The sequence below is a fragment of the Moschus berezovskii genome, chromosome 2 (assembly GCF_049115385.1).
Source record: "Moschus berezovskii isolate FMDL1 chromosome 2, NW_MosBer_1.0, whole genome shotgun sequence".
NCBI classification, from domain to species: domain Eukaryota; kingdom Metazoa; phylum Chordata; class Mammalia; order Artiodactyla; family Moschidae; genus Moschus; species Moschus berezovskii.
Window position 1 is genome coordinate 47,230,153 of NC_142461.1, and position 259,526 is coordinate 47,489,678.

Consider the following 259,526-nt stretch of genomic DNA (forward strand, 5'->3'; position numbering starts at 1 on the left):
TATTTTCCTAACCAGGAATTGAACCCTGGCTACAGCAGTGAAAGCACCAAGTCCTAACCACTGGACTGCCAGGGAATTCCACCCCTGCCCCCTGCCATTTTTTTCTTTTTTTAAAGAAAGTAATGCAATTGGAAAGGGTACTCTCTAGCTCACAGAGTTGAAAGCTGGGGTGAAGAAGCCAGCCTTCAGATATGTAGGAATAGGGGCCCATCTGAGGATCTCAGCAGCGGAGCTTGTGTGCTCTATGTGGCCCAGGGCCATGAGATCCTTTCACCCTTCTTTAACTCACTCCAGAGTCTGATTCTCATCGGAGAGACTCTTGACCCAGCTTATCCTGGTGCCTTTCCCAGCAGCCCTCATGGTGGAGGACAGGTGACTTTCCAAAGGAGAAGACCCCCAGCAGATAAAAACGACAGATGACTACTCTGCCAATGTTTGGATAGTCCTTTTTGGAAGAAGAAACTCTCCTGTTGCATGCTACTCATTTAGCCAGGGAGCGTGGATGGTTACAGATATTGAGAAAGATTATCCTGGCAGCTCTGTGCCAAATGGTTTGGAGCAAGATCAGCAGTGACATCGGCCAGTGTGGAGTTAAGAGAGGGTGGAGGCATCTGTCCTGCTACGGTGACTCTGCCAGGGAAAGAGCACTCTTGTTTTGCAATCTGTGGTTTCTTAATATTGACTCATTCAGCCTGAGTAGGGGGACAGAAGATGCCTTTATTTTCTCTCTCCAACTATTGCTGCCTTTTTTTTTTTTTTACTTTTTGGTATCTTGAAAATCAGAAGGCATACTTTTTGCTACTTGTCTACCCAGTTATGTGAGACTGATTAAGTGTTTTTCACAGTTCCAGGGGTAGAACTGGGAGCAGACTATTTTTTCATTTACATGAGAGAAAACCCACCCAGAGAACCCAGGCTCTGAAGGCAAATATACAAACGCCTCCTGTGTACCCAAGACCCCGGGGGAAGAACTAGGAGGGTTCATAGAGTCCAGATGAGTGTCAAGGGTTACAGTTTCTCACTGTTATGGGCACCAGGTTCTTACATGGAAAAGGGGGTGGAATTGTCTAGACAGAGAAAGGGAACAGCATCTCGCTCAGTGGGTCCAGCAAGTATAATGGGCATGAGTGACAGGGTATTGTGGGACCAGCTATTTCTGAAGGAGGCAAAAAAGTGAAAAGTATCTAACAAAAGTGGTTGACACTCTGCACTTGTGTAAAAACTGTCTGGATGGATGGTGATACTAGAATAAATCTTTGCCTTGCACACCTTTGCATATATCTTTTTAACTGTGTGAATGTATTACTCATCCAAAAATTCTAAAGTTTTATCCTTTACCAAGGCTTATAGAGCTCAAGGAACTGGTTTTTAGGATGTGGCTTCAAATATGTCTTTTTTTAAAAAGTACTTATATCTGTGCCATTCAGATTTTAGTGCATCAACTTACATGAATAATTTTTATTCAGATCCCTCTGTTCTTGGTGCTTTAGAGTTTTCAACCATGACAAATGAAAAATCCTTAGCCCTAATAGGCCAAATTTTAAAAAAATTATGTTTATCATCATTTAAAATGACACAAATGATAAAAACACACACATTTCTCACATTCATATTAGATTACACAGTTAAAGATTTTATTTTCAAGAGCCAAAACATTTTTTCTTCATTACTTTCAACTTATTTCACCCTGGCTGCTCCCACTAAGTTCCCAGCTCTCCTGCTCCAGTGCGCAAGAGTCTTGTATCATTTACGCCCTGCCCATGACCCTTCTGCTCCTGTCTCCTTCCTCCCTTGGGCTCCTGTGGCCCAGTGGAGCCTCCCACCACTGGACAGGCCTGTGGACAGCCACGTCCCAGTCCCTTCAATCAGACATGCTCATGACCTTCAACTACCCTCAGAATAGACTAAATGCTCAACCTCTGCCTTCTTTCCCCAGTGACCCAGCGCTCTCAGTTCAGCCTCACCTCCTTCATTCATTCCAGGAGTCACTGCAGATGACTGGTGAGCCTGATGGTATGACTTCTGGTTGACAGAGCATCATTTTACCCTGTGACTTTTTGGTCAAATGAGGCCTAATTCATATGCTGGTTTCTCCTTCTCTGAAGGCCCCTAAAATGCAGTGGAATTTGATGGATTCTGCATGTTTTAACTACAGCATAAAGGTGATTACAATTCAGGATTCTTTTGCTCCACGTTGTTGTCGTTGTAGTTCAGTCACCCAGTCATGTCCGAATCTTTGCAACCCCATGGAGTGTAGCACACCAGGCCTCCCTGTCCATCCCATCTGGAAGTTTGCCCAAGTTCATGTCCAGTGCATCGGTGATGCCATCCAGTCATCTCATTCTCTGTCACCCACCTCTCTTTCTGCCCTCAATCTTTCCCAGCATCCAGGACTTTTCCAAGGAGTCGTCTGTTTGCATCAGATGAGCAAAATACTGGAGCTTCAGCTTCAGCATCAGTCCTTCCAATGAGTATTCATGGTTGATTTCTCTTAAGATTGATTGGTTTGATCTCCTTACTGTCCAAGGGGCTTTCAAGAGTCTTCTACAGCACCACAGTTCAAAGGCATCAATTCTTTGGCATTCTACCTTCTTTACGGTCCAGCTCCATGGCACCTACTTCTATATGTGGAAAACTGAGCAATTAAGCGTTTCTGAAACTGATAACAGAGTAGATACTTTTTCATAACCAAGTTAAAAAAAAAAGGGTTTTGTGATAATATATTTAAAATGTTTTTACATTGCTTTTCCCCTCCAAATTCCAAAAGAATATTAACCAGTTGCATAGCTGACCTACATGAAGGAAATATTCCTTTGCTGTCCAATGCACATATACAGACCCATAGCTACTCCACAGTAAAAACAAAATGATACAAAACCTTTAGAACTTTCATGGTGTCCTTACAACTGAATCAAACACATCTCTGGGAAGACTAATCACATGTTCATTTGCTGAGAAGTATCTTTCATTGTAGAACTGTAACCTGGATTACTAGTTTAGTTAGATTGGACGAGTACACAAAGGGAAATTTTGCTTTACAGCAATATTTACATGATATCTTCAGAAAAAATCAACGTTATGCTCCTTGCTGTGACAAGTGCAGTGTTTGATTGATGGCCTTTAGGCTAGAAAGTCTAAGTCAACAATTTGGAAGTAATGATTCATCTTTTTAATATAATAAAATCTGAATAATATTTCTAAATTTTGTGTCTTCCACCCCCACACAACAATACAATAATATCAGTTTGGAGTCCAGTTAGCATTAACAAACCGTCTTTTCACTTGTGAAAAACTGAAACTCCTGGGAAAAAAGAAAAGATAATAATTATAACGGGGTACAAATCTCAACTTTTGTATGTGAAGAGAACAATGAGTAGTTGACAAAATGAACTGTAAGCTTCACAGATTTGAATAAGTACGTTTAAGTAGTTACTTATTCTCTCTTGCCCTCCATGTCTTCATTTATAAAAATAAGAATCAGAGAGATCATATAAAATGAGATCAGAGGTTTTTTAAAAAAGATTATCTATTTATTTTTGGCTGTGCTGGATCTTCATGGCTGCTCTGGCTTTCTCTAGTTGCGAAAAGTTGGGGTTACTCTTTAATTGTGCTCAGGCTTCTCACTGCAGTGGCCCCTCTTGTTGTGGAATGTGGGCTCCAAGGCAGCAGGGCTTCAGTAGTTGTGGCTCCCCGGCTCTAGAGCACAGGCTCAGTAGTTGTGACACACGGGCTTAGTTGGTCCAAGGCTGTGGGAGCTTCCCTGACCAGAGATTAAACTCATGTTCCCTGCATTGGCAGGCGGATTCTTTACCACTGAGCCATCAAGGAAATCCAGTTTTGACACATTTTTAGCAGAGATTTAAAATGTTACGGAGAACACACACACATATATGATTTTAGTATGGAATAAATTTAGTAAGGTCAATGTTCAGCACATAAAGCAAATACATAAGAAAGTTATGCTACTCTGAAGAGTGCAAAATTTGAAATTGCAGGTAAAGGAAGATAGTTAAAGACTCAGGGACTTCCCTGGTGGATCAGTGGCTAAGACTCCATGCTCCCAGTGCAGGAGGCCCAGGATCAATCCCTGGTCAGGGAACTAGATCTTGAATGCCACAATTAAAAGATTCTGCATGTTGATGCTAAGACCCAGTGCAGCCAAATAAATAAATAAATAAATATTGAAAATATTGGATAAGATTAAAAAAGAAACAACTATACTCCAATAAAGATTAATTTTTAAAAAAAGGTTTAAAAAGGAAACTTGATTTATACACTTGTGCAATCCTAAGATATCACAGAACACAACTTGAAAACCACTGGACTAGCTGATCTTGTCATTTTGAGTAATTCTCTTTCAACTTATTGATCTTACCTTTAAGGCAATGACAGCAGTGTTATGCTACAGTGATAGACCAGGGTTTAAATGTCTTAGGATCATCTCTTGGGATCTAAGAAAGAAAGTAAATTAAATACTAAACATCATAATACCTTTGTAATATTTCACCAGGAAAATGATATCAAATCTGTAGGTTTTGAAAGATGTTTCTAATGGGAAGCAGCAGGATTTTCCTGGGGAATGGGATTGTACCATTCCTTTCAAATGACAACTCTGAAAAGATAGGGGGTCAATGCTGTCATCTCTGCTAGCCATTACACTGCTAATTAAGAGGGTGCACTCTGGTGGCTCAGATAGTAAAGAATCTGCCTGCAAGCCGGAGACCTCAGTTTGATCCCTGGATTGAGAAGATCTCCTGGAGAAGGGAATGGCTATCCACTCCAGTATTCTTGCCTGGAGAATTCTATGGACGGAAGAGCCTGGCCTGGTCACAAAGAGTTGCACGTGACTGAGTGACTGACACTTTGACTTTTTGGATTTTTTTACCTATCTTCTCTGCCTCTCAGATGTGAATCCCCAAAAGAATTATAAATCCAATGAAAATCTTTGTGGGAGGATGGGAAAGGCAAAGTGGTTAGGCTGACAGTTGCTTGCAGTTTACAGACCCAGACTCCTCTGCAGGGATCTGAGAAGAGCCCTATCTACATGCCTAGCCAAATGATTTGACTCCAGTTAAACTCGGAGAAGGCAATGGCAAGCCACTCCAGTACTATTGCCTAGAAAATCCCATGGATGGAGGAGCCTGGTAGGCTGCAGTCCGTGGGGTCGCTATGGGTCAGACACGACTGAGCGACTTCACTTCCACACATTGGAGAAGGAAATGGCAACCCACTCCAGTGTTCTTGCCTGGAGAATCCCAGGGACAGGGGAGCCTGGTGGGCTTCCGTCTATGGGGTCACACAGAGTCGGACACGAATGAAGTGACTTAGCAGCAGCAGCAAACTCCGGCCCTTTTCTCTATTCTGGGCTAGAAGTCCCAAGAATTTAACCCATTTGTCCTTATTCCTTCTGGCCCGCAGCTCCCATCTGTGGAATTCTCTCTGCTGGGTTTGCCCCAAAGCAGAATAAGCAGAATGTACATTCCCACCTCCTCTGCTGTCATGTTTTTCTTTGAAGAGTTGACTTTTAGTTACAAAAGTGTTAAAAACATAAAAAACTTTCTGTAAATAATGAAAAGTTATGAAAATTTCAGAAAGCCTGTCTCCTGATATTTATTTCACACACACAAAAAACCAAAACACAAAAAGAGGACAGAAAACTACAAAAACACAGCCCAACTCCTAATTTGTCAGGATATCTTTACGAGTCCCATTCTTACTGTTTGCTCTCAATCTGTATTGAAATGTAAATAGAGGGCTAGTTTGCCCTCCTAAGAGGGACTTCCCTGATTCTCTAACCTAACTGCTGCACTAGGATTTACTTGGCTGTCTTATTTAGGGTCAGCCTGTTCCACCTGGACTGGACTGGATGCAGGACAAAGCTCCTCAGTCTCATCTGAGGTAGATTCAGGTCAACTCTTCTGTTAATTTTAGTTTCTCCAAAAACCTGTTTCCTATTCTTGTCAAAAGACCTGGGTTCCTTGGGTACTCTTCTACTTTGGGACTCAGATCAATACTCATTCTCTTGCTACCTCAGCCTTCTTGGGTCTCCCCAACTCCCTAGATTCTTGAGCAAGAACCCAATTTCCCTTTTTCCCTCAAGAATCCCAGCTCTGGGATGTAAACAGATCTTCACTGGCCTTTCATGATCTTCTCTTTCACTTCTCCCTTGTTTAGGGCCATCATTCCCTTTCTCCCTCCTCCTCTTTCTCACTGTTGGTTCTTGATAGCTGTGATTAAGGCAATATATTGACTTTGGTGGTCATGGCTGATTCCACTTATAGCTAAACCTTCTGAAGTATATCTCTGCCCCGTCTCACTGGTTTCAATGCCTAGTGTCATCAATCCAGGATTGTTCATCATCATTGTATACAGCATCATTGTGCAGTAAAAGGTGAACTCAGGAGGCCTCCACTGTCCAAACTCTGCACATTCCAAAGAAACCAACTCCTGGGAGGAACACCCTGACCCTTGGAATATCCTGCCTTGTAAGAGTGCCTTTGTTTACCTAAGGTCTTAATAATATCACTTGACTTCTGGAAGGGCTGGACACTGCGTGACTAAGGTCAGCTTTGCACACAACCTGTGCCTATGTGACTGATCCCTAATAAAACTCCTGGACACCAGGGCTCAGCCGAGCTTCCCTGGCTGGCGATACTTCATGTATCTTCTTCCCCATTGTCGCTGGGGAGAGTAGGTGGCTCTCTGTGTGACTCCACTGGAAGCAGACACCTGAAAGCCTCATCTGGTCTCTCCTGGGCTTTGCCCGTGTGCCTTTGCCTTTGATGATGTTAATCTATATTCTTTCACTGTAATGAGCCGTTACCATGAATAACGGCTTTCTGAGTTCTGTGAGTCCATCGCTGAAGCACCAAAACTGAAGACAGCCCTGGGGACTTCTGACCCAGTCATCACCATCATCAATGTGTGTTGACCATTTACTACGTGTGACAGCTGCTAAATGCTTTTCATGTGTTTTATTCAAACCTTTTAATAACGCTATAAGGAAACCAGAGTTATTCTTTCCATGAACATTTCCTGCCATTTTGTAAAGAAATTAAATTATCAGAGTGGTTAAATGCATCACCAAAAGTAGGGTTGGATGGCTGATTCATGTTGATGTATGGCAGAAATCAACACAGTGTTGTCGAGCAATTACCCTTCAATTAAAAACAATTTAAAAAAAAAAATTAGGGCTGGGATCACAACCCCAGTGCCTTTGACTCCAGGGCCATATCTTAATCACAAAGCTAAGAAAGTGTGTCATAACTCCTTTCCCTGACTGGATAAGATGGCTTCCTTTTTCCTTTTTCCCATTCTGCATCCCTTATTCCCTCTCTTAATCTGAGAGGTGCCTCCAGTTTTGTCAGACTAAAGGAGCAACCTTCCAGAGACCAGGTAGGAGAATTTTTAGATGCAAAAATACATATTCACTAACAGTATCAGATCATCCCCTTCAGTAGTAAGAAAGGTCACTGTATGTCACCACATGTTGCCTCCTGGAACAAGCATGTTCAATGTGGAACCACTTTCATCACAAAACCTCTTCCAAGACAGCATGAGAGGCAGGGAGGAGGAGGAGGTGGTGAAGAATGGGCCAATTCATGCCTGTCTGAATGTGTGAAGGTGTGTGTGTGTGTGTCCCGCCTGTCTGACTGTGGGTGCCTCTCATGGGAGCAGGACCACAGGCTCGGTGTTCTGGGGAAGCCGTTGCAGTAGCCCAAGTTGTGCGATCTGTATCTGTGCCCTGTATCACAGAATCCATGTGACTGAGGCATGTCTGTGCTGCCGATCGTCTGTGGCTCAGCGTCTGGCAGAACAGGCTAGAGACTGCATGTTTCCCCACGTTGCTGGAGTAGGTTCCAAAACCATAAGGAAAGGGCATGCAGGCTGGTAGGACTGGCAGTATACCTCCCGCTGCTCTGAGGAATGCAAGACTGTGTGTGGGTAGGATATGGGGTCGAGGACTAGCATTTGGAGGCAAACCAGCTGAGAACAGTGCAGGTAAAGTAGGCCTGTCACAGCACAGGAAATGCTCACATGCCTTTCCTCTTTCATCTGTCAGGAAGGGCTTCCTTTACTGAGCTAAACAGGTGGCACTTTTAATGTTGCCAACTCTCACAGACTAGAAATGCAAAAGCAGCAGGGAGGGAAAATGAGACATGGGTCCCAATGAGGTAGAGGGAGGAGAGTAGGTACAAGGAGGCTGTTTTAGGGTTTTTTTTTTTCCAGTTTTTTTCAAATCAAAGTATAAGTTGATTGACAATATTTTATTAGTTTCATGTGTGCAACATAGTGATTCAACATTTTTATAGATTATACTCCATTTAAAGTTATTACAGAATAGTGACTATATTTCCCTGTGCTGTACAATAATTCTTGTTGCTGATTTATTTTATATTGGGTTGTTATTATGGGAAAACCCAAATGAACTTTTTGGCCAACCCATAACTTGTATCTTTAAAAAAAATTTTTTTTTGACTGTACCATACAGCATGTGGGATCTTTATTCCCTGACCAGGGATTAAACCCACACCTCCTGCATTTAGGATTGTGGAGTCTTAATCACTGGACCCCCAGGGAAGTCCAGTAGTATTTTTGTATCTTTTAATCTTAATGCTCCTCCCTCCTGCCCTCTCCGAACTGGTTATGTTTTAGGTTTTCAAAGTGGAGAAGGTAAAAGTCTTCAGAAAAAAGACATTCGCCAACTTTACAGAATTACAGGGCAGGACAAATTCTAGAAAGCAGTATTTTTCTAATTTTTAAGATTGTGGATTTCTTCACGTCTCTGAATCATAAAGTTGTTTTTTTAATGAAATAATTGTTTCTAAGGAAAGTCCTAATTTGAAAGTGTTGATTAGGCATTTATTGTATACCTTTAAAGGAAATTTCCTCTTTTTTTCCTTGTCGTATTTTAAATGACTTTACAAAATACATTTCCCAAGAATTACAATTTTTTCTCTCCCATCACTAAAAAGGAAATTTTGTATAGAAATGATATTTCTGGTGGTATCTGCTTGAGCCAGGCTGCTCTGTTGGGCTCAGAGCAGAAACTAACACCAGCAACACTGTTCTGACCAGGCGGGAACCACCTGAGAAAGGGCCCATGGATAAAAGCAACAATTAACAACTGTAATCAAGTAACCATACTGGTCAAAAAAAATTTTCATACGATTATTCAAGTTGTAGAGCTTTTTACAACAAAAATGCTCCAGGGATTTCCCCGGTGGTCCAGTGGTTAAGACTCCATGCTACCAATGCAGAGGGCACGGGTTTGATTCCTGGTCCAGGAACCAAGGTCCCTTTAGGCTGCTGGGTGCAGCTGAAAGATTTGAAAAGAAAAGCTCCAGGCTTCTTACCAATGCCCGCTTCTCACTGATGCTTAAAGCCAGTTATCCGTGAAAGTGGCTGCTAAGTGTTTAAGGGCTGTTTTTTTAATCCTGCCCTCAGCAGGTCAGCTTGATTTAATGTGGAAAGTCTTTTTAAGCCTCTGGGAGAGGCATATTTTGAAAAAAGGTCATTAGCAGTTATGGATATTTGGTGGAGACCAGAACTGTAATATTTATGTAGTGACTTGTATTCACACAGTATTTTTACATGCGTTATTTTACTTAATTCCAAAGTAAAAATACTGAATGTTTAACCATCATTTCTGTTAAAGAAGTAGCTATACACTGGTTTTTATTTACTTTATGGTTATAAGAAAGTTATTAAAAGAAGAGATCTGGGACTTTCCAATGCTCATGTTCTAGTATACAGACCTTCTGACCGTCTCACCTTCTTACTTGTCAGAACAAATTGTCTTTGGACAAAATCATTCACAGACCAAATACAAAGAGTATCAGTATCTGTTTCTAAAAAAAAATTGTTTTCATAGTACAGTGTTGTATGCCAGTGTGAATCCTTACATATCTCAACTAAAAAGCTACATTGTAGTTGGAGCAAGTGTATTGGGTTGTCCAAAAATTTCACTTGGTAACATGTCACAGAAAAACCCAAACTTTCTGAAAAACCTGAAGAAACTTTTGGGCCACCTCAATAAATTCTAATGCAGGTTCAAATTTTCTCTAATACGCCAAAAACCTGGTCAAGAGCCAGGCTATAAGAATTTTAGGAGGCCTGCTGTGTGAATGAATGACAGTTTCTAAAGATCTGAAGCAGTAGATCTGCATTGTGATAGAGCTGCTGCTGCTGCTGCTGCCAAGTCACTTCAGTTGTGTCCGACTCTGTGTGACCCCAGAGACGGCAGCCCACCAGGCTCCCCTGTCCCTGGGATTCTCCAAGCAAGAACACTGGAGTGGGTTGCCATTTCCTTCTCCAATACATGAGAGTAAAAAGTGAATGTGAAATCGCTCAGTCGTCCGACTCTTAGCGACCCCATGGACTGCAGCCTACCAGGCTCCTCTGTCCATGGGATTTTCCAGGCAACAGTACTAGTTGCTAGCAAACTGCTGCCTGGATAACAACTATTCAGGTTTCACCCTGAAGATGTGAAGATCGAGTGGCTTGACCACATATTTCTATTTCTTTTATCTCTTTGCCATGGAAAAACAACAACTGTAGCCTTTCTGTTTTAAGTTTTTTTCTACCAGGGAGGCAAGATCAGAGATTTATGAAGAAGGCCATTTTGAGGGCTACTTTGAATCCATTGAAACTGCCCCAGGGCATTTGCACTGGCTATTCTCTGCCTGGAATACACGCTTAACAGCTTCATGCTTGTTCCTCCACTTCATTTAGGGCTCAGATCAAACATGAATACTCCAGAGAAAACTCCTTTAATAATCTAAAATAATCTATCACATGCTAGCCGCCTACTCTTCTGTTTTATGTCACAATATTTATCACCACCTGAAATTATATTGTGTATTTCTTTACTTGTTGACTGTCTGGTTTTCCCAATAGAATGTAGGATCCATTTGGCAGAGATTGACTATCTCAGTGTTTTTTTAGTTCCCAGCAGTGCCTGGCACATGGAAAGGACTGAGTAAGTATGCTAGATGAATGAATGGATTGTAGGATGAATGAGCAAAGCTGGGCCTCATTTCTTACCCCTTTGACTGTAAGAAAAGGTTAAGGCTAAGTTACAAAAGTTTGTCCCATTGACACTCAGGGATAACCCAGAGTTGGGCAAGCACTTATACTTTACAGCAACTGTCTTCCCCCTCTGCTGTGCTGTAAACAGCTAGAGAGAAGGTGCCTGTGAGTCTAGTTCACCACTATACTCCTGAACCTCAAACTATGGAAGAAGGGAAATATCATTTAATTTCTTGAATTTGAATAAGACATGAAAGGTGAGCAGGGGGATTAGCTGAGTGAGGAAAAGCAAGAAGATGATTCCAAGCAGCAGGAAGAGCTGGTGGAGGCCTCTGTCCTTGACATGTGGAACAGACAGATGAAAGCAAGTGTAGCTGGGGTGGAGAGACAAGGCAAGTTAAGGTACCTCGTGCGCCTGGAGAAGTGGGGGAGTGCTGGCCAGGTTGAACTCTGCAGGTTTATAGGCATGGCAGGGCAACATAAACAGTTTTATCTTTATCCTAAGAGTGATGGGAAATTTTTTACCTTGTGTACGTGCTAGGACACGATCACATTTGTCATACCACACATCTCTGGTTGCAGTGGATGTAGGGAGACCAGTTACAAGGCTGCTTTGACCCAGGCTAGAGAAATGGGAGTTGGATTTAGAGTCTCTAGAAAGTAAGCTTCTTAAAGGTAGAGATCACTGTTTGATTCACTGCTGTATTCTCAGCACCTAGATTAATGCCAGGCAAGTGTTAGATCCTCAATAAATGTTTGTTTAATGCATGAATGACATAGTGGTTAGACATGGAGTCAACAGAAATGGAGGAAAATAAACTGACCTCACGTATACTTGAATCAATGAGAAGACAGCCTTCTTCAAATCCTTGACAAGACTTGGGTGATCCAACAGTTTCTCTGTTCTAGCCCACAGACCAGTTATGAGGTCTGTAACTGGTCTGTACCCTATAAACCTGCAGAGTCCAGGGTGCAAAGCATTGACTCATCAGAAAAGACCCTGATGCTGGGAAAGATTGAGGGCAAGAGGAAAAGGGAGTGACACAGGATGAGATGGTTGGATGGCAGCTGATGGCAACTGACTCAATGGACATGAGTTTGAGCAAACTCAGGGAGAAAGAGAAGGACAGGGAGGCCTGGCATGCTGCAGTTCAAGGGGCCACAAAAAGTTGGACATTATTTAGTGACTGAACAACAACAACAGGAACATGACTGGTGGAAGAGATTGTTAGGGGTTCAAATTGACAGGGTGTGATGAGGGACTAGCTACTGAGTATGAGAAAGAGAGATGCTGGGCCAAGTCCAAGGTTTCCGGTTTGTGTTATTATATGGATGGAGGAATACTGACATTTCCTGGGACAGGAAGTGACAGTAGAATCTATATTCGTCTGTTTCTGGTTCTCTTTGTTAAACTGAGAATCAGGACTTCCTCCTCTCTGTCTCTTTCAGGAGGCCCCGCTCAAGGCTGGCTCTAATTGTTCTCTCTCTGCTGACGTACAGTTGAGGAGGTTTGTAGGCTAGAAGAGAGAAACCATTGGGTCATCCAAGTCTTGTCCAGAATTTGAAGAAGGCTGTATTCTCATTGATTCAGATATATGTGAGGTCAGTGGAATTGCTTGGAATATTGTGGGTTGGGATATGAATGAAAGATAAATGGTCTTTCTCAACGTGTTCTAAGTAGCCTTAATAATAGGAGGGTTGGTATTAAGAAGTTAAAACTTCTGCCCTGATCCTGCCTCTAAAACTTGTTCCAGTGGCTATAAATAAAGATTATAAGTTTGGGGGATAAACAATTTTGGCCAGATATTTTCTCTTTGGGTTTAAGCAACTATATTTTTTGAGTGCCATTGAATGGGAAAATGACCTTCTCAATCCAGATTTCCTGTGAATGCAGGCTCACCCGAGTCACTCCCCATTATACTATTCAAATCTTTTAAAATATTTACATTAGGGATATCTCAATTTTGTGAAATGAGTATATAAATAGGATATATTATATATATAAACCTATATGAATATGTAGATATATAACACTCACTTTGCTATACAGCAGAAACTGACACAACATTGTAAGCAAACTACAATAAAACTTTAAATAAATAAAACAAAAAACCCTATATGAATTAAAATGTAGTTAAAAGTGTGCATATGTATTTATAAAGATATATACACATAAATATATATACACATAACCCAAAATGGTAATGGTTACTATGGTTATGTTTGGTTAGTGGGATTAGGGCTGATTTTAACTTTCATCTTATTCTTTTCAGCATTTTCTAGTTTTTCCATAATGGACATGTGTGACTTTTATGAAGATAAAAATACTTGTTGTGCAAATGAGGTTTGTAATATGAAATATAGATTATAATATGAGGTGATATTTAGAATGTATCCATTTATGAGTATTTTAGAAAATGGGAGGTTACTCTCACATTGACTCTGATCATTTAGTTGATGGGTGTACAAATCAGTACATGCTTTATATCCATGAAGACATTTATTAATTTTACCATGAAACCATCAGATTTGGGAGAAAATGTGGCCTCCTTACATGGACGAGGAAGCTGACAGGCTGGGTTTCAAATGGTGAATTGAAATTAAAGTGATTCACATTTTATCACTACATGTGACGGTGACTGCCAGACAATTGGACTATTAAAAGCAGCCTGAAGTTTTGGAAATGAAGAAATTCATTTTCTAAAAGCTGGGTCATTTGAAAGCTGAACATGTTCAACCAGGCAAGAAAGGAAGATCAGTATCTTCTGCTGTGTTTTTTTGGTTACCTGAATCTGCCCCATTCCAGAAAATGATATTTATTACTGCAAAAGGTGATGGAGAACTTCTGTTTAAAGGTCAGAAATGCTTGTGCTTTGGGGAGTGGAGGTCACATGATTCTGCAGTTTCATGTCATTGGTGCTGTTGCAAATGGGCAGACATGGCTCTCCAGGCCAGATCAGCCCAGAGGAGTTCCTGAAGTGAAGAAGGCAGGGTTTCTGGCCTTGACCATCTGAGCAGGGACTGGCCCGAGGCAGATGTTTGGAATTCTTTCTGTGGACATTGCAATTGGCTGAGGGTCAGCCTGAAGGGCAGAACCATCTCTGGGAGACGGAGGGAAGTCCAGGATGGTCAGTATTATTGGAGTCCAAGAAATGCTGAGTCAGATTTGGAGATGGGGAGAGGACTGGATCACACAGGGGAAGGAAATGAATAGTTATGACACATCCCTTTAAGTAATATTCCTAAATCCTGGGTCTCTTTGTTCTTTCACTCTATGGCTGGCTGTTTTGAGGAGGTCAGTTAAATATTTGGGTTTCTTTTAACATAGTTATGAAAACACACATTTCTTTTAAGAAGTAGAGAATCAGTTCTTTTCTCTCTAGGAGACAGTTATTACTTCTTTGGAGCCAGATGGTCTGGGCTTGAATCTTGACCTTGGGTAAATTACTATACCTCAGTTTCCTCAATAGTAAAATGAAGAAAATCATGGTAGTTACCTGACAGAGTTGTAGGAATGAGTAGTGAGATAATCTGAAAAATATTTTGTCAGTGTGAACTACCGTTACCGTTGACGTAAGGCAGCTGTGATGAAATCAGTGCAGGGTGGAACCAATGACCCACCCAATATCGCGTGTCTGCCCCAGTCAGCAGGCTGGCATTGCTGTATACATGTGTGCATAGCAGATGGCTCCCAAATCCTCACCCCTGGGCTGGGAGGCACTGCTATGAAATAAAATGAAGTGGAAAAGCATCAGCGGGACACGAGACCACATGTTTCCTGAACAAAGGACAGACTAGGTGTACTCCGTGTTTGTACAGGGGACATGGAAAGTGACATTATCAAATACTTCTCCATGACCTGGGTTATTTTTTGTGTGTTTGTTTTTGTTGAAGAATTGGATAGATTAGGTAGGATGCTGCTGCTGCTGCTGCTAAGTCACTTCAGTCGTGTCCGACTCTGTGTGACCCCATAGACGGAAGCCCACCAGGCTCCCCCGTCCCTGGGATTCTCCAGGCAAGAACACTGGAGTGGGTTGCCATTTCCTTCTCCAATGTGTGAAAGTGAAAAGTGAAAGTGAAGTCGCTCAGTCGTATCCGACCCCCAGCGACCCCATGGACTGCAGCCTACCAGGCTCCTCCATCCATGGGATTTTCTAGGCAAGAGTACTGGAGTGGCTTGCCATTGCCTTCTCCGATTAGGTAGGATAGAGGGAGGGAATACTTAGAATGGTTTGGTGAAAACAGTCCATTGTTTCACATTTGGCTATTTGTTTCTGAAGCACCATAAATTATCCTACTTGAAGATTGCCCAGATGATTAAGTTACGTAACAGATGGGGAAATGCTTTTCATAAAGTTTAAATTACTACATGTACTAAAAGGTATTTGCGTGATTATTTTGATCATCTTATACTTGATGAGCTTGTATCTTATAATGTGCTCTTCTAATTTGATTATAATTTACCTGAGTATATATAATTTATAGTATAAGATATATATTTTGTATCTTATAAATTTTTTATAATTTATATATAAGATTTATATATAATCTTATAATTTACCTGAGTAGTCTAAGACGCAAGATATATAAAAATCACCTTTTAGGAAAATAAACAGTAATTCCATACCATCTCTGTGAACCGATCTGCACAGGCCATTCGAACCCATTCTGGAGTTGCTGGGCTCTTCACTGTGAAGTCCTCAGCTATGTCTCTTTCTTTGCGAGCTGCAGCCACAGCATCAGTGATGGCAAAGAACACGGATGACCCCAGGAACATCCCAGACTCCCCCAGGCCCTGCAAGGAAGCGCATTTGTTTTAGAGGCTTCTACACTAGACCATCAGCCACTGTAGGTGAGGGGCAGGTCTTTTTTAGCACTGTATCCCCAACTCCTAGCACAGCACCTTACATACAATTATTTTCAATAATTATTTGTTGACTGACTGACTGAGTGAAGCTTGTGTACCCTTAGAAATCCTAGTATCACTTGAAATTAAAAAATCCTGTGTGGGTTAAATAGTTGTTCTACAGGAAAGGTAGTGTGTGTATTTTTAAAAGTACATTGTGTAGTTGTAGGTTTGAATGCTTACCTTGGATGAGTAGATGGTTAGTGGAGTTTGTGATGATGGCAACAAGGAGACATTAAACTCCTCTGGGACATCGCTGATGGTTGGAATTTTGTACTCATCTGGGCCTCGAGAGTACAGGACACCTTCTGGGGAATATTTCAGCTCTTCAGTGGTATAAAGGCCCATTCCCTGAATAAAAGCACCTTCAATCTGAAGAGGGAAAATGTCAAGCTCTGTGATACCGTTTGCTTTTCAGAAGGCCTTTACCGACCCTACAATGACTCTCAAAAAGAGGCATCCACCCAGGTGGGGCAGCACCTACCTGCCCAATATCGATGGCCGGATTTAGACTGCAGCAGGCATCCATGACGATGTCCGTTCTGATTTTCTGCCAAAATTAAAATTACCCGACCGTAAAAACTTGAATTAAAAATACTATTTTAGGGTTTATTCAAACGGTCCCAATTTATTCCAGGACTCTTGCTGGTTGATTAGTGCTACATGGAACCCCATCAGCATTAGAGGTGGTAAGACATCTACTAAGCTCTTCAAATTTAGTGCTAGGAGGACTGTTGATGAACCCAGAAGGTCTTCTGCATTCATAGTTTTGGTTTATCTTAAATGACTTCAAAGTCCATGATATGTGGATGCATCTGGGTATCACTTAGAAAATAAATAAGCCCGATTTTTCATCTGATTCTGAACCTGGATTTGTGATTCTATTAAAATCATGAGCTCATCTAATCTTCATAATGGTTTGCTGTAGGTGGTATTATTGCCATTTTACTGAGGAAATCATGTAGCCACAGTGGCATGTATGAATTTGGGGATTTGTAAGATCTTGGGTATATTAAGGGTGAGTGTTGAGACCAATTTACTTCCTTCCCTGAGAAACATCACACTAAATTGGCCCTTATGTTATGTTACTGGGCACGTGCATACAGGTTGTGGAGAAGCCACAGCCTTGCGTGCCTGTGATCAATCTCAGGAATATCTCTGGTACAACTGATCTCAGTACTACCTTTGGGATAATTGACTTCGGGGAGATATCACATCACAATATGCTTTTAAAGCATTTACTCAAGACAGTTTACTAAATTACCTGGTCAGATAGATAACTTAATATCAACAACCTCAGATATACAGATGACACCACCCTTATGGCAGAAAGCAAAAAGGAACTAAAGAGCCTCTTGATGAAAGTGAAAGAGGAGAGTGAAAAAACTGGCTTAAAACTCAACATTCAAAAAACGAAATCATGACATCCAGTCCCATCACTTCATGGCAAATAGATGTGAAGACAATGCAAACAGTGATGGACTTAATGTTTTTGACCTCCAAAATCACTGCAGATGGTGACTGCAGCCATGAAATTAAAAGATGCTTGCTCCTTGAAAGAAAAGCTATGACCAACCTAGACAGCATATTAAAAAGCAGAGACATTACTTTGTCAACAAAGGTCCATCTAGTCAAAGCTATGGTTTTTCCAGTAGTTGTGTATGGATGTGAGAGTTGGACTATAAAGAAAGCTGAGTGCCAAAGAACTGATGCTTTTGAACTGTGGTGTTGGAGAAGACTCTTGAGAGTCCCTTGGACTGTAAGGAAATCCAACCAGTCTATCCTAAAGAAAATCAGTCCTGAATATTCATTGGAAGGACTGATGCTGAAACTGAAACTCCAATAATTTGGCCACCTGATGTGAAAAACTGAGTCCTTGGAAAAGACCCTGATGCTGGGAAAGAGTGAAGGCAGGAGGCAAAAGGGATGACTGAGGATGAGATGGTTGGATGGCATCACTGACTCAATGGACATGAGATTGGGCAAGCTCTGGGAGTTGGTGATGGACCGGGAAGCCTGGAGTGCTGCAGTCCATGGGGTTGCAAAGAGTCGGACATGACTGAGCGACTAAACTGAACTGAGATAGATAACTTGACCTTCCTTTAGGAATAGATCCTTTTCTTGAAAGAAAAAAAAAAAATCCCCAAACCCCACAAAACTTTGGAATGTAATTTTGTCTGAAATAGAATAAAAAATTTAATGCATTTTAGGCTGTTGTGAGCAATGCTTTCTCGACTACCTCTCTCTGAGTGGAAATTTAGGATAAAGCTGAATCTCTTGACATTCCAATGGAATTGAAAGAATCTTGTTCTAGTATTACATAACGAAAGGGGGCTATTAATGTAAACACATTTTGTTGTTGTTCTAACTTGCCAAGAGGAAAACTGTCAAATGACTTACTTTGTAAGCTCCTGTCAGGCAGTCAATTTCAACCTCAGAACAGGCTGCTCCATAGACATAGTAGGGGAAAGGGTCTCCCTCTCCCTTCTCCCAGTCCATGAAGGCCTTGTAGCCCCTGATGGAAGAAGTAAAGTCCTTTAACTTGGAAGTGGGGTGCAAACAATATTGATTTGTTTTAAAAGTTACCAAAATTTTCATTAGCGTTTATTTGATTGATGTTGATTGTGACCACCTTTTAAGCTCAATTAAACTGCGACCTATGTTTGCAATCTAGCTTGTTACGGCAACCCTAACATTTGCCTCCATTTTTAAAGACGAAATGCTTTGTGCTCAAGTTAGGATGCCAAAAAGGAGAAACCAACAAACTATTTCACTTGCTCCGGACCTCACAGGGTGTCTGTATCTTGAGGAATAAGATTTGAGTTTTAGATCTGCACACTGAAAACCTCAATTGATTTTTATTAGGGTTCCCAGAATCCAGGAAGTGACTGCTACTGCTGCTAGTTTGCTTCGGTCATGTCTCTTTGTGAGGGACACTAGATTGTGCTAATTGAACTCATAAGGGACTGATGGTAATACAGGGCTGGTGAAAAAGGGCCAGTAATTCGATGTGTTGTTAATGGAGGATGGGCCCAGCTAGAGGGCTGATCTGCCCTTTTGTTGGGTAGATGAACTCAGGAATTTGAAACTCATTTTGTACAGGGCATTGGGCTGGCTGTTACCTCCTTTCTTCATGAGATTTTCTGTGTGTATGTGTAGTTTGTTGGTTTGTTTCATTTGATTATAAAACTAATGTCAGTACTTCCTGCATTTGACAGTCAGCTATCCTCTTTGTGGGTGCTTCCCTGGTGGCTCAGCAGTAAAGAATCTGCCTGCAATGCAGGAGACCCAGGAGATGCTGGTTCGATTCCTGGGTTGGAAAGACCTCCAGGAGGAGGGCATGGCAACCCACTTCAGCATTCTTGCCTGGAGAATTCCATGGACTGAGAAACCTGGTGGGCTACCGTCCATAGGATTGCAAAGAGTTATACATGACTGAAGTGACTGAGCATGCACACATGCTCCTTTTTGTGTTTCATTTAATTAACATGCATCTACTGAGGGCCTTCACTGCCAGGAACTGTACCAGTGATGAGTGGTGATGACCATCCTATCCATCTCTCCATCTCTCTTGCTTTGTTACCAATAATAGAGCCCATTCAAAATTTCTTCTCAGCTGATACACTAACAGTTTCCTTCTGATTGAGTTCAGAAGTCAAATTAAGCATCTTATCCATCTCTTTTGCTCAGAAAAGAGCTTCAAAATAGAAAGGTTTTATGATAAAAGGAGGGAGACTTGTAAATCTGAATTGCAACTTATTTCTAATGATTTCTTCTTAGTACTCATAGTAAATAATAGTAAATAATGATTAGATGTTGCAATTCATATTTATTTTTACAAATTAGGGGTATTTTTATTATTTACTGTTTCTTTGAACATAGCTCAAAGGCCTATGTGAAATCGTGGAGTTTGGGGCCTAGAAGGAACCTTAAGGACCACAAAATAAAAATTTATTTTACAAATGAGGGAACTGAGGCCCAGAGTGATTTGATGGCCTCATATTTTCTTAGCCAGGTCAAGGCATTATTGTAATTTTTACCTGAAGTATCCAGTAGCTGAAAGACTGATTCTTTGTTCAAAAGCAGCTTCTATCTGCAGAATGGGCATATTTAGTCAGAATAAGATAAACATACCATCTGAGAGGGGAAAATGAAAATATTCTATATACCAAAATTGACATTTGACAATTGTTACTGATGCTTTGTTACCAATAATAAGATCTATCCTAATATTTTTGCTCCTCAGCTGGTATCTAACAATCTCCTTCTGACTGAGTTCAGGAATCTAAATGAAGCAAATAAAATAGAATCTTGCTGCACATCGTGATATAGGGGCTTAGTTCACAAGGTATTTACAGCTTCATTTCTAAGTTTTAGAACTCTGGCCAATGTGTGTGCCAGTGCGAGATTATTGTTTTAATGAAATAAGATATAGGACATTGTAAAGTTGGATGAAACAAGTCATTTCCCTTGAGGCATATTCACAGTTAGGCTTTTTAGTTTTCTTCCTCCCTACTTAAAGCGTCACATTTTTATGGCTTAGGAAGGCTCAGTCTTTTCCTCTTTCTTATTTGGGCAGAGAGGGTACGTTTCTGGTAATTCTTTGCACACTTCTGTTCCTCCTTCTAGTGATGCAGTTCCCTGGGTTCTTACTCCACTAACACCTGGGATATTTCATAAAGCAGCCATCTCAGCCTGGTAATCCCGCCCTCTCCCACAGCCACCTGCTCCTAGGACTGAGTCTACGTGGTGCGACTATGCACTACCATAGCACTCTCAGCACTCGTGTGGACTACTTTCTCATTTGAAGTTACAGACAGAGTGGAACACTTACCCATTCTTCCCAGGTACCTTCTGGATTTTTCTTAATGATGGGCTCAAGGCGTTTCAGAAGGATCTGACAAGCATTCTTAAAGGAGTAAAGAAGTGAATGCTCATTAGAGAAGACAGTGGTGGTTAGGACTTGAAAGCATATTGAAAGAATTTGAAGATAATTTGAAAGAATATTGGTGGATAATCGATCAGTTCAGTGAATGCTTATGAGGTGCCTGACACTGATACAGTGGGAACTCAGCTCACCACTCCTGACCTTGAGCAGAGTATCTGTTATAGAGAGTGTTTTCTCTTCCTTGTTCATTTCCTGTGAAAATATGGGCTCAGTTGAATTTCTACTTTCAGATCCCCTTTCTAAGAATATTCACGTTCTTAATTCAGTTCAGTTAAGTGTCTGATGCTAGGAGGGATTGGGGGTGGGAGGAGACGGGGACAACAGAGAATGAGATGGCTGGATGGCATCACAGACTCGCTGGACATGAGTTTGAGTGAACTCCGGGAGTTGGTGATGGACAGGGAGGTCTGGCGTGCTGTGATTCGTGGGGTCACAAAGAATCGGACACGACTGAGCGACTGAACTTCTCCCTTTTTTTCTAACCCTAACCTTCTTTCATATTTTTTAGCCATTACTATCAGTAGAACAAAATTATTTTCATTCAAATTTGTGCTTTTCAGTCTATAACAATGATATGCCAGTATCCCTCTGGGTCTGAAATATTGTTCGATTCTCTGTCTGTCCTTTTATTTTTCTGTCTGTTCATCCATCCACCATCAAACTACTGCAGTTAGGGCATTGGCTTTGAGTGTGAAGTGAGAAAATAAATTTGTTTTTGTAATAAGCTAGATTGACAAAGTTTCTGATTCTTGATACAGAAACCTAAAACCCTAGAAGACAGACTAATGCATGGTTTGGGCTGACAACCACCATAAACACTAAGCAGTTCTTGCTTTGTGTTTGATTCTACCTAAAATTGGATCTCATGAATTTGAGGTTTCCCAACTTGTTCTGAGCAAAATGAGTCTATTTTTTGAGTCCCTTGGAGATGTCTCCACAATGATAAGATGGATTTGAAAGTGGTCTCTCTTGGTAGCATAATTGCAGTGTCCTGGGAGTAAGGACATATGTCTCCCCCTCAATGTCCCAGTGGAAAAAGTGGACAGTTTATAACAGAAACATGAAAAATAGATATTACTTCAAAAATACATGCAGTAAGATCTTTGAATTAAGAAATATGAAGTCATCATTCTATTCTGAATTAGTGAAGATTTATCTTTTTTATACATCATTTAGAAAAATAAGTACAAAGAAAAAGGAAGTACTCAAGTAGAATTCTTACTGATGTAGAAACTTTAATTGCACCATGTCTACCTGGCTGGGCTTCTGCTTGCCTGCCTGCCTGTAAGAACTTGCTTGTGTCAGTGGAAACTTGCACAGGTCTGCATTATGCGGTACCCAGATTTCTCCTTTCTGTATCTCCCAGGGATAGAGACTGACTGACTGCCAATATTTCCTCCTGCATGGAGCTGGGCCTATGGTTTCCCACTGCTCTGAGTTTCCCCAGCCTCCCTTGTTGTTGGACACTGCCTGAGGCTGTTCTGCTAATGCATGCTGAGGGGAAGTGACTTGTATTCCTCCCAGGTCTTCCCCCATGCTCTTTCCCTTCTCTGGCTCACTCAGGTGATGACGCTCTGGGCAACCTTGAAAGCCACATGTTGAAGATGGAGGAACTGCCATCAGTCTGGGTACTCAAACGACCAAACATTCCTTCTGCAGTATTATAGGCACAAAAAAAGAACTTTTGTTGTGTTGGAGTCATTATATTCTGGGTCTATTTGTCACTTCAGTTTAGGTCCAACTAACACACTCTCCAGGCATTTTGGTGATCCCAAGCCTATGTTCTGTGACACAGATGACTTCTCTGAAGCCAACCACTGTGCCTGTATCCAATTACAAAAACCAGAGATATGGAGAAAGCACCCAGGGAAAGACAGACAGGAGGAAGCACCTGCACGGCTCTGCCATTGATATCTGCTCCGATGGACGCTGCTGTGGCGATGGTATTAGGCACCGTGGCTGTACTTGTTTCACAGATGTGCAAGTAAGACATGGGTATTTTTAATTCACGGCTGGCCACCTATGAGAAAAAGAAATAATTTCAAGTCTGGTAAGATCTTCTTTGAAGACTTGAGTCATTCTTTTTCTTAATTAAAAATTTATTTTTATTACATCCACAATATCCTCTAAAGCCTAAAATAATGCATCTTACAGCAATTAAAACCACTTTTTTGTAAGACCTCATAGCTAGTTTTTGAATCGTTTTCTTGGTAATATTCCACAGCAGTTCTTCGATTCAAATTTAGTGTACCTAGGATGTTAAGGATTTCCTATTTTCTAAATTTTGCATGTGTAGAGAATAGGCCAAGTTGAGATTATTCAGATTTACTTGGTGACAGTGGCAGGAAGAGAGATAGAAATTAAATTGACTGATTCAGAGTTAGGTCCTAAGTCTGTTGGTACTGGTATCAGATGAACTTGGAAGGACTATGAGGGCCTGTTTTATTTCTTGCCCTAGTTCCCACCTTAATTTTGCTTTTAAAAAATATTTATTATTTAGTTGTGGCACATCAGACCTTTAGTTGCAGCATGCAAACTCTTAGTTGCAGCATGTGGGATCTAGTTCTCTGACCAGAGATTGAATCCAGACCCCCTGCATTGAAAACACGGGGTCTTAGCCACTGGACCACCAGGGAAGTGCCCCCAACTTAACTTTAGCTTCCTCCTTCTTTTCTTCTGGGGCTCCCCAGGTGGTGCAGGGGTGAAGAATTCATCTGTTAATGCAGGAGGCACAATTCTTGGGTTGGGAAGATCCTCTGGAGGAGGAAATAGCAACCCACTCCAATATTCTTGCCTAGGAAATCCCATGGACAGAGGAGCCTGGTGGGCTACAGTCCATGGGGTCACAGACAGTCAGACAAGACTGAGCATATAGGTCATGTCACTCTTTTCTTCTATTTGTTTCCACTTGATTAGACTCCTCTAGTACGTGCTGTTCACTTTTCCTTTTCTGTTATTTTCGTTCTAGCGGACACATATGGCAATGAAGATGCTTAACCAAGAAGAAATGAGAAAGAAAGGTAAGGAAGAAAAAACCATTATTTTGGTTGATATTATTTTTTAGTTTTTGCAAAAACGCTTTTTCTAGATGTCTGCAGGTATGAACCTATTCATACTTGCTAATCTTCAAACTAATATTATTCAGTGAATGAATTTTTCCAGAAAGATGCAAAATGAGAAAAAAAGAGGACAATTTGGTTAATTCTTGGTGATGAAAATCCAAAAGGAATTTATTGGTTCGCACACCCGGGAAGGATGGAGGAGTTGGTGTCATGTACATCTGTATCTAGGGGCTTTGTGGTCTCATTCAGTTCCTCGCACCGTCTTTCACAGTCTTTCTATGATAATGGCCATGTTATTTCCAATCGTAGACGAGTTTTATCTTTGGCACAGAATTGTCCCTGACAACTCCTGGCCTATAGCACAGTGGCTAAGCAACCACAAGGGAAAAATAGTTCCTTTCTCCTGGCATCTACACAGCACCCCAGGAAAGGATGCTGATTAGATTTGCTTGGCCATGTCTTTTTCCCAGACTGATCTCTGCAGCCAGCAGGGTTCAGGAACCATGCCTGGCCAGACCAGGGGCCTGTGTCTGTATCTGTGGCAGGTGTTGAGGCAAGGAGGGGGATGAGGTTAAAAGGAACCAGCATTGAGGTGTCCTTCAAAACTACATAGAGTGTGGGAGAGGTATTCCAAAGGAGCTGAGGGACTGAATGGTCAAAAGTTGCAGATGTGCACTATAACAATCTAGTAAATTATACATAAATCCCTATTAGCTCAGGTGGTAAAGCATCCACCTGCAATGCAAGAGACCCTAGTTCGATCCCTAGGTTAGAAAGATCCCCTAGAGAAAGGATAGGCTACCCATTCTAGTATTCTTGGGCTTCCCTGGTGACTCAGACAGTAAAGAATCTGCCTGCAATGCGGGACACCTGGGTTCTGAGTTCGATCCCTGGATAGGGATGATCCCGTGGAGAAGGGAACAGCTAACCACTCCAGTATTCTTGCCTAGAAAATTCCCATGGACAGAGGAGCCTGGCATGCCACAGTCCATGGGATCGTGAAGAGTCTGAGACATGACTGACTGACTTACAGTTTCACAGTTAAATATATTCAATTTAAAGGATTATTCTTTCTTTCTTTTGGGACTATGTCTTCCTACTTTGTATATATGTGTGTGTGTTAAAAATATCTTTTAAAAATTATAGGATGATGACAGTTGATGAACTATTTGTCCTTGATGGTCAAAACAATATATTAGCCACCCAACATTATTGTCCAGACTTTAAAAATTATACATACTAGTCTCAAAATAGAAAAGTTGAGAAACCCCCTACTCTGGATAAACCTGCATGTGTACCCACAACAGTGTTCTGTCAATTCAGTTCAGTCACTCAGTCGTGTCCAACTCTTTGCGACTCCATGGACTGCAGTGCGCCAGGCCTCCCTGTCCATCACCAACTCCTGGAGCTTGGTCAAACTCATGTCCATCGAGTCGGTGATGCCATCCAACCAGCTCATCCTCAGTCATCCCCTTCTCCTCCTGCCATCAATCTTTCCCAGCATCAGGGTCTTTTCCAATGAGTCAGTTCTTCACATCAGGTAGCCAAAGTATTGAGTGCTATGCAGGCCCACCAATGGTGTTTTCACTAAGAACCACCTCCGTCCATAAACCCTGGCCAAAATCCAGGAATGTTTGCACATGTGTGGATTTCTACCACCTCTGCCATTCTAGCTGATATGTAAGTTTTTCAACTTAATAGTCAAGATCTTAGGGTGCACATACAGGGGGTTGTCATTAACTCTAAAATTAGTGCCAAACGTCAGTCATGTCAACAGTGTATAGAGAGATGAATTTTATTTCTCTCACCTGTAGCATTTTGGTGTGAATACCTTGTCCCAGTTCGTTGCCTCCATGTGTGACCAATACAGACCCATCAGTGTAAATATGAACCAGCGCAGCTGCCTAGAGAAACAAAACAGAAGGCACAACTTAGTGCAAGTCAGCGTTTAGGGAGGTTCAGGGTCAGAACTGAGGTGGTGAAACGCCAAGCTCACGGAGTGGCGAGGGTCAGAGAGATAGCTTTCCTGGTAGGACACTGAAGTGCTAAAGGTGTCCATAAAGAACATTTCTACTGAGCCTGGTTTCAGTGGGAGCCCCTTTGGATACCTTGGGAGTTGTGAGTATTGGTTCCAACTATTTGAAAGCCTCTTCTCCGCTTCAATTCTCTGGCTGACCACTCAACCAGCTTCTGAAACATTGCAGGTTGCCCAGGTTACATGCCAACCTGTGCTCAGCTCGGTGTGTAGAGATGAATAAGATGTGGTTCTTCCTCAAATAGCTCACAGTGTAGTGGGAGGACAGGCTGGAGAGTGAGTCATTATTGTGAGCAATGTTCTGTGAGATAATGGACATGGCAGAGGGGCCCTGGGAGAGCAGATCCAGATGCTTCTGTGGAGCCTGGGAATGTGCTGTGCTCATGCTCAGTCACTCAGTTGCGACCCTATGGACTGTAGCCTGCCAGGCTCCTCTGTCCATGGGGTTCTCCAGGCAAGAATACTGGAGTGAGTTGCTATGCCCTCTTCCAGGGCCTCTTCCCCACCCAAGGATCTAACCTGCATCTTCTGTGGCTTCTGCATTGACAGGCAGATTCTTTACCACTGAGGCTGGGAAGGGTGCCCCTAAATGACCACTGAATGGAATCAGAGGGAAGAGGGGTTCACCACTGGGTAAGGTGGGCAAAAGCTCCCCACTGTCTGTCAGGGAAAACTGGCTCCTGACTACAATATGAGGACCTTTGGGATTTGGTCTCTAGAACTTTCCCGGATTCAGCTCTGTCTTTTCCCTCCTTTTTTCCAAGCCTGCGCTCCTTGCCGACCTGTGCTCTTGCTGATGTGGTTCTCTCTTCCTGGCCTCTTCCCTGGCCTTCAGACCTCCACTCTGTTCTGTGAAAATGTCCCTGGACCCTTCTTATTCCCCCTGGGAAGGATCAGTCACCCCTCCTTGGCACTTCCTCTTATGGGGGTGCACTGGGTTGAATAGTGTCCAAGCCTATACCCCAAATTCATGTCCACCTGGAACCTCAGAATATAACATTGTTTGGAAACAGAGTCTATAAAGGTATAATTAGTCAAGATGAGGTCATACTGGATTAGAAAGTGAAAAAAATGTGAAAGTGTTAGTCACTCAGTTGTGTCCAACTCTGCAACTCCATGGACTGTAGCCTGCCAGGCCCCTCTGTCCATGGAATTCTCCAGGCAAGAATACTGGAGTGGGTAGCCATTCCCTTCTCCAGGGGATCTTCCCCACCCAGGGACTGAAATCGAGCCTCCCACATTGCAGGCAGGTTCTTTACTGTCTGAGCCACTAGAGATACCCATACTGGATGAGGGTGGACCCTACATTCATTGACTAGCGTCCTCATAAGAAGGTCACGTGAAGATGGAGGCAGAGACTGGAGTTCTGCAGCCACAAGCCAAGAAACTCCAGGAACCCCCAGAAGCTGGAGGAGGCAAGAAAGGAGTCTTCCCTGGAGCCTTCAGAAGGCCTTGCTGACACCTGGAGTTTGAAGTTCTAGCCCCTAGAACTGAGAGAACAAGTGTGTCATTTTAAGCCACCAAGCTCAAGGTGCTTTGTTACAGCAACCATGGGAAATGAACACTAGCATGACAGGCTGTTCTCTGAGTGTCTCTTAGAGGAGGCGGCCCTGGTCTGGCTCATCTCCAAGTGCTGTAGAGAACTCTGAGCAGGTCTGAATCACAGAGACACTAAATACATATTTGTTAAATTGGACGAATGGAAATGTGGCATTTTTGTTTCCAGGAGGAGGAGGAATTGGGACTTTAATCTGTTCGTGTCTGGAGATACCCAGAGGCCCAGGGTGGCTTGGAGAAGCTCCAGAGCATCAAGGCTTGTGGGTGCTAATAATAGTACTTATTCACTGTGGGCCCATTGACTCTCTGAGGACAGTGCTTCTCTTACCTAATTGAGAGAGTGAATGTTCCAGCTTTGTGAGTCATGAGCTGACCTGGAATAACACACTTCAACTCCCAGGCAGATGATTCTTGGGTGCCTCAATTTAGAACTCTGTGGGGAAGTTAGAGGCCTTTCAAATGCAGACAAAGTCAGTGCTTGACTGAAAGCTGTTTTTTTTTGTACTTAGATGAGAAATTTACTCCCAGGGATGATGGTAGAGAGTAGGATATGGGAGCCGTACAAGTGAGGGGAGATCTGGTATAATAAAAATAAATATGAAGCACAAGGATATATTATATAATATGGGGAATATAGCCAATATTTTATACTAACTGTAAATGGAATGTAACCTTTCATATTGTGAATCATTAAACTGTATACCTGTTAAGGATTGTGCAGCAACTATGCTTCAACAAAAAATAATAATCCCCCTCGCCACAAAGATGTAGTCTTTGGCCCTGGTTCTTGGTACAGAACTTTTAAAACCCTTGGAATTTATTGTCTTCTGTATGCTCATGGGATGGTTCATGGAGGGAATCTAAAAAATTTCAGAATGCGTGCTCATTACTACAAAAATCAACCACGCACAGTCAGAGGGTGCCGTCTCTCAGCCTTGTCTCCCAGTCTCCAGGGAGGGGAGAGAAACTGGGGATTGAGTTCAGCCACCAATGGTCAGTAATATAATCAACCGTACCTATGTAATGAATCCATTACCCTTCCTTGTCAAATGTCAGGGTTCTGGGAGCTTCCGGGTTGGTGAACATATCCACAAGCTGGAGGGGGCATGCTTGGACAGAGAGAGTATGTACACTTGGCCCTTGATCTTTGGGGTCTGTGCTAACTCTGGTTAGTTAGTGCCAGAACTGAATTGCTGGACACCCAGTTAGTGTCAGGGAATTGATGGAGAAAAGACAACACTTGGTGTCAAAGAAAAAAACCATACTGGGAGCTATCTAGGATCATTTATGCTCCATTGATTTGATTCAGTCCAGACTTGTAGATGTAACAGTTAGCCTCCTTCTGCCTCCTTGGACCTTGTGGGCTCCTGTACCCCTTTAAAAAAGTTATTATTATTTATTTTTTGGCTGCTGGGCATATGGTATCTTAGTTCCCCCACCAGGGATCAAACCTGGACCCCCTGCATTGGAAGCACGGAGTATTAACCACCAGATCACAGGAATCACTTAACCACAGAAGTTCCTACTCCTGTTTCCTATTTGAACAGTGGGGGTTCAGTGGGAGTTCAGTTGGGCCAGTGCCCCATCTCGGCAGTTTTGCTGCAGTGGCTCTCATGCTTGCGGATGCTGTTTTCTGCCATTGAGGTATTTTTCTACTGTACTGTGTTGAAAGCGCTTGCAGGTGGGGGACTGCTCAGTTCTCCCAGGTGCTGGGGGAGGGGCTCAGTGACCCCGGGAAATGTGACACTCTCCCCAAGTCAGAGCCAAGTGTGTCCTACAGGAGGGTTACCACCCACACATTCAGGCTTTACCTGATGATAGCTTGTTGAAGCAAAGCCGACTGAAAATTTCATGGGAATCACCGCAATGCCTCTTTTCTTCCAGTAATTCTTCTTATTGAACTCTTCCACTTGCATTCTTCTGTTGTGAAAGGAAGACGTGTCCAGACATTCATTCCAACATCTTATCAGGCTCTCAGGGTTGAACGCTTGTTTGTAGATGGTTTTATCAACTGTTCGGTACATGTTTTTCTCCCTAATCTGAAGTGAGTGAGAAATGGAATCACTAGTTAAGATAAGACAGAAAGTGATTGCGAAATAGAGATTTGAAAAGCCTCCCTACTAAAGCATACACTTCAGTGGGGGAGAAGACAGGGATTTTGTTTCTTTTTCTTTGAGCTCAGTCTTTGTTTTTATAGAAATAATGCAGTATGATTTCTTTTCTTCAAGGTACCAGTCAGGGTTCTGCCTCCTTAAAGTGGAGAGTAGAGGTAGTGACTGAACTGTGAAGGGCAGTGGGATGAAGCGGCTGAAGGAGGAAGAGTATCTTTTTTTTTCCTACATGGTTCAAAAGGTGGAGCAGAGTTAGTAGACAGTATGTTAAAGCAAGGATTTATTGTCATAACGAAGGCTTGTTTTGCTAGAGAGGGAGAGCAATGCACCTACTGACAAATAGCAGATCTTCTCTAAGCCTTCCAATTGCCTTTGGAATGTGTGGTCAAGTCTTTAAAAAATGTATTTAAATACGGGTGTGTCATGTCCTAGAAACTTGCAACATCTGACAAAGAAGCAGGGGAGCCCACTGAGATATGGTCAGGGTTTTTCATCATCCCCAATCACTCTAATGATAAAGGAGTTACGATTAATAGCAGTTATACTGGAATACTACTGGTTTATGGAAACAAATATTTTCCTGAATGCTAACTCATTTAATTCTTGTGGGAACTCTGTGAGGTGAGTCATATTGTCCTCATTTTGCAGATAAAGAAATGGAGCCACAATGAAGCTGCCTATCATTGTTCAAGCGTTCCACTGGCCCAGATGACCTTTCATTCTCTGTGCTATTATTCTTCAAGGCCACCTCAGTGTCATCTTCTCCAGGAAGTGCTGCTCCATATCCCTCCACCAAGCCAGTGTGACGTTTGTCTCCTTTGTATCCACAGAACACTTTATGTGACTTCTCTTGGGATAACCATCATCTTCCTTGTTCAATATTTAGGCATTCCCCTGTGCACAAGAAGTACCCTCAACAATTACAATTCACAGACCTGGTGGTCCTCCCTGTTGAATTTAAAGACAGAGGTTCAAAGACACGGAGAGTCTTGCTGCAGCAGAGGGTCTCTATTGGGGCAAACAGGGGATAGAAGTGGAAAAAGTAGGCTGGGATTTGCTTGGAATGAGTGACGAGTTGGAAAAGTATTATCGACAATTATCTCACTTGTCAGTGGCTGCCTCTCTTTGGTCTGGCATATTGTACATATTATGAACACTTTAGGATCTTGCACAAAATGATATTTTTGGAGGGCATTCTTTTGGCAGTATCTCTCAAAAGTTTTCAAGTGCACCAGCAATTCCACTTCCGTAAGTTTATTGTACAGATATACACAACAAGGCAAAGATATAATCTTGGTACATTTGTACCAATACCAATTAAATAGCAAAAAATGGTTAACAAACTGAACATGCATCAATAGTGCAGTGTCTAAATTTATTTAGACACATAATAGTACTATTCAGTCATGAAAATGAATGAAGTAGTTCATTCCACTAGCGTGGGAAGATGGCCAGGCATACAGTCAAGTAGAAAAGGTAAGGGGCAGAATTACGTGTTTATTATAGTCTCATTTTGAAAATAAGCATATAAGTGCACCTATCCATCATATGTTCATATGTTAATGTTTATGTATGTGGAAATACAGATGGGTGGGTAAACAGAGAAAGAGCTAGAACAATAAACATAGAACTGTTAACAATGGTTGACTTCAACCAATAGGGATGGGGATATAAAAGAAAGATGTTTACTTTTTACTTTAATAACTTCAATATGGTTTGAATTTTAAAAAGAGTAATTCCTTTTGTACAAATTAAAACAAGAAAGGAAGAAAATAAGTTGTTGCTAAAAGAGGAAAGCCAAGATGTGGAGATGAATTCTTTTAGATAGCCCTTAATTTATCTTGAGTTCTGAGCCAGGTCCAATTTGTGTGGCTCTTCCAGGGTATTTCCTTGGGTAGCTGGTTTCCTACCTCATCTGAGTCTTCAGTAGCCTTGGTTATGACTTTAATTTCTACCTTACCTTTTCTGGCGGAAGGCCACATTTGGCTGCCACAGCCGTGATGCATGATTCTGTCACCAGGGTTCCTTGGGGGAAGCCAAATCCTCGAAAGGCCGTGTTGGATGGTAAATTTGTCAGGCATGCACGGCCCCGGAACCTGAGGTTGCGGATTTTATATGCATTTTCCAGCTTCAGGATAAGAAATTCTGTTACCTAAAGTAAAAGGAGATATTTACATATACTGGACAACATTTTTTTTTCTTTTAAAAGTCAATTTTTTTTTCTTTCTAAAAGTCAATTACAGTGTTGAACTGCTTGTGGAACGAGGTAAGTATTTGAAGAAACTGCTCCACAAAGACTCATATAGAAGTTCTGCATTCTGTTCACAAACCAGGACAGTACCGGTTTCTGACACACATACCAGCTCTGAGTCATCCAACGTGCACCCTCCGTTAATGAAGCACTCGATGTCAAGAGCTTTGATTCGCCCGTTGTTCATGAATCCCACCTGTCACCAAATGATGGACATTTTACAATATGTTTGGAATTTAATGCTAAGTTTTAGCCATAGCTGAAACTTCAGCTCCTCCATGGGCAGGACTGAAGACAGACCACTCCCATTTGCTCTGTGGTGGACTACGTCTGGATAGCCCCTTGTTTCTCAGTGCTTGGCAGACAAAGAGCTCCTCTGACCTGAATTTTGCTGAGCCCTTTTCTTTCAACATGTAATTTTCTGGTTTCACAGTCAGTATGGAATTCTAAAATCCTTGCTTGTCTCCCAGCATTTAATTGCTACCCCCTTCTTCCTCGTTCTTGGAAGATTCTCTTCACTTTTTACTGATTTTCCTTCTAATTTAGTCCTTGGTTTTCTGCCTTGTGGAAATGTCTCTGGGATTCCAGAGTGTGTCGGAAGGAACAGAAGTGCCTCTTGTTATGAGAAGGCCTTGGAGATTGGGGAATGGACACAGGAATGACTGCCCTCATCTTACTGTGCTAGTGAAGCTCTTTGTCACTCTTGAAAGATGGCATGAATGTGAGCTGCTGTTACTACCAGGACTCACTGAGTGCACCTAGTATTTTTCTGAAGTTGCCACTCCCTTCCTCCCACCTAGACCATTTTGTTTGCACAGCCCAGAATGAAAAGAAAAATTACCACTAACTCCAATACTTTGGCCACCTCATGCGACGAGTTGACTCACTGGAAAAGACTCTGATGCTGGGAGGGATTGGGGGTGGGAGGAGACGGGGACGACAGAGAATGAGATGGCTGGATGGCATTACCAGCTCAATGGACTTGAGTGTGAGTGAACTCCAGGAGTTCGTGATGGACTGGGAGGCCTGGCGTGCTGTGATTCAAGGGGTCGCAAAGAGTCGGACACGACTGAGCAACTGAACTGAACTGAACTGAACTGAGTGTAGTTCCACCAGGAAAGAATTGGCCCTGGTTCCTTTGCCTTTTTGAAAACAGGGATGAATACATTGATGGAACCATTTACCTATGTGGGGCCACTTACATATTCATACTACAAGGGAAATTTTGGATAATGGATCAGAGAAGTTAGGAAATGGAGCAAACTATACAAGTTCAGAATTTATGGTAATTTTGATAAATGCTAGGCTGAAGTTTTCATGAAGAAAGGATTGCTAAGCAAAACAGTACCATAAGTGAGGGAGCAAAGGGATTCTTAAACTGTTCAATATAAACTTTTCAAGGATTTTGGAAGGGCCTATGCACACATAAACATCTATTATGCTAGTCTATGAATAGTTCTGAATAACCAAGCAAAACTTTGAGGATACATACACATACACATTATAATACTGGAAGTAAAATTATATTTAAAAATGAAACTTTTTTCAAAAAGTCTATTTGTTTTTTAAAATTATATTTTGTATTACTATAATTACCAAAATATTTATAGTCTCAGTTCAGTTCAATTCAGTTCAGTTGCTCAGTCGTGTCCGACTCTTTGCGACCCCATGAACCACAGCACGCCAGGCCTCCCTGTCCATCACCAACTCCCGGAGTTCACTCAAACTCATGTCCATCGAGTCGGTGATGCCATCCAACCATCTCATTCTCTGTCGTCCCCATCTCCTCCTACCCCCAATCCCTCCCAGCATCAGACTCTTTTCCAGTGAGTCAACTCGTCGCATGAGGTGGCCAAAGTATTGCAGTTTCAGCTTTAGCATCAGTCCTTCCAATGAACACCCAGGATTGTTCTCCTCTAGAACGGACTGGTTGGATCTCCTTGCAGTCCAAGGGACTCTCAAGAGTCTTCTCCAGCACCACAATTCAAAAGCATCAATTCTTCGGCGATCAGCTTTCTTCACAGTCCAACTCTCACATCCATACATGACCATGGGAAAAATCATAGCCTTGACTAGATGGACCTTTGTTGGCAAAGTAATGTCTCTGCTTTTTAATATGCTATCTAGGCTGGTCATAAATTTCCTTCCAAGGAGTAAGCGTCTTTTAATTTCATGGCTGCAATCAGCATCCGCAGTGATTTTGGAGCCCCAAAAAATAAAGTCTGACACTGTTTCCACTGTTGCCCCATCTATTTCCCATGAAGTGATGGGACCAGATGCCATGATCTTTGTTTTCTAGTCTAGAACCCTCTTAATAAGTACTAAAACAGTCTCATAACTATGGTATAATTGAAGCCTGATTTATAATCTAGCTCAAACTAAAGAACTCAACAGCTACCATAACACCAACTCCCACAATCCCGGAGGGTGCCTTCACATTGCTCTTGGGCCTATAGGATAATAAGAGTTGTGAGTATCATTTATTTTTTATTTGAAGGTGAAAAAGGAGGTTTTACGGTCAACTATGGTCTTTTATGGGGTCGCAGAGTCAGACACGACTGAGCGACTGAACTGAACTGATGGTCTTTTCCTCTCTAATTATAAAAATTACTAATATCAGTGGAAGAAATAAAATTGTGCTGTGCTATGGAAAGCTGTGGTTTAGTTACAGGGAATAGAATAGTAATATAAAGCAACAACAGCATCAGACAGAAAATCTAGCTATGTGTATGCTATGTGTGCTAAGTTGCTTCAGTTGTGCCCAACTCTTTGTGAAACTACAGACTGTAGCCTGCCAGACTCCTCTGTTCATGGGATTCTCCAGGCAAGAATACTGGAATGGTTTGCCATGCCCTCTTTCAGGGGATCTTCCTGACCCAGGAATTGAACCCATGTCTCCTTTGTCTCCTGCAATGGCAGGTGGGTTCTTCACCACTAGCACCATCTGGGAAGCCCATGTATATGCCATAAGTACTTCCCAAATAAAGCATATTTGATATGGGAAAAAAATTACATTAGATCTGTCCTAACAACCCAGCCACAAATTTGAAGTATTGTTGTCAACAAGATTCCAGCAACTATTTATCATAGTGTGTATGCTATAGTTGAACAAAAATACAAAGGATGTAACTTGAGACAATTTTAAATTATTTCACTAGTTAGTGGATTCTTTTTCTTATTTGAAAAGAGCTTTTTGTGACACTCATAACCATTTGGTGGGAACACTTGTAAAAAATGATTTTGCAGTTAAATTGGTCAAATCATTTCCAAACATCTGTATTGTGAAATAATATTTTTATCATCAAGAAGCTTTGGTATAACAAATGTCTGAAGTTTCTTTTTTTTTTTGCCTTTGAGGAATCACTAACATAAATCCTGTTCCTTAAATAGTGTTTTTATCATTATTGGAAACTGTATTTTTTATCATTTAGCTTCTTCATAATTTTACAGTAGATTTACTAAAATTTCCTCACAAAATGTTATGAGTATCCAAACACACATTTTAATATTGTAGATGTTAAGATGATTGTTTTTTGAATTTGGCAAAATAAAAATAATAGAAAAGGGTAAAACCATTCAAATAAAATGAGGTACTTTAGTATTTTCCTCTTTAATACTTACTTTATATTTTCCAAATAATGGGTGTCTTCCCCCAGTTATTAACATATCGTCTTCACGATCAAGAACAAGACGAATGGGGTGACCAGTTCTAAAGAAAACAAATTTTAGATTCTTTGTCCATCCCAACCATCCATTCATCCATCTACTCATCTACCATCCAGCTACATATTTATCCATTCTCTCATTTAACTATCTACCCTCCCATCTGTCCATCCACCGTCCACCCTCCCACTCATACGGACAAGCATTCATCCAAGCACCCACCCATCACTTATATATTCACTGAGTGCACACAGTGTGCTAGGTACTGACATGAACTGATGTATGACCAAATCACTATTACCTCTATGTTCTAGAACTCGTGTTTGGAGATCTAGCCAAAAGAGATTAACGTCACATGTCAGTTAACTTGTGTTCTTATGCTTCAAATGTGACCCTCACCCAGATCCATTCCTTTTGCATATCCCTGCCACTAGTTACAAAGGAGAAAGAGTGTGAACAGGGAGATCAAACTTAACAATGCGACTGGAAAAACAAGAAGCACACAGCCTAGGAAGTCTGGGTTAAAGTCTTCATTTTCAGCCATGAATCCTACTGTGTTGGCTAATTTGGGTTCTTGGGTAGCTAGGGGCTTCAGGCTTTCTGTTTACCTCGGGCAGAGGTTCCAGATTTTGAAGTGCAGAAGAATCATCTGGAGTGCCGGTGGAATGCAGATTCCTGGGCCTTAGCACTAGGATTCTGGTGGGAGGGGCTCTAGAATCTACATCTTTCTCAGTGATTCTGATGCAGGGGTCTTCAGGTACATGTTGAAAACCCACGATTCTACCAGAATTTCCTTTTTCCTTTAATGGTGAGGACCACCTGGAGCAGCAGTGCAATGTAGTTTTCAGTCCATCCCCTGGTCATCCTGATTCACTGGATCTGGGGTGCAGAGGCAGGACTTTCTATGAACTTGGGAGACTCTTATTATCAACAGGTTGGGAACACTACTCTGGGAACTACTTAATGCACTGGTTCTCATACTTGGATGCACAGTGGAATTACTGGGGGATTTTTAAAATAGACTGATGCTGGCCAGGGTCAATGAGGGGCAGCCTAGGTATTGGGATTTAAATGCTCCCTAGATGATTCTAATGTACAGTCATGTTTGAGAAGCCTTAAATGCACAAAGCCTGGTGGGAATACGATGAGTTAATTATTCCTTGCTGAGTCCTTGGTGGGTGTGAATAGAGTTTCATTATGAAAAAACTGGGGATGCAATTCAGATTCTGCCTTCTCCCCACCTGTCACTGCAAAATGAGACATGTGTCTGAGTGCTTTGGGACCTCTGAATTACATGAAAACTGTCAGGGGAAGTAGGACCTTTGAAATCTGCAGGACAGTTGGGGCTTTGACATAGTAACAAAACAAGACAAAACGGCCATAAAAATGAACAAGGAATAGAAAAGTCAGCACGTGAACAGCATGAACAGTGCAGGAGCAAGACATCTGGTTGGGGTTAGACCAGGAGCTCTGTTTGAGGATGTCTTGTGTCCACTGAATATCAATTGAAAAGCCAGCCCTTCCCAGGAGCAGAGAGACTTTTCTTTCTCACTCCACTTTGTCTTCAGCTGGTGGTAGAAAGGAAAAGTGGGGGAGCAGCCTCTCCCTTGGCACTCCACTTGGGCAGGTGACTTGTCCCCCCCCCCCAAAATGGGTCACCGTCCATGAAGCTCAAGGATGGGGCAGTGTCAGCTCTGGAGGTGTTCAACTAATAATACCATTTTTTCTTTATAGAGCAAATTAGCCTATTCAAACTTCTACGTGCATCTGACTTTTCCAATAACTTTAGAGGGTGGGTAAAAGAGACAAGAGGCTGAGGTGCCCAGGGATACTCAGATGGTGATGACAGCAGCCCAAGTGACCCTCAGGTCGCTGATATGCCCTCAGCTCTGTGCATTTTATGCCCTCCCGTGTCCTTAGGTGCACTTACTTGAGAGCACCCACAGCTGCAATAGCCCCGAAGACAGCCGGTCTTCCTATCTTCCCACCAAAACCTCCACCCACTCGCTTTACGTGACAGGTGATCCTGTTGATGGGGATGTTTAAAGTAGAGGACACTGTTTTCTGTAAAAGGTAGGTAATGGGAAAGTTTTATAAGGGTGAAGTAAAGAAGGTTTTTGCTTCCTAAAACACAACGTAACAGCAAAATTCATCCACACCTACTGTTAGGAAAAACAAAGAAATAAACAACTGAGACAGTCTGAATCTTTCAGAGTTCTACTGAGTTCATAAACGTTGATAATCTCCATAAAACATACTTTCCAGCAGAAAAGTGGTCTTTTCCAAAAGGGAAACTGTCAGAGTCCTGAATTCCTGTTAAAACTTGGATCCTAGCCAAATGCTTACACCTAAAGTCCCAGTAAGGTGAAAACCAGCAAACTCCTGACAATCTATTAAAGAGGAAGAAATGTTTGCAGCTAAAACCCAGAGCACTTTATGACTGGGGAAATGATAATGTGTTATGAAGTGCTGTGTTTACTCCAAAGGTTGCCTGTAGTGATTATTTTAGGGAAAAATCAAGTACAGAAATAATTGTGTCATCCAATCACTGTCACATTTAAGCATGAGGCCAATGAATGTTCACTTTAAATTGAAAATGGTTGTGGCTGTTCTTTCATTTACTTGACAAGACCAGAAAGCATAAAAAATGGTTCCAGGGTCTTAGTTGCTCTGCTGATGTATAATACTTAGATTCTAAGATTCTGCAGGTAAAATGGCAGCTGTGCGAGGCTGTGGAGGCTGAAGGCCATGAGGGAATTGGGAAGTTGGGGAGGTGGAGGGGGAGATACTGGACCTCACCTGCACGTGGGCTGGATCCTGTGTTGACACATAAATGTTCAGTTCTTTGTCCTCTGTCTTTGGAATAACAAGCACTCTCTGTGTTTCCATGTAAAAGTGCTCCTGTCCTCCGACATGGACCTCTCCTGTTAAGGGCGAGTACGGGAAAGTGCCTGAAGGTGTGTGCTGGTTGGGGAATTCAAAAGCAAATGAGACATGAACTGGCTGGCTGGATTTGTCCTGATTGAGAAACTGATGGATCAGGTGTTCTGTCCTGTGACAACCGAGGTCATCTGTTTCAGAGACTGCGGTTCTGGATAAGAAGTTGAAAACCTCTGCTTTTGTTCTTCATTCTGTCCTTGACTAATCAAAGTCTTAGGAATTTTCTATTTATTCTATTGCTCCCTACCCGCCCCCCTCCCCAACCCCAAGCAACACATGCACAATTTGAAAGGAAGCGAGAGAGGAGAACTTTGGCAAAATGCCACGACTTTAGGGGGTGGTCTTTCTGAGAGGAAATCACATGCTCTTCTGTCTGTTTCAGAAGAGAATTGCACAAATATTCTAGGAAACACCCTGAGTCACTCACCTTCAACAATTTGATCGACTTTTTCAAATGCCTCCTTGATGTTTCCTTGTTCAAGTTTTTTTTCAGGGCACAGGAATGAGTTGTGTTTTATGGCATCCTGAGTGACAGGAAGAAAAAAAAGCTAATTCTTTTTGTTGTTTCCTTCTACTGGCAAATTTTTCTTACTCAAAAGCCGGCAAACTCTGACAATTGCCATCTGCTAGGACACGTGAAAGGAGTCAGGCCAGCAAGGGAGCGTGTCCTTGAGTAGCAGACTCCCTGCAGAGCCGAGATGCCATAGAAAATGCCTTCTCAGTTGCAGAGAAAACCAGCAAGGGTTAGAGAGATGTTACAATTTGAGATGGGGATACTATGATGGCCCAGGATGGTAATTACTCATTTCTCCATTTCAGTGTGGATCTCCAGAGCACAGGTGATAGATCCAAATGCAGTAAGAGTGAGGCTCAGGGCCCTCCCCTTTTCCCCGCTTCATGAATAAAAATATCTGTGTCAGACTTCATGTTCAAGGGGAGGAATCAAGTCCTAACGCACCTCTGGGGCAAGAAAATCCAACAGAGATATGGTAGGCAGTTTGTTCATTTCTCTGTATATTTGGCATATCTCATAAGGGCTTGCTAGCCCTTTATGCTAGGGTTTTTTTTGGCAACAATATTATGAACTGACTGACACATGAATACTGGAAACCATCATGTCCTGATGGTCTGTGGATTGATCTGTAACAGTTGATTCTTGCTTAACCTTTATTTCTTTCCTTTTTTTTAAAAATTTAATTTACTTTATTCAACGTAAGCACAAATATGTCTATTTGTCAAGAGTATAGTGTTGAAGATCGACCCCCCACTAAAGAAACAAAATGCAAAGCAACTTCTCCCCCCTCCAGAAAACAATTTTCCTCATATCACTCACTAATTTAATAACAGAATTTTCCAAATGTTAAGAAATCTAGGATTATTACCCTGTAATGATAATGCCTAATAACCTTTAGATACAGGTGTTTTCCATATTTCACAAGGGCACCTGACTCTTGTGTTCTTACTCCCTAATGATCTCAGGTCCATGACCTTTTTTGTTAATGACAATGCGAATAGTGAAAGCAGCTAATATTTGTTGAGTGCATGTTTTGTGTCAAACACTGTACAATAGACAGTGTATTTACATGTATTCTCACATGAATTCTATTATTCTCTCTACTTTCCAGATGAAGAAACTGGGCTTAAGGAGGTTAAAATAACTTTCCCAAAGTCATGCTTCAAATAAGTGATGGAGGCAGTTTTCAAGCCTGGCTTAATTTTCAGAAACATCTTGCCTAATAATAAATGCTTGATTTCTCAGAGCAGCAGAAAATGAAGACTAGAGCTGAAGTTTTCATTTTTTTGCTATACTAAGATCTCAATATGTCAATCTATTATGTGTGGAAGTATGTTTATTGTCATCTGTAAATATGTCCAAAGTTAGTATAATCTTATTATAATATTTGCTATATTTATACATAATATATGCTATAACTAGGTGCTAGCCACTGTTCTACATGCTTTCTGTATATTAACTCATTTAGTCTTACAACCTGATGAGGCAGGTTTTATTACTGTTCTTTTCATTTTACAAAGGAGGAAACTATGGCACAGATATGTTAAGAAACTTGTCCAAGGTCACATAGCTAAGAAGTGGTGCAGCCAAGATTCAAACCTGGCAGTTTGGTTCTAGAACCAGTGCTTTTAAACAGAATTCTATATTGCTTCTTATATATATAGTCATGTGAATGAATGAATGGATGAATGAGTATTGGTATACACGACTGTTCTTTTACCTACTTTTCTTCACAGAAGAACTCTTTTTACTGATGGTGGAGAGTCCTATTCTGAGGGAACCCTAGATCTCTAAGCATTCCGAGTCCCAAGATATTTTGTGAGGATATCCTTTGGGTGCCATTTCCCCCCTTGAAGAAATAGGATTGGAATTGATATTTCAAAAACCCTTGTTAGGATCCTAGTACAACTCTAGAAAGGGGTGTGAGCCAAGAACAATGGCCTGAACTTCTTGCAAACTTGACAAAATGGGAATTTGGAATAGAGTTGATTTAATTGCACTCATGTCACACGCTAGTAAAGTCATGCTCAAAATTCTCCAAGCCAGGCTTCAACAATATGTGAACCATGAACTCCCAGATGTTCAAGCAGGTTTTAGAAAAGGCAGAGGCACCAGAGATCAAATTGCCAACATCTGCTGGATCATGGAGAAAGCAAGAGAGTTCCAGAAAACCATCTATTTCTGCTTCATTGACTATGCCAAAGCCTTTGACTGTGTGGATCACAATAAACTGTGGAAAATTCTGAAAGAGATGGGAATACCAGACCACCTGACCTGCCTCTTGAGAAACCTGTATGCAGGTCAGGAAGCAACAGTCAGAACTGGACATGGAACAACAGCCTGGTTCCAAATAGGAAAAGGAGTACGTTAAGGTTGTATATTGTCACCCTGCTTATTTAACTTATATGCAGAGTACATCATGAGGAACGCTGGGCTGGAAGAAGCACAAGCTGGAATCAAGATTGCTGGGAGAAATATCAGTAACCTCAGATATGCAGATGACACCACCCTTCTGGCAGAAAGTGAAGAGGAACTAAAAAGCCTCTTGATGAAAGTGAAAGAGGAGAGTGAAAAGGTTGGCTTGAAGCTCAACATTCAGAAAACGAAGATCATGGCATCTGGTCCCATCACTTCATGGGAAATAGATGGAAAAACAGTGGAGACAGTGTCAGACTTTATGTTTTTGGGCTCCAAAATCACTGCAGATGCTGATTGCAGCCAGGAAATGAAAAGACACTTACTCCTTGGAAGGAAAGTTATGACCAACCTAGATAGCATATTAAAAAGCAGAGACATTACTTTGCCAACCAAGGTCTGTCTAGTCAAGGCTATGGTTTTTCCCGTGGTCATGTATGGATGTGAGAGTTGGACTACGAAGAAGGCTGATAGTCAAAGAATTGATGCTTTTGAACTGTGGTGCTGGAGAAGACTCTTGAGAGTCCCTTGGACTGCAAGGAGATCCAACCAGTCCATTCTAGAGGAGATCAATCCTGGGCGTTCATTGGAGGGACTGATGCTAAAGCTGAAACTGCAATACTTTGGACACCTCATGCGATGAGTTGACTCACTGGAAAAGACTCTGATGCTGGGAAAGGTTGGGGGCGGGAGGAGAAGGGGACGACAGAGAATGAGATGGCTGGATGGCATCACCGACTCTGTGGACATGAGTTTGAGTGAGCTCCGGGAGTTGGTGATGGACAGGGAGGCCTGGCGTGCTGTGATTCATGGGGTCGCGGAGAGTCGGACATGACTGAGCGACTGAACTGAACTGAACTGAATTTAGAAAGAACTAGAAACATTACTTTTTTAAACACTGAATATTGAGCAAGTTGTACCTTTTAGGGACATTTTTAAAATGTTCAAATGGTTCACTAGGGCCTTTGAAAAGATTTTATTTATTTCACAAGCAAAAATTAAGTACTCTCTTTTTTCAACTTAAGTGATATGAACTTATCTTTCATTAAATTTAGAGCACGCAAATGCCATAAATCTACATCTGATTTTTCTAATCTAAATTCATTATTTTTGCTGGAAGTTGCATTTGTATTCCATCATCTAGACCCAGAAGCAAGAATGGAAATTTCTATGGAATTCCATCATGAAAGTCCCACTGCTTTTGGGCTCCATCTTGAAAAAATTATTGCTCCCAATATCCAGTCCCACCATTTTCCTCAAGTAATAGAACCCCTAGTTTCTAGTGAATACCTGGCCACCTAGAATAAAATGTATGTTTCCCAGACCCCCTTTCTAGGTGTATTGGTGTGGTACACGACTAGGTTCTAACCAAGGAGAGGTAGAAAAGTTATGTGCAGCTTCTGGAAAGTGTCTTTAAGGGGAGGGGATATTCTCTTCATCATTGCCTCATTCTCTCTGCTGACTGAAGTGTGGACTCAAAGGTCAGTGTTCAATAGCTGTTGTGGACTGAAGTGTGATCTAGAGAATGGAAACCATGCAGGACAGAGCAACTGTTAATAGATATAAGGAGCCCAGACCCTGACACTTAGAGCCACATGCAAGTTTGAAACTGACCATTTCTAGACTTTTTTGAATGTGCAGGAGAAAGAAACTTCTATTTTTTTCCTATTTTTTTGGAACCAAAGTTAATTTTAATTCATGCAAGTAATACCTTCCAGAAAAAGTTGATTTTTCCAGAGTAAACCAGTGACGAGAAAGAAATAGAGCCCTGAATAAGTCTCTCATTAAGAAGTTTACAAGGGACTTTTGATTCTACAAACTTAGAGGAGAGCCCAAGCACTCTGCTTACCTCAATGGTGAAGATTATGGGCTCCAGCTCTTCGTAAGTTATCTTTATCTTTTCAATAGCACGTTTTGCCTGTACATCTGTTTCTGCAACCACAGCACAGATGATCTGGCCCACGCAGAGTACCTGCAAAAAGTATAGGCATGAAGCAGGGGGAAAATTCTGGGTAAAAGTACTATCAGTGCAAACTTACCAATGGCTGGTGCCTTAGTTATCATTATTGACCAGTAATAACCAGACTGGAGTCACATCATGTGCTTGGCTAAAAAAACATTCTTTAAACTTTTCATTTAAAAGTTAACTTAAATCATACATATGGTTTCATTAGCCATTTTACTCAATTGAATGTAAACCCCAGAGTGGATGTGAATTTGGCTTGGACCGGAATCTGCTATGTCCTCTGTCGAGGGTGATTCATTCAAGTGTGATGCCTTCATGGAGTCATTTTAAAGATAAGGAGAGTATATTTTGTACACTATAACTCCTGTGCCTCCCTCCACAGCCCCCAAACTGAAGCACTGACTCCCAATGGGACTGTATTTGTAGATAAGGCCTTCAAAGAGGTAACGAAGGTGAAATGAGGTCCTAAGGTTGGAGCTCTAATTCAGTATGACTGGTGTCCTTATAAGAAGACATAGGGGGAAAAAAGGGAATTCCCTCATGGTCCAATGACTAGGACTTCACGCTTCCACTGCAGGGTCACAGGTTCCATCCCTGGTAGGGGAACTAAAATCCTGGATGCCATGAGGCATGGCCAAATAAAAAGAGGTAGGAACACCAGGGAGGCTTATACACAGGAAAAAGGCCATCTCCTATGAGGACACAGGAGAAGGAAGCCATCTGCAAACCGGCAAGAGTGACCTCAGGAGAAACCTGCCAACACCTTGATCTTAGACTTCTAGCCTCTAGAATTGTGAGAAAATACATTTTTGCTTTATAAGCTACCCATTCTGTGGTATTTTGTTTTAGCAGCCTGAGAAGATAACATAGCTCCTAAGCAGTAGCCAACCTCCTCATCTGGAGTTCAACTGAAAGAACAGTGGTTTATTTCATGGCTGGGGGAGAAACAGCCTGAGCTGTGACAACAGTAGCTAACATCTACTGAGAGCCTTCACATGCCAAGCATTGCTGTAAACACTTCACGTGTATCAGCTCATTTAAATTGCATAACAACACAATGAGTTGGGTTCCTCTGATTATTCCCATTTTACAGGTGACGATATTTTACAGGCGTCAAGACACCATTTCACAGGTGATGATACAGAGCTAGTGAGTGGCAGAGCGAGACCATGAACCAAGACAGTTTGGCTCCAAAAGCAAATGCCCAGTGAATGATGGTAGAATTGAATTAAAGGTCAGGAATGATATGATCAACTTTATTAAAAATGGAATATGTGAAGGTCAGTGGGAGGTGGTAGGGAGAGGGTTGGTCCAGGAAGGAAGAGAGTTCAGTTTAAATAATGGAGAGTGGCTGTATATTGTATTCTCCTTTCTAGATTTTTTTCAAGGATTTTCCATCCTGATACACGCCACTTAACTAATTCTTCAAATAAGAGTAAACTGACTCAACAGTACACAGTGGGAAAATGAGTATTTGTTGTTTTTCTGTAATAAATTTCCTTTTTGCAGTGTTATTTCCTGATTAAAGACGAGTAGATCTATAAAGGCATTGAAAAGTGAAAGCGTGTCTGCTTAATTGTGTCTGACTCTTTGTGACCAGGTCTATAGCCTGTAAGGCTCCTCTGTCCATGGGATTTTCCAGGCACGAATACTGGAGTAGGTAGTCATTCCCTTCTCCAGGGGATCTTCCCAATCCAGGAACAGAACCCAGGTCTCCCTCATTGCAGGCGGATTCTTTACCCTCTGAGCCACCAGAGAAGCCCCACACAGAAGCATTAGAAGAGAGAGAGAAGCATTAGAGAGAAGCTGGAAGAACCAGCACGACTGGCCCCTAGTGGCAGAGAGGGCTGGGAGGGGCTGGAAAGCTGCCTGGAGGTGGTACGTTGGTGATCATCTGCACCAAGTCGCATGAGACAGCACGTTCTGTACCTCACCTCATCGACGGCCAACAGCTTGTCATCTTTGGTGCCATTGGTGCCTGGAATGTCCTTCGCTGTTATCACATCAACCACCCCAGGTAATTCAAGGGCCTCGGACAAATCAATAGATCTGAAAAAAGAGATATATTGGAGAAGTAGAAATCAGCAAGCTTGGAGGGAGGGAGGGATAGAGCATGGATGAAAGTCAAAATATATGACAACTGGACCATAGGCCCTGACCAATCAGAGCTGACCTGCCAGAGAGCAGGGTCCAGGAGCCTCCCTGCTGGGCCAGGGATAACATTGTAGTTGTTGGAAGGGGAGAGGCGGAGGGTGGCCGTCGTGGCTGCGGCAAGGGGCATCCTAAGGAAGTTTAGGACAGTGGCCATTGACCATTCAGCAATAACCTAGTTCAGGGTTTTATCACCAGCTGAATATTAGCCCTACTCAGAGTTACTCCTCTGAGCCATGCCTGAGGCTGCAGCAGGAGATGAAAGCAAGGGCCCATAATTGCGATTTTTTTTCCTCCCTTTCATGATAATCATTTCTAGTGACATTTCTTTCCTCCTCCTGGGGCTCGTGACCTTTAAAACATTCTTTCCATTAGGTTCTTTGGGTTTACCACATTTCAAAAGAACGGTCACATTGCTTCAGGGAATCCCCAAGTGTGCTTTAGAAAGAGTTTTTTGAAAGGTTTTCATTTACTTACAAGATTTTTGCATGGGCTCTGGTACTGGTCACTAAAGCCATGCAGAGTTCTTTATCCACCACGGGGATGTCATCACAAAACTCGGCCTCCCCGGTGGCGTGTTTGAGACCCGATAGGTGCATGACGGGGCGTCCGACTGGATCTTGGAGGGGCTGGCGAGAATCCACACTCTACAGAGAAAGACAAGAGCTTCCCTGGGAAACTTCCATCTTCAGAAGTGGCCTGGCCAATTGCCAACACTCCTGATTCAGGGTTGAGAAATCGGACAGTCACCCTCAGTCAACAAACACTGGAGTGGGTCAGATGAACATGAGAGTTTAATGATGTAACTTGATTGGGGAGCTGTCATTTCAACTCTGTGGCAATGCTTTAGATGGGCCAATGTTTTAGCAAAATTGTGAAGTCAGTGAAGGAGCACTCTGGCTTCTCCTTTTGGCATCTTCTTTTCCTGAGTGGTGGCCCATATCCCTGTCTTCTGGAATTCAGGGGTCTCCCTGTCCTGCTTTCTTACCTTTCTAAGGATCAGCCTGTTTACACATAAAGCCATTATGATGATGAGGCTTGGAGTGATATAATTCCTGAGAGTGGGGCTCCAAAATCTAAGCCAAAAGCCTGCTTATTGACTGGAGCAGGGCTTCTGGTGGGCGGGCTGGGGAGGGGCCAATGGCAGTGGAGCCCATCCAGATCTGGTCTAAGCTGCCTTGTCTGCCCTTGTGAGTGGCAACAAAATATCTCTGGGCGTGTAATAAGTAGAGGAAGTATTTATTCTGGAACTCTTCTACTGGAAGATATGTATGGAATGAGTGTGGAGATCAGGTGGTGGGAGGGCTTGTGCTCCAGTGGAAAATTATAGATACTTTCTCAATTGTCCTTCTAGAGAAGGGATTCAGTTGCTTGCAGGCTCTCATTTTGCTGACTGGAGGTTAAACATTTGCAATCAGGGGTTGGAGACTGACCCTTGCTACTGTCCTGCTCTGTCCTTCCCCCAAGCCCAGCCAAGCTACTCTTCAAACATTTGCCCAAAGAACGGCAGTTGGAAGAGACTCTCAGGTATTCGTTGGATGGTCAAGCTGCTTCAGGTGATTTTGGCCTGAGAGCATCCAGTTTCAGTAGCTCGGGTCTGATCTTAGATCCAGGCTCTCCCTGCGTAGTCCTGAAACAAAGGGCCAATGTCCTGGCAAAACTCAGAAAGTCAGAAGGGAAATATGCAACTCTGAAGTGCTTGCTTGTTCACACAGCTATTACTGTCTCTTAGTTTCTTGGTTTCCATTGGATTAAACTCACTGACCTGGTACCTTTGGACTCCCTGGGGAACCGTACCCGGGAAGTCTTCTAGAGCGCTCAGGAATCGGTCTGAAATTTCAGGATAACGGCGGCTGTTCTGAGAGATGATTCAAAACAATAAAGATAAGCTGATTAGTCTATGATTCAACTGGGCTCTGATTTACGTGAAAAGGATTTGGCTAAGGTCACCGAGAGACCATGAGTTCAGGTAGCAGGGATGATGCAAATCACAATGCCTCCCAGACTCTCGCTTTGGCAAATATTCCTTGCCCGCCCTCCCTTTCCACACTAGGAAGACCTGGACAGACTGGTTGAATCTGATCCTCGAGCCAAGCTAGCCCAAGAAGGGAGAGGCCCTCTGGCAGCGAGCTGGGCAGAGGCAGAGGTGAATCAAGAAAACTGGGGGCTGGGGGAGCCATTCGAGAATGAGCTGGGGTGGTTCACTGCCCACAAACGAACCCAAATCTTAATTATTTTCCTCAGCTTTTCTGGGAGAGCAGGAAGACTGGAAGGCTCTTTGGGTGTCACTGAAACATATCTAGTGTCTTGATTCGGAAATTCAAGGATGGCAAGAGTTATTCGAGTAAATGTGGTTTGTGAGGGTCTTTTTTTTTCTTTGGTTCCCCAACCAGGGATTGAACCCATGTGCCCTGCAGAGGAAGTGTGGAGTCTTAGCTATTGGGTCACCAGGGAAGTCCTGTGAGGGTCTTCATCTGAATGAATAAAAACCAGCCAGTTTAGTAACATGGGGCTGTTGGGGTGGGGTGTGGTTGGGAACATGGGTGCAAAGCAGGGTGAGAATTGCAGTCATAGTCTGGGGAGGAAAGATAGACCAAGGAGGGAAGATAGAGAGAGAAAAAATGTTTTGTTTTGGTAACTTACTCTCGAAGTTTCTAATCAGAAATTCTGAGAAGAAGCTACTTATATATTAGCATACAGGTGGTGCTAATGGTAAAGAACCCACCTGCCAACGGAGGAGAGAAAAGAGACAGGGGTTCAATCCCTGGATCAGGAAGATCCCTTGGAGGAGGGCATGGCAACCCACTCCAGTATTCTTGCTATGGACAGAGAAGCCTGAAGGGCTACGGTCCATGGGGTTGCAAAGAGTCAGACGTGACTGAGGCAACTTAGCACAGACACAGAATTGTTTTAATTTTTTGAAAAATAAAATTTTATTAATGTTTCATACTGAATATAAAATTCCAGAATAGGCAAAACTAATCTATAGTGTCATTAAGCAGATCAGGGTTGCCTGGGGGCAGGGATGAGAGTGTTGAGAGCAGAGGGGCAAAAGGGCACTTTTGGGGGTGATGGAAATACTTTTGTTTGAAGCGGTGGCTGCACTGGTTTACACATTTGTCAAAATTCTCTGAGTTTAAATAATAGGTGCATTTTGTTCTGTCTAATTATACTTCAACAGAGTTGATTTTAAAGGAAAAACAATTGCACACCGGAGGCAGGGGCCCCAACATGTTTCCCTGCTCAGGGCACTCAGTAAACATCTGTGCACCAAAGACAGTCTGGCATCCTGATCCTTACCCCGCAGTATCCCTGAAAGGCTGAACCCTGGAAGAAGGAAAAGCTGGAACTGACTGTTTGCAAAAGGAGCGGGGAAGGTAGGAGCTCATGCTGCCAGGAGCCCAGAAAAGCCAGAGCACTTACAGGCACAGGGAACGGCTTTATGAGCTTCTTCAGTTCTTGCAGAACTTGTAGGTAGAACTTGAAGAAGAAGCTGACTACCAGAGTCCTCTTGAATTCCACCCTCCCACCTGGAGCCCAGCCTGGGAGGGAAACTTCATCCAGGAGCCGCCTGCAAGCTTCATCCAGCATCAGCTCATCCCAGTGCCTGGGAGGGTTGAGGGCAGGAAGGAACCAGTAAGAAAAGGCAGTCTCCATCACCAGAGGTCTCTGTGACTTAGAGGTCTGCGCTAGATGGTTCAGAGACGCCCAGGGTCTCATTTTATGAGTTGGATGGAAACTTAGAAGTCACTTAAATAAGCTGTTCAGGGAAACCGAGGCCTGGGAGGCTGCACTAAGTAGCCCAGACATGCTAGAACCCAGGCATTAAACAAAGAGACCACTATGGCCAATTCCGTAGTGAACTGGACAGGACTTAGACTTGGGCACTGCCTTTGCTGAGAAGGAAACAGAGTGCCCCTGAGCAGCAGGAGTGATGGGGGGGCGCTTGAATGCTGCCTGGTGTGGGTTTGCCAGAGCATTGATGAGCACAAAAGCACTGGGGCTGAACGCTTTCCTGGGCCATTTTCATTGTACACCTCACCCAAAGGGTGGTGCCTTATTAATCAAAGTCAAATTAGGTTAGAGTCATTGAGCAAAATTACAGAAAGAACAAGCAACGATTCTGCATATAGGAGTTTCCATCTTTCCACTTTTTTTTTTTTTTTTGATGTCAAGCTTCACCATCAGGGTACAGGGTTTGTTGCTTACCTCCCTAGGAGCTGCTGGCAGGACTCATGTGCACTGACTGTGGCAGCCCCGACCCCTCCGTAGGTGATGCCCAGGTCCTCGATGATGTCTGTGCCCTCTTTGAAGAGGACTCGCATGCCGGCATTCACGTCGGGCAAGGCATTTTGCTGGCACTGAGCCTGTCGGAAGGCTGACACGAATTCCCACTGTGGAGACAAAGACCATTTGGAGATATTTGATATGTCAGAACTAAGAGCGAGTTTTCTGCTTCTTGGTGCCACTAATTAATCACCTCGACTCAATTGAAAGGGACACAAAGGACACTTGGCACAATTTGAGGACAATTTGGCTGCCTCTTTGTTCAAAGTGATGTCCTCCCAAAGGTCCATCTTCAACACCCCATACTCTCAATTAACAGGGTCATTGTGCACTTTCCCTCTGGGGCCGGGATGTCTCTGCAAGGGATCCCTGCAACATTTCCAAGTACTCTTATTTCCAGGTGCCACTAAGGCTAGTCTCCAGACCCTTTGTCCTTCATGAGGATGGAGTATCCCTCCAACACAGGTGTTTTGAAGGTGATTTGCTTAAAGTGTGAAAGAGATCCCTCGGTTTCTTGCTTTGTAGATACTATCCCTTTTGCATTTTGTAAATTTCATAAAGGTGCTGAATAGAGCTTTCCAACAGTGGACTAGGGAATTTTCTACCAGGGACAAGAGTCAGAAGGGTGATGGCTCCCCCCATGATCCTCGGCACCAGGACCACTGGTGTTGTGACAAAGTTAACAGAGATGGCCGCTGCCTTGCATGTGTTTCCACGTTTTTGGCCACCGGGGGCACTGTGTTTGGGTCAGCCTGTTTTTCTGTCTGGGTCTCCTACTCTGACCCACACTGGACTGGGTACACATTTCAGAGTTTCCAGTCCCAAGGGAAAAATAAATGAAGATCATACTTGGCTGAAAGCGTGACTTAATATAAGACTTCCTGCATGACCCTCTGGCTTTGGACTTCTCTGTGGGTCTGTTGTCTTGCCCCTCTTGGGAAGACTGAGACTCGGGTACATTTTAGGGGAGAAGCACCGGGAACGGGGAGTGAGGACAGAGGGTCCCCTCTGTAGCCGGCTGGGTGGCCACGTCTCCCCCAGGGATCATGTGTTAGGCGCTCCTGGTCTTCTGAACTGTTGGGGGTCAGCTCGAGTGGGCAGTGGGGAGGCCTAGCCCCAGCCTCCATCTCCCTGTGGGTCAGGCAGAGAAGCTCATTCCACAGCCAGAGAACTTTAATTTCCGCCTCCCAGATCTTGGACATGAGGGGGTGTGTGAGCATGACTGCAGGCTGGGCAGGCCCCACCCCACAGCTGAAACAACAACCCCAGTTCCACGCTGCCCAGAGCTGCTGGCCTGAGGGCGGCTGCGGGCCTTGGTGTTGCGCCAGGCCATGAAGGACAGGAAACAGGTTTTCGGGGCTGACTTATTTTCCTTCCATCTGTTTTGAAACATCTAAAGATGACTGGATTCAGTTATAGAAAGAGAAAAACAACTCTCAAGTCTTACCTTTTGAGAGTGAGGAATATACACAGACTCCAAAATTTCCTCTGGCTTCAGGTCTCCACTTGCCAACCCAGCAAGAAAATGTTCACTTAGAGGAATCTGCCGTGTGCCTTCTGTTGAAGAAAATGACATTTCTGCACAGTTGCAACAGGGAATGCGAGATTATTCTATACTTTAAATGTCAGCAGTGGAGAAGAAAAGGTCACCTTCCTCGCATGGAGCAGAGTGGGGATCTGAGTGTGGTGGACCAGCTCCCTACCCGTCCTCACAGGGAAGGGTGGTGGCAGTTTCATGACATTTACTGTTTTTTTCCGGTCACTCCGTGGATCTTGTGGGATCTTAGTTCCCTTACCAGGGCTTAAACCCAGACCCCAGCACTGGAAGCACCACGTCCTAACCAATGGACTGCTAGGGAGTCCCCATGACATTCACTCTTGTTAGCACACATGCTATGTGAACTGGGCCTCTTCCTGTCCCCAAGGCCTTCCAGACCTGTTTTCATCTTTCAGCAGAGACTGTTGAACTAAATCTAGCTTGTTCAATACTATGATCAAGGTCAGGGCATAGCTTAAGCTAAGAAAGGGTTTGTTTCCACTCTTAACAGAGCTCAGATTATTGGATTTGCTTTTTGTTCTTGCTGCTCCTGTTGGCTTCTAAACTGGATTATTGTTATTTTGTTGCCAAGCCATGTCCAACTCTTCTGCAACCCTGTGGACTGTAGCCCGGGCTCCTCTGGTAGCTCAGCTGGCAAAGAATCTGCCTGCAATGCAGGAGATCTGGGTTTGATCCCTGGGGTGGGAAGATCCTTTGGAGGAGGCCTTGGCAATCCACTCCAATATTCTTGCCTGGAGAAACCCCATGGATAGAGGAGCCTTGCAGGCTACAGTCCATGGGGTCACAAAGAGTTGGATACAACTCAGCGGTTAAGCACAGTGCAGGACTGTAAGCCTGACAGGCTCCTCTGTCCATAGGATTTCCCAGGCAAGAATACTGGAATGGGTTGCCATTTTCTCCTTCAGGGTATCTTCCCAACCCAGGGACGGAACCAAGTCCTCTGCATTGGCAGGTTGATTCTTTACCACTGAACTGCTGGGAAGCTCTCTAAGCTGGAAACCCATATCTTTAAAGCAATGTGAACAATTTACAAAACCTCCTTTCAGTCCCATTGTCACCACATGATGGTGCTTAGAGCAGTCCCCTCTGGCTTTAAAAAGTGGTCATGGCTCCATGGGGAATGTGTGAGGAGATTGCAGCCCAGCAAATCTGACGTGCGTTCAGGTCCAGGAACAGCAGTGAGATGCTGACTGGAAGGTAGGTGTGGCCGAGACAGAAGAAGGTGGACTCCAGAGGGGCCCTTGTGGACCTGTACTCCCTCCTGGGGCGCCAGCTAGCTACTGACCTCATTGGAGCTGGGCTGAGTGCAGACTGGAGGTGGCTTTGGCCGAGCTGGGAAAACCGAGACCTTGAGCCAAAGGTGATGACCAGCATACCAGCAGAGGAACACAGCTAGCACCGCTAGTCCTAAAGTAGAAGGCCCTGCATGGGGCTGGGCCGTCTTTGCTCTCCTTATGCCCCAGAGCCTTGGCTTCCTCTCCCTTAGTCTTCAGGGTTTGAGATGGGGTCATCCTGGACTACAGGCCTGGTGAACCCAGCAAAACAGCTGATGGGGCCCTTCGGGGCTGAGGGATTTCCTCTCCTGGGCCCCACATGAAGCTGAATAGGAGTATAAGGGCTTTTCCTTCGCCAGCAGGGCCCTCCCAACACTTCTCAGTTCCCACCCATCAGGGACCAGACTGTGTCAGCCAACAATCCCCTGGGGAGGCTTATGATGCTGGTGAGATAATTCCTGGTTGGCCACACCCTGGAGTTCACATAGGGCAGTGTGACTGCTCCCTTGCGCTCCAGTTCCCGGGGTCCAACTCAGCCCATGTGAGGGTATTTGATGGGGTGTGGGGAGTGGGGGGAGCGATGGAAAGTGGGGAGTTAGAAGACCTGGGGAGATGGCTGATGGTGAAGAGGCGAGCATGCCCGTTGGGAAATCAAGGCAGACTGGGTTCCCATCCCTCACCTGCCTCTGCAAGCGACCTCAGCCGGGGGGTTGGACAAATTAGATGTGTTGTGTAAGGTATCCAGCAGAGCCTGGCACACTCAGCGCACACTGGATGGGAGTGTCAGCCTCTTTGGAGCAGCTGGAGCCAGTGTGAGGGCTGAGCATCTCGGGGAGACAAGGGTGGAATACCCTGGAGCAGCCCTCAAGGACCGCCCTTCTCAGCCAGCATGTAAAATGTTGCTAGCCTTCCTCCTGTCCTCAGGGGGCCCACAGTGTCCCCAGTGTGTCCTCACTAGACTTATGACTTCTTACACGGCAACTGGAGAAGGGGCATGAGGAGGAGGAGGAGGAGGAGGAGGGAAGTGGTCCTCTGGTCACACAGAGGCTTCAAGTGGGCCTCGGTACACAGCCCTGGCTGCCACGGGCTGGCTGAGCTGTGGATGGGGCTGGGTATCGTGTATATGTGGCAGGTGGTGCAGAAGGTGCCATCCCCTGTGTGAAGAGACTTCTGCCAGGACCCTGAGCTCCCCATGGTGGCTTGAGAGCCAGAGACCTGGGCTCTGACATAGCACACCTCCTAAAACAGAGATAGAAACGCTTCAGGTGCTGTTCAGAGGGTTCTGGGTAGCTTACCTTCTGATGTCAGATTGAGGGTAGCGTTGCCCACAGCCAGAATTGGGTTCAGATCTGAGTAGCTATGCCGGCTTATAATATGACCCCCTAAGGACTAAGGAGAGAGAGTTACAGCCTCGGTCATTCAATCCCTCAAATTTGCGCCCCCCGCCCCTCCCGGCACCTGCCCATGGTCCTCCCTGGTAGGTGACAGGGTTGAGAGGAGTCTCGGCCTCCTCTGCAGAAGAGACTCAGTTCAGGTGCTGTGCGAGGTCCCCACCCCCCACGACCTTGGAACGGATGGTGACGAGCACTGAGTGGCGAGTGCTGTGCTTCGCCTGATGTCTTGCTCCTTCACGCACATCTACTCACTCGGTCCTCACAACAACTCAGTGAGATGAGGCCGCTGTCCCCCTTTACCAGATGAAGACACGGGGGCACAGAGGAACTGTTAAACTTGATTAGATCTCCCGGTGAAGAAGGGGCGGAAGGGGAATGCAAACCCAGGCACTGAGGTGCAGCGGCCAATTCTCAGCCGCCCCTACTCAGGTGGCGCAGATGTCCATGGCGCTGGCTACAAAAGGCTGCCTTGGGATCTCAGCCTTATCTCATGGCCTCTTGAATTGCTGGACTTCCCGGGGGCCATGTTTAGGTGCTGGGCATCTATCATTGAGTCTCCCTTTGCCTCTTCTTGAGAGACTCCTCTTGGATCTGGTTAAGCTTATAGCATCTCAGAACATGTCAGGGAAATGACCAGCCATTCAGCTCAGTATTCTCAGACTCTACAGTGACCACCCAGGTTGCGGGTGATCTGGGCTGGAACACGGAACTCCCATTCCTCTAAGAACAGCTTAATTTTAAAGCTCTTGTTTCCACTGAGCTGAAATCTGCACCCCTGGATTCTCACTTCTCAGTCATACTTCTACCCTTGGTGATCATATGAAATATATCACACCTCTTTTGAGGAGGCTAGAAATATCTGAAGGCGGCTTTCATGATGCCCCACCACTCCTCTCTCTGCTGTGGTTTCCAACCTCTCACTCTCCTGTCACCATCTCCTCCCCAGGCTCCAGGGTGTCAGACAGAACCCATGACAGGCAATCATTTGGAATCAACTGAAGAGTTTTTTCAATAGAAACCTGTTCTCCTTCCATTCCCCGTATCCTAAGAATTTCTAATACATCATTCAAGGGTATGTAAGGGAAGGGGTCATGTGTATTTTGAAGATCTACATCTGCATTCATCTGAGGTTAAATCAACCAGACCCTGAAGTCTGCCTCCCTGTTCTGAGCATTATTGTCTAGCAGTGGTCGGAACAGTCTGGAGTAGGGGAGGCTACCCTCCTTATTTTAGGTGTTATACTTCTGCAGTCCATGGGGTTGCAAACACTTGACTTAGCAACAACAATGCAGCCTAAAATTACATTAGTTTCTTTGAAGGTCTTACCATGAAATTAGTGAAACCACGATTCTTTTCCCACTTATGTTGCTACTGAGCTATGCTACGGAACTTGACTCAGAGTCTTCTTTTAAATGTGTTATTGAGTAACGTTTGCTATATTAAATATTTATTGTGCTGCCCTTTCAATCTGCTGAGACCCATGCGCACACTGATTCTGCCAGTGCCTATCTCAACATCTTGCTGAGATTATGAGATGGGTGTAGCAGGCCTCGTGACGGGCCCAGAGGACGTACGGCCATGTGCCGGATCTGCTGGCTGGCCAGATTCTTCAGGTGCTTTAGCAGCGCTCGGTACGTCTGGGTCTTCTCCTCCGGGAGCTCGGAGACTCTCTCAGCCAAGATGTCCTTGACCTGGGCCAGACTGCAGCCAGCACCTATTGTCAGTCCTAGAAAGCAGAAATAACAGTAGCAACTAGCAGGAGGCAGACTCTACTAGAATTTTCCATGCCCCCTTCCTGACTGACCACAGTGAAGCTATGCCAAGCTGTTTTGTGATTAAGGAGGATAAAACTGATAGCATTAAAAAAGTCAAAGGTCTTTCAATTGCCAAGGTCATTATGTAAATCAACAATGCTTCCACTGCTGATTTGCCCCTCTCTAGGTGGCTTTGATATTCAAAATCTTCCACACCAGTTCTAAGAGGGGCACCAGCCAATCAGAATGAATACAGTCCATTCAAGGAGCTGCCTCAGGTATTGCTTTGGGTGTTGTTGAGTGTGGGAGAGTGGGGTTCCCAGGGAGGGGCTAGGGAGTCAGGAGAAATGGGAGAGCATCCTAGTATCAGGGCGATACTACTTGCTAGCCCCTGCAATAAAGCCTTTTCTTTTCTCTCTGCAAAACAAAATGAAAAAAACAAAACAAACAAAAGAAACTACTATTGGCTAGCTGGCAAGGAAATAACTCAGAATTTAAAAACTGTTGCAGGCTTTCCCTGCAACAGTGTATAAGAATCTGCCTGCCATTGCAGGGGACATGGGTTCCATCCCTGATCTGGAAAGATTCCACATGCTGTGGAGCAGCTAAGCCCCTGTGCCACAACTACCGAGCCCATGCTCTAGAGCCCTCATGCCTAGAGCCGTGCTCGACAACAAGAAAAGTTGCTGCGATAAGAAGCCCGTGCACTGCAACTAGAGAGTAGCCCCTACTCGTCACAACTAGAGAAAAGCCTGTGCACACAATGAACACCTAGTGCAGTCAAAAAGAAAAAAAAAAAAATATATAAAGAGAATAGCAAATATTTATATATAAAAAGAACTGTTGCAGTCAAACTTGTGAGTATTGCTATTGATAGTCGCATGGGCTCTGGGTTTCTCTATAGTAGGGACATAAAGGATTCAGCTCAATCTTTGAAAATGAAGAAGTCACCCAAACCATCAGGAGATGACTTAGTTGGCTTTGAAAAATTAATCTTTAACTTCCCCTGGGGTTTGTGGAATGAGGCACTAACACATAGGGTATGATGTGATCACTTCCAGGGCTGGATTCTAACTGCTGTTAGTCTGTTTTGTTTTGTTTTTTTGCAGGCTGCAGACTGGGCTTTGATTTTTCTCTTGTGGATTAGCCTTGGAGAAGATTTCACTCTCCCACATAACTTTATTTTCATTAATATTAAAAATGATCTCTGTTCATTTCAAAGGCAAACCATTCAATATCACAGTAATCCAAGTCTATGCCCCAACCAGTAATGCTGAAGAAGAAGCTGAATGGTTCTCTGAAGACCTACAAGACCTTCTAAAACTAACACCCCAAAAAGATGTCCTTTTCATTATAGGGGACTGGAATGCAAAAGTAGGAAGTGAAGGGATACCTGGAGTAACAGGCAAATTTGGTCTTGCAGTACAAAATGAAGCAGGACAAAGGCTAACAGAGTTTTGCCAAGAGAACGCACTGCTCATAGCAAACATCCTCTTCCAACAACACAAGAGAAGACCCTACACAGGGACATCACCTCACCCTGTTTCTGCATCAGTGTCTCATAAAAGGCACACATGCTTTTCGGAGTTTGTGGGTCTATGGGTTTAAGATGCACTGACTTCCTGTAGCACTTACTGTACTAAAGATTTTTTTGGGTGGGTGGAGTATTTCCAGTCAAACAAGTAGATGACATGGATTAGCACACAGTTCAGTTCAGTTCAGTTCAGTCGCTCAGATTAGCACACAAAGTGTATACAAATGCAAGCTGTCACAATATTTCTTTCCTGGGGTTGCTGCTGGTGGTGGTGGGGCACAGCTGCTCCAGTGTCAGTTCAGTTCAGTTCAGTTGCTCAGTCGTGTCTGACTCTCTGCGACCCCATGAATCACAGCACACTAGGCCTCCCTGTCAATCACCAACTCCCGGAGTTCACTCAAACTCAAGTCCATTGAGTCGGTGATGCCATCCAGCCATCTCATTCTCGGTCGTCCCCTTCTCCTCCCGCCCCCAATCCCTCCCAGCGTCAGAGTCTTTTTCAGTGAGTCAACTTGTCTCATGAGGTGGCCAAAGTATTGGAGTTTCAGCTTTAGCATCAGTCCTTCCAATGAACACCCAGGACTGATCTCCTTTAGAATGGACTGGTTGGATTTCCTTGCAGTCCAAGGGACTCTCAAGAGTCTTCTCCAACACCACAGTTCAAAAGCATCAATTCTTCGGCCCTCAGCTTTCTTCACAGTCCAACTCTCACATCCATACATGACCACTGGAAAAACCATAGCCTTGACTAGATGGACCTTTGTTGGCAAAGTAATGTCTCTGCTTTTTAATAAGCTATCAAGGTTGGTCATAACTTTCCTTCCAAGGAGTAAGCATCTTTTAATTTCATGGTTGCAGTCGGCATCCGCAGTGATTTTGGAGCTCAAAAAAATAAAGTCTGACAGTGTTTCCGCTGTTTCCCCATCTATTTCCCATGAAGTGATGGGACCAGATGCCATGATCTTTGTTTTCTGAATGTTGAGCTTCAAGCCAAACTTTTCACTCTCCTCTTTCACTTTCATCAAGAGGCTTTTGAGATCCTCTTCACTTTCTGCCATAAGAGCGGTGTCATCTGCATATCTGAGGTTATTGATATTTCTCCTGGCAATCTTGATTCCAGCTTGTGCTTCTTCCAGTCCAGTGTTCCTCATAATGTACTCTGCATACAAGTTAAATAAGCAGGGTGACAATATACAACCTTGACGTACTCCTTTTCCTATTTGGAACCAGGCTGTTGTTCCATGTAGAGTTCTAACTGGTACTTCCTGACCTGCATACGGGTTTCTCAAGAGGCAGGTCAGGTGGTCTGGTATTCCCATCTCTTTCAGAATTTTCCACAGTTTATTGTGATCCACACAGTCAAAGGCTTTGGCATAGTCAATGAAGTAGAAATAGATGTTTTTCTGAAACTCTCTTGCTTTCTCCATGATCCAGCGGATGTTGGCAATTTGATCTCTGGTGCCTCTGCCTTTTCTAAAACCTGCTTGAACATCTGGGAGTTCACGGTTCACATATTGCTGAAGCCTGGCTTGGAGAATTATGAGAATGACTTTACTAGCGTGTGAGATGAGTGCAATTGTGCGGTAGTTTGAGCATTCTTTGGCATTGCCTTTCTTTGGGATTGGAATGAAGACTGACCTTTTCCAGTCCTGTGGCCACTGCTGAGTTTTCCAAATTTGCTGGCATATTGAGTGCAGCACTTTCACAGCATCATCTTTCAGGATTTGAAATAGCTCAATTGGAATTCCATCACCTCCACTAGCTTTGTTCGTCGTGATGCTCTCTAAGGCCCACTTGACTTCACATTCCAAGATGTCTGGCTCTAGGTCAGTGATCACATCATCATGATTATCTTGGTCATGAAGATCTTTTTTGTACAGTTCTTCTCTGTATTCTTGCCACCTCTTCTTAAAATCTTCTGTTTCTCTTAAGTCCATACCATTTCTGTCCTTTATCGAGCCCATCTTTGCATGAAATGTTCCCTTAGTATCTCTAATTTTCTTGAAGAGATATCTTGTTTATCCTATTCTGTTGTTTTCCTCTATTTCTTTACATTGATTGCTGAGGAAGGCTTTCTTATCTCTCCTTGCTATTCTTTGGAACTCTGCATTCAGATGCTTATATCTTTCCTTATCTCCTTTGCTTTTCACTTCTCTCCTCTTCACAGCTATTTGTAAGGCCTCCTCAGATAGCCATTTTGCCTTTTTGCATTTCTTTTCCATGGGGATGGTCTTGGTCCCTGTCTCCTGTACAATGTCATGAACCTCCGTCCAGAGTTCATCAGGCACTCTATCAGATCTAGTCCCTTAAATCTATTTCTCACTTCCACTGTATAATCATAAGGGATTTGATTTAGGTCATATCTGAATGGTCTAGTGGTTTTCCCTACTTTCTTCAATTTAAGTCTGAATTTGGCAATAAGGAGTTCATGATCTGAGCCACAGTCAGCTCCTGGTCTTGTTTTTGCTAACTGGATAGAGCTTTCCATCTTTGGCTGCAAAGAATATAATCAATCTGATTTTGGTGTTGACCATCTGGTGATGTCCATGTGTAGAGTCTTCTCTTGTGTTGTTGGAAGAGGGTGTTTGCTATGACCAGTGTATTCTCTTGGCAAAACTCTATTAGCCTTTGCCCTGCTTCATTCTGTGCTCTAAGGCCAAATTTGCCTGTTACTCCAGGTGTTTCTTGACTTCCTACTTTTGCATTCCAGTCCCCTATAATGAAAAGGACATCTTTTTTGGGTGTTAGTTCTAAAAGGTCTTGTAAGTCTTATAGAACTGTTCAACTTCAGCTTCTGTTCAACTTCAGGTTGGTGCATAGGCTTGGATTACTGTAATATTGAATGGTTTGCCTTGGAAACGAACAGAAATCATTCTGTCGTTTTTGAGATTGCATCCAAGTACTGTATTTCGGACTCGTTTGTTGACCATGATGGCTACTCCATTTCTTCTAAGGGATTCCTGCCCACAGTAGATATAATGGTCATCTGAGTTAAATTCACCCATTCCAGTCCATTTTAATTCACTGATTCCTAGAATGTCTACATTCACTCTTTCCATCTCCTGTTTGACCACTTCCAATTTGCCTTGATTCATGGACCTAACATTCCAGGTTCCTATGCAATATTGCTCTTTACAGCATCGGACCTTGCTTCTATCACCAGTCACATCCACAACTGGGTATTGGTTTTGCTTTGGCTCCATCCCTTCATTCTTCCTGGAGTTATTTCTCCACTGATCTCCAGCAGCATACTGGGCACCTACCGACCTGGGGAATTCCTCATTCAGTATCCTATCATTTTTCAGTGTAACCCCCCCCACAAGTGTCCTTCACTCCTCTGGGCCTCAGGAAAAGCTTGGGCATCCTGAGAAATGTCCCTGGAGGTTCTAGAGGTGACTCACACTTAAAGTTTAAGAGGCCCCAAGGAAAACACATGGTTAAGATTTTAGAATCTGCCTCTATCTTGCCTGCTGAGTCTAAACTGACAAAGAGTCATTGAAGAGACAGTGGTTTGGGCCTGGGGGGACAGGAAATGGCAGTAACGATGGGAGTTCTGGATTGGACATGGGAGATGTGTGCCTTGGTGACTGGCCACCAGCCAGTTTGCAGACCTTGGGCCAGGTCTCTTTCCTTTTGTCCTGTTGGAAGAAATATATGGGGCTTTGTGGGATGGAGAAAGTCTTCGCCCTCCTTCAAACAGAGGAGCATATTTTCATCTATAAGGATTTGCCTGAGGACTGAGTTGTGATGCTAAAACAAGCTTGAAAATCATGGACTAAACCATGGGCCTGGGGTGAAGATGAGGAAGAGGGTTGTCCTGTCTTGACTATCTGCTTAAACTATTTGACAGACTTCGTTGGTGGTCCAGTGGCTAAGAATGCTCTGCCAAAGCACGGGGCCTGGGTTTGATCCCTGGTCAGGGAACTAGATCCCATAGGCCACAGTGATAACTGAAGATCCTGCGAGTTGTTACTAAGACCTGGTACAGTCAAATAAATAAATGTTTTTTAAAAAAGGCTACTTGACTATACCCCCAAACCACCCATTTTACTCTTCTCTCTTCTTCTTTCCAACCCCAAGATTTCAAGATATATCTAAGCACGCTTCCCTCATTTTCTGAGTGGTCCCAAGGCTGAAACTGAGAAGCTGTAGTGCAAAGCCAGGAGGGGTCCCTTTCCTTGCAAATGGGTGGGTCGGGGTCAGGGAAGGCAGGCTTGCTGGTCCGCAGCACAGTCTAAGTTTGACTGATGATGGTTGAGGCAGGGAAGGTAGGACTCCGGGATGGCAGTGATACTGCCAAGGTGGGTCCCTTCTCCTGCCCACCATGGATCTCCAAAAACATATGACGGCCTACAAGTCAGTCTGGACTAAAGCTTTCAGTTCAGCCAAGCTCCTTGTTGCCCGAGTTAAGAAAATCATTATTACTACTGCATTCCAAATTCAAGTTCCTGGCCCATTCATTCATTTAGTCTTTTTTTCTTTCCATTAAGTCATTTAGTATATATGTGCATGTACCTTAGATAAGCACATGTATGGTAAGAGATCTGCTGGATGAAGGAAGGAGTAAAATAAAATTCCTTTTGTTAATAGGGTTGCTGTGCATCTTGAAGGCAAAGTCTTGGATGTTTCTTTCCTACTCTGTGGTGCCACCTTGCCTGATGAAGAGTCTGCACATAGTGAGCCCTTAAGGATGTTGTAAATGACTGGGAGTGCTTCCCTGGGCAGGTTTCTGTTTTACTTGGCCTTTTGCCATTGCCCCTAAGAGACAAGTAGCATCTGAATGCCAGACACTAAATTAAATACTTCCTGCAAACCTGCCTCCCTCCCTGGAACTGACCATCCAAGTGATAGACAGTACTTCTCTCTTCCTGTCTTCACATTAAACTGACACTGCAAGTTTATTGCCTTGGTGTCACCATGCCTTTTTTTCTTTTTTTTTTTTACCACACCAAGAGGCAGACATGTGGGATCTTAGGTCCCAGGCCAGGGATCAAACCTGCGTTTCCTGCATTAGAAGCATGGTCTTAATCACTGGACCACCAAGGAAGTTCCATCATGGCTTTTTATAGGCAAGAATCCTACAGGTGACTACAAGATCTTGAATGACATCATCCGAATACCCCATATTCTGTACAAAGCTTTTGATAGTAAATTTTCATGGTGGGGATATAATATCACATCAGAAAAATGTCAAAGAGTTGGAAAGAAGCCAGACGAGATAAATGTATGATGAAGTTCTAAAATATTTAGTGTTTAGTTTAGTGCAAGTGTTTAGTGCAGGGATTGGTTCATGGATATTTTACAAAGAAAACCTGGAACTCACCATCATTTGTTTTAGATACCACATTCAGCTCAGAAATCCTAGCAGGAGAGAGGAGAATTGGGTGAAAATGTCCTTTAGATCTCATGGCAGCTCCTGAAAGTAAATGCAGTATATATCTCAGAGAGTTAGGAAAAAGAAAAATGCAACTTTTTGGCATTGAAAGTTTCTCATTAAGATATTCAGATGCTAATTTTAAACACTGGCAATAAAGGTATATATATGTGACAACAGTGGCCATACACCCTGCCAAATAATTTTATAGCACATGCGCTTCCAGTAAAGGTATTTATTTATACTCATTATGTGAATATAAAAATAGGAAATAAAATGGATGAGAGATTCTTAAAAGACTCTAAGGAGATGTGTATAGAGGTATCTGAAAGAACCAAGACTTGGAAAACACGCCATGGCCTTGAGCAATAGAATGGAGGTGTGAGCTGTGCCCTGGACACAGGATGGAGTCAGCACACTTATGTGCAACCGAGTGGGCAAGTCCCAGCTCAAGAATGTTAAATGCACAAAACGAACTGTGGAAGAGTAATACAGTGTCCATCTATTTAAGTGAAGTTCAAAAATATGCAAAACTAAGCAACACATTGCTTAAGAACTCAAATATATGGGTATAACATGTAAACAACAGAGAAGAGATGGACCAACACCATATTCAGTCTAGTAAGCACCCCTGAGAGGAAGTGGAGGGGAGGGACTATGGTTTGGGGGGGCTCATGGGGCAAACTTCTTGGTAAAACTCTGGTTCTCAAAGTGAGTGTGGTGATAACTGGGTGTAGATTGTTAATATATCCACCATATTTCATAAAATTCTATTTTATTTACTCAAAGCCTAATGGAAACAAAACTTAAAAGGACAAGGTAAATTAAATGATTAACAGTCCTTTAATACTGCTGCACACCTCAAGGGGTTACACTGCATACTCCCAGGGTCTGTGTATATTGAATTTTGGAGGCTATTTTATTATATGATAATACTATCATATTTGTATTATACTTTTAATATTATTTATATAATGGGAGTTGGTGATGGACAGGGAGACCTGGCGTGCTGTGATTCATGGGTTGCAAAGAGTCGGATGTGACTGAGCGACTGAACTGAATTGAACTGAACATATATAAAAGTATATGCAGTATATTATGTTTTTTGCTTAGTTGTGTCTGACTGTTTGAGACCCCATGGATTGTAGCCCTCAAGGCTCTTCTGTCCATGGGCTTTTCCCGGCAAGAATACTGGAGTGGGTTGCTATGCCCTCCTCCAGGGAATCTTCCTGACCCAGGTATCGAACCTGGGTCTCCTTCATTGCAGGCAGATTCCTTACCATCTGAGACACCAGGGAATATATACTCTTGCCTAGAAAATCCCATGGACGGAGGAGCCTGGTAGGCTGCAGTCCATGGGGTCGCTACGAGTCAGACATGACTGAGCGACTTCACTTTCACTTTTCACTTTCACACATTGGAGAAGGAAATGGCAACCCACTTCAGTGTTCTTGCCTGGAGAATCCCAGGGACGGGGGAGCCTGGTGGGTTGCTGTCTGTGGGGTCACACAGAGTCAGACATGACTTAGCAGCAGCAGTATTTATGTACAGTATATATAAAAGGTAATGTATAAATAATTATTATATAATATGCATTATAAGAGTACATTTTATAATACACTATTGTACTATAACATTTTTATTAAAAGTGATGATGTCTTTATCTTTAAAAATTAGTTTTTGTAGACTAGGAGACAGGAAGTCCAGTTCAGCACTAAGGCCCTGATGGTGGTATGAGAACCATTGTAATCACTCACCCAGGGATGTGTTGCCCAGGATGAGCGGGGCTTCTGGGTGTTTTGCTTTCAGCTCCAGGAGGTCTTTGAAGGTCCCAGGGGAGATCCAAGTAACCCTCTCTCCATGAAAGGTCAGGGTTCGTTTTTCTGGGTTCTCTGCCAATCTCTAAGTGCAAATGACAAAGGTGCGTGCATGTGGGCACATCTGTATTCCTGGGTTATGATAGACTCCGGGTGGAGGTATGTTTCTCTAGAGAGATTTCAGAAGTTCTGGGTTCCCCCGACCAAAAAGATACTCAGTATACCATGGGCTAATGCTTGAATTTCCATAATTAGATATTTACTCCTTTAGCTTAAGACTTGTTCATGTGTAGTGCTTTGGAGGAAAGTGACAGTATGAGCTGGCATCTGTCATTGACCCTCCAGTATAGATTAACTTAGCATAATTTAGTATCATGGTCTTAAAAAATCATAATTATACTGATACTTCTAAATTAGAATCTTCAGTTTTACCTCTGAAATCCAAGCTCACATACCTGAATGAGTGCTCAGTGTCTCTTCTTAGATGTGTAATAGGCATCTCAAATTTAACATGTCCAAAACTGAGTTCTTCATACCCCATCCTCCTCCAAGCCCCCTCAGAAAGGATTTCCTAAAGGAAAAATCCCCGGCTCCTCCAGAGGTCTTCCCCTTCTCAATAAATGGCCACTTCTCTTTCCAGCTGCCCAAAGCCCTGGAGTCAGCCTTGACTCCTTTCTCTCCCCACACACCATATCACATTTATCAGGAAATCTTGCTGGCTCTTCCAAAAGTGTATCCAGAATCCACTGGCTCCTCACTATGGGCATGCTGGCTGCCTGGTGCAGCACCACCATCCTCAGGAGGGCACAGCTGCCCTAGCGGGCTCACTGATCCTTCTCTCACCCATCTCCAGGATATTCCTGTCCCAGCAGCCCAAACCACCCCAGATCCCATCCATTACAAAGTTAACAGGAGCGTACCCCTCCTATGTCCAACCTTTCTGATAGCTTCTCATCTGATGCAGAGTAAAAGCCAAGCAGTCTAAGTCCAGGATGGTCTGCCCCAAGCCCTGCAGCTTTCTGACTTCTCTGGTTCCCTGAGTTCCTGCCAGGCTGGCTCGTGCTCTGTCCTTAATCAGGACAGGAATTCTTCTCTCCTTGGTATCTCTGCACTTGCTGTCCCACTGCCTGGATTGCTCTTCCCCACCATGACCAGTTCCCTCACCTACTTCAGCACTTTCATCAAATACTACCTTTTCAGAGATGTCTTCTCTGGCCAGATATTGAAAATTGCAACCCCCTGCGTCCTATCCCTCTTCACTGTTTTATTTTGTTCTTATCACTTGCTAACACACTATATAACTTATCTATTATCTATATATCTATGTAAACTTTTTATTTTATATTAGAGTATAGCCAATTAACAATGTTGATAGTTTCAGGTGCATGGCAGAGCGACTCAGCCATACATATACATGTATCCACCCCCCCCCCCAAACTCCCCTCCCATCCAGGCTGCTACATAACACTGAGCAGAGTTCCCTGTGCTATACAGTAGGTCCTTATTGATTATTCATTTAAAATAAGTAGTGTGTACATGTCCATCCCAAACTCCCTAACTATCCCTTTTCCATACACTTCCCCACTGGTAACTGTAAGTTCCTTCTCTAAGTCTGTGAGTCTGTTTCTGTATTATAAATAAATTCATTTGTATCATTTTTTAAGATTATTCATATAAAGGATATCATCTATTATCTTGTCCATTATGTGTCTCTCCCGTCAGATTACAGTCTCCTTGGGGGCAGGTCTTTGGGTGAGTTTTGTTCCCTGTTGTGTATTCGGTACCTAGAACAGTGCCTGTCATATTCCTGAATGATTAATATTTGTTGAATGTATGAATAAACAAATCAGAACCCCTTCAGAAATACATATGTTATCGAATGGAAAAACTGGATGTTAGAGAGGAAAGATAGAAATGCTGACAGAGGGAAGACTGAAGAACTGGGAGACCCTGGAAGTGCTACTTGAGGTCAATATCTGGGAAGGGCTGGAAAGACCGAGTTAGAAGTTGAGAAAAACTGGATTGATTGGGACAGTCAATAGGGATACATTGCAGATGACGATGATGGAAGTAATGACAAAAATGGTTAAAATATAGCCTCAGTTGAGGCTTTGGGGAATGTGTACAGGGCATTAGCCAGGGCTGGGTGAGCCAGGCAGGGACAAGCATTCTGATTTGATCAAGAATTTCTACAATTTAATAATTTCACAGGATGGAAAAGGTGGTTTTTTGAGCTTATAACCAGTGACATTTCAATAAGCACATAAAACACCCAACCCCTCTTACCAAGAGTTCTGGGGGAAATATGAGCTCCTGGGTAGGGTCCAAGGGCTGGAACTCCTCTTTCACAAATAACTCTGTGCAAATCTTTATAAAGGGCAGAAGAAGATTGTTCCATCAATCGGGTTCAGTTAAGAACAGCATCATAATTCTTTACATTAATTAGGCAAAATGAACACAGTATAGCTCCGACTCTCCTTGTATGGGAAAATAGTTCAAACCAAATAGTTTTAAATAAGAATTGTGTTGACACTAAAGAAAAGAATATCTTATGAACCAGTTCAAATAGTATCCCGCAAAATACAAAGACCGTCTATGAAAAACAATCAGAGGTCAATTAGTTTGGGAAATCCTCTCACTGTGCCCCAGCCACTACCCCCTCATCTGTCAAGTTAAGATTCAAAATGCAAAAAGCTCTGAGAAGTCCTGTAATTTAAGTAAAACATGATTCTGAACATATATGCTCTTGTGTAAGCACACACACACACCCCACTTGCTTTAATAACACTAGTTAGCATTTATGGAGTGCTTACATTCCATGTGCTTTCTATACATGTTAATAATCTACTTAATCCTCCCAAGAATTGTACAAGGAAAGTAAATTGCCATCTCTATTTCATCTATTAGGAAACTAAAGCACAATGAAAAGTTACCCAAACTGCAATCCTCTCTAAATTAAATATGTTTTAGTTTTGGAAACACTTATTCTCAAGAAGTTTCCTAAAGAGTAAGACAAATCAGGAGAGAACTATGGGATGTGGGGCTGGAAGGATATATAACGGGGAAACCCATGGAAGGTGGGCTGGCCGAGCACGGCGGGGGAGGCAGATTTGAGTTCATTATCAGCTCTGCCACAACTTGACTCTCTGACCCTCTCAATAGAAATGTACTTAATCTCTCTAAAGATTAAATAGAAATAATACCTATTTTAAAAAACTGAAGTATAGTTGATTTACAATGTTATACCAATCTCTGCTGTATAGCAAAGTGACTCAGTTTTACACATATTTACATTCTTTTTAAAACATTCTTTTCCATTACGGTTTATCCTAGGGGATTAGATATAGTTCCCTGTGCTATACAGTGGGACCTTGTTGTCCATGCATTCTAAATGTAAGTCTGTAAATACCAACCCCAAATTCCCAGTGAAATAATGACTATTTTGAAGGGCAATTGTGACGTATAGATGAAATGACCTGACATTTGTCCCACACTCCCTTGCTTTTCCCTCTGTCTCTGTAAGGTCTTCCCAGATTCTGGAGGGAAAACTTGCATTATTCCTTGTGTAGGACCTTAGTAGGATCCTAGACTGAGGCACACCTGCCAGCATCTGAAGGACCAGTTTTTGCCTTAGCTGGAATTGGAAGTGTAGGCAGTACCTGGAGGCAATAATGTGGTGTATATCTATAACCTAGAAGTAAGACAGTGTCTGAGAATTAAAATGGAAAATGATGAGCTGAGGAATTAAAATTCGCCTAAACAGGAGCTAGGCCAAGCCTTCACAGTTACCCCATGGAAGACAGTAACACAGCTTCAAGAGACGGGAATGTCATGGGCAGACATGTGCCATCTAGTAGGTCTACCCAATGGGTGGAGAGGGGTCTTCTGTGGTGTTACCCTTATGATTATCAATGGCTCTGCAGCCATGCTCACCAAGCAATCTTCCCCTTACGTTGTGACGGCCTGTGTGTGCTTTCCTACAGGAAAGGATGTGGCTCAGTGACCACCTTAAAATTGTGTTTCTCTTTATAAGTGAATACTGCGGCACAGTCCAGTTTAAGTATGTTCTTTTGAGTTTGGTTAAAGTGATTCAGGTGGTTGCCAGAGCCCAATCACGTGTGCTGCGTGCTTAGTCACTCAGTTGTGTCTGACTCTGTGATCCCATGGACTGTAGCCCACCAGGCTCCTCTGTCCATGGGGATTGTCCAGGTAAGAATACTGGTGTGGGTTGCCATGCCCTCCTCCAGGGAATCTTCCCAACCCAGGGATCGAACCCAGATCTCGCATATTGCAGGCAGATTCTTTACCACTGTGCTACCAGGGACAGATTGAATTTTGGAGGCTACAAAACCCAGACTTTAGAATATTTTTAGCCCTCCAGGGGGCACTGATCCTCTGTGAAGTGGTTGTCCAGGGTGTAGCCTGCCTTCCTGGGGAACACCCCTCTCTTCCATTGCACAGCTTCCCCAGACAGAAATAAAGTGACGGGGGAGGCCGAGAATGGAAATAAGGTGGGTGTTAAGGGTAAAAACAGAACCAGCAGGGAATGACGGGCTGTTTTGTGTAAGGGCAGCTCTGTTCGCTTAACTTTCCATGTCTACAGGGAGCAGACTCTCTTTTTCCTGTCTTCTCACTAGGAATTTTCTCTAAATAATTCCTGTAAGAACTTGGCAGTGGATCTTTTTTGGGAAACTAGCATCTCTCAGAGAGCAAAGCCAGAGACAGGGGTGTTTCAGTCTGGATGGCCCAGCTGTGGGGGCCGTGAACTCGCCGAGTATGGATGGGCTCCCCAGCCTCCCTGAGGCTGCAGTGCCCTCTCTCTGCAGAGGGGGAGACTGTGCGAGAGGACAGGGCGGCCGGAGTTGGGTCAGGCAAGGACAGGACTCGCATAGCTGGGGCAGGTCTTTGTTCTCTGACCTAAACCAGCTTATGTTTTATTGTTTCAGCCTTCCAGAGAGTGAAGGGGGAAATCAGAGCGCGAGCTTTCAATCACCTCTTTACCCTGCTCCCACATGAAAAGTGCTTTATTCGTGCCTCCACTTTGGACGTTTGCAAAAGCAGAGAATGACCATCAGAATGCACAAGTACAGTTTCAGCATTGTTGGTGTTAAGTGATACTCTTGGGGAGAAGACAAAGCAAAGGGACTCACGTCACTTTTCCTGCCAAGCGAGGAAGAATCATTTTCTCCGAGATCCAGGCAGCATTTTCCTGTTCCTTTCTGTTGACAGCCATTTGACTCCTAGGACAGTGAAATGCCTTGAGATGAAAAACTTAAAAAAAAAAATCTATTTTAAAAAAATTACTAAAAAAATTTTTGAGTATACTTGCTTTTTGGAGTATAATTATGTTAGCTTGTGCTATACAACAACATGAATCAACTCAATTATACATATACATATATCTCCTCCCTCTTGAGCCTCCCTCTCACCACCTGCCTCTCCTATGAAAAACTTTCTGACATGTAAATCGGTGTGTGCCTTAAAGGGTTTGGCAATTTAAATCAGGCTCCAAGCTTTTTAAGTCACTTTCTGTGGTTTCTATTGGAATAGGTATAATCAGAAGATCTTTCCTTTTTACTTTATTTTAAAAATATGATTCAGATACAGAATATATAATATAGATAGAATATATAATACATTCACAATATGTAATAAATAGCATAAACAATAATAAATAACATGAAGAAATGTAAAAGAAATAAACTATCATTACTGATAAACATTTTTATATAATATATATTTGTACTATATTTATAGTTAGTACAATATACCTTTTATTTTGACTTTTTGTTCATTTATTTGCCTGTCATTAAAGTCTTTAAAATATATTTTTGTTGATGGCATATTAATCTATCTTCTGGCTATTCCATAAATATATTTATAAAATTTGCCATTGATGTATACTTAATTTTTTCCCTATATTTTATAACTACAAATAACATGAACACTTCTGTTCATTGCAGGTATAGTTTTGTGTACATCTCTGAATTTTTTTTAGGTGAATTCCTAGTCATAGAATCACTTGATAAGATGTTTTTCAGAGCAATAACAATTGCTAGTATCCATTCTCTGAAAGATTTGACAACATTGACTATTATCATTTATATAGGGACCTAATAAAGAGAAAATAAAAAGAAAGACAAAGAAAGAAAGCAGTTTTGGAGCCAAAACTCCCCACCATTTGCAATCTGTATGGCACTGACTGGGAATGAAAGGACAATCAATGAATTTTAAAGCCAGTTTCCATTTGCTGGTTCTTTTATTTCCCATTTCTCCAACCTTACTTCTTGTATTTTATTCCTCAAATAGTCTCTCCTAAGTCTCTAATAAAATACTTTCTTCCAGATACTTGAATTCTCTGTCTTTGCACAAAATGTCTCAGGCTGGCAGCTTCCTAGTTCTGCCCAAGAAGCAAAATCAGCTGAGCCAAGCCAGTAGCACTTCCTCTCACTCAAAACTCTGAGCTCTCACGACAGACCATGAGTGAGTGTTAACAGAAGAGGCCAGTCTCCTCTTGCCTAGCAGATAAGAGCCTTGGGTGTTTCTGCTTTGGGGCTTGCTTCCTTTCACCCGTTAAGGTTCCTGGGGCCTGTTGGCTGCACGGTGGTTCTCTGACTACAATTTTTCCTTTACCCCCAGAGGCTGTGCCTAGACAGGTGGATAACATCCATGTTCCAGAGGGAGAGAGGTTGCCTTTAACTTCCTGCATTTGTATTTCACAAGTGTTTTTCCGTTTACACTGGTAATTTGATGGTTTTACAAGCCATACATTTTATTTCTCAGCTTGTCAACCGCTGGCTCCCCCGTGTGGCAATAGAAGATGGGACACGCACGGGGGATGGGCCTGGCTCTGGGTAGTGGGACACATCTGCTGGTCCATTTCTAGGCGCTTGTCCACTCTTCATGGAGCTGAGGCAAGAGTACAGATGGAGGCCCTGGCCTGTGGCCTGCTGCTCTTCCCTCCTCACCCTGGCCCTGGGGCTGTACTGGGAGGGTCCTCACACACCTGTGAACCAGCCTGCAAATCCAAATTCTGTCTACTTCTTCCCCAAATAGCCAGTGTTTGGCTTCTGGGGCACCAGCTGGCTGTTATGATCTTCTCAGGGAAGATGGACTGGGGGAATAGGTCTGTTCCTGGGAATGGGGTCAAGACCATGTCTGGAGCATGGTCCAGGAAAGGGTGAAGACTTGAAGTGAACAAGTCACTTTGGCCCTGTGGCCTCCTAAGATTGGCCGTAGGGGGACCAGCGAGGGGTTCTCTGAAGTTTGGGATCCCCCTTGCTTGGGTCTAAGGGTAGTACTGCCTATGTCCATCCTGCCCTCTGCAGAGGGTGATCAGATGTGTTTGTCTGGTCTCCCTGGCAAACACTATTTATAGTGTTGATGACATCCTCGATACAGCAGTAAATATTTGTTGAGTTCTAACTGGAAAGGAGTCTGATGCTAGGAGGGATTGGGGGTGGGAGGAGACGGGGATGACAGAGAATGAGATGGCTGGATGGCATCACCGACTCGATGGACATGAGTTTGAGTGAACCCCGGGAGTTGGTGATGGACAGGGAGGCCTGGCATGCTGTGGTTCATGGGGTCGTAAAAAGTTGGACACGACTGAGCGACTGAACTGAACTGAAGTGCTAAGAAAGACTTTGCTACATGCCTGCAATTTCTCATTTGATTTTCACAGCAGCCCAGTGAGATGTCACTGTTTGGTGGGGGAATCTCTGTGCACTCTGGTACTTGGGGTGAATTTTGGATTCTACTATGACGAGTTGACTCACTGAAAAAGACTCTGATGCTGGGAAGGATTGGGGGCGGAAGGAGAAGGGGACAACAGAGAATGAGATGGCTGGATGGCATCACCGACTCTATGGACATGAGTTTAAGTGAACTCCGGGAGTTGGTGATGGACAGGGAGGCCTGGCGTGCTGTGATTCATGGGGTCGCAAAGAGTCAGACACGACTTAGTGACTGAGCTGAACTGATGCCTTTTTGGCTTCTTTATTTGCTCACACTTTCCCAGCTGGTCTGGATTCTTGGCACTAACCTTGTCTCCCCGAGGCAAACTCCGTGTCTTTGCTTGTCTCCTTGGGTTTGCTGGAGACCTCCCCCCTGTCCTGTCCCGATAACTTGCTGAAATCGTCATGGAAGATGTCTAGCTGGCTGGCTAGATCACCTGGCTTTCCGGTGGCGTGATGTCGAGGATGAAAAGTAGTATAACACCCACCCTTCCCTCAACAAAGAGCTGAGACTCCTGTGAGTTAGATAGAGCTATTGATAACTCAATCAGTCTTCCTTACAATCTATTTGCAAGGTCTAAAAAACTCAACTCCTGTGTTCCCAACCTAGACCATCTGTCACTGTCATTCTTGCTCTGTGGATGCCCCCACAGACCCCTACTCACCAAACAAAAGGTCTGTCCGCTTGCGAGAATTGGCCGATACCCAGTGCAGCGGCACAGGTTACCTAATCAGAGGAAAAGCAAAGTTATCAGTATGTTTTATTTTTAGTGATTTTTACTTTATTTTTCTTTAGAAAGTTGAAATGAAGACAGGTGTTTTGTTTTTGAGAATATTTGAATATCTGCTAGGCTGTTCACTGGTTTTTCCTTCCTCTTAGATAATACCCTTTCTATCACCTCAATTCTAGTTTTATCCTCTGTTCGAAAGAAGACGATAGTCTATCTGGTGAGCTCAGTTGCATCCATCTATTAAATTATTCATTCATTCAAAGTGTATCTATTGACAACAACTATATTTCAGATACTATGTAAGATGTAAGTGATCCTAAAACAGGAAAATATGCGTTGTTTCTAAGGCTCTATATGAGTGAAGTATCATGCCTTGACAGCTTGTTAGTAGAGCCCCTCAGTGGACATTAGGTCATTGCTTCAGAATTTCCTAGGGTATTTGTTTAAAATGTGGGATCTCTGGCCTTTCTCCAATTCTAAATCAGAATGTCTGGGGACAAGCTCAGGAATCTGCATTTCAAAGGTCTGTGGTGAGTCTATTGCATGGGAAAGTATGAGAGTCTCAGGTTTCCAAAGGATGAAGGCATGGGGGAGGGCGGGGTGGAGGAAGGCTAGTGTGGAATCGAGGTCATCTGGAGAGGCCTCACAAAGAAGCTCATGCTGAAGGAAGAGAAAGAAATGGACTGATGGAGGGCACGGGAGGGGCACTCCGGGTTCACAGAGCAGCGCAGGCAGAAGTGGAGACGTGCAGAGGATGGAGGGCTGAGAGGAGACTGGCCAGTGGGCAGTCACATAGCTGAGGAGGAAGAATGAGTTTGGGAGGCCAGCTGTTGGACTTCTCTGAATGCCGGATGAAGGAGGGTAGGTGTGGCCATGTGAGGGGTGAGGAGTTGTTGAAGGACCTCACGTAGTGGAAGGACCTAAGGACGGCAGGATTTTAGATGACTTGATTGAATGTCCTGTAACGGAGCAGAGAGTAAAGGAAGTCTACTATAACTGGAAGACTAGGAGAGTGTGTGGGGCTTACCCTTCAGGCCTCAATCTAAGGATTTGTGTATCTAACAGATGACTTGTTTAGTGATGGTTGATGACTCAATGTGAGGTTTGTTGAGAGGAAGCAGAAGATGCTGCGTACATGCATGCGTGCGTGCAAAGTCATGTCCAACTCTTTGTGACCCCATAGACTGTAGCCCTCCAGGCTTCTTTGTCCATGGAATTTTCCAGGAAAGAATATTGGAGTGGGTTGCCATTTCCTACCCCAAGGGATCTTCCCGACCTCAGGATCAAACCCGTGTCTCTTGCATTGGCAGGTGGGTATTTACCACTAGCGCCACCTGGGAAACCCATGAGGTTTACTGTTCCTGCAAAAAGGATATGTCTATGAACTCATCTTTAGTAACTTAAACCCATTGTAAATTTCAAAAGATCCTTTCAGTATGTGAAGGGCTGTGTTATGGGTTGAATCATGTCCCAAAAGATGTGCTGAGATTCCAAACTTTGGAACCTGGGGATGTGACCTTATTTGAAATTCTGCAGAGCTGCCGATGTAATCAGGTGAAGAGGAAGTCCTACTCATCTTAGGGAAGGCCTTAATCCAGTGACTGGACTAGAAAAAGAGGGAACTCTGGACACAGATACACAGGGGAGAAGGCCATAAGTAGATGGAGGAAGAGATTGGAGCAATGAATCTCTAAATCAAGGAGGGCCAGGACTGCTGTCAGCCACTAGAAGCTGGAAAGAGGCAAGGAAGGGTCTCTTCTAGGGCCTTGATTTCAGACTCTGCCTCCAGAACCGTGAGAGAAGAAATTCCTGTTGTTTTCTTTTCCCAAGTTTGTGGTGCTTTGTTATGACAGTCCAAATGAAGGAAGCCAGGTAAAGCCACTGGGTAGGGAAGAGAAAGTGGGGTGGTAAGATGGGTATGGACCAGTTATTTGGGCAGCAAGTGCTCTGATGATCAGCTGCTAAGCTTGACATTCTCTGCTCCTGGTAAAAGCGGCCACTTCAGAAACAATCGAGGGGGTCCCTGAGTGGGGCTGGGGTGGCATGGTAGGGGTCAACGCAGCCTGACACAAGCCCCCGCCTGGCCTCGGGTCAGACCTACCCCCCAGAGCTTCCAGCAATTGCTCCTCAGAGGGCTGTGGGTAGTTCCTCAGCAGCGTGTACATGGACATCACCATCCCAGGGGTGCAGAAGCCACACTGGGTACCATGGCTCTTGGCAATCCTCTCCTGGAAGGACACAGGCATGGTCACAGGCCCTGACTTCCCAGTGCCACCTCCTCCCACCAAGGTCCACGTCAAGCGTCTCCCTTGCCACAGTGGAACCTCCTCCCTGAGCAGTGCACCCTCACCTCGGATAGAGCCAGCCAGCACCCGCTTTCCTTGGCTGTTCCCAGGAGAGGTGACCTGGGAGCCGTGTCCTAGCTTTGCAGTTGCTTCTCAAGCTAAGATGTCCAGATCCCTCTAATAGGGAATTGTCGGTGCACAACCTCTATCCCCAGAGTGAGAATTCTCCAGAAATCAGTAATGACAAGGAATGTGTGTGTAATTTCAAAAACAGTTTCATCAAGCACCTCCACGTCTTTCCCAGCTTGGTTCTGAGCAAAGGTCACCTCTTTCTGAGTAACTGAGAGACTCTCCACTATGGACCTTACATTACTCTCTTCTCTAAATTCTTCTGTGTGGATCAAAAGGAGCTCTACTTTCAAAGGCCCAAGATTTTGGTCTGTGTTCTAGATCCTGGCTATTTAAAGTGCAGCAAATGGCAACCCACTCCAGTGTTCTTGCCTGGAGAATCCCAGGGAAGGGGGAGCCTGGTGGGCTTCCATCTATGGGGTCACACAGAGTCAGACACGACTGAAGTGACTTAGTAGCAGTAGCAGTAGCAGCTGTGGACTGGCAGTGTTGTTGGTCCCACCTGTGTTCTTGTAGGAAATGTGGAACCTCAGGTCTCTGTTTTAAACCTTCTGAATCAGGATTTGCATTTTTAGAAAGCTCCTGGCTGACTGATTTTTAGGCACATTAAAGCTTGAAAAGGCTTGCTCTGGATGCAGACCATAGTGTAATCCTAGGATTTGGGCTTATCGGTCTTGGGGTAAGCATCCTCTCTGACATTCTCAGAGACTCTAGTAAACTCTGCTGGGTCTTTTGCCTTTGCTGACATTCCTGGAATTGATTCTTATGTGGTTAAATCCAGATGACTCCTGCCTGGTAGTACTTGCAGCATTAGTGTGTCTGGATGTATGACTTGCCAAATCCCTGTGCCGATGGCTGAGAGATTGGTATGTTTCTGCCCACACGTGTCACAGTACTCTTAAAACTCCATGCCACAGGGAATAAACCTAAATTTTACCCTGTCATCCTCGAGATGTTTTATTCTATGCATAATACCCTCTGTGTAATATTTATTCTGCATTACAGTCTAATATGCATTAATTAATACTTTGATCATGCTGTTACCATTCAAGCCGACAAAATAAGAAGAAAGATGATCAGCTAATGAAATATGGATGTATTTCTAGCTTTCTTTTAAGTCATTTAACAGATATTATTATCTGGATCAATGTGTATCTACAACTTCTACTTTCTGGACCACAACCTAGAAGTCCTAGGAGGCACAGTCAACACAGCCTTGATCACAAAGATAGGGTTAAGAAGTGAGAAAATTGGGATGTGCTCTTACCTGCACGGGATGAAGCCTGGTTTTGATGCTTCCAACACCTTCCACAGTAGTGACAGCGGCCCCATACAGAGAGCAGATGGGCACCAGGCAGGCGGTGACAGAGAAGTGTCTTTATATGAGAAGCACAGGGAAAATCAACAGGAGTAACACAGTCTGCCTGGTGGGAATGTGGGAACAAAGAAGAGTAGCAGAACCCCCTCCCTTCAACCAGCCTGTCATTCAGCCTAGAGGCTGGGGAACTGGAGGGGTGACCAGGAGGGAGAATTTAGAGTCCTCTTTGCTGACTCTGTATCATCTGTAATAATTGGGGTTCTTAGGGGGAATATGGGCATTCTGAACCTCAGAAACACTTTCCAAGCCCAGAACAGAACTAGCTGGATCTGGATTCAATGGGAATGGACTTGTTTCATCAGGAATAAGATGGACGTCAATTATTACTCATTACAGCATTGATCCCATAACAGGTAAAAGGAACACCTTGTCTTTTAACCATATTTGAGAAATTTTTTTTTTGCCTGTTTACTTTAAACTCTGTATATGGTTATTCAGCCGAGTTGGAAGGCCTGTGTCCTGAGGCCATTTCTTGCAATCTTGGGCCAGCGGATTTGGGAGCAGTCCAAGTACTGGAATCTGGCCCTTAATGAAATGCTGAAATCATGGCCTAGGTTCAGTCCAACAGCAAAAACAGCCAGAAAATGTGGGCTTGAGTTCTTGTTCTATGGCTTACTAATTGTTATGACTGAAGAAGTCACTTCATCTTTCTGAGCCTCAGTTTCCTCATCTGTCAAATTAATGTTTGGCCAAAATTGGAGTTTCCTTTTTTTGCCACACCACACAGGACACAGGATCTGCAGCATGCCGGATCTTCTTCCAACAGGGATCAAACCTGTGTCCCTTGCAGTGGAAACACAGAGTCTTAACTGCTGGATTACCAGGGAGGTCCCTAAGTTGGGGTTTCTTAACTGGGCTGCATCAATGGGCCTTGGGAGATCCAAGGCCCCCTGAAAACTGTGTAAAACATTATTAGTTTCTTTTTGTGATTAATTTTTATTGGAGTATAGTTGCTTTACAGTGTTGTGCATTACTAATTTTTGCAAAAGCACAAGCTTTTATCAGATTTTCAGAGAGGTCTAAGACCTAGAGAGGGTTAGAATCACAAAGCTGGAAGGCCTTTGAGATCGTCCTCAGCTGTGAGAGGAGAATGCAAGCCTGACCTCCGGGCACCTGGGTGGATACCTTATCTCCCGGGACGTGGGGTCTCGCTTAGACACCATCACGGTGCAGGCACCGCAGCCTCCTCTTCCGCAGGCGTACTTGGTTCCGGTGAGGCGCACTGGGAGGGCTGGTCAAGGAAAGACTCCTGGCAGACATGTCGCCTCCATTAGAGCTTCCTCCCTAGGGTGTTGCTAGTGAGGAAAGTCTCCTTTGTGGAGTGAGGTGCAGGTCTGAGAAGACACTCCCCTGCCTCCAAGCCTCAGTTAAGACCACTCTGTGTCTTACTAGAAGAATTCCAAGGATGAGGTAGAGGAAAGCACAGGTCCTATCTTAGATGCTGTAAGACCTGGAGACAGACAGACAGATACAAACATACACACACACTCCTAATAGAGAACAGCTTTAAGGTAAACAACCACAGGGACTGTTTATGGTTTCATGAGAGGTAAAATGCAATGAAACTCAAAACCAGAAATGAATAAAAATAATCTACTGGTTTATATGTTTATAGTCAGGTAAGTTCTCTCTCTCTCTGATACAGCATTCCCCAAATACACAAATACCTATTAATCTTTCTATTTATCACTTAAGTAAGCAACTAGAGAACACTCTGTTCAGCTACAAGGCTTGATCAAGCCCCAGTTTGTTGCCAAAGTTTGGGTGATCAAGAGTTGAAAAAATATACCAAGTGTTTTGGAGTGTCATATCAAGAAGGAATGTCGGCTAAAATAATGTGTCTGACATACTCCCTAAATTTAACATTTGGAATAACCTGCATTTTCTATCTCCTGGCTCCAAGGTAAGCTAATTTTTTTTTTTTTGGACACCTGTGAGACCTCCCAGTTGAACTGCCATGAGACCTGGCAGCTGACAGAAAAGTATCAGGCACTATTTAGACTGTCCCAGGAGCCTGAGGCTCGGGTCAGCCGGTCACCCACCTTGCGGTGCTGGCTCTCAGCAGCAGCCAGTTGTGACAGCACGCACACCTGCATGTTCTTGCACTGTTTTATCACCACCTTAAGAACTGAGAGCGAGTTCGTGCACACTGGCTGCTTCTTGCCATCATTCTTCTCTTTCAGGGTTTCAAAGTCTCTCTAGCTCTGTGACACTGCACACACAAACCTCTCCCTACCTGTTTTCTCACTAGCAATGAGGGAAAAGCAGTATCTACTTGATCTTCACAGGCTTATCATAAGCATCTTGTCAGATAACAGAAGTAAAAGCTCTTAGAAAAGTCCTATTTCATTACACGTATTCTTCTGGTTCCAATGAGCTGGTTCCAATCATGTAATTGAAAGAGAAGCACTTATTTTTAGCAGGTTAATGTATTGCTAATCTTTCTCAGTTATTTGTATTGCATTTGAAACTCAGTCAGAGAGCCTTCAGAGAAAACGCCCACCCTTTATTTTTGTATCCCACCTGGAATACCTCTCTGCTCCCTCTTGGTCCAGGTCCAATCCCAAGGTCCACCCTCTGCTCCTCTCTTTAGTCATCTTTCTCCCTGATTGTGGTCCATTTCCACACAGTTTGTGGATTGGATAAACTAATAATTAACTAGACTGGCGAAGAAGACTTTGGAATCTCTGGCTTTTTTAAAAAGCCATATGGCTTGTTCATCTAAATTAAGTCATAACCATAAATGCTTATCAGAGAGTATGCGAATGAGCTGAAGTGGGCTGAGTGTACCTGGAGAGCTTGGGCCCCCTTTTAGATGGAGGATGAGAGACAGGCCGCACTCAGCTCTAAGCAAGATTGCTGCCAGGTAAGAATGACTGTATTCCTATTTTTCATGAGAAATTCCTATTTATTTTTTTAATGAGATTTCCTAATTTTCAAACATTGACAGTGAATGATAAACCATGTGGGCTTTTAAACAAAACTTGTAATTTCTCTCTTTTTCAAAATTTGGCTTCTTCGAAAGATCCACTAGATTTATCAATTAAAATGTTAGCCATTATGAAAATCTAAATTTCAGAATATAGAATGTTTAGGGAAAACCTGTTGTGAGAAAATAGATGTTGAGAAAGGTAATCTTCTCCTATGACACGTGCTCTTCCTAAATCTGGAGAATTTGGTTTTCCTCCAGGGCAAGGTACATGCAAAACAAACCTCTCTTATATAACCACCCTCTTGGGGTGCTGGAAGGCCCTTAAAGGAATAATTAGTGCTAGAGGAAAGAGCTTAGCTTCTATTTCATGACTATTAAATCAAGATATAAGAAACTCTGGGGAAACTTCATCCTCTGCAAATAGCTCAATTAACTTAGTATCCTTAGAACCATTGTCAAGAGCAAAAAGAGAGTGGGGGCCAAGGGGCCTGGCTGTTTGCAGAAAGAGAAGTTTGATTACTTTTCATAATCACAGCTAGCCTAAGCTTTAAGGCAAACACAGACCTGGCCAAGACTCTGACCAAAAGGATCCAGTTCTTTCTTAGGAAGCTCAGCAGAGTGACTTCTGGGTCCACATTCCTTTCAATCACCTGCATTGGAAACAGAGAGGAGACTATTACGGGGATTGAATGGGTGACCCAGTGAAATGCAGGAGACGTAGAGACAAAAACTTGATTTCTGGGTTGGGAAGATCCCCTGAAGGAGGGCATGGCAATCCACTCCATTATTCTTGCCTGGAGAATCCCATGGACAGAGGAGACTGGTGGGCTACAGTCCAAGGGCTCACAAAGAGTCAGACACGATTGAAGCAACCTAGCACACTTGCACATATCAACTAATTCTGTATAATGGAAAATGAACAGAAAAATCAAGTTTATAAACAGAAAAATAAAGAATGCTCCATGTCCTATTCTCCTGAGTTTGAGAATCAAAATACATTGCTAGAATAGAGTGCTTCTGGTGTATTGGACCCAGCTCTGAGGGCCTCTATAAGCATTTAAGAGGTTTCTAATAAATGAAAGAAGCATCTCTCTTTTGATCTCTACAATAGTCATAAAGATGGGCACCCTGAGACTCAGGGAAGTGAAGTGACTCGTAGAAGGTTATGCAGTAAACAGTGGAGCTGGATTGGAACCCAGGCCGTGTGACACGAGGCACGTGTCTTTACCCACAGTGCTTTATCACCACCCCCACTCCCTGGTGCAGTGTAGAACAGGCCAAAGTAGACTGGTTCCCAGTCTCTGGTTTCTTGTCCCTGATTGGAGGGGGTCTCAACCCAAACAGGCCACACTTGCTCCCCGCAAGCTAGAAGTTTCCTGCTGACTTTGCAACCTGTGGTGGTGACACCCAACACTTACCTTCCTCCCATTCACAAAGAAAACCAGCTCATCCGATCTCGATGGGCAAGGCATTGCACCTGGAGATGAAGTTTCCCCTTACAGCTCTAGGGGGAGTGCTCTCCGGAGCCAGCCGTAGAAATGAGCAGACAGGATTTAGGTCCAAGCAACTGAAATCTCTCCTGGCGTGGAAGCAGACAGCGTGGAGCCCCAGGAAGCAGAGCAAGGGGGTGGAGACTACCTGGCTTCATGGCCTTTTAAGTCAGGGGCATCTGTGTGGCCCGGCCTCCCAACTCTGCCTCACTTGGCATTCCACCAATCCTGGCTTCCAGGCTTGCTTGTGGCCAGCCCACACCTCTTCTTGCATCCTCGGAAGTTGGAGGGCTTCACTGTGAAAACTATAAACAACTGTCTAAACTCAAAGCCCCTCTGCACACTAACTCAGCTCCAGGAACAAGTCCTGGATGGATTTTCTCCTTCTCTGAGAGAGCTAGCAGTAGGCTTTCTGAGATCTTCCACTTTCCCCAACCTTTTTCTAATTCTAGCTGCAGAAACATCTCCTCATAGGGAATCATGTGGACCAGTCCTGTCTGTGCCCTGACATGGAGGTGTGGGATGTCTCATCCACTTAGCTCCTTGACGCCCTTCCTCTCCACCTACAGGATTATTCCACTGGAAAAGAGTGTCTAGTTTAGTCAGCCACTCGACAGATAAATAAACTGGGACCCAGATAGGTATGGGCATTCCCTGGTGGCTCAGATGGTAAAGAATCTATCTGCCTGCAATGCAGGAGACCTGAGTTCGATCCCTGGGTTGGGAAGATCCCCTGGTAAAGGGAATGGCTACCCACTCCAGTTGGAGAAGGCAATGGCAAGCCACTCCAGTACTCTTGCCTAGAAAATCCCATGGATGGAGGAGCCTGGTAGGCTGCAGTCCGTGGGGTCGCTAAGGGTCAGACACGACTGAGCGACTTCACTTTCACATATTGGAGAAGGAAATGGCAACCCACTCCAGTGTTCTTGCCTGGAGAATCCCAGGGACGGGGGAGCCTGGTGGGCTTCCGTCTGTGGGGTCACACAGAGTTGGACACGACTGACGTGACTTAGCAGAGCAGAGAGACCCACTCCAGTATTCTTGCCTGGAGAATTCCACAAACAGAGGAGCCTGGTAGGCTATAGTCGATGGGGTTGCAAAGAGTTGGACATGACCAAGCGACTGAACACAGGTGACATCAGTAACTCAGGGTCATGCAGAGAGTAAGTGGCAAAATGAGAACTAAAACCAAGCTCTCTGGCTTAAAACATCTAACAGATTCATTACTTAAAAAAAAAATATCATTTTTGATCTGTTTGAAGAACTCTGTGGATAAAATCAAGCAGGTCTTCTTCTTTCAGTGAAATGAATGCCCAGGGTTGGCCTCATGGATGGATGAAGCAGGTCCTTCATGCCTGTGTGGTCTGGTTTCAGGAGAGAAGGCAAGACCTCTCTGTTCACTAGCCCTTCCTGGCTCACCGATGTTATCAACCCCTTGTCTTAAGGTGAACTCACTGTGTGGCGATGCCTCAGGCCAGGGAGAGCAAAGACCTGGCAACCTCCTGACCTGGCTGATGGAGGAAGATCCTCTTTCCCACTTCCTGGTGGCTCAGCGGTAGAGTCTGCCTGCCATGCAGGAGCTGCAGGAAACTAAGGTTTGATCCCTGGGTCAGGAAGATCCCCTGGAGGAGGGCACGGCAACCCACTCCAGTATTCTTGCCTGGAGAATCCCATGGACAGGGGAGCCTGGTGGGCTACAGTCCCTGGGGTCACAAAGAGTTGGACACAACTGAAAAGACTTAGCACCCACACATGCTCTTTCCCAGTTCATCTGGATGTGGCTTCAGATTCTTCCCAGCAGGGCTAGTCCAGAAAACACTTCCTGGTTGAAGGGAGCTGACAGCTTCCAACTGTCTTCGCAGCTCTAATTCTTTTGTCCCAGGCATACCTGTTTCATATGCCCATGGAGACAAGTGTTTACACCCATGTGCACGTGTGTGGGCGTGTATGTGGTGTTTCACACGTTTTAGAAAGTTGTTGAATAAATGCACAACAGGGCCATGGGAGAAGTTGGAGATCACACTGCGAATTAGGTAAGACCTTCAGGTCAGCCCTTTTAAAAAATAATTTTATTTATTGATTTATTTTGACTGCACTGAATCTTTGTTGCCATGAGGGCTTTTTTGTGGGCTACTCTCTAGTTGGGGTGCTCAGGCTTCTTATTGCAGTGACTTCTCTTGTTGTGGGGTATGCACTCTAGGGAGTTCAGCCTTCAGTAACTGCAGCATGTGGGCTCAGTGGCTGGGGCTCCCGGGGTCTAGAGCACAGACTCAGTAACTGTGGTGCACGGGCTTAGTTGCTCCACGGCATGTGGGATCTTCCCGGATCAGGGATCGAACCCTTGTCTCCTGCATTGGCAGGTGACTTCTTTACCACTGAGCCACCAAGGAAGCCCCCAGGTCAACCTTTTTGATCCTGACATTTTCTGCTCCAGCCCTCTGAGGCCTGGAGCCTATGGAGCATAAGGTCCAAACTCCTCAGCCTAGTGTCCAAAGCCTTCTATCATCTGTCCTTGTTTCAGACTCTCATTCCTTCAGAGAAGTCTCCTGCTCCAGCCAAACTATCCCCTCATCATCATTCCTCTGCTTAACGGCATTTCTCTCCTGGGAACCTTCCAGTGGTCCCCACTGCACTTAGCAAAACCTCACAGGCTTTCTGAGGAGGCCTGTGGGATGGGCCATACCCTCTGAGACCAGCTTCACCGCTTCCTCCCTTGGTTTTCGTCTCTGCTACACTGGCCGTCCCCTGCTTCTTGAAAGCACCGAGTTCTTTCCTGTCCTACGCTTCGGCGCATGTGGCCCTTTCCACCTCGACTCCTCTTCTCTCTGATGCTGGCCTGGCGGTGCCTTCTTGCTACTTGGGTCTGAGCTCTAACCTGGCCTCCTCGTCTGAGCTCTAACCTGGCCCCCTCGTCTGAGCTCTAACCTGGCCCCCTCGTCTGAGCTCTAACCTGGCCTCCTCGTCTGAGCTCTAACCTGGCCTCCTCGTCTGAGCTCTAACCTGACCTCCTCGTCTGAGCTCTAACCTGGCCTCCTCGTCTGAGCTCTAACCTGGCCCCCTCGTCTGAAGCTCTCTCCTAGCCGCTGCTTCATTTTCTTCATGGTACTTTATCCACTAACGTGGATGCCTCTTTACCTGTTATTTGCTTTCTCCACTGGAAGGTGAGCTCCCTGAGGGCTCCACTGTCTCTTGGGCCTGGGATGGTGCTGACCACAGAGTAATTGCCTGTTGAACAACTGTTGAGTGACTGAATAAGGCACTTCTTCAGTCCCTTCCCCGTCTGTAGGGACAGCAACCCTGCTCATGTCTCCCTATGGTTGTTTGTCATCCTACCCTCCCCTTTCTCTGTTTATTATCAAGAGGAGAAGCAAACCTCCCTTCTCTCCTTTCTCTCAATTCCTTTAAAAGCATCTGCATATCCAACCGACTGCTTCTTTACTTTCCACTGAATAAACTGGGACCCAGGAAACTAGTCTCTAATCTGTTACTAATAGTTGGTTGTATTATCAGTGTCTGTGTCTCATTTTTCCAATTAGATAATACTCTCCTGGAGGTTAAAGAGCTGGCTGTGTTCCCCACCATACTCAGCATGGATGATGACTTGTTCATTGCAGGGCTTCATCAGTGCCTGACTGATTACTCCAAATACTTTAACGGAAGGAGGCATCAGTGATCATGCATTCATTTGCTCAGTTATTATTGGGTTGGTCAAAAAGTTCGTTTGGGTTTTTCATAACATCTATGGAAAATCCCAAACAAAGTTTTTGGCCAACCCAGTATTAAGCACAGTGGGGAACAAGATCTACTGGTTTTCTTTCTCCAGAGACTTTATGGTTCATATGAGAGACAGTTTACATGTAACTGAATATCAACCATTGTGAGAAGCATAGAACAGAGAGATTAGCTTTGTTTGGGGAGAGGAATCAGAGAAGGCCTCCCTGAGGAAGGGACTAGGAGTTGATTCCATGAGAACTGGGAATGGAGCGGGAGCAAAGAGAGGGAAAGGGGCATGTGGATACTGAAGCCCTTCCTCCGGCTGCTTCCACTGAGGGCAGGACTGACACAGGCATTGTTATGGGTCCACAGTGTATTCACAGTATGCTGTCATTTGTCATTTTTTGGCCTGGACTCCTAGCAGTAGAAGCATGGAGTCCTAATCATCGCATTGTTAGGGAATTCCCTTACTCTGCTCTTTAAAACAGGGTAGCCAGTGCTTGCAAAAAGCACATGGTTCCCATTTACAGGAGCATGGCCACTGCCAACAAAAAGCATGTTGTTTCAAAATATTTACAGGAAGGCTTCCTTGGTGGTCCAGTGGCTAAGACTCTGCACATCCAATGCAGGGGGCCAGGATTCAATCCCTGGTCGGGGAACTAGATCCCATATGCTGCAACTAAGAGTTTGCATGCTGCAACTAAAGATCCTGCATGCCACATGAATCAATAAATAATTTTAAAAAGAAACAAGTATTCATAAAAAATATTTATAGGAATAACTCCCTCAGTATCAACAGAAGGTACAAGCATTAACTGGAGAAGATCAGTGTTAGAATACTGAAGTCAGATTATAATATTAGAGTTGGAAGGTGTAAGTTCTTTGGATTAGGCAACCAAATTCATTAATTGCTGGGAATCTGGAAACCTGTCTTGAAATGCTTTAGAGAAGTGTTTTCCAAACATGTTTCAGCCAGGGGAAGTTTTGTTTGAATGCTATCCTGTGAAGTGTAAACAAATTTTAAAAAGTCACTGTGTAGCCTGGAGAGCTAGGGGTGAGGCCTAAAGTCCTCACATTTTCTCTCCTTCAGAAGCTCTTGGGGCTCTGGGGAGCTGAGTCAAAAGATCACTCAGGGCAGAGTGACCAAAGGCTGATTGTAGAAAGGTAAGAGAATGTCTCTGCCAAGTTTTTCTGATTCTCAGATCTTATTCAAAACAATGGGAAAAAAGCAGCCACTGCTTTTTTTTTTAATTTAATGAAAGGGTGAGATTGAATTTCATTACTTTAAAATAGATTGTCCTTGTGAGTGAGAGAAGTGCCACATCTATTGACCCTGGTGCTTGTTTGTTTGTTATAAAAAAAAGTCTTAGAAATTAACATCAAAGAATTCCTGTTACCCAATGAAAGGATTACTATTGGAAATGATACTGCCCTACCCAACAATTCAAACACACCTGTTTCTGGGGGAAAAGCTGTAACAAGTGTTGCCTGCTGATGTAAATGGGAAAGTACTGGCCACTACTTTTGGGGTGTCCCTTCTGTGTGAGCTCTTTGAAACCCAGAGATGGAACACGGGCAAGCAGACTGACAGTGGGCACTTTGAAGACCCCCTAGGCTGGTCATTAAATGACCTTGGGTTGGTCATTACACGCCCATATTCCAGACCCCCCACTCTCAGCCTCTTTGGCTATGAGAACCCTTCCCTGCCGCTCCCAGCTGGGCTTATGGGAAATAAGACCTTGGGCTGTGTGGGGGAGGAGTGCTAGGCTGGGGAAGAACCTGGAAAACTTTACCTTGAAGACTGTGAATCTGGAGGACAGCTGGTCCTCTGGGTTGTGGGTGAGGCGTGGAGAGGATGTTTGACTTTGGTGTGAACAGGAGGTCAGGGGCCACATGGGCTGTCTGAGCCCTTGCTTCCCATGTGTCTGGGCAATTATGAGGGGAATCAAGGAGCTATTGGGCTGTGTGGCCACCTCCAGTCTCCTAAGCAGGGCACTGGCCCTGTTTCTGTCCTGCCAGCCCAGGGGGTGGATCAGGAACATGTTGGCTTCTATAATCTGTTGCCTCTTAGGTATCCCAGTAGCTAGGTGGGAGCCCAGTGAGCTGACAAATAAAATTTTAAGGAGGCCGGTTGGGGACTGAACTGCATGCATTTCCCAGTGTGATCTTATTTGGAAACTGGGTCTTCACAGATGTAATCAAATGAAGATGGGTCACACCGGATTAGGGTGGGCCCTTAATCCACTGACTGGTGTCCTTATAAGGAGAGGAAGATTTGGAGACAAACATACAGGGAGGGAAACAGACATTTGAGGATGAAGGCAGAGATTGATGTGTCCTTAGGCCAGAACACCAAGGACTGCAGGCAACCACCACAACCTAGGGAGAGGCAAGAAAGACTTTCTCTCAGCATGCAGAGGAATAATGACCCTTTTGACATTGTGATTTCAGACTTATAGCCTTCAGAACAGTGAGAAGATAAATATCTGTTGTTTTAAGCCAGCCAGTGTATGGTATTTTGTTAGAGCAGGCCTTGGGAATTCATGCATACCCAAGAGTTAGAGAGACGATCATTCAAAACAGAACATACTATTGTCATCTCCAGTGGACTAACACAACCCCTGCCCTCAAGAGTTTCTCAAGGAAAAAAAAAACCAACCAACCAACTAATAAACAATTCAGTCCATGGAGGCAGATTGGAGTGATGTATCTACAAGCCAGCGAACACCAAGGAATGCCAACAGCCACCACAAGCTTGGGAGAGACAAGGAAACCCATATTAGTGACTTGGAAAACAAAGTGCAATACATAAACCTGAGCACAGAGTAAAGACATTCAGAAGAAGCAATCATAAAGAAGCAATAAGAGACCTGGAGCCTAGATGCGAGAGATAAAGCCTGAAGAACAGGACAGCTAACGGAGTAAAAGGAAGAGGTGAAGGAGAAGCAACCATGAACACTTGAAGACCCTTTCTGTGAGCTGAGAGAGATCTGAGTCTAGAGATTGGACGTTCTCCTCAAGTTCCACGCTAGATTAAAGAAAAAGACACACCTCTGACATCTGCTGACAGCATCTTGGAACTCTGAGGATAAAAAGAATTTCTTCCAAGGTATTAGGTTGAAAGAAATCAGTTGATAAAGAATCTGCCTGCAGTGCAGCAGACCCTGGTTCAATTCCTGGGTTGGGAAGATCCCCTGGAGAAAGGAACGACTACTAACTCCAGTATTCTGGCCTGGAGAATTCCACGGACTGTATAGTCCATGGGGTCACGAAGAGTCAGACACGACGGAGCGACTTTCACTGCACTTCAGGTTGAAAGATCAAGTTTTCTATGAAGAAAAAAGTCTGGCATCAAAGTGCTTGCTGCCCCACTGGACGCTAGAGGGCAGGAGACTAGCAGCTGTAGGTTGGTTTCTGAGAGGAGAGAAGGGCACTGGAGACCCTGTTGGTGGAACGAAGTATTCCTGCCTGGGTAACAAGCACCTTACCTGAGGAGAAGGATCACACAAAAAACAACCCTGATAAGAAAGGTGAAGAGGGACTCTCGCTGTGGCCGCTGCCGACGCCGCCGCCTCGCCCCGCGTTGGCTCACCAGGAATCAACACCTGCAGAAAGAGCGGGCCGGCGCCAGCTTCAACCGGGAGCTGCTCACGAATGTCCTGGAAGGCAGCCCCGAGAACACTCAGTGCTGCCGAGAGATCGAGAACCTCATTCTGAAAGACCCAGGCTTCCAGCATGAGAACTTGAATTTCCTCAGCCGTAGCTAGCGTTACGAGGTGGCTGTTAGGAAGAGTGCCACCATGGTGGAGAAGATGAGGAAGTTTGGCATCGCAGATCCTGATGAAATCATGTGGTTTAGAAAACTACATTTGGTCAATTTTGTGGAACCTGTGGGCCTCAATTACTCCATGTTTATTCCTACCGTGCTGAATCAGGGCACCACTGCTCAGCAAGAGAAATGGCTGCATGCATCCAAAGGACTTGAGATAATTGGCACCTACGCCCAGACGGAAGTGGGCAACAGGTTAGTCCACATTTGAGGGTCAGTGGGTAGCCCAGTCAGTTAACAAATGACTCCAGGCATTTGACTTTTTTTCCCCCTCTTGCTACATGTTTGGAATTTTATTATTAAATTGATAAATCTTAAAAAAAAAGGTGAAGAGGAGTGCAAGTCTGAATAATAAAAACATATGACATTAATTATATAACTTGTTATTTATTATATGTATAAATAAATAGCAAAATTGAACACTTCAAACAATTATAAGGCACAAATGAAATGGATTACCACTTAAAAATGATGACTAGAAATTCAATGAGAAAAATTACCCCAAACCTAGTATATACTATTTATATGCTCATAGGACGTATATTTGGCTTCCCTGGTGGCTCAGAGGTTAAAGCGTCTGCCTCCAATGAGGGAGACCCGGGTTCTATCCCTGGGTCGGGAAGATCCCCTGGAGAAGGAGATGGTAACCCACTCCAGTATTCTTGCCTGGAGAATCCCATGGATGGAGAAGCCTGGTAGGCTACAGTCCACGGGGTCGCAAAGAGTCAGACACGACTGAGCGACTGAACGGAACGGAACAACATGTACATGTATACATATATATATACACTAAGATATATATATAGGTCTACAGGGCTTCCAAAGTGGCACTCGTAGTAAAGAACCTGCCTGCCAATACAGGAGACATAAGAGATACAGTTTTGATCCCTGGGCTGGGCAGATCCCCTGGAGAAGGGAATGACAACCTACTCCAGTATTCTTGCTTGGAGAATCCCCATGAACAGAGGAGCCTGGCAGGCTACATACAGTCCATGAAGTTGCAAAGACTCAGACATAACTGAAGTGACTTAGCATGCATACATGTATATATATGTATGTATTTATATATGTGCATCAGAGAAGGCAATGGCACCCCACTCCAGTACTCTTGCCTGGAAAATCCCATGGACGGAGGAGCCTGGTAGGCTGCAGTCCATGGGGTTGTGAAAAGTCGGACATGACTTCACTTTCACTTTTCACTTTCATGTATTGGAGAAGGAAATGGCAACCCACTCCAGTGTTCTTACCTGGAGAATCCCAGGGACGGGGGAGCCTGATGGGCTACCATCTATGGGGTCTCACAGAGTCAGACATGACTGAAGAGACTTAGCAGCAGCAGCAGCATATATGTGTATAAGTGTGTGTACTAAGAAACATGTTTAAAGTGAAAAAGAAAAGGATTAAATATAGATGGGTGAAAGACATATCAGGCAAATGTTAACAACAAAGTTTGTGTTGTTTTTCTATTAATATAATGCTTCTTCTGCTCTTACACCTGTCAACCAGGGCTGAGAGTTATAGAGCTCTGTAGGAAGTCGTACCTTCTTGAACACTTCTACCTAGTCATTTACTTATTCAGAGCAAATTAATTTTTTGACCGAGTATCAATTTCCAGATAATAAAATTTAGGTAAGAGTTTTAAAAAGGATTCCCTGTGGCTCAGCGGTAAAGAATTCACCTGCAATGCAGGAGACCCGGGTTCAATCCCTGGGTTCAGAAGATCCCCTGGAGAAGGAAATGGCAACTCACTCCAATATTCTTGCTTGGAAAATCCCATGGACAGAGGAGCCTGGTGGGCTATAATGGGGTGGCAATAGAAGCAGACAAGACTTAGTGGTTACACAACAACAATGAGTTTTAAAACCTCGTATTTTTTCCCCTGAGGTTTTATTTGTAATTAATAACATCATCTGGTACAGTGTGATAATAACTGAGTTTAATCAAATTCAACTGAATAAGTAAGGAAATCATATAGCAAACAAATAATATGAAATTTCTGGGGCAAGTACTGACAAAATATCAAAATGTTATATATACATAAATTGTGTATTTCTTTGAGTGTAGAATTCAGTTCAGTTCAGTCGCTCAGTCATGTCTGACTCTTTGTGACCCCGTGAACTGCAGCACGCCAGGTTTCTCTGGCCATCTCCAACTCCTGGAGTCTAGTCAAACTCATGTCCATCGCGTAGGTGATGCCATCCACCCATCTCATCCTCTGTTGTCCCCTTCTCCTCCCATCTTCAATCTTCCCAGAATCAGGGTCTTTTCCAATGAGTTGGTTCTTCACATTAGGTGGCCAAAGTATTGGAGTTTCAGCTTCAGCATCCGTCTTTCCAATGAATATTCAGGACTGATTTCCTTTAGGATGGACTGGTTGGATCGCCTTGCAGTCCAAGGGACTCTCAAGAGTCTTCTCCAATACCACAGTTTAAAAGCATCAGAATTATTCTCTTTTATAAAGGCAATTAATCCAATGTATAACTAAGTGTCAATTACAACTTATACCTATGTAGAATTTGCATGTTAATAAACTCACGAATCAGGGAGGATCACTTTGGGAGATGTGTGTGGTAGACTGGAGGCGAGCTTCTCAGTTCCCCTTCCTGGAAGGACCTGCTACCTGGCTGTAGGGAGTGTTGTTGGAGTGTCGTCTCCAGCTGTCAGTGCCCTCAAGGTCTCCCTTAGAGAGAGAAGTTTCTTTGTTCAAGGTTAATCTTTTCCAGAGCAGGCCTGTAGTCAGTGAACCAGTCACTTGGAGATACACAGGCCTGTCCATTTCAGCCTGAGCAGGACTGCTCCATGGGTCAATGCTCGATCCAGGGCTCTCTGCTAGGGTCCTGATGCTTAGAGGGACCTGTATCAGTTTGACTTCTCTCTCTGCCCAATTCTGCTTCCTCAGCCTTTCCTTCTCAGGTTGTTGTTCAGTCGCTCAGTCGTGTTTGACTCTTTGTGACCCCATGGACTGCAGCCCGTCAGGCCTCCCTGTCCTTCACCATCTCCCGGAGCTTAACACTCTGATAGTGTTAAGAATATGGCTAATTTACATCATAGAAAGTATCAAGTGAGGAGGAGTTAAAGATTTTCCCTTGAAAGAAACAATGTAGATAGCCAAGCATTCTTGTCCCATTTGATCTCTCCCTCTTTTTGACCTCTCCCATTTCTAAAAGCCAAGATCATGCCGGGTGCTGCAGGGTCAAGATACTGAACTGAAATCAAATCCCTCCCAGCCACTATTCACTCAACTCCATTTCTCTAGTATCTTGTAAGGTTGCACAAAACTGTTCTATCATAAACTTTTGATTCAGGAGAAGACATATAGTTGGGCCCTGTGTGTCCTTTAAGTTGAAAGGAAAAAGGCAGCAAGCGTAGTACCTGCCACGTAATATTATTTCTCTTCTGACAAACTTTTATTGAGCTTACAGTTCCGTTCCGTTCCGTCGCTCAGTCGTGTCCGACTCTATGCGACCCCGTGGACTGTAGCCTACCAGGCTTCTCCGTCCATGGGATTCTCCAGACAAGAATACTGGAGTGGGTTACCGTTTCCTTCTCCAGGGGATCTTCCCAACCCAGGGATCGAACCCGGGTCTCCCGCATTGGAGGCAGACGCTTTAACCTCTGAGCCACCAATAGTAAAGGTAAGTTTCTATAAGTGACAAGCACTGGCAGTTTTGCCCAGAATTAATAATGATCATGTGCTCTGTCACTCAAAGTATGCTTGACTGTTTACTGAGTCCTCAGGCTGAAAATCTTGTATTTTATACTTCTCGTACAACTATCACTGCAATAACATCTAAAATTAGACACACAATAACAGATATTTATCTAAATTAGTAATATAGTTTATTAGATAATATAAATTGTCAAATTTTAAAGGCATTAATATAGCAATCTTATATTTGAAACTTGCTATCCTTTAAACTGTACTATTTTTATAAATTCTTCCTCCCCAACTCCAATTCTTATACTTAACTAAACACTACTGAAGTAATCAGATTTTGTAAAAATCCAGTTTCTGTTATCAGAAGTCTTGTTCACACAGTCTAAGAAGCATAATACTCTTAAACTTATGTTTGTGATGAATGTGTCTTCCTATTTTACTGCTGGAAAAATATATCAGCTACCTTATTTTTACTGTTCTGTCTGGGACAATGAGTTTTTGTAGGCTGGGTTCCAGGTAATTTAGATTACCGGGTGAATTAAAAGACACTTAAAAACACATACACACACACACACACACACCCCTACTCATCACAGAATAAGAGGCTGACTGGTGAGCCTTTCCTTTCTATTTGCCAACCTTCTCTTCTTCCAGTCTCATTTTGCACACAAACAATTGCTACAAGCTTAATCTTCCACCACAAAATTACTGTTAATAAATGCAGAGCTTTTTTAAAAAAACTGAAATATAATTGTTTTACAGTGTTGTGTTTGTTTTCTGTTGTACAGCAAGGTGAACCAGCTGTATGTACACATATATCCTGTACCTCTTGAGCCTCCCTCCCACCACCCCCATCCCACCCCTCCAGGTCACCATAGAGCACTGAGCTGAGCTCCCTGTGCTAAACAGCTACTAGCTAGCTATTTCACACATGATATTGTACACATGCCAATGCTACTGTCTCCATTCATCCCAGCCTCTCCTTCCCTTCATGTCCATCCTCCACGTAAACGCAGAGCTTTAATACCTAGTGCACAGATCCCAACAAATGATTTAGTTTATTCGTGTTTTCAAACTTCACGGGAGACTGAACATCTTCTCTGGCATAAGACTACATTTCCTCAGGAAAATGCAATGTAAAATAGCTAAGAAATAACTGAAAGAGAACCTTGAAGATTTTGTGGCCCTTTGACGGCAAAGGGAAAGGGGCTCTGATTTCACCTTTTAGACACTAAGCCAAAAGAAGAGACACCAGGGTGATCTGAGACAGCCGTTTTAGTCTGTGTTGTTTCCCAAGTAAGGAAGACATGGTACCATGTTCGTGGCTCATGGCAGATGAGGACCAGCTGGAGGCTCCGGATAGTTTGCCTCTCTAAGCCCCATCTAAATGGGCTGTGTGGGAGGAACGGCAGGAACCAAGGATTATCCTGGGCTTTCAAGTTGGAGATCATGAGCAGGTTTCAAGCATCTCTTCCAACTCTGCCTTCAGAAACCTCTTGTCTGTGGTTTGGAGTTGGCCAATGTGGGGTATTTACAACATGGAAATTGGCAAAATAAAGCAAATCATTGATTTTTTGAGAGGAACTGGCTACTACCAGCACACCACTGGCTTCGGGGAATCCCAAGAGTTTTGGGGGTGAATGATTTCGGGGGTGAGCAGACTTGTGCAGAACATAGTAGGAGCAGTCTCTATTGAGTTGTTGGGTAATGAAAACTCCAACACTGTTGAAAATTCTGATGCTGTGGATATTTATGATAATACAAATGAAAAGAAGAATTTTTGATTCTAAACCGCCTTACACATTTTGGTGAAAATGTGAATCCTAAAACAGAATCACACAGTGGCCTAAACCACACAGAATAATGAAAAGATGCTAAAATTACCCTCGACAACTGGGGGCCAACCTACATTTTGCTTGGGTTTGAAAATTTTAAGGTCAAACATGTATTCTTGCAATTTTTGAGGAAAACACATTTTCTGAGGATTAAGACACGTGGATGGACCAAGGTGTAAATGTTGATGGATCATCTCTGGGAATCTAAAGAAGATCAAAAGAAAAAATTATTAATAAAATATTGTTATATGAAATAAGTTGTAATTCAGAAGACAAAAATTTTTTAAAAAAGAAAAGTCAATATCCATTTTATTCTTATCAAAATTAGATAATTTTCATATTTCTTTCAATCCTTGAGTTTTAAATCTCCTTATTCTCATATACTACTTATGTTTTGGATAAGATGCATCTTATTCAGAAGCCCCGGAGAAGGCAATGGCAAGCCACTCCAGTACTCTTGCCTAGAAAATCCCATGGATGGAGGAGCCTGATAGGCTGCAGTCCATGGGGTCGCTAAGGGTCAGACACGACTGAGCGACTTCACTTCCACACATTGGAGAAGGAAATGGCAACCCACTCCAGTGTTCTTGCCTGGAGAATCCCAGGGAAGGGGGAGCCTGGTGGGCTTCCGTCTATGGGGTCACACAGAGTCGGACACGACTGAAGTGACTTAGCAGCAGCAGCAGCAGCATTCAGAAGCTCTGTAATTTCAAAGGCATAAAGTGCAATCTAATTCTTAAAAAGTTTTTAATTGGAGGATAATTGCTTTACAATGTTGTGTTGGTTTCTGCTGTATAGCAACATGAATCAGCTATAAGTACGCATGTATCTCCTCCCTGTTGAGGCGATGTAATTTTACACCAGAGACTCATTTAGGGCTGCAGTAAGCAGTTCAGTAGAGAAACAATCTCTGATGGTAGTTCTAGGTTGTATTTTCAGCAGCTGTAAAGTGGGCCCATGATCTATTAGTGTGTGATTACAGGGCATATCAAAGTGTTCCCAGTGACTTGATGTGTGTGCGTGCATGCTAAGTCACTTCAGTCGTGTCTGACTCTTTGCGACCCTATGGACTGTAACCCACTAGCCTCCCCTGTCCATGGGATTCTCCAGGCAAGAATACTGGAGTGTTGCCATGCCCTCCTCCAGGGGATCTTCCCAACCCAGGGATTGAACCCGTGTCTCTTGTGTCTCTTGCACTGGCAAGCAGGTTCTTCACCACTAGTGCCACCTGGGAAGCCCTGTGACTTGATAGTTTCATTTAAATTATTTTTATTAGTTTACTTAACAAATCTTTTCAGAATAATTGACCAGATCTGATGTCTATTTAATCTAGTTTAGGTATTGAGGTAATGAAAATAGCACATCAATTTCATTTTATAAAATGTTTAAAGTAACCTAGCATGTCCATTTGATATGAGCACTGGGTCAGTTGTGTGTTTTCATTTGGGGTCTAAAACTTTAAACCATCATTTGAAGAGGGTCGCTCACTTTGCAGCTGTATTTGCAGTTTGAAGCATATAAGAAGTAGTAAGTGAAGCCAGAATGAGAATTTTCAATGGAAAAGATGAACGTGCCTTGTAATTTTTTCATGGTTGTCAGATCCATACCAAGAACCTGAAAGTTCACATAAGGGGTGATTCTAACAGGGAGCTCTCCTCACCACCCTTACCATGTCAGTGAACTGATCCACACAAGTCATTCTAATCAACTCAGGGGTTGCTGGGCTGCTCAGGGTGAAAGTCTTGGTCAGCCCCCTCTCTCTTCGGGCAGCAGCCACGGCATCATATATGGCGAACAACACGGAGGATCCCAGGAACATTCCAGCCTCACCTAACCCCTGAGAAGGAGGGCAAAAGCCTGTCAGAATTGCATGGTTCTTTTAGGACTAATTTGTACACACACACACACACACTCACTCCTCCTGACTTTACAACCCTCTGAATGTATTGCATCAGAATTGCCAGAATCGAATTCCCACCCTACCCGCCTGCTTCCCACCCTCCCCACTTCTCCATCACTCCCCCGCCTGCTGATTTGTGTGTGTGAGGTCCTCCTCAGAGTGGCCCAGGGAAATGTCCCAGGGGCATCAGGACAGTGGGCAGCTAAAATATGTCTCTCCCTGCCCACCCACCGCACCTCCCCCCTCCCAGGTAAAGTTCTGGAGACAGAAGCTCCCAGGGCCCTCTAGGATACTCCAACTGCAGTTCCAGACTATTTTCATTGAACTCAAGACCACAACAAAAGAACAATAATCTTTGTAGCTGAGCTTGAAAGACAGTGAGATGGTTGCCCCTGGAGGGTGGACTGTGGATGTCTTTGTATGTGTTAACTTCCTTGACTGTGTGTTGGGTGCTTTTGAATGAACAATGTGGTGGCATTCAGTTCAGTTCAGTTCAGTCGCTCAGTCGTGTCCGACTCTCTGTAACCTCATGAATCACAGCACGCCGGGCCTCCCTGTCCATCACCAACTCCCGGAGTTCACTCAAACTCATGTCCACAGAGTCAGTGATGCCATCCAGCCATCTCATTCTCGGTTGTCCCCTTCTCCTCCCGCCCCCAACCTTTCCCAACATCAGAGTCTTTTCCAGTGAGTCAACTCGTCGCATGAGGTGGCCAAAGTATTGCAGTTTCAGCTTTAGCATCAGTCCCTCCAATGAACACCCAGGATTGATCTCCTTTAGAATGGACTGGTTAGATCTCCTTGCAGTACAAGGGACTCTCAAGAGTCTTCTCCAACACCACATTTCAAAAGCATCAATTCTTCGGCGATCAGCTTTCTTCACAGTCCAACTCTCACATCCATACATGACCACAGGAAAAACCATAGCCTTGACTAGACAGACCTTGGTTGGCAAAGTAATGTCTCTGCTTTTTAATATACTATCAAGGTTGGTCATAACTTTCCTTCCAAGCAGTAAGCGTCTTTTAATTTCATGGCTGCAATCAGCATCTGCAGTGATTTTGGAGCCCAAAAAAATAAAGTCTGACACTGTTTCCACTGTTTTTCCATCTATTTCCCATGAAGTGATGGGACCAGATGCCATGATCTTTGTTTTCTGAATGTTGAGCTTCAAGCCAACCTTTTCACTCTCCTCTTTCACTTTCATCAAGAGGCTTTTGAGTTCCTCTTCACTTTCTGCCATAAGGGTAGTGTCATCTGCATATCTGAGGTTATTGATATTTCTCCTGGCAATCTTGATTCCAGCTTGTGCTTCTTCCAGCCCAATTACATGCTGAATAATTCAGCAATGCTTCTTTTTACTAATTTTTCTTCTTTCTTTCTTCTTGGTCTGTGTCCAGGGCCTTAGTGGAGAGATGGGTCCAAGGGCCCAAGCAGATAAAAGCTATCCCAGCCCGTGGTGTTCTCTCTGAAGCAAATGTGGGGAGAGGGGGAGAGGAGGAGCTGGCAAAAGGAGAGTTTTCCTCTGAGGAGAGGGGAGGCGGGGCAGAGAGGTGGCTAGGTCCTGAGGGCCAGGGCTGTGCCCTGTGTCAGGACGGTCTTTAGCGATGACCCTGGTCGATGTCTGGTGAAGTGGAGGTAGAGACCATTTGGACAGGAAGTCTCACCTTCCTCCCAACCTGAGCTACTCCTAATAAAGAGAGGGAATTCTCTGAAAGCCTGAGGTTAAAGTTGCCATCTGTCTGGCCAGATGTGGGCCTAGAACAGAACTTCAGTTGGAGAAGTTGTGTGTTTTCCACACGTGTTTGAGGACCTTGCCCTAAGGCTTTACGAGCCAGTGAGAGCTCATTGGCTCTATGGAGCCTGGGGTCAACACCTCCTGTATTTGTGGCATTAACACCTCAGAGTAAACTGTCAGTGAGAAGCTTGTGTGAAAGTTTATCCTAACTTGGGGAGAGTGAGGGGAGAGGCAGTGTAGATAAGCAAGACTTGAGACTGGAGGGCATGGGAAGGTTGCAGCAAAGAAGGTCCAGGGCCAGTGAAATATGCCTACTTCAGTTTAGTCTCATGGTGGCACTTAGCCTAATGACCCAAGATGTCTGCCTACTGCTTGGCCCTTCTTGTCTGATTCAAACTCATTTCATAATCTCTCCTGAGAGCAACTGAACAACAACCCAAGAGTGAAGACTCTAGTTGGGCTTCTGAAGTCAGTGAATGTTTGCTTTTTTTCCTTCTTCTTTTGGGATTTGCAATTGCAAGGGTTAAGTGAATTCATGGGGCTGCTTATATTTCTTTTTCTAAAAAAATTATTTTTAATTATTTGGCTGTGCTGGACCTTAGTTGTGGTACACAGGATCTTTAGTTGTAGCATGTGATCCTCCCAGTTGCTGCATGGGGGATCTGGTTCCCTGACCAGGGGTCAAACCCTGACCCCCTGCATTGGGAGCACTGAGTCTTGGCCACTGGACCACCAAGGAAGTCCCCGTTTTACTATTTATTGACAGAGTAGGTTGTTATGGGATGAATTGTGCCTCCTCAAATTCAGATGCTGAAGTCTTAACCCTGACTACCTCAGACTGTGACCATATTTGGAGATAAGGTTTCTTTAGAGAGATAATTAAGTTGAAGATAATTAAATTTAAGATAATTAAGGAATGAGGTTTTTAGGGTAGACCCCAATCCAGTATGACTGGTGTCCTTTGAAGGAAAAGAATGTTATGACACAGAGACACATTTAGTATATGATAAACCCATGATCATATAAAGGCACAGGGAGAAGGTGTACATCTGCCAGCCAAAGAGAGGCTTCAAAAGAAATCACATCTTCATCTTAGACCCCAACATCCGGAACTGTGAGAAAATGTATCTCCATTGTTTAAGCGACCCAGTCTGTAGTGTTTTGTTAAGGCAGCCCTAACAAACTCACATAGAGGTCTCGGGCTCTTACCTTGGACGAGTAGATGGCGATGGGATTTTGGGAACGCACCAAAGTGACATTGAACTCTTCAGGTATTTCAGTGACGGTGGGGATTTTGTAGTCATCTGGACCCCGAGAGTAAAGCACGCCTTCTGGGGAGTATTTCAGCTCTTCTATGGTATAGAATCCCATGCCTTGGACAAATGCTCCTTCAATCTACCGGCAAAAATTCCAGTTCATAAGTATGTGATATTGGTTGAATAAGTGTTCCAATGTGACTGAAAATGGAGCTCTGCACTATAGTAAGCCACTCTTGAAGGCACTGTGGTGACTTTATGAATTGTCCCTAGGATCTGGAGCCTACCATCCAGAGGTAGCCTGGTCTCATCCCCAGCTCTTTTCACCAGAGACCCCACCCTCCAGGGACCTGACACTTCTCAAATTCTGGGTAATGTGACAAATCCACCAGATTCATTCAGATCTCCAAGTCTTCATTTTTCTTTTTTTTTGTATTTTTTTTGCCACGCCCATGAGGCTTTGGGATCTTAGTTTCCCAACCAGGAATTGAACCCAGGTCAGGGCAGTTAAAGCAAAGAGTCCTAACCACTGGACCACCAGGAATTCCCAGGACCTCCAAGTCTTTGTAAAGCAGCTTACTCTCTTCATTGTTCACCACTCAGCTTGTCCACCTGGCAAATGCCTATTCATCCTCCAAGTCCAGTCAAAGAATAACTGCCTCTTTGGAGACTTTTTGGTCCTCCAACCATCCAAGTCCATCCTGGGTGGACTTAGGAACTGCCTCATCCAGGTTCACGGCATCTTGAACAAGTTGCCCTATCACCGTGGGATCAGAGGGCATTTTCCCTGTGTATTCTCTGTTCTCTTCTTGCTCTTGCTTCACTCTCATGAGCTTCTAAGTACGCTGAGGCCTGACCTTCCTGTATTCTGTTCTTATTCATGGCACCTGGTACATGGATTCTCAATAAATGTCTGTTGAATTAGTTGTAAAAGAAGCTGCTCTCTTAATTTGTCCCACCTTCTCCTTCGCCTGTTGTGTCCACCAGTCTGTTCTCTATGTCTGCCTCTCTATTCCTGCCCTGCAAAGAGTTCATCAGTACCATTTTTCTAGATTCCATATATATGGGTGAATATATGATATTTGTTTTTCTCTTTCTGACTTACTTCACTCTGTATAACAGACTACTCTAGGTTCAGTGAACTGAGAGAGGAGCATTGAAACAGACATTCCCATATGTAAAACAGATAGCTAAAGGGAAGTTGTTGTATAACACAGAACCCCCAACCTGATATTCTGTGACAACCTAGAGGGGTGGGATGGGGTGGGGGTGGAAGGGAGGCTCAAGAGGGATGGGGATATATGTATACTTATGGCTGATTCACCTTGTTGTGTGGCAGAAACCAACACAACTTTGTAGAGCAATTATCCTCCAATTAAAAAAAGCAGTTAAAAGCAATCTAAAAAAATAAAGAAGCTAACATTAAAGGAACATGAACTAGAATAAATGGAACCATGAACCTGTATTTATTATAATTTCTGCATTTCATTATTTCTCTTTATAAATTAGTATGGAGAGTAGATCAGTGTTAAACAAGGTGGGTCAGAAGAAATATTTTTATTAAATTAAATATTTTAAAATTAAAGCCATGCTGTGTTCTATTTACAAATGATTGTGTTCTTAGGAAAAGGAAGGTCTTGTTTAAAAGGGGTACCTTCCTGGAGGTTAAAAATTGAAGTAGAGTTTGCATTTTATTAAAACGTAAAATTACAGAATAAGGTAAACAAATTTAAACACTAAATATGAGTATTTCCAAATGCTTATCCCTAAGGAAAAGATCAAATTCCAAGAGTTGCATTCTAACCCACTTGTGGTTTTCTTTCCTTTTCCAATGGAAAAAATGCAAGATTTTCCTGATCATGACCTCTCCCTTTATGCCTCTGCTTAAGCAATAAAGAGGCAGGAATGAGCTTGGAGGAAGGGGAAGAAAAGGGAATGGGAGGTAAGGCTTGTGGTTCCTAAGCCTTACCCACTTCCAGTGAATTTCAGGTTAAAAGTGCTTTTGTACAATGAAGTAAACTATAAGCAAGGTGAAAAGACAGCCTTCAGAATGGGAGAAAATAATAGCAAATGAAGTCACTGACAAAGAATTAATCTCAAAGATATACAAACAGCTCATGCAGCTCAATTCCAGAAAAATAAACGACCCAATCAAAAAATGGGCCAAAAAACTAAACAGACACTTCTCCAAAGAAGACATACAGATGGCTAACAAACACATGAAAAGATGCACAACATCACTCATAATCAGAGAAATGCAAATCAAAACCACAGTGAGGTACCATCTCACGCCAGTCAGAATGGCTGCTATCAAAAAGTCTACAAACAATAAATGCTGGAGAGGGTGCGGAGAAAAGGGAACCCTCTTACACTGTTGGTGGGAATGCAAACTAGTACAGCCACTATGAAGAACAGTGTGGAGATTCCTTATGCCGAATGAACTGCCATAATGACCCAGCAATCCCACTGCTGGATGTACACACTGAGGAAACCAGAATTGAAAGAGTTGCATGTACCCCAATGCTCACTGCAGCACTGTTTACAATAGCCAGGACATGGAAGCAACCTAGATGTCCATGGACAGATGAACGGGTAAGAAAGTTGTGGTACATATACACAATGGAATATTACTCTGCTATTAAAAAGAACACATTTGAATCGGTTCTAATGAGGTGGATGAAACTGGAGCCTATTATACAAAGTGAAGTAAGTCAGAAAGAGAAACACCAATACAGTATATTAATGCATACATATGGTATTTAGAAAGATGATAACGACAACTCTATATGTAAGACAGTAAAAAAGATACAGTTATAAAGAACAGACTTTTGGACTCTGTGGAAGAAGGCGAGGGTGGGATGATTTGAGAGAATAGCACTGAAACATGTATATTACCATATGTGAAATAGATGACCAGTCCAAGTTCGATGCATGAAACTAGGCAGTCAAAGCCGGTGCACTGGGACAAGCCAGAGGGATGGGATGGGGAGGGGAGTGGGAGGGGGGTTTGGGATGGGGACACATGTACAAAAGTGGCTGATTCATGTCAATGTATGGCAGAAACCACCACAATATTATAAAGTAATTAGCCTCCAATTACAATAAATAATTAAAAAAAAAAGTGGGGAATCCAGTCCCAGCCTAGCAAGGTTATGATGGAGCTAGTCTGGGCCTGGGTGGGCCAGGGATCCTCATTTCAAATAAACTCTACAGGTCTTATGTTGCAGACTCTGAGGATCACATTTTGAGAAATACCCAGTGGCCCATCTGTTCCTTATAAAGTACATCAATCTAGATAAACCAGTCTCCTAGGACTTAGGACAGTGGGAAGCTGTTTGCATATGAAAGCACCACAGGTTTGTTGGGTGTGAAGTCAAGCTGCTCAGCCTGTGTAGACTGTTCCTCAGGTGTGGAATGGCACTAGCTGACTCTCTATCACCTGGGGCTGATCGGTAGGTTTGGGGTCGGCTGATGCTGTTGGTTTGTGGGAACCCACTGTGAGTAACAGGCTAGAAAAAAAGCAAAGCTATGCCAACAGCTGAAAAGGTTTTAACTCTAAATTTAAAAAGCCTTTGGTCATGTTCATTTTATTTGTGAGATAAAAATCAGAAATTCAGCAAGAGGGGAAAAACTTTAAGCATTTCCTTTTTCCTTATATTTTGCTACATTGTGGTCTACTTAAAACCAATATTAATATGAATACTGTTGTAACTTTCTATTAGGTATTTATATAATGTTCCATAATTATGAACATATTAATGTCCACTGAGGACTGTGACTCTGTGACTCAGATCATGAACTCCATATTGCAAAATTCAGACTTAAATTGAAGAAAGTAGCGAAAACCACTAGATCATTCAGGTGTGACCTAAATCAAATCCCTTACGATTACACAGTGGAAGGGACAAATAGATTCAACGGATTAGATCTGATAGACTGCCCGAAGAACTACAGACGGAGGTTCATAACATTGTACAGGAGACGGTGATCAAAACTATCCCCAAGAAAAAGAAATGCAAAGGCAAAGTGGTTGTCAGAGGAGGCCTTACAAATAGTTGAGAAAAAAAGAGAAGCTAAAGGCAAAGGAGAAAAGGAAAGATATACCCATCTGAGTGCAGATTTCCAAAGAATAGCAAGGAGAGATAAGAAAGTCTTCTTAAGTGATCAATGCAAATAAATAGAAGAAAATAACAGAATGGGAAATACTAGAGATCTCTTCAGAGAAGGCAGTGGCACCCCAGTCCAGTACTCTTGCCTGAAAACTCCCATGGATGGAGAAGCCTGGTAGGCTGCAGTCCATGGGGTCGCTAAAGTCGGACATGACTGAGCTACTTCACTTTCACTTTTCACTTTCACGCATTGGAGAAGGAAATGGTAACCCACTCCAGTATTCTTGCCTGGAGAATTCCGTGGACAGAGGAGCCTGGTGGGCTGCCATCTGTGGGGTCGCACAGAGTCAGACACGACTGAGGTGACTTAGCAGCAGCAGCAGCAGCGATCTCTTCAAGAAAATTAGAGTTACCAAGGGAACATTTCATGCAAAGATGGGCACAATTAAGGACAGAAACAGTATGGACCTAACAGAAGCAGAAGATATTAAGAAGAGGTGGCAAGAATACACAGAAGTACTATACAAAAAAGATCTTAATGACCCAGATAACCATGATGGTGTGATCACTCACCTAGAACCAGACATCCTGGAATGTGAAGTCAAGTGAGCCTCAGGAAGCATCACTATGAACAAAGCTAGTGGAGATAATGGAATTCCAACTGAGCTGTTTCAAATCCTAAAAGATGATGCTGTGAAAGTGCTGCACTCAATATGCCAGCAAATTTGGAAAACTCAGCAGTGGCCATAGGACTGGAAAAGGTCAGTTTTCATTCCAATCCCAAAGAAAGGCAATGCAAAAGAATGTTTAAACTACCGCACAATTGTACTCATCTCACATGCTAGCAAAGTAATGCTCAAAATTCTCCAAGCTAGGCTGCAACAGTACATGAACCGAAAACTTCTAGATGTTCAAGCTGGATTTAGAAAAGGCAGAGAAATCAGAGCTCAAATTGCCAACATCCGTTGGATCATCAAAAAAGCAAGAGAATTCCGGAAAAACATTTACTTCTGCTTCATTGACTATGCTAAAGCCTTGGACTGTGTGGATCACAACAAACTGTGGAAAATTCTTCAAAAGATGGGAATACCACATCACCTTACCTACCTTGAGAAATATCTGTGCAGATCAAGAAGCAACAGTTAAAATTGGATATGGAACAATGGACTGGTTCCAAATTGGGAAAGAAGTACGTTTACGTTAAGGCTGTATACTGTACCTTGCTTATTTAAATTATATGCAGACTACATCATGCGAAATGCCAGGCTGGATGAAGCACAAGCTGGAATCAAGATTGTTGGGAGAAATATCAATAACCTCAGATATGCAGATGACACCACCTTTAGGATAGAAAGTGAAGAGGAACTAAAGAGCCTCTTGATGAAAGTGAAAGAGGAGAGTGAAAAAGCTGGCTTAAAACTCAACATTCAAAAAGTAAAGATCATGGCATCTGGTCCCATCACTTCATGGAAACAATGGAAACAGTGACAGGCTCTATTTTCTTGGGCTCCAAAATCATTGCAGATGGTGACTGCAGCCATGAAATTAAAAGACACTTTCTCCTTGGAAGAAAAGCTATGACCAACCTAAATAGCATATTAAAAAGCAGAGATACTACTTTGCTAACAAAGGTCCATATAATCAAAGCTATGGTTTTTCTAGTAGTCATGTATGGATGTTGAGGACTGGACCGTAAAGAAAGCTGAGGGTCGAAGAATTGATGCTTTTGAACTGTGATGATGGAGAAGAGAGTCTCTTGAGAGTCCCTTGGACTGCAAGGAGATAAAGCCACTCTATCCTAAAGGAAATCTGTCCTGAATATTCATCAGAAGGACTGATGCTGAAGCTGAAACTCCAATACACTGGCCACCTGATGTGAAAAACAGCCTTGTTTGAAAAGACCCTGATGCTGGGAAAGATTGAAGACAGGAGGAGAAGGGGATGACAGAGGATGAGATGGTTGGATGGCATCACCAACTTGATGGACATGAGTTTGAGCAAGCTCCGGGAGTTGGTGATGGATGGGAAAGCTTGGTGTGCTGCAGTCCATGGGGTCGCAAAGAGTCAGACACAACTGAGCGACTGAACAAAAGGAACTGAGGCTAAATTCAGTTTAGTTCAGTTGCTCAGTCGTGTCCGACTCTTTGCGACCCCATGAATCACAGCACGCCAGGTCTCCCTGTCCATCACCAACTCCCGAATTTCACTCAGACTCATGTCCATCGAGTCGGTGATGCCATCCAGCCAACTCATTCTCTGTCGTCCCCTTCTCCTCCCGCCTCCAATCCCTCCCAGCATCAGAGTCTTTTCCAGTGAGTCAACTCGTCGCATGAGGTGGCCAAAGTATTGCATTTTCAGCTTTAGCATCAGTCCTTCCAATGAACACCCAGGACTGATCTCCTCTAGAATGGACTGGTTGGATCTCCTTGCAGTCCAAGGGATTCTCAAGAGTCTTCTCCAGCACCACAGTTCAAAAGCATCAATTCTTCAGCGATCAGCTTTCTTCACAGTCCAACTCTCACATCCATACATGACCACGGGAAAAAACATAGCCTTGACTAGACGGAACTTTGTTGGCAAAGTAATGTCTCTGCTTTTTAATATGCTATCTAGGTTAGTCATAACTTTCCTTCCAAGGAGCAAGCGTCTTTTAATTTCATGGCTGCAATCAGCATCTGCAGTGATTTTGGAGCCCCCAAAAATAAAGTCTGACACTGTTTCCACTGTTTCCCTATCTATTTCCCATGAAGTGATGGGACCAGATGCCATGAAATTAGTTTTCTGATTGTTGAGCTTCAGACCAACCTTTTCACTCTCCTCTTTCACTTTCATCAAGAGGCTTTTGAGTTCCTCTTCACTTTCTGCCATAAGGGTGCTGTCATCTGCATATCTGAGATTATTGATATTTCTCCTGGCAATCTTGATTCCAGCTTGTGCTTCTTCCAGCCCTGCGTTCCCCATGATGTACTCTGCATATAAGTTAAATAAGCAGGGTGACAGTATACAACCTTGACGTACTCCTTTTCCTATTTGGAACCAGTCTGTTGTTCCATGTCCAGTTCTAACTGTTGCTTCCTGACCTGCATACAGGTTTCTCAAGAGGCAGGTCAGGTGGTCTGGTATTCCCATCTCTTGCAGAATGTTCCACAGTTTATTGTGATCCACACAGTCAAAGGCTTTGGCATAGTCAATAAAGCAGAAATAGATGTTTTTCTGGAACTCTCTTGCTTTCTCCATGATCCAGAGGATGTTGGCAATTTGATCTCTGGTTCCTCTGCCTTTTCTAAAACCTGCTTGAACATCTGGAATCTACTATTGTGGGCAGGAATCCCTTAGAAGAAATGGAGTAGCCATCATGATCAACAAAAGAGTCTGAAATGCAGTACTTGGATGCAATCTTAAAAACGACAGAATGATTTCTCTTCTTTTCCAAGGCAAACCATTCAATATTACAGTAATCCAACCCTATGCCCCAACCAGTAACGCTGAAGAAGCCGAAGTTGAATGATTCTATGAAGACCTACAAGACCTTTTAAAACTAACACCCAAAAAAGATGTCCTTTTCATTATAGGGGACTGGAATGCAAAAGTAGGAAGTCAAGAAACACCTGGAGTAACTGGCAAATTTGGCCTTGGAGCACAAAATGAAGCAGGGCAAAGGCTAATAGAGTTTTGCCAAGAGAACGCACTGGTCATAGCAAACTCCTCTTCCAACAACACAAGAGAAGACTCTACACACGGACATCACCAGATGGTCAACACCAAAATCAGATTGATTATATTCTTTGCAGCCAAAGATGGAGAAGCTCTATCCAGTTAGCAAAAACAAGACCAGGAGCTGACTGTGGCTCAGATCATGAACTCCTTATTGCCAAATTCAGACTTAAATTGAAGAAAGTAGGGAAAACCACTAGACCATTCAGATATGACCTAAATCAAATCCCTTATGATTATACAGTGGAAGTGAGAAATAGATTTAAGGGACCAGATCTGATAGAGTGCCTGATGAACTCTGGACGGAGGTTCGTGACATTGTACAGGAGACAGGGACCAAGACCATCCCCATGGAAAAGAAATGCAAAAAAGCAAAATGGCTGTCTGAGGAGGCCTTACAAATAGCTGTGAAAAGAAGAGAAGTGAAAAGCAAAGGAGATAAGGAAAGATATAAGCATCTGAATGCAGAGTTCCAAAGAATAGCAAGGAGAGATAAGAAAGCCTTCCTCAGCGATCAATGCAAAGAAATAGAGGAAAACAACAGAATAGGAAAAACAAGAGATCTCTTCAAGAAAATTAGAGATTCCAAGGGAATATTTCATGCAAAGATGGGCTCAATAAAGGACAGAAATGGTATGGACCTAACAGAAGCAGAAGATATTAAGAAGAGGTGGCAAGAATACACAGAAGAACTGTACAAAAAGGATCTTCACGACCAAGATAATCATGATGGCGAGATCACTCACCTGGAGCCAGACATCTTGGAATGTGAAGTCAAGTGGGCCTTAGAGAGCATCACTACGAACAAAGCTAGTGGAGGTGATGGAATTCCAATTGAGCTATTTCAAATCCTGAAAGATGATGCTGTGAAAGTGCTGCACTCAATATGCCAGCAAATTTGGAAAACTCAGCGGTGGCCACAGGACTGGAAAAGGTCAGTCTTCATTCCAATCCCAAAGAAAGGCAATTCCAAAGAATGCTCAAACTACTGCACAATTGCACTCATCTCACACGCTAGTAAAGCCATGCTCAAAATTCTCCAAGCCAGGCTTTAGCAATCTGAACTGAGGCTAAATTAGAAATCATACATATTCCTGCCATAAAGGCAACCACTGAAGAAAAAACACCTTTTCTTGAATATTCTGCCAATATCTTACCTATTCGTGTGTGCAGTGTATACTATATTTTGTAGAATACTTGCATCAGGCATAAACAACATTTAGAGGACTCTGGGAAAGAATTTTCTAAAGGGAACTGACCAAAAGCCCCTGTGGCAGCGGTTCTGGTATCACGCACCTGTCCAATGTCCACAGCTGGGTTTATGCTGAAAGCAGCATCCATGAAGATGTCAGTCCTAAGGAGCTGAAAACACATTAGAGAAAAAGCACAATGGGAAACACTGTTTACTTTAAACAGATCTGGACTCAAATTATATATCTGTCCCTGGTTCTCCCACTGCGAGAATCTTTACAGCACAGAAAACAATGTTTGTGAAGATGGTGAACATAAACGTCTCTCTTTACCTTATGAGCCCCTGTAAGACAGTCGACTTCAACCTCGGAACAGGATGCTCCATAAACAAAATATGGGAAAGCGTCACCTTCCCCCTTCTTCCAGTCCATATTTGTCTGGTAGCCTCTGAGAAGAGAAGTCAGGAATAAAAAGGAAAGGCATTTTACCCACTAGTGGACTGAACGCCCGCTGAGCTCTGGGTCCTGGAGATGAAGAGAGCACCCACCCTGTGGCTGATGCCTCTCTTCCCATTTCCTGAGAGCGGGGTGGTAGTGATCAGAGTTGCAAGAGAACCACCGCAGACGTGGGGAGAAGGTCCACTGGTGTCCCACCCCTGCCCTCCAGCGCACAGTTGCTGGGATGGTCAGAGCGGTTCATAGGGAGCTATGGTGTCCCTTCTGGTTGGTTAACAGCATGGCGGCCCCTGGGAGTCTTTGGCCCTCCCCCACCTCCCTTCTCACCCCATGACCCAGGGCTGAGGGTTGACAAGGGGCCCAGAAGAGCTCCAGGGTTCTCGGGGCACTTGGTCAGATAGCTGAGTGCACACCATCCTTGCCTAAGTGTAATCTAAGCCAAAACAAGAATGTCCTTTACTTGAAATATCCAGTAGTGGAGAGATTGATGGATTCTTCGTAGGCTTCCGAAATCTGGAAGAGATGATTGGTTACAAAGAAATTAAAGTTTGGGGAAAGCAACGAGACAGGCCTTCCATGAGGGGCTTGCTTCCTCTAGTTTGCACTGAGCTCTCTATCTGTGTTCCCCTGGAGTGAGACTCACGCCCATACAAGCCACAGTTCAGGCTTTCCAAGGGAGGTGCATAAAGGCAGCTGCTGGCTGTACTCTGGGACTCTCTATTTTTTTGAGATTGTAGTATGAAGTTTATTATTTTTTCACCCTTTTTGGCTTTTTAAATTAGAAAACGGGCTAGCCCGCATTCATGCACTTATGTACATTAGGTATGCACACAGGAATGTATATCTGTATTTACACACACATACATGTATATGCGTATATGCGTGTATGTATTCTTACCCTGACTTTTTCCCAAATAATTTGAATACCTGTCTCGGTGTATTATGTCAGCTTCCCTGCTGGAATAAACTGGGTAGGTCTGGGAATAATACTTCTAATGGCTATAATAATAAAAACAAAATAATTAATCATTATATTAATTAAATATAGCTTATGATATATTTAATTATATATCAGTTCTAATGAGGTGGATGAAATTGGAGCCTATTATACAGAGTGAAGTAAGCCAGAAAGAAAAACATCAATACAGTATACTAACGCATATATATGGAATTTAGAAAGATGGTAACCTTAACCCTGTATATGAGACTGCAAAAGAGACATAGGTATATAGAACAGTCTTTGGGACTCTGTGGGAGAGGGTGAAGGTGGGATGATTTGGGAGAATGGCATTGTAGCATGTATATTATCATATGTGAAATGAATCACCAGTCCAGGTTTGATGCATGATACAGGATGCTTGGGGCTGGTGCACGGGGATGACCTGGAGGGAGGATATGGGGAAGAGGGAGGTTCAAGAAAGGGAACACATGTACACCCGGCGCGGATTCGTGTCAATGTATGGCAAAACCAACCAATATATTGATGTAAGGTAATTTGCCTCCAATAAAATAAAAAAAAAAAAAGAGAAAAAAATAAAAAAATAAATTAGAAAACGGGCTAGCCCGCATTCATGCACTTATGTACATTAGGTATGCACACAGGAATGTATATCTATATTTATACACACATATATGTATATGCGTATATGCGTGTATGTATTCTTACCCTAACTTTTTCCCAAATAATTTGAATGCCTGTCTCGGTGTATTATGTCAGCTTCCCTGCTGGAATAAACTGAGTAGGGCTGGGAATAATACTTCTAATGGCTATAATAATAAAAACAAAATAATTAATCATTATGTTAATTAAATATAGCTTATGATATTTAATATAATTATATTAATTACTTATTATAAAGTTATTAGAGTAATCTTTTGATATTAGGACTGCTATTATTTCTGTTGCTCTGTGAGAAAACCGAGGCCTTGAAGCACCAGGGGACAGGCCTAGGGAGCCTGGGCAGTGACAGGGCAGGGCAGCAATACCAGGTGTGTTTCAGTTTAGACCCTATGCTGTCATCAGGGCTTCCTTGGTGGCTCAGATGGTAAACAATCTGACTGCAAGGCAGGAAACCTGGGTTCGATCTCTGGGTAGGGAAGATCCCTTGGAGAAGGAAATAGCAACTCACTCCAGTATTCTGACCTAGAGAATTCCATGGACAGAGGAGCCTGGTGGGCTACAGCCCATGGGGTTACAAAGAGACATGACTGAGTGACTAACACTTATTACTTATGCTGTCATCATGCTCTGTGAGAGACTGGGCTCCGAAATAAAGTCACATTGCAGTGAACACAGACATCTCTCTTACTCTTTTGGAAAAGCAGAAGTAATGTTAAGAAATGTTTTGTTCTTGAAAGGGCACCACAAATTGGTCCGTGCACGCAGGATTTGACCCACCTGGGTGTATTTGCCCTTTTCCGGGCAAGCAAGGGTGATAAAGAGAACACTCACCCACTCCTCCCACGTTCCCTTAGGGTTTTTCCTGATGACTGGCTGAAGACGGGCCTTAAGAATTTGGCAGGCATTCTAAAAAGAAATATTTGAAATATCAGAAATGAAGGCCTCAGGGAACAGCAAAATACTTAAATCAATTCAAATGTAGACGATCAGTTTTGTGAACCTGCGTCCTAGTCCTCTGGGCAGGGCTTCTTAAATGTGAGTCATGGATGGAACCCCTCTGAGGGAGACAGACATCCTTGTGGCTCCTGCGGTGTTGACTGAAAATTATTTTTATTATCATCTTGTTTAAATATGTGTTAACGATGAGTTGACTCACTGGAAAAGACTGATGCTGGGAGGGATTGGGGGCAGGAGGAGAAGGGGACGACAGAGAATGAGATGGCTGGATGGCATCACCGACTCGATGGACATGAGTTTGAGTGAACTCCGGGAGTTGGTGATGGACAGGGAGGCCTGGCGTGCTGTGATTCATGGGGTCGCAAAGAGTCGGACACGACTGAGCAACTGAACTAACAAAATGTTACATAGAGTCTGTTTATAGTTATAGCTCTTTGATGACTCTAAAGCAAAAATAAAACGACAAAGCATACAAACCAATCTATAGACCAATACAATTCAGAATAACATTAATTTAGTGGGTTGCTGATGCTGTTTTTCTGAAGCTAAACTGATGCTTGGAATGAAGAAAGGTCTGGAGTGATGAGGCATACGTACTTTGGAGTTCATGTGCCTAGTGCGTGCCAATTGACGGATCAATTTTCTCTCATTTAAATTGCTATGGATTTTTATTTTGCACTTCATACTTTGCCATCATTTGCTATTCACTGGGCAAGGAAACATCATTCACATATCAAGTCCATCTCTGCTATTGTTACCTTGACACAAAGTATACTTCTTGGTCCCAAATGTGGACAAAGAGATCTCATGGCAACCCTCCACTTATAAAGTGGTCATTCTGATGAGGCTAAACATGCTTGCTTTAATTTTTCAAAGATTTTCATTGAAATGAAAATAAAAATTATTGAGATGAAACTCAGACCCTTAAGATTACCCCCACTGATCCCCAGGTGTCCATGGGCCTCAGCTTGGCTTCCACTCAATTCAAATGCAAATCTATTTACTTGTCTACCCTTAGTTACTCCTCTCAAACTCAGCCCTGCTCACACCTTCTCTTGGTTTCTATTTCTTCCGTTCTGTCTTTGGGAAATGGCCTCTGGCTTCTCGTGTATCAGGGAGATCCCTGTTTTCATAAATCCGCCTTTGCTGGCTCATTCAGTTTTCAATACTGACCTCAGTACCAACAGATACCTTCAAGACAAACTTGAGTCACAGAGTTCCCGCCTGTCTGAAGCTCAGCTGTTCTTCCCCTTACCCTGACCACATGCTCCTATGGAAAGCTTTACACTCAACAGTGCGAGGGGCTCCTGAGGTAAGTTTTCCCTTAAGAAAGTGAGATGTTGTAGAGAATTTTGCCATTCTTTCATAACCTCCTGAATGCCTTTTCCTCCTACATAGAATTCTCTCACTTTATGTTCTCTGATAAAGTCACCTCTTCCTATTGAAGCTCCCAATGCCAGATACTAATGTTTCTGGCTTCCTTTGCATTGTAGAAAAATTTGAAATACATCGAAGTAGGGAGGGTAGTACAATATTCTCCGCTTATAGCCTTATCCAGCTTTGACAGTGAGCAGGTACAGCCCGCCTCAGCCCTCACTTCTCTGTCTCACCTCTCCTGCCTGCCTCCTACTCTGCTTCCCTCCTGGCTGTTCAGGTACCAGGCTCAGGGGCAGCACCTGCCTGATTTCCCTGCTGCCTAAGATGGCACCCTCAACACTTCTACTTGCTCTTTTCATAACTTCTTTTGATTCATGACACCTGGCATTGCATTTCTTTTTTCTGTCTTTATTATATTTAATAATTTGTTGTTTACTGACAGGATGTTAAAAGGCTTTGCTAACTCATTTTAGGCCAGGGACCCACAAGAATGAGACCAGTAGCTGACAAACAGCCCCTCATTCCAAATCAAGGTGGCCTACCTCCTATGCAGGTCGTGCAGAGAAAGGGTGGCTGCACACACACTCCCTCACCCACCTCAGCGGGATCAGAGGGCTGAAGCCAGGACACTAGAAACTTGGAATGAGGGAGAGGGTGTCACAAGGAGAAGGATGTTGGTGCGCTGTGGTCTCCATCTCTTCAGGGAGGAGGGGCAGGCAGAGCTTTCCCCATGCTGAGCCCAGGGAGAGGTGCTTCAGAGTTACTCCGAGACCTTGATATGCATTCCCCAGAGCTGGGGTCCGTGCAAAAACAGAATCTGCTTCTGAATCAAGTCTGTAGATAAGAGGCTACCCGCAGCAGGCGTGGGCCCTGGAGGGCCATCTCTGGGAGGGGCCATCTCTGGGAGGCACCATCCTCCCATTCACCAACAGTCCCCAGAGGTACACATGTTCTGGGTGATGTCTGTGTTGTGGATGCCGCCCTGGGTGATATTTTTTCTAATTAATAGAATGGTTAATAGTATTTAACCATTCCATTTTAAGACAAAATTCAGAAGACAAAACCAAAATGAAAGCAGTCTTCTCCACTTGCTGCTTTCTATGCTTTGTGGTATTTAATATTTAGTCAATCTCTTCTTCTGTAGGCCTAAATGTACTAATGTGTATTGATTTACCTCATCCTCTTACTGCTGCTTTTAATTTGAAAATTTTCTGGACTTTTCTGCAAGGCATTTTTTCTTTTTTTATAGCTATTTCCTATATTTTACTCCCATATAAATGACTTGAGATTTAAAAAAGAATTCTGGGGTTCTGAAATTAACAACTTCACTTTCCTCAGCCAACGGACAGCCTATTTACACCAGGGCTAGAGCCACTGTCTCCTTTGTAGCCAATGAAGCCCCAGCTTCTGCTCCACGTGGTTCTTTTGAAAATCTGACATGATGATTGGCTGACAAAGAGTCTAGAGCCTTGGGAAGCTGTGAACCTCGAAAGTTCTTCATAATCAACCCACCATGGAAGGCCACTGCAAAGCTGTAGGAGGCCTGATGGCAACTGGGTGACAAACTGCCCCTCCTTTCCTCCCAAGCAGCTATCTCCGGATCTGCTGGACACAGCTCTGTCCAAACCAGAAAGTGGACGCCAGTGTGTGGGAAGGCTTCGTTTTGAGATCTCCTACATTTTTAGACTTCAGATGAAGAATTTTATTTTGTCTCAAAGGTGGCCCAGCAATATCCACATAGTTCTATTAATAAACGAAGTTTTCATGTTGTAAGCTATACTTTACCCACTGATTTTGAAAGCAATTTTATTCTTGTATGTATTTTTTTGTGACTCTGTAACTGTCATGAAGTAATTTCTGTTGCCCTGCCTCCCAGCTCTGGCTAACCTCTAATCTCTAGATTTAAAAGGACCCCTTGTATCAGAGCTTCCCTTGTGGCTCAGCTAGTAAAGAATTCGTCTGCAGTGCGGGAGACCGGGGTTTGATCCCTGGGTTGGGAAGATCCCCTGGAGAAGGGAAAGGCTACCCACTGTAGTATTCTGGCCTGGAGAATTCCATGGACTGTACAGGCCATGGGGTTGCAAAGAGTCAGACACGACTGAGTGACTTTCACTTTTACTTTCCTGTATCAGAGCTTCCTGAAAGTGGGGAGGTCCCTCAGTAGAAAGAGGAGGCAGCTGGCCTGGGGCTCAGGTGGGGCTGGGGCAGGTCACAAGTGGCTAAAGCCATAGAGAGGCACGGCCCAGGTCAAAGCTTCCTGGAAGGGGCCCTCTAGGGAGCTCACGATGGCACCCACGAGGGGAGGAATCAGATGTAGCACACTCAGATTACACTGATGCCAGCCAAGTAAGACCCATTCTGCCTCTCACCTCTGTGCTCGCTCTTCCTTGGACTTTATAAGGGTCTGAAACGTAGGTGAGGAGGATGGTGGCAGGGGGAGAAAGGGTAGGGAGAGAAATGGAGAGGAGCCATGCCTGTCCCTTTCCGCCTACAGGCCCAAGCTGGAAAGTAGCAAAGACAGTGGAATTTGAAGTACATTTTGGAATTTTGGATTGGACATTTAAATTACTGAAATGAGATAGTTTCTGCTAATAAAAGAGACCAATGGGGGACTTCCTGGTGGTCCAGTGGTTAGGACTCTGCGCTTCCACTGCAGGGTGTATGGGTTGAATCCCTAGTTGAACTAAGATCTTGAATGCCTTGTGTCAGAAAAAGAAAAAAGAAAGTGAAGTCGCTCAGTCAGTCGTCTCCGACTCTTTGCGACCCTATGAACTGTAGCCTACCAGGCTTCTCCATGCATGGGATTCTCCAGGCAAGGATACCGGAGTGGGTTACCATTTCCTTCTCCAGGGGATCTTCCCGACCCAGGGATTAAACCTGGGTCTCCCGCGTTGGAGGCAGACGCTTTAACCTCTGAGCCACCAGGGAAACCCTTGTGTCAAGGCCCCCTAAAATGGATTTTAAGTGATCTTAGAGTTATTAGAACAAGTAGAGATAGACTTTATTCAAGGGAGAGGAGAGAAGCCCACAGAGGGAGCTGGAACAACTTGGAGTCTTGGTTTTGCCAGTGACTAGCTAAGAGATCTAGAACCAGCTGCTTGACCCCTCTTGGCCTCAGTTTCACGTTCCATAAAAGAAGGGATGGGACAAGGTCCCCTCCAGCATGGTCACCTGGGTGACTGAGAAATGAAAAAAAGTCACCTGCACGGCCTTCCCGTTAATGTCTGCCCCCATTGAGCCAGCTGTGAAGGTTGCATTGGGAACTGTGGTTGTGTTCGTCTCAGACAGGTGTATATATGACTCAGGGATGTTCAGCTCACGACTCGCCACCTGCCAGGAGCAGAAGAAAAATACTGTTTATTTCATTGACTTTAATTCTCCCTCCCCACAAGTTAAAAACCTTTTAATTCTTTTTTGAACTGAGTGTAAAACCTGGCTCCCCTGTACTGATGAACATTTAAGGGAACATTGGGGACTTTATATGTTGATTACATAAGTCAGAAGATTTTAAATGGCACTGTGAAGCATACACTGTTTTCTTTGTGGCCAACCAAAGAATCTTTTTGTGTTTTCTTTTATACCTCTTTCATAGTAGCTATGCAGCAGTATAGTCACTCTGGGACATCTAGCTTAGGACAACACAGGCAGACAAGGTTGAGGTCCAGTGATACTCTTCCACAATGGAGAAAAGGAATACATATCTCACCTGGATCATTTTGGTGTGAAGGCCTTGTCCCAGTTCACAGCCACCATGACTCACCAAGACAGAGCCATCAAGATAGATGTGGACAAGAGCAGCAGCCTGGGAATAATAATTATAAAACCAGATATGGCCAAATGTTGCCATGAGTTTAGCTGAGGCTACCCAATGAATGGTTTTGCTTCAATGAGCCACCCTCTCATTGTTTACATTGGAGAGGAAAGCCTTTTACAGATAGCAACAGACAAGCCCTGTCAATAAGCCCCAGACTTGTAAACACTAGTGCAGAGGCATGAAGTGTGGCTCAGCCACATTCCCACATGTGTCCTGCCCTCTGGAGGCATTGTGTGGTTGGTTTGTGCATTGCCTCTCCAAAGCCCCAACCTGCACAAAACTCTATTGTTTGTTCCTCACTAAACATGAAGATTATTTTTAAAACAAATGGAACTTGGGCAAGTCAATTTCCAGGCACAACCTGCCCTGGATACTAGAGGAGCTGGAAGAAAGTCGGGATATTGTAATAATTTCCAAATGCTGTTGACCTTAAGAATCATGGTGGGGGCGGGGTGTGGGCCCCATTATGAAAATTCCAATTCAGTATAAGGTTGAACTTGGAGTTCAAATACCAATTTTTAAAAAAAACTCCCAGGTGATTTGGATGATTGGCCATGTTTGGGATACAAAACGCCTCATGCAGTGGCAGCAGAGCCATCATCATTTTGCAAGTGAGGATTTAATTTAGAAAAGCAACATAATTTACCACATTAAGTTAATGTTACTATTTTGAACATTACTGGCATTTATCAGTACTATTTTTACTTATTTTCCAAATTTGTGTTTTATAAAGGCATAAGAGCTGTAAGAAGCTTATTCTTTGTTCTGTGGTTACACACAGTTAAAAATATTTAAAAAAATAAGCAACCATTGTCAGTCCACAAGAATACTTTTGTTTTCCTTTAAAGGAAGATCTGTTATTCTGGCTTGAGAAATACTACCTGGGGGAAAGACTGAACATATGCTCCAAACCCTCCTGACCTTCCCTCCCTCCTTCTTACTTGCCTTTCTACCTTGTTAGTAGACTCAGAGGAAAAGCATATATTAAAGGTAGTTTTAATAAAAGACAGCTTGGCCAAAACTCATTCACACCAGTAAGGGCACCTGTCTTTGTATGGATTTGGTTATGAGAATATTTCAGAGATTGATGGGAATAGAAGCAAAAATAAAAAATCAGAAATAAGAACTCTATGAAAAACTGTTTAAGATGGAATTAAAAAGGAGGCATATAGTCACTGAGCCTAAATATATGAATTCCAAGTTCTGTATGGATAGGAGAGCTCTATTCTCACGTGCTTTTGAAATCTCTTACTTTCAAATGACTATGGTCACTGAGAAATTAGAAAAGAGAGGAAAGGATCCATATTTTCCCCAATTCTCTCGTGGATTTGAGATTTGATGCCAAACTCTAATATTCACTTTTGGGGCCCAGTCCAAGGCCTAACCCCTTGAGCTGGACTTTATCCATTGGTTGTTTCTAAGGTCCCTGGGACTGCATTGCCACAGGTCTGCTCCAATACCTATAGTTTCCAATGCTTGCCTAAATCCACTGTGTTTCCTGCTATAGGAAAGTGCCCCATTTCTTTTTCTCCCTTGAGGGGACCATCCCTCCTCACACATGATTGAGAGAGACAATCATGTCTCTCTGCCAGAGACACCCGTCTTGACCTCACCTGATTGTAGAAGGTTGTGGGCATCCCAACTGTAAATTTCATGGGGACCACAGCAAGCCCCCTCTTCTTCCAGTAGTTCTTTTTGTTAAATTCCTCGGCAGCCAGTTTCCTAGCAGAGAAGGAAGATTTCTCCAGACATTCTTTCCAGCATCTTCTCAAGGGCTCAGGATTAAATATCTGCTTATGGGCTGTTCTGCTAGTTCTCTTATACATGTTTATTTCTTTAACCTGAAAGACAGGGAAATAAAGTGAATTTCAAGGCTATATGATTATTGTCTACATGAGGCAAGCATTTTTGCTATATACCTGATATGAAGAAAGTCTTTCTGAAAAACAAAACAATTACTGAAATGGCTTTGGATATGTAAGTATAAACATACATGTATAAACATAATGATAATAATGATAGAAACCACTATTGAACACTTCATATGCTCCAGGTTGTAGGTTAAGTGCATTTCCTCAGTTAACTTTACCACTCTGAGCAATGGTAGGTACTGTTATTACTAACTCTGTCCCAAGATTTGTTAGTGCTGAGACAAAATTCTCCTGATCCCACAGCCTTTTACTCATACACAGTTTTTCCTTATTCTTAGTCATTCTCAGATTAATTCCTCAAAATCTTGCACTATGCTAGAATGCTTGTATACACGGCCGTAATATTCCACTTTCTCTATTCATGCCCTTGGATGCTTCATACCAACTCTGGGATTGGCCATGAGACTTGTTTGGCCAATGGGACAATATAGGCAGAGACTTGAAAAGTGTTTGTGCATTAGGGCTTGCCACACTCTTGCTACTCATTCTCTGAGCCACCTTGAGAACTGATCTGGGCTAGCCTTCTCAAGGGTGAGAAACTGCGTGAATCAGAGACAGCCTTCCCAGATGAGACATCCCCTAGACTAATCAGCCCAAGGACCACCAGACATGCTAGCTTAGACTGTCTTTTAGACTATAAAACTCTAGTTGAGCTGGTCTAGGCCAGAAGAGCTATCCAACTGATCCACAAAATCAGAAGTGTTATTTGTTGTTTTGGTTAATCAGTTTTATGATTGACTTGGTACACAGAAATGAAACCATGTCTCCTGCACTGGCAGGTGGGTTCTTTAGCACCAGACACCTCAAGACTAGAAGCTGACATCATCTATTAATATACATAGATAGTCAACATATATTTGAACCAACGATGTCAGAATTTTGTTAGGGTGTTCTGACTGATGACTTACCTGTTCAGGGGTTAAGTTACACTGAGAAGCCACAGCAGTTATATAAGCTTCACTGACCACTATGCCCTGGGGGAAGCCAAATCCTCGGAAAGCAGTGTTGGATGGCAAATTTGTTTTGCAAGGTCTACCCCGACACCGGAAATTAGGAATATAATATGCATTTTCACATCTCAGCACTATGAACTCCATCACCTGAGTTAAAGCAGAACAACACAAAACTTCACATCTATCAAGTATTCAGATCCACTTATCTAAATGTTATCTCTAACTCAAATGCTTCACAGAATTTGTATAATTTGTATGATGATTATTCATACGAAGAACAGTGCAATGGTAACTTATAGGAAAGGTATATTTCTTATTTACCAACTCAGACTCATCAGGAGTGCATCCGCCATTGATATAATATTCAATATCAGCAGCTTTGATCACACCATTGTTCATGAATCCAATCTGAAAAGTGATAGAACAAGTAAGCCGTTTTCTCAATAGTCCTTTACAACCAGACCATGCTGTCCACAAGCACGTCTGATCACAGCAGCCGATCTATACCCAGCTTATGCACATGGTTTGATGTGACTCACCAGAGGAACACTGAGGATGGTGCCCAAGTAGACCATGAACTCAACAGGAAGTTCTGATAAGTTTTAAGCAGCATCCCAATGTCCCTTTCAAGTGGCACAGAACTTAGTAAATTGTCTGTACTATAGGTTGGTTATCACTGGACAGTGTCTTAAGCAGTTCCCTGAAATTGTTGCTGTCACTCACTTTGTATTTTCCGAGCAGTGGGTGGCGGCCAGCAGTTATCAACATGTCATCACCACGTTCCAGAATGAACCGTATTGGGCGGCCAGTCCTGTAGGAGATGACTTCTGTTAACCTGCTGGATGCTTCATGATGGGGGAGATGCATTGAAATAAAGAAAGAAGCCTTAAGATAACCCAGTTTTGTGGTTTCTCAACGCAGGGTTGGGGGTAGTTGCAGGCCTTAACATTTTGAAAATTTGTGGGGGTATTAAAATGTGGAAAAAGAACCCCTATTACTGTAATCATTTTGGTTTAGTCACATCTGAGAATTCAGATACTGAAATAACATATTATTTGGTTTACTTTCCTTCCTTTTTATTTCTTTTTATATTACATCAAGGAATTGTATGATTATTTTGCAATTATACGTGTAAGCAGGTTATGCTATTATGAATTTCATCTGGGGACATTAAAAGGGGAATAATATATTTGTTATAAGTGGGATGTGGAGGCTGAAAGGGTTGAGAACCAATTGTTTGTCAACCTCCCCTGGCTGCATTCAGACTCTTCCTTCTTAAAGTGCCTAGTGAACATTCCTGCCGCTTCTGCCAGAGTGCTCCCAAGGCCTACACACCTGTACTTACTGGATAGTCTTCTCTATTGTTGTAAAGTGCCAAAGAGCTGGAACATTCATAGTCTTTCTTTTTGGAGCAGTAACCAGAGGTATGTTAGGTTTGTCCTGAATATACTTAGTGAAATTTAGTAGTTACAAGGTTAATTCACAGAAGTCGTGGTTATTCCTGGAGTCTGGTTATTCCATCCGGAACATGCAGAGGCTAAGAGAACATTCCCAGGCAGCAACAGACCTGATTTATTTCATGAAAAAACATGCCCCTCATAAGGTTGGGATTTTGACCCTCCCTCCACTCAGCCAACCTCAGCTTGATTTATTTTAATGATTTGAAACATAAACATTTAAACGAGTGAAAGTCAATGCAACTCATAAAAGTAACCCCTAGTTACATCTGTGCAGTGAGTCAAAATTGATGGTGATTACATTTATTTCACACAACCACCTTGGGAAACAGGTAGCTATTACTTTCGCCACTTTACTGGTGAGGAAACCAAGGTGACTTGCCCAAGGTGACCCTGTGAATGAGTGGCAGAGCAGGGCTTATACCCAGGCCCTCTGGCTCTAGGTCCAGTGTTTCTTCACCCACATGTTAACCATACCCTTCGGAAATGAAGGGCTATGATCAGTGGGATGAAAGTTGGGGTGTGGTGCTGGGGGGACATAGGTGGCATCTGCCCTGCGGCCACTGTAACTCTTACTTGTTGGCAGCCACAGCACTGACAGCTCCTAGCAGAGCAGGTTTGCTCACTTTCCCCCCAAATGCTCCTCCAGCTCTTTTTGTGTGACAGGCGATTCTGTTCCTTGGGATGTTTAGTGCTGCAGCCACGTATTCCTGAAAGAGGTAAGTCCCCAAAGTCACATAAGTGCAATTTACTGGTTTATTTCCTCACTCATGTACTTCCTCTCTACCTAGTAAGAGAAATTCGGTAATTGAGCAAAAACAACATTCACATAATTATGCAACCATCTTTGTAATCTAATTTTAGAATATTTTAAGCATCTCCAAAGAACACTTATATCTATTAAGCAGTCACTCCTAATGAAAATATTTGTTGTCATTTAGTTGCTAAGTCATGTCTGACTCTTTCGTGACCTCATGGATTATAGCCAGCCAGGCTCCTCTGTCCCTGGAAAATTTTCCAGGCAAGCATACTGGAATGGGTTGCCATTTCCTTCTCCAGAGGATCTTCCTGGCCCAGGGATCAAACCCGCATCTCCTGCATTGGCAGGTGGGTTCTTTATCACTGAGCCACCTGGGAAGTCCACCTTGGACAGATACCTAGCTGTGAAATTGCTGCATTATATGATCACTCTATCTTTAACATCTTGAGAAACTGCCAAGCTGTTTCCAAAGTGGCTCTGCCATTTTTCATGCTCTGTTGTTGGGAATAAATGTTCTAATTTCTCCACATTCTCACTTGTTACTGTTTGTCCTTTGTTTGTCTAGTGAACTGCTATTATTGTGTTTTTCATTTGCATTTTTCTAGTGGGCTTCCCTGGTGGCTCAGATAGTAAAAAATTTGCCTGCAATGCAGAAGACCTGGGTTCAATCCCTGGGTCGGGAAGATCCCCTGGAGAAGGGTGTGAAAAACCATTCCAGTATTCTTGCCTGGAGAATCCCCATGGACAGAGACTTGTGAGTTTCATCTCATAAGTTCGCAAAGAGTTGGACATGATTGAAGTGACTTACACACACACATACACACATACATGAGGCTTATGGGATCTTAGTTTCCCAACCAGGAATTGAACCCAAGGAGCCTGGTGGGTTGCAGTCCATAGGGTTGCACAGAGTTGGACATGACTGAAGTGACTTAATATTTGGGCATGCATGAGCATATTTTCATGTGCTTATTAGTCATTCATAGACTTTCTTTGGAGAAATATCTATTCAAATTCTTTACTGGGCCTGCCTTTGATGCTGCCCAGGTTATGGGCAGTATATGAATTGGGCTGTGAGTACCCAGTACCCCCATTATCCCTGGGAAATGCCTGCTGTCATGACTGATTGCACCTCAGAAGGTGTTGATGGGAAATAACTATGGACCTTGGGACATACATATTACTCCTCTGGACCGCAGAGTCACATACGGTCTCCCAAAAGAGATCTCAGGGGTGATCTTCATCAAATTCCTCAATTTACAAAAGATATTGATGTCCAGCTGCTTGTCAGAGATCATGTAGCTGCTTAGAGTCAAAGCCTATATTTCCATCTCTGTCCATTTCAAAATTTGCAACAGTGGAGGCCACAGCTATATCCCAGCTCAGCATCAGCATCTTCTCAAGGGCTCTGGATTAAATATCTGCTGATAGGCTGTTTTGCTAGTTCTGTTATACATGTTTATTTCTTTGAATGGCAGCTGGGAGCTTCCTCTACCTACTGAGGCTCGCCATCCTTCAGGACCTCAAGCTACCAACTCACTGTGCTCCACCAGGAAGCCCCCAGGTCTTTCCTTCAGTGAGATTGTCATTATTCCCCCTCGCAGAAGAACTGGCCAAGTATCCCCTGTGCCTGCCACTACTTTAGGACCTACAGCTCCACATTCCAGAGGGGAATGTCAGAGGATTTTCTTTACTTGCCTCGGTGAGGTTAAATCTCAACCACCAGAACAGGATTGGAATTCACATGCTGCTGCGCTGGGCTGAAAATGCCTTGAAGATGCAATCACTTTACCCATATGCCACCGATTTATAAAAACATTCACACAGGGATGCAACTCAGAAGAACCATAAAAGGGAAATGTAAATGCAATATTAAGGCTTTAACCTCCCTGAGACTAAGTTTTACACTGTAAGGTGTTAGAAGGGAAAGATGGGCTCTGCTCTGTATTTTGGGAAGGCAGCACAATTTTCAGATCTCTAAAAGGTCTGCCCTTTTAGGGAAATATCTGCCCCATTTCCTTCATTCTGGACTTCAGCCAATGGCAAGTGTGCAGGGAGTGCAGGCATCAAAAGACCCCTAGAGTGGAAAGCCTGGTTGTAAGGGCCTCTGTCACACAGACATTTGGAGTCTCATTTTCCAAAAATACTGTTACCTGCACATGGGTCTGAAACTGTGTTCCAAGGTGTAACACCATTTCTTTATCTTCCTCTTGGGGGATAGCCAGGATAGTTTGTGTTTCCATGTAGAAATGTTCCTGTCCTTCCACATGGACCTCACCTAGAAAGCATAAACACAGGACAAGTTGAAAGTTCCAACTTGGGGACTGTTGGTGGTATTTACTTTGTAAAGAGCAAGTTGCTTCAGTTTATAGCGTTTGACTCTGCATCATTTGGTTCAACCACTTTTTCTCATTAAGCTTCATTGTGCCTCACCAGCTGCCTGACTCTGGCTGGCTCACGCCCCTCCCTTGGCCTGTCCAGTGGGCGGTGAGATCTGTGATGTGCTGGCCTTGAGTACACAGGCCAACACGACCACATGTCCTAGCTTTGTGATATCCTTGCTCAGTGAGTTTGGCCAAGTTAGTAAATCCTTATTTCCTTATCTGGAAAATTGGAGGTAATAATAGTATGTACCCTAATTAGGTGATGTCAGGATTATTGGGTCACGAAGAGGGTAAGCAGGTTGATTCCTACCTTAAAACTAGTCTGCTCTTGTTGATTTAGCTGAGATTTTTGGCTTGTTCAGTACATCTTTATTATTATTATTTTTAAACCTTTTATTTCATATTGGAGATAGCCAATTAACAATGTTGTGATGGTTTCAGGTGAACAGCAAAGGGACTCAGCCATACATACGCATGCATCCATTCTCCCCCAAACTCTCCTCCCATCCAGGCTGCCACATAACACTGAGGAGACTTTCCTGTGCTATACCATAGGTCCTTGTTGGTTATCCATTTTAAATACAGCAGTGTGTACATGTCCATCTCAAACTCCCTAACTATCCCTTCTTCCCATCCTTCCCTCTTGGCAACCATGTTTGTTTTCTAAGTTTGTGAATCTGTATCTGTTTTGTAAATAAGTTCTTCATCCTTATTATTTTGTAGGATGTACTAGAGACACAGGGTGTACAAGAACTAAACTAAAAAGACTGATGATAATAAACAAACAATGGAACTTTTACAATTGTTATTAGGAATAAAATAGGAAAAACATTTTTGGCATTAACTAAAAACATTTTTGGCATAATGTTTGGCATTAACTAAAAGTAAAACATATTAAAACTATTATTTGGCATTTCTACTACTAAGTATATTCTATTGAAAATGAGTGCTTACATTCACCACGAGACATGTATAATAACAGTGTTTACAGGAACTAGTCGTAAAAGCCCCAAGTTGAAAAAACTCAAATGCATATTAATGGTAGAATAGATAAATAAATTATGGGTATAATTACAGATATAATGCATATATAAATATTTATACCATGAAATACTCCTGAAAAATGAAAAAGAATTATGGATATATGCAACAACATGGATGAACCCTCCATACACAATAGTGAATAAAAGAAGTAGGCACAAAAGAACTTATACTATAAGGTTCCATTTATATGAAGTTCAAAAGAGGTAAAACTAATCTACAGTGGTAAAGGTTAGAATAAAATCTTTGGGGACTTTCTTGGTGGTCCAGTGGTTAAGAATCTACCTGCCAATGCAGGGGGCACTGGTTTGATCTCTGGTTTGGGAAGATTCCATGTGCTGAGGGGCCCATATGCCACAACTACTGAGGGCTGAGAGCCCTAGAACCCATGCTCTTCAATAAGAGAAGCCTGCACACTCCACTAGAGAAAGCCCTTGCACAACAACAAAGACTCAGCACAGCCAAATAAGTAAAACCAAAACAAAAATCTTTGGGAGGTTTACTAACTGAGGAGGGGCACAAGGGAGCTTTCAGGGTGCTGGAAATATTCTGTATCTTGGTGTGGGTAGTATTTACATAGACCTATTATTGTTCTTATTTGGTCGCTAAGTTGTGTCCAATTCTTTGCGACCCCATGGACTGCAGCATGCCAGGCTTCCCTGTCCTTCACTATCTCCCGGAGTTTGCTCAGATTCATGTCCATTGAGTTGGTGATGTTGTCTAACCATCCCATCCATAGACTTATACATATGTAAAATTTCATCAAGCTTAGTAAATTTATTATTTGTGCATTTAAAATTGTGATTCAAAAATCACACCAGGGTTGAGAAACTCTTCCTGAGAGCTCTAGTATTTCTCAAGCCAGATGACTGAATTAAGTCTTCAACTGGAGAGGCTTTACCTTTTTGGCTCAAGATCACTTACCTTCAATGATTTGGTCAACGTGTTTAAAGGCTTGCTCCACATTTCCTTGCTCAATTTTTTTCTCAGCAGAAAGAAATGAATTGTGCTCTAGGGCTTGCTGCAGGGGACATAACAAACCAAAACAAACACGAAAAAGGTGTTGTGTTTTTAAAAGCATTCTAATAAGCCATTTGGGCTTCCCTGGCGGCTCAGAGGTTAAAGCGTCTGCCTCCAATGCGGGAGACCCGGGTTCGATCACTGGGTCAGGAAGATCCCCTGGAGAAGGAAATGGTAACCCACTCCAGTATATTCTTGCCTGGAGAATCCCATGGACAGAGAAGCCTGGTAGGCTACAGTCCACGGGGTCGCATAGAGTCGGACACGACTGAGCGACGGAACTGAACAGAACGGAATAAGCCATTCACCCACCATCAAAACCCCAAGCTCCTGCTCAATCAGATCTTCACACACCAAGACAGTCCAAGTAGTAAGGAGAGACAACAGATGTTGGGTTGAAATGGATTACAGGCATTGGTATTGCCTTAGTTTTGTTCAGGGCTCTGAGGAAGAGCTGAGAGGGGAGACAAGGATAGATATATACAATACGGTCCTGCCCTAGACAGCAGAGTGAGGGCCTGAGGCAGTTTGGTGTTAAGGTGCCAACTTTGTGGTGAGGGGGGCAAATAACAGAGTAAAGAGAGGACAAGAGGAGGAGTTTGGCGGGGCCAGGAATGCTCAAGGGTGACCTCGTGTAGGTGATGCAAGTTAGGTGCTGAATTGAATGGGATCAGTCCATTCTAAAGGAGATAAATCCTGGGTGTTCATTGGAAGGACTGATGCTGAAGCTGAAACTCCAATACTTTGGCCACCTCATGTGATGAGTTGACTCACTGGAAGAGAGTCTGATGCTGGGAGGGATTGGGGCTGGAGGAGATGGGGACGACAGAGAATGAGATGGCTGGATGGCATCACCGACTCGATGGACATGAGTTTGAGTGAACTCCGGGAGTTGGTGATGGACAGGGAGGCCTGGTGTGCTGTGATTCATGGGGTTGCGGAGAGTCAGACACGACTGAGCAACTGAACTGAACTGAACTGAGGACAGCTAGAGAAGAGAGGGAGAATCATTTACAGTCAAAAGCGCCTAATAAAGCAATAGTTTGAGTTTGAAACCAAGCTGAAGGGCCAAAATGAGAACAAGCCAATTGGAAGGGTGGAGATTTTCTATCAAGAAACAGTAGGTTGGGCTAGAAAAGTGCCTTGAGGTTGGATTAAGAAAGATCCTGAGGACTTACCTGGTGGTTCAGTGGTTGGGAGACTGCCTGCCAATGCAGGGGACGTGGATTCAATCCCTGATCTGGGCAGATTCCACATGCCACAGGGCCACTGAGCCCATGCACCATAACTACTAAGCCCACATGTCGCAACGACTGAGCCCATGCACTGCAGCTCCTGCAGCCTGCGTGCCCTAGAGCCCGTGCTCTGCAACAAGAGTAGCCCCTACTCACCACAACTAGAGAAAGCTTGTGCACAGCAATGAAGACCCAAAGAGCCCCCCACAAAAAGATCCTGAGTTCCACACTAAGAACCTCATCTAAGGGGATGTTGCTATGTGGAAGAAGTGATCTGATGAACTTTGAGGTTTAGAAAGTTAGTGTGATGGACAGATAGGTTGAAATAGAGTACAAAACTCCTTTTAAAGCAGTTATGATAATTGATCTGACAACAGGTGATGAGGATCTGGCCGAACCGTGAGATGGGAGACAAAATGAGAATAGAAAGGAAGGGACAGAATTCAGAGGCATTCAGAGGATAATTGGGAAATACTTGACCTTGGTAACCACTGGGAAGAAGAGAGGAGAATCACAGAAAATGGTGAAGATGGCATCCCATTGGCTGGGATTCACATTGCTATAGACTCATCTATCCTTCCACCACACACGTTGATTGAGCACCTACTATGAGTTTAGTGCTTCACTAGGTGCTGGGGTTGGAAAGCACTGAGAATATGTTCTTGACCTCATTCACGAAAACAGCTAAAACAAAATGACAGCTAACATTTATTGAATGGGTTCCATGTCCCAAGTGCTGTTCCAGGCATTTGAATTCTTCCATTTAAACCTCACAGTGACCTTTTGGTGTAGGTACTTTGATGGTTCCCATTTTACAGTTGAGGAAACTGAGGTATGAGGAGTTGAAACAACTTGTCAAAGCTTTCATCGCTATTAAGGTCTCACTAGACAACAGACCCCATGAATCACAGCACGCCAGGCCTCTGTCCATCACCAGCTCCCGGAGTTCACTCAAACTCATGTCCATCGAGTCGGTGATGCCATCCAGCCATCTCATTCTCTGTCGTCCCCTTCTCCTCCTGCTCCCAATCCCTCCCAGCATCAGTCTTTTCTAGTGAGTCAACACTTCGCAAGAGGTGGCCAAAGTATTGGAGTTTCAGCAAAGAGTCGGACATGACTGAGCAATTGAACTGAACTGAACTGAGACAACAGTGTCAGACTGTGAGTCAGAGTACTATCTCCAGGGCTTGCATTTAAGCAGGAAGTGGGCAGGGAGACAGAGGACCCAAGCTGTAATTTAGTAAATGTTATAACTGTTCTGAGTTTCACACACTCTGGGTTTCCCCACTGCCTAGTTTTGTATGTGAGGGCACAGAACATCCCCCTGGTATCCCTTATCTGTATTCTGTGGCCATGTCTTAGAAAGAGATAAGGGAGAGGAAATGGACACAAGAAGGGAGGGAGCTCCAGGCAGGAAAATTCTCAGTATTATGTTTTGAGGTGCAGACTGCTGGAGCCTTCTCTCTGAAACTATGGACAACTCTAAACCCTGTATAGGTGAGCCCTATAGTGTTTTATGACCCCATGGGTTGAATTCTGTCAAAATTATACCACCCTAGTCATTCTAAAAGACATGGAATGGCCTGCATACCTCTATTGTTATAATCCTGGGCTCTAGGTCTTCATAAACAATCCTCACTTTTTTAGCAGCTTCTTTTGCGTGAGCATAGGTATCAGCAGCCACAGTACAGACGATCTGACCCACGCAAATTACCTGCCGAAAAGCCACATGTTATATTATTTTCAACCTGTGAGAATAAATCTAAAACATTAACTTGAGTGGGGTTCAGGGAATATATAGGTTGGAGGAAGAATTTAAGGACCTGGCCTGTGACTGTCTTCAGCCACATTCCTTCCCACTTCCATATCACAGCCAGTAATCCAGTTGTCCTGAAATAATGTTGGTTCCTTTAATGTCCTATGTTCTGTATTGCTTCTACCACTTGATGGTTTTTTTTTTAAGAAGCCTTCCCTGAGAAGGCTTACGGCTTTTAACAGAATCTCAAAAGGGTCCACCATTCAAGAGAGAATTTGAGGGGGAGTCACTGGTTCCCTGCAGGTCTTTGTGATGTGAACATGGATCCATAACCAATAATCATTTTGGCATTTCCAGCAAAGCACTTGAATGATAAGCAGTGCACAAATCACACACCTCATTTTGTGCGTAGAAAATCTCTCCCTGATAGTTATTATCTCCTGGAACATCCTCTGCTGTTATCACATCAGCAACACCAGGAAGGGCCAGGGCTTCTGAAGTATCAATTAATCTAAAAAGGAAATTTTGAAAGCACACCACTGAAGTTACAGAGGTAAGTTCAGGGTAATATAAATGATTCCTCAAACACCAGGAAAAATTGACGACCATATAACAAGTGAAAAGTGAAAAGTGAAAAGTGCCAGCAGTTAGTAGGTGTTCTTACTTTTGGCCATAGATTTTTTTTTTCTTAACTATGTTTAAAAAATGACTGATTCCCATCCAGAAGAGGAAATTATTCTTAATTGACCCAAATATATAATAAATTCTCAATTCAAATATGAAATTGTGAATGCGTTCCAGTAACATATAGGAATATTTTATTTTCTTACATGATCTTTGCATGAGCTCTGGTGCTGGTGACTACAGCCAGGAAGAGTTCTTGGGAGATGGGGGGTATGTCATCAACAAACACAGCTTCCCCTGTGGTGTGTTTAATGGCTGACTGGTGCATGACTGGGTGGCCAACTGGATCTTGTGGGGGTTGGTAGGGATCCACGCACTGTTCATGAACAAAGCAAGTTATTTTATTGCCAGCTGTCCTCAAGCACTGAAACTTGGGTCTGATATATCTTGGCTTACCCCAAAGTCAAGAAAAACTATAGGCAATTGGGTGTCCATATCTGTGAGTCAACATTAATAAAGATCCATACGGTAAAGGATAAATTCTGATTACAACCACTCCCTCACCCCCCAAAAGGAAGACTTTTTTTATTTGCCCTCATAGACTCTACAACCTTGTTGAAGTATCAGAATACACAGTAACACATTAACATAATGTGATCAACTTTGTATAGTAATAAAGAATAGTTGACATCAACTAATTTGGTGCAAGAAATATACTCAAGTTTCTGGGAGATTTAGGGTGATTATAAGAAATCAGGGGCTTCCCTCATAACTCAGTTGGTAAAGAGTTTGCTGAAGTGCAGGAGACCCCTGTTTGATTCCTGGGATGGGAAGCTCCTTTGGAAAAGGGATAGGCTACCCACTCCAGTATTCTTGGGCTTCCTGTGTGGCTCAGCTGATAAAGAATCCACCTGCAATGCAGGAGACCTGGATTTGATCCCTGGGTTGGGAAGATCATCTGGACAAGGGAAAGGCTACCCACTCCAGTACTCTGGCCTGGAGAATTCCATGGACTGTATAGTCCATGGGGACACAAAGAGTCGGACAGGACTGAGAAAATTTCAATTATAAGAAAGCTGGGAAGTCTCTATAGAAACAGTAAATGTTAAGTCAGATTTTAAAGAAAGGACAGACATTGGCCAAGAAAGGGAGGAAATTTTAAGCAGCAAAACTGAAAATAGTAGGGAAAGGTGATACAGAATCTAATTCTTTGTGTAGCCTTTAGTAAAAGCATAGAAGCTAAACCAAGAAAGCCACGCGTGGGTGACAATGGGTAACATCAACTGGCTTTAGCAGACTGTCTGTACAAGTAATAAAAATAAGTTATTGAAAAGAAGGAAGATATATGCATAATGGCATACACTTACATGCACAGACAGATTAAAAAGCAAAACACCCCAGCCACTAACCTGGAACATCTGAATTCCTTGGGGTGTCTCTATAGGGAAATCTTCTAGAGCACTCACGAACCTTTCTGGGATATCAGGAAACTTGTGGGGATCCTGAAAAGAAGATTTTTTCACATCTAATTTTACAATCTGAGTGGCTAGCTTGGAAAAACACATGTCAGAAATAGGTTATCCTATTTATTCTTCCAGACATCAGATACCAGTTCTGCTGGGAGAGAGCTCTGAGCTTTGAATTCCCTGGGCTAGCATTGTTGTTTGAAGAAGTACATAATAAAATACTAATAATGGTTATGTAGAGGCTATGGGATTATAGATGATTTTCTCTTCCTTTTTGCCTTATTCATATTTTTAAAATATTAAAATAGGTCTTATTTTAAGGAAAAGATTATGATTTACTCACTGAAGGCTCTTCACTATTATAAATCAACTTTACACTGAATATTAGCATCTGTCATACAAATTATAAGGCAAATGGAACAACAAGGTCATCCATCCCCTTCTCAGCTCAGGAGTGAAGGAGGGTGAGGGAAAGAGAAACAAGAAGGGCCAGGAGGAAGCTGTTGGAGGCGGGGAAGCGCCACCTGAAGGCCCCACCCTTGACACCCTCTGTGTACTATTAAAACCAGGCCGTGGAGGCCCTTCATGTGCAGGCTCATGTCCAGAAGGCCAAGGGGCCCAGAGACCCAGAGAAGTAGTCCTTACCATTTTACTCAGTCCTCGCCTCACTTTGAGGTAGAATTTGAAGAGCAGGCTGATGATGAGGGTTCGCCTATACTCTACCATGCCACCCTCAGCGTCTGGAGGGATGTAAATCTCATCCAGGACCAGTCGGCAAGCATCACTCAGCATCTGGTCGTTCCACTGCCTAGTAGGAAAGAGTGAACATTTCACAGAAGAGGCAGAGACAGACACGAGTCCAGCAGAGTACCAAAAGATGGAGAGCAATATGTATCCGTCTTTGAAGTCTACACAAAATACTCTCAAATACCTCACTAGCTTTCTTTAGCATCCAAGGCAGTGGCTCCCAAATTTTCTTACAAAGTCCTCCTTCCAAAAATATTATGGAAAAAATTTTAATTTTTAATTGAGGTGTAATTGAAATGACATTATGTTAGTTTCAGGGGTACAATATAATGATTTGATACTTGTATATATTGTGAAATTATCACAATAAGTCTAGTTAATACTCATCACCATACATTGTTACAAATTTTTTTTCTTGGGACAAGAACTTTTAAGATCTAGTTTTGTTTTTAACAATTTTCAAATATGCAATATAGTATTATTAAGTATAGTCACCATGCTGTACATTACATTACAATGACATTTATTTTATAGCTAGAAGTGTGTACTTTTTTATGTATATTACATGATAATATAATATTTTTTACTTTACGTTATTGTATTGGTTTTGCTATACATTGACATGAATCTGCCCTGGGTGTACATGTGTTCCCCATCTTGAACCCCCCTCCCACCTCCCTCCTCATCCCATCCCTCTGGTTGATCCCAGTACACCAGCCCTGAGCATCCTGTATCATGCATCGAATGTGGACTGGTGATTCGTTTCACATACGATAATATACATGGTTACTTTTTTAACCCCCTCCATCCATTTTGCACTCCATCCTCCACCCCACCGCATCCATGCAGCCACCAAACTATTCTCTGTATCCACAAGCTCAGTTTTTGCTTTGTTTTAGATTCCACATATAAGATCATACAGTATTTGTTTTTCTCTGCATCATACTTAGCATAATGCCCTCAAGGTCCATCTATGTAGCCACAGATGGCAAGGTTTCCTTCTTTTATTATGGCTGAATAATATTGTAATAATATAATATCCTTTATACATTGATCATCAATGACTACTTAGGTTGCTGCCATTATCTCAGATATTGTAAATACTGCTGCAAGCCACATGGAATTGCCTATGTCTTTTGAGTAGATCTTTCCTTCTTCCTTGTAGGATCATATGGTAGTCCTATTTTTAATTTTTTGAGGAACCTCTATACTGTTTTCTACAGTGGCTGCACCAATTTGTATTCCTACCAACAGTGCAAAAGGGTTTCCTATTCTCCACTCCTGTTATTTCTTGTCTTTCATATAATACGCATTCTAACATGTGAGATGATAGCTCATGGTGGCTTTGACTTGCACTGTGATTAGTGATGTGGAGTATCTTTTCATACGCTTGTTGGCCATCTGTATATTTCTTTGGAAAAATATCAATTCAAATCCTCCGCCTATTTTTTAATCAGATTGTTTTTATTAATTTTTAATGTCATGGCCTGGGAATGTTGACTCACCTCAAATAGCTTGGATGAAAAATGTACTCAAATCAAGCTTCCCAGAATCTGGGACTTTGTTTTGCTCATGGCTGTGTCTCCAACAATGACACCACACCCATGCATGCTCAGTTGCTCAGTCATGTTTGACTCTTTGTGACACCATGGACTATAGTCCACAAGCTCAAACGTGTGAGATGATAGCTCATGGTGGGTTTGACTTGCATTGTGATTAGTGATGTTGAGTATCTTTTTATGCGCTTGTTGGCCATCTGTATGTCTTTTTTGGAAAAATGTCAATTCAAATCCTCCGCCTATTTTTTAATCAGATTGTTCTTATTATTTTTAATGTCATGGCCTGGACTGTTGATTTACCTCAAATAGCTTGGATGAAAAAAGTACTCAAATCAAGCTTCCCAGAATCTGGGACTTTGTTTTATTCATGGCTATGTCTCCAACAACGACACCACACCTGGCACAGGTGCATGCATGCTCAGTTGTGTTTGACTCTTTGTGATGACATGGACTGTAGCCCACAAGATCCTCTGTCCACAGAATTTTCCAGACAAGAATACTGGAGTGGGTTGCCATTTCCTCTTCTAGGGGAGCTTCCAGACTAACGACTAGTAAATGACTCAATTGACTGAAAGTTTCTATATAAATGCTTTGAGAACACTTATTTTAGTTATTTCAGTATCAGAAAAAACTTGCATTAAGTTCTAATTGTTGACAAAAAACATGATGGGTGGATGAAAATTACTGTAAAATTACTGGTTAGAAGAACTTCAAAAACTTGCTGCCCAAATGCTAGAAATAATGCAAATGACAGGAGGAAGGCCAATTCACCTTTTGGTCTATTTCATCTTCTTTAAGCTCTTTAAGGACATTTTCCGTTGTCTTAGGACACAGTATTAGAAACATTTACTTATTTTTCAGGTTAATTCGTAGTGGAATTTTGGAGACACTATCTACTTAGATTATCTTAGATTAATTTGTGAATTATTATTATAGAAACTACAACAAAAGAATCATTGTATCTTAAAGGTGGTTGGTTTTTGGGTGATTTTTATTTTCTTTGTATTTTTCTGCAGTGATTAAATTTTCAACACACTATATGCATGTGTATGTATATATATATACATGTATATTATAATCAGAAAAAATTTTCCGAATGCTATTTTCATTAAAATATTAAAATGGCAAGGCTTGGGTTTCATGTTTCAGATGTGTTATGACATACCTCCCAGTAAGCTGCTGGCAGGTTTTGCTTGCGGAGACAACAGTAGGGCCAACACTTCCGTAGAACATCTGAAGTTCCTTGATGGTGTCTGTGCCATCCTCAAACTTCACACTCATCCCAGCATTGACAATGGCAAAGGCATTTTCCTGACGCTGGGCTATCCGGAGTCCTGACACAAAGTGCCACTAGAAACAGAAAAACAACATAAGTAGTGCTTATCTTCACTGTCTGATCAACAGCAACAACATTCGGTATTGATAATGAAAAAGATCTTGTGAATGATATAAGTTCTCACACAGGTGTGGTTATGGAGTATAGAACTGACGGTGGCGTATGTACTGCCCGTGTGCTTTGTATCTACTGTTATGTATTACATTATGTGTTAATTATTATGTATTAATATTTAATCCTTACGACAACTCTGCTCATGTCCAATTTCCTGATGAGGAAACTGAGAGGCTGAGTCGCCTGCGCAAGTTCACACAGGAAGTGGCAGTGCCGGCTCTGGGGTCTACACTCATCTACCCTCCACTGTGAATCTATGTGTGGCCTTGGGCAGGGGACTTAAACTGTTCTAGTCTTAATTTTCTTGAAAATGATAAGGTTTAATTTGATCAGATGGCACCTTGGTGACTGCTGAGAGGGTTGAGCGGAAGATGAGGAGGTGGGGTGCCTGTCACAGTGAACTTCCTCACGTCCACTTGTAGCAGTTTTAGTTTGGTGTTCTATGTAAATCTCATTTGAATAAAGAATTCTACCGTTGAAAAAAACCTTGGAAACCACAGGACAAATGGTCTTCAAAGTGCTTGCCAAGTTTAAATCTGTCATTCTAGGTTGAGTTTCATTATTAGTTTGAAACATTGGAGCCACAATGTGTGAAAGCCTCTTTGCGTGGCCAGCATCTTGGTAGGGGGCAGGAGAGAGATTAGACCCTACCATCATGGACCCTGACAGGGAGCAAACATTTTTGATCTAGAAAGCAAGGAGATAAAGAAGTGTTTGAGAGACACTGGTTGTTCCTGCTCTACCGCACTGACTGCTGGGGACTTGCCTCTCATTCCTTATCACCTTCCTTTTCCTGAACTATTGCGTTAGCCTCCTAACAGGCCATTTGACTTTTAGGCTATCCTCCAACCAATTTATCCTCTATCTTTCTAGTGATCAATATTTCTAAAAAGCGACTTTTGTTAAGATTGGATCTTCTTTAAAGCCTTCAGAGGTGGCTGTTTGCTAGACCCATACAGACTCCTTAATAGAGCAATAGATATGCTTGCTATATAGAGATGGAGCCCCAACCTCCCTTCCAGACTCATCTCACAGGTTGCTCCACACAACCTGCTTGGCCATCTGGCCTTCAGCCTGTCATGCCCGCCAGCCCCCATCCCCATGAGACTATTAACTCTTTGACTATTTGTTTTATAGAATTAAAAAAAACAAACAAATGAACGATTATGTGGCAGCCTGGATGGGAGGGGAGTTTGGGTGAGAATGGATATATGTTTATGTGTGGCTGAGTCCCTTTACTGTTCACCTGAAACTATCACAACATTGTTGATTGGTTATACCCCAGTAAAAAACTGAAAAAAAAAAAAAAATTTAAATTGAATGAAAATCCTGGAAAGACCACCCCCTTCTCTACACTGATCTGTGCTGATATCAACTACCTTCCTTCATGGTTAACAACACCAGGGTAGGGCTCTCCCCCTCACCGAAACTACCTCAATTCTTTGTCCACTCATTTCCTGTCTGAGATTAGTTTTTTCCTATTTCAAGCCCTTCCTCATAGGTGTAGAGACCTTAAAGACTGAACACTGTGTCTTGTAGTCTTGGAGTTTAACACTGTGCCAGGCATGTAGAGTAGTAGGTAGTTAATAAATAGAAAATTGTACTTAAAATATCTGGTTAATAAATATCTGGTTGACTTGGTAGTACATTTATGGTAAAGAACTTTCAGTTTACCAGAAACCTGCTGTAGTCAACAGACTATATAGTTTTATCCAATCTTGGCTAAGTTGCATCTTTGTCTGAAATTCCCAATTCAACTCTTCACACAAAGGGCTCTCCTTTTTACAGGGCTAATGTTCCCTGCAGGCAGAGAGATAAGGCTCATGGAAATGTTTCTATTTCTTTTAAAATCAAAAGGATAAATGAATATAATGATAATGAATATATAACACTGAAGGCAGCCTGAATCATATTTATCTTTACACTGACACAGTCATATATATTTTTTACTTTATCTTTTATGGAGGAAAAGACTGACAGAAGGCAAAGCACCCAGGGCCCCTGAGTTCATACCATGACTCTGATAAGAAAGCAAATCTGATGGTCACTTAGGAATGCACCCCTCCTGTGAGCAGCCCCAAAGGCACCCTGTATCAGCTGGTTGGAAAGAAGACATCTCTCCCTCGGAAGCCCATATGTGGCCCGCTGCTCAGGGCGAAGCTGGGCTTCCCTGGGGTGGGCGGCGGGTCAGGGAGCCCTTACCCGAGTCGAGTGTGGAACATACACAGATAGCACAGTCTCTTCTGACTTGAGGTTGGCTTCAGGTGACTTCTCGAGGAAACGGCCATCTAAGGGAATCTGCCGTTTTCCCTCTATTAGAGAAAATGACCTTGATTAGGATGAAGTTATCAAATTGGAGAATATGCCCAAAGGGACAGATGTGACGCACTGGTGGAAAGAGAGAGTGCATCTGGGAGCCAGAGATGTGGGTTCTTCGTCCAACTCCCAGGCTGGGTTGGCTGAGGCAGGTCCTGGAACCTTGGGCTTCTGGTTTCTCATGCATAATGGCGGGGTTGGACCCAGGACACTAATATGTCCTTTCTTGTTCTTATTGCCCATTGTACACCACTCACAGCATTTGGGATTTGAAGAACTTTAAAGCTATTTGGAAACTACCTAGTACGAAGGAGGTTCACAAATGGGTAATGGGTACACTGGTTACGGTGTGTTTCATAGATGGGAAAACTGAGGCCCTGAGCCGAGAAAGGATAGACAACCTGTTCAAAGAGATAGAGATGGGATGAATGGCAGGGGCGGGATGCCTGAAATATACTTTTCCTCCTTAAACAGTTTACCATACTCTCTTGCTCCACCACAGTTTTAAAAATCTCATTTTAATCAAAGACCTGTGAATAACACACCATTGTCTTTATTTTTATTTCTTTAAGTTTAAATCATTTTCCCTTGGCAAAGTTTAAGCTATCTTTGACTAAAGAGAGAAGTAATGAGCAATATGCCCTATAAATTTGATTTTGTCTAAAATGAAAAGTACTATGAGGAAAAATTTTACCTTTATGAAACTCTGAAATAAAATATGCCATAAAACTTTAAACTCACATATATACACCTCATTAAATTTTCCTTTATCTGCCTTGATACTACAATTTGGACTATGCATAAATATAGCCAATTAGTTCAGAAAAACTGTCAGGTGCAGTAACTTATGTGATCTACAAGATATAGAACATATGGAAAACAAGGTGATTGATCTCAGTTTCATCCTTATGTTTGAGGTAATGTAGATACAGTCAGATATATTTGGTGAGTCTAAGTGAGATATATTTGGGTTCCTTGCTCACAGTTTGCAAAGCAGCTATGTAACTGATGTGATAATTATAAAATCAAATGCCTAAAGCTTGGTCTCTTACCTTTAGATATCAGATTGATGGTAGCATTTCCTGCTGCTAAAATGGGATTCAGGTCAGAATAGTTAGGCCTGCTCACCACATGCCCACCTAAAGTCTAGATAAAAAAGAAAAGATGGCATTTTTAAAGTTACACTCAGTCATTTGAAAAATAAGGAATTAGGTATACAGGGATCTTGTGTAAGCTTTAAAAATTCTCTTCTTTGTTTCATAGAAAGATCTGACAGACTTGGGGGGGGCGTGCAGCTAAATATAGTCAGACAACACAGTGTGCAAGATTCCCACCCCTCTGATGCCAATTTGAACTTATAGCTTGACAAAATATTGCTTTTCCATGTGCAATGAGGAAAAAACCTCTTTCAGAACTGACCCTAGCACATGTCCAATAACTGGAGCCTGAGGAAACTCTAAATTCAGATATGTGCTGTGCTGCTGTCAATACAATTCTCAGTGTCCCCAAACCGTCTCTAAAGCTGCTCTGGCACAGTCTTATTTCATATGATGCTAGAGAACATACCGCCATGTTCCTAATCTGGGCTCCAGCAAGTGTTCTCAGGTGCTTCAGGAGAGCATGGTAGGTCTTGGTCTTCTCCTTTGGTTGTTCAGAAACAATAAAATGTAAGGCATCATTCAACTGCGCCAAGCTGTATCCTGCGCCTATCGTCACCCCTGAAAGTAAGGTATGGAATTTAAACTTAAAGTGGAAGGTAACAAGATGCATGGGCTGCTTGGAAACACTCTTTCAAATATATCTTCTCTTTTCATATAAACTTAGAAGGACAGAAACAAAGATAAAGATATTTTGGCAATTGGCTTTATTCTCAAATATTAAGTACCAAAGATTTTTCTCATTCATGTACAGTTATATCTGCCTTACACTTTAGGACACCTCAACCATAGATATCTGAAATTCATTACTTTGTTTATTCCCAGGGTAGTGCTGTCCTGAATAAACAGATCAAATGTGAAATTTTCAGCCGAGATCCTGTAAGATTTTTAGAAGATCATTATGCTTGAGTGGAAGTTGACTTCCAAATCTGCATTGCCCATTTGCCCCTTTTCCAAGCCATCTCTTCCTGTTGTTCCTTTATCATAACAAGAAGAGACACCTGCCTGAAACTTGGCTTAGTTCTATTTGCCTGTGAGCTCACAGGGAGTATTTTGAGTAGTGATGTCCTCTAGTTCATGTGTTCTCAATGGGGGCAATACTGCCACCAAGGCAGTAAAAACATCTTATTCTTTTTATTTATAAAGCCCTGATACCAATATAGATATACGGTCTATATGTGATGCTAAAATTTTATGGAGGATGATGAGAGAAAAAATGTCTATCACTCCTTAGAGTGAGAAATGATGAAAAGGTTGAGAAATACTGACCTAATTTTACAGGTTCTACAACCCAGTCCCTCCATCTCTACCCTACCCTAACCACGTCCCTTCCTTCTAGCCCTTCCCCATACAGCCTGACCTTTCCTTGCTCCATCTCCTTCTGTGGGTCCATTAATATGGACTTTCCAACAAGCAAAAAAATAAGAAAAGAATGAGCAGACTAAGATGGGAAGATCAGAGGGAAAGCAGATAATTCTCCATTTGACTTCTGTTTACGTATCTGAGATTTACTCAGATGTATGATATTTATCAAGACCATCCCCAAGAAAAAGAAATGCAAAAAAGCAAAATGGCTGTCTGAGGAGGCCTTACAAATAGCTGTGAAAAGAAGAGAAGTGAAAAGCCAGGGAGAAAAGGAAAGATATGCAGAGTTCCAAAGAGAGCAAGGAGAGATAAGAAAGCCTTCCTCAGCGATCAATGCAAAGAAATAGAGGAAAACAATAGAATGGAAAAGACTAGAGATCTCTTCAAGAAAATTAGAGATGCCAAGGGAATATTTCATGTGAAGATGGGTTCAATAAAGGACAGAAGTGGTAGGGACCTAACAGAAGCAGAAGATATTAAGAAGAGGTGGCAAGAATACATAGAAGCACTGTACAAAAAAGATCTTCAAGACCCAGATAATCACGATGGTGTGATCACTCACCTAGAGCCAGATATCCTGGAATGTGAAGTCAAGTGGGCCTTAGGAAGCATCACTACGAACAAAGCTAGTGGAGGTGATGGAATTCCAGTTGAGCTATTTCAAATCCAAAAAGATGATGCTGTGAAAGTGCTGCACACAATATGTCAGCAAATTTGGAAAACTCAGCAGTGGCCACAGGACTGGAAAAGGTCAGTATTCATTCCAGTCCCAAAGAAAGGCAATGCCAAAGAATGCTCAAACTACCGCACAATTGCACTCATCTCACACGCTAGTAAAGTCATGCTCAAAGTTCTCCAAGCCAGGCTTCAGCAATATGTGAACCGTGAACCTCCAGATGTTCAAGCTGGTTTTAGAAAAGGCAGAGGAACGAGAGATCAAATTGCCAACATCCATTGGATCATCGAAAAAGCAAGGGAGTTCCAAAAAACATCTATTTCTGCTTTATTGACTATGCCAAAGCCTTTGACTGTGTGGATCACAATAAACTGTGGAAAATTCTGAAAGAGATGGGAATACCAGACCACCTGACCTGCCTCTTGAGAAACCTGTATGCAGGTCAGGAAGCAACAGTTAGAACTGAACATGGAACAACAGACTGGTTCCAAATAGGAAAAGGAGTATGTCAAGGCTGTATATTGTCACCCTGGTTATTTAATTTATATGCAGAGTCCATCCTGAGAAATGCTGGGCTGGAGGAAGCACAAGCTGGAATCAAGATTGCTGGGAGAAATATCAATAACCTCAGATATGCAGATGGCACCCCCCTTATGGCCGAAAGTGAAGAGGAACTACAGACCCTCTTGATGAAAGTGAAAGAGGAGAGTGAAAAGTTTGGCTTAAAGCTCAACATTCAGGAAACTAAGATCGTGGCATCCAGTCCCATCACTTCATGGCAAATAGATGGGGAAACAGTGGAAACAGTGGCTGACTTTATTCTTCTGGGCTCCAAAATCACTGTAGATGGTGATTGCAGCCATGAAATTAAAAGATGCTTACTCCTTGGAAAGAAAGTTATGACCAACCTAGACAGCATATTAAAAAGCAGAGACATTACTTTGCCAACAAAGGTCCATCTAGTCAAAGCTATGGTTTTTCCAGTAGTCACGTATGGATGTGAGAACTGGGCCATAAAGAAAGCTGAGGGCTGCAGAATTGATGCTTTTGAACTGTGGTGTTGGAGAAGACTCTTGAGAGTCCCTTGGACTGCAAGGAGATCCAACCAGTCCATTCTAAAGGAGATCAGTCCTGGGTGTTCATTGGAAGGACTGCTGCTAAAGCTGAAACTGCAATACTTTGACCACCTGATGCAAAGAGCTGACTCGTTTGATAAGACCCTGATGCTGGGAAAGATTGAGGGCAGGAGGCGAAGGGAACGACAGAGGATGAGATGGTTGGATGACATCACCAACTCAATGGACATGGGTTTAGGTAGACTCCGGGAGCTGGGATGGACAGGGAGGCCTGGCGTGCTGTGGTTCATGGAGTCACAAAAAGTTGGACACGACTGAGAGACTGAACTGAACTGATGATTTTTATCAATTCACGTGCTGAGTTTGGGTAGCAGACAGTGGTACACTCAGATAGCCTCATTTGGTGCATGATGAAGAAGGAATACTTGACTTGGAGTTAGAAGACTTAGGATCTCATCCTCACTTGACCATGTGTTAGGTGTGTGAAGTTCAGCAGTTACTTAAGCCTTTTGATTCTGTATGTTCTTATTAGAATGGGGATTTCAAGACTACCTGCTATGTCTACCTCCCAGGGTTGTCGTGAGGATCAAAACAAATAAGAGATGTGAGAACCCTTAGTAAATTGTGAAGACTATAAAAATAAATAAGGTTGTTGTTTACAGCTAAATTTTCAAATCTTTTATCCCAGATCTTTTCTCTTTTTGGTGAATATGTGTGTATATAGGATAAGCCTCAAGCAAATTTGTGAATCAGGAAGTAATATCAGGCAAGAACCTTTCCTACTGGCCAAATAATGTCTTAAGTCTTCTTATTCAGTTACTCTCTCTATACTTGACTGAGTTGTGTGCCATCCTCCTGCCATTATGGCTTCTATCACAATGCAGTCCATGGTGACACAGCCGGGTGGGCAGTTTGATAAAGCTCATAGAAGACTCACATAGGTGCTCAATAATTGTTTCTGAAAGAGTAAATGAGGTCAGCTGTTCTATGAAGATCTCAAATTCATCCAGTTTTTGTAATTGATTAATAGCCCACTAGCACCCAATGGTTACATCTTATTTGAAAAAAAAGGTACGTACCATCATCTGTGCTATCCACAAAATATAGTTCTTGGAGCCCAAGTGGAGATATAAAAACTGGATGGAATTCATCTCTGAATTTAATGCTGGGTCCTTAAGGAGAAAAACATGTAAAGCAATTAGAAAAGAAAGACAGTGGATACTAATATACGTGGTTTGCTGATAACTCAAAGTGAAAATTACACAGCAACTCACTTGCAAAAGAAAACAACACAACTTTCTAAAGGATCATGCTGCTGCTGCTAAGTCGCTTCAGTCGTGTCCAACTCTGTGCGACCCCATGGACTGCAGCCCAAGAGGCTCCTGCATCCGTGGGATTTTCCAGGCAAGAAAGAGTACTGGAGTGGGGTGCCATTGCCTTCTCCACTAAAGGATCACAGGTACTCACTAATAAAAGTGAATCACATTTATGCAGAGTTTTAAAAGAGACACATATTTGAATTACCCCAAATCTAGATTAAAAAGCATGCCCCTAGACCACCTACCCACTGCAGTGTTCCCCATGATGATGGGGGCTTCAGGGAAATTGGTTTTCAGCTCCAGAAGGTCATTCAAGTTTACAGGAGCGATCCAGGTGGTCCTCTTCCCTCTGAACGTCAGCCTTCTTTTGTTCGGGTCTTCTGCCATTCTCTATAGGGAAGCAAAGCCAATAGACATCCAAGTAATGCTCTGGGTGTCTAGGTAGCCTGATGGTCATTTTAGCTTTTTGAGACAACCTAACTTCTAGGTATCAGGAGAGGGTGGCCTTGCTTGAAGCTACTTAGATTGAGAAGATGTGTATTAGCACCACTGAATAACTCTCAAAATAGGTGTCTGTCCATCAACAGCTGCACATAGAGTAGAGCAAACTCTACATTTGTGAAGTGACTACACAGAGAGGAGGCAGCATGGCAGCTTGAAGGTATCCTAGCCTGGAATTAAAGGGCTAGGATTCTTGCTCTAATTCTGCCATAATGGGGACTCAGAGGGGCCACTCCTTTGGAGATTAGATTCTTCAGTAGGACAGAAATTGCTTATTAGCAATATTATCTTTGGGGGAAAAAATCCCTTAAATCATTCATCTGGTAGAGTATAAATGGATACTTTTACAACTTTGTACATATATATAATATTAAAATATATATCAAATATACTAATATATTTAAAATATTTATCTTTATCTACATATCTACATCTACAAATAACCCTTAACTATGAGGTATGTCCAGGTTTTCATGCTCTGAGGGGTGTGTATGTGAGACAGGCGGGGACCTGGGGCCTTTTGCTGGAATGCTGGAATGCTTGCACCTGGATCTCTCCTTGAGTAACAAAATACAAGGAAACTGTATGGGTCAAAAAATAACTGTGTGCATGAGCAACTGAGGCAAATTCTGAACAAATAATACAAAGAGACCAAAAAACCCAGCTGCCGCTTTTGAAGAGCCCAGAGAAAAAGCAGGGCACTGCCCACAACCCCCTGAACACGACATCACCTAAGGGGTGGGCAAACCATTTAAGCCATCCCTTCGGGTTGACCCCTGGACACACCCCTACCCTCACCCCATATAAGGAACAAGCTCACCCCCGACCTCAGGGAGCAAGCAAGCAGAGAGGGAACCTGTTGTGTGTTTGACTCCCCCATGCTGCATCAGGGACCCTAGTAAAGGTTTACCTGAATTTCTTGCCTGGCCTCTGATAGATTTCTACTGATTAAGGAGGCCAAGAACCCTTGTTGGTAACATAGGGACTGAAGCCTTCTGAGAAGCCGGTAGAATCATAGCCCTCACCTCATGCTTTCTCCAGGACAGAGCCACGGAATAGAATGATGGGCGTACCACACTATTTGTGTTATTCTGTCTTTCTCCCCACTGAGTTGAGAACACAGAGGTTAAGAGTAGGAATAATGAAATTCCATTATAATAAGTATCATCTGATTTTTACTTGACTAGTTTTACAAAATGCCTTTGACGCATCTCACTGTGTAGCTGTGTGATCTTGGTTAAGTCACCTACACTCTCTAAGCTCAGGATCTTCAATGGAGGGGTAGACCCAAGCACCCTTGTGGCCCTGGTAGCACTGCCTTCCTAAGCTGTCTGTTTTATATTATTCACAGTAGAGCTGAACATGTTTCTAAAAATGGGTTATCGTGTTGGACACACTCCCAGCTTTTAGGATCTAAAACTCAGTAGTCTCATAGTGTAAGGTAAAATGCTTAAACCACATCATGTTATAAGACAACAAAAGTAAAGTGTCTTACTATCAGTTCAGGAGGGAATATAGGTTCCTGGCTTGGATCGAAGGGCTGGAATTCATCTTCGTTGTACAGTTTGGTACACATCTCAACAAAACAAAACACAAATGGAACTTCAGAGATGCTGAGAGATGTATAGGAGTCTCTCAGTGTGAAACTTCAGAGTCAGAGCCTGCATCTGACATTCTGTATATAAAATAGAAGCTCCAGAGCCACAGGCAGCCCTGGCAGAATTCTTCCCACCCTCAGAGGACACTGATGGTTTCCCTGGCAGATCTGCTAGGCCCTGGGCTTTCTCTTTTGGTGTCAGGAATTGGATTTTAAGCTTCTGTCTGGGTCTCAGGCATCACTGGCAGGTGTTTATTTGCCATAGGCATGACGTGTCCCTGCTTTCATCCCTTGTAGTGCTTGTTGGGGGGTGACAGAGGGGGTAAGCCCAGATTAAGGCACAGAAATCTGTAGTGCTTCTGAAGGAAAATAGTCTTCTGTGGTGACTAGCCTCATGAAAGTCTGTGCACGTGTGCTCAGTAATGTCTGACTCTGTGTGACCCCATAGACTGTAGCCCACCAGGTTCCTCTGTCCATGGAATTTTCTAGGCAAGAATACTGGAGAGGGTTGCCATTTCCTCCTCCAGGGGATCTTCCCGACCCAGGGACTGAACCCATATCTCTTACATCTCCTGCATTGCAGGCGGATTCTTTTACCACTGTGCCACCTGGGAAGCCCCTCATGAAAGTCATGGGCTTGCTAATCTGGGGGGCTTTTAAAGGCTGTTTATGCCTTGAATTCACTAACTTTACATTTTATTCACAGAAAAGAATAGAATATAAATTTGGATTGATGTGGGCATTTTTCAGTCAGTTCCAACTTAATTAGAATAATAGATACTTACTTTTTCCTGTCTACTTGTGAAAGACTTCTCTTCTTGATCCATGCAACATTTTCCTGATCCTTTCATTTGACAAACAGCTGATTCCTTAGGAAGTAATACAGTTTATAACAAATGCACGGGTTGATTTTTAAACACTAACCTGAGCACCCGGCAGTGCCCAGGCCCCAGAGGAGCTATGGAAGAAGTAACAGAGCTCATCCTGGCCCTCAGTGAAGCCAAAGTTACTCAGTCCTGTCCGACTCTTTGTGAACCTATGGACTGTAGTCCACAGAATTCTCCAGGCCAGAATATTGGAGTGGGTAGCTCTTCCCTTCTTTAGGGGATCTTCCCAAACCAGGGATTGAATCCAGGTCTTCCACATTGCAGGCAGATTCTTTACCAGCTGAGTCACAAGGGAAGCCCAAAAATACTGGAGTAGGTAGCCTATCCCTTCTCCAGGGGATAAGGGGATCTTCCCAACCCAGGAATTGAACTGGGGTCTCCTACATTGTAGGCAGAGTCTTTACCAGCTTAACTACCAGGGAAGCTCAGGGACTCTGTAATAGGGTGGGACAGAGTATAAGCTATTCCATCACTGAAGGATCAGAGAAAATGCAGGGAGCGTGCAACCATGTTTCTAGGCAAGAGTACTGGAGTGGCTTGCCATTGCCTTCTCCGATGTTCCTGCTAGGGTCTTATAAATGGTTCCGCTTGAGTTTCAGGGGACGATGAAGGGGGTTAGAGGAAGGTGGGTCAGTCAGCTAAGGCTTCCTACTGGAAGTGAGGTCAAAGGAGTATAGTTACCAGGTGGTAATTCAAAGACAGATAGCTGGCTTTTCATCAGAAGGGTGATGCATGGTAATTTTTTAGGGAGGAGGATGCATGTGTATTTTTTAATAAAGTCCTGGGAGGACAAACTGCCTTTAAGACGTCCTGTATACAAATATAAATAGACTGAAAAACCTGAGTTTCTTTGAATGTTTTTGGAGCTATTCCAAAGTATTTGGAGAACACAAGTCCCAAAACATTTTGCCTTAATTTTCAGGACATTTCATGTGGACCCAAAGTAGTGTTTTTGGCTTGAATTCACTGGTCAGTTCCTGCAACTCTCAGACAAACCATCATTCCTGTTTGCTGTTTTCACATGCAGACACAGCCTAAGGGTCTGTGGTGGTCTGGAGACCTATGGTTTGGCTTTATATGTGGAGTCAAAGAGACGTAGGTTCTAGTACCTGCTTTAACACATACTAGCTGGATTGAGTGGAGAAGGCAATGGCACCCCACTCCAGTACTCTTGCTTGGAAAATCCCATGGATGGAGGAGCCTGGTAGGCTGCAGTCCATGGGTCGCGAAGAGTCGGACACAACTGAGCGCCTTCACTTTCACTTTTCACTTTCATGCATTGGAGAATGAAATGGCAACCCACTCCAGTGTTCTTGCCTGGAGAATCCCAGGGACGGGGGAGCCTGGTGGGCTGCCATCTATGGGGTCGCACAGAGTCGGACATGACTGAAGTGACTTAGCAGCAGCAGCAGCAGCTGGATTGAGTTTGTTAAATTAGGAAAATAAAACCCATCCCAAAAGGCTTGTCAGATTTAAATATGTGACAGGTGTGCATAGTATCGGACACATAGGAAGCACTGCAGGAATGGTGGTGGGTATTTTCACTCATAAGTTAACTGTCCAGAGTTAAGAAGGGATTTGGACTTTGTGACAACAGCATGCACGATAAAGGGACCAACTAGAGGCTGAATGTGGAGACCCTGAGTGAGTGTGACAAAATGTCTACCTTTGTATGTATTTTGCCTCCAGGAAAACAGTAATAGATTGAATCATATGAATTTGTTCTCGTGAGTCAAAATGGCCACACATATAGCACAACATAAAAAATATCTAATTCAGGATTTAAAATAAACTAGCCTGTAGTTTGGAAATCTTTTTGAAATTCTTCGTTTCTGGTCTAAACAAAGATTTCTTTCAGACATTTTAGTGTTTGGAATGAACTTGCACCCTTTGAATTGGTTTTGGTCAATCAAAATTATTTAAAAATAATTTTTACCATAAAAATGGGTGATGAAAAACACAACTGAATACTCATCATGATGTCTAGTCTTGATATTAACTTTATGAAAACTAAATCGATCTCAAGACATCACCCCGCTCCAGGCTATATACTGAATCATTCTTTTACAACTTCCTTCAACCTATTTGATTCCTTAATCTCTCGGTTTGGAAGCTGATTTGTATTTCTTTCTCACTGCCTCCTTTATCATCTAGAGGTTATGATTCTGGCACTCCTCTTCCTGAAACTTATCATTTGGGCCCATATCCACCACACTGGCTTAGGTCCTCATTCCCTCACGTGTGGGCTGTTGCACTAGTCCATGCCCTCATCCCCATCCTCTCTTTCCAGGCTTATTCTTCTTATAGACAGGTGCCAAGAATTTCAAAATATTGTTCTTCTGTGACTTCTAGCTTGAGAATAAAAAGTGACTATCGAGTAGGTATCAGCTTTGAGCCTAAATTCCTTAATGCTTCAGCCATGTCAATTTCTTAGTTGAACTTTGGACATCTTTCTTTTTTCTACTTCCAAACATTTTCTGAGTGGAAATTTTCTAATGGCCTCTCTTTACCCATCCATTAATATCACTTCCTTTAAGACCTGGCTCATAACTCTCCTTCTCCAATAAGTCTCCTCTGTATCTTCCCTCCCAACTCATGGATTCTGTTTAATCCGTATTCCTCTAAAACTTTTTTACAAGGTAGAGAGGCTATGCTGTTGTGCTGTGCTTTGCTCAGTCGTGTCTGACTCTGTGACTCAATGGACTATAGCACACCAGGCTCCTCTGTCCATGGGATTTTCCATTTTTTACTCCAGGGGGTCTTCCAAACCTAGGGATGGAGCCCAAGTCTCCTAAATCTCCTGCACTGGTAGGCAGATACTTTACCACTGTGCCACCTGGGAAGCCCACTAGAGAGGATATATTGAGCTTTTAATATCTTGCTTTTCAACTATGTATTTATTGTTTTTTAATCTATATATTTCATTTTCTTCTATAGGCTTTGTATTTCTTGAAGTCGTGGACCACATACTTCTAAAGACAGTGCCTAATTTAGGGCTGTAAACAAGATAGATATTAAAGATAGATATTTATTTTTAAAAACAACAATAGTGGCATTTAATAACTTTCAGTGGATAGAAAGCACAGCATTTTAGAGATAACTGAATGCAGTAGACAGTTTTACACAAAGGTTTCTTAATATGTTAAATCAACTGAAAAAATATTTTTTATCATAACTTACCGCACAGAAAGTTTTTCCACTTTCTACAATTGGTCGGTATCCAGTACAGCGGCACAAATTACCTGAAGAAGACATTGATGTTTAAGGAATGATAGATATATTGCATAGTTGTGTTTTTTTCAGTGGAATAGCTATATTAGTAGTTTTTCAGTTTTTACTTTTTGCTTCTCAAACCAACAAAATGGCTCTTTGAAACAGAAATGCCCTTCAAAAATAGAATATACTTGTGATTACAGTTTTATCCTGAAATATCACAGAGATCTCTATAGTTTTTTCCCTTCCTACCTTATTTCCCACCCCTGCCCTAACTCATGTCACATGTGACCCTCTTCCCCCATAACATCTCACATAGGCCCCTTTGTTAAGCTTCTCTTATGTAGTCTCTTCTGCCTCAAATGTCCTCTTGGGGAGAGTGTGTCCATTTATCAGGGCCACGGCCCCCCTCCTCCATGGAGCCTGCTCTAACAACCCAGCTAGAGATTGTCTGGATCCTTCTCCAGGTCTATCGTTGACCATGTTGGAGAAGGGTCATTTATGTGCATGCTTCTTTTCCTTCATTGGCTCTTAAGCATGGAGAAAGCAAAGACAGTCTTAGATGTTCTCGAATCCTCCCAGTACAGCAATAAGTACCAGTAAGTATCAATAAGTACCTGGTATTGTTTTAATTAGTTATTTCAAAATATAGTAGAAACGGTGATGAAACCACTGTCCTTTGAAAAAGTATTCAAATTTTGAAACCAGTATAAGTGATATTTATAAAGAGGTTTTAGTAATATGGGAAAATTCTTATGTTGTATAGTTAAAAATTGTATATGAAATATGCAATTGCATACACAGTAGTCACAAGTATTTAAAATAAGCCTACAAAAACTATGCACAGAAGAGACTGGAAGAGAAGCATCTGGACTGTGGTTGTCTTCTAGTTGCAGAAATATGAATGAGTTTTTCCCTTATCTTTTCATTTTTTTCATTTTTCACAATAGAAATACATCATTTTTGTGTTAAAAATAAATTTAAGATTATTATGTTCAAATATAGTTTAAAAATTTCAGAAGCAATGTATATATGTGAACTGGGCAGTTTTAGTTAGCTAGAAGCAAAGTGTTGTTTGGAAACTTGTTGCCAGTAGGTCATGTGGAAAAACTAGATAATAGGTTTACTCCTCTTCTTTTATTTGAGCAAGAATTGTTTAGAAAGAAACTACATGCACAAGGATGGATTTAGATTCCATATTTTATCTTTCCTTTTGCTAAGAAGAAAGAATACAGAAGTTTGTGAATTACAAACCTCTTTTTGGTATATAAAAAAGGAGGTGAAATACCTAGAACATAGCTATAGGGCATGCAATTGAACTATTTAAGAGGCAAAGGACAATTTCTCATTGATAAACAGTGAGAAAGCATTAAAAGCTAGAGAGAGCTATTATCAAACCTTTTAGTTTTGTTTGCCACATAATCAGAAGCGCTAGTAAAAGCCCACCAAAGGAAACTAATAGCACCCATTACAGAAAATTTTCTGATTCTAAGGGAGAAAAATATGGAAATTCAAAAATTTTCTTTTCTTAGTCTTGAAGAAAAAAACAAGATTAAATGAAGTGGTCATTTGTATCAGCTGATCATTATAGAAGGTAATGTGTCATGTCTAATTGCATTCCTTTTGAGTTTTTATTTGATCAGTTTTCTTAAAATATGAACATAAAGGTTATCAGTATACCTAGCATTTATAATTCTAGAAAGAGATCAAATAAATGAAGTGTGAAACAAAATATACTCGCGAAGTCATCCACACCTAGAATAAAGTTATTTTTATAATTTAGCCAAACTTTACAATGCCGTCTCCCAGTGGTTAAGTGAGTTATAAGCATAGAATCTGGGAGGAAATAATTCATGTTTATAAGACTGTCTGTGCATATTCAAAGAAACATACCAAATGTAAGGCAAATCACAAGACCTTTACTTTTCAAAGCTCCAAATATCTCATTCGTGTGGGTTATTTTATAAAACAAAGATTATCTGTTATCCAAATTTATTCAGGTTTAGTTAAAATTATAATTGAAACCATTGGCCAAAATTCTTATAATACTTAATGAGAAACTAAAAAATGTTGAATGTAGAAGTTGATGAGAGATAAGGGAAAATATTAGTGAATATTTGTATTCTAGTTACCATACAACTGAAGTTGAAATTTTACTATGTTTGAGTCTGTATCTTTTCATCATAAAACTGAATTTTTGTGTAGGTTTGTTTACTGGAAGGGACAAAGAGTTTTCTTACAATGTTTAGAGGTTTGCTCCCACAGCTTTCTTCAAAGAACTAGTAACTGGTTACCTTGAACCTAGTATGTTTATTGAAGGAAATGTTTATTGATAAAATGTTTTTTTTTGGTAGTAAATCGTGTTTGTTCACTTAAATTCAATAGCTGTTTTGTCATAGGAGATTGAGTTGCTCATCAAACTTATCTGTGATAACTAATTCCTGTTTATGGGCTTCTCGATCTTGTAATGAACCCAACCAGAAAAGAAAAAGGTATTTTCTGAAATCTATTCTCTTTGTAAAATTGATTTTAGTAAGTAGAGTTAATGAATGATTCTAACAGATTGATTTAAAAATAAACCAAAAATTCTCATCCTTGTACACTATCCAGATTTCCACATTTGGAAACTATTGTATTAAAAATGTTAGAAACAGCCTATTTGAATGCTTTTGCAGAGTGACTACAGGCTCCATTAAAGGAGAAAGGTTTGAAATGAAACAATATTGCCCCAATTCTTGGCACCAATGCTGACCAATGAAGGCGGCCCTTCCTAGAGAGAACTGAGGTCAAGGTGAGGGCTTACGAGGCCTACTTGTTGACCAGGTGCCTGGAACCCCACAGCTGCACTACAGCTTCACTCCACCAGCTGGGGCCTTTTTCCGTCCTTCCTTGGTCACCTCCCACTGGACGTCCTGCCTGCTGAGGGCAAAAAGCCTCACCTCCAAGGGCTTCGGTTATCTGCTCAGGGGTGGGCTCCGGGTGGTTCCTCAGCAGTGTATAGATGGACATCACCATTCCTGGGCTGCAGAAGCCACACTGTGTCCCATGACATTTGGCAAGTCTTTCCTGGGGGAAAAATGGTACATTACTTCTACTTTAAACCTCATATTTCTCTCCCGTGTATACTAGATAGGAGCAAAGCTTAAATATTTAACTTTCTAGAGATAACTGCAGGGTGAAAAATGTCATTTTGGAAGAATATTTGTATTTCTTGAAATCATATGTTTCGCCCTACCCACTCAAGAAAAACCTATTGGCATGCATTAAGTTATTTTACTCTCTAGACTCTCTGGTTTCTTTACCTGTGAAATAAGAATATAGTTTAAGTAATGAGTAAAATGCTTTGATGTCATGTTCATGTGGGTTTTGGTCCTTCCTGTATTCATTAATTGTGGGTCCCTGGATGATTTACTTGACTTTCTTCCTTTCTTCATCTTTTTCACTTCCTTTTAAAAAGACTTTTTTTTTTTTTTTTTAAATTGGAGTATTATTGCTTTTGGGGCTTTCTTGGTGGCTCAGTGGTAAAGACTTTGCCTGTCAATGCAGGAGATGCATTTCGATCCTTGGGTCAGGAAGATTCCCTGGAGAAGGAAATGGCAACCCACTTCAGTATCCTTGGCTGGGAAATCCCATGGACAGAGGAGCCTGGGATGCTGCAGTCCATGGGGTAGCAAAAGAGTTGGACACGGCTTAGTGACTAAACAACAACAATATACTGCTTTACAATGTTGTGTTATTAACAGTTTGTACTGTGCAACAACGTGAATCAGTATACATATGTCCCCTCCCTCTCGAGCCTTTCTCCCAACCCACCCCGCACCCCATCCCTCTAGGTCACCACTGAGACCCAGCTGAGCTCCCTGTGTTATACAGCAGCTTCCCAATAACTAGCTACTTTACACATTGTGGTCGTTTTGGTTGCTAAGTCATGTCCAACTCTTTTGTAATCCAATGGACAGAGGAGCCTGCAGGCTCCACATTGTAGTGTATATAGGTCAATAATATTCTCTCAATTCACCCTACCCTCTCCTTCCCACCTTGTGTCCACAAGTTATTCCCATGTTTAAAATTAGAATAATAATGGTGTCTATGGCACGAGATAACTGAGAATAAATGAATGAGTATATACAAATCATTTAACAATCTCTGGCAAGTAAATTTTATCTTCTTCTTCATTTATCTTCTATGATGTTTTATGGATTAATTGACAATCTATATAAATGCTTTGAACATTATGAAGTATAATTTAGTAGTGTTGTGCCATTTATATACTTAATTTGTGCACTTTCAACTTTATGCATTTAAATACAACAAAACAATAAAAAAAAAGAGAGTCAGAAAGAGAATGAGAAATGACAATTTACTTTGTCCATTCTGTACAAAGACCCAATCCATGAATGGATGGGAAACATGACTCTGTGAATCCCACTGTGTGTCTCTGTCCCATGTCTTTTTCAATGAGTTGAGGATACTCAGTTCTCTGGCCTGAATGTGATTCAAATGTTTTAAAATAAACATTTTTCAAACAGCATGACCCTTAAGATGGAAGCCAAATACTTCATCTATGGTTCAACTGAAAGGAAAGACATTGTTCTAGTGCTAGAGGAAAATATGGCTGTGTTGGGTTTACTGCTAGAAGGGAAGTTGTTTCAGATATGTCATATAGACAGACACAGCACATGTGCTGGTAAATATTTAACAACTGGATCTCTGGGAAGACAGTCCTTATTTGTAGCTTCTACTATTTTTGGTAATATAAATATTTCCATGGAGGCTGAGGTTAAACATCTGATGTTATGTCATTGAATGTGGAAATATTTACAAGGTACTTCCACTGTGTAGCTACAATAGACAAAAATGGCCTCAAATGCATAGGTGATAGAAAAATGTAGTAAAATGTTTGGGATACGGTAAAAGTTGCTATTTATTAGCTTTGTTTTTAATATCATTTACCTACTTTTAAGTTTGTACAGTTTAGTTTTTAGTAACAGCTGTGCTTAAAGCCTGGCTCACAAAATCCCTAACATTTAACAAGTCTCTGTTCAGTTCAGTTCAGTCACTCAGTCGTGTCCGACTCTTTGCGACCCCATGAACCGTAGCATGCCAGGCTTCCTTGTCCACCACCAACTCCCGGAGTTTACCCAAACTCATGTCCATTGAGTTAGTGATGCCATGCAACCATCTCATCCTCTGTCGTCTCCTTCTCCTCCTGCCCTCAATCTTTGCCTGCAGTAATCCAAGTCTATGCCCCAACCAGTAACGCTAAAGAAGCTGAAGTTGAACAGTTCTATGAAGACCTCCAAGACCTTTTAGAACTAACACCCAAAAAAGATGTCCTTTTCATTAGAGGGGACTGGAATGCAAAAGTAGGAAGTCAAGAAACACCTGGAGTAACAGGCAAATTTGGCCTTGGAGTACAGAATGAAGCAGGGCAAAGGCTAATAGAGTTTTGCCAAGAGAACGCACTGGTCATAGCAAATACCCTCTTCCAATAACACAAGAGAAGCAGCTCTCACATGCCAGTAAAAGCCTGTTCTGGACACTACTGAACTATCAAGTGTTGTCAGAATTTGGGAGGAAGAAATCTGATAAACTGCAGCATTAGGTTGCTTCCATAACTGTTAAGATGGTGATCCAAGTGTGGAATAAGAGCTTAATAAGATCAAAAAGTCATTAAGTTTACAGTTGAAAGACAAGCATTACCAAAGTGCTCATGAGTGCAACACATCAACAGAGGAAGCTCTGAGCCTCCATGTTCTAACACAACCTTCTAGGGAAGAAATTTCCAAGGAGATTATGGCAATCCATAATTTTCTTTCTACACCCTGCTTTTAAAACTTAACCTCCAAAGAAACTCTTGTTCAATAGTACATAAAAGTAATATTGCAATTTCTTTTAAAAAGTCCTCTGAAAATTAGTGTCAATAAATACTTTGTCATTTTAGTTGTGTTTTATTGTAGTATGGTGTTCAGCTTCTCATGAGACATTTGGGGGGCATTTGGGGAGTATTTGTATACAAGATTAGCTTCTTATTCACAATTCAGTAATTTTGAAATGTGGTAGACAAGTAGTATCTTCTATAAACTTCTAGTTTCCTATCTCATTTTCTTCTCTTGTCAGACTGGGTTGGTCTTGTTTCAGTTTAGGACAAGGATGAGACTGAGAAGTTAGATATATTAAAATTATGAAGATGAAGAAATCTTGGTTAATACACAAATCTCTCTCTTTTTTAAAAATTTTATTTTATTTTTGGCATATGGGATCTTAGTTCCCCCACCAGGGATGGAACCTGTGCCCCCTGCAGTGGAAGAGTACAAAATCTTAACCACTGGCCCACCAAGGAAGTCCCTATACACCCAGCTCTGAAAAGATCCCTAGCTACGAAGCACTAAATCCCACAAAATGAGAATTTAAAAGCACACAAAAAATCTCAAAATTGATGACCTAACTGGAGTCCATTAGATTATGGAGGGTGCCGATACCAGCACTGGGTCCCCACCACATTGTAGTCTTACCTGCACGGGGTGAATCCTGGTTTTAATGCTTCCTACACCTTCCACAGTGGTAACAGCAGCCCCATACAGAGAGCAGATGGGCACCAGGCACGCTGTAACTGGATAATGGCTGTGATGGGATTTTGTAAAGAGAACACATTGGAATCACACAGAGCGGGTAACATAATTCAGGGAGTTATTTCTAGAAAGGGACTTGAGACTATATTTCCCAGAGAACACAGAGAACACTAGATAAAAAACCATAACTTTTGGAAGTGTTCAAGAAAGGACTTAACATATGGCTGGAGTAGAATGGTAGAGAGAAATGGAAAAAAAGAAAGATGAGTTTTGTGTAGAACCTCCAAGAGACCCTCATTCTCTGTTTATTTTTCTCATTCAGAGAAAAAAGACTTTTTCTCATCATAAAATGATATATTGACTCATGTAAACCATGGGATAATTTACCCCAGTGATTCTCAACTGTGGGAAGTTTCTGAAAATACAAAAAATCTGGTTGCATGCTAGCCTAATTATTATTTTAAAAATTATTATTAATTTTATTATTATTATAAATTTATTATTATTAATTTTTGGTCATGCCACACAGTATGTGGGATCTTAGCTCCCTGACTAGGGATCGAACCCAGGCCCACTACATTGGAAGCACAGAGTCTTAACCACTGGACTGCCAGGGAAGTCCAAGGCTAGTCCAGTTAAACCAGAATCTTTGGGATGCAATCACTCCATCACTTTTCAAAACTCCTCAGCTGATTCCAGTGTATGGGCAAGTATGTAAGCCATGAATTCATGCCCCTGTCTTGACCATCTCTTTCACACTAAATTCTGTATTATTGATACAGTAGGTGAGGTTACATCAGATTCTCATCTCACTGGTTGGGAATGGGGTCTAGGCTTTATTAGTCCAGTTTAGTCTCTCAGAAGAGTGCTTGGTGTACAGAGCAAAAGTGAACCTTGGGTTATTATGCATTTTTGCATTGTGTTTTTGTCCTCCAGCTGCCCCTCCATTAAGTTTACTTTCTGTTAATGTTATCTCCCTCTTCCTTTTCTCTCAACTTTCCCAGGGCTCATTGCTTTCCTGTTTTAGTCTTATGGAAGCTATAGGGGGAAATATTCTCCTGTCACTGCGCAGCCCACTCCTACTCATCTCTAGCTGCAGTCAGCCTCACCCCCAGTCCAGGCCTGGAAGGTGAGGACACCCCACTCCTCCCCTGTGCTCTGAATCCCTTCTATTCTTGTCTTCCCAAGGACTTGCTTCATTATCAATTGCCCTTCTAACCTCTTCCTTTCTGGAGTCTCATTTCTCTAAATTCCCTTGAATTTAGAAGTTCAGGTGTTTTTTTGTGCTAAAAATAAATCCCCAGGCCAATGTCTCTCTCCAGCCCATTTTTCTCCCCTTCTTAGTCAAGTTTCTTCAAAAGCTGTCCATGCCTTCCTGGCCCTCCAGTCACTCCTGCGTATCTGTACCTCATCTTCCAGCCCCACAAGTCTGCTGACAGTGTTCTGGGAGCAATCTAATGGCTCTGAGCCATGTCCTGGTGTTTCATACCTTTGCACTTCTACCACCTTGGAACTCTCTCTTCTGGATGCTCCTCCTTCATCCCTGGCTACTCCTTTTTGGTCTCCTTTGTGGGGTGTCTTTCTTTGCCCATCTCCCTGTCTCTTGTTCTGCAGTGTCCTGAGCTTGGAAGCTCTCCTGTGATTCCCACTACCTTCTAAATGACCAGGGTTGAAAACTTGCTTTTACAACTAACTGGCCCTCATAACCTTGACAAGTTAGTTAACCCTCTTTTCCTCCATTTCCTCTTTTTTCAATATGAGTGACAGTCGAGCCTATCTCAAAGTTGTTTTGGGGACTGAATACAATAACATGATGTAAACTATTTTGAACAGTGCCTAGCATTCAGTAAACATTAGCTATTTCTATTGTCATTGTTAGTATCTATGTTGATAACTTCCAATAAACTAGTTCCAGATGAGACCCCTCTTCTGAGTAATAGGCCTGTCTATGTAGATACCTGTGGACAGTCCCTCTTACATGTCCCATAGTAATTGCAATGCGATTCATCCAAAGCCAAACTCACCCCTTTCCTTTCCTTTGCTTCTCCTCTTCCTAATTTGTGAACAGCATAACCCAGAGACTTCAGACAAAAAACTTTGGAATCATGCTTGACAACTCTCCTACCACATGCAATCAGTGAGCAAATTTACATTTTAGGTCAAGGTGACATTGGCTCAGTCACAAAGCATGATGGGAGGTCTCACTCAGCCCTTCAGGGGAATAACTCTTCTAGTGTATGTTGACCTAAACCTTCTGCCAGGACAATGCATCACTTCTTTGTGTGTAAACCCATTCTTGCCTGGCCCTCAGTCTGAGATCTGCTCAAAGGCAAAGCAAATATCTGTACAGCAAGAGACAGAGTAGCCCTGAGAGACTGGAATGCAGGACAGATATACCCTGGTGGGAAGAAAGTCCATAGGAAAGATCTGGAGCCTGGGAAGTCACAGGAGAGCAGGTCCAGAGGCCATGTGAGTGCAATGGCCTCCTGGAGAGAGAGAGAGGGAAAGGAAGTGGAGGTTCTGCATTCTTTCCAGAAGTGCTTGGGCCAATGCAAAGGATACTGGATCTTCTTGGTCTTGGGGTCATATCTGGACACCATGACAGTGCAGGCACCGCAGCCTCCACTTCCACAGCTGTACTTGGTGCCGGTGAGGTGGACTGGAAGGAACGGGGTCAAGGAAAAGAGGGACCCAGGCTGCTCTGCTTTCTATACTTTTCTTCCTCAGATACTGATAACAAGTGAGTCATTTTCTGGAGTCTCCCAAGATTTCCTGCTTAAGAGAGCTGTTCTACTTTTTGCACATAAGTGAGCTAATTGGTGAAAGGTGAGAAGATATCCCTACATACCCACACCAAACAGCTTTATCTGAAATCCCCGATGCATTTGTGAATGTGACATTTTCTGGATTTTAGGAAGACAGTATGGTAGCTCTCCAGTGGGGCGAGGGCAGCACCTTGTAATCAAAAGCTCATGCTTCTACAGTGAGTCCTCTGGATATTCACACTGAGTAGGACACGTGAAGACTACAAAGAGCCTCATGCCAGTTAGATCAGAGTCTGCATCCACATGAATAGGGAAAAGCCTGTTGAATTCAGGGTTGGGGACAATGGATTCTACACTCGTGTTATGTTATTGCTGTGGGGGTGCTAGGAGGTGGTGCATATATAAAACTTAGAAACCCCCACAAGGAAGTTTAACTTTTCCTGGTTCAGCAATGTAATGCTTTTATTTTCTTATAGGATTACAGGATTAGAGAATATAAATTGGTAACTTGGTTCCTGAACCAGTAATATCAACAAACTCTTGCTTACCTCTTACCTGTAAGACACTGGCATATTTCCACAAAGAAAGAACAAATAATATATGTAATCCCTTTGCTTCAGGTGCTATTAGAGTCTACTGGAATTTGCTTGGGACCTCTCTGGGTGAGGTTTAGGAAAGATTTCATGGGTGCGGATTATAATTGGCTTGGGTGAAGGCTGAGAATATCATCTTAGAAATTGCTGTCCATGAATAGGTAATAACAGGTTAGGACACCGAAGAGCAGGAAGCTGAGGTTCTCTGCAGAGGTTCGGAGGGGGTGGCATCCCACTTCCTCTGTTCCCTTGTTTGAACCCATTCAGGCAAGTCAAACTTTCTGTCTTCAGGCAGAGTCATGTGGGTGATGCCTTAGTGAGAGTGTACCATTGACCTGAATGGAAAAGTCAGAGAAACCCCTTCTCCTTGCCTTTGGTGACCTGACATTTTCAAGCAAACGAATCCAGGAGCTGTCTGACTCAAAGAAGGGTCAAATTTTGACTTTTCACTCTGTCAGACCTTAAAGCAGCTCTATGCTTCTTGTTTTAACATTGCCTTGAGTGAAAAGTGACAGTTTGATTCAATCAGCTGCTTTGCCATCTGGTTACCAGACAAGTAGTTTGATGCCTCCTTCCTCCAGTCCCACCAGAAATGCCAGTTTCTTCTATGTTCTGTTGACTCATCCTAAAGTTCTTTGCTAGGTAGGGTGACCAGACAAAATATAGGACACCCAGTTAGATCTGAATGTCAGATAAAAAATGAACTATATTTTAGTGTAAGTATGTCCCATGCATTCAAATTCAAATTTACCTGGGCATACTGTATTTCTATATGCTAAAGCTGACAACCCGACATAAGTTAAATACAAACGATAATATATCAGAAGTTTATTTTTTGGTCCTTTAAGAAAAGAGCTTTCTCAGGGCCCCAAGATACACAACTCTATGGGCATATACAGAAGTTGCCCTGAGACTAAATGCTCATGGCCAGCGTATGCAGTTGACCCTGGAATTTCCACTGACCTCTGGTCGTTCATCAGTGAGTGATTGTGTCTTGCATGCCAAACTTGACTCTTTGCCTCAAGGATCTCACTCCTCATTCATCTCTTGCTATACCCTCCCACCCCCACCCCACAAAGCTTTACATCCATCGGAATAAACTGCTTTCATTTCCTCTAAAGCAATATATTCTCTTGCCTCTGCACTCCCCCACCCCCCCACACACCACCAACAAGAATACCCTTTTCCCCAAGAATTCCCCTTTCCCAAAACTCCTACACAACCCTTCTCTCTCCCTTCCTTCCCCAAGCCTGGTGAGAGTGCCCTGTCCATGTTCCCACAACACGGCACTCATCACACCCGCTGTCTGTCTCTTCATTCACTAGACTGAGGGCAGAGGCTGTGTCTTCTAGCTTACTTCTGCACATGTGGTGCTTGGTAAAATTCATCTACTGAATGAAGAGTTGTTTCGAGAACTGCAAGAAGTGATAGGGCTGGGTGTGTGAAGGGTGTGGGAAAATGAGGACAAGTGTTTAGGATGTCTCTGACCCATCCCGTTTCTCCAGTTTTATCCTAGAGCCAGGATCTCACAGTTGCATTAAAGCAACTCCCTAATGACACATTCTCTTTAATACATGTAGCTGTGAGACATCAACTCTTGCTGGTGCAGTATCTTTTTTTTATAGGTCAGATTGCTCAATAGCAGGCCAGGATCTGTCATGTAGAAGGAGAGGTAACATGAGGTTGCACCCCAGCAGGTCTGGGCCGTGTAGGTGGGTTGCCAGTTTCTTCTCCAGGGGATCTTCCCGACTCAGGGATCAAACCCAAGTCTCCTGCACTGCAAGCAGACTCTTTACTGGGTGAGCCACCAGGGGAATGGGAGGCTGGGGCTGATTCTGTCTAGGGCTCTACCAGCCTTGCTTACCTGGGAGCCCATGAATTTTCAGCTTGTTCTTAATATAGAGTTTCTTCACTTTGGGAGTCTAGAGAAAGCATGGGAAAGTGTGGCACAGATGTAGAAAGGTAACAAAAGGGAAGTGACAGGGTATGCTGACTAACACAGATTTTAAAGTTGGGTAAATGGGAGGTGGCAAAACCAAGGAGGAAGGATTTGGCCTGTTTGGTTTTTTTGTTTTGTTTCAACTGTAATCCCAATTCCCTGAATAGTGAGTGCAACGGGGACATTGGGGGGAAGTACTGGCTAGAGTAGTAGAATAATGGGGGTAGGAAACCAGATTGAAATGTTAAATAGTGAGAGATGGAGTCAGCAGAGAAATGAGACATTAGGTACACACAGTTATTAGAAAAGTCTGGCAAGGAAAGGACAGGGAGAAAGGAAGTCACGCTTCATGTTTTTAGATGTGCATGTTGGGAGGCCAAGAGCCAGAAGCAGAAGGAAATGAAAATTCTAGAGAGAGGATTGTCTAGCACACCACCGATTCTTCAGAGCTTAATACAGTGCCTGGTTCTTAGTAGACACTGAATAAGTATATTTATTTTTAACTTGTTATTTGTTGATTTATCTATTGGCCATGTGGCTTGCAGGATCTCAGTTCCATGACCAGGGATTGAACCCAGGTTATGTCAGTGAAAGCCTGGAATCCTAACCACTAGGCACCAGGAAGCTCCCCCCCAAAATCTCCAAATTATTTTGAAACAATTGTAGTCTCATAAGAAGTTGCAAAAATAGTACAGACTGCCCTATGGACCTGTTCCCTAGTTTCCCCCAATGCTGACATCCCATAGAACTACAGTGCAACACCAAAACCAGGAAACTGACATAGGTATCATACCGAAAACAGATAACCAGAGGCTAGAGTTTCTTCAGATTTTACCACTTATGCGTGCACTCGTACTGTGTGGTACACTCAGCTCCATGCAATTGTATCTCATAGATCTGTGTAACCACTGCCACAGTCACTCTCTCGTGCTAGCCCTTTACAGTTACACTCAAGCCCAAGAAATTCTTTTTGAATATTTACTGAAGGTGCAGGAGGAGTGAGATGTGAAAAAGGGTCCAGATCATAAGTGAAGAGCTGGAGTGCATTAGTTATACAATGGAATTTTGAAATATGCTTATAAAACCTTATTTTCTCTGATAAGGATTGTCAAAAGGCATAGATGACAAGTCAATGAAATGCCCTTGTGGGAAGGTACACACATTGTCATTGTCAGTGACATGTACCCTTGAGCAAGTGGCTGGACATATTTAATCTTTTGTTTGGCCTGCCATGTTGAATCTTAATTCCCCAACCAGGGACTGGACCCGTGCCCCCAGACATGGAAGTCTTAATCACTGGACCACTGCGGAAGCCCATGGCTGGACATTTTCACATTCACACTGCTGAATATAAAACCATCATCAAGGTGACCATGGGGCTCAAAAGTCAAAAAGTTATTTCCAAAGTCGGCACACTCATGGTTCACTGGATGGTCATTTTGGTTTTGCCCAGGCAAAAAATACAACAAATATAGCACATATCTGTCACTTTTAAATGCATTCTCTGAACTCCAACTAGACTGTGCAGATTGAACACAAGTTTATTTACCTAGAGCAAATACAAAAGGAAGAATGACTTCCTTTAGAAGTCTTAGCATGTTTTCTTTTTACCACCAAAGCCAGATTAATTACAGTAAAATAAAAGGATACGGATTTTCCTCAAGTATAATAGTAGATTTACTTCAGGATCAGCATTCTTCTCTATGACCTACATTGTGAAATAAGAAGGGATTTTAGGAAGATAATACTAGCATGTTATGGCAATCCTATCTGTTGTTTTGGGAGCATGTTTTTGAAAGGTGCTGGCTTCACAAGGACCAAAAACAAAAAAATAAGTCTTTTCTAACACTGGAACTAGAATTCTGGAGAAATAATGGAAGGCTGTTTCAATGTCTCTGAACTTTCTCATATATGTGACAACTATAAATTCTGGATTATTTTTTCCTTAGAGTTACTCAGAAAGGATCTAGATGGGGAAACAGATTCCAAAATCGACTCAAGATAACTCAGCCACATGAAGTCATGAAAAAGCTTAGCCAGAGAAGATTCTCTAAGGGAGTCATAGGAGAGTGTGTTATAAGGGAGCCTCTTCTGTCCCCACCAGCTTCCCTTGCCCACTGAAACAGAGGTGCCTGGGTGAAGGAAGAGCTTAAGGGAACAGGAATCTCCCCTCTGCCTGTCATGTGGCGCTCCAGGCTGCTACTCCCAATAGATCGAAGCCTGCACATGAAATAAAGTTATCTGTCCTCCCTGACTCAGGCAGCATCTCTGCTGGGTACAGTCAGGCAAGATTATAGAGGAGAATTGGAGCAAAACCCATCAGGAAGGGGCGCAACACTGAAACTAGAGACACAGGACCTTATTCCACTAGAAGTGTTTTTGATCACCCCAGAAAAAGTAACAAACCACATTATTTTTCATAACTGCCTCCTATTTTCAAGTCTCCTTTTGAGTCCTCAGAAGATTCACTCAGCCAGAGATGAGCTCAGTGCTCCCCACTCGGAATCTCAGCGTGCAGAGCAGGCTGAGCAAAATGTCATCGCAGAAGCAAAGCATTACACCTAAACTGCTTTAACACCCTAACTATGTGGCTAGGGAAGTTATTTCCAAAGTGGAAGCAAGATGGGGGTCGGGAGTGATGGCCTGCAAGCCAGGACCACTGTCCCTTCCTCCTGTGTGCCCCTACATTGAGGGGACACAGCCTGCTGACACTATTCTGTGCTATAAAGACATTGATGTTCCTGATGCAACATTTCAGGTCAATGTTTCTCAACCATTCTAATTACTGGATCATCGCTACACTTGATTTAGTGTTGTCTTCAATCACAGTATTGCTCTAGGCCCAAAGTAGCAGGCCAGGATGCTTTAGCCTCAAGGTTCATCAATCAGCCTGAAAGTATTTATTAGGGCAAAATAAAATCCTCCTTTGCTATTGTTATCCTCAATGTCATATACTCCTTCTATTAAAACAGTGTTGTTGGGAGAGGACTGGATGTGCCCGGCCCCCAGCCCACCATGACCGTGCTGTTCCACATGCTGAAAGAACACCAGGCCAAGCAGAATGAACGCAAAAAGCTGCAGCAGAAGAGGCGAGAGGCCATCACTTCAGCCACCTGCCTGACAGAAGTTTTGGTGGATCACCTCAATGTGGGTGTGGCCCAGGCCAACAGGAGCCAGAGAAAGCTGGACCACAAGGTGAAGACCCTACAGATTCACGCTGCCCAGTCTGCCAAGCAGACAGGTCAGTGGATCGGGATGGTGCAGAACTTCAACCAGGCACTCAAGGAAGTCGGGGATGTGCAGAACCGGGCTCAGAAAATCGAGCTGGACGTGTGCACCATCGCCACCGCGCTGGAGTACATCTACAAAGGGCAGCGGCAGTCGGCCCCCTCCTAGCCCAGTTGCCCTCCCTTCCCTCACTCCTCCTACCTGCCTCAGGTGGGCAGGAGGGAAGCCGATAGCCCATGAATAAAACACAAGCTTCCAAAGTAAAAAAATAAGTAAAATAAAATAGCATTGCTAAATTCAAGCAGAGCTAACATCCATGTAATGGGAGAATGACATCGTTTTTAATGCCTGGGTCAGAATTCACTACCATTGTAATTTAACAAATAAAAATGAGAGTTCCTTATTGATTCCAAAGAAAAGTACAAACTAACGCTCCCAAGCTTTAATAATTTTGCACAAAACCCTAAACTAACGACCCATAGTCAAGTTCATACTACTACATATGACTTGAAAAAGACAGAAAAAGGAGTTTAAATAAATAAGAAACAGTATCAGTGAGAGAAAATCAGCTTGGTTTTTATCTCTGACATAGGAAAATTCATATTATTCATATAATAAACTTACCTTTCTTCCATTCACAAAAAAAATCAACTCATCAGAATTGGAAAGAGAAGGCATTATGCCAGAAAAATACCTCCACCAGGATAGAGGGTTATTTTTTTCTTGGAGAGCAGATATGTTAGGGCAAAAACCTGGATGCTTATCAGCCTTGGGGAAGCCCAAGCTGCCAAAGCAGGAAGAGAAGAGGTGACTTATAGCCACCCTGGCAGATGTGAAGCACCAACCAGAGCTCCCGGCCCGCCCAGCCCACGAGCGCGCCCTTCTCCTCCCTTCCCATGTCAGTAAAGTCAGTGATTTTGCCAGTCCCCTTTGAAATCCAAGACTGGTTTTACTGGGGGAAGGTGTTTAACATCAGGAATGAAAAAAATAGGGGAGGGAGGTGGGAGGGGGGTTCAAGATGGGGAACATATGTACACCTGGAGCGGATTCATGTCAATGTATGGCAAAACCAATACAATATTGTAAAGTAATTAGCCTCCAATTAAAATTTTAAAAAAAAAGAACAAAAATAAATAAATAAATAAATAAAACATCAGGGTCATCAAAAAAAAAAAAGAAATGAAAAAAATAAGAGTTTTAAATAGACTATTAATGTTTTTTTTAACTAACCAAGCCATCAATTCATTCAATGCTATTAAAACTCATGACACTTTCTTAGGTTTTTCTACAGTTAAAGGGCAAAGGGAGATTTCACTATGTACATACCGTCATAACTTCTTTATAGAGACTTCATAAAAATGTGTCCATTGCATTAAGCAAACTGCAAGTATATTCTCTTAATCTTTTTCTCATACTCACTTTCTTCTCTGAATTTAAGGGTTAAGACATTGAACTACTTAAAACCAGAAACATGTACAGAAGCTTTCTGTGGGCTGGAGACCCTTTTCAGGACTCCCTTAGTCCTATAGCAGCTTGATAAAGTGTTGTCATCTTCTCTTTAGAGATGTAGAAACCGCAGCACAGAGATGTCAGGCAATTTGTCCAATGTCACACAGGCAATGATGGCAGAGTTGCTCCAGAGCCCATGTCTTTGACCTCCTTCCTGTGCTCTAAATGGAAACATGGTAGGAAATGAGGCTGGAGGGGTGGCCAGCGGCCAGAGCATGGAGGGAGGCCTGACAGGCATGATGATGGTTTTGCTGAGCTGTCTAAATATGATGGGAAGCCACTGGAAGGCTTTTAGTAGGGGTGACAGGGTCTAGGTTTTAAAAAGATTGCTAGGCTGTTTGCAGAGAATGAAGGTTAGGGACAAAGGGAGAGAGAAGAGAGATAATTAGAAGTTATGATAGTGGCTCAGCCAAGGGATGATGACGCTTGGTCTAGGGTGCCAGTGGGGGGCAGCAGTAAGAAGGGCCCAGATGTGCTGACAGATTGGATGTGAGGTGTGTGTGTGTGTGTTTGTTGTATGTGTGAGGGGTGGAGTCAAAAATGTCTCTGCAGCTTTTAGGCTGAGCAGGTGCCTGGGGCTATCTTACATGTCAAGTTCTATTTGGATAGTAAAAGTTTGGGAACCTAAAAAGACATGCAAATGGAGATGGTGAGTAGGTTGTTGAATATTCAACGTCCCCCAACCCCTTGCTTCCTGTCTTGAGGAAGGGAAGGCTCCAGGTTTGGGGCAGAATTTCCCTACAGAGACTCCAGTCTTCCTTCAAGCCCCAAGTTCTTACCTTACCAACTGGGCAGCAGGCTGCCTACTCCCCTGCCTTTTCACCTCCATGGTTCCTATTCGCATCCCTCTGCAGGCTGCTTATCAAACAGGGATTTGAAGGGTGAATAGAAGAACATATAAAGGACATTTCAGCAGAGGGAGCCGCTGTGGAAAGTCAAGGAAGTTTGAAATTATTATGTTTCAGAGATTTACAAGTAGTTTATTTTATTCTTGTGTATGAATTGCATGAGAATGAGTGAGAGGAATATGAGTATCAAATAAGATGATTCATTTATTAAAAAATATTTGTGTGCCTGACAAGATCACTGTTCTCCTGGATCTCAAATGTGTGTGTGTGAACTGTAAAGTACTAGATAAAATGCCATGTATTTCTAATATGATGGGATAACAAACAACTAGAGAAATAAGTTAACTCCAAGAAATGAATGGTAAGCAATATGATAAAGACAGGGGGATGATACAAATGGACTTAAAAGACTAGCTTTAGTTTTTGGTAGTTAGCACTAGGTTGCCTTCTTGAATTGAGTCCAAAAAGCCAACCCACTGAGAGAAGGCACAAGAAAAAGAGTCCCACGTGACCTCAAGGAAGAAATGAACTTGTCATGTTGAAAAGCAGAAAGAAGGCCAGCATGGGTGTGTGCAGAGAGCAGGAGAAGGATGGCATGAGAGAAGGTCAGAAAGATGACATGGCCAGGGGGAGGAGTTAGAACGTTTCTATGTGGGAAGGGATACCATGGAGAGTTTTGAGCTGGGATATAATATGGTTTATATTAGATCATTCCACTGTATAGAGAAATGAGGTATTACTGCTGAGAGGGTGGCATGGAGACCAGATCTGAAGCTATTGATGGGGCTGATGGAGGATCAGACTAGGGTGTAGGGTGATGGCATCAGAGATGGAGAGACAAGGACAGAACTGGTATGAATTCTGGAGGCAGAATCCACTGGATAGATGAGATATGGGTAGGGTAAAGGAAAGCGTGGTCTCAAGGATCAGTCCTAGGTTTCTGGCTTGAGCAGCTGGGTGAACCATGGGGTCATTTGCAGAGATAGCAGAACTGGGTTTGTGACACTGGGGAGGAGGGCAAGGGAGCCAAGAGTCTTTTCTTGGGTCTGTTCAATGTGAGTTGTTTATTTGACTTTCAAGTGCGCATGTCCATTGGGTACAGAAATCTAGAAGTCAGAGGAATCATCCAGACTGGAGACCATCAGCTCATAGATGATAAGCGCAAGCTACATGGGAACTGTAGGGTATTTCTCTTGCGGCGGGAAATATTAGCTGATGTGCTTCCCCCTTGCCACTCCTTTTCCCACTTTCAGGTGTTGGGGAAGCCATGCCACACTCCTAGGCTTCAGAGTGGGGTTCTTATGTCAGGAAGCAAAGACAAATGCAGAAATGCCAGGAATAAAGACAGGGATGTCAAGGCAAGTGTCCTTTCCTAATGCCACTGGCCCAAACCTCCTACAGGGACATTGTACTGCTGTGTTTCCTCTCTGCGGGACTGAGTTTTTGCTGCCAGCTGGAACAGTGCTTAAGATAGAATTTAAATATATATATATATATATATGTATTTTTTTAGAAAATGAGTATATAAAGTATATTACAGTTGTGTAATAGCTAACCTTTTATTCAGTATTCGAGTATGTGCTGAGTGAAAAGCTTCCCTGTATTAGTTCATTTAATCTTTGTGATAAACTTTGAGGTAGGAATAGAGTCTCCATTTTACACATGAGGATCTGAGGCACCCAGAGAAAGATAGTTAACACACTTTGTACAAGTGAGTCTGTGCCCTATGAAATTTCTCCTTGTAATTTCACATGCTTGTTTCCTCAACTTCCTATGAGACACAGAATAAGTTTTGGTTTCCCTGGAAGGCTGGTACCACATTACCCTAACAGACTAATAAAGTTTTCACTGCCTGTGAAATAGAAACTACTGCAGCTCTTAAATGCCAGGGCAATTTACCCCTAGCTTTTATCCATCAAAATTTTAAGAACTGTAAGGGCATCTGACTGCAGGTGCTTTCCAGCCCCTGGCTGGGTTGGCTTAGTTTCACCAATGATGGAGCATGCTTGGTAGGAAGACCCAGGCCCAGCCTCCTGAGACGTATTGGCAAGTCCAGGTCCAGGCTATTCTGCCATCTTTTTCAAGCAAACGGAGCTGCAGTGTCTGCCTGGTGAGTAGAAATGTGTATATATAGAACACCAACTGTTCTTAAAGCTTCAATAGCACAGAGTTCCTCCCAGAGCCTATTTAAGCTTGTAATAATACAGAGATGTGGTTTCTCCCACCATGTGTAAACAGGCAGTTACACCTTGGAGTTAGTTATTTCTTAAGCTCTTGCCTTCTCAGTAGGCGTGGATCTTGTTTAGTCAAAGATGTAAGACTATGGCCTTCTTATCCTCCCTGGAAATTTAGGTCATGTTGGGAGCTGGGCTGCATCACAGGCCTGGAAACTTCATCATGGAGCCCCTCTCTGGAGTTTGAAAGCACCAGCTGTTGAAACACACATGTGCTGCTTGTCCATGTGTAACAACTCACACACCCAGACAGAAACTGGTAAGCCAGACTAGGGTCAGATAGGTGGGTTTGCTGTTAAGGGCAGTCAGTTGCAGGGCTTGACAGAATTAGGAAGAAACAGTCTTTCTGTGTGTGTTGTGATGAGTTATAGATTTTAATTAGCATTTTCCAAGAGACACAAAGACTGGAAAACACACTATTTTTGGCTACTAGACTATTTTTATTTCTTGGCCACACAGCACACGACATGCAGAATCTTAGATCCTCTACCAGGGATCAAACTTGCGCCCCCTGCATTGGAAGTGTGGTCTTAATGACTGGACTAGCGCTAGGGAACTCCCAAAACTGTATTTAATGCCACTTGGTATGTGGAACTAAGGGAACTGGAAACTGCTGGTACACAAATTTGGTCACCCAGGACCAGAACATGTCTTTGGACCCTAGTGTAGTTTGTTGGAGGGACAACCAGTCATGTTCCACGGGCAGATCCCATGAGGGTTAGCACTGTCCATCATGGGCACTTTCAACTGAAGTCCCCTTTCCTGCATCTCAGAACCAATGTACCTGCAACACCGGGATTCTGCCCTCTGCTGGGCTGATGCATCCCGTTTTAGAGGGCCACAAAAAAGTTTTTTCTTTTAAAATCAGAAGAAAAAATGAATATAAACCACATTGGCTTATAGTTCTGTACCAATGCAGCTATAAAATATAATTTCTAATGCTTGCTTATGGAAGGAGCCCACAAAAGGCTAAAGTTCCCAAACAGGCTCTATCCTGCACCTCCTCCCTAAGTTACAGGGCACACTCTGAGAGGCAGGCTGAATTTAGAAGTGAAAATTTTGCAACATGGCTTGCCCATAGACCTAAGCCAAATTCTTCAACTCTGCTTTTAATAAAACTGGTAGAGTAATTTGATCTTCATCTGTCTAATTTCTCTTGTTGTTCAGCTGCTCTGAATCCAGGCAGCCTCTTCAAAACCCCAGCATGTTGGCTAATCATTTCAGTCTCACATTCCCAGCTACTTATTTTGCTGGGTCAAACCCATTATTTTCATGAACTTCTATATGGCTAAGTGTTATTCTTGACACTTTCTGATTCAACTAAATTTACCCAAATAACAGTTTCACTGTGATCACCTGGACTCTTCTGGTTTGGGTGTCTCTCCAGCACATGGAGCATCCAGACAGGTATGAGCCTTTTGGGGTCCGATTCAGTAAAGGGGTCTTTGTGTTTGGTTGTGCTCACCATAACCTTGGCTCTAATGGCCAGGTTGCAAGTCTCCTAAAATGGGCTTCTCTTTTCCATTCTAGTCCCTCAAACTCCTTTCCACACTGCAGTTGGAAGGATCCATTGAAAACACAAATCTAAATATGTCACCATCAACTGTGTGTGCCTAAACCCTTCAATTGCCTGCCCTGTATTTGGAAGAAAGCATGCTAACCTGGCGCTTCCTGGCAGGCTCTCTATCCTGCTGACATGCCCCCTGCATAAGCCTTCTTCCAATTGCTGGCCCACAGCCAAAGCCCCACCCCAGAGCCTTCAAGCACACACTCTATTCCCTGGCACCAACTGCTACAGTTCTTGCCCAGACAATGCCCCCTTATCCTTAGGGTATGGCAATGCTGTTGCTCCCTCAGAAAGCTGTCGGACCCCCAAGTCTCAAAGTCCCAGATATTACCTTCATTAACTACTTTATATTTCTTCTGGGCATTTATCAAGGCCTGCAATGACATTTGTGTGATTACTTGGTTAATGTCAGTCTCTCCAATTGAATCATAAACTCCATGTAGGTCTGTCTTGTTCACCATGTGTTTCCAATGTCTAGCACAAAGCCCAGCTCATCTATGACTTTATAAAGACAAAGGGTACTTTTGTAAAAAGAAGGGCTAAATCCATACTGTAGTGAGCTTTATGCTAAAGATTTTAGAGTTGACTACTATCCTGTTCTTTTTTGCTAAAGAACTGATAATAAGCCTATGTAGTGTGGCTCAAAGAATAATCCAAGTTCTTTCTGGACCTTTTCCTGGATGATCTAAGGTGTTCTTCTCCTGCTAGGAGTCTTATTCAGGGCTCTCAGTGCTCATCACAGACAGGTCCTAACTTGCTCAAAGAAAAGTCTTTAAGTATAAAATCCCTTTCAGTGATGTCTACTGAAGTCTTGACTTCTCTCCAGTTTGCTTCACAGCTTTCTGGACAGCTGTTTAATTCTTTAATGAAAAGGCTTGCATGATGCTGTGGCTTTGTTTAACTTCAGCATCCTTTTATCTGTGTTCTCTTTGGTAGCTTCATTCTCTGCAGTGCTGGCAATGCCTTCATGACTGTGCACTGGTGAGGGTACCTGCATTCTGGAATAACAATAAGAGTTCATTTTATTGAATGCTCATTATGTGCCAGACACTGTTCTAAAGCATTAGCTCATTTAATTCTCAAACCAATTAGATAAGGATTATTACAATCCCCACTTACAGGTCTGAAAAATTGAGGCAAGAGTATTCACCACTAAGTACCAATTCCTCCCTAGGGACTTGTGGATACCATGACATTTCTGGGCAGCTTCATTATTTCTTCACTGAAAGAAATAATTAGGGAGTGGCTTGGGAAATCTGTCTCCTCTCCTGCTCCCCCAGTGACTGGGTCTTGTAGGTAAATAGTGGGTATATGGAATTTTCTTCTGGCTGTGAAATAACTGCAACCTTGGCCAATTACTCTTTCTCAAGTAGGAGCAGTTTCTCTTTGCTTGGCAAAAAGAGAACTGGAATGCATACATGGGCTGTAAATGTTAGATGTTTAGACGTGGATAACCCTTTACAGTACTGCTAATAGGAACTCAAAAATGACTGTTGGATGAAGAAAACAGTATGAGTAGATGGGTTCCTCAGTTTTCTATATTGAAATCCTCCAATTTAGTGGAAGATAAAGAAATAGTAAGACTACCCAAGAAGCTAATATGTCAAGGGATGATGGCAGAAAGAGATTATCATCAGAGCAGATCAAGTAAGGCATTTCTTGCTAGTCTTCAAAGAACCTTCACAATCAAAGAGTAGCTGGGTTTTCTTGCAGGACTGTGTTGCCTGTGCATTTACTCTCCCTCTCTATGTCATTCTGTTCTCCTAACACTGACTTGTGGAGAAGGCAAAGGCAAGCCACTCCAGTATTCTTGCCTGGAAAATCCCATGGATGGAGGAGCCTGATAGGCTGCAGTCCGTGGGGTCACTAAGGGTCAGACACGACTGAGCGACTTCACTTTCACTTTTCACTTTCACACATTGGAGAAGGAAATGGCAACCCACTCCAGTGTTCTTGCCTGGAGAATCCCAGGGACGGGGGACCCTGGTGGGCTGCATTCCGTGGGGTCGCTAAGGGTCGGACACGACTGAGCGACTTCACTTTCACACATTGGAGAAGGAAATGGCAACCCACTCCAGTGTTCTTGCCTGGAGAATCCCAGGGACGGGGGACCCTGGTGGGCTTCCGTCTATGGGGTCGCACAGAGTCGGACACGACTGAAGTGACTTAGCAGCAGCAGCAGCAGCAACACTGACTTAAATCATGTACCCTATTCAACAATCCAAACCTCCTGCCAAGGTAGTAACTGACAGACTCAGTCCTCTAATCTGTCCAGTCATTTGGGCCCTTTTACTTGCTCTTCCTATTTGTGCTTTGTTTTCACTATTTTTCTTTACTCTTTAATACTATGTCTCATGCATATGCTCCCCATCCCCCCCACTTCAGTTTTGTTTCTTATTTAATTTCTATTTATTTTCCCTGTAAACAGTCATTAGTGATCACAATGCAATCAAATTGGAAATTAATGATAAAAAGACAAAAGACATCTAACCACAAATAAATTTTAAATTAAATTCTTAATACTTAGGTTCAAAGAAGGACTACAAACAGAAAATAAAGACATAACTATAAATGACAAAGAAAAAGCTATATGTCAAAACCAATGAGATATGACTAAAACCGTATTGAGGGGAAATTCTATAACTTGAAATGTTTTATTTTTAACCTAGAATGATTGAAAATAAAAGCACTAACCTTTCAACTCAAGAAGGTAGAAAAATAAACATAAATCCAGAAAAAGCAGGAAGAGGGATATAACAAAGATAAATGCAGAAAAAATATTTAGAAAATGTGAAAAGTGTTGAAATGATAAATGAAAAACTTTTTGTGAAAACCTCGTAATTAAATATTTAACAAGTCTGCTCAAGGGAAAAAAATGAGAAGATTCAAATAAACAGAATTAAGAATAAGAACTAGGATATAACCATTATACTCAGCTTCATGCCTAAAAATTTGCATTGCTTATGTTATCAAAAATTTAGTACACATGTTCCTCAGTGTAGTACGACAAATGCACTTCAATGGAAAAAATAGTTGATTGTGAAATATAGATATTATGGAGAACAATTTAGCCATTAAAAATAATGAAGGACTTTGGTCCAGGATTAGTCTTTCCAAGGAGAATTCCTGGAGTCTTCTCTCCTCTTCCTGGCCTCCCTGTGTCCAGTCTCCTTACTTTGGCCCACTCACCACAGATTTTCCTACTGTTAGTTCTCTCTGATGATGTCACTGGTATCCTTAACACCCTTTCATCACAAAATCCAGCAAATCTTCCACATGAAGCTCTTAATCACCTTCAGTCAGTTCAGTTCAGTTCAGTTCAGTCGCTCAGTCGTGTCCGACTCTCCGCGACCCCATGAATCACAGCACGCCAGGCCTCCCTTAATCACCTTAAGAGCTATAATTTCAGAGGGTGTGTGTGTGTGTGTTCATGAAATATAAGACGTAGTCACTTCCCACAAAATGACAGCTGGATATAATGAATGATTCAGTAAAAATTACAAAGCTAGTCTTATTAAGTACCCAGAGGCAAACTATAAGGCTTAAGGTGGGTGGCCACAAGGGAAGCCCTAAGGTGGGTGAGACATGTGAAAACACCATGGAAATTCGACAGTAACACGCAAATATTTTCTATAATTATTGTTGTTATTATTTTCTTTGCTATAGTTTCAACAAAACTCCTGACTACCTGCACTATACTGTATATAAATTGCCTCCCTAATTTCAAACTCCTGCTTAGCCTGCCACCCTCTTCACATGACCCTCAGATGGCAGCTCTAGTTTTTGAAAATGGATGCAAAAGAGTGCATCTCAAAAGAAAAAAGTGAAAGGAAATGAGTGAGAATTCAGAGGATTTATTGAGCTGAATAGATTTATGGTGATGCCATGAGTAAAATCAGCTTGTTTGTATAAATTACAGAAATTTTACAGAATAATGTTTGATACTAGGCATTATTCAGTATTTGAACATTTGGTTAGAATACTACAGACTGGAGAATTTTTAAATATGCTTTGGAAAACTTTGGTACATATACACAATGGAGTATTACTCAGCCATTAAAAAGAATGCATTTGAACCAGTTCTAATGAGGTGGATGAAACTAGAGCCTATTATACAGAGTGAAGTAAGCCAGAAAGAAAAACACCAGTACAATATACTAATGCATATATATGGAATTTAGAAAGATGCAAATGATAACCCTGTGTAAGAGACAGCAAAAGAGACACAGATGTATAGAACAGTCTTTGGGACTCTGTGGGAGAGGGTGAGGGTGGGATGGTTTGGGAGAATGGCATTGAAACATGTATATTATCATATGTGAAACGAATTGCCAGTTCAGGGTCAATGCATGTTACAGGATGCTCAGGGCTGGTATGCGGGGATGACCCAGAGGGAGGATAAGGGGAGGAGGGAGGTGGGAGGGGGGTTCGGGAGGGGGAACTCATGTACACCCAGGGCGGATTCATGTCAATGTATGGCAAAACCAACCAATATAATATTGTAAAATAATTAACCTCCAATAAAAATTAAATAAAAAATATTGAGTGTTTATGCCTTTTGAACCTAACCTATAAGAATACTGGCTGCAAGTATTTTGGCCACTGTCATCTTAACACAGTAGATCTGTTTTAGTAGTGAATACAACCAATATTCATTTTTCAGCACACACACAGGGGAAAAAGTGTCAACGAATAGAATTACTTTGTTGAAGTTATGGTGGCAAATATTTCCACAGGTTTTATGGAATTATTTCTATAGTTCTCTTAAATTCCCTTTCATTTTAGAAGGTGACTCTGCTTTACTTCACATTTTATTGAGTGAATTAATAATTCTTTGATAACTGAGAGCCTTAGAAAGTCAAGCAAGTTGCCAACAAACTTGTGCATTAAAATAAATGAATATTTGCTTTCACAATCATTATGGACTATCATTCATCATACTTCCATATTTAATATAGACTAATGATAAAAGCTCAATAAAAATAACTTTTAGACATAGCATCTTGTATATGAACCGAGAACTTCCAGATGTTCAAGCTGGATTTAGAAAAGGCAGAGGAACCAGAGATCAAATTGCCGACATGCATTGGATCATTGAAAAAGCAAGAGAGTTCCAGAAAAACATCTACTTCTGCTTTTTTGACTATACCAAAGTCTTTGACTGTGTGGATCACAACAAACTGTGGAAAATTCTTCAAGAGATGGGAATCCCAGACCACCTGACCTGCCTCCTGAGAAATCTGTATGCAGGTCAAGAAGCAACAGTTAGAACAAGACATGTAGCAACAGATTGGTTCCAAATTGGGAAATGAGTATGTCAAGGTTGTATATTGTCATCCTGTTTATTTAACTTATATGCAGAGTATCATGCAAAATGCCAGACTATGAAGCACAAGCTGGAATTAAGATTGCTCGGAGAAATATCAATAATGTCAGATATGCAGATAAAACCACGCTTATGGCAGAAAGCAAAGAGGAATTAAAAAGCATCTTGATGAAAGTAAAAGAGGAGAGTGAAAAATCTGGCTTAAAACTCAACATTCAGAAAACTAAGATCAAGGCATCCAGTCCCATCACTTCATGGCAAATAGATGAGGAAACAATGGAAACAGTGAAATACTTTCTTAGGCTCCAAAATCACTGCAGATGGTGACTACAGACATGAAATTAAAAGATGATTGCTCCTTGGAAGAAAAGCTATGACCACCCTAGACAGAGGAGAGTGAAAAGTTTGGCTTGAAGCTCAACATTCAGAAAACAAAGATCATGGCATCTGGTCCCATCACTTCATGGGAAATAGATGGGGAAACATTGGAAACAGTGTCAGACTTTATTTTTTTGGGCTCCAAAATCACTGCAGATGGTGATTGCAGCCATGAAATTAAAAGACGCTTACTCCTTGGAAGGAAAGTTATGACCAACCTAGATAGTATATTGAAAAGCAGAGACATCACTTTGCCAACCAAGGTCCGTCTAGTCAAGGCTATGGTTTTTCCCGTGGTCATGTATGGATGTGAGAGTTGGACTGTGAAGAAAGCTCATTGCCGAAGAATTGATGCTTTTGAACTGTGGTGCTGGAGAAGACTCTTGAGAGTCGCTTGGACTGCAAGGAGCCAACCAGTCCATTCTAAAGGAGATCAGTCCTGGGTGTTCATTGGAAGGACTGATGTTGAAGCTGAAAAGCCAGTGCAAAGCTGACCACCTGATGCAAAGAGCTGACTCGTTTGATAAGACCCTGATGCTGGGAAAGATTGAGGGCAGGAGGCGAAGGGAACGACAGAGGATGAGATGGCTGGATGGCATCACTGACTTGATGGATATGAATTTGAGTGAACTCTGGGAGTTGGTGATGGACAGGGAGGCCTGGTGTGCTGTGATTCATGGGGTCGCAAAGAGTCGGACACGACTGAGTGACTGAACTGAACTGAACCCTAGACAGCATATTAAAAAGCAGAGACATTAATTTGCCGACAACAGTCTGTCTAGTCAAAGCTATGGTTTTTCCAGTAGTCATGTATGGATGTGAGAGTTGGACTATAAAGAAAGCTGAGCACTGAAGAATTGATGCTTTTGAACTGTGGTGTTGGAGAAGACTCTTGAGAGTCCCTTGGACTGCAAGGACATCAAACCGTTCAATTTTAAAAGAAATCAGTCTTGAATATTCATTGGAAGGGCTGATGCTAAAGCTGAAACTCCAATACTCTGGCCACTTGATGTGAAGAAATGAATCACTGAAAAAGACCCTGATGCTGGGAAAGACTGAAGGCAGGAGGAAAAGGGGATGACAAAGGATGAGATGGTTAAATGGCATCACAGACTCGATGGACATGAGTTTGAGCAAGCTCCGGGAGTTGGTGATCGACAGGGAAGCCTGGCATGCTGCAGCCCATGGGGTTGCAAAGAGTTGGACATGACTGAGCGACTGAACTGATAACATCTTATGTATTTTAGATGAAAAGGTGTATGCTAATGAACTGCCAAGTCTTTAAATCATTCAGAAAATCAACTTGTGTTCTCAAACCCCAAACTTTATCTAACAGCATTTAGAATCAGTAATGTAATCTAAAAGGAAAATTCAGAAGACAAGGAATATGACTTAAAAACAGTAAAAAAAAAAAAAGAATTAAAACTGCTAACTATAATTTGCTGCAAAATAGTTTCTTTTTTGAACATTTAATTTTTTCTTCAAGGTTTTTTTAACTTGTATAAGCTTGTTTTCTCTCTTTCATTGTTTTTGTGGATAAACTGAAAGGATCCCTAATTCTTTCATATACCAGAGCAGAGACTAAATGTACACAATCTTTACTCTAGCTGGAAAGAAAAAAACCTGTTTTTTCGATAGAGCAGTAACATAGGGAATCAACATATCAAAAATGACAAATGTTCTTATTTAAAATATTCTTCTAGAACATATATAGATAGATAATATATTTTGGGGGGCTCCAAAATCACTGCAGATGCTGATTGCAGCCATGAAATTAAAAGACGCTTACTCCTTGGAAGGAAAGTTGTGACCAACCTTGATAATATATTAAAAAGCAGAGACATTACTTTGCCAACAAAGGTCCGTCTAGTCAAGGCTATGGTTTTTCCCATGGTCATGTATGGATGTGAGAGTTGGACTGTGAAGAAAGCTGATCGCCGAAGAATTGATGCTTTTGAACTGTGGTGCTGGAGAAGACTCTTGAGAGTCCCTTGTACCGCAAGGAGATCCAACCAGTCCATTCTAAGGGAGATCGATCCTGGGTGTTCATTGGAAGGACTGATGCTAAAGCTGAAACTGCAATACTTTGGCCACCTCATGCGACGAGTTGACTCACTGGAAAAGACTCTGATGCTGGGAAAGGTTGGGGGCGGGAGGAGAAGGGGACGACCGAGAATGAGATGGCTGGATGGCATCACCGACTCTGTGGACATGAGTTTGAGTGAACTCCGGGAGTTGGTGATGGACAGGGAGGCCTGGCGTGCTGTGATTCATGGGGTCGCGGAGAGTCGGACACGACTGAGTGACTGAACTGAACTGAATAGGCACATGAAAAGATGCTCAACATCGCTAATTATTAGAGAAATGAGAATCAAAACTGCAATGAGGTATCACATCTGTCAGATGGTTATCATCAAAAAAATCTACCAAGAACAAATGCTGGAGAATTTGGAGAAAAGGAAACCTTCATACACTGTTGGTAGGAATGTAAATTAGTGTAGCCTCTATGGAAAAGGGTATGGAGGTTTCTTAAAAAACTACAAATAAGAACTACCATATCATTTAGCAATTTTACTCCTGGATATATATCCAGAAAAAATGAAAGCACTAATTTGAAAAGATATACATACCCCACTGTTCACAACAGCACTATTTACAATAGTCAAGACACAGAAGCAACCCATGTGCCCACCAACAGATGACTGGATTGAAAAGATGTGTATATACACGCAATAAAACATTCCTCAGCCATAAAAAGAATGAAATGCCACCTAAAGCTAAAATAAAAAGTCAAACAAGCATAAAACTATCTTAAATTGATAAAAAAAAGTTAAAATGTTTACAAAACCCCATGAAACTGTGTAATTTTTAAAAACAAGAACCTATTGGAGGGATATGGAAAACTGAGGAGATTCAGTATATAGTAAGAACAAAAGGCTAAACACACCAAGTAAAACAGACTTTATATTTAGACCATAAAATTCTTTCTTTAACAATGCTTTATCTAAATAAGAGAACATTTACATAAAGATGACTAGAATTCACTAATATTTGGTAGGGTCAAAATTTATCTAAAATGAAAATTTGTATAGTATTTATTGCACAGTATAGTATTTCCCAAATTCTTCAGTACCTGTTTGTTAATGATAAACCAAAAGCACAAGATACTATCTTTATAACACAATTAATTTAAAAGACATTTTCTTGGATTTAAATCTTTTCTTTTTACATATGCAAAGGAGCATGATAAAGAGAAGACATTCAGAGATAACTTTTTCACTATTAGTAACTTTAGCTTAATTAGTTTAGTGAGGTCCTTGAGATATAAAGGAGGCAAAACAAATTTGTAAATTTCCAGCTGATGAGACTCAGCTTTCTGTATTTTGTAGCTGACATTCATTTGCAGTTTCCTTTTCTGGTGACTTATACAGGAAGTTATAGTAGACACACAGAGATCAGAATTTTGCCAAGTTCAATACCCGCTGCTATGGACAAAGAGTCAATATAATCTGAATGTTGCTTCTTCAGGGCGGTAAGCACACAGATCTATCAAATGGCTCATCAGTGTCTCCAGCTAGAACAATAACGCTAACAATTTAAGTAACAAATTGGGTCAATCAGTGTACACCAGTTACATTCACCATCCTGGGTCTCCCACATCTCAGGCTATTCCTTCTATCTTCTTTACCCATTTCCCAGGTCCAGCCCACTACGTGCTTCTAAGAACCACAGCAAGCCCACTCTGAAAAAGAGGACAACCCTCCTGCAATAGTGTAATACTTTGCCTAGTATTCTCAGGGAGGCCATTATACTGGTGATAAAATCCTCAAATAAATGCTGGCATGTTTTTGTCCTTGCTGTTTAAAGGAAGGAAATTTATCTTCCCAACACTGGGGAAACTAGGTGTCTGCTTCAATTAAACTCTTTTCCCAGCATGCAGAAGGCACTAGGTGAAGAAAAATCCACTTCTTGAAAGAAGAATATATCGCATGCACTGCCTACCAGGCTCCTCTGTCCATGGGATTTTCTAGGCAAGAGTACTGGAGTGGCTTGCCATTGCCTTCTCCACATCCATTTGTACCTGGATTGATACAACAGAGATGAATCGTCTGGTGAGATTTTCGCAAAGCTTGACAGGTGGGTTTCAGAAGCATCAAGGTATCTGCAGCTATTAATATTTGAGGCACTTCTCTTTCCAGAACGGTTTTCCTTCGGCCCTTGTCAAGCATGTTTTTCAGTCTGTTTTCCTACCAAAGTATTTCCCAAGAACCACTGAATCTACTGCAGAAAACAGCCAAACTGGCCTCAACATGTTCTGCCTAAAATTCTCTTTGCTCCAGAGCACAACGATAAATGCCACTACTGTCGCCTTATGGTCATGGGTCCTCAAGACACCCGGGAGCGCTTTTTACAAGGATGTCCTGGATGTACAATTGAGGATGGCTGCTGCTGGCCTGGTCATTGTTCCCACGTCCCTGCGAGTGGGGTTCTGGTGGTGCTCACAGGCTTGTCTGTGTCTTGGTCCTCCCCGTACCCGGGGGTCAACGGCTCAACTGCCCCGCTGGTCCCACGCCTCCCGGGACAGACGTTGAAGACGCCTGACCTCCGTGCTTGCGCGTCGAGACGCCACGGAGCCCCGCCCCCGCCGGGGTCTCCGCATCCCAGAAGCTTGGCCGCGCGGGGCCTGATGGGAGGGTAGGAGCATGCTCTCCGTTGACTTTTATTTGGAAAAGCAAAGAGGGGAAGTTGTTGGTTGAATTGACAACTTTCATTCAGCGCTCCCTCATCACCAGTCGCTTCGTATTTTGGCGGGGCCCTCGCCAGGCCTGTGGGCTTCCCTGGTGGCTCAGACAGTAAAGAATCTGCCTGTAATGAGAGAGGCCTGGGTTGGAGTCCTGGGTTGGGAAGATCCCCTGGAGAAGGGAACGGCTACCCACTGCAGTATTCCTGCCTGGAGAAGTCCATGGACAGAAGAGCCTGGAAGGCTACAGTCTATGGGTTCTCAAAGAGTTGGACACAACTGAACAACTTTCAAGGTAAGGTCCCCGGGCCTTTGAGGGCTCAGATTCATGGCAACATGGGTATTTGGGCACCGGAAGAGGCTGGTCAGAATGGTCAGTGAATCCAGACCCGGGCTGGGTTAGCTTCAAATCACCAAATGCCTCCTAGGCCGTAAATGGTCTGAGACTGTGCACGTTTTCCCTGCAAATCACCAGACTTTCCCACGGGTCATTTCCTATGACCTCCCCTTCCTCATGTCCCATAAAGACCTTGCCCTGCAGTCTCTGTCACGCTTTGGCATGAGGTCCCACCTGGGTGGCCTCATCCATGCCACTGCCAGGTGACATTTTCCCAGCAGCCTGCAGACCAGAGTCCATGGCTCTTTACCCAAGTCTTGAGACCTTCACAGCCCACCCTCTGGGTTTAGGGCCACATTAATCGAGGCTTTCTGGGATTTAGGCTGCCTTCATCCATGACAGGGTTGTGAGCTTGTGAGCTTGTGCTTTTCAGACTAGTGGAGACTACTTTGTTTTAAGTAGGTGTGTTCAGTTCAGTTCAGTCACTCAGTCGTGTCCGACTCTTTGCGACCCCATGAACCACAGCATGCCAGGCCTCCCTGTCCATCATCAGCTCCCGGAGTCTACCCAAACCCATGTCTGTTGAGTCAGTGATGCCATCCAACCATCTCATCCTCTGTCGTTCCCTTCTCCTCCTGCCCGCAATCCTTCCCAGCATCAGGGTCTTTTCAAATGAGTCAGCTCTTCGCATCAGGTGGCCAAAGTATTGGAGTTTCAGCTTCAACATCAGTCCTTCCAGTGAACACCCAGGACTGATCTCCTTTAGGATGGACTGGATGGATCTCCTTGCAGTCCAAGGGACTCTCAAGAGTCTTCCTCAACATCACAGTTCAAAAGCATCAATTCTTCGGCGATCAGCTTTCCTCCCAGTCCAACTCTCACATCCATACATGACCATGGGAAAAACCATAGCCTTGACTAGACGGACCTTTGTGGACAAAGTAATGTCTCTACTTTTTAATATGCTATCTAGGTTGGTCATAACTTTCCTTCCAAGGAGTAAGCGTCTTTTAATTCATGGCTGCAATCACCATCCGCTGTGATTTTGGAGCCTCCCAAAATAAAGTCAGTCATTGTTTCCACTGTTTCCCCATCAATTCCCGTGAAGTGAAGGGACCAGATGCCATGACCTTAGTTTTCTGAATGTTGAGCTTTAAGCCAACTTTTTCACTCTCCTCTTTCACTTTCATCAAGAGGCTGTTTAGTTTTTCTTCACTTTCTGCCATAAGGGTAGTGTCATCTGCATATCTGAGGTTATTGATATTTCTCCCGGCAATCTTGATTCCATCTTGTGCTTCTTCCAGCCCAGCATTTCTCATGATGTACTCTGCATAGAAGTTAAATAAACAAGGTGACAATATACAGTCTTGACATACTTCTTTTCCTATTTGGAACCAGTCTGTTGCTCCATGTCCAGTTCTGACTGTTGTTTCCTGACCTGCATACGGGTTTCTCAAGAGGCAGGTCCGGTGGTCTGGTATTCCCATCTCTTTCAGAATTTTCCACAGTTTATTGTGATGTGTAGTTGTGTAGGGGGCATTAAATGGGGGACTTTCAGGGCCTTTAAAATCTTGCTGTCTGGTGGTCACCTCCTCCCCTGGGGAGGTGGCAGGCACTGGCTCTGTCTAAGGGTGTGCTCCTGCTTCTGTAACAGAACAGGATGAGCACAGTCTTTAGCAGGTGGCCAACCGGTCTTGCTCAGCCATTGCCCAGGTGCCTCAGCGGGCCCTCCCCACAAGCATTTAACTGTCAATGAGCCACCTTTAGTTGTCTTGCTTAGCTATTGGTCAGCACCACAGTGTGCCTTGCCCACAAGTAACTGTCAGTGAGGGACCATTAGAGAAGTGATTAAGCCAAGTGTCAGTGGTGTGGTGGTCATCAGGTGGAGAATGAGGTAAGAGGCAGATTCAGGCCTTCTTCTAGAGACCCTCCAGCTCACCCAGCCTTGGGCCAGCAGGTAAGCTAGAGGGCCCTGGGAACAGACTGGGTACTACGTCCTACAGGATTCCTGAGCCCTCACTAAGGCCCTCCACTAGCCTTGGCCCAGTCCTTGAAGCAGTGGTGAACCTCTCCCCGCTCCCTATCTCTGAATCCTATTAGCAGAGGCCTGAGGACACAGTTGGGTTGAAGTGCCTGGCTCTTTCAGAGATGACACACTTAAATTTTAGCCATCCTAATGTTGGTGTGTGGTAGTTTGAGTATTCTTTGGCATTGCTTTTCTTTGGGATTGGAATGAAGACTGACCTTTTCCAGTCTTGTGGCCACTGCTGAGTTTTCCAAATTTGCTGGCTTATTGAGTGCAGCACTTTCACAGCATCATCTTTTAGGATTTGAAATAGCTCAACTGGAATTCCATCACCTCCACTAGCCTTGTTTGTAGTAATGCTTTCTAAGGCCTACCTGACTTCACATTCCAAGATGTCTGGCTGTAGGTCAGTGATCACACCATCGTGATTATCTTGGTCATGAAGATCTTTTTTTTTTTACAGTTCTTCTGTGTATTCTTGCCACCTCTTCTTAATATCTTCTGCTTCTGTTAGGTCCATACCATTTCTGTCCTTTATCGAGCCCATCTTTGCATGAAATGTTCCCTTGGTATCTCTAACTTTCTTGAAGAGATCTCTTGTTTTTCCTATTCTGTTGTTTTCCTCTATTTCTTTGCATTGATCACTGAGGAAGGCTTTCTTATCTCTCCTTGCTATTCTTTGGAACTCTGCATTCAGATGCTTATATCTTTCCTTATCTCCTTTGCTTTTCACTTTTCTTCTTTTCACAGCTATTTGTAAGGCCTCCCCAGACAGCCATTTTGCTTTTTTGCATTTCTTCTCCATGGGGATTTTCTTGATCCCTGTCTCCTGTACAGTGTCACGAACCTCCACCCATAGTTCATTAGGCACTCTATCAGATCTAGTCCCTTAAATCTATTTCTCACTTCCACTGTATAATCATAAGGGATTTGATTTAGGTCATATCTGAATGGTCTAGTGGATTTCCCTACTTTCTTCAATTGAAGTCTGAATTTGGCAATAAGGAGTTCATGATCTGAGCCACAGTCAGCTCCTGGTCTTGTTTTTGCTAACTGGATAGAGCTTCTCCATCTTTGGCTGCAAAGAATAAAATCAATCTGATTTTGGTGTTGACCATCTGGTGATGTCCATGTGTAGAGTCTTCTCTTGTGTTGTTGAAAGAGGGTGTTTGCTGTGATCAGTGCGTTCTCCTGGCAAAACTCTATTAGCCTTTGCCCTGCTTCATTCCGTGCTCCAGGGCCAAATTTGCCTGTTACTCCAGGTGTTTCTTGACTTCTTACTTTTGCATTCCAGTCCCCTATAATGAAAAGGACATCTTTTTTGGGTGTTAGTTCTAAAAGGTCTTGTAGGTCTTCATAGAACCGTTCAACTTCAGCTTCTTCAGCATTACTGGTTGGGGCATAGGCTTGGATTACTGTAATATTGAATGGTTTCCCTTGGAAATGAACAGAGATTATTCTGTCGTTTTTGAGATTGCATCCAAGTATTGCATTTCGGACTCTTGTTGATCATGATGGCTACTCCATTGGTTAATTCAAGGTTTGAGAATAGTTAACTTCAGGTGGAACCAGGTGTCATTATGGCCACACAGTATTTTAAGAGAAACCTCTTTTTAAATTTGTATAGAGAAGGGAAAAAATGTATATCACTGGTTTGTTTCCTCCTGCCGCTTAAGAGAGAGATAAAATATGTCAGACACTTGCATCTATTTCCTCCATTTGGAGACCCCTGGCCTTCCTGCCTGTTACCCTCTCAAAATACACTACATTTTTTCACAGGCATTTAAAAAATGTATTGTTGTTTAATCAGGTCAGGTTTGGATATGCCCTGGTGCCTAAAGGAAGTTTCAGCTGACACTAAGTTGGAATAATGGGTTAGTGTTTATAGCATTCCTGCCAAACCTCAGATATCAATATTCTTCCCCTTCTGTGACCTAGTCAAAAAAATTTTTCTTTGCTCACGTCTCCATTGTGATGTTTTGGGCTAGAGAAATCAGAAAACATAAGGCTGGAAACAAAGGACTGGTTAGGTAGCAGTTATAATCATCATGATAATATCCATCGTTAGCACTTATTTAGCTGTTAATAGGTGTCAGACCCTGTTAAACACTTTTACAGCTCAGCTCATTTAATGCAGGGGTAGCCACCATTTTTTCTCTATATAACAAATTCGGAAGCAGAGGCATTGATACGTCAAAACTCGCCCAGGGCTAACAAACACTTACAATTAGTTTAAGTAGCAGAGCTGGGATTTGATCCCAGTTGTCTGATTTTAATGGAGAAGGAAGTGGCAACCCACTCCAGTATTCTTGCTTGGAAAATCCCATGGACAGAGGAGCCTGGCAGTCTACAGCCCATGGGGTCGCAGAAAGTCGGACATGACTGAAGCAACTGAACAACAAATATCTGATTTTAAAGCCACTGTATCATGCAGCCTTTTCCAGTAAGTCAGCATGGCTTTCAGTGACACTTCCATTAAGGCCCATGTAAAGATTTATGCTTTGTATTTTGAATTAAGAAAATAAGAAGTTTTTTAAAGCTTTCCTCAAAGTATAAACTTAAAATAATGTGATAATGAGTCATTGCTTTTATGAAGTAAGTATGCCCCTTCTTGGGGATTCTAGTGTGTCCTCTTGTTGGACAGTGCCTGCCATTGAGGGTTTCTGGGCTCTATTCTGATTTTGATGGGGTATGTTTCTGTGTCCTTTCCAATTGCCAGTTGCCACTGACACCCCCACTCTGTCCTTCCTTCCTCCTACTAGAGGTCCTCCTCTCTGATGTATTTCTCTCATCCTTTAGTCTTCTGTCTACCCCCACTAAGCCCCTCCTGATGCCTGAATCCCACCTCCCTTCCCACACAATCCTAAATCCTCCTCCCTCACCTCCAAGTTCCTTATGATTTTACATATCTTTTTCTCAAGTTGAAATCTAAGCATCCCAGAACATGCACCCTGTTCAGCTGTGTCAGGGACACTCATTCATCCTGTCTTCTCATGCAGGCACTCTTCCATTCTGCCTGGCTGCATGGCTTGACTCCTGCATAGGGGCTTTCAGGCAGTGGAAGCCCAATTTGCTCCCCAGGCCCTGACCAGTGAGGGGCTCAGCCACTTGACAAAGCTCTATGGGCTAGAGCAGTTTTCAGTGGTGACCAGAACCTATGTGCCCTTGCCCTAATGGAGCTAGGATCAGGTACGGAGATTCAGTGAGGAAATAAGCAGACCCAAAGGTATACTTAGAACTGGATCAGGGCAACAGAGAACTAAAATGAAATGTGTTAAGAGACAGAACAACTGTGACATAAGGTGATGGGCAGAATTGGTTTCCTGAAGAAGTGATACTTACACTGACATCCAGGAGGCAAGAAGGTTCCAGTCAGGTGAGGGAGGGAGGTGAAATCCCATACAGAGGGGCAGTGTGATGATTGCAAATGTGTATCAGCTCAGCGAGGTGATGGCACCCATTGTTCAGTCCAACGCTAGTATCGGTGTTGCTGTGAAGGTATTTTGTACATATGGTTAACATTAGCTGACTTCAAGGAAAGGAGAGAGCTTTTGACATTGTGTGAGCCTCAAAATCAGCTGAAGGCTTTAAGAGCAGAAACTGAGGTTTCTTAAAGAGGAAGAAATTATTCTGTCTCAAAACTGTAACAGAAATCCTGTTTTTCTAGGTTGCTACCCTACAGAGTTTGGACTTTTCACAGCCTGTACAACTGAATGAGCCAGTCTCTTAAAAGAATTTTTTTGTGCATGTATATGTGTATGTCTGTATGTATGCATATGTGTATATAGGTGTATGTATATATGTATATAGGTATATCTGCATATGTATGTGTATGCATGTTTATGTATGTATGTGTATGCATACCCACACATACAAATGTGTTCCCATATGGTGCAGTGGTAAAGAATCCACATGCAATGCAGGAAACCTGGCTTCAATCTGTGGGTCGGGAAGATCTCCTGGAGAAGGAAATGTATTCTCCAGTATTCTTGTCTGGAGAATCCCATGGACAGAGAAGCCTGGTGGGCTACAGTCCATAGGGTCACAAAGATTTTGACATGACTGAAGTGACTTAGCACAGCACGCACATGTGTATGCATGCATGTGTGTTATATATATATATATTTATATATATATTTATTATGATATATTATTTATATATTTTTATGCTGGTGGCATGTGCAAAGGCTTTGAGGGAGGAAAAACTGGGTCAGTTCAAGGGGTTGAAGAAGGCCATTTGGTCCTAATGTCCTAATTGTGGCACAAAGATCCTTGTGAAAGGTTGGCAGGACAGACCATGCAAGGCTTTGGAAATCACATTAAGAATTGTGTAACTGATTATCAGTAGAAACCATCAAAGGATTTCCACTGTGAATTACACGGCTTTCTCTCTATTCATGTATTCTATAGCTAATCTGTGGCCTAACAGATCAGTTATACCTTAATTCATATAATACACCTAAGATATCCCTCAAGTAGTGAGTGACTAACCCTGGGAGTTAACAGGCAGATGAGGGAGTTCTTTTGGCTCAAGAAAGCTTCAAGGTCCTTCATATGACATCAACAGGTGGCTCACTACTCCACCTGTACTGGTTCAGTCGGGTCCTACAGCAATGACCGTGGAGCAGCTCTGTCCTCAGCAGTGGTCAGTTCTTCCCTGAAGCTGGAGGGACTCAGAACACCTAACTGAATCAGAGCTCCAGAGTGTTGATTGGCCCCTAGAAGTCTGCTCAGACTCCCCAGGGATTGCTTTAGAATGCAGACTCATTACACTAATTTACAAGGAGAAGCCATTCTGTACAGATAGTGTTGGACCAGTGCACTCTTCCTGCAGGCAAATGTACAGGGGAAGTCAAACTTGGATCAAAACAGTTTTGGGTGGACTTAACATGGGGCAGAAATATTTGAGTGATATTTCACTCTAGCCATTGAGAAGCTTGATGAACAATGTGCCATCTCAGTCAAAAACAGGGACCATGCAGGTCATGTTTGTGACCTGAACTCCCATGTAACAGGTGCTTGATATAAATATTTATTGAATGAATAAATATGATCAAACACCTGTCTAGGGCCAGTGGCTTATTAGCATTAACAATAACGTTTAAATAACACTAGCAGCTAACTCTTTTTGTCAGTTGATCTTTTGTAGGCACCTGCCCAGCACTTTGCATCCCCTCATGCTCACAACAGTTCTGTGGGGCAGGCACTGCCATCATCCCCATTTTAGATGAGGAAACTGGGACTCAGAGCAGTTAGGTAACTAACTGCCCAAAGCCCCAGAGCTAGGAAGTGAGGGAGCCAGGACTAGACTCAGTTCAGTCGCACTTCAGACCCTTTGCTGTGTAGTGCTGTGAACTAGCCTCGCTCTCCCCTCAACAAGGCTGCATCTACAGTCTTTCCTCCGAGAGACCCTTTTGCTCTAGTTGATCATGACTCACCTCTTCTATGGACACACTCTTCTTTGATATGGGAATATTGTTTCATCTGCAGGGTGGCCATGTTTGCTGATAAGCCTGAGTTTTCCAGGTTGCGTGGGGATTTCCCCCGTCTTGTTTTCTGGCACTCTGCATCAAATGATATTACAGATGCCCACTGCTCTTATTGCACAGAGATTTCCTTATTTCCTTAGAGGGCTTTCCCATTTCTCCTGATTGTCATGTGGCAGCTATATAATTTAGTTGTTTATCCCTCTGGGTGCTGGACTAGGGGAGAAACCCAACACCTAACACAGGAAATGAAGCCTAGTCTACCTGCACCTCTGAATGAAAAGTTGCAAGGGGTCAAAATCTCTCAGAGGAGAGATGCACATGCTCCCCAGGGCAGGAGGCAAGGTCTTCACAACAGGTTGATAGTCCCAGCTCTCCAGTGAGGTTCCCTACTGTCTGACATATGGCCTAGATGGGTATGATGTTGAGCGGAGGGGGAAACTGGGAGACAACAGTGTTTGTTGTGTTGGGTCAAGAGGCTTCTCATAACCTTTATGTCATGGTTGAAAAAGCACACTAAAAGAAAACACTGAAAGAGAATCGTGATGCATCATTATGGCCTTTTCCATTTGTGGCTCTGAAACTGCACAAGGTGACACTCTCCCAATGTACCAGATATATCTATTCCAGGACTTCAAAAGATCACCACCATTGGGAAGGAGATTCTTCTCCACTTTTATTTTTAGGACCTGGAATATATTCTTAGTTTTTCCTCTCGTAAGCCCTCTGGAGGAGGTAGATGTTGAGAATCATGGATCATATTCACAGACCTGAAGAGTGTCTAGGAATGAGGATATAGATGAGTGACATAGATCTTGGACTTAAGATGCCATAGCTACTGACTAGTGGATCAGGCTGTCTAGGGAACACCCATAGAGTGAAACTGAAGAGGCCCAGGATGGAGTCCTGAGGAACATCAGCATTGACAGGATGGGCAGAGAAATGGGAATGTGCAAAAACAGACAACAAGTGAACAGAGAAGGAAGAGCCTGAGAAGGAACAGGAACACCAGGGGGGTGAGGCATCGCCGGAACCAAGGCAGGAGACTGTTTTAAGAAGGAGGGAGTGGGAGTGGCCAACCACGATGAACCTGCTAAGAGGTCAAGATTAAGGGCTCAAGTAGCACAGAGGATATTGGGGAATTTGGGGACAGCTATTTTAGTAGTGTGGTGAGAGTAGAGGCCAAATTATAGGGTTGAAAAGTGGGTGTAAATCAGTTTTGAACTGAAGTGAAAGTCTCTCAGTCGTGTCCAACTCTTTGTGAACCTGTGGACTGTACAATCCATCAAATTCTCCAGGCCGGAATACTGGTGTGGGTAGCCTTTCCCTTCTCCAGGGAATCTTCCCAACCCAGGGATCAAACCCAGGTCTCCCACACTGCAGGTGGATTCTTTACCAGTTGAGCCACAAGGGAAGCCCATAAATCAGTTTTAGTGAAATGCTATTCAGAGGTGATGACGTTGAAATGATAAGCTCTGAGAAACATCACCTTGGTTTGATCAACATTTTCTATTCCAATACCCCATGTGTGGGCTGATGTCACATCACAAACAATGATCAATTCTTTGATTGAAAGGTGTTGTGATTAAAAGGGTGATAAACCCGGCCTCTTTGGGCTAATTATATCCAGGGCCATTACTGAGATCAAGGTAAGGATGTTGATCTTGCCATGTCAGTCTTTAAAACTTAGAAAAAAATGAAAAATCAAGTGGAAGACTACATTCTCCAGGGGCTGGAAGCCCCTAAGCTCCATGCCTATTAAAAAGGGGCCCCAGGTCTTATCCCCTCCTTTCCTGGGAGGGTGTGCTCTCTTTCCCTCTCTGGTTCTTCTTTGCACCCATGACTTTTCCTCTCATTAGGTTAAGGAACGAGAACTGGGTCATTACCCTTGAGGGAGCTCTCCAAATGCCAGAAGGCCTGGGGTGGGGATTAAACTCTAGATTTTATGGAGAAACTTTTACCTCCAGTTAGTGCCAAGGAATTTCCTTGTGTATGCCAGTGTAGCTCCCAGCATTCTACCTCAGGGCTTGGGAATAAAGATTGAAAGGAAAATGAACCTATGTGTACATCAGTGTCTCTGACTTTAAAGGCAGGGGTAGGGAGTTTAGGATTCCGTGTCATCACAATTTACAAGTATTTGTCAGCCACCCCGCTGAGGAACATCAGCATTGACAGGATGGGCAGGGAATGATTTGTCTGTCTCTCCACTGTTTCTTTGTCCTTCTGTTTCTGTTTACCTTTGAAGATGGTGGTTTTCCATGATGATTTGCTCAGTCTCCTTTTAAAAAAATATTTCATGTCTCTAGATTTTTGTTTTGTAGTTATCATGAGGTTTACAGAAAACATCTCATAGTAGTCCTTTTTCTTCTGATAGAATTTTACTTTCATGCTCCTATTAAAGCTTTATCATTCCCTTTTTATATTCTTGATATCACAAGTTGTCTCTTTTTAGGCTGTAATTTCACTACCAAAATGTAGTAGCTGTAAGTTATCTTTAGTGATTTTTAACTTTTGTGCTATAGATAAGAGTCTAATATAGTATTCTAAAAACGAGTTACAGTGCTCTAATTCTGACTGTTTATCACCCTCATCAGAGTTCTGTATACTTCTTGTTTCAGCTTGAATAGTTCCTTTCAACATTTCTTGGCAGGTTCAGTGGTGGTAACCTCTGTTAGCTTTTGTTTGTCTGGGAAAGATTTTACTTTTCCTTCATATCTGAGGGATAACTGCCAAAGAGTATTCTTGGCTGATAATTTTTGTCTCTCACTAGGTTTTTTTTGGCTGCTCTGGGTCTTTGTTGCGGCACTTGGGTTCCTTGTTGCAGCAGGCAGGCAGGCATTCTAGTTGCAGCAACGAGGGGCTTCTTTACTTGTGGCACACAGGCTTTTCTTGTTGTGGAGCATGGACTCTAAAGTGAGTGAAGTCAAGTGAAAGTGAGTGAAGTCACTCAGTCGTGTCCAACTCTTTGCGACCCCATGGACTGTAGCCCACCAGGCTCGTCCATCCATGATATTCTCCAGGCAAGAGTCCTGGAGTGGGTTGCCATTTCCTTCTCCAGGGGATCTTCCTGACCCAGGCATTGAACCCAGGTCTCCCGCATTGCAGGCAGACACTTTAGAGTGCACGGGCTCAATTATTGTGACCCTGGGCCTTAGTTACCCTGCAGCACATATGATCTTAGTTCCCTGACCAGGGAGTGAACTCACATCCCCTGCATTGGGAGGCAGATTCTTAACCACTGGGCCACCAGAGCTGTCCCTATATTTCATTGTTTAAAATATTTAATTCCATTCTCTCTGGCCTATAGAATTTCTACTGAGAAATATTCTGATAGCTTAATCAAGATACATTTATAGGTTAATGCATTTTCCCCCTGTCTGCCTTTGAAAGTCATTGACTTTTGACAATTTTATTATAATGTCTCTTGGGGAAGGTCTTTTTGTGTTGCAATAATAAGGTGTTCTGTTAGCTTTGTAGATGTGTATATTCGATTCCTTCCCCAGGTTTGAGAAGCTGTCAGCTATTATTTCTTTAAATATGTTTTTTGCTCCTTTGTCTCTTTCTTCTCCTTCTTGGAGGCCAATTATTCTTATGCTGGCTTTTCTAATGTAGTCAGATTGTTCTCATAAGGTTTCCCCACTTTTTAAAAATCTTAGTTCTCTCTCCTCTTCCACTTGAGTCATGTCTATATTCCTGTCTTGAGATCACTAATCCTTTCTTCCATATGATCTGCTCTATCTCCAGCATATTATAATGCATTCTTCATCTTATTTATTAGGTTCCCAAATTTTTGTTTGGTTCTTTTCCAGATTTACAACTTCTTTGGTAAAGTAGTTCTTCTGTTCACTAACATTATTCCTGAGATCATCATATTGTCTTCCTGAATTTTCTTGTAGCTCATTGAATTTCCTCATAACAGCTACTTAAAATTCTTCATCAGTTAGATCACAGTATTCCATGTTTTTGGTTCACTTGCTAGAAAATTGCCTTTTTCTTTTTGTGATACCATATTATCCTGATTTTTCATGCTGTTTGATGAAAGGTGCCTCTGTCACTGCATTTGAAGTAGTAAATTTCTCATTTAGGCAAAGATTTGATTATTTGGACTTTAACCATCTGACAGATAGTTAAGAGCCTTCCTTTTGTTTTCCATAAGGTAGTGTTATAGCACAAGTTTTTGGTTTCTCTTGCTGCTGCTGCTGCTGCTAAGTCACTTCAGTCATGTCCGACTCTGTGCGACCCCATAGACAGCAGCCGACCAGGCTCCGCCGTCCCTGGGATTCTCCAGGCAAGAACACTGGAGTGGGTTGCCATTTCCTTCTCCAATGTGTGAAAGTGAAAAGTGAAAGTGAAGTCGCTCAGTCGTGTCCGACTAGTAGCAACCCCATGGAATGCAGCCCACCAGGCTCCTCTGTCCATGTGATTTTCTAGGCAAGAGTACTGGAGTGGCTTGCCATTGGTTTCTCTTACCAGAACTAATTAACTGCTGAGATAGAAAAGTATATTAAAAAAAAAAACAAACAAAAGGTGATGGCAGAGCCTAGCATGTGGGGCTTTGGGGGTCCCCATGCCCAATAGGCAGGTCCTCCAGTAGACGAGTCCCAGAGGTCCTTGGACAGAATCCTCTTGCCTCCTGGGGCAGTGAGCAGAAGACGTTTTTCTTCGGTTCTCTTTGCCTACTCCCCTTTCCTTTTCTTCTCCCCAGTCACTGTGGTATCTCCTGAGAGAGAACATCTGGTCCCTCCAGCTCAGCGCATGGCCCAGCTCACTACCTTTACCTTCCACTTCCTCTGCTAGAAATGTCAAGCTGGCTCACAGTCTTTCCCTTCTTATTGGGAATATCATTTTGCTTAGTGAACAGAAAATGGAGCAAGGAGACTCTGAGTCATTGAGTGAGGAGATAAAGTCACTGTTTCAGTGAACTGACTGAAAAACAATTGTTTAAGTGCTGATGGTAAAAGTCTCTCAGTTCAGTTCAGTTCAGTCGCTCAGTTGTGTCCGACTCTCCGCGACCCCATGAATCACAGCACGCCAGGCCTCCCTGTCCATCACCAACTCCCGGAGTTCACTCAAACTCATGTCCATCGAGTCGGTGATGCCATCCAGCCATCTCATTCTCTGTCGTCCCCTTCTCCTCCCGCCCCCAACCCCTCCTAGCATCAGAGTCTTTTCCAGTGAGTCAACTCGTCGCATGAGGTGGCCAAAGTATTGGAGCTTCAGCTTTAGCATCAGTCCTTCCAATGAACACCCAGGATTGATCTCCTGTAGAATGGACTGGTTGGATCTCCTTGCCGTACAAGGGACTCTCAAGAGTCTTCTCCAGCACCACAGTTCAAAAGCATCAATTCTTCGGCGATCAGCTCTCTTCACAGTCCAACTCTCACATCCATATATGACCACGGGAAAAACCATAGCCTTGACTAGACGGACCTTGGTTGGCAAAGTAATGTCTCTGCTTTTCAATATACTATCTAGGTTGGTCATAACTTTCCTTCCAAGGAGTAAGCGTCTTTTAATTTCATGGCTGCAATCAGCATCCGCAGTGATTTTGGATCCCCAAAAAATAAAGTCTGACACTGTTTCCAATGTTTCCCCATCTATTTCCCATGAAGTGATGGGACCAGATGCCATGATCTTTGTTTTCTGAATGTTGAGCTTCAAGCCAAACTTTTCACTCTCCTCTTTCACTTTTATAAAGAGGCTTTTGAATTCCTCTTCACTTTCTGCCATGAGGGTTGTATCATCTGCATATCTGAGGTTATTGATATTTCTCCCGGCAATCTTGATTCCAGCTTGTGCTTCTTCCAGCCCAGCATTCCTCATGATGTACTCTGCATATAAGTTAAATAAGCAGGGTGACAATATACAGCCTTGACATACTCTTTTTCCTATTTGGAACCAGTCTGTTGTTCCATGTACAGTTCTGACTGTTGCTTCCTGACCTGCATACAGGTTTCTCAAGAGGCAGGTCAGGTGGTCTGGTATTCCCATCTCTTTCAGAATTTTCCACAGTTTATTGTGATCCACACAGTCAAAGGCTTTGGCATAGTCAATGAAGCAGAAACAGATGATTTCTGGAACTCTTTTGGTTTTTCGATGATCCAGCAGATGTTGGCAATTTGATCTCTGGTTCCTCTGCCTTTTCTAAAACCTGCTTGAACATCTGGAAGTGTATGTTTAAATGCAGGAACCCCAAGCAAAACTGTCCTGTCCCCATTCCTGGGCCTAGAGTGGAGCTATAATTCTGGGCCAAAGTTAGACTATGCAGAGTATAATTCTAAATTCAAAGGAATGAAGTGATAAAAAGGGGTAACTTCGGTAGATCACTTGTGTTATTGCCAGTGTGTCCATCCATCTTTGCTCCCTGAGGGCCTCACATGAAACATCAAAGTCACTTTGAAACAGCACTAATTAAGCACTCATGTGGCTTTGCAGAACCTCTACCTCCCTCAAGTTTCAAATCTGGGTCACGTTGGAATTTGAAATTTTATTCCTGAAAGAAGAGCAAGAACTACCACCCAGGGAATACCTATCCAGTTTTCCCATGAAAGTGTAAAACTTGAATGTGGAAAGTAACACATATTTGTTAATTAGTCGAAGATGTTTTTCAAAACATTGTCCAGCTTAGTAGCTTCTCTATGCAAGAATTTCCTATATTCTCCAATTAAAGAATAAATTTTTTAAAAAAAGAATCTACAGGGAAAAGTATTGCTTTTTCCTGTAAATCTCCAGAAGTGAACTGGATGGTATAAGCTCTAATTTCTTTTGCAAATAATCAGACATCCACTGATAGGGCCTACATGGGGGCTTATGGTTGAAATGGCTCATTATGTTGACCTCGCAAACAAAGAATAAAATCACAGTAACCCTTGAGCCTGACCAGATTGCCCAAACAACATTCTCGTTTCTCACTGGTGCCTACCTTCTCAAAGCTATGAGACCACCAGATTCCAGACCTCTGGCTACGTACCACAGGACTAACTACAGGCTAAAAATTAACCATCCCTTCAGAGAATTTTTCATTGGCGGGGTATAAGAAAGACCCCATCAGAAAAGGAGGACATTGGTTCTCCTTAAGGGCCAGTCACCCTCTCATTTCCCTCTATTAAACTTCCCTTTTGCCTAACTACCCAGCTTGCTCTCTTTTTCTCCGCACTCGCCTTACACCCACTAAGGTACATTTCAATGAGAACAGCATTTAACCCCTCTGAACTGCTTCTCCAGGTGTGAAGAGGTATCAGATGAATCAGATATTTCTGTTCTGTAAAAGCTGATTGCGAAGTGTGTTGCTGATCTGTATCTGATATGCCTGTAGGTGTGCTGCCTCCCCTCTTGCTACTTAGAATGCAGTCCAGTGGCATAGGCATTCAGTTCAGTTCAGTCACTCAGTCCTGTCCAACTCTTTGCGACCCCATGGACTGCAGCACGCCAGGCCTCCCGGTCCATCACCAACTCCCTGAGCTTACTCAAACTCATGTCCATTGAGTCAGTGATGCCATCCAACCATCTCATCTTTATACATGCTGTATTTAGTTGTAACACATTTTTAACATGTTTTTCCTTTTTTGTTTTGCTATATTTGGTGGGGGGAGCGGGGAGGATGTTGCCTCCTCCAACACCACTTCCCCCAAGGTAACCAATGCTAGTAGTCTTGTGTCCATCCTTCCATTTTTTTCTCCATGTTCATATAATAAGTAAACATTTATACGCACATATGGAGTTTGGGGTGTAGCTACAAGGGAACTACAGTGAGGTGAGGGGTGGGGTTGGCGTGCTAAAGACTCTCTGCCTCCCTTGGATTCTGTTTAGTACATTGCCTCTCCAGTCATTTCAATCTTTTCTGAATCAAGAAAGTTCCCTTGTAGCTACTACTTTTTCATTCAGGTGAACACTAAATTTCAACTTGTTCTCTAGGGGAGGAGAAATGATAGTAAATGGGAGATGAGAGGAACATTCTCACATAAAGACATTAGGATGTTGAACCCCAAACTCCATATGTGTGTATAAATGTTTACTTATTATATGAACATGGAGAAAGAAATAGAAGGATGGACACAAGACTATTAGCATTGGTTACCTTGAGGGAAGTGGTGCTGGAGGAGGCAACATTCCCCCCCGACACACATATCAAATATAGCAAAACAAAAAAGGAAAAATATTTTTTAAATGTGTTACAACTAAATACAGCATGTACAAAGTGATCCCAAGTATATACAGACATGTAAATATGCATAAAGAAATGTAGGAGAGAACATTACTGTTTATTAAAATTTTTTATAATAATAATAATAATAAGCACATATTATATAATTACAAATAAATGCAATAAAAGTTATTTTCATTAGGAAAAAATTTTGGCCACTAAAATGTATATGTGTGTGTGTGTGTGTGTGTGCTAAGTTGCTTCAGTTGTGTCCGACTCTGTGTGACACTATGGACTGTAGACCCCCAGGCTCCTGTCATGGGGATTCTCTAGGTAGGAATGCTGGAGTGGGTTGCCATGTCCGCCTCCAGGGAATCTTCCCAACCCAGGGATTGAACCTGCGTCTCTTCTGTCATCTGCATTGGCAGGCAGGTTCTTTACCACTAATGGTACTTAGGAATCCCCACAAAAATATATATGTTAACAATTTTTCTTTGAAAGAAGGGATGTTCAGCACCCATCTGTGTGGTTGGGTGTGATACTTGACATCCTCTCTTCAAGCATTTTTCAATGGAGCCTTGAATGGAGTCACAGGCCCCTAAACTGGGGGAAACGTGGAGATTTAGGCAGGCACTACTCTAGAAACCCCTCATTAAAATACAGATTTTAGCAGGTGAGTGTAATTTTTTAATCTATAATCTTAGGTTATATATTCTTACCTTTCCCCAATAATTTAGTGCAATACTATGAATCTAAAAATGGTTCTAAAATCCCACTGTTAACATTTCCTTTCAGGGATCTGTCTTACCTAGATTTCAATGGCACTTATTTTAAAAGGTTTATTATTAGCTTCAACTTCCACACGGCCAAGATGGGATATATTCTTTGGGAAATCTACAGACAACAGCAACAAATTGTTGACCAAAATGCTGGTGTCTTCTCTGTAGTTTTCTAATTATTCCACTGTGTCTTTGTAAGATGGACTGTACAATCAATCTTATTTTTCTAGAACTAGTGGAGCAATTTCAAAAAAATTATAAAAGAAGACCCAATACCCACAAACAGTGTTTCACCTTATTTATGTAACAATGCATTTAACCGTCCATCATCCATTCATCCAACCATCTATATAGTTCTATCCAGACAATAATAATGCCTTGTTTGCTAAGCAAAGGGATAAAGAGATGACTAAGATAAGGGCTGAGCTTATAAGCCTGGAGTGAGAAACCCTAAAGGGAACACAATAATTTTGACATTGTGCGACTGTAATCAGGTAAGAATCAAAAGTGTGTGGTGCAGGACAGGTATTACAGGTTAGAGGAGACTTTGAGAAGTAATGGTTAGTTCAATTCAGTCGCTCAGTCGTGTCCGACTCTTTGCGACTCCATGAACCACAGCACGCCAGGCCTCCCTGTCTGTCACCAACTCCCAGAGTTTACCCAAACTCGTCCATTGAGTCAGTGTTGCCATGCAACCATCTCATCCTCTGTCGTCCCCTTCTTCTGTCTTCAGTCTTTCCCAACAACAGGGTCTTTTCTTTTTTTTAATTTTTATTGGAGGCTAATTATTTTACAATATTATATTGGTTGGTTTTACCATACATTGACATGAATCTGCCCCGGGTGTACATGAGTTCCCCCTCCCGAACCCCCCTCCCACCTCCCTTCTCCCCTTATCCTCCCTCTGGGTCATCCTCACATACCAGCCCCGAGCATCCTGTAACATGCATCGACCCTGAACTGGAGATTCGTTTCACATATGATAATATACATGTTTCAATGCCACTCTCCCAAACCATCCCACCCTCACCCTCTCCCACAGAGTCCCAAAGACTGTTCTATACATCTGTGTCTCTTTTGCTGTCTCGTATACAGGGTTATCATTTGCATCTTTCTAAATTCCATATACATGCGTTAGTATATTGTATTGGTGTTTTTCTTTCTGGCTTACTTCACTCTGTATAATAGGCTCTAGTTTCATCCACCTCATTAGAACTGGTTCAAATGCATTCTTTTTAATGGATGAGTAATACTCCATTGTGTATACGTACCAAAGCTTTCTTATCCATTCGTCTGCAGATGGACATCTAGGTTGCTTCCATGTCCTGGCTATTATAAACAGTGCTGCAATGAACATTGAAGTACATGTGTCTCTTTCAATTCTGGTTTCCTCGGTGTGTATGCCCAGGAGTGCGATTGCTGGATCATATGGCAGTTCTATTTCCAGTTTTTTGAGGAATCTCCACACTGTTCTCCATAGTGGCTATACTAGTTTGCATTCCCACCAACAGTGTAAGAGGGTTCCCTTCTCTCCACACCCTCTCCAGCATTTATTGCATGTAGACTTTTGGATAGCAGCCATTCTGACTGGTGTGAAATGGTATCTCATTGTGGTTTTGATTTGCGTTTCTCTGATTATGAGGGATGTTGAGCATTTTTTCATGTGTTTGTTAGACATCTTTATGTCTTCTTTGGAGAAATGTCTGTTTAGTTCTTTGGCCCATTTTTTGACTGGGTCATCTATTTTTCTGGAATTGAGCTGCAGGAGCTGCTTGTTTATTTTGGAGATTAATCCTTTATCAGTTGCTTCATTTGCTATTATTTTCTCCCATTCTGAAGGCTGTCTATTCACCTTGCTTATAGTTTCCTTTGCTGTGCAGAAGCTTTTGATTTTAATTAGGTCCCATTTGTTTATTTTTGCTTTTATTTCCAATATTCTGGGAGGTGGGTCTTGGAGGATCCTGCTGTGATTTATGTCAGAGAGTGTTTTGCCTACGTTCTCCTCTAGGAGTTTTATAGTTTCTGGTCTTACATTTAGCTCTCTAATCCATTTTGAGTTTATTTTGGTGTATGGTGTTAGGAAGTGTTCTAGTTCATTCTTTTACAAGTGGCTGACCAGTTTTCCCAGCACCACTTGTTAAAGAGACTGTCTTTTCTCCATTTTATATTCTTGCCTCCTTTGTCAAAGATAAAGTGTCCATAGGTGCGTGGATTTATCTCTGGGCTTTCTATTTTGTTCCATTGATCTATATTTCTGTCTTTATGCCAGTACCATACTGTCTTGATGACTGTGGCTTTGTAGTAGAGCTTGAAGTCCAGTAGGTTAATTCCCCCAGTTCCATTTTTCTTCCTCAAGATTGCTTTGGCTATTCAAGGTTTTTTGTATTTCCATACAAATTGTGAGATTATTTGTTCTAGTTCTGTGAAAAATATCATTGGTAGCTTGATAGGGATTGCATTGAATGTATAAATTACTTTGGGTAGTATACTCATTTTTACAATATTTATTCTTCCAATCCATGAACACGGTATATTTCTCCATCTATTCGTGTCCTCTTTGATTACTTTCACTAGTGTTTTATAGTTTTCTATGTACAAGTCTTTTGTTTCCTTAGGTAGATATATTCCTAAGTATTTAATTCTTTTCATTGCAACAGTGAATGGAATAGTTTCCTTAATTTCCCTTTCTATTTTCTCATTATTAGTGTACAGGAATGCAAGGAATTTCTGTGTGTTGATTTTATATCCTGAAACTTTACTGTATTCATTGATTAGCTCTAGTAGTTTTCTGGTAGAGTCTTTAGGGTTTTCTGTGTAGAGGATCATGTCATCAGTGAACAGTGAAAGTTTTACTTCTTCTTTTCCAACTTGTATTCCTTTTATGTCTTTTTCTGCTCTGATTGCTGTAGCCAAAACTTCCAGAACTATGTTGAATAGTAGTGGTGAGAGTGGGCACCCTTGTCTTGTTCCTGACTTTAGGGGAAATGCTTTCAGTTTTTCACCATTGAGGATAATGTTTGCTGTGGGTTTGTCATATATAGCTTTTATTATGTTGAGATATGTCCCTTCTATTCCCACTTTCTGGAGGGTTTTATCATAAATGGATGTTGAATTTTGTCAAAGGCTTTCTCTGCATCTATTGAGATAATCATATGATTTTTATTTTTCAGTTTGTTAATGTGGTGTTGGAGAAGACTCTTGAGAGTCCCTTATACTGCAAGGAGATCCAACCAGTCCATTCTAAAGGAGATCAATCCTGGGTGTTCATTGGAGGGACTGATGCTAAAGCTGAAACTGCAATACTTTGGCCACCTCATGCGACGAGTTGACTCACTGGAAAAGACTCTGATGTTGGGAAAGGTTGGGGGCGGGAGGAGAAGGGGACGACAGAGAATGAGATGGCTGGATGGCATCACCGACTCTGTGGACATGAGTTTGAGTGAACTCTGGGAGTTGGTGATGGACAGGGAGGCCTGGCGTGCTGTGATTCATGGGGTCGCGGAGACTCGGACACGACTGAGCGACTGAACTGAACTGAACTGAACTGAATGTGGTGTATTAAGTTGATTGATTTGCAGATTTTGAAGAATCCTTGCATTCCTGGGATAAATCCCACTTGGTCATGATGTATGATCTTCTTAATGTGTTGTTGGATTCTGATTGCTAGAATTTTGTTAAGGATTTTTGCATCTATGTTCATCAGTGATATTGGCCTGTAGTTTTCTATTTTTGTGGGATCTTTACCAGGTTTTGGGATTAGTGTGATGGTGGCCTCATAGAATGAGTTTGGAAGTTTCCCTTCCTCAGAAATTTTCTGGAAGAGTTTGAGTAGAATACGTGTTAGCTCTTCTCTAAATTTTTGGTAGAATTCAGCTGTGAAGCCGTCTGGACCTGGGCTTTTGTTTGCTGGAAGATTTCTGATTACAGCCTCTAGTTCCGTGCTTGTGATGGGTCTGTTCAGATTTTCTATTTCTTCCTGGTTCAGTTTTAGAAAGTTGTACTTTTCTAGGAATTTGTCCATTTCTTCCAGGTTATTCATTTTATTACCATATAATTGCTGATATATTCTCTAATAATCCTTTGCATTTCTGTTGTCAGTTGTGATCTCTCCATTTTCATTTCTAATTTTATTGATTTGGTTCTTCTCCGTTTGTTTCTTGATGAATCTGGCTAGTGGTCTGTCAATTTTATTTACCTTCTCAAAGAACCAGCTTTTGGCTTTGTTGAATTTTGCTATGGTCTCTTTTGCATTTATCTGTGCCCTAATTTTTATGATTTCTTTCCTTCTACTAACCCTGGGGTTCTTCATTTCTTCCTTTTCTAGTTTCTTTAGATGTAGAGTTAGGTTATCTAGTTGACTTTTTTCTTGTTTCTTGAGGTGTGCCTGTATTGCTGTGAACTTCCCCCTTAGCACTGCTTTTATAGTTTTCCAGAGGTTTTGGGTTGTTGTGTTTTCATTTTCATTCATTTCTATGCATATTTTGATTTCTCTTTGATTTCTTCTATGATTTGTTCTTTATTCAGCAGCGTGTTGTTCAGCCTCCATATGTGGCATTTTTAATAGTTTTCTCCCGTAATTGAGATCTAATCTTACTGCATTGTGGTCAGAAAAGATGCTTGGAATGATTTCAATTTTTTTGAATTTACCAAGGCTAGATTTATGGCCCAGGATGTGGTCTATCCTGGAAAAGGTTCCGTGTGCACTTGAGAAAAAGGTGAAATTCATTGTTTTGGGGTGAAATGTCCTATAGATATCTATTAGGTCTAACTGGTCTATTGTATCATTTAAAGATTGTGTTTCCTTGTTAATTTTCTGTTTAGTTGATCTATCCATAGATGTAAGTGGGGTATTAAAATCTCCCACTATTATTGCATTATTGTTAATTTCCCCTTTCATACTTGTTAGTAATTGTCTTACATATTGCGGTGTTCCTATGTTGGGTTCATAAATATTTATAATTGTTATATCTTCTTCTTGGATTGATCCTTTGATCATTATGTAGTTTCCTTCTTTGTCTCTTTTCAGAGCCTTTGTTTTAAAGTCTATTTTATCTGATATGAGTATTGCTACTCCTGCTTTCTTTTGGTCTCTATTTGCATGGAATGTCTTTTTCCAGCCCTTCACTTTCAGTCTGTATGTGTCCCTCGTTTTGAGGTGGGTCTCTTGTAGACAACATATATGGGGGTCTTGTTTTCAGCCAGCCTTTGTCTTTTGGTTGGGGCATTCAACCCATTTATGTTTAAGGTAATTATTGATAAGTATGATCCCGTTGCCATTTTCTTTATTGCTTTGGGTTCGAGTTTATATACACTTTCTATGTTTCCTGTCTAGAGAAGATCCTTTAGCATTTGTTGGAGAGCTGGTTTGGTGATGCTGAACTCTCAGCTTTTGCTTGTCTGTAAAGCTTTTGATTTCTCCTTCATATTTGAATGAGATCCTTGCTGGGTACAGTAATCTGGGCTGTAGGTTATTTTCTTTCATCACTTTAAGTATGTCTTGCCATTCCCTCCTGGCCTGAAGAGTTTCTGTTGAAAGATTAGCTGTTATCCTTATGGGAATCCCCTTGTGTTTTATTTGCTGCTTTTCCCTTGCTGCTTTTAATATTTGTTCTTTGTGTTTGATCTTTGTTAATTTGATTAACATGTGTCTTGGAGTATTTTGCCTTGGGTTTATCCTGTTGGGGACTCTCTGTGTTTCTTGGACTTGGGTGATTATTTCTTTGCCCATTTTAGGGAAGTTTTCAACTATTATCTCCTCAAGTATTCTCTCATGGTCTTTCCTTTTGTCTTCTTCTTCTGGGACTCCTATGATTCGAATATTGGAGCGTTTAACATTGTCCCAGAGGTCTCTAATATTGTCCTCATTTCTTTTAATTCTTTTTTCTTTTTTCCTCTCTGTTTCATTTATTTCTACAATTCTATCTTCTAGCTTGCTTATCCTGTCTTCTGCCTCTGTTATTCTATTGTTTGTTCCCTCCAGAGTGTTTCTGATCTCATCTATTGCATTATTCATTGTATATTGACTCTTTTTTATTTCCTCTAAGTCCTTATTAAACCTTTCTTCCATCTTCTCAATCCTTTTCTCCAGGTTATTTATCTGTAACTCTATTTTGCTTTCAAGATTTTGAATCATTTTCACCATCAAAATTCGAAATTCTTTATCAGGTAGATTCCCTATATCTTCCTCTTTTGTTTGTGTTGGTGGGCATTTATCTTGTTCCTTTACTTGCTGGGTATTTCTCTGCCTCTTCATCTTGCTTATATTGCTTTGCTTGGGGTGGCCTTTCCCTCTTCTGGCCGTTTGTGGAGTTCTCTTTATTATGTAGTTTCCTTGCTGTGTGTGGGGTTGGACGGGTGACTTGTCAAGGTTCCCTGGTTAGGGAAGCTTGTGTCGGTGTTCTGATGGGTGGTGCTGGATTTCTTCTCTCTGGAGTGCAATGTAGTGTCCAGTAATGAGTTATGAGATGTCAGTGGGTTTGGAGTGACTTTGGGCAGCCTGTATATTGGAGCTCAGGGCTATTTTCCTGTGTTGCTGGAGAATTTGCGTGGTATGTCTTGCTCTGGAACTTGTTGACCTTTGGGTAGGTATGGAGGCATTTGATGAGCTCCTATCGATTAATGTTCCCTGGAGTCAGGAGTTCTCTGGTGTTCTCAGGATTCGGGCTTAAGCCTCTTGCTTGTTTTTGGTCTTATTCTTGGAGTAGTCTCTAGACTTCTCTATCTGTCATTTCCAAGGTGGTTCCCTCTGTTTTAGCTTCTGTTTGCTGGTCTCTTCAGTGTCTAATTTCCGCTCTGATACTAGGGGGCGGGTGGACACTTTTTAAGGCTCAGTTGTTCAGTCTTGAAAGTGAAGTCGCTCAGTCATGTCCAACTCTTTGCAACTCTGTGGACTGTAGCCCACCAGGCTCCTCCATCCATGGGATTCTCCAGGCAAGAATACTGGAGTGAGTTGACATTTCCTTCTCCAGGGGATCTTCCTTACCCAGGGATTGAACCCAGGTCTCCCGCATTGCAGGCATACGCTTTAACCTCTGAGCCACCAGGGAAGTACATGACCAAGAGAGTCACAATAACGTGATCATTGACCTAGAGCCAGACATCTTGGAATGTGAAGTCAAGTGGGCCTTAGAAAGCATCACTACGAACAAAGCTCATGGAGGTGATGGAATTCCAGTTGAGCTACTTCAAATCTTGAAAGATGATGCTGTGAAAGTGGTGCACTCAATATGCCAGCAAATTTGGAAAACTCAGCAGTGGCCACAGGACTGGAAAAGGTCAGTCTTCATTCCAATCTCAAAGAAAGGCAATGCCAAAGAATGCTCAAACTACCACACAATTGCACTCATCTCACATGCTAGACCAGGCTTCAGCAATATGTGAACCATGAACTCCCAGATGTTCAAGCAGGTTTTAGAAAATGCAGAGGAACCAGAGATCAAATTGCCAACATCCTTTGGATCATGGAGAAAGCAAGAGAGTTTCAGAAAAACATCTATTTCTGCTTTATTGACTATGCCAAAGCCTTTGACTGTGTGGATCACAATAAACTGTGGAACATTCTGAAAGAGATGGGAATACCAGACCACCTGACCTGCCTCTTGAGAAACCTGTATGCAGGTCAGGAAGCAACAGTCAGAACTGTACATGGCACAACAGATTGGTTCCAAATAGGAAAAGGAGTGCGTCAAGGCTGTATATTGTCACCTTGCTTATTTAACTTATATGCAGAGTACATCATGAGGAATGCTGGGCTGGAAGAAGCACAAGCTGGAATCAAGATTGCCGGGAGAAATATCAATAACCTCAGATATGCAGATGACAGCACCCTTATGGCAGAAAGTGAAGAGGAACTCAAAAGCCTCTTGATGAAAGTGAAAGAGGAGAGTGAAAAGGTTGGCTTGAAGCTCAACATTCAGAAAACAAAGATCATGGCATCTGGTCCCATCACTTCATGGGAAATAGATGGAAAAACAGTGGAAACAGTGTCAGACTTTTATTTTTTGGGTTCCAAAATCACTGCAGATGGTGATTGCAGCCATGAAATTAAAAGACGCTTACTCCTTGGAAGGAAAGTTATGACCAACCAAGGTCATATTAAAAAGCAGAGACATTACTTTGCCAACCAAGGTCCGTCTAGTCAAGGCTATGGTTTTTCCCGTGGTCATGTATGGATGTGAGAGTTGGACTGTGAAGAAAGCTTATCACCGAAGAATTGATGCTTTTGAACTGTGGTGCTGGAGAAGACTCTTGAGAGTCCCTTATACTGCAAGGAGATCCAACCAGTCCATTCTACAGGAGATCAATCCTGGGTGTTCATTGGAAGGACTGATGTTAAAGCTGAAACTGCAATACTTTGGCCACCTCATGTGACGAGTTGACTCACTGGAAAAGACTCTGATGCTGGGAAAGGTTGGGGGCAGGAGGAGAAGGGGACGACAGAGAATGAGATGGCTGGATGGCATCACCGACTCTATGGACATGAGTTTGAGTGAACTCCGGGAGTTGGTGATGGACAGGGAGACCTGGTGTGCTGTGATTCATGGGGTTGCAGAGAGTCAGACACGACTGAGCAACTGAACTGAACTGAACTGAACTGTTCTGGGAAGGAAGAAACGCTGCAGACAAATATCTTTGGCAACTGTGGGGAGTGCTTGCGGGGTCTCAGCCACACTGGGTTTGCTCACGCTCACAGCGCATGTCTTGTCCCAGTCTACACTGCACAGGCTCTAGGTTGCTCTGCCAGGAACTGTCTGAGCCGGCACTGGGTTGTGTGCACTTCCCAGGTCTGAGCGGCTCAAGTTCAGTTTCTCGTGTACTCCACAAAGGCGCAGGCTTGGTTGGGCCTGCGTTTTAAAAGTGCCTTCCCCTGTGCGAACAGCTCAGGTGACCAGGTGTTTAGCGAGCGTGGTCGCTGCGACTTATTCCCTTCCCAGTCCCTGCCACTCGGTTTTCTGGGTGTATAACTGGCGCACCTTCTCAGGCGGATATCGACCGGCCTGAGCCCAAGAAGTCTTGATTAGCAACAAGCCTGCCTGCAGTTTGTATCGGATGCCTTTCTGGGGCCGTGCTTGCCCCCTCTGGCTCTGGCTGCCCTCCCTGCCTGTCTTGGCGGGGGGTGGGGGATGGGCCGACCGCAGCTGGCTCGCTCTGGTCAATTTTGTTCTGTGAGTGGGGCTGGCGGAGTCTTAGGTTAGAGCTTTCTGCCTTTTCGTGGGGAAGCTATCCCAGTCTGCTTTGCTATCCCCAGTTAGTTCTCTCAGATTGTTCTCGTGGCATTCAAGCCCAGTCCTCTCTCTAAACAGTTCAGCCAGCTCCTCCCTGCGCAGCCCCCGCTTGCTAATGGCGTATGCTTCTCCGCTGGGAGTTACCGTTTGTTGGGTAATCTGTGGGTTTTAATTATTTCTTTCTTTTTCCTCCCGGTTATGTGGCCTTCTGAGGTTCCAAGGCTTGCCACAGACTCATCAGTGAGAGTGTTTCCTGGTGTTTGGAAACCTCTCTTTTTAAAGCCTTCCTTCCCGGGACAGAGCTCCGTCCTTACCTCATTTGTCTCTCTTTTTATCTTTTATGTTTTTTCCTACCTCCTTTTGAAGACAATGGGCTGCTTTTCTGGGTGCCTGATATCCTCTGCCAGCATTCAGAAGTTGTTTTGTGGACTTTATTCCGTGTTCAAATGTTCTTTTGATGAATTTGTGGGGGAGAGAGTGGTCTCGCCGTCCTATTCCTCCGCCATCTTGTTTCTTCCTCTAGAAGCACCTAGCTTCTAGGTGATATCATGTGACTCAGCTCTGACCAATGGAATGGGGGCAGAATCATATGCATCTTTCACTTGTCCTGACTTCCCATCTGTGCAACTGGAAGGTGAAGACTCCAAGATGGCTGAGCCACATAATGTTGGAGGGTGGATCCTTGAATCACACTTGGAGGAGAGCTGCCTAGGAGAACACTGATTTGCCCAAATCAAGAAATCAACCTTGGTTGTGCTAACCCATGAAGATTTGGGGTTTGATGAAGTTGGTTCAGTTCAGTTCAGTTCAGTTGCTCAGTCATGTCTGACTCTGTGACCCCATGGACTGCAGCACACCAGGCCTCCCTGTCTATCACCAACTCCCAGAGTTTACTCAAACTCATGTCCATTTAGTCGGCAATGCCATCCAACCATCTCATCCTCTGTCGTCCTCTTCTCCTCCCACCTTCAAACTTATATAGGACATAGTTTATCTGGGAGAAAGGTCTATACCTTTATACTCTGAGGGGTCTGGGTTTCCAGAAGGATAATAGGATTAGGCAGAGGTGCAAGAGCCAGAGAAGGAGCAAAGAGGCATAAGGAGAAGCTTGAGAGATTAATGTCAGAGAAGCCAGGAGAGTAGATTTTCAAGGACCAAATGGTCCGCAGTGTAGAAGGCAGCAAGGATGCCCAGAAATTGCTGAAGAGCCTCAGATTGGAGAACTAGTAAGCCACTTGTGGCCTTGGCAGAGCAGTGAGTTGAGGCATAAATGGGAAGTAAGGAAGTAGAGAATGTAGGAAACCACTGTAAAAACTTGTCTTTGAAGGGAAGGAGAAAGAAGCAATAGCTAGAGGAGGAAGCAGAATCAAGAGAGGGTCACTTTTAAGGATGGGACAGACTTGAGATTATCAGAATGAGGTAGTAAAGAAAAGAGAAGTTAAAGGTATGAAACGTTGAAGGGATAACTGTGGAGAGTGAGTGGGACAAGGATCCAGTGTCAGCACCAACCATGGAGGAGGGAGGCCCTCTCACCATCGAAGACCATGTGTGTGGTGGGAGTGGGGAGGGGAGATGGGGGTTGGGGCAGTTCTTACCTGATGACCTCAATTATTATTATTATTATTATAACTTTTTTTTTTTTTTTTAAGAAGAGGCAGCTAGGGAAGAAGGAGAGGAGGACTTTTGGAGGAGACAAAAGAGATGGGTACAAATCGGGGCTGGGCTTTGCCTTTATTTTGATGTTTAACATTTGACTAACCACTAGCTCTTATACCTGAGCTCCACAGCTATAAATTAAGAAAATGACAATACCTCATTTAGAAATGCATTGTGACCTCAAATTCATGACTAGCAATGTACTCACCTGTGTAAATGCTGCACGCTGGCTTGACAGATGAGTGTCCACTTCTTTATCCTCTGCTTCAGCACCATGTAAAAATGTTTCCATCCTCCAAAGTGTGTTTCCCTTGCTAAACACAGCAAGCAGATGAGAGTCTTACTTGTGTAAGGTTCTTAGTTTCCCAACAAAGGATCCATCTCTGGCCCTTGACAGTGAGAGCGCAGAGTCCTAACCACTGGATGGCCAGGCAATTTCCAGAGGGTCTTATTTTTAGAGACAGTTAAATATATTCAAAACTGAATATATTTAGCACATTTTTTGTGCTAAGTCGCTTCAGTTGTGTCCAACTCTGTGACCCTATGGACTGTTGCCCACCAGGCTCCTCTTGTCCAAGGGATTCTCCAGGCAAGAACACTGGAGTGGGTTGCTGTGCCCTTCTCCAGGGGATCTTCCCGACCCAGGGATTAAACCCATGTCTCTTACATCTCCTGTGTTGGCAGGTGGGTTCTTTACCACTAGCACCACCTGGGAAGCCCTAAGTGTTAATATTGTTTTCTTCTAGGTCATGGGAGAAACACTTGGTTTCCTGTTTTAATTACAGAGTCATTTTAATTTGATGAAGTTCTCACAGGCAACTATTATTATACAAGTGACAACTGAGCAATTATGTGCAGTTGAAAAAACTCCCACACATTTGGCTCCATTTCCCTACTTGGTTTCATTGGTGTGTTCTCAAGAACTAGAAACTGATTATTATTGAATTATTATTGACTTGAGCAAAAAGTCAGCCATTAGATAATAATAATTCTCACCTAAGAGTGAATTCTCACCTAAAGATAATAATAATTCTCACCTAAGCATGAATCCACTTCTACAATGAAACTGCCAGGGTGGCAGGGGTGGCTTTACCTAGCTCATAAAAACTTGCACTTCAGCAGTCATACCTACCAGTTGTTCATCTTCCATCTATTTACTAGAAAGATTAAACCCACCCCAAACCACAACCAGCTCCCATTGAAAGAGGCCTCTTTAGGTGTGGAGGAAAGGGAACTCTCCTACACTGTTGGTGGGAGTGTAAAGTTGATGTAGCCACTGTGGAAAACAGTACGGAGGCTCCTCAGAAAACTAAAACTAGAATTACCACATGATCCAGCAATTCTACCCATGGGCCTATATTCCAGACAAAACTATAATTCAAAAAGATACATGTAACCCTGTGTTCATAGCGACTCTATTCACAATATCCAAGATATGGAAACAACCTAAATGTCCATTGACAGATGAATGGATAATATGAAATAATATCATTTGCAACAACATAGATGGACCTAGAAATTATCATACTAAGTGAAGTCAGAGAAAGACAAATACCATATATCACTTATATGTGGAATCTAAAATATGACACAAATGGACTTATCTGTGAAACAGAAATAAAAGCAGGGACATAGAAAATAGACTAGTGGTTGCCAAGTGGGGGTGGTGGGAAAGGGTTAGATTGGGCGTTTGGTGTTAGCAGATGCAAACTGGTATATATAGAATGGATAAACAACAAGGTCCTACTTCATACCACAGGGAATTATATTCAATACTGTGTGATAAACCATAGTGGAAAGAATATGAAAAAGAATGTTTATGTATACCTGAGTCACTTTTCTGTACCGCAGTAATTAATACAACACTGTGATTCAACTATACTTCAATGAAAAAGTAAAAAAAAAAAACAACTTAAAATAAGAAAGAGGTCTCTTTAAAATCCACAGGGGCCTCAGCTGTGAGAATAGATGTGGTATGTGAAGGGAGGAGAGACGGAAGGAGTGGAGGATAAAATCTTTTTTTTCTAAATTTCACTGTAGTGGAAAATAAAAACTTCAGGAATCTGTAATTAATCACAGGTAGAAGGACTGATGCTGAAGCTGAAATTCCAATACTTTGGCCACCTCATGCGAAGAGTTGACTCACTGGAAAAGACTCTGATGCTGGGAAGGATTGGGGACAGGAGGAGACGGGGACGACAGAGAATGAGATGGCTGGATGGCATCACTGACTCGATGGACATGGGTTTGAGTGAACTCCGGGAGTTGGTGATGGACAGGGAGGCCTGGCGTGCTGTGATTCATGGGGTTGCAAGGAGTTGATCAAGACTGAGCGACTGAACTGAACTGAACTGATTAGAAATTAAAAATTTTTTTGCCTTCAAGAAGGTGGAGATGGTGCAGAAAAGTATCAGGGCAATAGGAGAATCATTTAGTGATCAAGCCATCAACATAAACTTTAAACTGACCTGGTATCAGAAATATTTATGAATGGGCAGCTTTTGAATTCATACCCCTGAATGTCTAGGATGGGTATCCTGGAATTATCATTATTGTTGTTTCAGTCGTTCAGTCATGTCCAACTCTTTTGTGACCCTGTGGACTGTAGCCCACCAGGCTCTTCTGCCCATGGGATTTCCCAGGTAAGAATACTGGAGTAGGGAGCCATTTCCTTCTCCAGGGTATCTTCCAGACCCAGGGATTGAATTTGTGTCTCCCGCATTGGGAGGCAGATTCTTTACCACTGATCCACCAGGGAAGCCCTAAAATTATTAGGTTCTCCAATTTTAGTTCTTTCTATGATAGAAGACTGTGACTTTAACAGTAACTCTAATGAAAAGTGGTGCCAAAGATTCTGTCTTCAGGCCTCTCATTCTCTGTCTCTCTGTCTCCATCTTCTCTCCATGAGTTTGATGGCTATAATTTTCATTAATCGTCACAGGACCAGTTCCTGTTCTCTCCACACCTTTACTTCAGATTCTGATCTTAGAGTATTTGTCTTTTTACTTGGAAGTTTCTGAGGGAGGTGAGATATGTTTTAAAAATTGATTTTCAGATATTAGTGTCTCCTTTGGTGACACCATTCAGTCATGTGGCTTCTCCCAAAACCACATCTCCACCCTCAGCATTTCTCAGAGTGAAACAGAGCAGGACTCTATGGTCCTTGCTCCCCCTCCCCCCGTGTCCTTTGCCTGCTTTTTGTCTGTGGAAAACTTTAGTTGAAAAATAAGTTTAATCAGAGAAATAAGAAATGCATAAAAAAAGGAAAATAGTCCAAATAAAGGAGACCAAATAATATCAATGCACTCATTAAGCATAGTCAAGGACCTTTATTTCTCAAGGGCTATAGATAATATTCTGAGCCATATCCTGTGAGCTCTCTTATAGATACTAAAACACCAGGTGAAGAAATTAACTACATGATGACCAGACTGTCCCCATGGCATAAGCTGCTCCAATTCTGAGAACTGGCCTCAAAGAAATGGAAACAAATGGATCCTGGAACTGAAAATTAACTGTACCTAAAACAACCAAGATGACGCTGGTCAGACCACTGATGACCACTTTGAAGATGACTTTCAGAGATGACTGTGCTATTTCTGCATATAGTCCTCACCCTACAAGTTGCCAACATCTTAAATAAAGCAAACTTTCCTTTCCATGAACTTGGCATACTTATTGGCTTTTGAGCATGGAGAAGACCCCATACCTTTTGGTAACAAAAGCACCAGAATTTCCTTCTAATTAACTTCTAATTTGGGGGGACAGGACCCCAAATACCTTACAGGCCCCTTGAAACTTCATCTCTTGCCAACCTCTAATTTCAAGGTTTTCTTTTATTCTTGTTTACTCTTCACACCTAGTCAGTGACTTGTACCTGTATTCTCCTCTCTACTCCAAGGTGCCAGCCACCATCTCTCATTTGGCATATTATAATGACCTTTGATCTTGTTTCTAGTGGACACTTAATCCAAACTGCACTGCCAGGTTCATTAAAGGGAAATTTTGATCCTATCACCTTCCTGTTCAAACTCTCAAATATCTACCATGATCTGTGGAACCAGTAGTATTTCTGACCAAGGACTCAAGGGCCTTCATAAAACCTCATACTCCTCTCTGAGTCTGATGTTCTGGGTAGTCCATCTCTTTACTAACTTCCATGAGAAAAATTAAGATGTTGATTGTACCCAAGCTCTATAGAAGTGGCATCATCAATTAAAATAGAATCAGTATCTTAAAAACTTTCATGATGAAGGGACTTAAGAATTGATCTTCAATGACTTGATCAATGACTGAAGTGCCTCCTCCATGTTTCCTGTTCTCTTGCCTTTTTTTTTTTTTTCAGGCCTGATGAATGACCTGTGTTGTATTATATCCTGTGGGAGGTAACAAAATAATATATATATGTATATATATATTAAAATAGATATACCCCCAATGTTGGTAAGGGGTGATGAAATAAATGTAATCATACTCAGTTGCTAAAAGTGGAAATAATCTTTCTAAAGATGATAAGTATTAAGGACCTAAAAAGTGGACAGAAACTTCACTTCTAGGAACTAATTGGAATTGGACATAAGTGGGAATGAATGCAAGGATTTGTGTACTAGAATATTCATTAAAATATTACTTGTTCTCAGCAGTAAGGGATTGGTTATATAAATTGCAGCACATCTGAATAAAAAAACATAGCCATTAAAATTGTTTTTGAAAAATATTTAGTGATGTGAAAAAATGTTCATGATACACTGTAAAGTGAGAAAAAGAAACAGGTATGATTATATATACAACATCATCATTACTTGGAAAAAATGTTTTATTTATTCACATATTTATATACACTCTAAAAACTCTTAAAACTAGAGGAAATCTATTAAAATCATAATGATGTATTAAGAAAAACTATGCAAAACTTGGAAAAAAGCAGGACTGTATGTCCTTTCCATGTCATCAGAACAGTGTAGCAGACTTGCCCAATGATTATCTGATTCTCTAGGAAAACATTCCCTTGTTTAAGTTAATATAGTCATTCTGTCTTATCTGAAGGGACTATGTTCCAAGATACCCCAGTGGTTGCCTGAAATTGTGGATAGTACTGAATAATAGCATGTTGTTTTCTTCCAATACTTATGTACTGTTGATAAACCTAGTAAGTAACTAACAGGAAGGAAACGCTGAGCTGAGGGATAATTCCTGTCCCTGACAGAATGGAGTGGGACTCCAGAACATTTCATCATGCTCCTCAAATTGGTGCACTTTAAAACTTACAAATTGCTTATTTCTGGAACCTTCCATGTAATATTTTCCTAGTGTGGTTGAGCAGGGGTAGCTGGAATCACAGGAAAGTGAAATTGCAGATAAGCAGAACAACTGTATTTCTTACTGATCAGAGCCTGAGCTCTGTGAAGTTACATGACAACATGTGGATTTTCCCCCCAGTAGCTAATCGAGTTATATCTGCTCTTAACGATTACGGTTTTATTCTCTGCAAGATACGAACCATCTAACAGTCTGCCTTCCTTGTTATCTCAGTGCCTGTACGCATGGACTCTCAAATTCACTTTCATTCGGTTTAATCATTTTGCTGGTTCCCTCAGTAACGAGTTAAATACATTTTTCCTGTGTGCTTAGTTTAGATTTGTAAGATAATTAAGTTTTTAATATTTTCAAAATACTTTGACCGTGGCTGTATATAGGTGGTAGGTTTACAGGAGATTTCTGTGTTCTTCCTTATGTCCTTTCATATTTGTCAAATGTGAAAGGGCATGTCTTACTTTTATAAAAAGAAAGCACAAAATATATGTGCATATGCAGACACATACATTCTAAGTTGATTTTTCAATCCATAGTTTTCCTGGTCCTATGGCAAGCCACTCCAGTACTCTTGCCTAGAAAATCCCATGGATGGAGGAGCCTGGTAGGCTGCAGTCCATGGGGTCGCTAAGGGTCGGACATGACTGAGCGACTTCACTTTCACTTTTCACTTTCATGCATTGGAGAAGGAAATGGCAACCCACTCCAGTGTTCTTGCCTGGAGAATCCCAGGGACAGGGGAGCCTGGTGGGCTTCCATCTATGGGGTCACACAGAGTCGAACACGACTGAAGTGACTTAGCAGCAGCAGCAGCAGCAGCATACCCAGGGAAGGGCCGACCTCCCTGAGGATTTTTTAAAGTGGTTTTGCATCTGAAAGTGAAAGTGTTAGTTGCTCAGTTGTGTCCGACGCTTTGCAACCCCATGGACTGTAACCTACCAGGCTTCTTTGTCCGTGGAATTACCCAGGCAAGAATACTGGAGTGGGTTGCTATTCCTTTCTCCAGGGGTGTCTTCCTGACCCAGGGATTGAACCTGGGTCTCCTGCACTGCAGGCAGGTTCTTTACAGTCTGAGTCACTGACACAGCAGCTTCTGACTTCAGGGAATGGATAAGAAAAGGTGTTACTATGCCCCTAAAGGGGCTTCCCAGGTGGCTGAGTGGTAAAAGAATCTGCTTGCAATGCAGGAGATGTGGGTTCGATCCCTGGGTCAGGAAGATCCCCTGGAGAAGGAAATGGCAACCCACTCCAGTATACTTGCCATGGGGAATTCCATGGACAGAGGAGCCTGGTGGGCTACAGTTCACGGGGTCTGAAAAGAGTTGAACATGACTTGAAGTGTTGTGTGTACAGGCACTGAGATAAACAACAATGCTGCCAGAAAACTAATCTGTGTGGCTGAATAAGCACAGGTAGGTTAATAAAATCTGCCTCCACTGTCAGCTGAGTTGGTTGTAGGACTAACTTCTTTAGTGGGAGCTGAGGACAAGTGTCTGAATAGGCACATGTAGAGTCCCCCACCTTCCAGTCCCCTCACCCCCCCACTTCACTGATGGAAGCTGGAGTCTGAGTCCTGAGTGAGGGACTGGGAAGCACATGAAGGTCTGAAATGTGAGACCCAGGGGAGGGCAGAGAGGACGTGAGGAGGAAAAGCAGCCAGCATGGGAAAGAACTGGAGGCAGCTGACTGGGGGTGGAGCTGGTGGAGACCCTGGAGGCTGGAGAGGGAGCCGATTCAGCCTAGTCCTTTACATCTACCCTCTGAATTTACCTTTTATCTTCCCCTCCCAGTCTCACCTCGTTCCAGCCCCCCAAATCATGCAGCTGATGCAGCTCTAGTTGCTGGCTTTTGTTTGAAAGTGTTAGTCACTCAGTAGTGTCTGACTCTGTGACCCCGTGGACTGTAGCCCGCCAGGCTCCTCTGTCCATGGAATTCTCCAGGCAAGGATAGTGGAATGTGTTGCCATTTCCCACTCTAGGGGATCTTCCTGACCAAGGGATCGAACCCAGGTCTCCTGCATTGCAGGCAGATTCTTTACTGTGAGAGCCACCAGGGAAGCCCTGGTATTTGCTTAGAAAATACAAATAAGAATTTCGGGCAGTTTCTTCGTTTCATTGCTCTCCTTTGCTCTAACTTATTGACTATTGAAAAGAATTTTTAGTGAAAAACTCCAGATTCAAGCACCAGTGCTTTGAATGCTGTCTTCCTGCTTAGACAGCTGCCCCCCTCAACAACCTAGGAACTGCGGTGCTGCCATCCACTGGGCTCTGATGGGTAGAACACATTCTGACTTGGATACAGCATCTGCCAGCCACCACCTGATTCCTTGTTGTCACTAAGGCAGGGACTGATAACATATCTGCTATTTTGGTTCTGTCACCACAGAAATCACATTGGAGAAAAAGCCACTTTTCTCAAACTAGAACATGAAATACACAGAAGTGGGAGAGAAGGTCTCTGCTGCCCTCTGTTGGTGGGCTTCTGCTAACCCCAAACATTTTATTTCGACCATTTAAGAATATGCTACTCAGTTTCAGTATTTTTATTATTTGAGAGTTTTGGTCTTGGCTCTGCCACCCATTCACTATGAGAACTTGTTGAAATAATTATATTTCTTTGGACCTTAACTCTCTTCACCTATATCATAGGTTTATTAGTCTCTTTCAGTAATCTGATTTGTGATGCTAAGAATCCTACGTTTTTGGAACTCTGAAAGAAGACGTATAAGAAAATAGTGCAGTGATCTGGAACTCTCAAATGATGTAGATCTAATGTTATTGTTTGCACAAAGAGTAGAGTGAAAAAGTTGGCTTGAAGCTCAACATTCAGAAAACTAAGATTGTGGCATCTGGTCCCATCACTTCATGGAAAATAGATGGGGAAACAGTGTCAGACTTTATTTTTTGGGGCTCCAAAATCACTGCAGATGCTGATTGCAGCCAGGAAATTAAAAGACGCTTACTCCTTGGAAGGAAAGTTATGACCAACCTAGATAGCATATTAAAAAGCAGAGACATTACTTTGTCCACAAAGGTCCGTCTAGTCAAGGCTATGGTCTTTCCAATGGTCATGTATGGATGTGAGGGTTGGACTGTGAAGAAAGCTGATCGCCGAAGAATCGATGCTTTTGAAATGTGGTGTTGGAGAAGACTCTTGAGAGTCCCTTGTACTGCAAGGAGATCCAACCAGTCCATTCTAAAGGAGATCAGTCCTGGGTGTTCATTGGAAGGACTGATGCTAAAACTGAAACTCCAATACTTTGGCCGCCTCATGCGACGAGTTGACTCACTGGAAAAGACTCTGATGCTGGGAGGGATTGGGGGCGGGAGGAGAAGGGGACGACAGAGGATGAGATGGCTGGATGGCATCACCGACTCGATGGAGGTGGATTTGAGTAAACTCTGGGAGTTGGTGATGGACAGGGAGGCCTGGCGTGCTGTGATTCATGGGGTTGCAAAGAGTCGGACACGACTGAGCGACTGAACTGAACTGAAGTATATATAAAATATCTACTGCAAACACTATTTTTATTATGTTGAATCCAATTCAAGATGAAACACCAAGACAGATGAAAATGGATATCATAAACTTAATAATCTCGCACCTTGTAAAAGTCAGGAATGAAAACAGAACTAGATTCAACCTGGCTTAAGGCTTTCATGTGTTGCTCCTGCAAGAAAATGATCATTTAAAGGAATTTGCTGTGTTCCTTCCATGGTGGGCTTGAGGGAGAAGCATTCATTTAAAGGTACCGTATACTATTGAGAGGCCTTCCCTGGTGGCTCAGACAGTAAAGAATCTGCCTGCAATCCAAGAGACCCAGGTTCCATCCCTGGGTTGGGAAGATCCCCTGGAGAAGGAAATGGCAACCCAGTTCAGTATTTTTGCCTGGAGAATCCCATGGACAGAGAAGTCTACTACTGAAACAGCTTTACACCTTATTAACCAGTAGTAATCTTAGGATAAAAAGGCTTCTAAAGTGAAAGTGGAATGGAAAATGACCACACATAGCATGCTGGCTCTACATTGCTGCAGTTGGCACCAGAGGTATCTTGGGACCCTGTCTTGGAGAAGCAGCCTTCCACCTGTGCTAACAGAGCAGGACTCAGCCAGTTTCTGGGAAACACTCTGCTGAGGCACGGGGGCTGATTTAGCAGGCAGAACATTCTGAGTCACTGAGGCAATGCGACCATGGCAGACAGATGGTACGTTGAGGGCGAGAGCATGTGGGTGAGCTGGAAGAGTTGAAATATCTCAAGAGGGTCAGTGGTAAACACAGGTGTGTTACTTATGAGAGCAGAGTTGAGAACAAAGGAAATACAAATAATGATGATAAATAGCATCAATCAGTGAAAGACAGTTATGAAGGCAAGTCATTATTTTCAGCCCAAATCCTGTATCACAGGTGGGCTACCAAATGTTACGCTTCCTGAAGTAGTCTCCACGCAGAGACCACACATTTATCTCAACAGTGCTGTCCTCCTCAAGACATCTGGGGAGAACTTGGGGGATGTTCTTTCAAAACCTGTAGCTTCTGTGGCAATAAATCTTTATCCTTCCAAGGGGGTTTGATCTATGGTAGGGGGCTTCCCTGGTGGCTCAGAGGTTTAAAACGTGTGCCTCCAATGTGGGAGACCCGGGTTCGATCCCTGGGTGGGGAAGATCCCCTGGAGAAGGAAATGGTAACCCACTCCAGTATTCTTGCCTGGAGAATCCCATGGACGGAGAAGCCTGGTAGGCTACATTCCACGGGGTCGCAAAGAGTTGGACACGACTGAGCGATGGAACGGAACGGAACGGAACGGAGGAGGTAAAAGACAGTCAAAAGCCAGCTTGGTGGATAAGATTGGCTGAAACATTGTTTGGTTAACAGTCAAGTGAAAAGAGACCAATTTTTCTTGTGTAGTTTATAACAAGATGTGCTCTGTTTTGCCTTCAGTTTCATCACAGGCTGGTTCTGTGGGAACTTTCTTTTCCAATTAATTTACCTGACAAGGTTGGTATAAAACTAGGTATTTTATATATTCAATAGGCTCTTGACTCTTGCAAATCTGGAAAACTCAGCAGTGGCCACAGGATTGGAAGAGGTCATTTTTCATTCCAATCTTAAGGAAGGGCAATGCCAAAGAATGTTCAGACTACCATACAATAGTGCTCATTTCACAGCTAGCAAAGTAATGCTCAAAATCCTTTAAGCTAGGCTTCAGCAGTAAGTGACCTGAGAACTTCAGGATGTGCAAGCTGGGTTTCAAAGAGGCAGAGGAACCAGAGATCAAATTGCCAACATTCGTTGGATTATCAAGAAAGCAGGGGAGTTTCAGAAAAATATCTGCTTTGATGACTACACTAAAGCCTTTGACTGTGTGGATGACAGCAAACTGTGGAACATTCTTCCAAAGATAGGAGTACCAGACCACCTTACCGGTCTCCTGAGAAACCTGATGTGGGCCAAGAAGCAACAGTTAGAACCGGACATGGAACAACTGACTGGTTCAAGATTGGCAAAGGAGTACGTCAAGCCGATATATTGTCACCCTGCTTATTTAACTTACATGCAGAGTGCCTCATGTGAAATGCCAGGCTGGGTGAATCACAAAGTGGAATAAAGATTTCCAGGAGAAGTATTAACAGCCTCAGATATGCAGATGATACCACTTTAATGGCAGAAAGTGAAGAGGAATGGAAGAGCCTCTTGATGAGGGTGAAAGAGGAGAGTGACAAAGCTGGCTTGAAACTTAACATTAAACAAACTAAGCTCATGGCATCTGGTCCCATCCCTTCATGGCAAATAGATGGGGAAACAGTGAAAGCAGTGACAGATTTTATTTTCTTGGGCTCCAAAATAACTGCAAACGGTTACTGCAGTCTTGAAATTAAAAGATGGCTGCTCCTTGTAAGGAAAGCTATGACAAAGCTAGACAGTGTATTAAAAAGCAGAGACATCACTTTGTTGACAGAGGTCCATATTGTCACAGCTATGGTTTTTCCGGTAGTCAGGTACAGATATGAAAGTTGGACCGTAAAGAAGGCTGAGCACTGAAGAATGCTTTCAAATTGCGGTGCTGGAGAAGATTCTTGAGAATCCCTTGGATTGCAAGATCAAAGTGGCTAATCCTAAAAAAAACAACAAAAAAAACAAAACCCTGAATATTCACTGGAAGGACTGATGCTGAACCTGAAGCTGCTAATACTTTGGCCACCTGTTGTGAAGAGACCACTCATTGGAAAAGACCCTGGTGATGGGAAAGAGTGAAGACAAAAGGAGAAAGAAGGCAGAGAATGAGATGGTTCGAGAGCATCACTGACTCAATGGACATAGATCTGAGCACACTGAGGGAGACGGTGGAGGACAGAGGAGCCTGGCATGCTGCCGTCCATGGAAGTGCAAAGAGACGGACACAGCTCAGCGACTGAACGACAGCAACAAGGCTCTTGACACCGGGTAAGATGTCTTGTGATCCTCATGAATCCTTTTCTGGGGATCTTGCTATAGAAAAACTTGTCCCAGCAAGGCACTGTGAACCCTCCCTGCAGCTGCAGTACAGATGGAGGCAGCACGGAGCTGATAAGGGCGTCAGATGTGAACGGGGTGGGGAAAACAAGGCCTGTGAGCAACACACAGTCACAGCTTTCCTTCTGGGGAAGCTGCCCCCAGGGAGGGACCGGGGTGAGGATTCCATCTTTGAGGAATTCACAGATAGACTTAGATGACCATCAGCGGTTAAAGGCCCTCACAGAGACAGACGGTCTAACTCAGGCAGGTAGAATGTGGACAGAACAGGCTCCAGAGGGAGCCTACAGGAATGCAAAGCCCCAGCATTCAAAGAGGAAGGTTTAGAGTGGGCTGCAGACACAACCCAACAATTCTTTCATACAGAGGCATGGAGGGGTAACAAGGGTAATTCTGCAGTACGTTATTCACATGTAGATTATATTTCATAGTTAATATTTTATATATATTAATAGCTATATACTGTAGTTACTATAGTATAGAATTACCCTAAAAGTTTGAATGAATTATGTCATTCTCATTGATATTTATTACCAGATGTCAATGATCCCACTAGTTGTCCTTTTAAGGCAACAAGTTAAAGATCCTCTTTGTATGCTTAGCCACTCACTCATATCTGACTCTCTGCGACCCCATGGACTGCAGCCCACCATGCTCCTCTATCCCCGGGGATTCTCCAGGCAAGAATACTGGAGTGGGTTGCCATGCCCTCCTCCAGGGGATCTTCCCAATCCCCTTTGGGGGCTGTTGATATTGACTTTCGGAACAGGATAGACGTCCCCCCCAGACAATAGCAGATGAAGATTTGGGGGGAACATGAAGGTCGTGCCCCCCTCCCCCTTTAAAACCTGGTCATTTAAGTGACTTATGCCACAAAGATCAGAAATTAAGTAGCCTGGCCATGTGGAAGGCGCAGATGGATGTAGCGGGAAACAGCAGCAGTACTGAATGAAACAACCTTTCCTCACTAAGGTCCCCACACTCAGAAGGGAGGCCAAGACAGCACAGAGCCATTATCTTCTGTGCAGTCCAGGTTCTCAAGTGGGTCGCGCCTGCATCTTCCCTGCCACCAACCTCCCACGCCGGGAACTGTGTGGGGGCCCCTGGCAGGCTCTCCTGCCTGACAGCGAGATCTCTTCATCAGCTGCTGTAGGCCTGGAGAGGAAGAAGGCAAGTTGCTAAAGAAGCCTCCAGTGGGCATATGGTGACATTTTCTCTTTCATAAATGTCCCTTTTTTTTTTTTTAAGTAACACAACTTGTGATGTGTGTGTGTGTGTGCGCTCAGTTGTGTCCAATTCTTTGCAACCCCACTGACTGTAACCCACCAAACTCCTCTATCCATGGGATTTTCCAGGCAAGAATACAAGAGTAGGTTGCCATTTCCTCCAATAGGGGATCTTCCAGACCCAGGGATGGAACCCGCATCTCTTCTGTCTCCCGCATTGGCATCAGATTCTTTACCACTGAGCCACCTGGGAAGCCCACTTGTTGTGGACCCTCTTGTAAATAAAGTAAGAAAAAGGAAGTCAAAATAGCTTAGAATCCCTGAAAAACTATGGAAGCCATTAGAGCCCTTCCTTCTCTCTGGACAAAGAGGGCCCTTCCTCCTCGGTGCTGTGTCCATCTCTAGCTTCTCCCCTCATGGTCCTGCGGTGGCACTGTTTTCCATCTCCACCCCTAGAAATGTGTGGCACTAGGTGGTACCAGTGGTAAGGAACCGTCTGCCAATGCAGGAGATGCAGGTCAGATCCCTGAATCAGAAAGATCCTCTGGAGAAGGAAACGACAACCCACTCCAGTATTCTTGCCTGGAGAATCCCATGGACAAAATAGCCTGGTAGGCTACTGTCCATGGAGTCGCAAAGAGTAGGACACGACTGAAGTGACTTAGCACACACAGCACATCTTCATTACCTGATTACCCCCACTTAGCCTTTGATTGGGCTTCCCAGGTGGTGCTAGTGGTAAAGAACCCATCTGCCAACATAGGAGAGAAGCAGGTTTGATCCCTGAGTTGGAAAGAGAAGGGCATGGCAACCCACTCCAGTATTCTTGCCTGGAGAATCCCACGGACAGAGGGTCCTGGTAGGCTACAGTCCATGGGGTCACAGAGTTGGACACGGCCGAAGCAACTTGGCATGCATGCACACAGGCTTCGATTCAGCTAGGAAAAGCCTTCCCTAACCCCCCTATAAAATTGACCATCCTGCTGTCTGTTTCTCTAGCACTGTGAACCTCTGCTTTGGAGCACTTGTCCAGTTGAAATTTTAGTTTGTGTGATCATTTGTTTTACATCTGTCTTCACTCTTAAACTGTAGCCTCCCTTAGGATGGGGCCTATGTGTTTTTGTAAAGACTATCGCATCCCAGTGCTTAGCGCAGTGCTTGTTTCCTTGTCTAACTTGACCAAACCCTCCCCATCTTTAAGGTTGAGCTTGAAATCTACCCCCCTTTGCTATGCCTTCAGTGATCCTCTCTTTCTCTCATTTCCTACTAATTTGTGTCCAGTTCTGCATGACTGGCGCTGAATTGTCCTCCAATGGGATCACATTCCTAGGGGACACTTTCAGCAAATGCTGACCTGACTCGCTGCCTCCCTTACTTCCTCCACCCAGTAAACAAATATTCGTACTGTGGGCACCTACTGTGTGCCTGGCACTGTTCTAGGGGCTGAGCGCAGACAAGGTCTTCTCTAATAGGAAGCCAACATTTTAGCAGGGACAGACAGCCATCACCAAATCAATGAATAAATAAGTACAATAAAATCAGATATGATCAGTGTTATGAAGGATCAAAGCCAGATAATAGGGTAGGTGTATATACACTTACTGGTGTCCCCCATCAATGGTGGTTACAAAGTGTCATGCAGGAGTCAGGCTTAGGGGAAAAATCTCAACTATTGAATCTGTATCTTGTAAATAACTCTCCTCTACCTTTCCATTCTACACCATATTATATATAGTCACAGATTTTAAAAAGTGAAATATTTTTTACACTTCATGATTGCTTATGTTTCTAAGAAGTTACTGGCATCACAGGCATGGCACAAAAGTTTTAGATATATATTCATTCGCTCAGCAGAGGGAGCTCATGCTTTAATTTTGGGAAATTGGACAGAGCAAGTTTCCTTAAAATTAAGTAAATGCTGCAACTCTCATTTTAAATAACGTTTTCTTTGAGTACTTCTTGGAGCTAAGACCATCTGATTACATACGTAAATAGATGTGACTGATGAATTTATTTCGGGTGGAATTTTCTTTAATAAGGTTCTATCTTACATGTCAAATAGGCTAACTTGGAACAGGTCTCCCTGTTCAGCAGACCAAGGATTCATCTAGAAAGAAGACTAGTCCACCTCTGTGCTAAACTGCACTCTTAAGAGAATGGACTTATTCGACTTGCTCTAACATGACTGTGATTTGACACTGAATGCATGCTTGTTGAGGTCCCTGCCCTTTGAAATTATGAAACAGATATTTATTTAGGCTTCAAAGAATGTTTACTACATGAGCCAAGGTCAGAGGCAGAATAAATAAAGATTGAGAGAATGAATTAATCTCTTAGATGAAGAACCAGAACCATGAAGGTGACTCAGCAGTTCTGAAGCCATAGGTGAAACCAGCAGCACTAACAGATGGGGTTTTGTGCATGTGATCTACAATTTTCTGTTTTCCATAAGACTATAATAATGACGGAAAAGGCATATGAGGCAGAATTTTCCTTATTATACTTATCTGATTGAAAACAACACTTAGAAACATTCTATTTTCTCATTAGCAAAGTCAAACAGATTTGTTAATAGGAAATTGAGAGAAAAATGTTGAGAAAAACATAAAAAACACAGGCTGTTTATTTTAAACTAGTGCTTGCAACTCTGTATCTAGCTTTAAAATTAATGTATACGATGTTTTTTTTTTCTGTTTTTTTAAAATTGATGTGTAAAAAAAAATAAAATAAAATTGATGTGTAGTTGATTTACAGTGTTGTGTTAATTTTTTCTGTACAGCAACGACTGATTCAGTTATACATATACATGGGCTTCCCTGGTGGTTCAGATGGTAAAGAATCTGCCTGTAATGCGGGAGACCCAGGTTCCATCCTTGGGGAGGGAAGATCCCCTGGAGAAGGGAATGGCAACCCACTCCAGTATTCTCGCTTGGAGAATTCCAGGGGCAGAGGAGCCTGGTGGGCTTCAGCCCATGGGGTCACAAAGAGTCAGACATGACTGAGCAACTTGCACTCATACATATACATACAATGAATATATATATATTCATTTCCATTATGGTTTATCACAGGATACTGAATATAGCTCTCTGTGCTGTACAGTAGGACCTTGTTGTATATCCATTCCATACATAAAAGCTTACATTTGCTAACCCCGACTTCCCACTCCATCCCATCTCCACCCCACTCCCCCTTGGCGACTACAGTCTGTTCTCTATGTCCTTGGGTTTGTTTCTGTTTCATATGCATGCAGTGTTTTAAATGATTATTCTTCTCTTTTCCTTACTTAAAAATCCCCAAATTCTCCTTGACTAAAATTTTAAAATCATCATAACTGGGTTAATCCAGAAACATAACAATTTTCAAAGCACTTCTTAGATTGTAGAGGAAGATTCCACTGGTGAGAAAGAAAATATTGTGAATTCCCTGGTAGTTCAGTGATTAGGATTCTGCACTTTTACTGCCTAGAGCTCAGGTTCAAACCAAAGGGTATCATACTTACTACATTGCTGTGTAATTACTTTTTTCTCCATCTATCTTTCCCACCATATGATGAATCCTAGAGAAGAAATCTTGTCTTTTTCAGTAGACTTGATTTACCAGCGTATAGCCCGGTGCCTGACAGAAGGTAAATGCTTAATAACTATAAAACTGATAGACTAATGAATGTTTTAAATGATTTTATTTGACCTGTACTTTTCACAGAGTAATATCAGTCTAAAGAATTGAATTCTAAAAAAAAAAAGAAGAAGAAGAATTGAGTTCTGTTTTGTGCTCAGTTGTGTCCAACCCTTTGTGACCTCATGGACTGTAACTCGCCAGCCTCCTCTGTCCATGGGATTCTCCAGGCAAGAATACTGGAGTGGGCTGCCATTTCCTTCTCCAGGGATCTTCCTGACCTAGGGATCGAACCTGCATCTCTTGTGTCTCCTGCATTGGCTGGAAGATTCTTTTTTTTTTTTAACTTATTTTTTAATTGAAGGATACTTGCTTTACAGAATTGTGTTAGTTTCTGCCACACATTGTGGCTGGGAGATTCTTTACTACTCTGTCACTTTTAAAAAGAATTGAGTTCTAAATAGTAGTAATAATTTTTAAAGAATGCCTCTCCCTGTTGGATACCTTTGGGACAGGCTGCTTGAAGAAAGGAAAACTGAGGAAGTGCCTGGTGACTACTGTGGTCTGTGAAAACACCATGGGCTGTTTAGCAGAGAATGTAGTGGCTGCTCTCATCTGCTGCTGGAGGGAAGAAACCATTGACAAAGCACTTCTTGAATAATGAAAGTAGTTAGGACAGCTGGATGAATTTCTGGGTGAATCAACAGACATCTGTTGAGCCATGGCTCTGTGCAGAAAGTTGAGTCTCTAGAGATGATGTACAGCCTTTAGCAGGATTTTCTGAATTTTTGAAAGATCAGATGTGGTTGAGCATTACACTACAAAATATAATTTCTCCCGTCTTCATGATCCTGTGATTTGGTTAGTGGCAAGTAGCCTCAGCTTTCTTTAGCAGAACCATCTGTAACATAAGGACCTTGTTATAATAAAAAGAGAGCACATCTTTTGTGTTAGTCTCTATAAATAATTCCAGAATCCTTTCAAGAGAGATAATAATTGGGTGGAAAACTTCTTTAAGCTTTGTATCAGGCCCTAACAGGTAGGAGAATTATCATTAGTGGGAAAGAAGCCAGCTAGATGTCGTGTCACAAATAACACTGTGACCTAGAAGCAATTATCCTAGGCCTAATAAGCGAAACAAAACTGAAAAATGAGACTTGCTTTCAACCACATTCTAGAGGTGAAATTGCACTTTTTAGAGATTTTAATTATGTAACAAGCTGTCTATCAGTTGTGCAAAAGAGTGAGCTTGAATCACCAGACAAATGATTTGTGGATAGATGCCAGGACACATCTTCTTTCACTGGGATGGAAGGCGAAGTTGCTCAGTCGTGTCCAACTCTTTGTGACCCCATACACTGTAGCCTGCCAGGTTGCTCCATTCATGGGATTTTCCAGGCAAGAATAGTGGAGTGGGTTGCCATTTCCTTCTCTGGGGATCTTCCTGGCCCAGGTATGGAACTCAGGTCTCCCACACTGCAGGCAGACTCTCCCATCTGAGCCTCCAGGGAAGCCCTCTTCCCACCAGGGAAACGTCTTCTTTCATTAATTTTTATTTATTTAATTTTGGGAATCCTCTAGTGATCCAGTGGTTAGGACTCTTGAGGGTGCAGGTTCGACCCCTAGTCAGAGAACTGAGATCCCACAAACTGATAATTATGTGACAACCTGGCTATTAGTTGAGCAAAAGAGTGAATTTGAATCACTAGGTATGTATTTTGATTTGTGAGTAGATGCCATGACAGATCTTCTTTCATTAATTTTAATTTATTTTTAAATTTTTGGCTGCATTGCATCTTCATTGCTCTGCACGGGCTTTCTGTAGTTGAGGAGAGCGGGGGGCCACTCTCTAGTTGCACTGCACTGGCTTCTCACTTCTCACTTCGGTGGCTTTCTTGTTGCAGATCACAGGCTCTAGGTGTGTTGGCTTCAGTAGTTTCAGCACACAGGCTCAGTAGTTGTGACTTGCAGGCTCCAGAGCTTGAGGGCTTCAGAAGCTGTTGTGCATGGGCTTAGTTGCTCTGTGGCATGTGGGATCCTCCCAGACCAGGGATTGAACCGTGTCCCCTGCATTGACAGGCAGATTCCTGTCCACTGTGCCACCAGGGAAGTCCCTAATTTTGCTTTTCAAAATGGTAACTATGGCGTCATTGCTGTCACCATTACAAGTGTTCCCCATCACAAGGAGACCTTTGGGGTCCTTTATTTTCAGTCCAGAAGGTAATTTACGGTTCTTTGAGTGTTTCAGACATTTCCTTTTGGGCTGTTTCACCATTTTCCCCAACAGCCAAATGTAGACTTTAATGCTGGTGTCAGTGACAAACACACTGACTTCATTAGAGCCTACAAACTGAGCAAGATTGAATGGACCCCATTGTGGATAACAAACAAAGACAGATACTCACAGAACAGTGGCCTCATCAATTCACAATTAAATTCACTGCTTTTCATATTTATTTTTCCATCTCTTCTGGTTTATAAAAAAAAAACTAAGTGGATTTTAATTAAATCTTAACTTATAAACAAGCAAGAATCTTATGTGCCAGGGATGAGTTCTCTAACATCAAGTTCTCAACTGAAGAAATAATTGTTGGCTAAGTTATATGTGATGATGGAACATCAACAGAGGATTAACTGTATGTGCACTGGGAGTGTGTGTGCTATTTATTATCAGGCAAGCTTGCAAAGTGCAAAAACACCGAGTCCCCAAGGAAACAGGAGACCTAGGTTCTAAGCCCTGACCACTAGCGAGCCAGGTGAATTTAGGAAAACCTCAGGAGCTGAAGCTTCAATACTTTGGGCACCTGATGCGAAGAACTGAATCATTGGAAAGGCCCCTGATGCTGGGAAAGGTTGTAGGCAAGAGGAGAAGGGGTGACAGAAGATGAGATGGTTGGATGGCATCACTGACTCAATAGACATGATTTTGTGCAAACTCCGGGAGATGGAGAAGGACAGGGAAGCCTAGTGTGCTGCACTTCATGGGGCTCACAAAGAGTCGAACACAACAACAACAGCAGCACCTCTTTAGACATGACTTTATCTGCAAGTTAGGGATTTGACTAGAAGCTCTTTTGGGTCTCATAGGCCATACTTCTGTGAGGTAAGGCTGGCTGTTGGTTGAAATACGATAAAAAGCATAGAATGTTAGACTTTTTAAAGCCAATAGGAACCTTCCTTTCACTGACCATCATTGTTTCCCAAGCAAGATTGGGGGGAGTTTATAGCTACAGTTGAAAGTTGAACTTTTTTCATTTAGCAGAAGTAGTTAATGGGCAGAATTTTGTTCAAGTTTTCCTCCCATTTTGTTCTCTAAAACCTACAGCTGTGCATGTGATAGGTGACAATAAGATGGAATGAACAAGTGAATATTTACGAGGGTGATTTGCAAATAGTAGACAAATAATTGGGTGACATTTTCTTTTTCTTTCTCTTCTTTTTAATGGGCTTCTGTGCTCCCCATTTTGCCTTGGTGCAGGGACCACCAGGGCTTCCCTTGTGGTTCAGCTGGTAAAGACTCTGCTTGCAATGTGGGAGACCTGGGTTCGATCCCTGGGTTGGGGAGATCCCCTGGAGAAGGGAGTGGCTACCTTCATTCACTTCCCTTCAGTATTATGGCCTGGAGAATTCTGTGGATTGTAGTCCTTGGGGTCACAGAGTCGGACATGACTGAGTGACTTTCACTTTCAGGGACTGTATAATACAGTCATATTTTCTAAGTCTAAAATTGTTCCTGATCTACTCAGCCTAACTAAATTTGCCACTATTTTTGATGTTCAGTAAAGAATATGATATTCAAGGAAAAGCCCTTAACTTCCAATTGCTCCTTCACAGAAGTAAATCTGAGAACTACTGGCCTAGATTTATAGAAGGAAATAACAGTGAGGCTGAAAGAGGGGACGTGACTTGGTCGAGGCGACACAGATGGTTAATGTGAATTGGACCATGAATCCAAGGGCGGGAACCAGGCTCCCTGCCCAGAGTGCTCTAAGCTGAAATGGTTCCACACATCTGGAAAAATATGGTTTAAACAACTTCCCCTAGTTAAAAAAAAATAAGGAAACCATTTCTTCAGGGAATTGAATTAATTTGTTTGAAATTAAATTTGATGATAACCTAATAAAAATACTTTATGAAAACTTATTTTGCTGTTTGTGGGAGCCACCAAAGGGCAGATCTTAGGGTGGAGTTTCTGTGTTTCCATAAATCATTTCACACTGAATAATTTCAACACAGAACAAAAATTATGGTGCAAGTTGCTTACTTGATTAAAGTGATGGGAATTGAACAATAAAGGCAGATTAGCTAAATGAGAATTTCTTTTGCAAAAGAATTCTGTAAATCTTGCCTTACGTTATGTGTTTTGTTGGAAAGAATGACAGAGAGATGGAAGTTTCTGGGAACTGATTGAAAGTTCCAATTAATGAAACAATCCGAATGTTTGTCTCATCAGGTTGGCTAGCGATTCTTAAGAGCATAGTTCATGGATTCCTTTCAGGGTTCTGAGGTGAAAACTGTCATATTTACTCTCTTCCTTCTCATTCTTTCACAAGTTGCACTGGAGCTTTCCAAAGGTTGCATCATGTCTGGTACCTTGACAGACTGAATATGCAAATCTAACTGTGTTCTTTCAAGCCAGCACTAAAGAGGTTTGCAAAAACGGTAGAACAGCACCACTCCTCTCATTGATTTCTCTTTGTAAAAATAGTTATTCTTCACCAACCACATGTTATTCATGTTCATGTGTAATGAGTTCACCCATGGTATTTTCAAATAAGTAAATAAATATGTAAAATATTTCCCAGTTTTAATTTCAAATACTATGAAGGTTAATAGCTCTACCTCATATGACCTAATTCCCTTGTAGCTAAGTTGATAAAGAATCTGCCTGCAATGCAGGAGACCCGGGTTCAGTTCCTGGGTTGGGAAGATCCCCTGGAGAAGAAAATGGCAACCCATTCTTGCCTGGAGAATCCCATGAACAGAGGAACCTGGAGGGCTATAGTCCATGGGGTCTCAAGAGTCGGACACGACTTAGGGACTAAACCAACCACCACCACATGAACTAAAGCTTTTTAGGGTCCTTAGTCATTTTTTTAAGGGCATGGTCAGTCTGGAGACCAAAAAATTGAGACTCATCCTGCAGGACGATGGTGAACACAGTTCACAGGGGTGAACACTTCGGGGGTGAACACCACACTCCTCTTACAGATGGCTGATGCTCACAACCTAGCGAGTATGTAGGGGATCCCAGCCCCACAGAAAACACTCGAGGGGAGGACAGAGCTCTAGGAAGCGCAGGGGGAATTCCTCCTCAGACTTGAGAAGAGTGTTTTAGTGAAAGATTTCTGGAAGAATTAGAGAAGGTGTCCCTCAGTCGGTGCTTTAGAGCTACCCCTTCCATCTGTGATGTTTTCAACTTCTCCCTTTCACTTGTATTCTTCCCATCAACGTTCAAGCTTCTTCCACTAATAAAGAAGACGGCTTCCCTGGTGGCTCAGTGGTAAAGAATCTGCCTCCCAACACAGGAGACACAGGTTCGATCCTGGTCTAGGAGGATCCCACATGTCGGGGAGCACCTAAGCCTGTGCGTCACAACTACTGAGCCAGTGCTCTAGAGCCCAGGAGCCACAACTTCTGAAGCCCAAGTGCCCTAGAGCCAGTCCTCTGCAACGAGAGGCCCTGCAATGAGAAGCCCGTGCACTGCAGCTAAAAAGCAGCCACCGCTTGCTGCAATAGAGAGAAAGACCACACAGCAACACAGACCCAGCACAGCCAAAAATACACAAATAAAAATAAAGAAGACAAAAATCAAACTCTTCAAACCCAGTTCTCCATCAATCCCAGTTCTTCCTATTGATTTTGCCTCTTAAGCATCTTTCCCATCTGCCCTCTTGCTCCGTCTCCACCACCAGCACCCTAATCCTGGATCCCATTGTCCCTTTCCTGGGCTGTGTGATACACACCTGTCACCCTGCATTCACTTGTGACCCCTTCCAATCTCTGCTTCGTACACAAGGCGTGGTAATATTTTAAAATGGTAAATATTCTTATCAGAATACCTTTCATAACACTCCACTACCTGCACAAACAATTTATATTCTTTAGATATGCACTAAAGTCCTGTCAGGACCTGCCCTTCCCTGCCCTTTCCAGTCCCACACTTTGGGGAGGGGCAGGGGTTACAGTGAACCCTCCAACATGCCATGCCCTCATCATCTAAAATTGCTTTTTCTGAAAATTCTTCATTCTGCAAGGCCACAGCTAATGCATGTGATCTTTACTTAACCTAGAATTCCCTCGCCTTGTTCCATTCATTTCCCCGGCCTACTTCTTGATAACTTCTTTTTATAATTCATGTTTTAGTTCAATCTTGGCTCTTTGGCAAGTCTCTCTGGATGTTCACCCTCTCTACCACCTCTTGCTCTCTGCTCCACTCCCAGGTTTCCTGTACAACCCTCACCTTAACTGTGATGGGCCCATCTATCCCACCCCTCCATCTGACTGTGAGCTCCTGAGATAGCTCCTGGGTCATTTCTGTATGCAAGGGCCTTGCTCTGCTCCAGCATTTGGAGTCTTCTCACAGAGGTTTGTGCAACAATTCCAAATGAGTCCAGCAGACACTTGACGAGATAGGTTTTTAAAAAGAAAAGGAAAGGAGGCAGTTAAATGCTTTAAACCTATGCCAAGCTGTCAGGTAAGTGATATAGGGAGCTCACTGCTTACAATTTGTACCCTTGGTTTTCTTTGGATTTTAATAAATATCCTTACATGCCAAAACAGACTCTGACAGTCCTGCTTCGGACACAAGGAAATGAGTTGTACTAGATAAAAGGTCATGGACAAGGTATGTTCACCCAAGGGTAGGGCAGAAGGGCGGGAACCTTGCACAGGTTCCTGCAAAGGTACCCATGGGGCAAATGGAAATTAAGTCAATATTTTGAATAAGTAAAATTTGCTATGATACTAGATTCTTTTTCACTCTGGCTCTATTTTTAGTGAGAGGAAAACTAAAGAACGAGTTATAAGGAAGAGAGTGCTTTGCTTTGAAGATGTTTGATTCCCTTTTGACATTCAGGTTAAAACATCGAGTTAAAGATACTAGAAAATATCACCTGAGGATGAGCTGATGGACTGTTTATTCCCTGATAGTTGACATAAAAAGAGAAAGAAATCAGGAAAAAAGAACATAACATTAGTTTAGGTGGAAATATAGGTATTCCTGGGTTGGGTCCAGGGGCTGCAATTCTTCTTTTGAATACAATTTGGTGCAAATTTTAAGCCAAAAAAACTTGTGTTTTAGTCTTTTGGTTAAAAAAAGAAAAATTGAAATTTGATAAGCACCATAGTCAATAACAGGCTTCCCAGTGGCTCAGTGGTAAAGAATTCATCTGCAATGCAGGAGCTAGCTGCAGCAGATGTATGTTCCATCCCTGGGTCAGAAAGATCCCTTGGAGAAGGAAATGGCAACCCACTCCAGTATTCTTGCCTGGGAAATCCAATGGACAGAGGAGCCTGGTGGGCTATAGTCCATGGGGTCACAAAGAGTCAGACATGACTGAAGCGATGTAGCACGTGGTCATTAACAACCAAGGACTGAGTGTCTCATGTTTGAAAGGCCCTGGGCTGGGCTCTGGGGACACAAGGTGGTGAGGATAGACCAGCCCATCAGATTTCCTCTGGTGGGAAGGCAGCGGTAGCAGCTGTCAAGCAGTTGTTCTGTGCCACACACGGGGCCCTGACTGGAGCACGATGAACTGCAGTTAGGACCAGCAGAAGCCATGAATCAGAAGTGGGGTCCAGATGGCAAGGCTTCCCAGGAGGTCAGGGAGCAAGTCGTTGCAGAGGATTCCTGGAAGAGAAGGTGATGGAGCCAACGCAGATTCAGATAGGAGGCTGTCCACGACATCTTCAGAAAAAACCAAGTGGTTGACCTTGACCCCAGAGGAGCAATTAGAAGGTGGTGGTGTTAAGAGTCAGCTCAGAGGACTTCCCTGGCAGTCCAGTGGTTAAGAATCTGCACTTTCACTATAGGGGTTGTGGGTTCAGTACCTGGTTGGGGAATTAGAATCCCAAATGCCATGCTGTGTGGCCAAATAAGTAAACAAATAAATAAAAGATTTTTTAAAATAAAAAAGTATGCATCTTAAAAAAGAGAGTCAGGTCAGAGCAGGCAAACTGCAGAAAGTCTTCCAAGGCAGACTTCAGTTTCAAGATGGCATTAGGGGCCAGTGAGAGCCATTTGGCATCTCTGAGCAGATATTTCTGGAAGACTTCTTTGACTTACAGTTTGCAGTGGTTCCTGATTCCAGATCTGCAGATGGGTTACATTTGTCCCCTGGTGAGTTTTGTAAAAAATTCAGAGCTATTCCTCGGCCCCACAGCCTGAGGTGCCAGTCTAGTAAAACTGAGGGAAATAGCCAATCACATTTTTAAAAAGCTTCCTAAGGAATTCTGGAAAATGTGGGGACCCTGCCATGAGTAGGGTTGTACTGGGGAGGTGTTGGAAGGAAGGTGACCAGGTCCAGAACTTGTAATGATTTTGGTGTAAATGAAGAAGGGCTAGATCAGGGTAGCATGAGTGCAAAGGAAAAGCAGTAGGTGAGCTTAAAGGCTAATGTGTATTAAAATCATCAGGCCTTGGTTCTGGGTGAGAAAAAGCAAAAAATTGTGGTACCATTTTCCATAAGTATAGAAGGCAGGAGAAAGACTAGTTTAGCAGGAGAAGAGTGGTAGTCAAAATCAACTCAGGGTTAGGTATGTGAGGGGTCAGAAGTAGGAAGGGATTCAGGAGTCATTTATGGAGATGTTACCTGGAATCCTGGAATGAATGAGACATTCAGTGAGGAAATGCAAGAAAACAACTCAGCTAGAAAGGAGATGAGGAGGTAACAGGGAGTGGGGGATGGAGAAAGAAAGCAGGAAAAAAGAATGGGGGCAGGGAGGGTGAATGCAAAAGGAGAATGAAGGTGAGAGCTGTCTGCGCCTATGGGAGAGGCTATCTCATAAGTGAGGCACAGACTTGCCCACATGGTCCCATATCTGAACCTCGTAGGAAATCGGGTCTCAGATGAAATTGGAAATGGCTGTCTAAACCAGAGCTGGCCTAGGGAACCGCTGAATCCAGTTCTATCTGTTGGCTATTATAGTTCCAGGGATGTTTACAACAGAGAAGTTTACCAATTCTAACAGGGATTAAACATGGTTAGTTGACACTTTGCAGGGAGGTGATGTAAGGAAAATTGTAGCTTAAGAAAGAGGGGTGGTTAGATTCAGTACTGTATTAGATTTTTCTGTAACGTTATTTTTTATGAATATGAATTACCATCTCCAAGTCCATTCTTGTTTATATTTCTGTTAAGGCTGGAAGCATCAAATGTGATTTAAGGAGTCCATTCCCAACCTCATCCTTAGGCTCAGATCACTGGGACTCCATTCTGGGTCTCACTTCTGGCCCCTGTTTGCCACACCCCTCCCCAAGGGGCAGGCATCCTTGGAATCAAAGGGACATTCCACTCCCAGCCAGTACCCTGCCTACTAGGTGCAACCCGTGGGCACGCACAACCTCAGAATTCCCTGCCGCAAAGCCCCAAACCTACTTCCAGGGCCCACGTGGGTCCCTGCTCTCGTCCCTCCTTTCACAGACTGCAAGGGTGCGGCCAGGAGCTCACCCCCAGGCCTGGGCGGTGGCTAAGAGCTGCTCTTTGGGGGTTGGGAGGAGCTTGGACACGTGAGTTCCCGGTCTATGACGACATCAGTGAAGGACTTGAATCCACTCTTTGATCTTTCCTTTAGATGTGTTTCCTCACACGTCCCCTTTTTTGGCATCATCGTTAACTCTCTCACTTTTCCACATTCCTCTGGAAATCCAAACATCCCTGAATAGATAAACTTCTGCAGTTTATATCTTTGTAGGAAAAAGGTTATGTTTTTAAAATTAATAATACTATATAGTCTGTCTTAGTCACTTATCATAGGTTTTTCAGGGGAAGGGAAGTGGAAGAAGTGGGCAGAGCAGGGTCTGAAACGGAAGCTCTGTGGACGTTACCTACACTTAGTGGCTATTGATTCCCTGCAGCATGAAAAACGGAAACAGCTTTCCCTCTCTTCCCCGTAGACCATTAGTACTCATCAGAGATGGAATCACATTCGGAGAGAACAAAGGTGTTTATTTCAGAAAAATATTTCACGTTGGCTGTGACTCCACACAACGCACTGCTGAAACGACAGTGTGAGGAACAGACTCTTCTCTCCGTCTCCCTTTCACAGACCGAGGTGCGTGGAAGGCGGCCTAGTCTGTTCCCACTCAGAAGATGCTACTTTATAACCTCCACCTTCAAAAAAGCTACTAAGGTGCTGCTGCTGCTAAGTCATTTCAGTCGTGTCCAACTCTGTGTGACCCCATAGACGGAAGCCCACCAGGCTCCCCCATCCCTGGGATTCTCCAGGCAAGAACACTGGAGTGGGTTGCCATTTCCTTCTGCAATGCATGAAGTGAAAAGTGAAAGTGAAGTCGCTCAGTCGTGTCCAACCCTTAGCGACCCCACGGACTGCTGCCTATCGGGCTCCTCCATCCATGGGATTTTCTAGGCAAGAGTACTGGAGTGGCTTGCCATTGCCTTCTCCTACCTGTCTGTATTTCTGAGAAAAATATCCTGCTACCTTCACTGAGCAGGGCCAAATGGTGAACCTCTGAGTCTCTAATGTGCAATATTGTACTTTCCTTGAAAACCAGTTCCACATGATGGGTGTAACGCTTTACCATTTAATCTAGAAATGCTGGCTCGGCAGCTCTCAGTGGTTTCATACTCACTGGACTGAAACTTTTCTGACTCTCCATGATGGGTCTGTAGCCAGTAGAATGGCATAAATTACCTGGGATGGAGGAAATGCACAAAGTTTCTACCCAAGGGTTACTCTTCTGCCCTTGGCATGTCTCCCTCATTCATAACGAGGACTCGTCTCCCCTCCTAAAGGGTCATATACACAATCCCAGTAGTTTTTCTAAATTGAACTAGTGCCATCAGAAGACATTTAGGCCACACTTCTGGACTGCACTCTGTGGAAGAGAGCAGAGCAGGCAATCTGTGAAGAGGAAGGGCAAAAAGACTGAGCAAACCTCAAGCATACAAGTCACATGCTGGAGCTGTGGCCCTCTCGTGAGCGGAGGCGCTGTCTGCTTTTATTCCAGTCTCCCTTTCTTCGTTATTGTTCTTTTTTCTCTTGCTCTTATTCCCCACCCCCCACCAGGGTTATTTTATTTTACTTATTTATTTATTTTTATTTTTAAAAATTTTTTATTGGAGGCTAATTATATTACAATATTATATTGGTTGGTTTTGCCATACACTGACATGAATCTGCCCCGGGTGTACATGAGTTCTCCTTCTTGAACCCCCCTCCCACCTCTCTCCTCCCCTTATCTTCCCTCTGGGTCATCCCCGTGCACCAGCCCCGAGCATCCTGTATCATGTGTCGAACCTGGACTGGCGATTTGTTTCACATATGATAATATACATGTTTCAATGCCATCATCCCACCCTCTCCCTCTCCCACAGAGTCCCAAAGACTGTTCTATACATCTGTGTCTCTTTTGCTGTCTCGTATACAGGGTTATCATTTGCATCTTTCTAAATTCCATATATGTGCGCTAGTATATTGTATTGGTGTTTTTCTTTCTGGTTTACTTCACTCTGTGTAATAGGCTCCAATTTCATCCACCTCATTAGAACTGATTCAAATGCATTATTTTTAATGACTGAGTAATACTCCATTGTCAACTTGTTGCATGAGGTGGCCAAAGTATTGCAGTTTCAGCTTTAGCATCAGTCCTTCCAATGAACACCTAGCATTGATCTCCTTTAGAATGGACTGGTTGGATCTCCTTGCAGTACAAGGGACTCTCAAGAGTCTTGGGGGCTGGAGGAGAACGGGATGACAGAGAATGAGATGGCTGGATGGCATCACCGACTCTGTGGACATGAGTCTGAGTGAACTCTGGGAGTTGGTGATGGACAGGGAGGCCTGGCGTGCTGTGATTCATGGGGTCGCGGAGAGTTGGACACGACTGAGCAACTGAACTGAACTGAATACTCCATTGTGTATATGTACCAGAGTTTCTTATCCATTCGTCTGCAGATGGACATCTAGGTTGCTTCCATGTCCTGGCTATTATAAACAGTGCTACAATACATTGGAGTACACGTGTCTCTTTCAATTCTGGTTTCCTTGGTGTGAATGCCCAGGAGTGTGACTGCTGGATCATATGGCAGTTCTATTTCCAGTTTTTTAAGGAATCTCCACACTGTTCTCCATAGTGGCTGTACTAGTTTGCATTCCCACCAACAGTGTAAGAGGTTTCCCTTCTCTCCACACCCTCTCCAGCATTTATTGCATGTAGACTTTTGGAGGGACGGGGGAGCCTGGTGGGCTGCCGTCTATGGGGTCGCACAGAGTCGGACACAACTGAAGTGACTTAGCAGCAGCAGCAGCAGTGGACTTTTGGATAGCAGCCCAGTTCTGCAAGTTTTGACAAACTTGTATATACAAGTGGATACAACTGTGTATCCACTACTACAAACAAGCGTGAGCCAGTTTCGTCTCCCCCACAAATTCCCCATTCCTTTTTTGTAATCAACACTCCAGCAGCTCCCTATCCCTGGTGCTGGTGCGTCACTACAGTTGTGTCTGACTCTGTGTGACCCCACAGACGGAAGCCCACCAGGCTCCCCCGTCCCTGGGATTCTCCAGGCAAGAACACTGGAGTGGGTTGCCATTTCCTTCTCCAGTGTGTGAAAGTGAAAAGTGAAAGTGAAGTCGCTCAGTCATGTCTGACCCTTAGTGACCCCATGGACTGCAGCCTACCAGGCTCCTGCATCCATGGGATTTTCTAGGCAAGAGTACTGGTTGCTGCTGCTGCTAAGTCACTTCAGTCGTGTCCGACTCTGTGTGACCCCACAGACGGCAGTGCACCAGGCCCCCCTGTTCCTGGGATTCTCCAGGCAAGAACACTGGAGTGGGTTGCCATTTCCTTCTCCAATGTGTGAAAGTGAAAGTGAAGTCGCTCAGTCATGTCTGACTTGTAGCGACTCCATGGACTGCAGCCCACCAGGCTCCTCCGTCCATGGGATTTTCTAGGCAAGAGTCCTGGAGTGGCTTGCCATTGCCTTCTCCGTCCTTATCCCTAGAGACCACTGATCTGTTTTCTGGTTCCAGAGTTTCTTTTCAAGGATGGTAGTAGAATGGACAGTATTGGAAGATAAAGACAGAGGAATTACCAGAAATGCTCCCTGTCCAGTGTGATACATATGTCACCTTCCGGGAGGTTTACCACCCATTATAAAAGATTGGAGTTCCCTAATGTCAGAGTTCCTCTCGTGTAATGCAGTCCTTGCACATCCACATGTCAACTGACCCTCCTCACATTGCCTTGGGAGTTGGGGGTAGGATGTGGGCAGAAATTCTAACAATCTAGCTCTGCTATTTCTGTGAAGAATAAAGTCCCTTGTCTCTGATCCAGGGGTCTTGTGTTTTCTGCTAGCATCTATCAAACTCTGTCAGGCTAACTTATTAGTTTGTGTTCAATAAGTAGGGTAAAATCTGAGACCCTTTACAGTTCTTTCATGTCACTAGGTGGTATGAAAACATCTCTTAACATTGGAAGGACTGTCTCAAACAAAAGAAGAGCATTTCTTGCAAAGTTTGGGAAAGCATATTTGGGGGGATGGCTTTTAGATCTGATCAAGATGTCTCTGTATTATAATTATTTCTGTGTCTCTCTAGACCAGTGGAAAGGGGTCATAGACTCTTTGAGAATCTGATGCTAGTTCTGTGAATACATTTTCAAAATCATGTGTGAATATACAAACATTTTGCACATTCATGGACCCCCTAAAGACAGTCAGTTCAGTTCAGTCGCTCAGTCCTGTCCGACTCTTTGCGACCCCATGAATCACAGCATTCCAGGCCTCCCTGTCCATCACCAACTCCGGAGTTCACTCAAACTCATGTCCATCGAGTCGGTGATGCCATCCAGCCATCTCATTCTCTGTCGTCCCCTTCTCCTCCCGCCCCGAATCCTTCCCAGCCTCAGAGTCTTTTCCAGTGAGTCAACTCGTCGCATGAGGCGGCCAAAGTATTGGAGTTTCAGCTTATTAACTGGCCCCAAATCAGAACCTCTGATCTGGACTGATTCTTGCTTAGTGTAAGAACTATAGACATACAGCTCAGAACACAGTACATGCTGAAGCTTGGAGAAAGGAGCTTGGATAAATGTGAGAAAGAAGTAAATTATGAGACTAAAAATATCTTATATAAATGATACCTAAAAAATACGAAACCAAAGAGGATACTAGATACAGTAGGAGGAAAAAGTAATAATAATAAAGGAGATCCTGGTAATTCTCCAGAAAAAATAATGGTCTCAGGAAAATTAACAGATTTAGATGAGATGGTTAAGAAGATGGATTCTACAACAGGTTACCTGGGTTCCGACCCTGACTCTTCCACTTGCTGGTGAAGTGACCGCAGGTAGTGACGTAAGCTCTGTGTTCCTCACTTCCATCATCTACACGATTGGCATATAGTGCCCACCTTAGAGGGCTTCCCATTGCCACTGGCGCTAGTGGTAAAGAACCCGCCTGCCAGTGAAGCAGACGTAAGAGATGCAGGTTTGCTCCCTGGTTTGGGAAGATCCCCTGGAGGACGGCATGGCAACCCACTCCAGTATTCTTGCTCGGAGAATCCCATGGCCAGAGGAGCCTGGAGGGCTGCAGGCCCGGGGTTCACAAAGAGTCAGACATGACTGCAGAGACTTGGCACGCACGCATGCTCCTACCTTAGAATAGTGCCCAGTACATAGAAAGCTCTCAGCAAAGGTTAGCTGTTATGGTGGTGTTTCAACATTAAAGCAAAGACTCTGCGTGCTAAAGAAGGAAGACTTGCAGCCTTGGTGCGATGCTGCTGCTGCTGTCTAAATAGACACCACCAAAACGCAGAGGGACGAGATCCAGAGGTGGTACCTGGCAATTTGTTAAAAACCAGAAGACTAACAAAGGAGCTAGGACTGTATGATAATAAGATGGAAACTTGAGTGAAAATCCAGGAACCTCACAGGGGGGGCTGACTTCCCTGGTGGCTCAGACAGTAAAGCGTCTGCCTACAATGCGGGAGACCCGGGTTCGATCCCTGGGTTGGGAAGATACCCTGGAGAAGGAAATGGCAGCCCACTCCAGTACTCTTGCCTGGAGAATCCCATGGAAGGAGGGTCCTGTAGGCTACAGTTCATGGGGTCGCAAAGAGTCGGACACGACTGAGCGACTTCACTTCACAGGAGGGAGGGAGTAGAGACCGTCTGGGTAAGAGTGCAAATAGAAACACAGAAATGTGCCCATGACTCTCATGTATCACGGTATGGGTCATGGCACTTGCTGAGGGTAACTGTCCAGATTCACTGCTTCTTCTTGTCTAACTTACAGTTTCTACACCTGACCATCTGTTCCTTGGCGTTCCTTGGCTTTTATATTGGCCTCTGGCCCCTCAGACTGGAGCTGAGACTTCTACTTCTGGCTTACTGGATCCAGCTGTCTTTATCTGAACATGTAGTTTCAGGATCCTCTGCAGCCCCAACGTAAGATGTCTTCACACCTCCAACACCACAGTACTTGTTGAACCAAAAGCTTGCTCCCAGAGGGGTCTGACAACACAAGCTGCTTGGTCCAGCATAAAGTATGGATGGGGCCTCCCTAAAGCCAATCACAAAACTGGAACAGAGGCAGAATATAGCTGAGAAGAGATCCTTCGATTACCCGGGTTTGAGAAACTCAACCTCTTTTAAAGAAGAAAGTCTAAAAGAATTCTTCCATGGCTCAAAAATGAGAAGAATAAATGAGGGAAATGGCTGTTAAGCTAACCACAAGTCTCTGATAGGAAAGGGACAGAATTTTTAGGGAGAACATCTTTGGGTTCACAACATGAGAAAGACAAGAGTGCCAGGCGTTGCTGTTCAGGGCTGCGGGCTTTTCATAAGTCCGTTTCAGAAAGTACAGAGCAGTGATGGCTTTTCTCCCATTTACCAAAAACTGTGAAAAGGAGATACAGCATAAAATGCCCAGGAAGCTCTCAGAAATGAAGTTTGGAGGAGGTAATTGTAAATGTAAACGGGGCTTCCCTTGTGCCTCAGTTGGTAAAGAATCTGCCTGCAATGCAAGAGACCTACCTCTGGGTTGAGAAGAGCCCCTAGAGAAGGGAATGGCTACCCACTCCAGTATTCTTGCTGGAGAATTCCATGGACAGAGGAGACTGGCAGACTATAGTCCTTAGGGTTGCAAAGAGTGGGAGGCGACTGAGCGATTAACACTTTCATTTTTTCAGTTGGAAATGAGAAAGAAGTGGAGAGGGGGTGCTATAACCAGATTGCTTTCTGCTCAGCAAAGACAAAGAAAAGATGTGAACAAATTATGGAATAATGGGGCAAACTGACGCCAAAGGCAGAAACGTGAATTTGGAGTGCCAAATGCCAGACAGAACTTTTGGAAAATACTCTCAACCACAAGATGTACGGATCAAAGAGCAAATATACTGCTCAGTGAAGATCAAGTGATGTTAACACATGTTAGGGAGAAGGCACAACTATTTTATTTCTAGTTTTGCTTCCCTATTTCTCACTAAAGGAACACGTGATAAACCAAAAACATCAGATAAGTATAGCTGAAAGATGTGATTTGCACCACATGTGGAGGTTTTAAGAGAGCATTTATTTTCTTTAAATTTGTTCAAATGGTTAGATCGAACAAGGTGAATTTTGTCCCATGACCTTGATTTTGTAGATGGGCTTGTGAAACCAATATCAGTAATCTTTGGAGACATCACAGGAAACCAGAGCAGAACTCATGACAGGCAATCATTGATCCTCGTTCTTGAAAAAAATACATTTTTTCAAGACAAGGTTGACTTTGCTCTCAGGCATCTTCCTGCATCTGTTCTGGAATAGGTTATTGATGAGAGGGCCTTGAGAAGTGGTCCCTAAGAGGAGAGGAAATACTCAAGAAAACTACCCTCTTTGCCTTTTGAGAGAAGACTTCTAGACTGAGAAACTGGTCCGTGCCGTAGACACAGTGCATGAGGGTTTCAGGAGGTATTTGACATGACTGTGCTCCCTCCGTGGAACAGATGGAGAGATGTAAATGCATGACACCCCAGAAGGGTTTGTACTTGACTGAACAACGTTCCAGTGTCAACAGTGTTGATTAATTTTCTCATAGTTCTCTGCTCGGCTTATTCAGTTCAATATTTTAATCAGTGACGTACACACAGACAGAAGGCAATGTTGATCTGATTTGCAAATAATAGAATAAAATTTAAAAAATAACATGACAGGATAGAAGGCATATGGGCTGCTTAATAAGAATTTAAAATTTTCCAAAATGACAGAAAGGGGAAATACCAGTTTAAAAAATCTTAAGGCTTTTTTTCAATTGAGTATAAGTTTATGAGTCATAAGTGATTTTTTCTAATGTCTAAGAGGCTATGATTTCGTAAGCATTAACAATACTTAAATAACAACTGTAGCAGCAACAGCCACAGCAAAACATGAAAACAAACCGAAAGGTCATTGCTTCTTTTGGCTGGCTCTAAATACATAATTAAAAGATTTTTAAAGTCCTAATATTTCCAAACACCATTCCAGGAACATTGCAACTGCACCAAAAATCACCCACGCAAAGACTGTTTCCATAAGCACGTGCTAGGCAAACATACATTACGAGAAAGTGAGCAGAAATAATTGATATGACGCCAAGAATGTAACAATCATGTGGAAAATACACTTTACTTCTTGGCTGGATGCCTCAATTTCCCCTCCTGCTAAATAGGGATGAAGAGTACTGGCCAACACAGCTTGAGTGGCATGGGTCAGAGAGATCAATGAGTCAATCTTTGACGTGTCCTTTGGTCTAATTTGCTCCAGCATTCTGCTCGTCTTGTCAAGGACAGTACTCCTTCTACCATGTAAGAGGTTCGGGACCCACCACTGAGAAGTTTCCCACTGACTGCTCTGTAGCAGGGCTCTGGGTGGTTTCTTAGGAGGGTGAAGATGCTCATCACTGTTCCTGAGTGGGCTTCCCAGGTGGTGCTAGTGGTAAAGAATTCACTTGCCAATGAAGGGATGCAAGAGATGAGGGTTGGATCCCTGGGTCAGGAAGATCCCCCCAGAGAAGGAAATGGCAACCCACTCCAGTATTCTTGCCTGGGAAATCCCATAGACAAAGGAACTTGGCCGGCTACAGTCGATGGGGTCACAAAGAGTCAGACATGAATGAAGTGACTTAGAGCACGCAGGCAATACCTGTGGTGCAGAACTCACGCTGGGTGCTGTGGCCTTTAGCAATCCTCTTCTAAAGCAGAGAACACAGAGGATACAGCCTGAAAGCTGAGGGGTCAGAAGCTCTCAGAAATGAGGCCGAGGCTCTGACTGGTATAGCTAAAGGCCAGCACAGGCCCAGCAGGTAGGAGCTGGAAGTGTTGTGGGTATTCACAGGTAAGATGCCAGAGGATGGTTTCTGAGGAGAGAGTCCACTGAGGTCACTGGGGAGGAAGTCCTCGAAGCTAACCCAGGGCATGACTTCAGAGCAGTTTGGATTCAACCAAGACCACTGACCCCGAGACTATTTGCTATTTATTATTTTGTTCTCCCTCTTATTCTGATACCACTTGGGGGAAAAAAACTGAATTGGACAGATTTGTTGCAAAGTCTTCTGTCCATATAGACAGCTCCAGCTTTTCTACATCTCATTTCCTGTTCTGACATTGGAGGGTCATCTGCTGTTTCATTCACTTTTGGACATTTGTATAATGCAGCTCAGTACTTGAGTTTAAAAATCCCATACAAACTCAACTTTGAGACTAACATGCCCAACTGTGTGCCTTTGGAGGAAGAAGGACAAGTAGGTGATGTTCCTGCCCCCAGCCTCTGGCTCAGTGGTCTGCCAGTGACCTTTACGGCACTTCAGTTTCTTATGGTGTGGGAAGATATTTCTAGCATGAGATATATCTTTGCCCCCAAAGGGTTTATTATTAATACTGACTCAACATATATAGTCTTGACTAATGATCGCCGAAGAATCGATGCTTTTGAACTGTGGTGTTGGAGAAGACTCTTGAGAGTCCCTTATACTGCAAGGAGATCCAACCAGTCCATTCTAAGGGAGATCGATCCTGGATGTTCATTGGAGGGATTGATGCTAAAGCTGAAACTGCAATACTTTGGCCACCTCATGCGACGAGTTGACTCACTGGAAAAGACTCTGATGCTGGGAAAGGTTGGGGGCGGGAGGAGAAGGGGACGATGGAGAATGAGATGGCTGGATGGCATCACCGACTCTGTGGACAGGAGTTTGAGTGAACTCTGGGAGTTGGTGATGGACAGGGAGGCCTGGCGTGCTGTGATTCATGGGGTCGCAAAGAGTCAGACACGACTGAGCGACTGAACTGAATGACTATTACATAGCATGCCAAATTCAAATATATAAGTCAAAAAAGCATATTTTTTCTGGCTAGAATCAGCAGGTTGGCTGTTTACACAGAACAGACACAGAATAGGTAACCTTGTCTTTTTCATGACATTATAGGAAACGAGATCAGTGTGCATGTCCATGTCCTGGTGCACAGGACTCAGATCTTTCCTGGAGGAAGGATTCCTCTGTGAGGCAATTAGATGGTCTGAAGTGACTCAGATAGGGCGTCACTGCTCTGGACCGTCCTCCCTCACATTTTTATGGAAGTGTAATAAGTTCCAAATAGTAATGAAGAAGGCCACAGAAGAAAAAAGAAATTAATAAAATGTTAACATTTCTTTCTATGAAAGTCACAGAGACTTTGACCTGCCATGCTTGTCCTCTAAAACTCTAAGCCATGGCCCAGACAGCTAAGGGAGGCACCTAAATTCATATTTATTCCATTTATTCATTAACATCCACTCTTACCTGAACTAGATCAATCCTGGCTTTGGTGCTTCCTATGACTTTTAAGGTGGTGGCAGCAGCCCCGTTGAGAAGAAGATGGATACCATGTGGGTGGTGGTGGAGAAGTGACTTGAGAGTTTGCACGGTGAGGCTGAGAAGAATTGGCACAGTGAAAGCAGTATTTTCCAAAAGGAAGAGGGAAAATGTGTTTGAATGATTACAATAGTAATTACTTTAATATATTCATATAATTAGTTGAGTACATATGAAAGTTGGGACATCATATAAGTCATTCTGAACTTGACTGTAACAACCTAAATATTCTATTACTTGGAACTAAAAAAGCCGTTTTCCCCTCCAAACTATCTTGATGAAAAATATTTCTGGAGTTGAAATGACCTCTATTTATTCCCAAGTTCTTCTCAGTTTGTCAGCTGTTACGACTGGTCGAATAAACTCATTACCCTTCAAATAATCTCTGGTTATCTGTGATCTTATAAAGACCCAGAGGGTAGGAGGAAGAAGTTAAAAAGAGACCACCTTGGAGCCAAGTCATTCAATAACTTCAGCAGGATGTAAACTCCATGAGGGCAGTGCCTAGGATGGGGGAAGCTTGATAGATATTGGTTGGATGAATAATGAGGATAACTGGGCATTCCTCTAAATGTTCAGTCTGCTGAATGCACATGAACTTCATCGTCCCTCTCGAGAGGAGAAGGAGAGAACTTGAGTTTGACCCTGACCATGGTCACCTGTCTGCTGGAGGGTTATTAAGAAGAGAGAAGAGAAGCTTTTCGACCTCTCCTGGTGTCTCTCTTTTACTTTAATTCACACAAAGTCAGGAAAGGGTGAAGTATCTAAAAGACACACACATCACGGAAAATGGAGATTGTCAAATATAATTGGAACCTTCCAAGACCACTTCTTTTAAACAAGGAAACATACGATGACTGGAAAAGAATAAGACAACTTTGGGAGCCTGACCGACCAAAAAAAAAAGAAATCTAAAGCTGTTCCTTACCAAATGCCTTCATTCATAAACTGATGATGGAATGAGCAGAAAGGAGGTAGTGAACTAGAGCTGGTTTTCTGGGTACATGTGGGACACACCCCAGTGCTGTCATGACACCTTTAGTCAGTTATATGAATGTGAAAATGTCAAAGTGGCAAGAATGCACACAAACAAGGTACTACTGCCCATGAAGCTTCCAAGGGCACTTTTCACATTTTTAATTTTTTTTGTATTAAAACAGAGCCCTGCGTCTTCCAGGGTCCTTCTCTGGATGGTGTCTTTCATTTCTTGCCTGGTTTCAGGTATAGATGTGTTTTTTTGGTCTCCAAATCTGCCCCAGAACCAGTCTACAGGGGGCACCTGTTTGTACATTGTGATTGAAGTTTAGGAATCAGAACCTCCAGGAGGCTGACTGTCAGCCACAATTTGCGGCTCTACTTTGGTGAATTGAGGCTATCTCTGTCTCTCCAGAGCGCCCATTGGTCAACTCTCAGTTTCAAAGAGGGCCTGTGTAGGCAGTGGTCACCTGCTTACAATTGGCCAGGAGGGTGGCCCTGGAGACCAAGGTACAACCCTCAGCTACATGTGATACTGACCAAGAGGCTGAGAGTCCCGATAAACATAAGTTTCTCAGAGTGAATCAGGTGTATGGGAGTGGAGTTCAAAAATTCCATGTTTTAAACAGTATCTCCAGGTCATTATCCTTGCTCAAATTTAGGAACCATTGTCTTATACCATTCCATCTGTTAGACAAGCCACTTACATTAACACTATCTGTGATGTAAACGTTTTGTAATGAGGCATGATAGGGAGAGATATAAATGTTAATGCAAGTTTGTGCACCCAACACACAGTGAAGTCAAACTGAACCATCAGAATCTGCCTGCAATGCTGGAGACTGCCTGTAAGGCAGGAGACCCGGGTTCAATCCCTGGATTAGGAAAATCCCCTGGACAAGGAAATGGCCACCCACTTCAGACAAGGATGAGATGGTTGGATGGCATCACTGACTCAACCTACATGAGTTTGAGCAAGCTCCGGGAGATGGTGAAGGACAGGGAAACCTGGCGTGCTGCAGTCCATGGGGTCACAAAGAGTTGGGCGTGACTGAGCAACTAAACCACCATCATCATGTAAGGAGATGCCCTGAAAAGACTTGAGCTCCTCAAAGGGCTTCAGCAAAGCATTTTTAAAGGCAGGTGAGGGGGCAGTCACAGAGTCTGTGATCGTTGTGGGCATGGTTCTCTGATTGGCCGATGGTGGGGCAGCAGGGTGGTGTCACAGGGGTTAACATTATCAGTTCTTAGGTGCCAGGAGGCCTGGGGTTATGAGCTCATGGTTATCAAGGAGTTCTTCCATTTGTTGGGGGAGTTTCATATCTGCAAAGTAACTCAGAAAATTTGCATCAAATACTATTATCTATTTTCAGAGAGGAGCTAAAGCAGAGACTGGGGGAAGGCCTGTCCCCGGAAGGCCCCACAGGATCCTGTTCAATTACATAAATGCAAGAGAGACTGCAAAGTTTTCACTTTCTTATTTGCTTTGATTTCTCAAACAAACAAAATGATACAATTTTTCCCCCCTCAGGTAAAATAATATATTTACTTCAGGGTCTGAAGTATCACTGAAAGGTGACTACGGCAAAGGAAATGATTCTAAAGATTGAGGCAATTTCCCTGTAGCTCATTGTTTTTGAATAATAAGAATATGTTTGTGGATCTTGTTTGCCTGAGTTGATCAAACATCACTGTTGGCAATTATGAAATTATGTAACCCTGTATTGTGTTTGGCTTTATTTTGGCAAGACACATATTTGCGTTTGTTTCAGAGGCTAACCAAGAAGGATTTGCATTTGAAAACAAAACTGGTTTCAGGAAAATAATAAAAGATTATGAGATATTGAATATACACTTTTAAAATTCTTGAGTTCACAGAATCGAAGGGTTTTTAACTCTCATCACTACCTACAAACCATATTCTTTCTTTGTTCTTCACTCATATTTGAAAAGTTCAAGAAAATAAGACCTTGGCAGCAGGGGACATATAGGATTATTTCAGCACCCACAGGAAAACATTTGCACAACTCCTACCACTTCCCGTTGGTCAAGAGATTCTAGAAATCTTGCCACCACCTTAGGAGAAGAAACATGGCTGTAGATGTAAAAAATATTCACAGCCTAAAAGTTAAGTTATTGTGTAGTCGCTAAGTTGTGTCTGATCCTTTTGCAATCCAGTGGACTATAGTCCTCTGAGAGTTATGTTTTATTTGGAGCAAATTTTTAGGACTTCAAGCCTGGGAGAGAGCATCTCAAATAACCTGAGGGAACTACTCCAAAGAGGTGAGGGGAGGAGCCAGGTTATAGAGAAGTTTTGCAACAGAGGACAGGTAGTCTGAACATCAAGAGATTATTGTTAATGAAAGAAAACCAGATATTCCATAGGTTACTGGTGGCTTAACATAAAGAACAGATACCCCAAGATAAAGGGATATTGCCAACATCTGTTGGATCATCAAAAAAGCAAGAGAGTTCCAGAAAAAGATCTACTTCTGCTTTATTGACGACACCAAAGCCTTTGACTATGTGGATCACAACAAATTGTGGAAAATTATTAAAGAGATGGGAATATCAGACCACCTGACCTGCGTCCTGAGAAATCTGTATGCAGGTCAAGAAGCAATAGTTAAAACCGGACATGGAATAACAGATTGATTCCAAATTGGGAAAGGAGAACGCCAAGGTTGTATATTGTCACCCTGCTTGTTTAACTTAAATGAAGAGTACATAATGCAAAATGCCAGACTATGAAACACAAGCAGGAATCAAGGTTGCTGGGAGAAATATCAATAACTTCAGATATGCAGAAGACACCACCCTTATGGCAGAAAGTGAAGAGGAACTAAAGAGCCTCTTGATGAAAGTGAAAGAGGAGAGTGAAAAATCTGGCTTATAACTCAACATTCAGAAAACTAAGATCATGGCATCTGGTCCAATAATTTCATGGCAAATAGATGGGGAAACAGTGGAAACAGCGACAGGCTTTATTTTGGGAGGGGGGGCTTCAAAATCACTGCAGATGGTGACTGCAGCCATGAAATTAAAAGACGCTTGCTCCTTGGAAGAAAAGCTATGACCAACCTAGACAGCATATTAAAAAGTAGAGACATTACTTTGCCAACAAAGGTCCATCTAGTCAAAGCTATGGTTTTTCCAGTAGTCACATATGTATGTGAGAACGAGGCCATTAAGAAAGCTGAGGGCTGAAGAATTGATGCTTTTGAACTGTGGTGTTGGAGAAGACTCTTGAGAGTCCCTTGGACTGCAAGGAGACCCAACCAGTCCATCCTAAAGGAGATCAGTCCTGAATATTCATTGGAAGGACTGATGCTGAAGCTGAAACTCCAATACTTTGGCCACCTGATGTAAAGAACTGACTCAGTGGAAAAGAACCTGATGCTGGGAAAGACTGAAGGCAGGAGGAGAAGGGGATGACAGAGGATGAAATGGTTGGATAGCATCACTGACTCGATGTACATGAGTTTGAGTAAGCTCCAGGAATTGGTGATGGACAGAGAAGCCTGGCGAGCTGCATTCCATTGGGTTGCAAAGAGTCATACACAACTGAGCGACTTCACTTTCTTTCACTTTTCTTTCACTTGGGTATGGGAAGATGCAAGAATCTGGACTCACTGAAATCACCTCTTTTAATATGCACCTCAGCTATCTGGGGCCAGCATCCTGTGTTTTCACATCCTGAGCTTCCTTAGGGCCCACCATAGTGGTTGCCATCTGATGGCTGCTAGCTGGCAGGTATTCTTTCCTTCCTGAGTTCCCTCAGGGCTCATCAGCTCACCATTCATGGTGGCTGCAATCACTGATGACTGTGACATCCTTTGTTTACTGACATGGTAGGAAATATAATGAAAATATCACACAGGGGTAAAAACACAAACTCTGGAAGCAGGAAGATAAGAAGCAAGGTCCCTCTGATGCCTGTTAGCTGAGTGATCTGGGGCATATTACATAGCTGCTCTGAGCCTCCATTCCTACAGCCCTATGTGGAGTGGGTGCACATGGGACCATATGCTCAGTTTCGACCTCGACTGCCTCTTCCTCTCTGCCATTGGGGCTGAGAACAATGATATACTGGCTTGCCTTTCAGGCCCAACGTTACAGATAGTGAAAAGCAAGGCACACATTCCATTCATGGCTTGTCTTAGCTAATTCTCAAGTGCTCAAAATAAAAATGGGCCCAGAAAAAGATTTTGCCCATTGTCTTAAGTGATTTAAGGCTGCACGGCGCAGGAGCAGCAGAGAGGAGATCCCACATCCAAGGTCAGGAGCAGCAGCAGAGGGGAGATACCCCACTTCCAAGGTCAGGAGCCGCAGCTGTGAGGGGATACTCCATGTTCAAGGTAAGGAGTGGTGGCTGTGCTTTGCTGGAGCAGCCGTGAAGAGATATCCCACATCCAAGATAAGAGAAACCCAAGTAAGATGGTAGGCGCTAAGAGAGGGCATCAGAAGGCAGACACACTGAAACCACAATCACAGAAAACTAGCCAATCTGATCATATGGACCACAGCCTTGTCTGACTCAGTGAAACTAAGCCATGCCATGTCGGGCCACCCAAGATGGACGGGTCATGGTGCAGAGGTCTGACAGAATGTGGTCCACTGGAGAAGGGAATAGCAAACCACTCCCGTATTCTTGCCGTGAGAACCTCATGAACAGTATGAAAAGGCAAAAAGATAGGACACTGAAAAATGAACTCCCCAGGTTAGTAGGTGCCCAATATGCTACTGGAGGTCAGTGGAGAAATAACTCCAGAAGAATGAAGGGATGGAGCCAAAAATAAACAATACCCAGTTGTGGATGTGACTGGTGATAGAAGTTAGGTCTGATGCTGTAAAGAGCAATACTGCATAGGAACCTGGAATGTTAGGTACATGAATCAAGGCAAATTGGAAGTGGTCAAACAGGAGATGGCAAGAGTGAATGTCAACATTCTAGGAATCAGCAAACTAAAATGGAATGGGTGAGTTGAACTCTGACGACCATTATATCTACTACTGTGGACAAGAATCCCTTAGAAGAAATGGAGTAGCCATCATAGTCAACAAAAGCCATCATAGTCAACAAAAGAGTCTGAAATGCAGTACTAGGATGTAGTCTCTGAAATGACAGAATGACCTTTGTTCCTTTCCAAGGCAAACCATTCAATATCACGGTAATCCAAGTCCATGCTCCAACCAGTAACGCTGAAGAAACTGAAGTTGAACAGTTCTATGAAGATCTACAAGACCTTTTAGAACTAACACCCCATAAAGATGTCCTTTTCATTATAGGGGACTGGAATGCAAAAGTAAGAAGTCAAGAAACACCTGGAGTAACAGGAAAATTTGGCCTTGGCATACAGAATGAAGCAGGGCAAAGGCTAATAGAGCTCTGCCAAGAGAACGCACTGGTCATAGCAAACACCCTCTTCCAACAACACAAGAGAAGACTCTACACATGGACATCACCAGATGGTCAACACCACCTGGACTTGGAACAACAGACTGGTTCCAAATAGGAAAAGGAGTACGTCAAGGCTGTATGTTGTCACCCTGCTTATTTAACTTATATGCAGAGTACATCATGAGAAACGCTGGACTGGAGGAAGCACAAGCTGGAATTAAGATTGCCAGGAGAAATATCAATAACCTCAGATATGCAGATGACACCACCCTTGTGGCAGAAAGTGAAGAGGAACTAAAAAGCCTCTTGATGAAAGTGAAAGAGGAGAGTGAAAAAGTTGGCATAAAGCTCAACATTCAGAAAACTAAGATCATGGTATCTGGTCCCGTCACTTCATGGCAAATAGATGGGGAAACAATGGAAACAGTGACAGACTTTATTTTTTTAGGCTCCAAAATCACTGCAGATGGTGACTGCAGCCATGAAATTAAAAGACGCTTGCTCCTTGGAAGAAAAGCTATGACCAACCTAGACAGCATATTAAAAAGCAGAGACATTACTTTGCCAACAAAGGTCTATCTAGTCAAAGCTATGGTTTTTCCAGTAGTCATGTATGGATGTTGAGGGCTGGACCATAAAGAAAGCTGAGGGCCGAAGAATTGATGCTTTTGAACTGTGGTGTTGGAGAAGACTCTTGAGAGTCCCTTGGACTGCTGATCCATCCAGTCCATCCTAAAGAAGATCAGTCCTGAATATTCATTGGAAGGACTGATGCTGAAGCTGAAACTCCAATCCTTTGGCCAAAGGATGCAAAGAACTGACTCCTTGTAAAAGACCCTGATGCTGGGAACGATTGAAGGCAGGAAGAGAAGGGGACAACAGAGAATGAGATGGTTGGATGGCATCACTGACTTGATGGACATGAGTTTGAGCAAACTCCAGGAGTTGGTGATGGACAGGGAAGCCTGGCGTGCTGCAGTCCATCGGGTCTCAAAGAGTCAGACACAGCTAATCGACTGAACTGAAGACCTAAGAAATGCAGAAAAAAAAAGTTTGTCCTTTTCTCCTCCTTGAGAACTCCAGACCCCTATCTCCTCCTTGAGAGGGACCCTCAAGGACCCTCCCCACCAAGGTTACTATAGTCAGACAGCATCAAGTTCCCTCTGGGGGCCAAAGTTTTTATGTGGGCAGATGCTGTTGTCAAAAACTGGGTGTGCTTTCTGGCAATGCACTCACCGTATAGAAATCCCTATATGTAAATCCCATGTTAAATTATTAAATTTCAGTTGGAAAGGAGGCATTGTGTATGATGAAATATACGTAGGGAGTCAGGCTGTCCAGTGTGCAAACTTCTAGGCAGTTGATGTAGTTGGATTCAGAGACTAGATGAGGCATAGAACACTATTGGTGTGTGTGCAGTTGCATAAATATTAAATTATGTTTTTGAAGTCCATTTTCATTCCTGGAGCTCAGATTTCATTTGCTATTGCTGTATGCTTTATATACCCAAGGACATCACCTCAGGGTTGCAAGCTCTTTAAGGAGATTTTATGCTTCTATCCATGTATTATATAGAAGAATAAAAATTGAGTTTACTTCAAAAAAAAAAAAAAAAGAAATGCAGGAAAAAAAAAATGTTTGTCCTTTTCTCCTCCTTGAGAACTCCAGACCCCCATCTCCTCCTTGAGAGACCCAAACCCCTCTCTCCTCCTCAGAGACCCCAGACTAGTTATCAAACTACCTAGGAATTGACTCTCTCGTAAGGGTGACCTAGAGGAAGAAAAATGTCTTCTTACAGCCAGCAACAGGAACCTTCTTTACTCAGTGAAATGCAACTAAATCACGTAGATGTAATGTCTTAAGGTGTGTCTTAAGTGTTAATGTGTGTGTGTGTGTGCAAGCCCAGTTATGTCTGACTCTTTGTGATGCCATGGACTGTGGTCTGCCAGGCTCCTCTGTCCATGGGATTTTCCAGGCAAGAATAATGGAGTGGGTTGCCATTTCCTACTCCAGAGATGTTAATGTACTTGTTTAAAAATGATAAATCTAATGCTTATTAAAAAAAGAAATCAAAACCACAAGATTGTATAAAGTAAGTGTGAAAATTCTTTCAAATTTTCGCGTTTCAGAGTTGACTATTACCAGATTTCTCTATTCACATAGAATTTTCACATGCATATATGAAACATATGTACATACATGAATCTAGAAAGTGAAATAAAATTATTCATATTATTTTAACATTTGCTTTTTAAAAAATTATGTAGGTGTTCTATGCCTCAGTTGCCTCACCTATAAAGTGGACAAAATAGTAGCTGTATCTCTCTGGGGATTTCTACGAGGATTTGAGCAGCTAATACATGCAAAGTACTTAGAACAGCACCTGGCACCTAGTAAGTTCTCAATAAATGTTAACTTATAAAGCTTATTGCCATGATTTATTAAAATGTCCTATTAGTTTGCTTTATTTTCCACTTTTGACTGTTACAAATAATGCTGCAAGAAAAAAAACCTTGGGCTTTGTCTTTGCACATTTGAGCAAGTATTTTTGTTGCATAAAGTCTAAGAACTGGAATTCCTGGGTTAAAGGAGATGCCTGCTTCTAGGTCCAACTTACTTGGCTTCCAAAAAGTGCACTAATAAAATGAACCATGCATGAGAGGGTGTCAGTTTCCCCATATCCTTCCTCAGCAGTGAGTATTATCCACACTCACCATTTTTCAAATATCTGGGGGAAATTTCAGTATGAAAGAGGCATTTCTTCTGTTATGAGATTTTTCTGTTTCGCTATACATTTAGTATTTGTATTTATTCTTCTGTCCTTTGAATATTTTCTCCTATTAGGTTTTGGACTCTATCAATTTGATATCTGATGGCTTCCCAGCTGACTCTAGAGGTAAAGAACCCATCTTTCAATGCAGGAAATGCTGGAGATGAGGGTTCGATCCCTAGGTTGGGAAGATCCCTTGGAGGAGGAAATGGCTACCCACTCCAGTATTCCCACCTGGAAAATTCCATGGACAGAGAAGCCTGGTAGGCTACAGTCCATGGGGTCACAAAAAGTTGGACATGACTGTGCACACACGCATGCAAGATGATAAACGATGGATACATAATATGCTATAAATGTCCAGATATTTTATGTCGGTTTGCTAATTGTCCACTGGGGACATCATATATAGCCCTTTAATTTTGAGTATGCTGCATCCATGAGGATGCAGCTGTAACCTCCCAAGCCTCCCAGTTGGTGTTTCACTTGGACCTTCTCTGGGCAGTTCTACTGTCCTATTAGACCAGCTGCTTCTGAGTGGTCCGGATGCGACACGAACAGTGGATCCCATGTCACATGCTTTGATGAGAGGAACACACTCAGAGAGCAGACCAGAATCACCCCTCAGGGCTGCTCTCTGTCTGCTGGCCATCCTCCATGGGATCAGTTTGGCTGCTCTTTCACGCAGACACAGTAAAGATATGCTTTGTGTACAACTCCACAACATTTGGCCAATTATTCCTGGTGTAATGTCTCATCCTAAGGAGTCAGATGAACTTGTTTTGTTTGTGAATGGAAGAAAGGTTACGTTCTCTACACGGTTATTTTTAGATTTCTATAGAAGACAGTTCATGTTTTGAACATGTGATATGAAAACCTCCACACGCTGCACCCATTCCCTTCTACCCCTTCATAAGCCTCTCATCCCTAGTCCTCCAGTCTTTCCCCTTCTATGTTCTACCCAGCTGGCCAAACAATTCCACGAGTCTGCGTAGTCTGCTCTCCCCGCTAAGTGGATGCTCAAGTGCACCAAGCTCTGCCCCGACCATGTCTGATCCAGGCTGTAGTGAAGATAGCTCCATATCTACCTCATAGGCACAGCCCGAGCCCACCCACTCATGAACCAAGCTCAGACTCTTCCTTTTCCGTCAGTTTGTCATAAGGGGTCTCTCGCTTCACCGCGCAGCCCCAGGGATTTCTGGGAGACATGCTGATGCAACAGTAGTGGGTTAGGCGGTCTGGGTCCCCTGCAGCTGGCTTGTTCCCGCCATTCCTGCTTGTGCTTGATTCTGGATGGACCACTCTCAGCTTCCCTGATTGCTTCTGGGCTTGCTGGGTTGCATTTGAACAAGATCCTTCAGTTATTGGTGTGCATTTTAAAATTAGAGAAGCACTACTTAGTAGCAGACAGACAAAAGGACGGGTGATAGCACCTTCCAGGCAGAGGTCACAGACAGTCTCCCAAGTGCGAAAAAGAACAGGAAACTCTCGTAGTAAAAGAGAGGAGTCATGAGACACTGCTGGAGAGACAGGCAGGGAACAATAGGTCACCAAGGGCAGGCTTGCCACTCTAGGGATGTGGTGGGATAAAAAGGCAGTCATGGCAGAGTTTCAGGCAAGGATGTAACATGATCAGATTGTGTGTATGTATCTGTGTAGCCACACTCTTACATATAACTTTTGACTTTGGCTTTAATCTGCAGAATGGTTTGGAAGGGAAGCAAAATGAATGCAGGGCAAAGCTGAGGAGACTACTGCAACAGTCAGCTTGAAAATAATGATGACTTGGAACAACATAGTTGCCACGGGAATAAAGAGAGTGAGGGGAAGATGTAAGGTATTTCTCCCAGGTGGGCTTGACGGGACTCTTGCATGGAGGGAACAGAGGATCTTGCATCACCCCCACCCCCCACCCCAACCCCATCCCTGCCTCTGGCTTAGCATCTTGTGGATGGCTGCAATGAAGAGATCTGTTTGGGAACCATTAAGTTGGAGGTGATTGTGTGACTTGCAAATGGCAGGGACAGGCAAGTTGTGTTTTCAGAGCTGGACCCTGAGTGAGAGAAACCACAGGAGTGAAGGCGCCAGCAAGTGAGAAGGAGTCAGAGACGAGGCTCCCTGGGGAATCCCAGTGTCTATAGATGGGCTGGAGGAGGGGCTGGCGAACGTACAACAGGAGAAGAGGAGAAAGCAGAAGAGGAAACTCGGAAGACTGAGAAGCTGTGAGAGTCAAAAGCATGCGCCCTCATACGATCTGTGTCATGATACTATCCAGGATGAGCCTTTAAATGTGTCAGTTTAGGTTACTTCTCTTCATTCAGATGAAAAGCCCACGTCCTCACAATGGTCTCAAGGCTCTGCATGTCTGCCCCTCCCCAGACCTGTTCCAGGCTTGCAGGCGCCATGGTAGTCCACAGGTAGGCAGGCACATTCCCCCGCCACTCCCCATGGGGGTGGCACTTTGCCCACAAATGCTGACATTCGCTTCCTCCAGGTACCTGCTTGGCTCAGCCCCTGGCCATCCTCACCTCCAGATGCATCCAGCTCAGCCTGCTCCAGGCCACCCTCACCATCCATCAGCCTTAACCTGCTCTAGTTTCAATATGTCCTCCACACTCGTCTCCATCGCTCACACTCCATAATTTAATTATCTGCATTGTTTTCTGTTTGTCTCCCTTGACTAGATTATAATCTTCACAAGGGCAAGGATCTTTGTTGATTACATTAACTGCTATGTTCTAAGTGACTAGAACAGTGCCTGGCACATAGTTGGTGCTCCATAATCATTTGTGGTACAATGAAAAAATCTGCTTTTTGAAGGGACGTAATGTAACTGTCACCATAGCAAGAATGACCTTAGTCTTTAGTCTGAGGCCACTGGGACAAGAGTCAAGAGTTGAGAGTGTGACAGGGAGAAGGTATTACACTCCAGTCTCTAGTCCATACATCACTGCAGATGCTTCTGTCTGCCATTAATGGAAACGGGGTTTTTCTTTTTTTTTTTTTAAATTATTTTAATTGGAAGCTAATTACTTTACAATATTGTATTGGATTTGCCATACACTGACATGAAATGGGGTTTTTCAATGATAATGTCTTGCTGCTATTCAGCCCCCTTTGAGGTTTCCTGTCACTAAAGGCCACTGGGATAAATTTCTTATGATTCTCACAACTTCTCCATCCTTTCCACATTTTTCTCTTTCCCTTCATACGTGCTTTTTTTTTGAGACGTAATTCACATAGCATAAAATTCACTCTTCGCTGCCCCATCCCCCATTTCCCCTTAGGGTCTGGCAACTATTTCTTGTCTCTATGAATTTGCCTATTCTGGACATTTCATATAGGTGGAATCACACAATATGTGGCCTTTAGTGTCTGGCTACTTTTGCTTAGATAATGTTTTCAAGGTTCATCCATGTTGTAGCATGTATCAGAATTTCATTCTTTTGTATGGCTCAGTAATATTCCCTTGTGTGGCTATTTTGTTTATCACATTTTGTTATCAGTTAATAGAGTTAGATTGTTCCCACTTTGATTATTATGAATAATACTATGAATATTTGTGCACAGTATGTATTTTGTGAACATGTTTTCAATTCTCCTGGGTATATATGTAGGAGTGGTCATATGACAACTACATGTTTAAATTTTTGAGGAAATGCCAAACTGTTTTCCAGAGGACCTGTATCATTTTCATTCTTCCTGGCAGTGGATAAGGGTTCCAGTTGCTTCACATCCTTGCCAACATGTACTATTATCCATCATGTCAGTTATAGCTATCCTCAGTTCAGTCGCTCAGTCATGTCCAACTCTTTGTGACCCCGTGAACCGCAGCATGCCAGGCCTCCCTGTTCATCACCAACTCTCGGAGTCTACCCAAACCCATGTCTATCGAGTCGGTGATGTCATCCAACCATCTCATCCTCTGTTATCCCCTTCTCCTCCTGCTCTCAATCTTTCCCATCATCAGGGTCTTTTCAAATGAGTCAGTTCTTTGCATCAGGTGGCCAAAGTATTGGTTTCAGCTTCAACATCAGTCCTTCCAATGAACACCCAGGACTGATCTCCTGATGGACTGGTTGGCTCTCCTTGCAGTCCAAGGGACTCTCAAGAGTCTTCTCCAACACCACAGTTCAAAAGCATCAATTCTTCGGTGCTCAGCTTTCTTCACAGTCCAATTCTCACATCCATACATGACCACTGGAAAAACCATAGCCTTGACTAGATGGACCTTTGTTGGCAAAGTAATGTTTCTGCTTTTTAATATGCTGTCTAGGTTGCTCATAACTTTTCTTCCAAGGAGTAAGCATCTTTTAATTTCATGGCTGCAATCAGCATCCACAGTGATTTTGGAGCCCCCGCAAAATAAAGTCTGACACTGTTTCCACTGTTTCCCCATCTATTTCCCATGAAGTGATGGGACCAGATGCCATGATCTTAGTTTTCTGAATGTTGAGCTTTAAGCAAACTTTTTCACTCTCCTCTTTCACTTTCATCAAGAGGCTTTTTGGTTCCTCTTCACTTTCTGCCATAAGGGTGGTATCATCTGCATATCTGAGGTTATTGATATTTCTCCCGGCAATCTTGATTCCAGCTTGTGCTTCCTCCAGCCCAGCATTTCTCATGATGTACTCAGAATAGAAGTTAAATAAGCAGGGTGACAATATACAGCCTTGATGTACTCCTTTTCCTAGTTAGAACCAGTCTGTTGTTTCATGTCCAGTCCTAACTGTTGCCTCCTGACCTGCATACAGTTTTTTCAAGAGGCAGGTCAGGTGGTCTGGTATTCCCATCTCTTTCAGAATTTTCCACAGTTTTTTTGTGATCCACACAGTCAAAGGCTTTGGCATAGTCAATAAAGCAGAAATAGATGTTTTTCTGGAACTCTCTTGCTTTTTTGATGATCCAGCGGATGTTGGCCATTTGATCTCTGGTTTCTCTGCCTTTTCTAAAACCAGCTTGAATATCTGGAACTTCACAGTTCATGTACTGCTGAGGCCTTGATTGGAGAATTTTGAGCATTACTTTGCTAGCATGTGAGATGAGTGCAATTGTGCAGTAGTTTGAGCATTCTTTGGCATTGCCTTTCTTTGGGATTGGAATGAAAAGTGACTTTTTCCAGTCCTGTGGCCACTGCTGAGTTTTCCAAATTTGCTGGCATATTGAGTGCAGCACTTTCACAGCATCATCTTTCAGGATTTGAAATAGCTCAACTGGAATTCCATCACCTCCGCTAGCTTTTTTGTAGTGATGCTTCCTAAGGCCCACCTGACTTCACATTCCAGGATATCTGCTCTAGGTGAGTGATCACACAATCGTGATTATCTGGGTCATGAAGATCTTTTTTGTACAGTTCTTCTGTGTATTCTTGCCACCTCTTCTTAATATCTTCTGCTTCTGTTAGGTCCCTACCACTTCTGTCCTTTATT

The 259,526-nt window shown here is 43.0% G+C and overlaps 3 protein-coding genes across 17 annotated transcripts; 1 reads left to right on the plus strand and 2 right to left on the minus strand.

The window, feature by feature from the left end:
- Positions 1-1,498: 1,498 nt before the first annotated feature.
- On the minus strand, positions 1,499-81,346 carry LOC129538402 (aldehyde oxidase 2). 3 transcript variants are annotated; one of them, XM_088828434.1, is made up of 36 exons: positions 81,152-81,346; positions 80,326-80,383; positions 77,927-78,023; positions 76,691-76,799; positions 75,111-75,237; positions 72,944-73,005; positions 69,693-69,782; positions 66,829-66,909; positions 64,483-64,627; positions 62,675-62,767; positions 55,638-55,789; positions 53,965-54,058; positions 51,285-51,394; positions 49,760-49,944; positions 48,974-49,157; positions 47,316-47,408; positions 46,028-46,197; positions 45,334-45,448; positions 43,283-43,405; positions 38,932-39,028; positions 38,364-38,488; positions 37,495-37,628; positions 35,523-35,610; positions 32,011-32,097; positions 31,611-31,802; positions 29,351-29,578; positions 25,756-25,851; positions 22,777-22,905; positions 20,772-20,846; positions 19,978-20,030; positions 18,338-18,452; positions 16,422-16,487; positions 16,121-16,309; positions 15,659-15,826; positions 4,376-4,451; positions 1,499-2,659 (listed from the first exon to the last, which is right to left on the minus strand). In XM_088828434.1, exons 1-35 carry the CDS (start codon positions 81,203-81,205, stop codon positions 4,398-4,400), a joined length of 4,038 nt encoding a protein of 1,345 aa, XP_088684560.1. In that variant the 5' UTR covers positions 81,206-81,346; the 3' UTR covers positions 1,499-2,659; positions 4,376-4,397. The 3 variants fall into 3 exon arrangements, with proteins under 3 accessions (XP_088684560.1, XP_055254549.2, XP_088684561.1); XM_055398574.2 differs by lacking the exon at positions 1,499-2,659 and adding an exon at positions 2,676-3,301; XM_088828435.1 differs by lacking the exons at positions 1,499-2,659; positions 4,376-4,451 and adding an exon at positions 4,473-14,754.
- Positions 78,514-164,623, plus strand: LOC129538403 (biogenesis of lysosome-related organelles complex 1 subunit 1-like). 10 transcript variants are annotated; one of them, XM_088828450.1, is made up of 4 exons: positions 78,571-78,704; positions 82,669-82,818; positions 112,388-112,512; positions 163,723-164,623. In XM_088828450.1, exon 4 carries the CDS (start codon positions 163,766-163,768, stop codon positions 164,144-164,146), a length of 381 nt encoding a protein of 126 aa, XP_088684576.1. In that variant the 5' UTR covers positions 78,571-78,704; positions 82,669-82,818; positions 112,388-112,512; positions 163,723-163,765; the 3' UTR covers positions 164,147-164,623. The 10 variants fall into 10 exon arrangements, 5 of the variants coding, with proteins under 5 accessions (XP_055254552.2, XP_088684570.1, XP_088684576.1 ...); XM_088828449.1 differs by lacking the exon at positions 82,669-82,818 and adding an exon at positions 92,319-92,401 and having other exon boundaries at positions 78,615-78,704; XR_008682209.1 differs by lacking the exons at positions 82,669-82,818; positions 163,723-164,623 and adding an exon at positions 120,017-121,324 and having other exon boundaries at positions 78,565-78,704.
- LOC129538400 (aldehyde oxidase 4-like) lies at positions 93,299-164,717 on the minus strand. 4 transcript variants are annotated; one of them, XM_055398567.2, is made up of 35 exons: positions 164,603-164,717; positions 162,401-162,458; positions 158,016-158,112; positions 155,397-155,505; positions 151,821-151,947; positions 148,849-148,910; positions 145,567-145,650; positions 144,680-144,760; positions 142,929-143,073; positions 142,444-142,536; positions 138,657-138,808; positions 138,143-138,236; positions 136,977-137,086; positions 134,490-134,674; positions 131,664-131,826; positions 130,962-131,054; positions 129,759-129,928; positions 129,325-129,439; positions 128,764-128,886; positions 125,842-125,938; positions 123,646-123,770; positions 121,309-121,442; positions 119,999-120,086; positions 119,597-119,683; positions 119,231-119,422; positions 118,005-118,232; positions 116,284-116,379; positions 115,779-115,907; positions 111,075-111,149; positions 109,083-109,135; positions 108,500-108,614; positions 108,273-108,338; positions 99,107-99,292; positions 95,929-96,096; positions 93,299-94,463 (listed from the first exon to the last, which is right to left on the minus strand). In XM_055398567.2, the coding sequence occupies exons 1-35, from the start codon at positions 164,654-164,656 to the stop codon at positions 94,410-94,412; spliced, it is 4,008 nt and encodes a 1,335-aa protein (XP_055254542.2). In that variant the 5' UTR covers positions 164,657-164,717; the 3' UTR covers positions 93,299-94,409. The 4 variants fall into 4 exon arrangements, with proteins under 4 accessions (XP_055254542.2, XP_055254543.2, XP_055254544.2 ...); XM_055398568.2 differs by lacking the exon at positions 145,567-145,650; XM_055398569.2 differs by lacking the exon at positions 116,284-116,379.
- Between the last annotated feature and the right edge of the window lie 94,809 nt (positions 164,718-259,526).

Bases quoted from the DNA above. Each gene is read 5' to 3' on its own strand.
- LOC129538403 (XM_055398577.2), top strand. From the start codon at position 78,622: ATGTCGGCTAAAATAATGTGTCTGACATACTCCCTAAATTTAACATTT. The intron at 78,705-163,722 runs GTAAGCTAATTT...CTATTAAAACAG, and splicing joins TTCTATCTCCTGGCTCCAAG to TGTTGTTGGGAGAGGACTGG.
- LOC129538402 (XM_088828434.1), bottom strand. From the start codon at position 81,205: ATGCCTTGCCCATCGAGATCGGATGAGCTGGTTTTCTTTGTGAATGGG. The intron at 69,783-72,943 runs GTGAGTAGGGGT...TCACTGTCCTAG, and splicing joins GCGGACAGACCTTTTGTTTG to GAGTCAAATGGCTGTCAACA. The intron at 18,453-19,977 runs GTAAAAATTACA...TTCTTCCATCAG, and splicing joins TCAGCTACTGGATACTTCAG to GGGCTACAAGGCCTTCATGG.
- LOC129538400 (XM_055398567.2), bottom strand. From the start codon at position 164,656: ATGCCTTCTCTTTCCAATTCTGATGAGTTGATTTTTTTTGTGAATGGA. The intron at 158,113-162,400 runs GTATCCTTTTAT...CGTTCCTTCCAG, and splicing joins ATTATACTTGAGGAAAATCC to TCCACCTCACCGGCACCAAG. The intron at 145,651-148,848 runs GTAAGTTATGAT...TTACTTCCTAAG, and splicing joins GTGGAAAAACTTTCTGTGCG to GAATCAGCTGTTTGTCAAAT.